Source organism: Melanerpes formicivorus, unplaced genomic scaffold, assembly GCF_026170545.1.
Source record: "Melanerpes formicivorus ecotype bairdi unplaced genomic scaffold, bMelFor1.0.p_v2 SCAF_16, whole genome shotgun sequence".
In the NCBI taxonomy this organism is placed as follows: Eukaryota; Metazoa; Chordata; class Aves; order Piciformes; family Picidae; genus Melanerpes; species Melanerpes formicivorus.
In genome coordinates, this window is record NW_027142368.1 from 6,774,858 (window position 1) to 7,008,967 (window position 234,110).

At 39.0% G+C, this 234,110-nt stretch overlaps 5 protein-coding genes across 40 annotated transcripts; 2 read left to right on the forward strand and 3 right to left on the reverse strand.

Moving 5' to 3' along the window:
- Window positions 1–27,298: 27,298 nt before the first annotated feature.
- OLFML1 (olfactomedin like 1) lies at window positions 27,299–36,664 on the forward strand. 2 transcript variants are annotated; one of them, XM_068147899.1, is made up of 3 exons: window positions 27,299–27,756; window positions 29,611–29,899; window positions 32,992–36,664. In XM_068147899.1, the coding sequence occupies exons 1-3, from the start codon at window positions 27,631–27,633 to the stop codon at window positions 33,768–33,770; spliced, it is 1,194 nt and encodes a 397-aa protein (XP_068004000.1). In that variant the 5' UTR covers window positions 27,299–27,630; the 3' UTR covers window positions 33,771–36,664. The 2 variants fall into 2 exon arrangements, with proteins under 2 accessions (XP_068004000.1, XP_068004001.1); XM_068147900.1 differs by having other exon boundaries at window positions 29,614–29,899.
- Window positions 36,665–44,909: 8,245 nt separating this feature from the next.
- Window positions 44,910–133,183, forward strand: PPFIBP2 (PPFIA binding protein 2). Of its 17 annotated transcripts, none has more exons than XM_068147901.1 (27): window positions 44,910–44,975; window positions 58,982–59,079; window positions 74,118–74,332; window positions 92,933–93,022; window positions 97,094–97,207; window positions 104,881–105,012; window positions 110,535–110,627; window positions 113,563–113,671; window positions 114,561–114,593; window positions 116,320–116,381; window positions 117,040–117,115; window positions 119,728–119,825; window positions 120,021–120,076; window positions 121,450–121,518; window positions 121,879–121,939; window positions 123,754–123,795; window positions 124,968–125,112; window positions 126,388–126,420; window positions 126,970–127,108; window positions 127,746–127,874; window positions 128,430–128,580; window positions 128,762–128,873; window positions 129,267–129,355; window positions 130,081–130,203; window positions 130,865–130,990; window positions 131,657–131,845; window positions 132,236–133,183. In XM_068147901.1, exons 1-27 carry the CDS (start codon window positions 44,926–44,928, stop codon window positions 132,422–132,424), a joined length of 2,823 nt encoding a protein of 940 aa, XP_068004002.1. In that variant the 5' UTR covers window positions 44,910–44,925; the 3' UTR covers window positions 132,425–133,183. The 17 variants fall into 17 exon arrangements, with proteins under 17 accessions (XP_068004002.1, XP_068004008.1, XP_068004009.1 ...); XM_068147902.1 differs by having other exon boundaries at window positions 44,911–44,975; window positions 124,971–125,112; XM_068147910.1 differs by lacking the exon at window positions 44,910–44,975 and adding an exon at window positions 45,091–45,377.
- Window positions 133,035–144,663, reverse strand: CYB5R2 (cytochrome b5 reductase 2). Its single transcript, XM_068147934.1, has 10 exons — window positions 144,551–144,663; window positions 144,319–144,465; window positions 143,525–143,597; window positions 141,749–141,855; window positions 140,720–140,849; window positions 139,869–139,952; window positions 139,299–139,384; window positions 138,419–138,518; window positions 137,898–138,088; window positions 133,035–133,183 (listed from the first exon to the last, which is right to left on the reverse strand). The coding sequence occupies exons 1-9, from the start codon at window positions 144,563–144,565 to the stop codon at window positions 137,916–137,918; spliced, it is 915 nt and encodes a 304-aa protein (XP_068004035.1). The 5' UTR covers window positions 144,566–144,663; the 3' UTR covers window positions 133,035–133,183; window positions 137,898–137,915.
- Window positions 144,664–146,471: 1,808 nt separating this feature from the next.
- OVCH2 (ovochymase 2) lies at window positions 146,472–176,710 on the reverse strand. Of its 14 annotated transcripts, none has more exons than XM_068147927.1 (24): window positions 173,479–174,064; window positions 170,923–171,039; window positions 163,307–163,673; window positions 161,174–161,281; window positions 160,591–160,700; window positions 159,865–159,956; window positions 158,571–158,743; window positions 158,217–158,312; window positions 157,691–157,842; window positions 156,837–157,032; window positions 156,051–156,074; window positions 154,922–155,012; window positions 154,686–154,819; window positions 154,153–154,293; window positions 153,037–153,167; window positions 152,473–152,566; window positions 151,545–151,676; window positions 151,073–151,153; window positions 150,256–150,442; window positions 148,787–148,856; window positions 148,040–148,235; window positions 147,604–147,755; window positions 147,127–147,295; window positions 146,472–146,707 (listed from the first exon to the last, which is right to left on the reverse strand). In XM_068147927.1, the coding sequence occupies exons 4-24, from the start codon at window positions 161,262–161,264 to the stop codon at window positions 146,685–146,687; spliced, it is 2,535 nt and encodes an 844-aa protein (XP_068004028.1). In that variant the 5' UTR covers window positions 161,265–161,281; window positions 163,307–163,673; window positions 170,923–171,039; window positions 173,479–174,064; the 3' UTR covers window positions 146,472–146,684. The 14 variants fall into 14 exon arrangements, with proteins under 14 accessions (XP_068004028.1, XP_068004024.1, XP_068004025.1 ...); XM_068147923.1 differs by lacking the exon at window positions 146,472–146,707 and adding an exon at window positions 174,071–176,710 and having other exon boundaries at window positions 146,716–147,295; window positions 173,479–173,536; XM_068147924.1 differs by lacking the exon at window positions 146,472–146,707 and adding an exon at window positions 174,071–176,710 and having other exon boundaries at window positions 146,716–147,295; window positions 173,479–173,539.
- Window positions 176,711–177,453: 743 nt separating this feature from the next.
- FAR1 (fatty acyl-CoA reductase 1) lies at window positions 177,454–214,675 on the reverse strand. 6 transcript variants are annotated; one of them, XM_068147936.1, is made up of 12 exons: window positions 214,590–214,675; window positions 195,466–195,660; window positions 194,667–194,842; window positions 193,782–193,961; window positions 193,241–193,418; window positions 192,139–192,183; window positions 191,911–192,038; window positions 191,421–191,488; window positions 189,284–189,455; window positions 183,207–183,336; window positions 181,979–182,106; window positions 177,454–180,231 (listed from the first exon to the last, which is right to left on the reverse strand). In XM_068147936.1, exons 2-12 carry the CDS (start codon window positions 195,652–195,654, stop codon window positions 180,069–180,071), a joined length of 1,557 nt encoding a protein of 518 aa, XP_068004037.1. In that variant the 5' UTR covers window positions 195,655–195,660; window positions 214,590–214,675; the 3' UTR covers window positions 177,454–180,068. The 6 variants fall into 6 exon arrangements, with proteins under 6 accessions (XP_068004037.1, XP_068004038.1, XP_068004040.1 ...); XM_068147937.1 differs by lacking the exons at window positions 189,284–189,455; window positions 214,590–214,675 and adding exons at window positions 189,770–189,941; window positions 205,962–206,139; XM_068147939.1 differs by lacking the exons at window positions 189,284–189,455; window positions 214,590–214,675 and adding exons at window positions 189,770–189,941; window positions 205,962–206,138 and having other exon boundaries at window positions 191,920–192,038.
- Window positions 214,676–234,110: the final 19,435 nt, after the last annotated feature.

Sequence of the window (234,110 nt, forward strand, 5' to 3'; positions counted from 1 at the left end):
TATTAATTACTGAATTCAGCTGAGTCCTGCTATGAGCTCTAGGACCATTACAAGACAAGGAGTCACTCTCAGTTAACCCTCTTCCACAAGACAACACACAGAAGACATAATCCTCCCCAGTCACTTTAAGGTCACAACTAGAATTACGTTGGCACAGGATTTAACTGCCGGAGAGCTGCTACTTTCCAACCATGTCTTTGTCAAATATGAAGAAACATGAATTAGGTAACCCTAGCAAACCTACCACGCTGATAAAAACCAGGAGGAAGCCAGAACCCAAATTGCTGAGCACCTCTCTATACTGACTGCAACTACAAAAGCTGCGCCAAGTGACTGAAACGGCCACAGAGTCTTGGTATCATTAGCTTGAATAAATATTTATCAGTAACAACTGACAATGGCAAAATACCTCCTCAAAACAAGTTGGTTGGTGTTCACTAAGAGTGAAAAGCTTTGAGCTATGATTCATCTCTTTTGAAAAGTGCAGGTGTTGCAGTGTTTTGCAAAACCACAAATCATTAATACCACCTGTAGATGCAGGAACTGAGTTATGGAGGCAAAATGAGTTGTCTGCAATTATTTAGCAATTTCATTTCATTTGGAAGGCAAAGATACTCTAGGTGTTCATCTTCTGAATATGCCACCCTGAATATCAGAGAGAGCTTTTGCAGGTTCCTCTTCACTCACAGAAACTTGGATTTGATTTCCAATTTTGGTAGATTAGTTCTAATTCTGTGCTGGACTATAGTCTGTGAAATAACCAGCTACCAGTCATATGTTATGGATTAAAAAAAAATCATAAAGAATCTGATTGATCATGCTCAGATTTGATATTAATGTCAATCACTATCACAGCTGTGACACCCCTACTAAATTACCATGAAAATTGCACACAAATGAAGTTAGAATCTGTTGAATTGCCACTACAATAATGTAAGAAATTATGACACCTTTTTTTTTTTTTTAGTCAAATAAATATTATGCAGTGGAAAATTAAAATGTAAGGATCACTGGATTATGAAAACCTTGTTAAGATCAGAAATCATGACTGTGATATCTGCACTAAGGGAAATATTGCAAAAGGCAAAGCTGCTGACTCTCAAATTTTTTCAGTAGTAGGTTTTCCCTATGCCAAATAATATGTGTAATGTGAAGAATAAACATTTTTCTAAATAAAAAAGTAAAGAACAGTTGCCATGGAAACATCATGAGTTGCCTCAGGGCTTGAAAAACACTATTAGCCTACAGGATGGCTTTCAAACACTTTAATTTGAACCTTTTGGAGTTTCAGCAGTGTAGTGATCTGCTGAAATAATTGTTTGCTCTTCTCTATTTTTTCAGTCTATATATTACTGTGTGTTCAAAGTCATGATTACAGAGGAATCATTCTGATATTTGAAATTGAATTTCTAGAAGGGAAATCTTCAGCTTTGACTTTTTAACACTAGATTGAAAAATACAACTAGCTAGCACAGAAATCTTTTTACTCTTCAAACCTTTCTCATTTTGTAACCCTGCAAATTAGTTTTTTTTCTTTTAGGCAGACTGCTAGTTATAAAAAACAACACCAAACTGAAAATTTGCTGCTTGCTAACCTTCAGTTTGTGAATCACACAGGATGCAACAACAAGCAATGGATGAACACAAGTTCCCTAAAAGTGTCTGTAAATTCCATGTGCTAAAAACTTTATTCTTTGGAATTGTTTGCAATTTTCACATTTATACTACTATATATACATTGGACTAGATGATCTCAAGAGGTCCTTTCTGGCCTCAATGGCTGTTATCCTAAGATATGCAATGAAAGAGTATAGTTGGGATTTTTGACACCATGTCACATGCACCCAAATTCAGTAAGTACACAAACACACAAACATTTAAGAGGAAGCAAACTATAAAAAGTAAGTTCAGAACAGTACTCACTAATAAGCCACATTGTGAGATGAACCTTGAAAGGTAGGGATGTGCTTTTCTCAGGTCTCACACCTGCAAATCTATCTGTGAACACATCTGCTCACCTATTGAAATCCTCTGCACCTTTTAACATTCAGACATAATTCTCCCACCCATTACCTTGTCAAATTCTTGTCCCTTCCTCTGGCCACTCTAAGGTGCATAAAAGGACTAAAATTCTCAAATTTCAGAATCTGTCTGGAGAGGACTATTTCAGCAAAAGAGATAATAATATTTCTGAGGGTGAATAAGGGGACGGTCACCTTGCAAGGCCTTCACACATGAAGGTGCAGTAGAATAACAGTAGGATGAAGATGCTATAGAGTTCACAGTACTAGTTCTAGGATTGTTGAAGAGAGTTACTTTGTATCACAAACTGAGCCTATATCCTGAGCTTATTAGGATATTGTACTTGGAAACCCATGGATCAAGCTGTCAGGCATCTCATTTGAAACTGAGTGAGTCAAGGAGAGACAACTTCTAGTTTCTGATTCTTTGGAAGAAATGACTGGTTTTGGCTGTGCACTGGCAGCAATAAGCCATATCTGGTCACACTCCCTCACAGCTCTGCCATGGCTCATATCATCCATAATTTAGTGATTTAGGAGAAAAGGATTTTGTAAGCACAGGAGCTTTGATCTGCAGAGTAAGGATTAGTAGGAGCAGCTTTGTAGAGCAAATGCTGCTGCTGAGGACCTGACACCTATACTTTTTAGCAGTCATCTGAGTTCTGCTCTTCACAACACGTTTTATACATACATGCATGGGTTAAATTGCCTCTGCACATATATAATATCAGCATGTAAAAAGCAACATATCACATTCTTGACATAATGTGCTATAAAGTACAGAAATGTGTTCAGATATATTCCTACCTATTTTCAGTTGTCACGAACAGTGGAGATCATTAGGTGATTCCAACAGCAACTTCAAATAAAAACAAAACAAAACAAAAAAACAGTGATTAATTTTAAAAGTCTCTTCAATTAAGCTGCCTACCAAAAATGCTAGGTACAAGAGAAATATACAATTGACAAACCACTAATAGGAATTATTAAGAGGAATTGTGAAAGCAGCACTGTGCTAAATATAACTGAACGATATGGATGGTATATATTAACAAAATATAAAACAGCAGTAAAATATAAACAGCAGGATTGCTTCTGTGTAGAAAGACCAGGAGACTTAAACATCCTGCACCATTATTTTATTAAGCATTATGTTCATGTAGAATACCTTATAAATAACCTGCTTTAAGATAGATTTTCTCATTTTTACAGAAAGTCTTCAGAAAAATACACATTTAAAGTGTTTGAATGATGGTATTCATTTAAATATGATAACTATCTTAGACAACCTCTGTATTTTCATTGTAAGTAAGAAAGCAGGCACAGAACAAACACCAAGACCTTAGGTGAATTGCCCATGACATTAAAATCACAGATGTTTGCATCCACATTGAGATCATAACAAGGACATACCTATAAATGTCCTCGCTAATGAAAGGCATCAAAAGGGACCACCACAAATAGGTTTGAATTACAGTAGCACAGTACCACTAAGGTTGGAAGAGACCTCAAAGATCATCGAGAATTAGACATTTAATGCTTTTTTCGAAACTTTCAGTGAAGAAAAGAGTATTCTATCTTGGCTATTGTCACAAGTCAGCTCTCATTAGAAAAGAGTAATCAACACTGTTTGGAGAAGAGTCTATTTCCAGCAGATACTCTGTTTCTGATTTAACAGTAATCTCTTCATGATTATACAGATTGGAGCTGAATTCTGTAGCCTTAGGGATAGCTATGCCTCTTTCCTTCATTAAGGGGTGCATGAAAATAATTCTAATAACTTTTTAACGTGCATCTCTGTGCTGAGGTGCAGCTCTAATGATGCATTATTATTAGCAAGGTCTTTTGGAAAGAATGTATCCCTTCCAACAGAAACCTCAAGAGATTAATCACTCAGGCTAAAAGCTCTTACGCGCTTTTAACACTTCCAATGAAATGAGCTAACTGTTAGATCTAAAATCTTTGTATTTCTAACAATTTACACCTTCCTATAATTGTCTGAACCTGTTTCTCAAAGGAAAATTATTAGTTTCAATACATCTTTGCATATCATCTAATATAAATAAAAGAAACACATATTTCTTGGTAGGTTTTCACTGTATGGCAACTCCATCTCACTTCCCCCTCTCTTTTCATTAAAAGAAGTTGGTAGGTCATATTGGAGACTATGCAAGGAACAGGTCTCCAGAAATAACTCTGATGAGGAGAAATACAGTACTGTTACTCCACAGTAATACAGATGCACAATTTATTCCCTGTCACAAAATTTCACTGCAGGATCTCAGCCTAAAATAAAAGAACTAAATATGGTGTGAACAAAGTACCAAACAATGCAGAAGGATTTTTATGAGTCTAGAAAAGATCTGAAAAAAAGTATAACGGATATGCCCTATTCAGTTCAGTAATGCTTACTGAAGAAAACTACAGTGTAAAACAACTACCACGAATTTCCTCTAAACTGACTGCTCAGGAACCACTACATGTAGTTCACTTCAGTTATTTCTGAAATTGAAATAGAAGTTCTGACCATAGAATCACAGAATGTTAGGTGTTGGAAGGGACCTGGAAAAATCATCTAGTCCAACTCCCCTGCCAGAGCAGGATCACCTAGTCTAGACCACACAGGAATGCATTCAGGGAGGTTTTAAGTATCTCCAGAGAAGGAGGCTCCACAACAACCCTGGGCAGCCTGTTTCAGTGTTCTGTCATCTACACATACTACATGGATCATTAAAAATGTGCAGAGATGAATGAAAGTCTCCATGAAAGCATGGACAAAGAACCCTGAATTATGTAAATGCTGTGCCTATCAAACAATAACATCTGTAAAAATGTGCCAGAGCTACTTGGACAGGAGCAAGCTCTTAGCCTACCATAAGTATCTTACAGCAATAAAGTCATCAGCCTCAGTTTCTTTTGAAAACTGTGGTTCAATAATCTTTCAAAAATGCTGTCCTGTTAGCAGGAAATGCTAATGGAACAAATGAAAGTTAAAGCCTCAAGACCACTTAAATCCAAGAAATTATCAATATATGAGCTACAAAACATTGCAAGCAAAAACTGGGGGGAAAAACAGCATAGATGAGGGAGGGGGAAATGGTGCATTTATTGAAACAAGCACATAAGATGAGTCATTGTGAATCAGGGAGTCCAATAGTATCTCCAGCTCTTTCACATTGACCAGGCTGTACATTTGCTTATCAGAAACCTTTAACCAGCCAGAGTGTTCCAGCAACTGTCCCTTTCTTAAAGGCACAGCCTAAAACGGTCACAATATTTCAAACAACAAGTCATTTAATGACACTGTTAAATCACGCTTTGCGTCTTTTTCTTTTGAAAGTAGGCAAGAGGCAAATGGATAGCAAACAACACTACCTGTGTCCTAAGTACTACAGGCAAACTGAGAGTAACTAGAGAAAAACAAAACAAACAACTCCCAATCAAACAAAAACAAACCAAAACCCAACCCCCCCCAAAACCAATGAGGTGATGTAAATCTAATAATTTTCCCAGGCATCACCTTCTGTTCTGATTTGTTCAGTTCAAACTCATGTTTATTAAATACATCAATCTCTCCTGAAAATGGATTATTTATTCAGTTAAAAATTGAGGTAATCAATTTTTTCTTAAAGACAATTTTCAAAATCTAAAACATGTGACAGCTTTTTATATCCCAAAGAACATGAGCAAAATATTTCAAGTAATGAAATGGCCTAAAGGAAATAGTCAAGGGATGCATGAGAAATGTGTAACTTCCCTCAAAAATGTTGCAATGTAACATCTCTTTCACACAGCAAAAATATTCCCCAGAGTGATGTTTTTTTTGTCCCCACCAGGAGGTATCAATTGCATTTTAAGTGCCTCATGTAATGCATCTTCCATAATTTTCCTTAAGAAGTGGCTTCACAGTCTAACAGCTGAAGATCCAGAAAACACATTCAAATTCAGAATGCTCTTTACTTGGTGCTTTTTCATACAACCCAGTAATTATCCTTTTTCTAAAGTTTAATCGTCAATGAACTTATTTGGCCTGAGTCCCGTAAGAGCTGAAAGAAACCTTAGAAAGATGACAGGATATGACAGGCAACATAACTGTTTTCACAGGGAAATAATATATGAATTATTAATCTGACCCAGAAAAGGTCATAATCAAAGACTAGCAGGGGCCCCTTGAGCACTGTTAGTGCATAATTCTGACCTCCAAATCCTGAAAGCTTAGGAGCAGAGAAATAAAAACAAAGTGTATGTCACTGATGGGAATTTTAAAGGACTAGCGTTACTCACATGTATGATGTATTTTCAATTAGGCCTCTATTATCATCTCGTTCAAAACACAGAGGGAGATACTTTATAATCACTTAAAAATACTATTGAACAATTCCAAGATTTGAAAAGCAGGGAATTGAAAGAAGGTGTGTCATAATAATTTAATATTTATTTCTTAATTACAGAATCATTTCTTGGGGGGGGGGGGGGGAAGTAGTTGCAACAAAGCCATCAAAGGATCTTAACTTTATTCAGTGCTGATTACCATTAGCATGCTGGGCAACCTCAAATGTGGGAACTGCCAAGTCATGGCTTCAAGTGCATGGCTTCCAGGCTTGCACTTGCAGCCCAGAAAGCCAGTCAGATCCTGGGCTGCATCAAGAGAAGTGTGGCCAGCAGGTCAAGGGAGGTGATTCTCCCCCTCTACTCAGCTCTGCTGAGACCCCACCTGGAGTACTGCATGCAGTTTTGGAGCTCCTATTACAAGAGGGATATGGACGTGCTGGAAGGTGTCCAGAGAAGGGCCATGAGGATGATCAGAGGGCTGGAGCTCCTCTCCTATGAGGACAGACTGAAGGAGTTGGGGCTGTTCAGTCTGCAGAAGAGAAGGCTCCGAGGTGACCTCATTGTGGCCTTCCAGTATCTGAAGGGGATCTACAAGACAGCTGGGGAGGGACTTCTCAGGATATCGGGTAGTGATAGGACTAGGGGGAATGGAATGAAGCTGGAGGTGGGGGAGATTCAGGCTGGACATGAGGAGGAAGTTCTTCACTATGAGAGTGGTGAGACCCTGGAATGTGTTGTCCAGGGAAGGTGTTTGAGGCCCTGTCCCTGGAGGTGTTTAAGACCAGGCTGGATGAGGCCCTGGCCAGCCTGATCTAGTGTGGGGTGTCCCTGCCCATGGCAGGGGGGTTGGAACTAGATGATCCTTGTGGTCCCTTCCAACCCTGACTGATACTATGATACTATGAAGTGAGCAAAAAACTGAAGAAAACAGGTAACTAAAGAATTTGGCTCAAGTATATTCAGCAGTAGTAGCATAGTTGCCTCTAAATGTGTCTGCTATAAAAGCAGACAATGTTGATACACTTTACTACTGTATTGTTATTGTTCCTGAAAAAAAAAAAAAAATGGTGAACTGAAACTGCTTTATCTACTTTGCTCACAATATCACCATTATTACACTTGACTTATATCAGTATACAGCACGGTTGATGATGCCTTGTAGTTCACTTGCTCAAAGCATACACAAGTTGCTAGATGCCTGCTCATCCAAACACGAATATCACACAAAACATTTTGAAAATTGTAGCCAAAGAAAAATGTTTACACTACATTTTATCTGAGAAAGTCACATAAGGCCAATCTCTTATCCCAGCAGGCCTGATCTGCAAAATTATCTAAAGGCTGATTTCTCCTGCCCCTATGGGATACAGACACAGCATAACACAGACTCTTTAGGCTAGTTCAGTCTGAAATATGTTATTATTTATGCAACAGATAGAGGATTAATTATTTACAGAACATATTTAGTCAGGTACACATTCCCTTATCTTTAAAATGTTTCCTATTTAATTAATTTCTCATTATTTTCCACCACACACTTCCTCATAACCAGATTTCCAGTCTCTCTTTTGGAGGCAAGGTTTATGTCTCCTAACTGTCAGCTTTCCCCATCAATCTAATTGATTCTAGGAGCAGCTCTTTTGATTGCAATCTGCTGCTATCCTATGGCATCTAAGAAAACCAGCTTTCCTGAACTGTACCATAATTTAATTACTTCATTTTCTGCAATGTACAGCCAAACAGGCAGAGCCAAAAACACTTTTTGCTTTACTTCAGTCACCAACAAACCAAATCTTATCAGTTTTTAAGTGTTTGCAATAGCACACCTGCTACTGCATTCATTTCCCCAGAAGATCCCATACGGCTGTAACAGTTTGCCAGCAATGCCAGCAACCTCACTGGTCATATTTTGCAAAGGCTCCTGCCTAACTACCATGAAGTTTACAGTGACTGACATTAAAATTTCTTGTGTGATAATGCAAATCCAAATACAAAGACACATGGAGGGTCACAAAGCCTGCAGTTAGAGATGCAGGTGAACGTTGGGTAGGTCTGCTGGAAAAGCAGCTTTAGGGCAAAGAGCCCATGCAAAGAAGGTTGTCTGTCAGTTTTTGCTCTTGATCTCTAAGTTCTTTAGTTTTCTTCTTATCTCACCAGAACAGAGTTAACAACACATTTACAAAGGAAAAGACAGAGAATTAACACTTCTGAAACTGCTGAGATCATCATCCAGAACTACAGAATATATTCTGTGATATCTCAGCTTTCAATAAAATTCTTTACTGAGAACATCTTTATACATTAATTACTCATCATCACTGAGATGTCATATAAAGAACAGGGAAAACAGTTGTGAAGACTAGAGTAAATTAATATTAACTACACGTTTCTAATAGATCTTCAGAGAACAAAATTCAGCCAGCATAAAGAAGTAAATAGTCACTACATTATCAACATTTTCTTTAAAAAAAATAACTGATTATATAATTTTCTATTACTTTCTGCTGCCACAAATGCAGCTCTTTTATTGTGCCCAGAGGGAGGTAGTCTCAAAGGATGTACATGAGCTAAGACTAACTCACAGAATTTTTTACCAAAATCTTTAATTTTGGCCCTTTTCCTTTGTTGCTGTCAGTCATGCAAAATACAGCCTCCAATAATTCCAGTTTTTCTGTTTATTGCAAATTCAAGCTTTCATGTGTTCTCCACACTTATTTTATGGTATCTTCTTTGGCATGAAGTTCGGTTGAAGCAAAAATCTTGAGTATAAACCTCTGTGGAGCTTTTTGTTGCTTTTGTCTGAGAAGAGAGGTAGGAAGGGAGGGAGGCAGAGAACTCTGGCATTTGACAGAAAACAGGGAGGTGCATAAAAGCTCTGACAGAGATTCTTAATGAATCAACAGTCTGACTGGGGAAGAAATAAAGATATTCTGTTCTTTGATAGAGAAGCTGCTAAACTATGCCCTCCTGGAGTCATTCCAGACTGTTAATGGCAGAGGTAACACATGATGCTTCCATACAACTTCACAACATGTTACTTTCCAGAATGAAAATGATCATACTATTTGTCAGAAAAAAATCATGAATGCAGCAGACTCAACTGGGCTGCATCAGGAGAAGTGTGGCTAGCAGGTCGAGGGAGGTGATCCTCCCCCTCTACTCAGCCCTGGTGAGACCCCACCTGGAGTACTGTGTCCAGTTCTGGAGCCCCTATTACAAGAGGGATGTGGAGGTGCTGGAACGTGTCCAGAGAAGGGCCACAAGGATGATCAGAGGGCTGGAGCACCTCTCCTATGAGGGCAGACTGAAGGAGTTGGGGCTGTTCAGTCTGCAGAAGAGAAGGCTCCGAGATGACCTAATTGTGGCCTTCCAGTATCTGAAAGGGGCCTACAGGAAGGCTGGGGAAGGACTTCTCAGGATCTCAGGTAGTGATAGGACTAGGGGGAATGGAATGAAGCTGGAGGTGGGGAGATTCAGGCTAGATGTGAGGAGGAGGTTCTTCACCATGAGAGTGGTGAAACCCTGGAATGTGTTGTCCAGGGAGGTGGTCGAGGCCCCGTCCCTGGGGGTGTTTAAGAGCAGGCTGGATGAGGCTCTGTCCAGCCTGATCTAGTGTGGGGTGTCCCTGCCCATGGCAGGGGGGTTGGAACTAGATGATCCTTGTGGTCCCTTCCAACCCTGAATGAAACTATGAAACTTTCTCAGCAACAACCCAGTTAGTCTGGAACTTGCTACCGGAAAAAAAACAATGCACTTATGGATCGCACAATGTTAGCAGTGAACCTTCCAAAAATTAAATGTACAGATAGAACAAGTGAGAAAGCAAAATTAAAAGAAAAACCTCCTTAAAAAAAAAAAAAAAGGAAATCAAGGATTTCAAGTCCTTAGTGAGCTTCAAAAATATGCCCTCTGGGCTCACATGTTCGTTTGGTTTTGTTTTTTTAAACACAAAATTAGTTGACTATAACATAGCAACACAATGAATCCTGTCTTTAGTAACATAAGTTTAGAATATAAATTTTCAATTGCCATAATATGAATTCTAAAAGCTGATGCAGAAAGGAATTATAGCTTAATTTCCTGGGATTTATTAAAACAAAGGAAGACTATGGGTTAATGTTGTGTAGCAGTTCTCTTTAAAGCTCACAGGAAAAAAAACTTATTCTCTATAGAGACCGTGGACTTTACATGAGAGAGCAATTAAAATTAGGGAAGGAAACTTGCAGAAGTACACCAAGTTACTGCATTTAAAAATAAATATATCAAATGCCATTTCAGCTACACTGTTCAGACTCATGATCCTAACTTGCACTGAGATGTTAGAAGTACATAAGAACACAGATTCCCAGAGGTGTTAAATACTCTATGTATTTTTAGATAATTTACTGAAAACTGTAAAAAGAGATTATGGCACTGTTATCTTTCAGTCTACCTGGATCTCTTCTAATAAAATGGCACTAAAGGAGTTACTGGTTCTGTCCTGAAAAAGCAATGAAATCCTTCTAGTTGGAATATCCTATTTAATGTCAGGAAAGATAACACAAATTTCATCACTGTGAAGTAGATGTTACCGCATTCACTCCATTTAAAATCCATGTCATGACCTGATCTAAGAAGGAGGAGTTTGTGGGAAGTACTCTTAACAATACCTGAGGGGTGCTGTGAGGCAAACTGACACAAAAATGGCTGGAATTACTGCAGGTTTATTGATTACTTGTTCCTGCAGATCACTCCAATTATATAATTACTCTCCATGCAGACAGGATGACTGCCTATTGCATGCTAGATAAAGAGAGAGAGAAAAGAAGAAAAAGAAAGGGAGGGAGAGAGAAAGGAGTGGAGAGACAAATGAAGTAGGACCAGAGGCCAGTGGAGAAAAGTATCACCACCCCAAGTTTTGATGGTGTCACTTGCAGTCGATGTCTTCTTGGTGGTGGGTGCACTCCTGACAGTTCATAGTGCTGCCTTTATCTGTAAGTTCCTCTTCATTCCCTGCAGAGGGGCAGTTGGTAGGAGTGTTTCCATAGGGGGGTGGATCACATGTTGGTTGTGTGATGACACAGGTGCAGTTTTCATAATCCAAAAGCAGAATCTCTGTATTTTTCATCTAAAAATATTTTGAGTTGCTCTGACATCATAGTACCATAGAAAAGAACAGCCATCATTATTTATACACATAATACTCTTTTATAACACTAGCAAATTACTTAGAATTTCTTTGCCTCCCTAGTTCTAGATATAAGTGGGTTTGATTATTTCATAAAGAGCATAGCAAAAAAACAGGTTTGAGAAAGGACTTTGAAAGCAGGTTTTGGTCAGCATGGTTGGTTATTTTATGAGGACTATCACAGACAAAAAACAGTTATGGATGTCTCTAGCAAGGTGAAAGTATTACTCACTAGCAGCGTACACTGCTATTTCAAGCAGAGACAAATGAGAAAGCAATGTTTTCCAGTGATTAAAAACAAAATGAAACAAAACATCATTTGGAATCCTCTGCATACAATTCCAGCTTTAGCCACAATAGTGTGAAGTGTAAGTGCCTAACAACATTTCCCCAAAGCATTTGTCAAAAAACAAAACAAAACCACCAATCACCAGAAAAAAAGATATTTCCTCCCCCTCAAGCAAACTTCTCCAAAGCTGTCAACATCTTCTAATGACATGAAATAGAACTGCAAGCATTTTGGGGACAGCATATAACTGAAGATATTACAGACAAATTGGATAAATCATATTAAATTAATCATGTGTCATTCCATGAAGACAAACACATTGATTGTGGAACGGTTAATCTATGATGTTCCAAAGCTGAGTTAAAATCTCACTCTCCTGCCTCAAAATAAAACTGAGTTTTACAAAAACCAAGATAAGGAAGGGCTTGGTCTTTTCTCTCTAGCAACCAGCACCAGAACAAGAGGACACAGACTCAAGCTATGCCAGGGGAAGTTTAGGCTCGAGGTGAGGAAAAAGTTCTTCACAGAGCGAGTCATTCGTCATTGGAATGGGCTGCCCAGGGAGGTGGTGGAGTCACCATCCCTGGAGGTGTTCAAGAGGGGATTGGACGTGGCACTAGGTGCCATGGTCTAGTCATGAGGTCTGTGGTGACAGGTTGGACTCGATCTTTGAGGTCTCTTCCAACCTTGGGGATACTGTGATACTGATACTGTAATAAAATTATTGTGCTACTCTATTAGAAAATTAAAATTGACAGTCAGCCAGAAGGGCTTCTAGCTAGAACTGATACTATGGAAAGACACTTTACAAGTCCATTTACTTTAATTTCAAGGAAACTTTACAACATGCATGCTGTACATGTATTCAATGTTTATTTCTGCAACATACACTCCTCTAGTTTGCTTCAGCAAGTCATAGTTTGAAATACCTCTTTCTCTTCTGTTTCCACAAAAAGCACAAGACATGTCCTCATTTGCTTTCTCATCTAAATACTTGGGATTTTTCAACTGGGTTCAATAGTGTCAACCTATGACTCCCTTGCCTTTCCTTAAAAACATGAACATGACAGTGGGTACTTAGAAACTATTTTTTATGATGACTGAGGTATACAATGCTATCAAATGCCAATCAAATCAAAGTTCATTATTTAGTCATGAGTATATGAGAGACTGAAGTACTGGTAAGACACAATGAATGAAACATACTAAAAACTTTGGAACTTACGAATTTTCCCTTTGTGACAAATGCCCTTTGTGAACTTGGTGATGATTCCAGTTTATATGAAGTTTCTTCATTTCCCCTGTTCAAGTCTCTTTTATTCAACACTACAGAAGAAACTATTTTCTGCTTGGTTTTCATTCAGCCTGAGGGATTTTTGAAGATCATAACTACTGAGATTATTAATCGGACAATACTATTTGCAGACTTGAAGACTGAACTGTTCCACTGCTGTGGCACAATTAGTGGAAATCTGAAGCAGTATGACAGATTTCTCTTGCACTTGCTAAGTAACTCTTCTGTGAAGCCTGCTTCTTAGACTAAGAGCATTCTGAAACTCTTGACTGATGGTCAAGATTCAGACCAGGGTGAATTCAGAGGTTATGACAATGATCATGAAAGAAAGAAAACCCACCTACAAATAAAAATCACAAATAAGGTGTGGGGAAAAATCAAGAGTACAAAGGTGAGGCCTCAGTGTGTATGCAGTGCTATCAGTCCTGACCTGGAGAAACCAGAACAGCACTGTTCATCTGTGGCTTACCCCAAAAAATGGAATCACTAATTGGAAGTGTATTTGAAGTAATAACCTGAAAGAGAATAGTCAATATGGAATTCAAAGGGAAAACTTTCATACACAAAGATAATTATAAGAGGTTGTGGAACTGATTATGGCAGCCTATCCAAACGGTTTGATATTCAAAAGGTATTTGATGACACATCTCCTGCTGAAAACCATAGAAAAATAAATATGGGTCACACTGAAAGAAACATCCTATGGTGAGCACTAATTGCATTCATCTTTTATTTACATCTGGAAACCTCGTAAAACATTCCCTACTCTAGTGCTATCCAAATATTTTCCAGACTGAGCTATATTTAGGACTGCTCCAATCCCTGAAGGTGGAAGTTCTGCCACACTCTAGGATCTGGCTCACTAAACATCCTAAAATTCTAAGAGCAAAGGGATTTGCTGTTCTTTCTTATAAAAACACAAATGAGTGGAGTTTCCCCTCATCATAATATTGAAAAAATTCACACATGCATCTAACTAACTAGCTATCTGCCACTTAAATCAACAGGAAAATATGGCATGTTTGGTACTACCAGAATTTGTACTTCCTGCCTGCATATCTGTGCTTCTCTAGGGCAATTCTTTCATACATGTATTATTGCCTCATGTCTCAAAATAGAGCCCTCCTGTTAGGACCTGAGCACATTAATCCCATCTGGCTACTGTGGGAGCTGAGGGTGCTCAACCCTTCGTAAGAAAATGACAATTAATTTTAACCAAATAAAGAAAGAAAAAAAAGAAAGCCCTTTTTTTCTAAAAGTAGGTCTTGGCAATGATAGTAAATGAATACACACAAGCCTGTTCATCAGCCCTCAGGCCAGCTGGCATAGAACAGCTTATGTCCACACTATTAAAATCTCTTCCCCGTCAAAACAGGCTGCATTCACACTGTGTACTGGGAAGGCTCCCTGACCATTGCTGGCTCCTGAATCATGCCTAGCTACACTTCGCAAAAGTGGCAGTGAGCTCAGGCCAAAATTGAGCAGGAGACATTTTCAAAAGTGTGACAATGCAGACAATGAAGCTTCAATTCATGCCAATGTTCCTTGGCACTATTTAATTTACTAGAACAAATGCTCTGAATGTTCTTGAATTGAAAATTTAGTTCTTTATAGAAAAATAACCTGTATCTTGCACACCAACACCAGGTATTCTGGACATACTTAAGCATGGTGGAATCTGAATATATTTTCTAACATGAAATACCTGTTGCACACGAACCAATAGCTCTATCAGTTTTGGGCCCAAGTGGTCCAATAATTTTATTTTTAACATCCTACTTCATTGTGAAGACTCACAGAATCACCCAGAATCACCAAGATTGGAAGAGAGCTTGAATAATGGTGAATGGCAACACATCAGTTCTCTTACTTCACTTTCTCACATGCTAAGTTCTAAAAGTTTTATTACAGTGCTTTGTAATAAAATGAGGAAACAGCAGTGGGCTAAGAGCATTGAAATTCTGTTAGTTTGAGCTGTCACATCTTTTCAACAGGATCAAACACAGCACATGAAGCCAAGTATGATGGCTGTGCTAGTGATCTTGAGGTCTGTTAGCCTAAGAAGGATGTTCTGATCAAACACAGCACATGAAGCCAAGTATGATGGCTGTGCTAGTGATCTTGAGGTCTGTTAGCCTAAGAAGGATGTTCTGAAGTTGAGCTGAACTTGGTTCTACACTGTAGGAACATTTTCTTGTTCACTGAAGAGCAGAAAACATTATAGGTAGCATTTATCCTTCCATGAAACCTGAGAATGATGCTGGTGCCTGCCATAAAAAACAATTAATGCTTTGTCTTCATATTGTATACCTACAAACCTGAGTATGCACTTTTAGGTATTTGAGCATTAACACTGATGCACAGAGCTTTATGAGATATCATCACAAGCAATGAAATGCTCATTCACTTCAACCTTTTCAAAAGTACCTGTGAGTATCTATGCCACACAATACTTACGTCTGCTTCTTTTATAGCCACTTGCAGGAGCAGATAAAACACCTCATTAAAGGGATGAAGCAAGACCATTCAACAAAATTCAGCTCACACACTTCGATTTTGCACTCCTGTGGATTGGTATGCTGTATAATGATGAATAAGTGATGAAGTTCTTCATGTGACACAGATACTTGAGAAGCCCTGTAGCTCTATTAAACATCTAAGACTTGGGAACCATACAATTTGAAAACCACATAATCTTAATTATTTTTTACTCCAGCACAGTGCTATGAACTGTAAAAGTCTTCTTATCTGCACTTCATAGAATCCAAAAATAACTAGAGTCAACACACAATGAAAGATGACTCCTTCTAGAAAATGACTGCGGCTAAGCTAGGCTTTTCCTGAGAAGCCTCTCTATTTCCAAAAAAGGCAGGTGACCAGAGACTGCACAGCTAAAGCTAAATTTCTCTAGTCAAAATGAATCTGAATACACCTCAAGTCTGGTTTTGCCTTTAAAATGGGTAAACAATACTTCTATATTTCACAGCAGTTCAACACGGATGAACACCTTAAAGATTATACCTAGGCAAGGTTTAAAGGTGGTGGGGTGTGGTGCGGAACATTTCCTTCATGACAAACTACAGAATGTCCACAAGAAAGGGTCATCAACCTACTGACCCTATATGCTGTTGCATTAAAAATAATGAGCATAAATCACTGAAATAGCTCTTCCTAACTGTATATTCTTTCTATACTCTCCCCAAATGATCAATTAAATTAGCACCCTGGCTTCACCCTCAAAATTCAAAGGATTTTTCTTCTATATCAGCAGAGAGCAAGAGCAGCTTCCTTGGGTCACTCAATTGCAGCTCATTACAAAGGTCTTTTTGACTATAAAATAAAAAACCCTGATTTCATCAATACTTTCTAATACCCAGTCCATCATATTGCCAGTGGACATGAGTGCAAAATGGGAATTGAATAGCTCAGACTTCCTCTGCAATATTCACAGCTCCTTTCTCTTAAGTATACAAGAAAGTATTTCAGAGCTCCTTGAACAAAATCTTCCATCTTGGTTTGATCAATTAGTGTAGACAGAACCCTATTACAAGACTGGTATTATAACTTAACTGCCTGGGTTTTTTTTTTCCCCCTTGGAAATTTGATTAATGTTCTTCGAATAAAACATCTGGTCATACACAGATGCAATCACTCCTCCAATGGAGTATACAGATCATAAAGGGGCTAGGATTAGTGCAGATAATGTGCATGCAGCACATTGTGTAACTGCTGTGTTTGTTGCTCTAGCACACAATATCCATTTTGGGTGTTTTTCAGCAAAATATCCTTCTGTGCTTGATGCACAGGAACTCAATCCTGTTTATTGTTTATATATCAATTAGTGAAACTCCCTGTCCAGTGCACTAGACAGAATATTCATGCACCAAATTTTCTACAGACTGACATTTCAGAGCCTGTACTAACTAGTCCCTCAACCAACCACAAGAAACAAAATATTGTATTCTTCAAGCTTGACTGCTCCTAGCCTTCTCTCAAGGATTTTCTGTCTTTCCTATCCTGATTTATTTTCCTTCAGCTAGCCATGTCAGATCTGTTATTTTGGTATACAGAAAAAATATTCAGTTGTCAGAATAAGTCAGTAAACAAGATCTTGGCATTTCTGCAACTGATGATTTGAATGACCCTGTACGCCCACACAGAGGTCTTCCACTCAGCCATCTGCCATGTGTATGCACATGCCTGCTCATGCAGGTACACCTGTGAGTTGGCTCATTTCATAGTTTGTTTCAAAGAAGAGCCATTTCTATTTGGTGTATGTCCAAGGTAAGTAGTAGTTTACCCATCTCAGCAGAAATATCACACAGAGAATTCCTCTGTAATATTCCATAGATCTGATAGAACAACACTGAGACTGCACATTCTAAGCATCCAAAAAGTTCAGTATAGCTTACAAAATGGGAGTCTTGCTCAAGACAGCTTCCAGAACACTTCCATTCTCCCAGCAGCAGTTTCTATCACCAAGCTACTGCTTTAATTCCTGTAATTTTGAAACACATCAAGAAGTCCATTTAACTGTTCAATGAAATTTACTATTAGAAATCTATTAATATAAAATTATAATCTTTTGTGTTACTATTTGAACTCAGGCATCTTTGACAAAGTGCCCTAAATTAGGAATTCAGCTTTTATATTCTAGCTTTTAAAATGGGATTTGAGAGTCATGTTTTGGGCACTAACTCTCAAGATAAAAACCAAGGTGATTTTGTCCTTAGATATATTAACATCACAGTCACCAAAATTTGTTCCTAATACCTCTGTATGCTTGGGGGTAAAAGAAAAGGATTTTCAAACTAAGAGAAAGATAAGTAACTAATCTAAAACTTTTTCCTCTAAGTGTTATTGCATATTGTTCATAAGATTCCTACAATATTTTGAGATGCCCAGCTATAAGCAGACAGATACATGGTGCATTTATGTACAGTCTATTGTGATTATTAAATATCATGAAATTCTGAGATAATAACATGTTCTGATATTACTGTTAACCACATCATTATGCATTCACATTCAAAAGGAATAGATTATATTTGCATATATCACAGTAAAAATAATAGAAACCAAAGATCAGTACTCCACTTAACAGCATCAATATACTTCTATCTTTCCCAGGCAAGACACTGAAAAGAAGCATCCTTCACTTAACGGATGGCTATGTATGCCCCCCTGCTACAAATCTTTAATGATCTATAGTACTGCATTTCTAAAATACTTTTTCAGACAGATTTGTGGGCACTATTCTGGGTTCAGTAAGGTACCTTCATCTTCTGAGACTGCAAATCTGAGAAAGCAGTCAACAATGGATAAAGTCGTATTTTGGAATCAAGACAAAATGAAGAGTAAAAGGTACTGCCTAAGGTAATGGCTTTTAAGCTATTTAGAGTGTTTTCAACTGGCAATATCCATTTTTTATCCTCCTGACTTGAAGAAGCCAAATGACAAAATACCCATTTGTGGTAGTCAGTGACCAATCATGTCTGAAGCACTCAGGACAGAAAATTCTGGTGTTTATTTTTGTCCTAATTAGTTTGAAGGGCATCTGAGAGCTAAAAAGTCAACAAGGCCTATCCCATGATGGATATTCTAGTCTGATTCATCCATGCCATTCTCTGAGTAATGAAAGAGATTTGTGTAGATTGGAGACTTGTGATAAAATTTTAAAAAGCAAGAGGGAAAAAAAGTGGCTACTCCTCCTGGCTCAACAGCAGAACATTCATTTAGTAACCTAAATTCATATGTGGAACCACTTTGATACAGCAGGCTGGTCCGTCTGGCAGCCAAAAGAGCCCACAGGGCAGCCCAGCTTGGCTCATCAACTCTGTCTCAAAGGAGGCAAGGTAGCAGATGCAGCTGACAGAAGAGTATGTAGTGGCACTCCATGAACAAGGGCCTGGACCCAGAAGGTCATGGTGCAGCCCATGCCTAGAGACCAGGTCCAATTCCAGGATTAGAAAAGCCAGGCCATGCTGGCACATGGTATAAAAATTGTGACAATAATCAGTTGCATAACAAAGCTAAAATAAAGCCATAAAAAAGAAAAGCAATTAGGCATTCAAGCCTGAGAAAGCAAATACAATCTTTTCTCTGTTGTTCAGTTGTTTCAGGGCTGTGTCTACTGTCTAATTCCTACATCATTTATCTTTCTTCCCTAATAACACATTAAAAAAAATATTGAAACACAGTGCAAAAAATTATTGCATTTCTATAAATTTGAAAAACATGCCTGCCAAAGCCCATCTCTGTTTAGCTGCTATATCACTAATTCCATACTGGGCTGTTAACTACATTTAAATGAATGTGATATAAAAATCTTGGACAAGATTTGATATCCCTCATTTCAGCCAGTAATGAATTAATATAAATATTGCTGTATATGAAAACAAACAAATTCCATTCTGTCTTGTTCTTCAGGGACACTATGCCTAATACCTAGGTGGACTTGTATGTTATTTGACTATAAAGGCTATTAGTAAACCAAGAAATTGTATGTAATATAAAAATGGAGTTACTGAATGCCTTTGAATTTCCTGCTGGTAATTCTTATTGTCAAAACGTCATACAATACACCCTTCACTGAACAGTAACAAAGGGTAGCTTTTAACTGAAACTGTTGAGACTGTGTTTAGCAAAGAGTGAGCAGTAAATTATTCTGCTTATTTATTATTCAGATTAGGCATTCCAGAAACATTGCCTATTCTATTAATTAATAATTTGAAAACTGCTCAATGCAGAAAGCTGTGAAGAGACAGCTTTTTAGAATTTGACTGTTTCATGTGCAGAATGAAAAATAAAATTGTCAAATACCACACTGACATGCTAAGAAGTACAGTAGCCTTCCTACTCATTTTTTGCTGTGCAGCTCCCCCAGATATCCTTGCTCTGTCCTGGATGCCAACTTTTTACTAGAGCCAGACTAAAAATAACTTAAATAGTAACACATAGCTCATCACCTAATGTATCAAATTCTGTCTACCTTATTTTATATTTCTCCACAATCTGCCTGGCAAATTATAGGTTTGCTGTAGGTACAATAGCCTAAGGATATAAACCAAGCAAAATTTATTGGGAAACATAATACCTTTTATTGGATCAAGTGATGCAGCTGAAAGAAACAAGCGAGCTTTCAAACACACAAAGCTTATTTCCAAGTTATTTACTGAGCATGTACATATAAATGTATACAGGCCAAGCAGATCTATGTCCAAATTTAGTCTTTTTTGTTACAATTTTTCTGTAAAATCCACGTTTTGATATCTCTAAGATGGCAGTGTTATATCAGGTGTATTATAATTAGTTCTGGGAGAACAGAGATTCTTTAGTCCCCATAGGCAGCACTAAGAATTGAAAGCCACAATCTGTCCAGCTCCCTCTGTTTGCCAGGTATAATTAAATAAACCTTCACAATTTATATTCCTCCACAATATTTTGTATATAATTAAGGTTCTTTTAAAATTAATTTACCAAAACATGTTTGCCTTCTATTTATAGTAAGACAGGGTTTCCATTTGTTTAATTTAGCACCCAAGAGCTCATGCTGAAGATGGGTGTTTGAGATCACAACAAACTATTTGTTTGAAAATTGTGAACTGGCAGACATTCCTGACATGAAAACAGATGCACCAGAAGTACACTCTGCTCACTATTTTCTGACAGTATAAAGAGTATGTTAACTTATAAATAAAAGATTTAACCATGCTTGCAATTGCAAAATTTATGACTGCTCTTGCAAGTGTGTGTGTGGTCCAGTGGAATTCAACTCCCCGAACAAATCTTTTACAAACACACAATAAACTTCCTTCAGGCGAGAGAGCTATTATTTTATTTATGAATATACAGTTAATATTATAAGCAGCTACAAAAGGGAAGAAAAAAGGAAATCAGAACATAGGAAGCATCAGGACATTCTAAGATAAGTAAGCATAAATTTTAAAACAAAAAAGGTTCCTAAAATTCAATTGAAAAATCATTCTAGTGTTGGATACAATTCAGCAAAACATAATTTTCTGATTTCAGATTCAAAAAGATACTTTTACAATGCCATTACTTTGTTATAATGATATAGTTTGCAGTCATCAACACTCTTCTTGACACCATTTCTAGCTGCATCACTCCCATGTACATGTTATGTGAATACAAAGTTAAATGAATGATGGAAACCTCGGAAAGTTTGCACACGTTTCTTAACTTGGTTCTCAAGCTACCACAAACTGGAGAATGGTACAGGAGGAGAGCACTACAGACCTTCCTAACTAAACTGCACTACCTAAAAATGGCAAACTCAAACCAAAATAAAAACAAAAACAAAAAAAGCAGCAGACCCAAGGATAATTGCCACTTGTTTAAATGATGTAAGAAGGAATAAAGCTGTCAGGAGTAAATTTCAACCCAATGGGACACTAATCCTGAAAAAGTAGTGGTAGGACAGAATTTGTATAAACAAAAACAAATTTAGCCACCATCTCTATAGACTTCTGGGCAATACTTTACCATCTTAGGAACACTTCCTAACTTCAGACAGTTCCTCACTGGAAAATGCAAAACAGAATTCCATGCAGGGATTCTTCACCCTAAGGTTTGCACACTGTTCTATACTAACACTTTGTGATTTTTTTTCCACATGCATGTGCAGAGTTCAAACCTGAGATCAATGACTATATAAACTGATGACTACAAACATACATTTATGATAAAAAATATTTCTCTGAATAACTAATCACTTAATTCTTGTAATCTGCTACACTACGCTTGAAAAAATGGAATTCCATTCTTATTTCCTGCTTGACTGTAACCTAAACTATGAGGTTGAAGAACTTTTCCCTCACCTCCAATCCTACTCTAAGTAAACCCCATCTGACACTGTCAGAAGAAGTATGAGGACAGCCAACCATCATGCATATATCACAACCTGAACAAAAGGGTAGTTTACTGCTATTCTCCAGTAACAAGGATACTGCTGTAGAGAAAAGAAGTATATCATACTAATCAGGCAGTTATGGAAACTATGTTTCTCATTGAGCATAAACTGGCAATTGCTACCTCAAGGAATCACCCTAGGTGTTCTGAAGTAAATTAAAATTCTTCTCTAACAACTAGTTTGTGCAAAAGTCCCGCTGGGCAAGCTGATCTTTCCATGTGCATTTTCCATTTTGCCTGCATTCAGTTAGATTGCAGGTGATTTTAAATTTCTCATGGGATAGCACAGCTTGTGAAGCTTTTGAGCAGTAAGAATAAAGGCAAATGTTCTATCACTAACAATGTAAAATCTTTGCACACCTTTTAAAGTTTATTAGCCCAGTTGTAGACAAACCCACCAGGTAATTAGGTGGGTAAAAAAACCCTCAAGTGTACAATTGCATTCCCAATAACTACTTTGGAAACAAGTCCCATAACAGCACTCAGTGATGTGTGGCATCTTTCATCCCAAAGCCTATTTCACCTATCATGTTTATGACTGAAATGCAGTAACTGTGAAAAACATAACAATGCCTTAATAATGCCAAGCAACCAGGTGAAGTTTACAGACAGAAAGGACAATGAGTTTCAACTCATTTCAATCAATGGCAAATCAAGAAGTAAAAACAATGACTGAATTAATTTTAACCAGAAAATTCAGCTGGAGCCGCTTTCCATGTTACAAAGCATATAGCTGGATCTGCAATTACCACTAACTGGTCAACTAGTTTTATCCAAGAACTCTCTCTTTCAATGTCATATCATGTTCTAATCAGTGTTTCACCAGCTCAAGGCAATTTACATGTGTGCATATCCCCATTAAAAAAAAAAAAAAAAGGGGGGGGAGGGTGGTGTAGGGGGAGGGGCGTGACTGGGAGATTATCCACATTCTTATTTAGTCTTGATGAGTCCAGGTTTGTACCCTAACTTATAGCCCACCTTGGCAGCTGTGCTCATTGCACTGATGCCTTTGCAACACTTTGCTCAGGAGAGCGCCAGCATGACAGAATCAATAGAAGTTCAGGTTCCTGTGCAGTGAAAAGGTTTTAAGAGGAAAGGAGTTTTAGTTCCTGTCCCTCCATTCTATCATAAACTGTTTCCATTTCCATTTCAAAGCTTAATTTGTGAATTATTTCAGTCTCTTTAAGTGAACACTGGAGCAGAACAAAAGAGAAATAATGTAATCCATTATCAGTAGTAACTGAGAGGCCACCGTATTAGTCTATTACCTTCCTTCGGAGACAAGTGCCAGCCCATCCTAAATTGAAACGGCTCCTGAAGGTCAGGACCATTTCTGGGCCAAAGCTTAGATCTCACAATTGGGTCACACATGCAGCATAAACAGTTACCAGCAACTTGATGTCCCTTGGCTGCATATGCAAGAATTTACTGTAATCCTGTTTAACTGCTGACAATCACTGGATCATATTTGTATTTTTCTACACTTGGCAGAATTATCTGCATGCATTTCAATATACAGAGGGCACAGGTTTGGCCATCTGTCCATAGATGTCAAACCGAGACATTTTCCAGTGGCAGCATCTGGTTTCTCTACAAAAAGCAGTGTGTTTGCAGCTTTGGGCCTGCTACATAGTAGGCTACAGATGCATTTTCTAGAGTCAGCTAAAGATGAGGATTCCTGTTCCCTGTGTGAAACATAGCAGGAAATACATGGGCCCACACAGAATCAGGAAAAGGCGGTCTGAGATCCTAATCTGTAACTAACAGATTATGGCACATTCTCATCTGTATACATGGATATCATTCAAGACTGTCTATACTTCCTACCTAACACATGTCAAACATGGACAAAAGTTCTAGTGTTTCCTTAAGAGCAAGACCCAACAAACAAAAACATGAAGCCCAGAATCAAAGATTGAAGTCTCATTCTGCAAAATCTCTGCAGCAATATGCCATAGGACTTTACATACATTCTATGCCATTTCATTTGGTGTGACACTAGTAAATGAAATATGTACTTAAGAATCTGGAGGACCAGGAACCAGCTTGCAATGAAGACCACAAAAAACAGTCATAGAAAAGAAGCTAGCTGCCAAGTCTAATTTGTCACATAATTATACCACGTGAGGCAGCAACATCCTTTTAAATTACCTTTCAGGCAGACATATATAGATCATTTTGGCAAGCGATCTAAGAGAATATATGTAACGCCCATTCGTGTACTAAACCTCACACAACCCATAGGAAAATACACAAAATCTTTGCTTAATGCTGCCATGGCAGCACAGCATGTGAGAATGCCTGCAGTGATTGCTTACCCCATACTATTCTTAAAATTAACCCAGCCATGTTCATGGGCCCTGTACAGCAACAATTCCATACAGATTGTACAATCTTGACAGAACTAGAAGCGCACAGAGCAGACAGTGAGTCTGTGGTAGAGCGTTTCCATGCGATACTCATATATGTGCAGGAAAGGGAATATCTTGCTATTATACCAGCAGGCCTAAAAGATGTAGTAGTGTGCTAGCTCCCAAGTGTCAGAAACAAATACGTCCCACTGGAGGACTACATTGATTCAAGTGCAGAAAAGATCTCTCTCATGTACAGATGCTGCTTGTGCTCTGTTGCAGAAAACCACAGCAGGAATTTTATGTTTGAACATATGGACAAGTTAGTCATGCCCTATCTATTCAGAGAAACAAACAGAGACAGGCTGGATAGCTTGCAGGGCAGAACAGCTTTTTTATTTTCCTGCAGCCCAGTAAAGACCATAATGGTGGCACTGAATTTCTATTTTAATCAGTTAACAGAAATCGTTTCTTATTGTCTGGCCAACTGAAGACCAGAGAGATAGAACATTTTACCACATATGACATGGTACAGAACAGATTAAGTCCTTTTCAGCTTTCCTCTGAAAGACAAAGTGGTCTGCTTCTCTTTCTAAGAAAAGTCTCTATACATTGCATATCTTTACAGCAAGACTTAATTGTCTTCAGCAGAAACTCACATTCATACCATACAAATTTAGTGTTCACTGAGCCCTGACAGGTCAAAAGGAACACTCAACACAACACTGCAGAGTTATACACTGTGCACAGATAAATGTGACCTTTTTCCTGGAAGAAAATTATGAATTTTGGAGATACAACAAAGCCTGAACAAGCAGCATATTCAGTGTAACAGGCTAACTTCTAGAGAAGAATTAAAAAAATGTTATCCATTATTCATGATGGCTTAACAAGTTTATGTCCTTGTCCATCAGCATAGTGCATGTGCTTTGCTATTCATCATGAACTGGCACCAGACCACCTCCTCCAATACACTGCCTTTCAAATATGATAGGTCTAACCTGAAGAAAGAATAAAGGCCACAAAATCCATTTCTTGCATATGGGTCAGGCTCAGGGTTTGCCGTCTGTTAGTTAGGGTTAGGGTTCAGGGTTACAGTTGGGGTTTACTGTAAGGGTTAACAGGGGTTAGGATTTGGGTTGGAGCTAGCGTTAGGCTTTATCTCTTACCATTTTGGAAGACACAGACCCCTAACAGCCCTGAGCTTGTCAGTGCAGCTAGCACCCAACCTACTAATAGCTCGTGCGATTTTCTGTCATTTTGGACCACCTGAACTTTCTTCTGTGTTTTATCTCGTTCAGAGAGTTTGGAAATCGTGTGTTTCGGGACCTTTGCCTTTCAATCTAAGGACTTGAGAGCCGCCTAGTGGAAGCCTTTGTCTGAATATAAAAATTCAGTGAAGTGTCTTCCAGTGGATTCCACGTTTGTCTCTTTTTACAGAAATGGGAATTGGAATTCAGTGCTATAGTCCATCTATGACAAAAACCTTTTTTAAACTCACAGAGCCCAGCATTAGGCAACCTCATCATGTAGTGGCCAGTACTACTAATAAGGAACTTAATTCTCCAGACCCATGTGTAAACAAAATTAGAATATACAAAAGACAATGATACACTGCTTATTATTAATATAAAACATCATTATGGCTCATCAGCATCAAACCCTACCAAATTGGGCAACCTTAAACTAAACTGCAATTCCAAAGAAAAACCCATTTCAGATAATTATCTCTTTTCCTCTTGTTTTGTCTATAATACATCTGATTAATGATCATGAAATGCAAAACCCACAAGGCACTCATGTATCACTGACACATCAGTCTAAGCAGCAGTTATCTAATCCATGTGTGTATAAAGTCAGTAATGCAGAAAGTTATGTTAGACTACGTTTCTGATGTTTTCTTTTCCTCTGTCTTTTATTGCTTTACATGTAGAGGTTAACTAAAGACAAAAACCATAATCAACCCTGCTTTAAGCCAGTCAACTTTAGGAGTAAAGTCTGATCTATATGTGTATTATTTAGATCTATGTGATGGGTCTATGGGCTTCCCACCTATTTCAGGATTTTAATAACAGGGCACAGCATTAGGATAGCATGTGCTGCTCACTAAAAGCCAAGACAGGTAAAGACCTGCCTGCTCTGACATGTTGTGTCATGAATTGTGTCAAGTCACAAGCAGTCAGAAGGAAAAGGAAAGCTGTGTGAGGAAAACAGATGTAGGGAAAAAAAAAAAGTAGAAAGAAAAAAGTGAAGAGGTGGAGAATTCTGACAATGAGAAACAGAGACATCCACTTTGGCTTCAGATACAAAGGGAAATGCTAACATCCTAACACGTGGTTTCCTAGCAAATACATTAGCATATACATGTATATTTCCACATAAGGCATTCGGTCATGGCTATTAGGAAAAAGAATAAATAAAAACTGCCTCAAATGCAACAGACTCATTCAAGTTAATTATAATTAATTTTTAAGCCATCCAAAGTAAAATTATTATTCTGAAAGAAGAGATCTATCAAGGACTCCATTAGAATGACACAATGTCCTCCATTAAGGACATTGATTTTAGCTGGAAAAGTACTAGCAAGAAAATAGAGGGAGGAATTTTATTTATGTTTTTTTAATTATTATACCTATAGTTTTCAGTTCTACTGTAAATAGGCTGAACTCTGGAACTGAAAACAAGTCCTTTAGATTGTTTTACACTAACAGCTGTGGCTGTTGAACTAGCTACAAACATTATACAACAGATCTTCCTGTGAAAGAATAACAAGTGCTCCACTGACTTTGAATCCATGCTGACTTACACCAAGTACACACTGCACACTGTTGGTCACATGGGAAAGCAGATGGGAGGAGAAAGGAAGGAATATAAATTATTTTCATTTGTGTTTAATAAAATTTGGCCTACAGGCTTTAAGTGACTCAGTACTGAACATCTGGGATAGATCATGGGATCACAAACTGGAAAGAAGTCATCTGGCTCCTAGAAATAAACACATTCAGTTCCTCTTTGTAACTTTGTTACCGATAAGCTGCAACAGCCATCTTAGGGCTGTTTAATACTTGCATAGACAGGATTTTTAACTTTTTAGTAATTTTTAGCCTGACTTTTTCACACTGAGGCATCAGACAACTGCTAGATTTAATTTAATCATGGACCAGCAATAATATTTGGGACTGCCCTCCACACACAGACACACACACTAAATTCACTATTATTTTGATGCAAAATTTTATGAAACAATGATAGCCTTGCAATTCCAATTTTTGTTAGTTCCATTCCTCACAAGCGCCATGGGAGCAGCACAATATCTGATGCAAGATGCAGCACTGATGAACTACTTAGATCGGCGTTTCCTGTCTTTGGAGGTATGTGCTAACTGTATCCTTCTGTAAACCCCTAACTGCAAAGAGGTTTGAATGTTCTGCCATGTGAGTGAACACAAAACAGTTTGTATGATAAACAATATCAGGAAGATACACTTCCAGCTTTTTCAAATAACTGGGTAAAATTGTAGCTAAATCTTTAATTATAACAACTCTTAATTACCACATCATTATTTATTGCAAGGTATCATTTCATAGTGTTATAGTTTTATACTGTTAGCGCTTGCATTATTTTTACAGCATTGGTAAATGGAGCTAAATATGTAAATGTTTATAGTACTGCCACAGTCCATCCTAGGGAACAGTAAAAACATGTTACTACCAAGAGAAGTACTGTCAAGTATTAACAGGGAGATAGAAGTTTATCAGGTATGTTTCCTAGGTACAGATAAACCTACCTGGAAAAGCATCTTAAGACACATTAATATAAACCATGATTGTATCTGCACTCTAATCTGAAGCTGAAGTTATCCCCTTACACATGGGAGAGTGAAACATATAATTGTTGCTATCTAAATGTACCAGTACCAGCTTCTTTTTCTGCAGTAAAAAACTACCAGGACTGCAAAACACCTTTCCAGTATTGGCATGCTGTCAGCAGACACAGTTTATATTAAATCACTAATGCATCCTTGGCTTCTGCCTTGCATTGACAGACTTCAGAGAAGTTTTAACTTGCCTGATCTTGCTCCCCTTCTCGTACAAAGCTCTCATTGATCTTAACTTCACAACACAGAAAGAATTAAGGATTAGCCTAGCATTCAGTTCCCATTGTGTAGACTGAGATTTACATTTTCTTAGCCACTACAGGAATAACTTCACATGGTTATTTCCATACATTTGGCACCCATTAATAATTGTACACTTCTACCTGTGGAATTTGTTGCAAGGGGTACCAAAGTAAAGGAAAAAGGGTGAGGCAGATATTGAATCATACACTTGAAAACATCTAAAGTTTTTGTAGGAAGTGATTTAACAGCTATGTGGGGACTTATGGTCACATATAAATGGGGGGGATGGTGCCACACACAGAAACCACAGGTCACTAAACAAACAAACCACCACACAGCGTTACCATGGCACACGTGCATACCACATTAAGTATTCAGTAAGCTCAGACATTGCCTAGTCAAACACCACCTTAAAACAAAATACCTGAAACCTGTTCAAAAAGCACCAAATCAGAACACCTAATCTAGCAGTTAGATCTACTATCATTGTGTATTTGTGCTTAAATATTGGGTTATTGTCCTCACTTTCCCAAAGGATCAGTTGGGCTTCTATGTTCAGGCCATCTATTATCTTTAAAAGCTGCTGCATTGCAACCAAGAAACCACTTTTCTTGCCTCTAAAAATGTTGATGATTTGAATCTAGGTATAAAGAAATATCTAATGTTTTTTAGGTATTCTTAAATACTGACATAATTTTGACACTCCCCCCCAAAACCCCAAATCTTCTCAAATATAGAGATGTCAGTATTTCCATTTTCCATCTTAAAGAGATGAAAAATAGCCACAGAAGATACTGTCTTGGTCAGAAGAAATACATTTATGTGAAATGTTCATATCTACATACTTTTCTACAGAAAACTTTTTAGGACTGCTTCACCAGTGGTCCTACAGGACTTTTTGCCCAAAACTGTGAATGCTAGTGCCAGTCTAACACATCCTCTTCACATAGATAAACAGCAACAGGCCATTGGTTTGAAACAGATGGGGGCAGGGGGATCAGAAAGGAGAGAAAAACACTGTTTTTAAAGTAATCATGAATGAGGTCATAATCTATATGGAATATAACATATATCCATGTCTTTTCATCCTTTGCTCTACCTCAAGAAGAGGCTGGAAAAATGCAACCAAGACATACTAGATTATGTGGAAGAATTCCGAGACTTTTCAAAGATGGCACTGTCACGCCTGGCGGGACTCAATACTCACAAGGCTGAGGTTAAAAATGAAGTAGAGAATTTGCTAGCAAGAATTGAACAAGCACAAAGGGACATAGACTATTTTGGATCTGTCAGAGATTCCAATACATGTATAGGAGTACATGAAGACCTGGTGAAACAGCAGCTATCTGAAGCAGCAGAAGAAAAAAAGAAACTTAAATCCATGCTTAATGCAAGTAAGAATGGTTTACTTCTCAGAACTTCGATGTGAACAAGATAGTTCTCTAGCTACTGTGTGCATGCCAGTACAGGGATAACAGATTTTCACAGGTTATGTGAATACCACAGATAATTGTAAATATTAGACTTTAAAAAAACAAATACAAAACCAAACTATAAAAAGGTAAGGGAGAGGAAGAGAAGAAAGTGCACTTCAAAGATTTGTTTTGCAAATACTCTTCTGCATATCAAACAGGTTCTTTGGAAGATGCTTTTTATTATAAAGCAACGTAAAAAGCCTCTGAAGGTTTTCTCTTGCAAAGTCCCAGAAAAAATGCCAGTACATTTCTGAGTATTGCAGCTGCTTTTTGGAGCAGACAGGGGTCAACTCCCCAACTTAAAAGTGAATCCATGAGTTAATAAAAATACTTGAGTTAATAAAAAGACTGCTACGATTTGCATCTGGTTTACTGCCCTCTGTTACTATTTGTCTCCCTCTCCTTTTCATGTACTTTATCAAGAGAGCACACTGGCTTAGCTGCAAGTAAAGCTCTGTTCTGATTTGAAAATTAAGTGTTAAGAATAGAGACACAATCTATACTCCTTTAAAACAAACTATGTTGTATCATTTTAAGCATCTTTACCTTAAGAAAGTTGAGTTATAGATATTGTAAATTAGATAATGTAGATACATTTTAAGTAGTCTGTTTTGTTTCCATTCAAAAGTATTAAGAAATTTAAAATAAACAATGAGGACTGCAAACTGCCTTTTCTTAAAAAGTGAAAGATGTTTAGCATCATCAATTACAAAATTCCACTAACTCCAACAGAATTAGACTGATTTAATTTTACAGATAAGCTTACAGTTTGTTCCTTAAACTTTTCCAGCAAGAGTATTAAGGCAGATGGTAATAGAAGAAACCACAATGCTTCTAAGCTCTAACTCTACACCACAAATGAGTGTTCTGAACATCAGGATTTCTTTTTTGCCATATATAGATTTCTTTTTTAACATAAGACATTTTTTGAGAGGCAGAAAAAATTAAACTCATTGTGGCAAGGACACTTTGAAAATGGTATCTTTTTGAGAGTTTCACAGAAGAAAAAATTGCTTTCCATTTTCCCTTGTTGGAAATTACTGCTTTTAATTTTATTGCAGCGGTTCATAGCAACTCTAATTTTATCAACACTAGTCAGATGCTTGTCTCATTGAACTCAATGGCAAAGTTATTCCCTGTGTAAATTTTACAGAAGTGAGGAAAAAGTAGCAAGATCTTCAACTTTAGCAAATAGCAGCTCTGCTTCTTTGCTATCACATATTTCTCAGAAGTGAGGATTATTTTTTAGAGTGACTCAGCAAGCTAGCAAAAAATGTTTTTAAAATCCTAGCTTTATTATTAGTTTTGGTTCAGGTTCACACAGACTTGAAAATAATAAGTACATTCACTGTTTTTGTATGCAGTAGTCAATTCCTCATCCTGCTTTGGGTGGGACATTTGGGGGCACAAGAAGAAACAGTGGGCTTTTAAGGTATAACAGTGGAAAATGTGGAACAATTTTTGCCCATTGTGGATGTTTCAGTTTCTCACTCTTCCTCCATGCTATTATGAAAGCCAATAAGTTGTAAATCTTTTCTTAAGAAGAGAAACTCTATTGACAGATTTCAGATAGCAATCTAGTTACTTCTGCAGAGCAAAATGTTGCTAAGGCTGGCTAGGAGGGTTTTTTTTATTATTCAACAGCTTTATGCTTTTAGAATCTATATAATCAATAAATTTCAGGTTTGGGAAAAATATTGTGGATTTCCCAGGGAAGGTGCAGCCAGAGTGAGGACTTCCAAGGAAAAGGAAAAAAATTAAAAATAAATAAATCAGTGTTGTAACAGCAATATCCCAATGCTTTGGTTAGAGGGTATCGGTGCACACAAATGACATAAAGGTTGCTTTCTACAGGCAACTGGAATCTTGCCACTGACTTCAATAGGTTCATATCAGGCCAAATAGAGAGGATGGTTTTGCTTTCTTCATTTAATCTACTGCCAGAATTTCCTGCCTTAGGGCTTTGTTTGTTCTGTTTACTAAAATGGCAACACTTCACTAAAGCAATTCTTTAAACTTCAAATAGTGTCTCTTGTAATTTATGACTGTCTTTAGTAAGCAAGCTTGCTAATATGTTTTGCAATAGAGGTTTTTCTGGAAAACATGGTACTTGATAAATATCTCACTATTTGAATCTTCACAAGCTTGGTGCTTTTTGGTCTTAAACATCTGTTCAAAGTGGATACAAAATGTAACAAAGCCAAAACTATGACTCCCTCTCTGGTGGTGCTGATTTTATCCCTATAGTGAGGTAAACATCAGCCATGCTTCTAGCATAAGAATTGTTACCACACACATATCATACCTGTTCATTTAAAGATCACCATAATATATATGGGCATTATTTTGTGATCTATGTATTTGTTCTAGCTTCATTGTGCTGCAGATTTTGGGAAAGGGAATGGGACAATAACCCAGTGATTTGGCTTTCTCTTATTACTTATTTTCATTTGTCCTTTTTTTTTATTATTCTCTTTTTGTTTGGTTGATTGGGTTTTGTGTTGTTATTATTTTGTTTGCTTGTTCTTTATTTTCCCCTCCATTCGTAATACAAAGGCTAGGTGAGGACAAGACAGTTCCTGAAACAAAAATACTATATACATAGCATAACAGGAAAATTTATTCTAATTTGCATGCCTTCAATAAGAAATATATTTGATTATTTTACTGTATTCATATAAAGCAGAAGTCACTTTTTGGAAGATAAACTGCAGCCTTGTAAAAGAAGTTACAAGAATAATCAGAATCACAAACTGTGTCCTTGGTGTCCTCTCAGGTACACAAACAGAATCCCATTTGGATAACACTGATCTAACAATGCAGAAAACAACACACTGTGTAGCTGAAAATATGCAGTCTCCTTATCACATAAAATTAAGTTTCAGCACTACCATAGCCATATTGCTGCCACCTTTACTGATCTATAGAGTCTGTGTTATAGTTGGATTAAAGGGAAATGAATTCAAAGAAAACAAACTAATATTTTTTGTTGTTTGGGTGTTTGCTTGCAGGTTGTGACCAAATGCTTGCAGGTATTAAGTCCCTAAAAATAGTTAAGAAGACCGAAGATAAGCATGGCTCTTGGATGAAAGATCCTGGCAAAAAGCATACAAAGATTTATTTATTAAATGGTTCTGTAAATAATGTTATTTTGGAGTTTGCAAATATCATGACATTTATGGAAAGTAATCATACACTAAAAGCTCACAGAATCCCCTTGCCATTTCCCTGGGAAGGAACTGGCCACATCATATATCAGGGTTTCTTGTTCTATCACAGATATGGCTCCTTAAATGAGATAATTAAATTCAATATCCAGAGAAGAAATATAACTGACCAAATGCTACTGCCAGGGGCTGGAAGGATTCCTGTCTATCAGCTTTCTCCGTCTACAAAAATAGATCTTGCCATTGATGAGCAAGGGCTTTGGGCAATTCATGCAGAACCAGAGACTGAAGGGAACATTGTAATTACTAAGATCAATCACAAAACCATGGCAGTAGAGCACACTTGGGACACATCATGCAATAGCAAGGGTGCTGAAGCAGCTTTCATGATATGCAACACACTCTATGTTGTCTACAACTTTCCTAGTGGAGGCACCTCTCGCATACGATGTGTTTACGACATTTTGGAGACTGTAAATACTCATGAAATTCCAGTATTACATTTTCCAAAACTTCAAGGTAGTCATTGCACTATACATTACAATCCTAAAGAAAAGCAACTCTTTGCTTGGCATGATGGATCCCAGATCATTTACAAGCTTCACACAAGACAAAAAGTTTAAAAATTTTGGCAACTTTTCAAATATACTTAAAAGCTAGCAGTCTCATGTCACCACGGGCATTAAAGGGTATTAAAATCACATTATTCCTACCTGTTACATAAATTCAGGCTTACACACCCTAGTGATCTTAAATATCCAGTTAAGAATATGCGAAGACTCTGTTAATATGAATGACATGACAACTACATAACCACAAATAAACAACAGCCACAACAGCCACAAATGCTAGTCTTAAAGACTGAGGTTAATTAAAATTAATAATAATACACCCCTGACACATTCTCTTCTTATCAAAATTATATATCCTACTTCAGTGCCACAGAAATCAAACCAGAAGTCCTTCCTGCCCAATATGCACTGACTGACAACCTTCACTACCCTGAAGCTCACTTTAGGAAGCCTTCTGGTAAGCACTATAAAAACACATTTCAAAATAAATGATCTGTAAAATTTTACTCAAGAGGTTTATTATATTACAAAGCATAAGAGTAAATATGCTTACAAACATGGTTTATTATTAACACATAGTTCTTGTACATTGCATCAAGGCTATTCCTAATCGCTGAATTTCTAGGCTATGTCTATGAAATGCCCACATTTTTGCTATCGTTATAGCTGTAGAGTCCACTTCTGATCCTGTTACTACATTAGTTGCATTTAACTATTCACTTTTATCAGCTTCAATTTGCCACCTTTCAGGGTTTTTTCAGCATATCAATGCTTGTGTCAGAAGCAATGTACCTAGATGATCTATTCTGTGTTTAGTTAGTAGTAGTTAGTCTGTTAGCCAGACTAACTCATTTAAAAGCAAATGAAGCTGTATTTACAAGCACAAACTTTACTCTACACAGGAATGCAATGAATATGTACAAAATACACAGTATTTACAATATTATACAGATATTTACAATTACCAAACAACATGAAAACCCCCCTGGTCAGAAGACCAGGAAAGCTGTTCCCCTGTCCTCCCAAACTCTCCTGTCCCAAAAGAGAGAGAGGAGCAGAGAGAGAAAAGCAGTGGGTTAGACTTATCTGAGGCCAGCCAGAAGCATGTTATCTCTCCCCCAAGCAAAGCAAAACAGCCAAGATCAGAAGAAAAAAGGAATGGGAAATGTAAGGAATTGTTATGGTACAACTCCTCTTATCCCAGACATTTATCCAATTAATTTGTTTAGAATAATCTTTTGTTTTCCTTTTCACACCCAACAGTGATTTATTTATGCTTTTCTACTTTTCTGCTTGAAATCTGTAAATACATTTTAAAGGCCATAGCCTAAAACCATCACAATATTGTACCCGATTCGAAAATGGTTTACATATCATTCTGTTTCCTTTCTTATCAGTCCTTTTCTAGCATCTAGCTGTAAGGAACTTTGTCAATACTTCAAATCACTTACATTGCTCATAGCAGAGTCTTTCTCATCCTATCCTCTGACTCCAGCAAAATACCTGTACAGAAAAGGTCACCCTGATGAGCACAACTGTACAAGAGAGGGCATGCCCCTGGTCAGGCCTCATTTTATAAGTAACAGATAAACTCTGGGTAAATATAAACACATTTTGTTTCAAAAATAGTATTTAAAAAAACAACAAATAAACCTTAGGCTTTTATTTGTGAAATACAGATACTGGGTATAGCTCGGGAATTCTAATGACAGCTGTGTTTCTGTTTAATAACAACAATATCACCAAAATAAAACAAACTACCAAAAACCAGTGCTTGGAAAGGAACCCAAAGCTGTTTTGAAGAAAGACAGTTTTGTTCTTTACACTAAAAGAGCTGCTGTTTTGTTTAAAAATAGTTTCAACAGACAGCCAAACATTGGGGAATGATTTTGAAGAGGAGTTCCAGAACACAACCAAGAGTGTATGGACTAGAGTGCTGCTCTGCTTCTGGCAAAAGAAACTCTATTGTTGGAAGCAGCCTTAACGACTAGAGCATTACTACAGCATGTGTTACAGAAGCCACAGTAAGCACAGTTAAAGACATCGTCAGGCTGAAAGCAAGGTGGGCTGGCACTGACTTCTTGTGTGACCACGGGTCAAAGACAGAGTCAATTATTTGGCCTCTTATTCATCATCCATAAAATTACAAACACAAAAATATAAAATGGTATTGGCCACCTTTGCAATGTGTTGAGATCCTTTACAGCGAAAGAATGTGTCATTTATTTAACAAATAAAGGCTTTTGATGCACATATGGATTGAGTCTGCTCTTAGAAAAGTCATTCTTGGAATATGCTGTGTGCCACACCATTACACAACAGAGAAAGCCTACATTATTATTTCAGATAGAGATTTCAATATGCAATCCTCAAAAGTTCAGCAAGGACCTCTCTGAATGTTGAGGCCCTGGAAATCCACACTTCATAACGAAATCAAGGTACTGTCTAATTTCAGTAAAAGGAGAAATTTTGTGTGAATGAGCTTCAGTTGATTTATTAAATATCACTAGCTATCATAGTGTACAATTATTTTTTAAAATATTGAAAACAAGCAGACACATTAAAAGTTTTCACAAATCTCACAACTGAGGTTCATTTACAAGGAAGAGGAAAATTTCAAGCTTTTTTGCTTCCAAAATGTGTATGAGCAATCCAACAAGTCAAAGAGCTGGAATTTCCATCTATTAATCCTGACACTGATTTGTTGGTAAACCACTTATGTGCAATCATAAGAGAACAATAGAGGGGGCATTGCTGGATTAGCCTGTCTCATCTACTCTTTAAAATCTCTGATGAGTAATCCTCTTCACAATATTTTTGAGACCAGCACTGACCTTACACTTCATACATTTTTCTCTTATCCCTTGCAAAGCCTGTAATTATCTGTAACCATTAACAAATATCCAGGGAGAATTAAGCACTTTTATGGGGTTTTAAATATCTTTTTAAATAATTTAGACAATGTCTATGTCCAACTGAATTTTCTTTTAAAGTTTCAGTCTTACACTGCTTGCACTATCACTGTCCATTTACTTCAACTAAGAATTTGAAGATAAAGTGTCACTGTCATTTCCTGTGTACTTACTCAATTTAAAATCAATATTGTGCCATGTGGATGGACGGCTGTTCCTGTAAGAGCTACAAAACTTTACTTTGGCTTTATGCTCTCACTGTATTTTTCCAAAAGCAATTTTAATATGTTTGGAAGATGCAGCATGATGTAATGCCAGCTTTCCAGTGCAGCACATTCACTGTCAACAACTTTGACAGAAAAAAGTTTTCTTTAGCATAGGTGCAAAACTCAGTTTAAAGCATTAGATTTTCTCTATATGGATCTACAAAACTGAGGGAACAGTCTGAGATAAGATATTGCAGTCCCAGAGGCAATCAGCTCTGAAGTGTGTGCAGAACTCATATCACTGTGGAGAATGTTATCTCCTATAAGAATCTCAAAAGAAACTATCTATTTCAGCAATCTTCTCAGCAGAAACAATTCTGCTGAATGCTATGAATTGCTCATTTTCTCCACCCTATTGGAAGCTAGGGACTCATTCCAAAAAAAAAAAAAAAAAAAAGAAAAAGAAAGAAGGCATTTCATGTTCAAAGTAAAGTTAAAATGCATTGCTCTAAGTTTACAGAACTTGCATATAGACATACTCATGGCATTAGTACCATAAGAACACATTCTCATCCACGATGCACATTTGATACAACTACCTTCTTAGTTGGTCTTGTCAACAATTAATTTCTTATTAAATTTCACATAAAAATCATTAACTCCTCAACTTACTAATACCACAACTTACATGGCATGTAATTTGAATAAATATTTTTCTTATCAAATGTGTACTGAGAACAATGTTTTGCTTTACTAACCAATATATTTATATTTTTATGCTTTGAGGTACAAGCACACATATATAAACGGGGGGGGGAGCAGGGACAGAAGGACACACAACTGTACAAATATAAAACACTTCTTATATGCTATTGTAGTTTTCCAGGTGAAATCAAAACCATTAAACCACCTATCTTAAACTTATTTAATAACCTGAACAAAGTATCCTCTTTTTATTGAAAAAGAAGAAAACATTTCAGTTCTGTCCATGCACAGCCATCCAGCTACTCCTGCAACACATCCTCCACTACTCCTCCTCCACAGGTTTATCACACATAGCACAGCACTGAAATCCAGGTGGTCCAATTACATTGCAATTGATTTTTTTTCTAGCTCTGACTTTAGTGACTCTCTGTAGCAGAGCTGTAAGTCAAGGTAGCTGCTGCTTGCCAAATCCTCCCAGCTAAAGCAAACTTTTTGGCGAAATATTTGTATTAACATTCACTGTTATTATGTTTGTCTGATATTATTCACAAGGTTAAATTAAATTCAACACTGTAAGTATTCATGAAAAAAAATTTTTAAATCACATTTCATTTCACCCTTGTTTGTGTCTATGCTAAAAGAATTTGACTGTTTAGTGAGTAACTAGAACACCAAATGGCTGACTATCCAAGAGAAACAATGAGGAATGTTCATAAACAAGACACAAATTCTTTTAAAAAGGAATGCACTACGTTCACAGAAACAGGATTCTGATATCTGGCAATGTACAAGTGTCCTGGTTTGAGGCCAGGCAGATCTTCTCTTGCCCCCTGAGAGGGGCAAAAGAATGACACATAAATGGATTGTAGAAGTGATGGAAAGTTTAAATGGAAAAGCAATTAGTGTTTTACAGAAGTTGCAAGCATAGTGACAAAAGAATCCCCAAAGTGTACAGAATCCCCTATAGCACACCCAGAGGCCTCCCAAACACTTCCCTTCTCTCCACCTGAGGGTATACCCAAAAGCCCCCAGGGCTCTATCTTCCCTCTCCACTGCTAGGCTAGTCTCAACTGGCCAGGTCTGAGATTGCCTCTCCCCCATCTCCTCCTGGCATTAGGCCTAGCCAGGCCTTGAGATAACTCCCCCACCAGTACCCAATAGGGACCATCTCCCACAGAAGCAGAGGGGGAAGAAAGAAGAAGCGAAAGATTCTGCAGCTGGATTTACAGGGTGCAGGATATTATGGGTATGAATGCACTATTTCCTGTGTCCACCCACTGGGCTGTAAGGTGTAACTTGTGTGGCAGCAACAGGTGGCACTCAGCCTAAACTGCCACAACAAGCAAATCGAAGTTACAGTCACATCCTTATTCATTCCATTATTTCAGGGAAACAAATGTTTCTTCTATGGCCAATTGCACTGGATAAAGTCAGCACTTTAGGTTCTCTGTGAATGGTGAAATGGGCATTAAGCCCAAACACTATGCTTTTTAAATGAGCCTAAAAGAAGTAACCTTTTTCTTAATATAGCAGCTAAAAAGCACACAACATATCTTAAGAGCAGAAAAACAATGTTTACAGTGAAAAAAGTGAATCATCTCTGAGTCACAATTCAGGTCTGAATTCAGAGTGCAACTGTCTTAGGCTACAATTATGACAGGAATACAGTTACTATCATACCAGCAAGTCTTTGATACTGAAGTACTTCTTTTGATTTGACATAAATTCCCATTTGGGAATCATAATGATTACAAATATTCAAAAAAGTTTTAGTTCCCTAAGAAGAGCACTTTCACTAAAACAGTTATCAGAGCCACAATTGTAAAGTGGCTGATACTGTTGCAAATATTCATCATCTTATATTGACTTTCTTTTTTGGCAATTAGCCTTCAATTTATAGACAATACATTAGAAAAGTAATTAACATGGCTGTAGGCAGGTTTTATAACATGAGATGTCAGATCCATATGCTGGTTGGAAAATAAAAGTGTATCAGGAGACATTTTTGAGGTTATTTCTAAAATCTAATGAAAGTACAGTGACCAGGATGTGAGCAGTCATCTACAAATTGGGCTTACAGCTCAAAACCAAGGGAAAGTGACGAGACACATTAGTCTTAAAAAAAACAACCAGCTACTAGGAATGAAGAATTGCTGCAAGCCTGTAGTCTGGACATTAAACAAAATGGTCTTAGGTGCTAAAATGAAGTTTCAGCAAACCACAGAGTTTATCTCTGAAGGCTAAAAGAGGAACAAAGGGAACAGGCAACCTGGAAATGGCCAAAAGTCAGACTGCAGAAGGAGCCTTAAGGAGTTCTTTGACAGAAAACCTGTATTTTGCAGAAACAGATGACATGTCCCTAGGGAATATGTGTATCTACCAGTGGCTATTACCTATGTCAATCATGATCAATTACTCCTATTTTCCAAGCTGTGCACACTATGGCACACAGATAGAGTTTGTCAGCTACTGGATCCAAGATAATAAGTAGAGATAGGGACTTGTTTCCTTCCGCTGTCAGCTTGGGTTTGGGGGTTGGGTTACTGGGTGGATTTTTGCAGTAGATCTTAGTGGATGCTTGCAGACTGACCCTTGAGATAATTTCAGGATATTTATCAGCAAAGACTCTGTTATACATTCTTTATATGTTCCAAATCTTCTTTAATTTCCACAGAAGGTACCATTGGTATTTTCTAGTCACATATTAGCTAAGGTCAGAAAACAGCGAAAGAAAGCTAATCAGTAAACAAATCAAGAACTCAGGCATGTGACTGAGCTCCTGCATATCAGCTGAGTCACAATAACCAACCTTGCCTGCTAGGTTAGGTGCAAGTGGCTTAAGCTAATCTCCATTGCTTGAGAGTTGCAGCAAGTCACACACTACAGCTCATTTCTGCAGCTAAGCAAAGATGGAGTATTTTGTTGTATCAGAAAAACTGAATCATAATACCACTGGCTTGAGCTGCTGGTGGTCTGCCTCTAAAATAAAGGTGAATGCATCACTTACTGTATCATATGTATGACTATGAAAAAAAGAACTGTGTGATAGAAACCATAACAATTGATGACAGAAGCAATGAAGAGCATTATTTGGGAAAAAGAGCAGACAGAAACCCTTGCCTCCTGGCTCAAAACTTCAGGTAAGTTGAATTTGGAGGTCTGCTATTATAATCTCTCCTGTGCTTGAAGGTGCAGGATTTTGTGGTGGGTTTTTTTGATTGTGTGTTTGGGTTTGTTCTTTTTGAAATAAAAAAAGGTCTTACAAAAAAATACAGCTTGCTTGGATCAAGCCTAAATGCTGGCTAGAAGCTTTCATGAAAACATAATAATAATATCTATCATATACTACCCATAATAATGGATGTCTTTTGAGTCAAGAAACAGCCTAATAATGTCTTAAGTAAATCATGATACCTTCTAGTGTTTTTTTTCTGCCAGTTCTTATTGCAACAAATTTAGACAAATGCCAAATCTCCCAATGTTACAAGTTCAGTCTGACTGAAACAAGTCCCACAATTCAAATGTGCTCAGTAAAAAGATGGGATAACAGCTTACATGATAATGTATTTGCAATACGTAAGTATGCAGTAACTTATAGTATAAGCTCTGTTTTCCAGGCTGCAATACAAAGACTTTTGCCGTATGGTTAGGGCAAATGCAGGTGTTTAAAACAGCCCTCTACTAGCTTTTCATTAACTATGATAAGCTTCCCAATCAAAACATTTATAAAATACCTCAATATATGGAGCTAGTATTTACCTGGGAGAAAACCTCTCCAAATCACTGGTGCCTGAGTCAAGAGCTGAACACTAGATGGAGCTACAGCCTTGTAGCACCACTGGCGACATTCAGATTGCTACAGCTGCCCGACGTATGATTTCAATTAGCCACACGCAAGCAGCCAGATCAATGCCTTGTTTAAAAGACTTTCCAAATCCTGATCAGAAGTAACGGTACGCTCCTGAAAACTTTTTGTAAGAACTGCATGTGTCCATTAAAACTTCTGGAATATAAACAGAAAACTGGGAGAAAAAAACCCAGCTCAACAAGTATAGTACTCTGAGAGGAAACCAAAGGAAGTTTTTTTAAAGTTTATTTCATCTAAGTAAGAGATATCTGAAAGAAAACTCTTATACACTGTGTACTGTTATAGAACAGTTCATGCTCTAAACTGTCAGAGAGAAAAAAGAAATAATAAATTCTGGTTTAGTATCAAGTAGCTATAGTTGTCCTGCAAGATTCCAGGAAATTTTCAAGTGTAATTTTATGCAGAGACAAAATGTCTTTATTGAAACTTTCATCTTGGATATTTCACATTAACTTCACTAAGTAATGACAGGAGGAAAAAAAAACCAAAACATAAAACCACCAACAACAAAAGCCCAACCAAACAAACCCCCCATATCTTACCCATTAAATAAAGAACATGCCACATATGTTAAAAAAAAGGTTTCAAAAGATAAGAGAAGTTTCTTCACCTTACCAGAGGAAATTGGTAACATGACTGGGCACAAATCTCAGTTAAGGAGAGGAGAGACCACTCTCTCACAATAGAGAAGGGGTCAGCTGTATGGAACTGATGGGAAAGAATTCTCCAATACATTGTTCCCTGTCTACAGCTGATTCAACCAAATCCACATGAAAGGAAATCTCTGAGAATTTAAAAAGACTTACATACACACCCCAGTTTTTTTCCTGCACAAAGATTGCACAGTACTTGCAGCTTTCACAGTCTTGCATCACAATGTTTATTCATTGTTTTAATGCTAGTCTTTCATAGCCTGTACAGCCTATGAATAGGAATACTGTGATTCGGGGAAAACAGTGGAATCACACTGTGACTAACCTTTGCTGTAGTCTTAGAGTAAAGCTTTTTGATCAGGAAGGATGTGAGGTCTCAAGTATCTCTTTTGAGAATTCTTGAGTAAATAAAAAATCAGAATGGTTGGGACTGAACTTAGTCACGGTGAATTTGCAGTGAACAGTAAAAATAAAGTTTGGTAAAAACTTTTCAGCAAATAAAACAGCAGTTCAGAATATACTGCAGATTGACGCATCAAAACACGGACATTTCTCCTGCCTCATAGCCATGAGCATCTCTAGGGAGCACAGCCATTTAGAGCCTGCATCATGGTTGGTCTTGGTCCTTACTTTTCAGCGACTATGAACCATATTGCTGTTTTTCTGTACAATCCAGTAACACCAAGCAGTTTACTATGACATAACTAACATGCATAAGCCTAAGCACCATTCAGGCATGCTTGCAGGATCAGGAACAGGGACTGAACTCTAATACAAGGCCTCTCAGCATGACCCATAATGAGACTGCGACATGAGGAAGAGAAACTCAGACAGTTAGGCTCCCTAATTTCTAACAAAATAAAAACAGGCCCTGGTTGTTATATCTAGTTGAGGAACATCTGAGATCTCACAGGTAAATTTCTACTGATTTTCAAGATGGAAAAAATTAAGATGGTCGATAGTGTCCAGCAGTATTCTATTTTGGGGTTCCTAACTTGGTTTTTTTTGGTAGGTCTTTTCTGAGAAGAATGGTTCTGCTCTCCCTGAATAAGCTTCATTGTTATATGAGAAGTAAAGGCTTAACACAATGCCAGCTTTGTGACAGTAATGTGTCTGCACTACTGCAGAACAGAAATAAACCACTCTTACTGAAGGAGGGATTTCTGGAATGGTAATTAGCCAAGAGGCCAGAACAGCTGAGAGAGCAGCTCTGAAACATACTATACTGAGAAAGAGAGATACAGAATTAATTCACTTCAGTCAGAATTATATTAAACAGGACAGACAAGATCAACAAGGTAAAGGTAGCCCAAAACCAGGACTCCCTCTGCACTGAAGTAGTACAGTAACATTGGCATAGTACCAGTGTTCCATATATCAAACAATAGAGAAGCAGAACAGTAAAATGATTACGTGTGAATACCACAGTGCAGCAGGAGGACAGTGGTTTATAGTTGATGCTTAGCCTGTGCTGCTCAACCTCCTTCTGGTTCTGCCTGTGCTTCCCAAGGGAGTGGCAGTAATTGCACAGCCTCTCTGTTCCAGGTCCCCTCCCTTGACAGCTGTAGGGCAAGGCCATGCTCGCCTTCCCATGCACTGGCTGACACTGCTTTTCCTAGCAAAACACTCAAATACAACATGTACCAGCTGTGTCTTGACTATGCCAGGTCAGGAATAAACAAGAAAGGAGGTAACAACCCTTCTCAACCATAAAGGAGTAAATTTGGTCTCAGATGCTGCTTCCACCATACGGAAAATCACCCAGACACCTGTCCCAGACCACCAGGGAGGCTAGCCCAGGAAAAGGAGGGGAAACCAAGCCGGGGTTGAAAAAAGCTTTCCACTTTGCTCAGACTGGTCTAAATTGAGCCTTTCCCAAAGGATTTAAGGACAGAGAAGTAAATGAGCAGTGCCATAGTAGTAACTTATGATATCACAAAAGATGAAAATGCTATCACCTATTGTAATCCTGACCACTCCTCCATGTGACCTATTTGACTACCTCAAAGCTGAGAGGAAGGGCAAGAAAAATTCAAAGGCAAGCCAAATTACTACGTGTCATGTGGATTCTTGCCAGTTTTAATTATCTTTAACGTGTTCAGAGATGTTCACTTCTCGTTTTCTCCCTCTCCCACCTTGGGCATGTTTGCTCTGTGAGGTCCAATTCTTTATCTGGAATACCTAGTATGTGATTCACAGACCTGGTCTCAAACCATTCCCTTCACGCTGAATTCATAGACAGGCTGTAATTCCCAGTTTCCATCACATCAGTGAGGTAACTAGAAAGGTTGTGGAGCTAGAATCTAGAAAGCTGTAGCAAGGGGCACGCTAAACCTCACCAGTTTCTGCGGGGCACGTTGTAGCTGCTGAAACTGAGGTGCTACGAGGCAGAGGAGGCTGTAAGGTACCAGACAGGAACCTACCCGAACTCTTGAATTTGCCTCCGTCCTGTCAGAGCCCAGGCCACGCTTCGTAGCCGGGCTGAGGCTGCCGCGCGACCCCCTCACACCTGCCCGCGCAGGGTGGTGCAGTGCCACCGCGCGAACCCTTTTGCACCTGCCCGCGCAGAGTGGTGCAGTACCACCGCGCGACCCCCTCACACCTGCCCGCGCAGGGTGGTGCAGTGCCACCGCGCGACCCCCTCACACCTGCCCGCACAGGGTGGTGCAGTGCCACCGCGCGACCCCCTCACACCTGCCCGCGCAGAGTGGTGCAGTGCCACCGCGCGAACCCTTTTGCACCTGCCCGCGCAGAGTGGTGCAGTACCACCGCGCGCCCTTGCCCCCGCCGCGCAGCTGGCTGTCACGTGGCGGCGGTGGCTGCCGGTCCTGTCTCCACAACCAATGGCGCGGGGTCCGGGCGATGCGTGAGGGAGTCGGGGGCGCGCGGCGCACCTGGAGGCTGTGGCGCAGGTGGGATGCCGTGGTGCCGGCGCGGGCGGTGTAAGAGGGCGGGCGAGCAGCAGACGGGCCTGGCCTAACCTGGCCTGAGTGCAGGGAGGCGCGGGGGCTTGCGCCGCTGCCCCGGCGTCTCGGGTGTGCCCGTGGCGCGGTGGGGGTGGTGGAGTGCTGGGCCGAGCGCTGCCGCGGTCCAGTGGAGGGCACCGTTGGGCAAGAGGCAGGTCAGAGGCACTCCGGCCGCTGACGGCTTCTGGGGCGCTTCGGCCGTTTGTCGTCAGGGAATCCTTCACGAATCCCGCTGCGGACGAGGCTGCGAAGCCTGTTGATTCTGCTTTCTCAATGCTGAGTTCTTGCTGCGGGAGTTACGGGCTCCATGCTGCTGAGAAGACCGGCTTTTAAATAGACGCGGCTCCTGTAAGTTAAATATTTATTCTCACAGGGAGCAAAGCTTTGAAACTTAAGTTCAACTAGCAGTTCAGTAAATAGACAGATCTGTTGACACAGAACAGTCGATTCAGAAACTGCTGTCAGTGATGACGTCCAGTTGCAGCCCAGCTTTCTGAGGGGGCAGTGAGGTGCTCTCCCTCCAGCCTGTAATAACATTAGTTCAGAAAAGAGCCGGGGGGAGGGGAGGAAGAGGATAGCTAGAAAGGTGCTCAGAAAAGGAGAGCTGGAAGATGAAACTGACTGTTGCGGTCTGTTTTACCAGCGCCAAGATAAGGGAGTAAGAGTATGAGGAGATGCCAAGTGATCTCCAGTTTCGTCATTAAGCATGCATGTTATCATGCTATTATATGATAAAAATACCTCTTCCTTAATATTGACAGGGGGGTAAGGAATCATATCTCATGGTATGTGACCATTTGTTCATGTTGCATGGGACAAAGTAAGACGTGAAGTATTCGTTTGGTCGGTCAGTAACTGTGGCTCCGTGTATAGGCAAAGCACAGTATCTGGTTTTGAAGATGTACAACACATTGTATTTCCATAGGCATAAAGGTCATCTGCACTTGCAGGTTTTTAATTGCAGGGTTTTGGTAGGAGGGCAAACAGTGAGGGGTACTTCTCTAAAATAAACTCCAAACTCAAAAAACCATAAACAGCACTATGTGAACAGGTGCATGATGGGCTCCAGTCTGTGAGGAAGTGTGGAAAGAGTGGATGGGAGAACAAAGAAGTCTGAATTTCAGCTTTCCAGGCTTATTGATTTACTTTGCTTGTGTTCCTGAATTTTGCTTGGATCTGCTGTAGGAACTTAAACCCAGTAATTCTTCATGCTTTTTGTGTCTTTCTAATGGAGAAATTAGCGAAGTAGAACTTGGCAGAGGAAGAGAGTGAAAGGACAAGTTGGGACAAACCTAAGTAAATATGAGTCTTTTCTAAGTGATGTGGACTTATCCTGCATTTGCTGATAGCTCCAGCTGGAAGCAATTGTAAGGGATTCTTGAACCTTCTTCATTCAGTGTAAGAGCAGAAGGACATCTAAAAAGACTCTTATACTTGTCCTGAAGACAAATCTATCTTGATACCAGAATGAGGAAAAAAAATTAAATTGTAGTATAATTCATAATACATAAAAAAATTTCAAGTCACCAGTAACAAGACTTAAACTGAGTGGCAGCTCAAGACTGATCTTGTCACTGACTCCTGGTGTTTAAATCTGTTGTAGATACACATAATATGTGTGTAACTGTTTTGAAATAATATTAGCATCAGTTCTGGAAATGTAAATGCTTTATTTACATAAGTAGGTAATAATCAAGTGTCCTGGCAAAACATATAGTAGTTTATCTATTGCACATCTGGGGTTCTGCCCTATGGAAAGTGCCAAATTAAAGGGAAGGGACAAGAACTGATTAATCTGTATGGCTTAAGCATGGTGGAAATTGGGTGGGAGCATTGTTCCCTGATTCCATGTTCCCTTGCTGCTTTCGTGTTATGAGAGGCTGAGGAATTGGAGGAATGGTGGCAGAGGGCACTGCTGCTACCATCTTGGTGTTGCTCTGGCAAACCCATCCATATGAGAACTATGCTAGAAGCAGGGAAGGCAGGTGGGAAGGAAGTAGAGTTGGGCTAAGCATTGTCCTCTGAGCGCTCCAACTATATCTGATCTCACTTCATCTTTCTTAATGTGGTACCAGCAGTGTGAAAAAGTGATCAGGGTGTGTTTGTGGAAATGGAGTATATCAGTGCATGCATAGGCTGGAAAAGTACTTCTGGATTCCAGAAGCAATTATTTCTGTTTTCTCTGTCATGTTTCTGTTATGTAAAGTCTTTGTTTTACTCTGTACTGACTGTGCATGCTCTAAGGTGGATAACATGACTTAATATGGTAGAGTGTGCTTGGATGTAGGATGGAAAGAGAATAGATTAAAAAAATGTAAAGGAGACCTTAAGAATCACCTTCTCTGAATGCTTTGATGGAGTCATCATAGAAGCAGAGGGAGAAATATGCTGTGAGTGCGAAACATGAAAAAATGTAATGAGACTGACCCACCTTTTTTTTTCCCCTATGTGCAGTCCTGCTTCTAGCCCTCTTGTTACCTGTTTGCTTCTTTACAGTCTCACTTCAAAACAAAATCTGACAAAAACCTATGAAGCACTTATGCCTAGATGCTACTTTCACTCTTACTAGACTATTCAGAGACAGATCAGAAACTTGGTTCACTTTCCCCACAGCTATGGATTTGTTTGAGCCTCTCAGCTCAAACAAATCAGGGCCTTGACCTGGTAAGATTAGCAAAGGAATCTGCTCATACATGAAACACAGAGCTTCAGTGGGGCCTTGCTAGTTAGCAAAAAATCCACCTTTCCTTCTGTCCCCCCGAAAAAGAGATTAAGAGGAATAGGATGAAAACATCTTCTTGCTTTAGGTGTCCGCAGTATGATTTGGAGGATTTGGAGTTTATCCAACCAGAGAAATGCTGCATAGTGAAATGCATTTTGTGCTAATGATCATTCAGTGTAGATGCAAATGTAGTGTTGTTCAAGTACTATATCAAACAAGGCTTTTCTGCATTTCCCAGAAATAACTAACAGTGTAGAACTAGTAACGCAACGGAAGATAACAATGTTTAGGGCAGTAGATAACAACCTTCAGAAGTCAGTTTGCTGTTTTTGAAGCTGAACCATTTAAAATCTCTGGATATATGCTTGTCACCTCATCCTCGGAGTTTGGTGAATTCAACTTTTTAAGGTATAATCTTGAAATTCTCATAAGCTACTGAATAAAGTTTAACTAGCAATGGCTAAATGCTCTTGAAGGGATGCTTGATTACCAGAGGTCAGTACATATATATGATTATTTTTTCCCCCCCCAATATCATGATCACTCAAAATCTGGAAGCTGTGAACTGGTTTAAGTTCTCTGAATTTTTCCATTTGCTTTTGTATTTTCTGTGCTATGAACTCACCTGTTACTTTGAAAAGCTACAGAAACAGACACTCCCACCTTTGAGCAATCTGTTCTTTAACTTTGTCTAAGCACCAGCTCTGAGGTGACAACATCTCTTTCATAAGCTGTAACAGCTTCAATTTCTCCTGCCACCCTTTTACGGTGTTTTATAGTTCTTCTCTTAATACATGCACATTAAGCAACAAAATAAAGGTCCAATTTTTGTAGCTAGCTATATGCATCTGCCTATAAGTTTCAGTACAAGGTTTTAATTTCAAGTCTCTTTTGTATTTTGTAACATTACAGTTGCCTCTTTTGTTTCCCTGGATCTTCATGTGTTTATTTGCTCCAAAACCATTTCCCAATAGCATTTTGCACTTATTTGGCAATTCATTGATGCAGAGAACAAAGAAGTCAAATTGCCAAGATAATTTATTTCTGAAAGAAATGTAGAAAGTAAATCCTTATGACACTGTTGTCAGTCTAGGTCAATTTGTTGACTTTGTTTGTACTGTGCATCTGTGAAGTTACAATGTAGTGGTGTAAAGGACTATAAATGTGACCTGGATTTTAAACCTCTAATTTGATAACCTGTAAAGCAAGATTGTTATGGACATTACCAGGATTTCTGGAAGACCTGTAATCCAAAGCTACTGAGAGGAATGAACTATATATTTTCATACTGATCAAAGAGGAAGATTTGATATATTCACATGCTTGAAGCAGGACTTTATTTCTCTGCCAGATGATCAACAAAGTAATGGGAGGCCATTAGTGTTTTTCTGAACTCTGTGTATGTGATATAGGTAAGGTGGATACTTTATATCCACATAAAAATATGTTCATGTGTTTAGTTGCATTTTCCAGGTAAAATCTGAAGTAACTGAAGATAAAAGTTGAGAATTAAATACGGGGGAAACAGATCACTTAGTGTTTAGAGAGGGGAAAAGATAAGAAACCCGATGATGACAAGATAGTATGTGGCAGATAACATGCCTGGAATGGTAAATTATGTGTCTGGCTTCCAAAACATTGCAATGACACAACATGAACAGCTGATTGTGTGAGAGGTCTTTTGCATATCGACCAAGGACATGATGATGGTTTCCTGAACCAGATGTGAATTTGGAGAATACAGAGCAAGAGGCCTGATTATTCTTCAGCAAAATCTTAAATTGGGCTGGAGGTGTGAAATAAGACTGAGTGCACAAAGACAAGCTGGTTGGAAGAAAAAAGCAGACCCAAAGCCTGATTCTGTTTTGAGCATTGCTTATCAAATGCTCACTGCAAGTCTCGTTTTCATTAAAGGAATGATGTGCCCTATATGAATATTCATACAGAATGATTCACTTCTGGGCTACGTCTTCATATTCTCCAAGATCAACAGATTGTACAGCAGATAAAGTAATTACTAAAGATAAATGTAAATTGCTGAATTGTAATCTGGATTTCAAGTACTGACAGTATAAGAACTGCTGTATTGCTTTATACTCTTCTGAAAACAAGTCTGGTTTGTCTGCACGTTCAGAGGTGACTTAGTTGGAGGATGCCTTCTTGTTTCTGTCTGTGCTGCTCATACAAAGAAGTAATTTTGTTTCCAATTTGCACTATTTTAAGATCAAAGTTTGTTTCTGAAGTCTTAGTTTGACAAGGGAAAATATTTGCCAAGTGCCTCTTGGATGTAGCAAGTCATATTTTGTACCACAATAATACAGCGCAGATGGTAGCATCTGCTTTAATAATGTGTAATCAGAACATCTTACTCTAATGACATTGCAGTAAGATTTATGAATGTGTTTCTGTGATGATGAGAAATTAATGCATGTAATTCAATCATCTCCTAAACAGAAGTATTTTGATGTTTCACTCAAGACAAAAAAAAAGTTCTCTAGCAAAGGCCTTGGGAAGGTAAATACAATATTTTAAATAGATAGGAAACCAGTGCAAAGAGGGGCCTTCCAACTTCAACTGTTCTGCGACTCTGTTATTCTGTGGTAACACTATTGTATGCTTCTTGAAACTCTTCTCACTAGGTTTATGTACAGATCTTAACAATGCAGTTAGCATAAACTCTTATTTGAATTTAGTATTAATTCCATTCCTTTTTATTCTTTTTCCCCAAGCTCCTATGCCCAGCTTAAGGTATGAATTTGTGCTTTGGTTTATTTATGAAATCACGTAAGTATGGGTTTTCTTCCAGTCGCCTTACCACATCACTCCTTAAACAGTTACATTGGCAGATTTATAGCTGCCCAGAAGAAATGGCCAAATTAGTCACTGGATTTTGAGATGTGCTCAGGACATACATCAACAACTTCAGAAGTCTTTTGTAAGCCTATTAAAAGTTTGCCTCTAATGTTCAAAACCGGATATAGAGTTTCTGCTCTATCACCACAACCAGAACAAGAAACAGTAACAGAGTACATGATCTGAAAGAGAAAAGCTGAGCATTTGAATGGGTTTTCAGTGTGATGATTTGGATCCTAGGTAAACATGTTCTTCTGTGAGCAAATACAGCTTCTTCGTATAATAGGCCTTTGAGGAAGATCTATATTGATTATGGGCTGCTTTGTGCTCCCTCTAAGGTCTTAATCTGTCTCTGGTGGTCACGGTATTTGTTTTCCTTATAGGATTCAGTAGAAAAACAACTTCTTGCCACCTTTTAATAATGTTTCGTCAGCTGGCAGGTATTGCAAGTTTCTCTCACCCATCTGAATCTTAAAAATATTAAATTTTGCTTTTGGATGTCAAATTACTGTTGTCTCATGCAGCATTGTCTCTCTGTATAATGCTTTTTCTTATAATTAGAAAATTGTGTTAATCCATTAAGTAAGAAAAGTAAATATGACAGGAGAATATATTACCATCTGATTTAGAAAATATCTGTAGTACAGTGTTTTGATACATCCTCTTCCTTATTTGTCCAGTTCTGCAAGAAGTATGATGTTCTATATTCTGAATAACAGGAGTAAAATCAATGAATTGTGTCATTTTAGATCAGGGTTTAACTTGCCATGGAGAATTTTTGCCTTTTGGTTACGCCTGTTCTTTAGGCAGAAAAAGAGAGAATTTTAGGACAGCTTTTTCCAAAGATATTTTTATTAATCTTCAGGAAGCAATCAATATAAGAATGTTTTGTTTATAAGCAGCAGTTAAAATTCCTGTTTTCATTAATGTGGTGAGTAGTGTGTGATGCGATGCTTTCCACAGTGATCCAATTGTTTTTCTTAGTTTTAATCCAAGCAGATTCAGTTTTGTTGAATTTGCTGTTTCTAGCAGAAGTATATTATTTTCTCTTCCTTCCTTCCCTGCAGACACTTATAAAAATTGCTACTGAAGCTTAAATCTGTACAGAAGTACTCAATAGTGTCAGTTCCTCTTAGTGTGGATTCAGCATGTTTGTGTTCACAGATGCAGTGTGGGTCATATTAAACCAGCCTAGTGATGTTCCAGTTATTTATAAATTGCTGCATAAAATATTTCAGAGGGAAAAATACTAATATGAAACTAAACTTTACAAAGTCAAGCTGTCTTTTTAATATTAGTTTTAAGCCTTATGTCTTAAACTGAGTTGATCTAGGCAAAAGTCTTCATATTATACTAACAAAGTTGAGGTAAATTCAGGATGCTTTATAACCTGAGTAATTCAAGAGTAGTTAACTCTGTAGTGAGAAATAATCATAAGAAATATATTTCTTATTTGTGTCTATGTAGTCTAACCCAGGCCTCAACCTTTTACCTTAAAAATGTTGTGGTTAAAAATTGTCTTTTGATCTCAAGTAATCCCTTTTCTAGTTTGTATCTCTGGGTCCTCTGGTGCCAGTTCATCTACAAAGCCTCACCTACTGTCTCTCAATTTTAAGGAATTCTTAGTATCCTCCACTCTTCTAATCCTCAAAAGTGAATTATTTCTGTCAAGATTCATTGCTTTTACTCTGCATGGGAGCACTCACCTATTCATAGTATTTCTTATATGGCATCACAGTATCACTTCGGTTGGAAAGGACCTCGAGGATCATCGAGTCCAACCTATCAACACAGACCCCATGACTAGACCATGGCACCAAGTGCCACATCCAGTCTCCTCTTGAACGCCTCCAGGGTCGATGACTCAACCACCTCCCTGGGCAACCCGTTCCAATGACGAATGACTCGCTCGGTGAAGAACTTCCTCCTCACCTCGAGTCTAAACCTCCCCTGGCACAGCTTGAGACTGTGTCCTCTTGTTCTGGTGCTGGTTGCCTGGGAGAAGAGGCCAACCCCTTCCTGGCTACAACCACCTTTCAGGTAGTTGTAGAGGGCAATGAGGTCACCCCTGAGCCTCCTCTTCTCCAGGCTAAACAATCCCAGCTCTCTCAGCCTCTCCTCATAGGGCTTGTGTTCAAGGCCTCTCCCCAGCCTTGTTGCCCTTCTCTGGACACGCTCAAGTGTTTCAATGTCCTTCTTAAACTGAGGGGCCCAGAACTGGACACAGTACTCAAGGTGCGGCCTAACCAAAGCAGAGTACAGGGGCACAATGACCTCCCTACTCCTGCTGGCCACACTATTTTTCTGAAGATCAGAAATATGGTGCAACTTGAAGGTTCCATGTAACTTTTGTCATCTCATCTCAACAACAGTACAATAAAAGAAGAAAAAGTATGTGGAGAAGCAGCAAGTGTGCAGAAAAGTACGGATTTGGGTTGCTCTGGGGAGAGTCTTGCAGGATAATGACTGTGTAAGCAGGGATGTTGTAGGGGAAAAAGAACAGATCTCAAAAGAGACTGTGAGATAGTGGCATAAAAAAGTGAGCAGTGATTGACCACTGTTGAAGTATTCACTGAAACATCATACAAAATGGAATTGAAATCAGATAAATGTATGGAAGGTAGATCCTTCAACATCTGTGAAAGATGATGGCTCCTATCCAGTCTGTTTCATAAAGTCTTGTGCTAGCTGATTATTCAGAAAGATAGAGCAGGAGGCTGATCACTATGGACCTATGTCACACTGAACATTATTAGAGACAGAGCACTCGACCAGACAGACTTTTAGTTGGGATGAGCAGGACTGTTCTTACAGTGTCATAAGTGTTCCAAAAATACATAGCTGCTTTCAGCCTCGGGGTCAGATGTGATGGATGCTTGTTTTGATTACACTACAGGCAATAAGAAATGGAAGCTGAGGCATGAGGGCCAAAGACTGTATGAGTTCTGAAAACTAAGCCAATTAACTCTGGAGTGTTTGCTCTTTGTTGGCAAAGCAGGTGATTTTTACAGAGATGCTCTGTAAAAGTCAAGGAACTGAAGAAATTTGACCTCCTTGCTTTTCTCTGAAATATCAGCTCTTTTGGCCCTGTGTTAGTACTTGCCTACTTCAATGACATAGCTCTATTTACAGACTAATATTCCAAATGATACCTGCATAAGTTAATGCAAAATCTCTGTTTCCACAGTGCCCATCTACACATCTGTAGCCCTCATGGGATGCATACACATATACTGAATAGATTAACAAAGTAAGTTGTTAGTAGTGCTTCCTCTGCTGAGTTGGTTCACTAGCAGCTTACTGGGCAAGAAGAATTATTTCCAACTACCTAACTTACTAAATGCAGAAAGGCAAACAAAAATCGAACACTTGGATTTTCTGTAAATAACTGGCCCTGGTCAAGTAGGTTGTCATGCCCAGGTTGAGAAGCCTTGCTTTCAGAGATTTCAAATAGTCTGAGAACTATTTATGAACTGTAAGAAATATACATTCTTTAGAACCTGAAAATAAGAATTAACATTTTCCGCCAGTATAGTTTGCCTACATTTTTAGGATTTTTATAGAAGACAGCTTTGAATACTCATGTTAAATATGTATACCTTATCTTCAATTTGTGTCAAGATTTTGCCCTCTGGTTTATTCTAACACAAAGAGTTCATTCATGCATGACTATTGTGTTTATTTTTGTAACTGTTTCTCACCTTTTACTTTACTAGAGCATGAATCTACTTTAACAGGATCACTCATTACATTATTATCTTAAGTTTTTCAACTCCTGAGTGTTTTGTTACTTAGTTTGTTTTTTTTAAGAGGGGGAGAATGCCTTTTTTTTTTTTTTTCCCCTTCCTTCCCCCCCCTTTTTTTCCCCCCTTAATTTTTACCAAATAGAAATGGAATGTTGGATGACAAAGGAGATAAGTGAAAAAATACACAAATTATTTTAATTCAATATTAAATAATGAATGCATTTTTATTTTTATGATTCACGAAGCTGGGATCCACATTTCTGTTTATACTATGGTAACAAAACAATGAGAACAATTTAAATTATTTAATTTTATTTATTATTAAATTTCTTAAGGTTTTATGGATAACATTTAAAAAAACATTGAAGGAATGAAGGGATTTCTGCTGTTGATAGAACTGCTATGAGAGCAGCTGAAGTGACCTCTCTTTACACATGCCATTCTGCCAGCATCAGGTTTTACATGTGAGGATGAGACTTTGTACAAACATGAGTCAGGAAATTCAGTTATGGTGCCAATAGCAACTGTAACCTAATATCCACGAGTACTGTGGAGGAGTTACTATGAGGTGATTTGTGTCTTAAAGCATCATAAAATATCAGTCAGATCATGTAGCGTATTTTTAAGGGTGCTTTCTTTTTTTCCTTCCCCCTCACTTCCCCTGAAATTGCAATTCAGACTCATGCTAGCAAACTTAATGAGTTTATTTTTGAAAACAGATGTTTGGCTGTGACTTTGCTACTTCATAATGCAGTATATTTAGCTACATTCTGCTCCATTCATATTTTAAATCATATCATTTAGTATGATATGTTTAAAAGCAGCCTAGTACTTAACTGCTTCTCGCTCTTTTATCAGTGGCATACAAACCCAGTGATTTATCAGTGCCAGGGTGACAGCCCTCTGCCTGCATAAGCTATTTGAAATTATTTTGTTAATGAGCTTAGTTAACTCATTTTCATCATGGAGATAGTGTACTAGTACTGTGCTTCACCTAAGGGTGTCCCTTCATATAAGGACTCCCAGCAGTATCTTGTCTACAGACTTTATCTGTTCTTCTGCTATCTACCTGAAATAGTTCAGTATCAGGTCTTCATTCTACTTTGGCTAATGTATATTTCTCTCTGGAGCTTCCTCCTCCCCCTCAGTGTAGACCCTTTATACTTTCTGTCAGAAAATATTATTGTTATTTTAATTCTCATTCTAGTTATTCTTGAAAAAATGCTGTAGTTTTACTTTTATTTAATATGTAAAAGTTAATCAGTGAAGGAAGGGTTCTGTTTGCCCCTCTGCTTATTCTTATGAAGCATATGAAGGGGAAATAGAGTAAGTTGTATATGTACTAACAAATACATTAAATTTAAGCTATAATCAGATTAATAGGATTTCAAGCTGGGTAGTCCTGGAGGATGCTGTAGAAGTAGTGTTCCTTAGGTGGTTATTTCAGAAATACTTTTGTTCCCAGCAGCCGTGGATTGTTATTTAGAACTGAGGATTCACCTAATTAAAGAGTCATGTTAGGTTCCTAAAGGCCAAATCTGCACTTGTAAGGTGGGAAATGACCGGTGGAAATGGTGCACATTAGTTTGTTCCAGTTCAGGAGTCATCTTGCAACTGAGAAAAGTGTGGAGGACTTCTGAAGCTTACCCAAGCCACTTGGTATTTCATTACACCATTAAGTATAAAGCAGTGTAATATAGGAATTTGACTCTTTAATCAGTTTACAAATATGTATTTATTCATCTCAGAAGAAAATATGACAGTAGTTATTTAGAAGGCACAGCTAATAATTCTAAGAAGGAATTTGTAGGACACTCAAACTATGTGTATTAAGGCAAGATCTGAATTCTTGTCAAAAATCAGATCTTTCTGTATAACTGTTGGCAACCTCATTATTAAAAGCAACCTTGAAAAAACATCTGACATATGAGTTGCCTAAATGTTCATGTTCATCTCTGGACAGCTGCTGCTTTAAGGTAGCCATGAAAGATCCAAATTTAATTAAGGCTTTTCATAATTCTGAAGACCATCTTGCTCATAATGAATATGTCTGTTGAATGTTAATGTTCTTCTTGGACACAGTAAGCTATACTTTTACAAACAGAGAGTAGATGAAGAAATTTGCAAGTGATATTGGCTCTAAGCACAATAATTCTACCAGAGATTTTTTCATCTTGTTTGAAATGCAAATCTCAGATTGGGTATCTCAGAGGGTAAAGCTAGCTGAGCAAAATATATTTAGGGCATTCAAACCAGTTTGCTCCCTCTGCACTTCCTGGAAGATCTTGTTACTTAGGTAATTATAACACACAGGATTGCAATATTATTTTTTTTCCCTTGTGGGCTGGGCTCTAAATTAGTATGTGTATGTGCCTTAGAAGGGCTGATAATAATTCAGACCTGTATCGGCTTAACAGTAAAACTTTGGCTATTAATAGTGAGTAATTTTTGCAGATCAGGAAGGAAATTCTTTTCTTCTTAGGGACCAGAAAAGGTGAGTAAAATTAATTCTTGCATTTTCTTGGTGTATAAATTAATCTAATAAATCCTGAAAGTTAGAATTAGCTAATATGAAAGCTTGCAATATCATGTTAAGAGTTTTTGCTCCATCCTTACCAGAGCTTTAAAAAAAAGATGTATTTTTTTCAAAATAATTGCATATTTTTATGTAGTGGGTAAGTCATGGTGTTGTGAATCTGTTGATGTTGACCAGGAATGAAAATGCTGATAGGAATTTCAATTAAAATGCCAGCAAAGAGGTGGATCCTATTTGAGGATGCCTTGGGATTGATCCAGCTGTCTTGTTATCTAATTTTTTAAAATTATTTCTTTAAATTCCCAATTGCAGCTGTTTCTGTAGATCTAGACCAGAAATGGTAACTGAAAGCATATGAGATCAAACAAGTTGTTTTCATAGCATTGCTCAGAACAGTCACATTATAAGAAGGGAGTGTCTGGGAAAGTGAGACTTGCCTGAAGCACAAGCAACAGGTCTGTCTAGAAAAAGATGTCAAGCAAGTAATATCACATTATCACTCCAGAGCAAAGAACAGTGCTTTTACAAAGAAAATATTGTTTGATCAGCAGGTTTGACTCTAGCTTAATGCAGTTAAACTGTAAATACAGTGTGGGTATAGTTGAAAAAAATAGGCAGTGTGGGAGCTGGGAGATACAGTGCTTAGGTCTGGTGGTATTTTCCAGTATAACTTTATGGTTTGTGCCAAGGAGTTGATTAAAGGTTTTCTGTAAGTATAAATTCAAGTATGTGATATAATGTATCAGCATTTTCTGGTTGGGTGTTTTGTTGTTTTTTTTTCACTGCAGATGGTGAAATACTGATGGTAGTCCTGCATCTTGTTAATAACAACTGTGTATAGCTCCAGTATATGAAGTAGCTAACAGCACAAAATAGAGCATGCAGTGCAATCTAGCAATAGAAACTCTGCGCTATTTTAAGTATTTTTCACATTTTTAATCCTTTCTAACTTTGTGCCAGTTACTGTCCTGATTTACCAACACAGCTGGTGGCCATGGATTTCTGGAGAAGGGCTGGTCACAGTGGCAAGTCTCTTAGCTGTCACAAAAATATTTTCATCTATGTGAATTGCCCTTAGAGATGACTGTAATATTTATTTAAATAAAAAATAATTGCATTCTTTGCATTAGTAATGGCATAAATACAGATAAGGGACACTTCAGTGGCATTGGAATAATCAACAACATACAATGGCCAATACACATGCCTAGAACCTGCAGCATTTGAGTTGTTAGAGTGCTACAAAAGTTATGCATATGTATGATCCCTGTTCATTGCTGTGTGGGCACTAGTTTCATGCTTCAGTGATGAAGTGATGTGCAAAAGGGTCTTAGTGCAGAGAGAATTTTCTTGCAGGCAGTGAAATGGGCAACATAAATTCTTTTCCCCTTTGAAATGTCATCTGTTGACAATAGTGACTGCTACTTGACTAAGAGTCTAGCAACACCAACTCAGAAGCAGTGACTAATTTTGGAACATGTTTGTAGCCCTTAATGTCAGAGGGTAACATGAATGTCTTTAATCCTGTTTTAAAGAGGCAGCAGTAACTTCACATTTAGGTTATTAGAATGGAAAGAACTATATTTTTAATGTCACAAAAGAAATGGCAGAAAGACTGGGGTATAGAAAGAAGGAGTTAAAATTATTTCATTGTCATTACTCTTAAGGCAACAATCAAAAAGAGCTCCTGCAGAGTTCTGCTTGTAGGTTAAGCATGATTTTTACCATGTGTTCATTCTTTCATTGAACTCTACTTAATCCTCTGCAAAAGTTTGAAATCCACTGGGAAAACCATTGTAAAGGATGAGGGATGAGGAGCCTCAAGCTTCCAGTATTTGAGACTGCTGATTTTGTTTCCAGCTGTATTTCCTTGTTTTGAAAACCGAGAATGATCATTGATGGATGGAAACCTCAGAAATCCCAGGTCCTCTATCTAGAATAGGAACAATCTAGTTAGTTTTCCTATTGTTAGGCTGTATTTTTGCTAGTGTGGATTTTTCTTTGTCTGGCTTAAATTATGATGCAACAGTGACACATTTTTCTGTCAGAGCTGGTTTAGTGTAAAACACATGGTTTCCTTTGTGTTTTTTTTCAGCAGAGAGATTAAAGGTCTGAAGAAATCACAGATGATGGCTTCTGACGCTAGTCATATGCTGGAAGCAGCTTTGGAGCAGATGGATGACATCATTGCAGGTATAATAATGCTTTATTTTAGAGCAAACTAAGTTGTGTTTTTACCTCCTGCAATTTTGATGTTTCTTTGTTTGGGGTTTTCTCTAAACTTTTTCATGATTATGCTCAATTTGCCCAGATCTTTGAAACAGATTTCTATGATTCAACAGTTATGTCAAGAAAATCTAAAGTAAAATAAAGGAAGAAAACCCTCAGTTCCACCTCAGACATGTGAATATTGAAGTAAAAGGGATTTACTTTGCTCTAATGCTGTGTGGTAACTTCACAGCATCCTAATTCATGTGGTAATTTTCATATTGTAAGTGCTTATTATTTCAGTGTGCCTTTGAAAAAAGTTTTCATCCAAAACATCCAGTTTACTGGTTAGTATGCATCTGTATTTTACACACACACATAGACATAAATGTGTGTGTGTGTATAAAATATGCATTATTTTCTTTCTTTATGACATCTATATTTATGATAGCAGGCCCTCCAGGTAATTAGTAGCTAAGCTGAGTTAGAATGCATATCTTTTTCCTGACATTTATATCCAGGAATGAAGCTATGAATTTCTTTTTTCACAGCTAGCCACTAGAAAAGCATATGATACAAGGCAGCATTTGCTGTCTTTTAGTGTTCTCGTGGTAAGGCAATTAAAAAGTTTCTCAACATTGCAACATCCAAGAAGAGAAGTTGATTTCTGTGGTTAGGACTCAGTAGCCTTGGGGTTTGTGCTCACATGCTGTTTGATATGAGCTCCTAAAAGAATTATTTGGGTAGGGCTAGAAACTCACTTGTGAGGTTTGCTGAACCTTTATAATTTTAAATAGTGACACCCATGCTGTGCTAATTCTTTTTTCCCCCTCTTCTTTCTTCTCTTGTAGTAAACATTCATATCCAGAGACTAATACAGTGTCAATAGAGCTTCAATTCCAGCATCAGGCTGTGATTAATCAGGAATTCATTATCCAGGATTTCTAGTTAAAATAATTTCTAGATTTTTTTTTTTCATCCACATATGTGTCTCCATTCTAAATGTGCAAGCTTTAACAGACTGTTATGATAGGCAGAAGTGTAAATGTGAGTATTTGATAGACATAACTCTACAAATCATAGAATCTAGACCTCAGAGATTATCAAGTTCAACCTATTACCTAATACCTAACACCTCATGACTAACTAAACCATGGATTCACATGCCACGTCCAATCCTTTTTTGAGCGCCTTTTGCTGGATGTGGCACCATTCACCACCACTCTCTGGGCTTGGCCCTCCCACAAGTTCCTAACCCAGAACACAGTTCTCCTGTCCAAGCCACAGGCTGACAGCTTGGCCAAGAGTTTGCTATGGGGGATGGTGTCAGAGGCCTTGCTGAAGTCCAGGTAGACTACATCCACAGCCTTCTCCACATCCACCATGTGAGTCACCTGATCATAGAAGGAGATCAGGTTGGTGAGGCAGGACCTGCCCTTCCTAAAGCCATGCTGGCTATGCCTGATTCCTTGGCCATGCTGTGGGTGGGCTGTGATTGCCCTCAAGATGATCTGCTGACAGGCCTGGAGTTTGCAGGTTCTTCCATCTGGCCCTTCTTGTGGATGGGCATCACATTGGCCAGTTTCCAGTCATCTAGGACTTCTCCGGTGAGCCAGGACTGCTGGTAAATAATGCAGAGTGGCTTGGTGAGCTTATCGGTTCTATTGAACCAAAGAAGTTAATTAGGATTTTGATGTTTCACCTCTTAAAAAACACAGTGAAGCATTTGGCTTCCCTCAGATATGTAAAGAGAGAACAAGAAAAGTAAGTCTTAAACCATAAATTTTAAGTTAGGGAGCTAAACTAATTTCTTTGCCATTGCAAACCTTAGTTTAGGATTCTGGACAGCTCTCTAAAACTGAGGTAATGTAGAAACCCATATCCCTTTAATTATGCAGTGGAACCTATGCTTGTAAATCACCTGCATACATCTGGAAACGAAACATCTCTCTTCTGTGATGATTTATACATAGCTCAGCAGAGCCTGGTTATATTGTGGGTGCACGTATGATTCCTACCTTCAGAAAAATGAAAGAAAAAAGGGCATATTCTATATACACGAATTTTCAGATTAGATATTTTCTTCCAGGAGTTGTCAGAGCTTTGTGGTCTGTTTTTATTTGAAGGAAAGGGCTACAAAACTTGTCATGATTTTGAGGGGTTTCGGGTTCATCATTCCGTAGAATTGAATCTTTTCAATCTTTTCTGTTACTAGATCATGCTCCAAATATATCTCAAATTGTCCTGTATCTCCTCTTCTGAGCAGTAAAAGACAACATATTCAACAAACAGATTTTATCACCTTCTTATCTGAGCAGTGCTATGGGTTGGGTTTGGTTTTTTTTAGAAAAAATGACAGTTTTAATTGAAGGCATAGTTCCATATTCCCTCTGAAACATTTTACAGCCTTATGCACTGTATGGTTTTTCACTGAGAGGAGAACAATGCTACTCAGTAGTGTTTCCATTAATAGAAGCTCTGAGAGATGGTGGTTGTGAGGCTAGTTCTGGGAAAGATGAGAAGTTTAGTGTCATATTTTTTCCCACAGTATGGAAAGATACCCTTGTATTATGTGGCATAACCAATTCAATGGCAATATCATAGTGTATCATTCAGGGTTGGAAGGGACCACAAGGATCATCTAGTTCCAACCCCCCTGCCATGGGCAGGGACACCCCACACTACCTCAGGCTGCCCAGAGCCTCATCCAGTCTGGGCTTAAACATCTCCAGGGATGGGGCCTCGACCACCTCCCTGGACAACCCATTCCAGGGTTTCACAACCCTCATGGTGAAGAATTTCCTCCTCACATCTAGCCTGAATCTCCCCACCTCCACCTTCATTCCATTCCCCCTAGTCCTGTCACTACCTGATATCCTGAGCAGTCCCTCCCCAGCCTTCCTGTAGGCCCCCTTCAGATACTGGAAGGCCACAATGAGGTCACCTGGGAGCCTTCTCTTCTGCAGACTGAACAGCCCCAACTCCTTCAGTCTGTCCTCATAGGAGAGGTGCTCCAGCCCTCTGATCATCCTCATGGCCCTTCTCTGGACACGTTCCAGCACCTCCAGATCCCTCTTGTAATAGGGGCTCCAGAACTGGACACAGTACTCCAGGTGGGGTCTCAGCAGGGCTGAGTAGAGGGGGAGGATCACCTCCCTCAACCTGCTGGCCACACTGCTTAAGAAAAAGCAATCACTTGTTCTGGTTTCATGCCGGAAAAATAATTGAGGTGAGAAGCCAGCTTTGATTTTTTTTATTTTTTTTTTTAATTTCTAAATATTATTTTAATTTTCCTTATCCCTTTTCCAGATTGTTTGTGCCCATAATATTTTAGAGTTTAATCTTGATAAATGAAGAATAGAATTAAAATGTTTCAGCCTTGCATATAGCATTGCTTCTGCCCCTCTCAGTTGCCATGGTGGTAGAAACAGTGTTACAGAGAAAGAAAGCAAATGATGGTAGAAATATTCTGTGTGAATCAGCAGCTTGCATGTCCCATTTACAGCTTTTTTTGTGGTGGTGTTGGTGCCCAAGCTCTAAAACAAAAATATTCAGACACGCTAGTCATACGTGGAGTTTTCCACAGACCATGAGCAAATGGTCTGTGGAAACCTCTTCAAGAGAGCTGACTTTGACTTCACAGTATTTACATTTTCAGTCTGATGTCCAGTGATAGTGGAAACCAGGCTTATAGAGACACATCTAATGGGAAAAGACTCAAGATATTCCCCAGACAATGAGTCTGTCAAGTCTCATCAATACTTATTGAATACTTCCCATATGATTTCATAATTATAGCTACCTATACCAAATTATTGCTTTTTTCCTTTACCTTTTCAGTTATAACCTAAAGTAAAAGCTGACTTGAGTGGGAAGGTTGTTTACCTTATTTATTTACTAATTATTTTCTGTATTTAAGATGTCTTATACTTGAGTGAAGTCTGTTCTGGTTGTTCTCCTCTAGCCAATGTTCTGTGTGTTCTAGAACAGATTCTCAAATATTTTGGTATGATTAAAGGACCAAATATACCTTCTGGAGCCTATACTTGCATACAGTTATTATCCCAATTTGTCTCAAGTTGAGGAACATAGTAGTTATTCAAATTTAAGTCTCTGTAATTGAATACAGTAAGCTTCTGTATGTAATTTGGGCATAGAGTGGAAAACAGGAATGCACTCCTCTCCTGTAGGGTGAGAAAACTAATAAGACAGGAAACACCTTCAGAAGAGCTGCAGGACTGTTGTGGAACAAACCAAGACTGAAAGTCTTATAACTGCAGGTTTTATATACCATATTATGTAAATAGTGGACAAATCACCTGTATAAATGTAGCTGCTCCTGGAGTAGACTGGAAACAGCAAAAACTGGTCAGCCTGTATGCTATTTCAGTTCACTGTATCCAGATTCTATGGAAATTTCTAAGTAGCACTAGATTCAAAGATTAAGACTAAACTTCCTAACTGATGGAGACTTACATAGCTGATGAAAAAGATGTTTCCTCTAGAATGAGGCCTGAGTGGGTTCTAGCAGAACTATGCTCTTCTCTTGAACTCTCTCAGTTTATTGAGGAGACTGTTAGCTGTATTTATTAATAAAATACTAGATTGTGGTCTTGTCCTTTAAGGTAAGAACTGGACATGCAAATACATGTTACAAATATTTACAGATTTGTGGTCCTACTTTTAGCCTTCTATCTCTAGAAGTCATACACGTCCCTTACTCCAAATGTTAACAAAGCTCATACATTAGAATAAACTTTATTAGAATAAACCAAACCAGGTTGGAAGAGACCTTCAAGATCATCGTGTCCAACCCACCCAAACAGCTAACCCATGGCACCAAGCACCCCATCAAGTCTCCTTCTGAACACCTTCAATGACAGCGACTCCACCACCTCCCCGGGCAGCCCATTCCAATGGGCAATCACTCTTTCTGTATAGAACTTCTTCCTAACATCCAACCTGAACCTCCCCTGGCGCAGCCTGAGACTGATTAATCCAGTTGAAAAGGTCTCACTGTAGACTCTGCATCTCAGTGCAATACAAAATATTGTGAGTGTTTAGAGTGCATGAAAGTAGAATTGGGAAGCAAGATTAAGAAATCGAATTTCACTGGGCTTGATCAAATTTGACAGATAAGTCAGTGTTCCCAAGTCCTCTATGCTTCAGTACATCCATACTGATAGCTCACCCTCATAGCTATATAAATTAGGCATGCTAAATGATTAGCCTTATTTGACTAAAATAGCAAAAAGGGCTAATGTGATTGTCAAGCAACATGACTTACCCATTAGCTTGAATGACTTGCACTCCTAACAGAGGCTTTCTCTGAAGAAAGCACCCTTATGTCAAATCCGTCCATGCATTCTTTGAGGAGCATGACTTCAGCATTGCTTTTCTGTGAAGTATGACCAAGTCATTACTTTCCCTTTTATTTAGCCTATGTTCATTTATTATAGAGTACAGATTGATTATTTTTTTATTTGCAATATATATCCTAATGAATTAAAACCATTTTTATTTTTCTTTTATATCAAACTGCATCTGTCAGTAAAAATCCTGTCACAATATTATAGTCTGCCTCAGCTCCAGAGTCTCATTAAATTCACAAAGTAATCAAAGTAATTAGTGACTTTCCTTTTAACAAGAGCTTCTGCACTTAGTGCGTCCTGAAACGTAACGGGACAGTTAAATGTGTTTATCACATGGGTGTGTACTGACATTTCAGTATTAACACTGGAAGATTTAAAAATATAAATGATTTCAAAGTTTGTCCAAGAAGTTGGCCATGTTTAAATTCTCTTATCTTGAGGTGGCAAAATGCTTGTGTTGTGTTGTTTTGTCTGTGTGCTACAAACCCAACCTCTACCCATACCTTTGCTGAAAAAGGGCCCTTTATGGGAACTTATACTTGAGATGAACAAGAATTTATTTCCTTATGGGATTTATTTGCCAGTATTTGAAGGACCTGTTTGTGTGTGGTTTTGGGTTTTTTTTGAGTTGTGTGCGTTTTGTTTTGTGGTGTTGGGTGGTTGTTTTATTTGGTTGTGTGGTTTTGGGGGACTTGGGGGGTGGGGTTTTTTTGGTGTGGGTGTTTGGTGTGGTGTTGTGGTGGTTTTTTTTGTTGTTTGTTTCAGTTGTTTGTTCTGCTCCATCTTAATGAATTTCAGGGTTTCTGGAATAAGGTTCTCTCTGAATTCCTATCTAAAGAATAGGAAATAAAAATATTTCCTAATCAGATCCAATCAGATCCTGGGCTGCATCAGGAGAAGTGTGGCTAGCAGGTTGAGGGAGGTGATCCTCCCCCTCTACTCAGCCCTGCTGAGACCCCACCTGGAGTACTGTGTCCAGTTCTGGAGCCCCTATTACAAGAGGGATGTGGAGGTGCTGGAACGTGTCCAGAGAAGGGCCACAAGGATGATCAGAGGGCTGGAGCACCTCTCCTATGAGGACAGACTGAAGGAGTTGGGGCTGTTCAGTCTGCAGAAGAGAAGGCTCCGAGGTGACCTAATTGTGGCCTTCCAGTATCTGAAGGGGGCCTACAGGAAGGCTGGGGAAGGACTTCTCAGGATCTCAGGTAGTGATAGGACTAGGGGGAATGGAATGAAGCTGGAGGTGGGGAGATTCAGGCTAGATGTGAGGAGGAAGTTCTTCACCATGAGAGTGGTGAAACCCTGGAATGGGTTGTCCAGGGAGGTGGTTGAGGCCCCGTCCCTGGAGGTGTTTAAGAGCAGACTGGATGAGGCTCTGGCCAGCCTGATCTAGTGTGGGGTGTCCCTGCCCATGGCAGGGGGGTTGGAACTAGATGATCCTGGTGGTCCCTTCCAACCCTGAATGATACTATGATACTAATGACCTCATCCTTTACCCATGGTCATATGAAGTTGTATACCTCATCACAGCATTTACTCTGAATGGTAAGGACTAGGCCCATGGCATTTTAAGTGAGGAAGGTAGGCAACTTTTTTCTGCTTCATAAGGGATTGAAATTGTGCAGACCATAGAGAAAGCACTTAATCCTATCTTTTGTAGTGTGTGATGTGGGGGTGGGTTTTATTTTATTTGAAATATACAGTGAGTGACATGCAGCTGAAGGGCAGTACAAGCTTCTTGTGATTGTGCATAATGATTGAAGAACAACTTTTTCTTCTTTGCAATTTATGAACAACTTTAGATTTTTATCAATTACTTCCTATTCAAGGTATACAATATTTTCAAATCCAAAATTTAGTTTCTGTTGCAAAATTGGATGGCTTTTTATAGAATGAATATGAAGGTCTTTGTATAATTTCACTTTCAGATCTCTGAGATGGACTGTCATTGAAGTAATGATGAGAGAAACAAGATTAACAAATGAAGTTGCTCATTATTTAAGTATGGATCAGAATAACTGAACAGGAACAGCTGGAATGGTTTTCTTGTATTTTCTAAAATGGTGATTGAGTTAATAGGCTGTGCTTCAGTTAGGATTAGTCTGTTTTTATTTTCTTTTTCAATCACTAATTTGGGCTTTTTTTTCCTGAACAAAGGAAATAATTAATGCATAGAAGTAACAAAATAAACAAGTGCTGTAGATATATTAAGGTGAGCACTTGCAAAGTTGTACTACACAAGATACTATAATGGCTTTTTTGAATCATTAACTACAGCATATTTGTGCATAGCCCTTATAGCAACAGAGATATGAATAAGGAAATTAAATAATGAAGTAGACAAAATCATGTCTTTGAAAGAGGAATGCATAAATACCTGTCATAACAGTTTCAGAAAATTATGTATCAAGAATATTGGGGGGGGGGTGTGTGATTTAAATTGTGACCTTTTCACAGACTGTTAGGGGTTGAAAGAGACCTTGAAAGATCTAGTCCAACCCCTTGCCAGAGCAGGACCACCTAGATGTGGTCTACCTTTAACCATCCTAGATGTTAAAGGAGAAAATACAAAAACTTAACACGAATATCTAAGGTTTATAATTTGTAGTTCAACACTTTATTGTACAGCATTTCTTATAGCTTGTAAGGTGCTGACATTCAGCTTCTGGTGCTTGATGTCAGACAAGCTAATTAGTTAATTACTTAGATGTCAGCAACAGCAAATCTGTAACAATTCTGAATCTTTTAGAAATTTAAAAAATACAGGAATTACTTGGCTGTTTATTTAATCCATGCTTTTCCACATCAGCTATCTATTGTCTTTCTTTTTGGTTTGTTATCAACAGCTAAGAAATGGCCATGCAAGCCATGCTCACAATTGACAGCCATTTGATACCATGTTTTGTAGGGACTTTACACAAGCTGTAGCCTTAATGCTAAGGCCTTGCATAACTGTTCGAGTGCAGTTTTGATCTATGTTTTAAAAGCATGTGAAAATCATGGCAACCTGCATGTTGATAGTGTATGTGTCTTGCTCATTCTTTACACAGGGTTGCCAGAGCAACCTGCAGTTTGGAATTTCCTCTGACTGCTTAACCTTACAAGAGGCCATTACAGCTATTTGGGCTGCTGTCCTGAAGCATGCTTCCCATACTTGCAGTATCCTAAGCATATTTCTCACAGATAGTGAGGTTCTGAGCACAAATAGAGAGTGAAGACTCTCAGAATCTTGTTTGTAGTACTGATGCACTCCCTCTGTGTACAGGATAGTACTGCAGAATCTGATAGAGTTGAAAGCATTGGGAACTTGTTTCCTGTAAGATGACTTTGTGATCTTATCCAAAATTAGATATTTTTAGTTTTTTTTGTTGGAGACAAGCTTGTTCCACAAAAGTCCAAGTCAGTGATTTCCTTGTCAAGCTGCTCTTTCATGTGTTCCTGCCTTTCCAGCAAGATAACAAAATTAGACTTTTTCTTGAAAATGAGCTAAAAGTAATTAAAAATTAAGCAATCTTTGAAAATGAAAGATGCTAATTTAAATTTTTTATCTGTGACTTAAACAGTTTCATCAATGTGAACCAAAAAATGCAGTAATGACCTAGACACCCTCATCAGCTTACCAAAAACACAATACTGCACTGTGCTTATGCAAAACAAAATCCCTTTATTACAGGTATTTGAACTAAGTTTTGAAAAAGGATGTAAAAGAAGCAGAACTGTAAATATCTGCAGATACAGTACGTAGCAAAGAAAGGCAGTTAAGTTGTGATGGCCATAACCTCATAGGATTGAAATCTGTGATACAAAGGTTCTTTTGTTGTTTACATGATGTGATCTGTTTGTCAGTACATGAGTTACTCAGCTACTTAACAGGCTAGTGAACTCATTTTTCAGACCTAAATTTGACCAAGTACTATCAAACATAGGATTTCCTTGAAATCAAAATTGGTATCTTCTACACACTTTAAGACAATGAAACTGATCTGAGTATTTTTTTTAATCAAAATAATGTAATTTTTACCAAACCAGATGCCTTTATTGCCTCACAAACTGAATGCTCTTATTTTCCTTATACTTTCAGATTCAAGTTTTTCATATAATAATATTCATATTACCAGTCGCTTACTAGTTCTTGCTACAAATAGTTATGGATTTGTACTAAAAAGACATATTCATTATCTCACAACACTATTTTAATGAGACTGCCCTAAACATGCCTTTTGTTTTTCTTTCCTTTTATTTTTTGGTGTGAATTGAGACATGTATTATTCTTCCTTGTCCCTAATAAAATGTGTTGGTGCTGTTTTTCCTGTGCAATAGAGACTCAGTCTCAGATCTCCATCATAGCTGTATATTCCATCTTCCTTTTTACAGCAGCTGTAAGGCTGCTTAACTTGTGTTTCTGGATAGGACAAAGCTTTTAGTTGTAGTTGTGTATATATACAGTACCTAATGTGCTGCACATCACAGCTTAGAGTCTGTAAGCATGTTAAAGGAAAAAGGTTGAGTAATTACATGAATAATTTGCATGAGAAATTATAGGCAGTTCTGGAAAAGTGTCTGGAGGATTCCATGTGTGGTTGTAAATAAAGCTCAGCTGAAAATCATCCAAGCTGCATGAAACTTGCATCTCAATGTGGTCATTAATGTTTCTAGGCTTGGAAATTTTTTTCCTAGGGCTTCCTGCTATTCCAGCTTACCAATTACTGTTCCCTCTAGTTTAAAGATTTAAAAGCAGAGATTTGAGGAGAAGCTAATATGAGCTGTAATTCAAAACACACCACTTGTGATGTCTTTTGCATTACAGTATTAGAGGAAAGGATTGTGTGAGCTACCTCTTCATTCATTTGACAGAAGGCTTAGGAATGAGGAGGGTGAATTATGTTCCATCCAGACTTTACTACTAGTTTACATAAATTCACGTTTTCAAGGCTATCTTCATGAGAATAAAAGGAACATGCTTGAAAGAAAATTGCACAGGATAGCCTTGAAGGAGAGAGGAAGAGCTTGGACAACCTATATGTGCATTGAGGAAAATCTCAGGTAAAAAAGTTCTCTTTACAGTGTAATGATTGACTGAAAGGCCAGAGAAAATGCATGTTTATAATTTTATTCTAAAACACTGTTGGTCAGATATGAAAAGTGTTACCCTTGACTATTTCAGCTTTTTAGAAAGGAATCATTACCCCAGTGCAGAAGTAGCTTTTGGCTTTTGTTGTGAGGCTTTGGTGAGTTTTTTGATGTTTTCTGTACTGAAGTAGTCAGCCGCTCTAGGAAAATCTTTTTAACTACTGATGATTAGATTTTTTTTTTAGCTTAGGCAGGATTTATTTTTTTTAATTATTAATTTCAAGCCAGTTTTAAAACAAAAATGAGTTAATAAGGATGAATGCTGAAGATCAGAATTTAAGATGTAAGGAAAAGTGAGAGATCAGACACAGTATCTACTGCTAAGGGTGACAAAAGTTGGGTGATGTATGAGTGGATTTTCAAACTGGCAAGGCTTTCTTTTTCTTTCCTTACTTAACTTATTTTTACAAGCCACTAGTAGTGCTATTTACCAAATAGGTTATGTATTTGCCCCAAAGGAACTTTTCTTTGAAGCTGTTCAGCTAATTACAAAGAACTTTGAACCCAAAAAAGTGCTTGCATGGTCAGAGTGTTGGAAAAAATGCAAATTAAAAGTTGTTTTCAGTTTTGTTTTTATTACCTTTGTTACTCTTTCTGCCATATATCCACTGTGCAGCAGTGTTTAACCTCCTTCATCCCCTGTCTCTGTGTGGAAGCCAGAACTGAGCCGCTTCAAATATCTGGGTTGCAATATGTTTTTTCTTCCTTTCTTTCTTTGTTTCTTTTCTATTCCTCTAAGGTGCACATATATGACAATTAATTGTGTTACAGCAGAATATTAGGAAACCGTGGGTTTGAGTATTGTGTAAGCATAGTAACAAAAGATGCCCGTGTCCTGTTTACCTGTGGAAAAAATGAGGCATAAGCAGGCAGGGACTTGCTTAAGGCTATACAAAATGTGTCTTTTTCCAAGAGTTCAAAACTGCATTGATTTTGTTTTCTGTGTATCAATAAAAATCTAATGCTTGAACCACATTCCTGCCCATTTCAGCTACTTGTAATAAAGCTACGGGCAAACAAATTGCTGTAGAGTGTGCTGGCAACACGTAATGATCTGCTTACACCATGGCATCTCTGTTGTTTGGAGATGGTTTTTTGCGTCAGGCTGCAAAGAAATCCAAGTTCTTGATGTGTGCTGGTGCTAAAACTTAATGTGCTTTGCAGCACTCATACAATTAGGTACTCCTATGCAATTCCATTTTTCAGGGTGTGTTCTTGTCCTGGTAAGCAATATGTATCCTACTTAATATTAAACTACATGGAAAACAAATAAGAGAAGCAAGGGTGTGAATCATTTGAATTTAAGCAGTAAAACAGGAAGCTTTCTGAATTAAAATGCTGAGTTGAACTCTGCATTTCTGCATTTCTTTATTCAGTATCTTACTTGTTCATTCAGAGAAGTTCCTAATTTTCCATTGCAGCCAGGAGCATCACTTTTAAAACAATTTCACAAAGGAGGAGTGCATGCATACATTTGATAGGGAGCTGTAAAAAGTTATGTCCTCTTAGTAATGCACTGTGATCTGTAGTTAGCTCCTGTTCCAGACAAGGAGAGTTACTTACGGGAGAGTTTTGTAACTTTTGTTGAGGACTTTGTCCCTTGTCTGGCAAAGCACTTTTATAGTCCTTGCTTAATCTTTGAGATCCCAGCAATTTGAAACTAGTGGAATTTTGATTGTTGAAAGCTAGAATCTTTAGCACATCTCAGAAGCATGCCCTGTGTTCTTGGCATGGATAAGGGTACAGATACACTTTGGATTTTTGTCTTTCTAATGGGTGAAGACAAGAGTACATTCTTCTGTCACCAGTACTGGTTTGCTTTTTCAAGTCTAAATGCAAATCTTTAATGCTCATCAAGATTAAAATATGTGTCTGTATTTATTATTTTTTTCCTGGTATTTTGATAGAGGTAAATCAAATAAAATTATGCAAATCGGTCATTGAATTTTCCTGCAGTATTTTGAATTATTTTCTGTAGGAGGTATATGTTACAAGTAATGTTGCAGCCATGATAACCTAAGGATGGAGGCAAGATACTGTATATAGTGAGGAAATGAGTGGTGAGGGAAGGTGTCACCCATATTGTCCTCTGAGTTACAGTGGTATGGCTGTGTATATGGCTATATAAACTCAGTACTATTGACTGAATTATTGCTTGTGGGCTAGAAGATTTGTGTGGTTTTGCTTGAACTGTGTGATTTTATTTTTTTCTTTGTTTCTCTTGTCTGCATGTAAGATATTCATATAAATAACATGAATGCTATAACAATGCTCCATTAAGTTTTTCCCATTTGTTATCACTTTTAAATTTTGAGTTCATTGAAGGGGTAGCTACTAGAGCTATGAAGTAACTTTGGATGCTGTCTACTTTTCTGGTACAAAAAGTATATTTTGCCATGCAAAAAGAAAATTGTAGCATAAAGTTTTCAAAAAGAAAGAGTGAGAAAATCAGTTTAAAAGTCCTAATGTCACAATAACCAAGGAAGCCACAGCTTTAAAACAGACATCAACGCTGCTTAAGCAAACAGTGGCAGAGTTTGTGCGTGCATCTCTTTTGCAAAGTAAGTAGTGAGGCACTCTGGCTTGGGTGACAAGATTTAAGAAGTCATATGATCCAGAAAGCTCTTACACAATTTGAAAATCTGCTATTTTTAGTTGCTAGAGTTTAATATTAATCTGTATTAGGAAGTAAATAAACGGAACCAGCTAAGCTGTTATAAGTAGCTGAGAGTATACAAATACACAAGAAAATATCGTTTGGTGGTTAGAATACTCAGATACAGGAAAATGGTTAGTTAATACTCGCCTCTAAAGGAAATAATTCAGGAAGACAAGATAGAAATATGAGGTGAAGTCGTCTTGTGTAGCAGTCTTTGTAACACCGGATATTGAGGAAACTTTATCTTGGTCATAGTCTTAGCCAGAAACGAAGATGAGATCTCACACTTGAGGTATTATAATTAACAGCGGAAGTCAGTAAGATCAAACAGGGACTATTCTGATTATGAAAAGAGGTTAAGGCTATATGAATTACACCAGTACTGCAAATAAGAGTGTTGCAAAACACTGCACTGCAAAGCTTCAGAATTCAAACTGCACAATATTGTGCAAAGATAATGGATGTGATAGAATTCTTTGTGTCATTAAAGCAGTGGTTGATGCAAACATGGTTAATGTGATTCAGGATTTTCCCGGAAGCTTTGAATAAAGTTAAGCATTCGCAAATTGAGAGACAGAATATTGTCTTGGATTTAAAGCTGGTGGAGATGGGAGACAATATTAGGATGAAATGATCAGCCAGTATTTTGATTAAAAGCTAATCTAGGTGCAGAAGACACTTCAGTTTACCAGTACCTGAAGTACCAGCATAGTTGTGCGCTGTATTTAGGTATTCGTTGTGTGTCAGGCTATACAGAAAGCAAACCATTGGGTGCAAACATAGGTTGCAGTGGCTGAATCATGACAGATTAGCCATAGCTGGCAAATTAACATTGGTTAATACAGAGTAGTGTGCATCAAGAAGAAAATGTGAATTATGCATATATCTAATTTCAAATAGATACATCTACTTAGGAAGAAAAAAGCCGCCTTAAATAATTTTCAAAAGCGCAATGAAGATTTATGCTCCCTTCAAAACGAAGATGCAGATTGTTAAACACAGAAGTATAATCAAGAACAGTATGGAGATTCTTATAATCTCCACAGGGAGATCAATAATGCAGGCCTCTAAGGAAATGTTCTCTGCTATGTGGATCCCACATGCATCTGTAAAGTATGTTTCAAGGGAGCATTGAGAGGAGTACAAGTGATCTAAAGCCTAAAAAAAAAAACCTCCTATGAAGTCAAATGAAGGTGGGGTAATATGATTGCTCGTGCCAGAGGGAGCAGGAATGAAGGCATAACATGTACAAGCTGTTATGTACATGAGGCAATGGATTATAAATAAAAAGATGAAAAAAATAGAGCCAGTGGAGGGGAGCCTTAAATGAGACCAAGGTTTGAAATTCAGGACTGAGAACAGTTAGCTCATTTGAGTGTGCATCTCATTAAACAGGGTATTAAGACAAAAATAGTTAGAGATATTAGAGCCTGCATTATTTCTAATTCTTCCCCTAAGTGTGCTATGTTTCTTGTCAAAGAAACATGCATCAACCTTTCTTTGCTTAACACTGCTGTGTGGGGATTTCTAACTAGGAAGCTGAGAAGTTAGTGACATCTCATGGTAACCCTTGAAAATTACAAGTGATTTGTGGTAAGGTTCTTGCATTTGTAATTTAACTGATACTACAAATGTTTTCTAGATCAAAATTCTTTTTTAACATACTTGTACCTACATTTCACATTTAATTCTCCAGTGTTCACTATTTCTCTAAAGACTAACTCAAGTATTTCAAAGCCCAAAGTCCTGATACCTGTCAGTTAACATCTGAAGCCTAACTGTAGTCTGTAGTACTTATGAATTTGTCACTCACAAAACAATCGTATACCATGATTTTTCTCTCCTGGTTTTACTTGGTTTAGGTACAAAGACAGCTGCAGAGTATGCTAATGGTGGTTATGATATTGTGTCACCTGCTCCTTCAGTATACTTGGGCACGTTTCAAATTTTACATCTCCTGGAAGATCTAAGGATGGCATTGGAAATGATAGAAGATCCTCAAGAGAAAGAAGCATTGCGAAGTCAAATTCCGGGGGCCACAGCAGTGTGTCTACGGCAATGGTTTGAAGAGAATCTGGTGAGTAGTTAGACATAGCTTTTACCTTTTGTTTGCAACAGCATTGGTTCAAGTATTTGGATATTTAAATTATTTTTATAATGGCCAAAATCTGCATATTCAGAGAATTTCAGGGGGCGATGAGCAATCACGGAAAGCTTTGGATACTGCCATTTTATGTGCTGATTTCTAAAGCAGTGCACAAATAGGAGCATAAGAATTTGATAAAAGATCTTATTTTGCCCTTGTTGAGAGAAACGTTACCTTTTCTGTATTTTTATTTGGTTGATTTGCTGTGTTTGGGGTTTTTTGTTTGTGGTGGTGTTTTTTCTGGAGATAAACAAGTTTATATCTAGTTACAAAACTGTTTCGTTTAAACCATCAATCTGGAATGTGATGGCATTGTCCATATGATGGCAAATTCAAGTTGGATTGTTCTCCTATCCTATCATATTGAGCTAGATGGGGAATAACAATTTGACTGTATTGGAAAAGATTGAGTCTTACCAGCTGAGGAGCAGGTCTTCAGACAAACCTAAAGAGACCCATTGGATGTAAAGGAAGAGAAACAGCAGGTCCTGCTAGAACATTTTTTCACTGCAAGTGAATGGTGGTTTCCTAATGAATTAAAGCTCACTTTCTGTACTTCATAAAAGTTTTCTAGATGAATGAATTTTCTTCTGGCTTTGTCAGTGCATGTTACTTCTATGTAACTTTGTATATGGCTTCTGGTTCACTGTTTATCACCTGCTGTAGCTGCTCCATGCTTACTAAATCCTAATGTTGTTGAAAAGCTGTCTGCTTTTGTTTGAACTTGTCAACTCTTGGTTTGTTGGTGTTCTCCACAGAGTACAGATCTATGGCTGGAAAGTGCAATTTGGGACCTTAAGAGGAAAAGAACGTGGATTTATTACCAGTTTTGGAAGCTAAAAGTGGAGGCAGAGAAAGATGGCTCAAGACTAATTCCTGCTTAGTGTATCAAAGAATAGCATTTAACAGCTAACACTTTGGTTTAAGCAAAAGAATAGAAAAGAAATCAGTTACTTTCTCGTGTGCTCCTCCTGTATTAGCAATCATCAAACCCGAATGCAGCCCTGCAAACTCTGTGAGACAGAGTATGGCTGTCCCTGCTAGTTCTGTTTGTGCTACACAGCAGTGTTTGGGATTGCAGGTTAGAGGACAGAAAGTGACTGAACCTTCTTTGTATTGTTTGCTTGTATTGGGATATCATCTAGAAACCACAGCTCAGCTGCACTAGAGTAGGAAAAATAGCTTCTGTAGAAGTTGCCCCTTGGCCTTCTAATTCAAGGACCTTTGCAGATTTGGTAATTGTCATTCAGTGTGCTGAACTACACACAATGCTTAAATAAATAAGACTGTGGACTTTAGCCTTTTGGTCAGCTTTGAGACATTGGCTTTTTACTGATGAGTCACAGAGCTTCTGTGATGATTACGGATATAACAGCTGGTCACATTAGAGTCTTACCTTCTTTCAATTCCATAATGCCAAACTGGAATTTCAGACATGGTTTGTTGGTTTTAAACAATTCTAACTTGTGTTCTTTGTCTGCTATGGGTGTGAATACCAAAGGTGTGGGAAAATTTAGATATACCTAGAGTGTGAAAACTTCAGATGACATAATTCATACTTGATTACTTTGCCTGCTTCCTCTTCTGATAGCATTTGCTTTGTTCCTTGTTTTATGGCAGCATTGATAATGATTTGGTGTTTTGGTGATTTGATTGAGCTGGATTTTGAGCTTTTCCTCTACAGTCTTCTAAGGAAGAGGCATACCATTCATGGAAATCAAGTGTGCTTTTAGAAAAGGTTCCTCTCACATTTTTGTGGTGTGAGATCTGTGAACATAACAGGATATCAGGTTCTTGAGTTCGTAGTAGAACTGGACGCAGTAACTGCTGCCACTACTTTGAGATAGGTTTGACAAACTTAGCACTGAATTCAGAAAGATTGTTACTATCTACTATAGAATGCAGATTGAATAATTGCTGTAACTGCTGAAGTATTTTGGCAAAGCTAAAATAGAATAAATCGTCATTAGACTTTTGACTACTTAGGAAATGTATTAAAATTTTTTGCCTCAAGATGAATGTTGGGAGTATTATACATGCTTTATGATTGTAAACTCTTTGGCCTTAAAACAGAGCAAAACCACATGGGGACTATCATGGAATTCATATAAAACAATTTTGTGTGCAGTTTCAATGCTTCATGTTAAATATTTTAGTATAGGTGGTGTCCACATGACATATCACAAAGCAGGTAGTAATTTCAGCATTAAAAATTAACTGCCACAGTAACAACTGACTGCTTGACTTGGTGAGCTACGAGTGAATGTATTTAGTTATGGTTTCATTTCATAACTCTAAATGAACTTTTGCATTGTTATTTTATTTTTATTTTCTAGTTTTCTTCTATACATCTTTATGGAACTCTTTTCTGAGTTAATGGGAATGCTAGTGATCTTACAGTGTTACTGAAATGATTTTAAGTATGAATGAAAACCTCATTTGACAGATAGCAAAACATAATCTTCCTTCCAGTGGAACATTTATATTTAATATAGAATAATAAACCAGGTTGGAAGAGACCTTCAAGATCGTGTCCAACCCACCTAAACAATTAAACCATGGCACCAAGCACCCCATCAAGTCTCACCCTGAGCACCTCCAATGATGGTGACTCCACCACCTCCCCCAGCAGCCCATTCCAATGGGCAATCACTCTCTCTGTATAGAACTTCTTCCTAACATCCAAACTAAACCTCCCCTGGTGCAGCCTGAGACTGTGTCCTACTGTTCTGGTACTGGCTGCCTGGGAGAAGAGACCATCATCCACCTGTCTACAACTTCCCTTCAGGTAGTTGTAGAGAGCAATAAGGTCACCCCTGAATCTCCTCCTCTCCAGACTAAGCAACCCCAGCTCCCTCAGTTTCTCCTCATAGGGCTCGTGTTCCAAACCACTCACCAACTTCATTGCCCTTCTCTGGACTTGTTCCAGCAAGTCAACATCCTTCCTAAACTGAGGGGCCCAGAACTGGACACAGTACTCGAGGTGTGGCCTAACCAGTGCAGTGTACAGGGGCAGAATGACCTCCCTGCTCCTGCTGGCCACACTGTTCCTGATGCAGGCCAGGATGCCATTGGCCCTCTTGGCTGCCTGGGGTTTTTGTAAAGGTAAACCAAAAGATTTTCACAGAAGTAGGGTGAGTATCTTGGAATCTTGATTGGCATTTGGTCATAATTAAACTTCAGAAGAGTGTTTCTGCTGTGTGTTAAAATCAAGGAATTTTTTTTTTTTTGTCTACTCTCTTTACAGGGACTCAAAACAAAGTCCCAGTTTAGAATTGTAAATTAGTGGAGTTTGTGAAGTTTTTGGAATTACTTCAACATTTTATTTTAAGCCTGTGTTACAGTGCTCTGCTGAAACATTATCACTGGTCCCTCTATTTCACTGTTGTCTGAGATTCATTTCATAGTTATCTGTCCAGAAGAGAGGCAGAAAATGACTGCTTTAGAGGACACTTCAATGTGCTTGGAAACATGATTTTATAAAAGTATCAATAGGATTTTGTGGCAACATCTGAAAGGGAAGAGCAATGTCAATTAAAGCCAGTATATGTATCTGCTGGTAGATTTGACTGTGGAATTGAACTGTTGAGAGTCATGATGGAGCTATATGTAGCTGGATCTTCCCATTGCCAAGGGGTATTAGCACATGTTAAATTGAAAACAGACCAGCAGAGCCTGCTTGGGACAGTGCAGAAAGCCATCATTCCATAAGCATTTGGGTTTATTTTTCACAAATTGAAACATTAGATGGATATGTTTTCTGAGCAGTAGTCAGAGTCAAAAGTTGTATGACCCAGTCCTGTGCTGTGCTCCAGCTCCTTTTGAATGAGTTGATGATGTAAGGAAGCCCTGAACGGGAAGATCTGGCCCTCTCAGGAGTTCCTCAAGCATGTTAGAGCAATTGACAGCACAAAAGAAACAGCAGAGGAGTGTCCTTCGTACAGGCAGCTTTTTATAAATACCAGAGTGTCTTGGAGCTAGAGGAAATGGGATTGTACACAGCTTGCATGGAATTTCTTCTAAATCAGGCCTAATTTATTTTACTGTTTTTTGGAGTCAACCATATCTGACTGTGGCCTACTTCTGTAGTAGCTGCCGGCAGAGGCATGGAAGTCTATTCTGCACAAAGGACGAATAGAAGCTTTAAAAAGTTTTGGAATAAGCAGGGCTGATTTAAATCTCTTTCCTAAAATGACATGGTGAGGTTAGCTCTTGGCATTTTATTTCATCATTGTAATGGTCCATAATGCTTAATAGAGCCAGCTTTAAACAACAGATTAGAAAGAATTGTGTTATGGCCTTAGGTTTAGCATTCTCATGGAAGAAAGGTGGTATTTCTGTTATAATAGCAGAGCCTATGTCTTTATATGTTAAGCATTCTGAGATTTCAAGCTAGTTTACTGACACCTTGTGAAGTTTAGGCCTTGAGGACAATCCTTACCGACACGGGCTATCCACACCTTGATGACATCAGAGGAAGCAGAGGATTACTCACTCAATAGGAAGCCATGACTGTGTACAGAGATTGCATGTTAGCGTTCAGAAGTATTAATTTGATTTATTTGGTTCCATTTATCTCTCTTTGAGCTGTTGGCTTCAGCATCTTCCTTTGCACTAAGTGTCTGAATATCCCATGAGTTCATCTTTCCTTTTATGTCTGATGTTATGCATAGTGTCCATTTTTCATTTCACATTATGTTCTGTCACTAGAATTTCCAGCTGCATTGCTTTTTACTAATTTAAATATGATACACTATACTAATGTAACAAACACTAATGTAGAAATTTAAGTGCTATGAAACATCTGCTTTTTAAAGTTTAGATAGAGGGAACACAGGAAAATATTTTCCATAAAGTAACTAGCAAAGAGGTTGGTAAGAGAGTATTGTTTTATTAAGCAAAGGTGCTAGCAGATATTGTGCCGGTGCAAGAATGCTATTGACAACATGCAGTTGTGCTGCTCTGAAAGATCACAAAAATGTGGCTTAGCACAAATTTAACTGAATAAAAAGTTAAATTGTTATGTAACAGTAATATAATTTCTTAGGGACTCAACTAGGTGGAAGAAGGAGAAACAATGGTGGAAAAGCAAACAACTTCATGCTTCCTCAGCTCCAGTGTTGTCAGGAGAAGAAATACACCAGACAGTTAGACTCCCTCCTTCCACAGTTTCAAGAGGATTTGTGGATATTTTCTGGTCTCATCATACATCTGGAATGGAAAGGCATGAGAAGTTTAACTGGTGGTTTAAAGTATTCTTTTACTTTCAGTTTCAAAGCAGTTTATATAGCTGTGTTTACTATTTAACATGTTGTTTGCTATATTTGACATCGACTAATAAAGCAATAGGTTGCTTAGCTGATTGGGTTTTATGGGTTATGTATCAGCAGACGTTCATGTGGCTAGCACCTCTGCTGTTCTGTAAATGGTGTTTTGGGTTCTTTCAGCAGGGGCAGTAGTCAACAGTTTCTATGAAAGTACAGAAGTGGCAAAGAAATCCTAATGGATTTTCATTCAGCTTGTTCAGTATGTAAACTTTGGTAATTTAAATATTTGTGGTGCCCTACTTTGCATTTATATCTGTTTTCATTTATTTTTGAGACAATACTGGAGAGAGGAAAACAAATTAAAAATTTGCTGGGAGAAGGGAGTAATATCTAAATCATTCTCCCTGGGATAACACTTGGAGGTGGTGGTGCTGCAGTGAGAATGGGGGATTTTTGCTTGGTTGGGTTTTAATTCTCTGTTGCACTCGAAGTCAATTCTTAGGTGAAAAGCTACACACAAGCATGGATTTCTTAAAAGAAGAAGGAAAAAAAAGAATACAGTGGTAACCCAAGGAAGCAGTCCTCAAATTGCAACATATTTCCATTATTTTCACACTGGCCAGAGAAGCTAACCTACTGTTTCAGTGAAATGGAAGAGTATTCTAAGCAAATCTGGGGCAACTGATTTGTATCTGGTTGCAGGCTGAAACTTTTTTCAGGCCAAAGCTCAAGCAGGATGTAAAGTTCAGTGTGCAGGTGACAGGTTAAAAGAGGGAGCATGTGACTGTCTGGAATGTATGTTGTCAACATTCATGACTGATAAGATGCAGAAAATTCAGACACGTTTACCTTTTAATCAGGAAGAATGACTAACAGAACCAGGAGGCCTTTACCTGAAATCCAGGACAAATGACAAGGCAGAAATAAGGTACATTTGTCGTTTTAAGTGCTTTTAAGAGGAGAACTGGATACTCATGTAACTGCAAAGGCTGCACTGACACACTAGCGAGGTAATCATTTTCCTGCAGGTTTGTTTTGTTTCTAATGGAAACCAAAATCAGTAAGAGACTGTGTGGTGGTATGTTTTGCGATGTATGTTTTCCCTTTCCCTATATAAGCTTGAATTGAGAGTTAGAGCTTGTGTGTAGAAACAGATGAGGCTCCATAGTGGTAGTGCTATGGGATATGCAATACTTTGAGATAAAGTTTGATAGATTTGCTGTTCTCCATAATTAGATAACTAGTTTTCTGGGGAAAAGAATGACTTGAGCTGTACAGACCTTGTGTTTAATGTCAAGACAACTCCTATTCAGTCTTCAGTATGTCAGCCATGACAGAGGCCGTCATGCACAGAGGAGTGCATCTTAATTTTCTTGAGTTTGTTGTGGTTTTGGGGGGGATGAGGGTGTTTTATTTGGTGGTGGTGTTTGGTTTTTTTAATGGACCATTGACAAAAATAAGGCTTTTGCCAGATGGTGTGGGATAGTCAGGAAATAACTGCTTTTATCAACTTCTAAGATAGCATACAAACTTCTACAACCAGTATAGTATAAGTGCATTCTGTGTACAGAGCAACCCCAGTCCTGTTCAGATCTAGCTTATAGCATGGTTTACTTTTGGAAGATGACAGTTCTCTTCTCTTGTCATATTTACTGGTCATTTTAGTTATTCTGGCACCTTTAGAAATCTTATAGCACTAACTTTCTAAAAAAATTTAATGTATTTCTTGTTGCACAACTTCATGCATTTATTACCTGTTGTGACAAAGAAAACTGGAAGTCTAGCTTTACATCCCTCCCCTTTAACACTGTGTTACGGAAGACTCTAAAAAGAGGACTGTCAGGTCAGATGGATCAAGAATGGATGAAATAATGAGAGCTAACATCCCTTGCAGAAACTCATTCACATACTGTTGAATTCCACAGTTTGGAATGTGATCCTTGTAAGAATTGCATTTCAGGACATACAGATTAAGACTTTTGAGTTCTTTGTATATATCATTAGTATGAGGGGTAACTTGGACCCTGGCTCACCCAAACTGCTGGTTTACTTCACCTGAAATGTAGAAGTGAGTTTGGCTGTAGAAACTGAAGTGGTAAGATAAGTAAATTTGAAATCATCACCAAAATTCCATGGAGACAGCTGCCATTTGGCCTTAATAGGCATTGTCCAAGCAGTTGTCCTTGTGTGTGTAACAGTCAGTTGCCCAGTTTAAATCCCACTTTTAACTAGTGGGTGATACAATATTGGACACTGGAATCTATTGGGAAAAATTAGAACTTAATCATAACTACTCCGTGGAGGCACTAGAGGACACCGCAGTAACAGGCAACACTTGTAAACGTCCCTTCTTGCCAGAGCATTGCTTTGCATATGCATTTGTGTTGGTGTTGCAAGTCTGAAAAGTTGCCATGCTGTGAGACTTCAGCTTCAGCAGGAACAGACAAAAATCTTAGAGGGGTATCATCATCTTCTGTTAAGACAGAAAATTGCCTCTTCGGCAATAGCGGTATTTATGGGATAATTAACTTATCCACAGGATCGTCCTTGGATCCGTCCTTTCTTATAATGTCTTTTGAGGGGACAGGCAAGTAATTGAAAGAGCAGAACTTATTTTTAGGTTTAGTCTGAGCCTGAAATAAACTGAGGAGGCTGAGTAGTGTTACGATAAACAGGGAGTGAAACGGAGACAGGAAATAGGGGGTCTTTGGTAATGAATTCCAGTCACTCTTGAAACAGAAACCCAGAGAAAGCATTACTTCAAAATAGTTTCTTAGTGTCAGCCTAAAAATTTTTAGCTTGTTATTCAACACTAAAAGGGAACAGTTTCTGCAGATTTATACTATTCTTGAAAGATCCTTTTTGAAAGCTCATTTAGCAAGTTTTATTTTTGGCGTTTTTAGAGTTGAATTGTTCTGGTGTTAACTGATCTGCTGTTTAAAAAAACCAGATGTTTGGGGGAGAGTCTGAAGTTTATACAGTTGTGTGTAGTATATACATCTGTGAGAAACATTTGGGATAAGATTGTGGGGCAGAAGATTTATCTTAAAATACGAACATGCATTCAAGATTTTAGAAGTTGAGGAGTGAAAGGGAAAGAAGTCACAACTATATCCTGTAGAACTAAGCTGTGCGCTTGCTTCCAAAAATCTCTTTTAACCCTGGGAATGTGACTGCTGAGATGGGCCCAAAGCATGGATGGTGAGATTGATATTTACAAGCACTTCACGTGGCTAAAGAGGGTAAGTGATTTGCTGGGGTTTGTTCTTTCTTTGTAAATGCACTTTAACAAAGCTTAGTCAGAATTCTCAGCTTTGTGAAAAGAAATACTGAGTGCCATGGGTTTAAAATACTTTAAGTTTCTTCCTGAGAAATGAATTAATAACTTTTCACATAGGAGGAGGTGTCTTGGGGAAGGGGGAGAGAATCAGCTGTCTTTGTCTTTAAACTCTATGATCAAACTTCAAACAAAGATTCTGGCAAGTGCTTGAAAGTAAATCCTGCTTCAAAATGAAAAATTATTTGCCCTTGTTCTTTGCTGCATTCTTCTTTGGGTAACTGTATGAGACCTTTCAGGATGCCTTTGTTTTGGATAGGAATAGCAGTATGTTTTTCCTGTGCATGTACTCTGATAAATATGTGTTTTAAAAAGACAGTGTTATTAAAATCCTGATTTTTGTGATGAACTGTCTGAACGTGAATTAACTGCATGAGATTGCTTTCTCTTCCTGTAAAAGAAAATGTAGGTTTGTGCGGCTGTTTCGTCACCCTGGGAAAAACTACTTCGTGTTTGTCAGCTTTCAGATTCTTAAAGGTCCAAGTATTTATTTTTCAGTGTTTGAAAAATCCATTTATGGGGTGTGAACAGATCCTTCACAGTAAAATGGGGAGGGTGGAGTGTGTGTGTGTTAATTAAAATACTAATTTGTGTGTCATGTAAGCAGGTCATCCTCTTGTTACACTCCTAAAATCTATTTGAACCTGTGTGTACTTTTCTTGCAAAGTCTGTGCATGCCATTTATGTTAGTGCTTCTGTATGGCATTGGATTAAAAATATACATGTATACATATGCACATGCACACTATCTTTTTTTACTAGCTGTATAAACATAAAATGCAGTTAAGTATGTGAAGTGCGATCAGGAACTTTAGAGTAATTTCTTGAATGAAAAATATTCATGATCTAATGCCAGTATTTAATAAAGGCTTGAGAATCTTGACGTTAGTTTACAAAATGTTTACATCAGATTCTGGAAACTTTTAACATTTCTGGAGTGTGGGAGTGAGTGGGATGGTGAAGGAGCAGAGATAACAGGAAGTAGCAGTTGGTAACATTATACTATTAGTTTAACCTGTGCTCTGTGCATTTAAAGCTGAATAACTCTTTAGTGGTTTTTGCAATTGCATATTAATTTATGTAAATTAAGTTAGGAATATGGTATGTCTGGCACCTCTGCCTCCTGGTTTAAATTTCATTTCGGAAAAGATAGGCTTGCTAGCAAAAGGCTGTAGTGTGAGGTTATCAAGTTGCATGGCATTCAGGATACACTGAGGACAGTAACATGGTGAGAAAGGGCTCACAAAATAGCTACAGTGGAGAAAGTCTCTGAAACACCCAAATGCTCACAGATTTGGAGGGGTTAACACAGGGTGTCCTTAGGGTGATTTTCAAGTACCGCGTTCAGAAGGGTTACTGTGTTTAAATGTAGTACAGGTTTTTACAGAAATTAATAATGCTTTTACTGTTGCTACATGTAATTCCTTTTTACTGTTGCTGCATGTAATTCCTTTTTACTGCTCTGACGTGTAATTCCTTACAAGCTCTTTAAGGGGCTGAGCATGTGTGGGGGAAGGGAATTGAAAATGATCTTGCATTGTTCCCAGGAGAACTTAAGCAGTCTGCTCCCAGATTCCTTTGACAAGTGATTTTTAAAAAGAAGTTGAAACAATCTAAGTTGCTTATTTGATCCTCATGTTCAAGAACCCTAATGTCACATGTCTAACACTGATTGCGTTAGCATATAAAGATTTTAGGCCCTGCAATCATAAACTGTTGCTCTTTGGCTGATAATGAAAGCCTGAGTACCCTTCAGAGTAACAAATGGCACTTCACAGAGTAACTGCAACAGACTTCCACAAACCCTTGGTGGAGTATGCCAGAGCTGGCTCAAATTTCACCATTAGCAGGAATCACTTCAGAGAACAGGATCAGTTTTGATGTTGCAGTGGTTGGCTAAGCTAGACTTGCATTAGTATCTGTGGTTTGGATGGTTTAGGACAGCAAACAAACACAAAAATCACAAGGAACAGGCAGGGACAATGACAAATGAAACTGCTATCCTCAGATGTTTAGAAGAGAAGATTTGGGTTTATGCAGTGGTCTTATAACATAACATGCATCATGCAACAGCAGCAAGCACAAAGCAATATTTAGATCAAATTGAAATGGTCATTCTTGGCGCAGCACTTTAACCGGTCATTTTAATGTGAAGAAAGTCCAGAAAAGTGTATTTGTTTGTGAGCTTGGGCAGGGTTAGAGCAACAAAGTGGGCAGCAAAATGTAAGAGTGGATGTACAGAGCCAAAAACCAACTCAGTTGCATATGAGGCACAGCTAATGTGTTTTCCTTTGTTTACTTAAGTCTTTCTTACTCCATTTTTTCCCCCTGGCTCTTCTCAGTAATAAAAGTTATTAGTCTGCAGTAGTATTTCTCACAAGAGAAAGAATTTTCTCTGATAATATCAGACAAAATTCTGCAACTGATACAGCTCTACTATGCTATATCTTACAACTGTGCTTGAATGATGCTTTCAGAACTGGGTTAGCTTATTCTGGCTGAGAAGCTGAATATCTGACATAGACACATAGTGCCACCCTGCTTTCATGCAGCATTATGGGGGTTTACAACAATGTAAATATTCTAGGATACCTCATCAGTAAGCCACAAAGCCTGGCTAAGAAGGATAAAAGGACAAAAATCACTGCAATGTGTTGGGACCTGGCCCATGCCTATCAGGCTCTTCTCATTACTGTTCAGAGTGCTCAGGGGCAAGAGAAGGTCTCTGGACCTACAGGCAGGGCAACTGCACGGGAGAATAAGCCTGTGTCACTATCAGCTGCCCCTGTCAGCAGTCTGTTTCTAGAAGGCTATGAAAGGTTCTCAAGAAGTGCACTCTGAACATTACAGCAAAGGCAGCAGCATAGTTCTCATCAAGTAGTTCATGGGCACTTTGTGGGAAAGTGTCTTGCTGATAAGTGATGTTTGGTTCTTTGACAGTGCCTAAGCATAAATCTGTCACTCTTAAAAGTTTCTGTTGCAAGCTGTGGAACTCAAGACACTCCCACTGTCTGAAGCTGGAAGTGTCTCATCTTTAGCAAACTTTCTTTGGTTCTTCCAAGGGATCTAGGTTAGAGGGATGACATACAATTTCAACTGTTGTCTTGTTGCTTTATTATCTTTCCATCTGGAGACTTTCCTTAAATGGCACACACCATTCCAAATAAAAATGCCATACTACCCATTATGGTACATAGGCATGAAGGTATAGCCACAAGTTATTAACAAGTGTCACAAACATAATTGCTAACATTTATGATAAACAGTATTATGGACTCTCTAAGGGACATTGTAAATTGACTGAGTTTTTTGAACTGCAGTGGATGGAATGTAGCAAAATGGAAGGTCTCTTGTCTTATTTTGAGAGAGAAATGCTTTCATTTCTCTCTCAGGTGTTTGACTCTTGTGGCTTGCCTTAGACTAACCTTTTGGTGTACATGCAGCACAGTATAATGGCTGATCTGAAAAAGGTATAGGTTATTCTTAGACTTTCCTTTCTTCCAGATGCTGTTCATAACCTTTACTAGCACGAGGTGGTACAGTCAAACCCATGGTATAGGCATCAAACTCATGATGCTGAGGGTGAATCTTCTGACTTATGTAAGGATATCTTCCTTTAAGTAATGGAGGGGGAAATAGGAATTACTGTTAGGGAAGATTTTCCAGATAAAAGAATTTTCACCAGATATTTATATTTTGTTTTAAGGACTACAAAAATACAGATAGTTTTGTCTTTACTTAGTTTCAGACTATATGCTGTTAGCTTTCACAAGTGACTGCCACTTTCACTGAAGCAGCAAGGAGCAACAGCCAATAGAAAATCCTGTGGTTGATTTATTAATTGCCTTCTGATGAAAGGCAAGCATTGCAGATCCAGAAATCACATTCCAGCCTTCGCCTCCTCAAGTACCCTGAGTGAATGCGTGTGTTTTCAGATAGGTGTATACCTGAGGTAGCACTAACATGCTGTTAGTTAACAGATTATATTATTATATCTGTTAACAGGTTATATTTGTATTGCATCCATAGTCAGATGCTGAAATAAAATTGTTTGCTCTGTAGGCTACTCATCATTGCACAATAGCAACTACTGCGATTTGTAACATCACTTCTGCTGGCCCAAAAAAGTAATGAAAGAGACGAAAATTCCATACTCTTCTAAATACTATCAACTTCAAAATAGGCTGGAAAAAGCCTGTAGTGTATGTTTTCTTGTATTGAAATATACTACAATTTGTGTTCCTGGTAGTTTGTGGGGAAAGTGACTGGTTGAGCTGTGCTGCCTATATTTGTTCTCAGCCTCTGAACTTCAACAAAAGGCAATAGATGAAGCATGTTCCTAGTCTTCCCCATTAATGTTGTATTATAGTTGCCACAGACATCTTACTTAATTATCAGTGGAACTGAAGGTGATTCATGTGACAATTAAAAAAAAGTTTATAATATAATTTGTCTTCTGAAAGAGGTGAGTGACTTGTTGAAAAGCCTTGCAAGTCACCACTCTCACTGACTGACAGATTTCTTTTCCCAGCTTCTCACTCCTCCACCAATATGAGGTCCATAGTATTAGAGACAAATTCCTGTTTAACAGCTTGCTGATCAACTTCAGAAGTTGACATTTTTTATTTTAAAATTAGTTGTGTTGCATGTTCTTTGAGCTGAAAGTGAAACAGCACATATGAGGAGAACATAAACTGGCCTATATTCAGTTTTATTATCTTGTATGTGTACTTCTTTTAAGGGGCTTTCTTTTACAGCCGATGAAGGTTGAGCTAGAAGTTCTGCTACTGAAACTTCTGATCAGAATGCTGTGCAGTGGTTTTTGTTCTGTTCTGACAATAATCTGCATTCTGAATTGTTTCCTTGTAAAATAGCATGCAAGAAAATGTGTTATTCCATGCTTACAGGTCTCTGAGAAGGCTGTTGATAGTTAAGGTAGCTACCTGGGTCGATCAAACATTTCTTCCCTTTCTTGACAGACCCTTTTATAGTTCTGCTAATTATCCCCATTTCCAGTTAAAGCATTTGAGTCATATTACTATGATTTTTGTACAATTTTTAAGATTTTTTTTTTTTCATATATGCTGGAGGAATATTTAATCCTTTTTCTTGGAAAAAAGATTCTAATGCCTGGATTGTATAAAGCGATATTTAAACTTTCCAGCAGCTACTAGAAGTATATCCAGATTAAAATGAAGAGCATATTCTAGAGAGAGATTTGGAAACTAAAGATGAAGAAGCTGCTGAAATATCTATTTTTTATATATATTTTTTCCCTCCCCTAGAACCAGGAAAAATAATAGATTTGGAATTGTTTCAGGAAATTATGTTAATATGTCATGCAATCTGGTGGGCATTAAACTATATTGAAAATGTCTGTGGAGGCTATAGTACAGGTACTTCAGAAAACTGCTTTGCTGCTCCTTTAGGCAAAGCATTTGTGGTATACAGTTGACTTTTCTTCTGCAGTGACACTACCATCAAAATAGTTTCAGCTGCTTTGTGTATCTTTCTTTCTGGTTTGCTATCGTGTTATTACACACTTTTTCACGTTTTATGCAATTTTTTCCCTTCTGTTGTTACAATTAACATATTTAGCTTATAATTTGTGGAGATCAGGTAATGAATTTTTGATCTTGAAGGCTACTCTTCTGAAATAACATCTTTGTGAAAAATCTTGGTGATTCAGCCTTTTGTCTGTGTGGTTGCACAAGTCCAGTGTTGTGAGCTCTTAAACCCAGTTGTCTTTAGTGACTCCAGTGCTACAGGTACTATAATCAGTTGCCACTGATACATGTGATATCTAGCTATACTTGCCCAGTTTCCTTTTAGTACTGACTTTCCAGCTACAGAATGCACTCCAACCATCCACAGATGCCCTTGGTTCATATTACATCGTTTTATCTTGTCTTGATGCGTGCCACAAAGATTTCTCAAGTCTGAAACAACTGCCTTGTGTCAATCAGCCACTTTTATTTAGCAGATCATTTTCTGTCTACTGTACTTATCTGAGCACTCTCGGTCTGACCTGTGGTTGATGGTGTTTTTTTCTGTTTGCCTGGGTAGGATTCACTAGGTTTTACATGAGTATTAAGTATTGGAATTCTAGCAAAGGATATTTCAGTCTCAGTGCAGCAGACATGATTGGAACCTACACATTTGGTAAATGTGAGTGTAATAAAATTACATGATTTGATGTTGAACTAATTGTTAATTAGTGATTGTATAAAATGTTGAGCTCTGTTTCGTGTTTGTGATCAGTTTGATTTGTAAAGATGTATTGGCAGTAATTTAACTCACTGTGCATGTTAGGCTTGGAGGGGGGAGTGATTACACAAAGGGTAACAGTTATATTTCTTAAATCTATCCTAGGAATATAGCAAATGACAGTGGGAGAAAGGGTGCAGAATCTGCTTAACTAGGTGATCTTCATCAATAGGTTTTGTTATTAAGAGAATCTTTTCCTGCCTGGCAGTGTGCTGCTGTTCCCTGAATACTTGATGTTCGAGGTGCAGTAAAGTCTCCCCTACCATTGTGTGTGAGCCAGAGACATACTGGGGAAGGCCTGTGGGCTCTCCATTGAGAAAACTCATTTAATGGTATGTAATTGAGTTTTAACTCTAATGGAATCATAGCCACCAAGGCTAAAGATTTTGAGTTCTGAAGTACAGTGAAAGATTTTGTTCTCTAAATGGAGTAACACCCTAAGCAGAAGGGCTGGCAGTATGACAGTGGGTGCATAGCTGAGGCCAAAGGATTATCCAGACAGACATACAGTTGTTTACTTGTATTCTTTGTTTTCAATGTAGTACTTTAGGACCATACAGACCAATGACCAACTTTTAATACAAAGAGCCTAAATTAAACTGAAAATCCATGGTTTATAAACACAGTGTGGGGCTTGGGGGAAGAGATTATTTCTTAATAAGCAGAAGGCATAATAAAATAAAAGATGGACAGAGATGCTAGGACACTGACATTCTGAAAAACTAGAACTAGTCAGGAGAAGGAGGAGGACTGGTCACCATTCCTTTAAAGGCATTACGTACTTACAGGTCCCTACAAGTGCCACTGTAAAACTTAAGTTGTCTGAAATTGTGTGTAAGCTATGCACTCACATGCATTTTTAGAGCTGTTTCTGTGAGGTCTTGAATCTTAATTGTACCCACTATAAACTGGTCAAAAGCTAGTAAGAAAAATATATTCCAATTAAAGCTAATCTATTCCTCTTTGGACAGTGAATGTTGGTTAGAGACTGTGGAGTGAGGTTTGGTACATTCTGTTCTTCAGTGTTCTTGTTAACCTCTAAAACAGGGGAAAAAGACTGAGCTTAGTGAATTTACATGTGATTCTAGATAGGGAACTTGCAGCCATGGTAAAGGACACGATTAAAACATAGGAGCCTGATGCATAGGAAAACAGAATAAATAATAGCATGCAATTGAGTATAGACTACTGCAAGGTTATACATTTAAGCAGAAACAATAACTAAACACAGGATGAAAACAGAGCGCCAGCTAAATAAGAGCATTAAAAAGGGATCTGGAAGTTATGGGTCCTGGGCTGAAAATATATCAGTGTTACTGTATGGCTTATATGAAAAGAAATATGGCCCAAGGGTCTGTTAAAAGGTTTTTTCCACTCTAGCCTTTTTCAGCTGGAGTCCTTTGTCTCCTCTGAGGCACTTCATTTCAAAAGACGTCAAGGAACAATTTGTGAAGAGGAGCCAAAAGAAAGCAACAAAAGGGATCTTGAAAAATTAACCTGTGAGGAAGAGAGAAAAACTTCTGTTTGTTTAATCCAAAGAGTCACTTTTTAATCAGAGATCTACAGATAGTCTTCAAATATGTAAATATTTTCTGAAGCAAAGGGAAGGACCTTTTTATTAGCCATGGTGGTGTGATAGGAACCAGTAGTTTGAAGCTGAAGAGATAATGATTCAGGTTAGACATTAAGAAAAATGTGCCAATGATGGGTAGCTAAGAAGTAGATTGGCTGGGGAGGCTTGTGTAATCCATTTCTCGAGGGCTTTAGGAGGCAAGACAAGAATATGGCAAATAATTAAAGGTATCTAAAGGTTCAGATACCTTTCATTCCTGCTTGTTCGTGTCTTTGTGATTGGATTCCATTCCAAATTATCAGACAAGTGCTCAGTTTGTCTCAGCTCATAAAGGTGCCATACTTGTATCTAGTTCAGTACTTTATGGCTTGAAAAGTGTCTTTTGGATAAATATTGTTACTTCTTGATTGTGTTAATTGGCACCATGTTTGTTTTCAACATCTCTTACATTTGGGCCTGTAGACCTCACTGGAAATGAAGAAGCCATGAATATATTTAATATTTTTAAAAATCCTATTCACAACGGTTCAGTTGAAAAAGACTGTTGGGGAAGAGAATTATAATTGGTGCCATTGTACAAGTAACTATAAATGTGCAATCAGCTGCAGATTAGTGTAGCTGAATGGAACTCAGTGGAGGTGGGAAGTTGTGTTAGCTCAAAAGCCAGCCAGAGGGTTTTATTCCCTGCCAGAAATGCATTGCCTGCAACTGAGCTGGGAAATGAACCACTAAGGCTCATGTTACTTTTGATGCTTTAAGCAAGCAGCTCCATTCCCACAGTTGCACAATGTTTTAGTATGCAGGATGAAGCCATGGGACTCTTCTAAACTTTTTAGAATAAATCTGTAGTTGTGATTTTGTTTGCTTTTGGTGGTTTGGTTTTTTGTTTGTTTGTTGTGGTGGGGTTTTTTTTAATTGTGGCATTTCTCTCTGGAGTATTAAAATTCATAGGAAATAAGACATAGTGGTTAGGAAGAGGGTGTGATTTAGAAGGTCTTGCTCCTTGGAGCCATTTAGAAATTTGTAAGTGATTACATAGCTGTAACTTGAAATTTGAAGTAATTTTTAAATTGCTAACAAAAAAAAAAGCATACTTTTCTTTCAGTAATTTTCAGGAATAATATAATATATATGGCAATTTTTGCCATTTAAACCTAAGCACCAAGATTCCTTGACTTTTGCAAAAGACTGTTGAGCCTAGGTATTTATAGTATCATAGTATCATTCAGGGTTGGAAGGGACCACAAGGATCATCTAGTTCCAACCCCCCTGCCATGGGCAGGGACACTCCACACTAGATCAGGCTGGCCAGAGCCTCATCCAGCCTGCTCTTAAACACCTCCAGAGACGGGGCCTCGACCACCTCCCTGGACAACCCATTCCAGGGTTTCACCACTCTCATGGTGAAGAACCTCCTCCTCACATCTAGCCTGAATCTCCCCACCTCCAGCTTCATTCCATTCCCCCTAGTCCTTTCACTACCTGAGATCCTGAGAAGTCCTTCCCCAGCCTTCCTGTAGGCCCCCTTCAGATACTGGAAGGCCACAATTAGGTCACCTCAGAGCCTTCTCTTCTGCCGACTGAACAGCCCCAACTCCTTCAGTCTGTCCTCATAGGAGAGGTGCTCCAACCCTCTGATCATCCTTGTGGCCCTTCTCTGGATACGTTCCAGCACCTCCAGATCCCTCTTGTAATAGGGGCTCCAGAACTGGACACAGTACTCCAGGTGGAGTCTCAGCAGGGCTGAGTAGAGGGGGAGGATCACCTCCCTCAACCTGACCTGAATTATTTGTATCTTGATAAGATGGTATTTCCCAACTGGGGGGGGGGGGGGGGGGGAATCAACTCTATTCCTATAACATTCCTGAATACTGGAAATGAGAAAATATTCAAAATCCATTTTTAAAAAAAAAGTACATTGAAAAAATCTACTGTATATGAAATAACCAATTTTGGTCCATAGAAACATTTTGCATGGTTTTTGGCATTATAATAACCACTCAATATGTGTTTTTTATATATATGCACACTCTTGCTTGAAATTTTAATATTAAATATAAAAATTCTCATCTACTTTCCCCCCCCAGTCACAGGTGAATCATCACACATCTAATAATGAAACTTATCAAGAAAGATTGGCACGCTTAGAAGGTGATAAAGAGTCACTCATTCTGCAGGTATGTCCTAAAGAGAACTTTCTCTATGTAGTTAATGGTAAATAAAAACGAAATTGACAGTTTTTGCTGTGAAATGTTACCAGGTCACTAAATGTGACCAAAAATCAATCTGATTGATGTCATGGTGGGGTAGCTTGGTGAAAGAATGGGGAGAGAAGAATGTCAAAGAAAGTTATGGAGTCCTAAGAGAGTGCTGTAGTTGTGGTTCTTGTACTAGCTTTGCTAGGTTGCAGCAGGTGAGTTTTTCTAGGTTCTGTGTGCCACCATTTTTAATGAACTGGAAGACTAGTAGGTAGATAGAACTGGTAATTTTCCTGCTTTTATACTGTAGTGAAGTTGCTTTGTATCAGCAAGAGGCTTAAGGGGGAAGGAAAGAGATAAGAAGAAAATTCAGTAGTAAAACGCACACCTGTGCTCTTCCAGATTTTCCATTTCTTGGTTTGCCAAGGCTTTTTCAAACAGATCCTTGGACCCATGCAAGTTTTTCTCCTGCAGCAAACACATGTTGTACAACTTAAAATACAAAGCCAATTATTTTTTCTGGATCTTTTCATTGCTAAACTTGCCTTTTCATATCCTTTCTCTTTATGCTTGCAAAAGCATATTACAAGCACGTATATTTATATCAAACAAACCCAAACCGTACCGGGTATGTGTTCTACCTACTTTCAGTTACGTGTTTTATCTTGCATGTTCTGTTCACACTTGTGTTTACTGAGCAGAATTCTCACTGCTGTTGTTAAACAAACAGTGAATGGTTTGAGAAACATAAGCTCAGGCTTGATTGGATTTTTTCATTTCATTACCGAATTCGGGGTGGGGGGGAGGGGGGGGGGAGAAAAACCTGAATGAAAAATGAACTTTTGGTTGGAGTTTCAAGTGTTTCAAGTCCTTTTTGTTTTGTTTTGTGATAGGGAATCAAGTCAAAGAGGACAACTTCACAACTGTTATTAATTGAGACACAATTTATTAGTCGAGTAACTATAACATCTTGATTCTTTTAATGATAGCAAGCAACATTTCACACAGTAAATTCACTACTCACACTGAGCAACTCATAAGTGGGGTAACCATCCAAAGGCAAACCAGCTGTTTCCTCAGAAGCATAGGGTTGTACTCATGCACCTGTGGCTTTGTTCCTGAAGGTCTCTTTTATTTCATCAGACATACAGTCCTAAAATCTTTGTCTGCTTATAGCAGCCATTGTCTTCTTGGATGTGGTTCATGCTGTGCAGCCTATTGTTGGTCATGTGTGCTGGAGGGCTTGTACAGATTTGGCAGAATCCTGGTGTTGAAAGCATACCCACTTTTGTGGACTTAACAGAACTGCTCATCTCTTATGCTTGTAAATTCATATCCAGGCTGCTGCTCAGTACTTACTTCTCCTGTCTTCATCCTGCTGATTTTTAGTAATTATTTCTTCATCCACACAAATAGGTACTTATAGAATGCAGCCAGCCAAACTTGGAATTACATGGTTTGGAGACCTACCTACAGTTTTTCTTTCTTTTCTTTTTTTCTTTCCTTTTTTTATAGTAAAAACAGAAGTTGTCTTTCTCTTGCTTTCTACTCCCACCAGGACTCCATCTATTAAAGAGGCTTAGGCAATATTTATGCATCTTCCTGTCCCACTGTCTGGTGTTGCAACAGAACTCCAAAAACCTCAGGCAAATAAGACAGATGAAAACTTCAGTCTGGTGGAATAACATCAACAACAACAAAATAAAGGTGGTGAGATGGAGCTGAGGTTAGAACCTGGTTTACACTGGTTCTGCATATTCCGTCTAGGCAGATAAATATGAAGAACACAGGCAAGTCCCATGCTGAGGTTACACTTGCCTGAGGGAGTCTGCTGGTACAAACCTGACTCCTGGGTGTGACCATTGGTAGGAAGGATGAGAAAGTGATGGGAAACAGAACACCTCTATAGCTCATGTTGAATTGTGACTGTGGCCTGTAGCTGTAATTTGCAGGAAATGTGAGGCTCGGAGTACTCCAATCTTGAGTCAGACTTTCTGCAGAAGCAGCAATACAAGGCACCTTGTAGTGGGCACAGGTATAGCTAGCTGCCTCTGTCTACTAAGGCTGAGTCAAACAGTGCACCCTGAAACCTGATCCTTCTGTTCAGTCTGTGGTGGAGGCCGAAACTGCTGCAGCATTTGGAATACCTTGTTACAGCTAGGTGCCCATGTGTAGGAGCTTAGGTAATTCTTTAGGTGGTTGGTTGGCCTCTTTTCACTATATTTTTTTAAAAGCATTATAAGCATTATGCCATTTGATTTTTAGGTAATTGTTCAATATACCTCAGTTTTATAGGTATTTATAGAAAATATAATGTCTGTGGGCTCATTCTTGCAGCTGTCGCACTACTCAGGCGAGATGGACTTGCCAGCATAGCATATGCTGGGGTTATGCAGCCTGCTGAATCCCTGAAGAGTCTGGCAGATGTGATCACGAGCAGTGGGGAAAATATTAGCTCAAAGTGGCTAATGTGCCTCTCAGCCTAGATACTGGAACATCTAACACATACTTCCAAAGCTGCTAAGGTTTTACTAAATTCCTTTGCAAGTCACATTTAACATCTAGCCCAACCCTTTATGTAGAATATATTTTTTTTTTTCCTTCTTGCACCAGACTGGAGGAGAGGATTTAGTTTTTCTTCTTGCTTTCTGACCTCACAGGGGCTCTTTTTGTGTGCCATCACTCATTTAGTGATGCAAAACAAAGTAGGCGAGCAACACACTTCCTTGCAGTGATTACTCCCCCTACCCTAGCTTGAGTGTGCATCCCTGCCATCTGCCTCCACCCGTTCCTTCGTATCATCTCTCATCCTGCATTCGTCTGGGCTCTACCCTACAGCCAGCTACTTTAAAAATGGGGGGGAGAAAAAAAGGTCCCTTCTTCTCTCTGTTCCTTTCCCAGGTATGCTTGTCTTTGTTTGCAGATAAAACAGATCGTTTGGTCACCTTCTCTGCAGCTTCCCTGAGGTGGATTCAGTTGTTCATTTGTGGGGTTGGTTGTTGGGTTTGGTTTTGTGTGGGGCTTTTTGTTTGTTGTGGCTTTATGTTTTTAAATAGGGGCTACAGGCTTGGACGTGAGAGCCTAAATAAGTTTTTGTTAACACATTTGATTCAAACAAGTTTAAACAGTTTAAAATTTTTGTTTGCTATAACACTTTTCTAGTATAATCAAGTGAAAATGAATATGCAGATCGGTGTGCTGCTTAAGATAGGGATTAACCCTGGGGTTTTTTCAACATCTTTCTAATGTTATCCTGAGCTTTGCAAGTTTTGAGTTCTTATTACACACTCAGTGGTCTGTACCACAATTCCAGCAATGCTTTTCCAGTATTGCTGCTTGTCTCTTTTTCTGGGATTCGTTGTGTGTATCTTACTTCTTTCTGCTTTCATGTTTTGGCTTGCAAAGCCTGGGAATTTTTCTTGGAATAGAACTCTGCTGCTGCTAAAACTTGCCTTTACTCATTGCATTCTTTATAACTTCAGAACACTTTATTGATAGGTAAGCTCTTTTTTTGTTCTTGTAAGAAGTGAAGTAATTGGTTGGGTTTCAAATGAACATTTTCATTGTTTATCCATTCTAGGAAATGGCAAGCCATGATTCAAACCCACATAAAATATTTTCAGAATCCTAGGTGCTTGGTTAGTGCTTTCTAATTTTTTTTTTTTTCAGGCTTTTGCATGAACTGACTCAGGTGACCGTAGGTAGTCTTCCATCTCTTCTATAAATGCTGTTTCTTTTTATATGTATGTATATATATATATATTTATATGTATATGTATATGTATATGTATATATATATAGTAAAACAACATAGTTGAGGGGAGGGAAGGGGTGCCAGAGGGCGGGGTTGAAGGAAAGTACAGGTAAGACTGAAAAAAACTGTCTATCTTGACAGAGCAGGTTGCTGCAGTGCACAAGCATATTACATCACTGAGGACTTAAAAAGAGACCTTGCTATTAAAATGTGCATTTGGATGTTAATTGTATAAGGTAATTGAAACTTATTTACAGTCCCTTCAGTAGCACGGTGCTTCTGCTCTCAAATTACAGGTGAGCGTTCTTACAGACCAAGTGGAAGCTCAAGGAGAGAAAATCCGGGACTTAGAAATCTGTCTTGAGGGGCATCAGTTGAAACTGAATGCTACGGAAGAAATGCTTCAACAGGTAAAAATCCGGATTGGAAAGCTTCTTGCATAACTTTCTCCAACAGAGAGGTAAACATACGTGGTCAGCTTGTTTGCATGCATGAGTGCCTTGGGCTACAAGATAAAACAGGAAAAAAAACCAGCTGCTTTTATTGTTCTCATGCTCTCATGCTGCTTTGCACTTTTTTTTTTTTTTTTTTCCAATAGATGTTTCTTTGTTTTCCTGGTGCAGAAATGTTTTACTGGCTGGTTGCATAATACTGAATGTGGCAGCATGTAAAATGAAACTGTTGTGTCTTATTTGTCCTGTACTGACAAACTAAATTTGGACATGGCTGAGTAACTGGTTGGACAGGTTAAATGGATCTAATATATGTAGAAATTATAGAATTAAGAAGTTTTATTTAAATGGCTCCTGGTTTTGTGTGGCTTTGAAGCTCAGTAGGTAGTAGGTTGAAAATTACTGAATCAAGCTTGATTCTATAATCCTTTTTGCCTAATTTAAGAGCTTTCCTGTTATTTTTGAAAGAAAATAAATATATAAGGACATATTTTTCTTTATTTCCATCAACAGTTTCAGGCTACGTGACTTAACTTTGGTTCTTTCATCTCGCATGTTAAGGGAGCAGAACAACTGATAAATGAAATACCTCACATTTCATGTGTTACTGCAGAGTTGGCAGATCTGTTGATGCAAAAGAACTCTCCTGGTGCAACTTTCTGTTATTATGGATAGAAGTAATGTATGAGTAATACAGTACATAGATATCAAAAATCAATTTGAAACTAAATAACCTTCAAAATCACACCAGAAATTTGCAGGGTAGATATTGTTCTTGATGATCTTAGTTCCTCTCACCATTCAAAATGCTGTGCTTTACATGTGTGTTTTAGTCTTTGTGTGTCTTTCTATGAACTATTCATAGCTTTAAGTTGTTGTTGTGCAAATCTATATAAATGTATTTCACCATGATCAGTATCCATGCACATATGTATGTAAACAGCAGCACTTTCTAGAAGATAAACTTTTACAAACTTCTCTGAAAACAAAACTTGGTCTTACAACATTTTTGCAGCCTGAAATATTCCCAGCTGAGAAAAGTTTTATTCTCTTACTTAAATGAGAGGATGTTTTTAAATACACAGATTGTGAGTGCATTTTAGTTTTCCTGTGAAATCTGAAATTAAATTCAGTGGTTCAAACTAAATTCAGAACTAATACTAGTTATGGTATGAAAATCTGTTTTCAAACTTCAAGAAGGCATTCACAATATACTGTAGAAGCTTCATGTTTCAAAACTATAGATAGTTGTTCTGTGACTTCTGCTAAAGCTACTTATTGTTTCTCTGACTTAAAATACTGGGAAACCCAAGTTAGATCTTCCAAAATCTCAGCAGTCAGACAAATGATACATTGATGGCTCAGCGGAAGGTTTTACTTGCCTATAATTTATTTTGAAGGTTCTTTCCTCAGTTCATCTTGTTGAAAATATTAACTTCTATAGGCAATGAATTGAGATTTGGAGAAAAGGCGACGAGCTGATAATGTGATGATTGGAATGTTCATGTAAGATACATGGCCAATAGGCCTTCTTGCAGTTAGTTTGTCAAAAGTAGAGTGAATACCTAGCGTCAGGTGGACTGATGGATCAGTCAAGTTTGGGGGAGAGTTGGCTTCAGGTGCTTTCAGCCAGCAGTTGCCAGTGCTCTGTATAAGGGTTCATGATGATGCAAAGAGATGAAAGGTGCTAGTGCTGGCATTGATTTTTATTTTTTTAATTGTTTGTTTTTTTCCTTATAGATAAAATGAATAGATCTTTTAAGACAGTTTTGGTTTTCTTTCTTTACAGTAAACTAGTTTATTTCTAATGAGAAATAAATAAAAAAATCCTCTTAACTCATTGTACTTACAGAAATATTTCTTGATTTTTTTCAGAAAGACTTTTATAATATTCCTGTGTTTCTGCTTGCTTATTTCCAATATATTGAACTGCACTGATTTATTCCTTTGTGAACTTAAGTCAAGTGCCTCTTCTAAATAGAAAATGGAATGGTAAAGGTTGTTGCTCTAGCTTGACAACACATTTCACATATATTAGCAGAACTAAGCTAACTGCAGTATGGATAAGCATATTTTTTACTTATCTGGGAAACTTGAGCCCAGCATAAATCTAGTCTTTTTAATTTTGGTAATTGTAAGAAAAGTAACTCTTAATTAATTCTGTGCCTAAAATGCTTCAATAAACCCAAAAATTATATCTTTGAAAATAATTTAATGACAATATCTGGTAGTTTCACAACAGAGAGGGTATGCGGTGCTAACCTGCAAAATAGCTTTTGCTGAAGCTGTGCTAGCAGAGACTTGTACATTTTGGGTGGGGTTATTGGCTAAAATCCTTCTCGCTTATGATTTATGTGCAGTTGTTTTGAACCCTGCAACAAAATGATGATTGGAACACTTCTGAAATACCAGCTAAAATAACCTTTTGGTCAATTATGTAAAATGGTTCCTCAGCATTTAGAGTGGATATCTTGTGTGGAATAGTAGCAACAGAAACTGCTGCTGCTTTGCAGAAAATTATGGTTCTTCAGGCCAAGGTGAAGGGTGCAATATCCCGTAGTCAGATATGAACTTTCAAGAAGTGAGTTCAGCCAGTTTAAAGGTTACTGCTTCAAAAAGAAGGGCCCCATTCTCCTTTCATTCTTCTCCCCATTTCTCACCATGTACTTCTGGAATCTGTTTTACTGTTTCTTATGCTCATCAGACTTCTTTTCCTCAATCACTGAGAGAAATCTGATTTGGGGTTTAAGAAGAAGGTGATTTTTTTCTGCTGGTTTAGTGAGTTGAAACAACTCACAGAAAGGTCAAGGCATGGTGTAAGGGCAATGTTGAGATGTGCATTTGACCCAGTTGTTTATGAAGCTATAGCCAAAGAAAATATGGCTCAAAAGCATTCGAGAAACAAGAGAATCCTGTGTCACAGATGCAGAGATGTCCTGGTGTACAGTTACAGCTAAATCATGTATGTTTTCATGAGATGTGATGCTTACGGTGTCAAGCTCAACATTTTGCCTTTGTCAGGATGCTTGTTGCACTACAGAAGCTAATCAAGATAAAGCATTTTTCACCTTGAAGGTGTTTGCAGTTTTTTTCTTTAAAATAGAGCAGGTCTCTCAAAAACTCAGGGCAAAGTTAAGTGATTCCTGCTTGGGCCAAGAAACACTCATCCATGGTCATCCTTCACAGGTTGATCTCATTGAATTGCTTTCAGTGGTACCTCTGTCTTGATATCGAAAGGGAAGGGGGGGGGGGGGGGAAGAAACCAACCCCCCCCACACCCCCATTCCCAAAAATAACCAAACAAAACTTCAAAAAGAAAAAAAAAATCCAGAATTTTCCTGTGAAACAATTTGTGCTGTAACAGTCCATTTCCAGCATATCATCTGTTTTGAAATGTGAAATTACAACTGATTTTAGAGAACAATGGGGGGGGGGGGGGGTGTCTTGTTCTAAGTTTAGTTTATGGCATTTCTAAATTATTTTCTTCAGTCAATTTTAAGAAGGAATATTATTTTTTTTAAGAGAAGAGCAGGTCTTGAACATCCATTATGTTAGCCCTGGGGGAACTGCTATCAAAGAAAATGTAGTTTTTGTTCTATAAAGTAGCTAAATTGTCCCATAACAAAAAGTATCAGCCATGCAGAATGCAAACACATTGGTTCTATGAAATCTACAATGTCTGGACAATTAGCTTAACTCAGTTTGATTTTTCATTGGGTTTTTTTTTAACATAAAGGCTTCATTTCCTCAGTTTTAAAGTGCATTTGTTGTAATTATCATGAGTAAGAATAGTTAGTTATCGTTTTGTTATTTCAGTGCTGCATTTGATTTATTTATCAGGTACTAGTTCCCAAAAACCAAGAGACTGAAGAATGCAGGGAGGAGCTGTAGGAGAGCAGGAACTAGAATCCAGTGCAGTTTAGTGTGTACCTGTTCTGGTTTTGCAGTTGTTTTGTAGCCAGAATCCTATCTTCCTTGCAGAGCAGAAATCTGGCATGTATCTGTTTGCTTCTCAGGAACTTCGCTGGCCAGCAAGGATCATTCCTTCAACTTTCAATTGCCCGAGCTATCTGATCTTAGATGAATTTCAGCAATTGTTTATAGTAGGTAGCAACTACTTGCTAGCAGCTGGCTTAGTGCTTCAGATTTTGAAGTGTGCCCTGTGCTGCTCTGATTGAGGCATAAGGTTTTCAGAGTGTGCTCTCAAATTCTGCAGCTAATCTATACAGGTGAGAATTACACTGCTTTGATATTTTACAGTTAAGATAGGCACAAATGTGCTCATCAGGCATTTGCAAAGGCTGTTCAAATTGGCATTTGGATGGTAAGATCTGTCCTTTCCATTGCATAACTATATAATAGGCAAATGATGAATTGGAGGGCTATAATTCACTCTCTGCTACTGACTTGCACCATTTCATGGTGATTACACATGTACATTGCTCTCAGCTGTGTTGTCGGTTAAGCAAATATCTTGTTTCTACCACAGCTGACACACAGCACTTGAAAAGTGCAGTCCTCATTAGTGGTGCTTCTTGCTGAATTTTGCTTCCCAGGTAGGTAGCATGGTCGGTCTGTCGCTCTCAACTCTTTTGATATTAATGTTTTAATAAGGGTGAAAAGTATGAGGGTTTTTGTATTATGTATTTTGTACAGTGCACAAGTGCAAAATGGGATCTTTGGGTTTGGTGTTTTTTTTCCTTCCATTGGACTTAAAATCATACTTTTGGTTTCTCAATCAGTGTATGGCATGATTGTTTTGTGGAGTGCTAAATATCCTGGAATTTTCTGTGCTTGCAGCTGGCAGCCTAGGAAGGTGTAGTGTCCTATTTCTAAGCTGTTTTCTGTCCTATTAAATATTATATGCTGCTTTGTAAGAATTATGTATTTCCAAGACATCAAAGTGCAGAAGTGAGACATACACTGTGGACTGTAGTTTCCTTTGGAATGTTGAAAAATGTGGTTAAATATTTTAAAAGTGTATGGTGTGAATTTTAACAATAACTCGTGTTTGGAAAGACTTTGCTGTCTGTTGATCTGTCTGGCACACATGTATTGTAGCTTCTACATGGCTCATCTTTGTAATTATTCTACTCTGAAATAGCTTTTTGTCCTTAATTTTTGAGTTAAAAACAAAGCAACAGCAAAAAAAAGCAAACTTTGAGAAATTAAGTTTTACTTATGCTATGTTTTAAAATGGGGGGGAAAGTATCTTAACTATAAAGACTTTCTGTTTCTGTCCTGTATTTCAGCTCTTTAAGATCCTCCTGAAGCTGCTAGACCCAAATTACCATTTTGCCTGTCTTTTATTATCTTTTTTTTTCCCCCTTTGAAACCAATAACATAAATTTGTATTTTCTTTTCTTACAATTGCATATTTATTCTGGCTGAATTCAAGTCGCATCATACCACTGAAATACACTATAATTTCTCTGTAACAAAATGGGTCACATTCTTAATGAGCTGTTCACTGTGAGCATCTGCTTGAGGATGAAAATAATTGCTTCCAGATGTTGCCATTTCAAGAGGGGACATTTACTTTAAATGGCACTTTCCTTCAAAGCAGAAGTTAGAGACTCTAGATGCAAGGGAAATTGTCAGATGTTTTAAATCAGTGTAGCTCCACTGAAAACAAACTAAGGATAGTTAGTTATTTTGTCTATTTTAAGGCAAGAATTTTCAGCCAGTTTACACTGGCTGAATATCTCATTCTCCAGCTTCAGAGCAAACTAAAATTTTGAGCTGATTAAAAAACCCATCTGCTGCCTTAATGCTTGCTTATACCAGGTAGTGCAGAGCTACTGAACACAGAATGAGAGGAGCCGAGTTATTACTCTCCACTGCATAACTAAGTGGAATCTGGGAGCCTCTACAGAAAGTAAGGAGTAATGCCAGATGGTGCACTCAAAGGATAGATCCTTTGTTGCATAGTGTCTCCTTGCCTTATTAAGAAACCTTTCTGTTGTATCATGGAATACTGCTTCAGTTGGGTGGGGTGGGTGTGGAATTAAATTTTGCTTCAGTTCAACAGTCAATAGCCTGTCCATGGGATCAAAGTCACCTCATCCTGATAGCCTTTTTGATGTTCAGTGGCCATATTTTATATCAAAGTTTTCCTGTATAGCTATGTCTTAATCAGCAGAAGTCTGCCATGTTGACAGCTGTACAGAGCCTGTTCCAGACTGGATTGGAATGTGCCTCTGGAACTTGTGCAAATTAATGTTTTCTTGGAAGATAGAGGACTTATTTGTAATTATAATTGTAATTTGTAACCACCTTTGTAGAAAGCAGCTGCTGCTGGGATTTCATTAGATGACTGCCTCTTAAGAGTTTCTCAGTAAGAATGCCACTGCATTATCCTTCCCTGATTAGTGCTTGATTGATTTTGTTCAGAGAAAAACAGCAAAATAAAACACATGAAATAACCCGTGAGGCTACATATCTGTGTATTTTCCCATCCATACACAAATACCATTGTCAATGTCAGCAGGAATGGGCATCACACTGGGAGTAGTGGGTGGTTTAGATAATGATGTTGCAATGCAGATGCAAGTTTAGTACTATTTTTAATTTGGGCAGCATTCCCCACTGGACTGAAACAAATCACATGTAGAGCAGATTTGGGTTCCAAGTAAACTTTAGCTGTATAATTTTTAAAATAACCTTTGTGGCTTCCTTGGCTCCAAACCATGGCATACAACATGCTCTATGGCTTGTGGAAGAGGAAGAGATGGGAAAAGCATGATAGACTGGGCAATTTCTGCTCGCTCCGCAGCGTAGATCCACAATAACTACAGCAACTTCAGTTAAGTCACTTCCATCTAAATTAAAGCAGAATCTGCTGTGATTCCTCAGTGTGTTTCTTATGTGAGTTATGAATTACAGTATTTTTTTTTAACCATTCAGAAGACAGAGTTCTTTCACAAAAAATAATTAGGCACTTGAAAGTTTGGGTTTGAATTTTCAGTAAGACTTAAACTCCTGACTGTTTTGGTGGTGGTTTTTGTTTGTTTTCTCTTTGACAAGGGGGCCAACTAAAGCATTTTATAGCTATAATATACTGTTAAATTTTGGAATGTTTTTTTGCTTTGGCTTTCTTGAAAAGTGAAAGACACAATGAAGGTGCAAATATGGAATGTTTTACATGCAGTGGTACCATTCTGTCCAAACTATGCCTTTCTCTGCCATCTGGAAAAACAAACTCTAAGTGTGCAAACCAAAGGCATGGACAATTGTTTCTCCTTTACACTGTTGCATAGTTTAGACATTGCCTTTTCAATTCCAGTTAGAGCATACTACTATTCATTTGCTGCTGTTACCTCCACAGTGTGTAGCCTTCAAAAGTTAGTGAGTACAATGTGGTGTAAGCTTTCAGGTATTGTTGCTTGGTTTTGGTATTGTGTTTTGGCTGGGGTGCTCACTGTGTAGTACATCCTTTATTGAATAACACACAATGAGGAATTCTGAAATGTTTCATTATAATACTAAAACATCTTTGATGAGTAGCCAACTCTTTTGTGATGTGTTATGTGGTATTATGTAGGTTTGTGTGTGTCTCTTCTATGAGTCCATGTAGCATTCGGTCAATGTTCAAATAAGCAACTGGAGGAAATATTCTGCTTTGCTTTCAGGAGTTGCTAAGTCGAACATCACTAGAGACTCAGAAATTAGATCTAATGGCTGAAGTTTCAGACCTGAAGATTAAACTGGTTGGTATGGAGAAGGAACACAGTGAATATGAAGAGAAACAGAACAAAGCTGAGGTGAGTTTCTTTCATTAGCTTGTACAGATTCCTTTTCTCTCATGTCTCTCTATGGTATGCTGTCATGTACCTGAGCTTTTAAGCCGAAATCAGCACAGTCCATATTGTCGATCCCGTTAGTTCAGTGAGAAATATGATTATGCGTTTTTGGGATGTGGTTTCTTTTCCCCTCTCTCATTAAACTTCAGAGGTTGCTGGTTGGCTTTAATCAAGGCACAAATCCATTCCAGAGACGTATATTACAATTGGTGTTTGCTTTAACCCTTTCCTTTCCACAGGACCTGGATTGGCATGGCCATGTGAAGCCTAACAGAGCTCTTTTATTTCCTTGTGCATGTGGCAGAGAAGACCATCAGCTCAGTAGTACCAGGGGTGCTACAAACACTTATAATCACCCTTGGTGATTTGAATTCACTCAGGGCACTTGTGAGGGAAAGACAAAGGGCAGGCCATTTTCTTCAAATGAGCCTTTCCCCTTGTTGTTACATTAAAAAAAGGTGCAAAATAATTTGACATGCATTGGAGGCAATTCCAATTTTTACTCTCCTCCTGCTGTGGATAGTTCTGAACAACAACTTTGTACCATTTTGCTTAAGAATGTGAAACAGGGAATCACATGAACAACATCCATTTTGTGGTAGTGAGCAGCAGGTGAAAACCTGGAAGGAAAGTGGTTATGTAGGTTGACATATGCTGCTTTATTCAGGGCTGCTGAAAGGGGACCAACTAGAAGAGCAGTATTACCTGTCAAGGGAGGATTACTAGGTTCAGGACTGACATACTGGTGACTGAAAAAAGACTTTATGTTGCTCCACATTCACTTAAGAGAATTTGAAATGCAGTCAATGTGAGAGAACAGTTTGCCCTTCATAATGTTGGTAGTGGAAATGTTGATAACTATGTTTAAGTGATTTACGTGCGGTGACATAATACATTTGGGGGGTGTTTGTGTTTGACTTACTTATCCTCTGAAGTTTTCCTTAGAGATTAAAAGATAGCTTAAAGAGTGCAATTTCTGGCAGAGGTTGCAAGCCAGAGAGGCACCAGCTGCTGTCTTTACCATCTGTGGCCTTCTCATGCTCTTTCACCCATAATTGTCAGTATTTTGTATACAGAAGGCTTAGGCAGTATGAGATACTACCTGGAAACCTAAACAGGTCCGTGCAGAGCCTGTTGCTACAGATGGCAGCCTGCTCCCAGCAACTGCCTTCCCAAGAGGCCTTCAGCACTTCCCATTGTATGTGAACAGCAGAACCAGGCTGCCTAAATTACTTCAGGACATGCAGAGCCAGCCTGACTCCTGGAAAATAACAAAGCTTTGGGGTGCGTTTGCAGTGAGAGGTTTTTTTAAGTACCCAGTAGGTCTGGGCCTGTACTGAGGGTGAGGCTATGACCTGTGAAACTCTGCCACTGCAATAAGGTGTGTGGCCTCCTGGGATGGAAAAGTTGAGCTTTATTGTCCTGGAAGCCTTTGTTGTGTTGCTAATTATAGGAAATGTTACTGCTGAGATGGAAAAGGATTCTAATCTGATGGAAAAGTTGAGAATCATCGTTAAGTATGCCCTGAATTATTAACTACCTCAAGGTGTGATTAGATTTCTGTCCTCTTGAAAGTTGCAAGCCTGTGTATACAAAGCCAGTGAAATGGGCATTGTAAGCAAAGCTGCAGGAAATAAACAGCATTTTTAGTTTGCTGAGAGCAATCTTTTAAATTATTTCAGAATGTCTTGAATTAATCCCTTAACAAGATGAACAGAGGTTGCTTTCAATCAGATTGGGTGCTTGCTTGAATTCTGACACTTGAATCATAGCTCCTTTTACTGTAAATGTCACCATTTTTAAAATGCAAGCACAATTTCAAACATCAGGATCAAATTTAGTAATATTTTCTTGATACTATCAGACTACAGCTGCTGCCTCAATCTGGTAATAGTCTGGAAGTCTTACTGAGCTTCTTGCCTCCATTGCCTGACAACATTTTTCCAGTGAATAAACCACTGCTGTGGATGCAAGCAGTCTGTCCTCAGTCTGCTCTCGTTGAGGCACACACAGTTGTGTTGAGAGAATCTAGCTGCATCAGTGAGACAGTTCTCTAAACTGACAGTGACCTAATTAAATTAATCTTACTGATAGATTTGCTACTATCAGAAATAGTCCTTAATTTTCACCCCAGTGCATGTGCTACAGAGGCATCCAGTAGTTAAAGCATTTTAAGCAGCTTTTACTTCATGGCTGACTCTGTCATTTCTAAATATAGTATTGGGGTTTTGAAAGTTTAAAATTAAATGTGACATTGCAGAATAATTCAGCTAAAACATGTTTGCTCTGCACTCTTAATTTTGTGTCAGCGTATTTCACAGCAGCTGTTTCCAGTCATATAGAATTTATCTATGGAATTATTTCTCTGGTTGGGTTGAGGGAAACAAAGCAAATTAAGATATGCTTCTAAATGTGATCAAGTTTTAATGCGTCGGATTCATTTCACTATCTCCTGCAGCTGTGGTTTAGTTCTGATTTTAGTTATCAGGAAAGAGTTTATCAGGCATCTCTAACTTCCTCTCAAAGGTATTAATTTCACACTGAATGCCACTTGTCTCTGCACATGCTAAATTTAAAGTGCCATTTATTTTTACATGTAACACAGGCCAGGAGAGTAGCTGCTTGTAAATGGATGGTCTCACACTTGGCTTTGTAATTTTAATTCCTATTTTGTGGAATAATAGTCTACTTTTGCCACAGTGATGCTGTGAATGTTTCTGAAATCCCACCTGAGAGAGTTTGTGTCAGTTTTCTTTCACCTGAGAAGCCTTAGAAATTTTTGGAAAGGTATTTTGTTTATGTACCAAAGTATGAGCAAGCAACATTATCAAGTGATTAATGGCAGCCTAGATACCTGTTCTACTTCTACACGGACAAAAGTAACCTATCACCATCAGAACACTGCAGAAGTGATTGTCCACTTCAACTTGCTTACTGCCCCTTCTTGTGACCCACTGTTTTAGCATGAGATAAGATCTATGGTTTTTACTCTTTCATACTGAGTATTGAAGACCGCTGTAAGCTGTGGGAAGTGTTTGTAGCTCTAGCTACAAATCTAGTGCATAATTTCTTGCCATTTCAAAGAAACTTGAATCGGTGAGACACTGACTCCCACTGAGGAGTTTGTGTGGTTTCACCTGAATCAAATTCAAGATACAGTGTGTTAGTGTTAATAAATGTTCATGTTGTGAAATAATCTCAAAATTGAGGAGCCTTTTCTGCTTTGACAGTAGAAACAGCTGTAAAGGCATATATTCCAATTCTCGTCTGTTTCTCCTCTAGAGACCTCTTACCTTTCACTGAGAGAAGGTTTTCTACTGTTCCTGTACTGTCAAGTTTGCCTTGAGGGAAGTCTGTGAGGTGAAAGAAAGAGAGCAAAATTACAAGGCAGCAGCATTGTTTCTGAACAGTTGCCACAACTGGGGCCAAATCTTTATAGAATCAGACTCATTAGTCTGGAATATAGATTCAGTTCTACTTAAACTGTCACTGTGTGCAGTATTCCAGATGTATACCCATACTTTGTCAAAAGATGAACACTTCAGCTGTGTTTTTCCAGTTTGCCTTTGTTTGTCTTTGTGATGCAACTGTAGAAATATATTTTGTGTCATTATCTCTTTCACCTCTTTTTTTTTTTTTTTGTGTGTGTGTGTCTTTTTTCACTTTCTTCCCACGTATTCAGTCAGTAGTGAACCTGATCAGTGAGCTACAGGAGCAGATGTGTAGACTCCAGTTGGAAATTAATAGTAGAATCCAAGAAAGAAAGTCTCAAGATAGGAAACCAGACTTGACACCTAGTGGTCTTCAATCTAGTCAAGGATCAGTGGTAGAGACTCCAAACCAGAAGAGTTGTTCTCAGTGTGATGTATGAAAAGTGCACCTTAGCAGAAGCCTGTGTATTGCCTGTTCTGTTCTCTTGCAGAAACTAAATTCCGCTAACCAGAGTTGTGTTGTGAATTATTGACATCAATCTTCATGGCTTTCATTAGCAAAGAGTGAGGTGGTCGTAAAAATCAGCAAAAATAACCCCACCCAAGCCACTGCACTTCAATTATTGGGACAAATTTAGTCACCTCTGGTGTCTGACTACTAAAGCACAGACACCTCCAAGACCAAATCACACCTTTCAGACTTTTCAAAATTAGTTTCCTTTTACTTGTGGTCTGTAGCACTGGTTTGGTGTGGGGATTTGGGTGGTTTTGGTTTTGTTTGTTTGTTTTTGTTTTTCCTTTAGTTGAGATTTTTACCTGTTTGATGTGCAGCTTGCTACCATGGTTTGGTTGTTTGCTGATTTTCCTCACCATGATGTCACTGTGCATGATGGTGCACGCTAACCAGTCCTCAGGTTATTAATCCCTGAATATCTTAAAAGCTTAACACAGGTATAAAATGCAGTTTCAGATAAGACAAGCTGAAACATAGCCTTTATTTTTGGAACAATAATGTTAAAGTGAATAAAAGAGCCATAATAAAAATAATCTGCTTATATCTCTAAAATAGCAAATCCATCAGTTCTGTTTTGTTTTCTCTTTTCTCTGGCCTCAGCAGTGATCAGTAAAGCATTTCTGAATTTACATTACAGGTCCTAGTTGTATTTGACCAAAACTGTGTCACATGTCACCAATACTTTGTGTAAACTACTTAGATTTACTGAAGCTGGAAAGATGCAGGTAGCCCTGAAAGGGCCATTTTAACATTTGTTATTAAATCAGTTTGCTTTAGTTGCCATGTTCCTTTGGTTACAATTTGTATCCCCAGAACTCATTTTACTACTAATCTGCTTACATTGCCAGGGAGTTTGGTCTCTTTAAAGCTTCATCAAAGATTTAATAGTACTGTCCTTCACAATGAACAAGAAAATATGGTTCTATCAAGGAAAGAGAGAAGGGACATTCGATGAATAGACCGCGAATGTTAAGAGCCCTAGTTGAATGCAGCTCCAGGCAGCATCAACTCAGCTTACATGGTGGCAAACATCAGTGCTGAAAGTGCATAGTTTTAGTCATATTTGAGTGGGTGTGTATGGTATTAAATGCCTTGCTAGATATTTAGTCCAAGTGTTCCTGGTAAGTAGCTTAATAATTTGTTTGGGAAGAGGATTGTCATTTTTAACAACATTTATAATCTTACAGCACTGCATGTTTGCTCTTACATTCTGAGGTGGCTGGAAAACAAAACAAAACCCCCAAAACAAACACCCCCACACCCCCAACTTCTGCCCCCCACCCCCTAAAAAACCCAGTACAACAACACAAATACTAAAGTTTTTTATACAAGACTGCAGTTGTGGATTTTTGGCCCATTTTTCTTTTCTCTCATTTCAGAATACTTTTTATCATCTTAGATGAAGTCACAGTTTTGAATGTGGTGGTTCAGTGTTTATTACCACGTGGTTTGTGCATGATCTTTTAATCCAAAACTTACCAAACAACACAAAAATAATCTAACACAGAAATCTTTTAGCTGATGTTCTTTCTTTGCAGGGTTTGCTACAGGAACTTAGACACCTCAAAATTAAAGTGGAAGAATTGGAAAATGAAAGAAATCAGTACGAGTGGAAATTAAAAGCAACTAAAGTAAGCATAGTACTTGGCATTTACTACTGACAGACTTATGTCAGCTGGAGGGGGATGCCTCTGTTTCCCATCAATATTTACTTTTCTTACAATTGGTATCTCTCAGGATCTGGTATAAAGTCAAGGTTTCTTCAACCATTTTGGGAATAAGTATTCTGGTTTAAAGTTTTTGTGGCTTCCTTTGCTCCCTTCTTGCAGTTTCCAGTCTTCTACCTTTTTGTAATCCTATCTTAATTACCGAACAAACAAAGGACCTAATTTTTACCTACAACAGACCTGGTCTGAGTGTTCTGAAGAAAGGTCTCTTTGACGGTTTTCAGTATTTTATTTGTATGATTCTGGGATCTACTTTCCAGACTGAAGAGAAGAGACTTGCAAATTTGATTAGGTGTTCACTTACTATGGAATTTATTTTCATAGAATTATAGTATCTCTGAGGTCCTTTCCAACCTTACTGATTCTAAGTCCAACTTATTACCTAACACCTCATGACTAACTAAACCATGGCTTCACATGCCACGTCCAATCCTTTTTTTGAACACCTCCCCAGTGTTCACTGGTGACACCACCACTCTCTGGGCTCAGCTCTCCAGGCAGTTCCTAATGCAGTGCAGAGTGCTGCTGTCCATGCCACAGGCTGATAGCTTGGCCAGGAGTTTGCTGTGGGGGATGGTGTCAAAGGCCTTGCTGAAGTCCAGGTAGGCTACATCCACAGCCTTCCCCACATCCACCACATGAGTCACCTGATCATAGAAGGAGATCAGGTTGGTGAGGCAGGACCTGCCCTTCCTAAATCCATGCTGGCTATGCCTGATCCCTTGGCTGTCCTGCAGGTGTGCTGTGATTGCCCCCAAGATGATCTGCTCCATAATCTTGCTGGGCACTGAGGTCAGGCTGACAGGCCTGGAGTTTGCAGGTTCCTCCATCTGGCCCTTCTTGTGGATTTTAGTAGATATGGAGCCCAAAATACATTATTAGATCATCTGATTTGATTTAATGTATATCAAAGTGTATGGCTGCCTTACCCTTCTTTTGACCTTAAATTCTGGTAAGCTGTTGGACTTGATGATCTTTGAAGTCTCTTCCAACCTTGGTGATTCTGTGATAATGTGGAGAAATAGACATTTGAAACAATCGTTTTCCCCAGTAATTAATTTTTCTCATTTTACATCCGCATTGTTGAAGGATGTTGAACTTTAGTTGTAGTTTGAATTTTTAGCTTTATCCCCCTAAATTAAAAAGCATCTTACTAATTTTCCCTGTGGTGGTACACTTCTGTGCTGTAATCCCTTTTCCTTTCATTTGTGTAGTGCTGCAATGCCTGTTCATACTAATGTCTGACTTTTGGAGTCATGGTTGGATCTTGGAAAAGCATTTCAATTATGAAACTGAGTTTTCTTTTTAATATTTGATAGCTTCATCTTGAAATGGCAGACAGCTATTATTTACATTATCTTTTCTTTCCTTTGAGAATTCTTGGATGAATATTAAAATGCTGCTATTGTGTCCCCTTTTTTTCCCCTATTAAAATAATAGCTCTTGTGTCCATGAAAATGTGTTCTCCGGTGATGGATTGAACAGTCTTTGGGAAAATATTTTCACAAGCAGTGTGTGGCCAGCTGCCAAGACAGATAAAGATGAGGGAAAATGCAGGAACAAAATGAAAATAGGAGAAAAAATTGTAAAACCCATTGAGTGAGAAAAGATTCAGGACTAAAAAGAAAGAAGAGTACGGGGAGAAGAAGCAGAAGAATAATTGTAGAAGTGACAGAAATGAGATGTTATAGGAAAAGAAGGCATTTAAAAGAACTCTGAGGTCAAACAGACCAGGGGAAGTAAATCCAAATCTGATATTAAGAAGTCTGCAGCTCTTGTCTTCCTGTTGCTCCAGCTTCTTAGATGAGAAATTGGAGTATTTCCATTGCTGGATATAAAAAGCATATTAGTCACTGGGAAGTGTAGAATACTTTCAGATATGTGACAAGTCAGATTCTCTTGGAGCATATGGAGTTGCAGACAGGGTGGTGATCTTTTACTGCCATCCAGCTGCTTGCTTCCTGGTGAAAATAAATTTGTGTATTAAATTAGTCCATGTTTTGCCCTGCTTGGATAATCTTGGTTTGTGTGGGGTGTCATTTTGTTTATCTGTTTGTTTCTATTATTTCTTTGGTATGCTTTTGCGGGGGGAAATGTGGAGTGTTGATACATAGAAGCTTTAAGGCTCCTGATGAAAATCTTAATGAAACTGGTGACTTAAAGTATGCTATTGACAGTTTTTGTCATAAATAGGACACAGAGATGAGAGCCACTGTATTACAAACAGGACAAGCACAGCATTTTCATCCCTCGGTATCGTTGAGGTCTTTAATGTGTAATATTCTATCCTAGTCTAGTGGCACCACACATTGCAGTATGTGTAAATTAATCACTGCTATATTGTTTCACATACATAGCTGTTTTCCAAGCCATTCTTTGCTTCTAGTCTATTTGCTGTAGTATCTGATATTAGGGAGAACAATTCTATTAATGCTGAGGCCTCTTCTCAGCAGGGTAGCAGATTCTGTTATATTAGTAAGTAGTAACTAGTGTTGAAAAAAGTGTCTTTTAAGAAAATGCTTTGGTCTTTGTGCAAAACTCAGGATTTGCTTTGTAATAGTAATTATTATATGACCAGAACTTTCCAGGGTTTTTTTGCCTATGTGGATTCTTGAAAACTTTACTTCTCTGAGATCTAACTGCATTGGGAAAAGTGAATTTCTGTAAAAGTAGTAGGCTAGTAGCCCTGTGAAATATGTATGGTTGTTATAATGTTTATGATACGTCCTAATTTGGGAACAGGACACCAATCAAAATAATGTGTTATGCTTAGTTTGTTGGAAAGAATCACAGAGAATCAGTAGTGATGTTATTTTGCATTTCTTGTACTCTCTTTCAGGCTGAGATAGCCCAGCTTCAAGAGCAGCTAGCTCTGAAAGATGCAGAAATAGAACGCTTACAAAGTCAGCTGTCTAGGACCTCATCACATAGTGAAGTGGCAGAAAGAGGTAAGAGGAGGGGAAATAAAATTTAAAATTCAAGACCCTATTTTAACTTCACTTGGCTCCTTATTTCAAAGCAATACAAAGAGATAGAAGAATAGACTTACAGGATTTGTTTTCAAAGGAAAAATGGTGCAAAATTCCTTTGTCTTTTGATAGCGAAAGTGTCCTTTAATGTGGGAAATTCTGTCCCAGTCCAGAAGCAGCACAAATTGCAAAAATGTCCTAAAAGCACTGACACTTTTTTTACTCAAGTTTTATTTATCATTTGAAAGAGTCATTGTACATGGGCCTTTTGTAGAAGAGTGTATTTTGACTGTTGTTTATTGCAAAACAGTGACTTAACATATACGTGGTACTGATTTTGCTAAGCTTCAGAGCTTGTGCATGTGGAGAACTGCATGTTCTAACTAGAAAATGAGTTTGTCTAACAGCAGTGTTTTGTAAAGGAACACTTCTACTAATAGAATTTTCTGTTCTTGTGAGGTTCCCAAATAATTTATGGTACTTCAAAGGAAAGGTAGTGGTATGACAACAAATCAATAGATCAGCAACTTTCAACTTCTAGTAGTGTGCCTTATCCTGTTCATACTGAAGATGGGTGAAACTGGTCTTGATTCCAGTGGGAGAAGAGTCAAACCCTGTACAGCTTCTTTAGGCTATATTTATGGAAGCCACGTAGACAATATTTGCATGGAAACAGCATGCAGCAGTAATAATTCTTCTGGGGAAAAAAAAATTATATCTATCAGATTTGTAGGTGGTCTTCTCAAATAAAGTTGAAAAATAATGTCAATGTACTTGTAGTATGCTAGAATGCATATTCTAATTAAATTGCAAAGTTTATCTAATATGTGCTTTTTCTGCATACTTTATTTGACTCTCACCATCGTAGAGGAAGTTTATAGGAGAAGGCTAAAAGAAAAACGTAAGCTTTGTAATTAACTTTTGGCTTTATCTCACTGTTCCTTTCACACAAATTATAACTCAGATGCATTCTGCAGCAATAATTCAATGTTTGTTTAGATTTGGCTGTCTTAATTGTAGTATACATGAGACACTGCTTTAATTGCTTGCAGCGAGCAGACAGCTACTTGCACTGTATAGGAAGATCTCACTTGAGGGAACAAAAAGTCAGAGGTTCACAAATCAAATAGCTGGACTTCAAAGTGATTTTGTCAAGGTTAAGAGAGGCAAAATTTTACCTCTCTTTATTTGTACATATGTAAACTCCATATAATACCTGAAAGATGGCTTTGATTGAAGGTTTCTTCCTTTGGAGGGGAAGAATCTGGCCTTTTACTTTAAATCAATGCAGTACATTTAAAAAACAAATATCTATTTTTAATAAGCTTATTTCCATACTTAATGTTGTTATGAATATTTTCAGTGAAGTTTGCTTTAATGTGATTAAAATACCTCGACACCAGATCTTTTTGAAGTCTATTATTTATGAAAGCAAATTAATAGGGCTGGGATTCTTGATGGCACTTAAAGAAAAAAAATCTTCCAATTGCTTGCCAACTGCTTGCTGGCTTTAGTTTTTGATTTGGCTGCATCTGTGCATGTCTTGTGTTACTAAGTGTCTTCTCTTGCAAGATAAATGTTTGCAAGGTTCATTTGCGTGTTTTAAAATTTGATCATTGCAAGGTGTGTATTTTTCAGAATCACTACGAGAGAAACTCATTGCAGTGTTTGTGTGTAGTTTAGATGAGACATTGTGTGTTCAATAGTTAGTGGTAGAACACATCATTATTATTTTTTTTAGGAATGCTCTTTAGCAATATTGATTTTCTTCTCTCTCTGTCATGCCTGCCACATCTGTTTTTCATAGTCTTTTTGTGAAACAAGTGGCTCTGTTTAAATGTTGAAGTATGAATTCCTTAAGTGGCAGCTACAACATATAAAGAACTGTTTCAGTTTGTCTCCGTCATCTACACTTGATTTAGTGTAGATTGGAATCGGTTGCTAGGAATAAGACACCACAAAGAAATTAAAGCTTGGGTTCAGTAAAACTAGGATGGTGTGATTAACAACCTCTTAAATTTTCAGTGTGTGTTTGAATAGATTTGACTGCAACAACTGAACAGTTTCTATCTTGCAATGCCAAGTTGCATGTGAGGCAATTCTGTATTAGCTCTTGATGTAGATTTTAACTTAGTTGTTCATACTGAAATGTTTTAAGAAAAAAAACCCAAAATGAACAACACACAAAATTTCCTTACATTATTTTTTGTTGGTACTCATTTTCAAGTTTCATGAATGTCCTTCTCATAAATGTACTTCTCATAAACTAGCAAATCTTTTTCTTAGATGCAATATAGCTAATTTTCACTCACACTTCAATCATACATAACAGCAAACACACTCTAATATTTTGCAAAATAAGCTTCAATGTTTCTTTGTTACTTCATTACTTGACTTTTAGAGTGTAAAATACTATTATACAGCCTTTCAGAAGGAAACCCAGCATGTTTGTGTTGCACAATGCTTTTAATAGCTCAGCTTTTGAAAAGCCCTGAGTGAAAAGTAGTTTCATAAACTGACATGTTCTTGGTTACTCATAAGACTATAATGATGCCATCACAAAACAGACATTGTCTACACTAAATAGCAAGAGTTCTTTCCTTATAACATTCAAAAAATGCTTTTAGATCAAGAAGTTCAGCGGCTGAAGATAGGAATGGAATCACTGTTGGCCGCAAATGAAGAAAAGGTAAGACATTTCTGTGTGAGACTTGAATGATGGCTTTGAGTCTCTGAAATGCTCTGCATACATTGCTTTCTAAGTGTAGCATTTACTATTACAGTATAATAGGAAAGTGTTGGGTAATGGATAAAAAGTGGAGTCTCTAATGCATCAGACACTGGTGAGACCCCATTTCTTTAGGTTTGTACAGATTTCTTTACCCAAGTTCAAAAAGGTGTGTTTAAAACTGAAGTTTAGATGTTGGAATGCAAAAAAATCCTGGGAGAGAGGATTAAGGGTCACGACTAGGTTGTTAAACTACACAAAACAAACATGATTTATTTTATGATTACAGCTATGATGTGAGCAAAAAAGCAAACTCTAGAATATTGTCTTGGCTCTTACAAGTGAAAGCTGACTTCCAAGTTTTGTTCCTGTAAATAATTAATTTACCAGTAAATTCAAGCTGCTTTGTTTTCCTTGTTTTCATAATTTCATACTGTCCAGTGAAGATTATGTACAATAGCCAAAAAAAGGCAAGAAACATTCCTTACATGGCATGTGAGAGACTTGATCCTGCTTTCTGGAAAAGTGGGCCACAGTCAGAGAAATGAATGTATAAAGCAATGTTTCTGCAGTTGTAAAGTAGTGGTTTAAATGCAGTTTTATTTAATGCTCTTCACAGGACCGTCGAATAGAGGAGTTAACACTCTTGCTAAGCCAGTACCGGAGAGTCAAAGAGATAATGACTGCAGCTCATGGTAAAGTGTCTTGTGAATAGTATTTTGATATCAGGTCTTTTAAAAAACTGCATGCACTACACCTGTTACTTGTTTTTGTTTTAAGCATGTGTATAATGATACCTGGTTTAGTATGCATATATTTGTATTGTGTTGGACTGTACACTTTCGGATGGAGAGAACCACATCATGTGTTGACCTGGCTTGTGTGCTACTACCTGCACTTTTGTGGAGATTTCCTTTTTGTTCTGTGTGCTGTAGGCAATACAAAGAAAATGCCACTAAGAAAAATCCTCATAGCTGACTGGGCAAGTTCTGGTTGGAGTGAACAACTGAAAACCCATGGTTGCTTTGGGGCATACATTGTTATATATATCACTTCAAAATCTGGGGGAAAATCTTTCTCATTTCTTAATTACACTGCAGGAAGTGCAGTGAGGTTTAGGACAATCTCATTTTAACTTGCCACCTTGGTTTTCAGTACTAAATTTAGTTGGGGAAACCCAGCTTTCTAAAAGGACAGCTTTGTTTAACATAAGTCATCACATTAACAAACACAGTATTTTCAGGTCTTGTATGGCAGAATGGAAACTTGTGTTTAACACACAAGAATGGGGAACAAGAGTCAGGTAAATCTCTGAGTAGTCATTAAAAAAAGAAAAAAATCTCTTCAAAGTCTTATTAAAGGAAATTCAAAGGTGTGATTGTAGGTTTTGGAGATGCATTTACACTAACTCCCAAGGCAGCTACACCACCATTACCCAGAGAGTAGGTGCTCTCAATACCACCCCACAGTACCACTCTCCTTGGCAAGTCTTGGTTGCAGAGATTTGAGTACACCATTCCCATGTGCATGAACAAGCAGCAAGCTTGCTTTGAGTTGGTACTGCAGGGAAGCATTTCTAATTTCTGCTTAAGGCAATCTAGAACTCTGGTTGACAGAACATCACAGTATCACCAAGGTGGGAAGAGACCTCAAAGATTGAGTCCAAACTGTCACCACAGACCTCATGACTAGACCATGGCACCAAGTGCCACGTCCAATCCCCTCTTGAACGCCTCCAGGGATGGTGACTCCACCACCTCCCTGGGCAGCACATTCCAATGACGAATGACTCTCAGTGAAGAACTTTCTCCTCACCTTGAGCCTAAACTTCCCCAGCACAGCTCCTCACCAGAAGTAGCACATAAATAGAATCTTGTGATTTAAAATATTGTTAAAGTAGGGCAGCTGCTTGAAACAGCCTCTGACAGTTGAGTAAAATGTAAAGGAACTATCCTGAACTCAACTACAGGTTGCTCTTTTGTGCTGTCTGAAGGACTATGTACCAGTAACTGTAGCATGAGATTCCTTTCGTGTCCTGAGAGCTAGTGGTCAGTACCAGGTTTGTTTGTAGTCTTTACAGCTGAAAAGCATGGTAACCAAGCTCACATCTAATGAGTTTTCAAGTGATGTCTCTGCTAATAAAGCCAAGGCTTAGCCATAAGATTTGTTATTTTTTCATGTGTCTAGAGCTGCTGCACCTCTGCCACATAAATTGGGAGTTACTAATGTGCTTAAAGGTCAGTCTGAATTTCTCCTTTATGGCATAGCAGCCCTCCCACATCCTTTTTGCAGCCTTGTGCTTAGGAGATCTCCAGAAAAATATTTTTAGCCAAAATACTCCAGAAGCTTGATCAGCACTGAATATTCAGACCCTTATTTAGCACTGATTGGCAATTTAGGAATAAAAATCCTACTAAACAATGAATTTTGGAATGTTTCAGTATTTGCTTAGGTCTGGGATATTCAGAAAAACCTGGAACATGTTTACCATGTTCAACCTCAAATTGAGCATGGGGCACTGCATTATGATAGAGATGATGTCAAATAAGTGTGCTACCTATAAAGCATTATGCCATGAGTAAGAGGATGGTACTTGAGCTCACCTCATAACATCAAACTATGATTTAGAGTGGTTCAGAAGCTGCATCATAATCAGCTCAGCTACTCACAGCAGAGCACAGCATATAACTAGAAGTGATATCCCTTGCTCTCACATAAATAAGCTTGCTTGTAATCAGAGCCCAAAGGAGTGGGGAGCAGAGAGGCTGGTAAACTACATGTGTCAAATGAAGACTGAAGGGGAATTTAGAAACTGAAGTATTTGGAGTGTCTGAGAAGGTCACAGTATCACAGTATCACTTAGGTTGGAAAGGACCTCGAGGATCATGGAGTCCAACCTATCAACACAGACCCCATGACTAGACCATGGCACCAAGTGCCATGTCCAATCTCCCCTTGAACGCCTCCAGGGTCGATGACTCAACCACCTCCCTGGGCAACCCGTTCCAATGACGAATGACTCGCTCGGTGAAGAACTTCCTCCTCACCTCGAGTCTGAACCTCCCCTGGCGCAGCTTGAGACCGTGTCCCCTTGTTCTGGTGCTGGTTGCCTGGGAGAAGAGGCCAACCCCCTCCTGGTTACAACCACCCTTCAGGTAGTTGTAGAGGGCAATGAGGTCACCCCTGAGCCTCCTCTTCTCCAGGCTAAACAATCCCAGCTCCCTAAATGTCCTAAATCCCAGGTCCTAAATGTTCTTTTATTGGCCTCTTTCTCTCCCATTCTATTTCTAATCTTCATTGCTCACAGGCTCTTCTATCTCTGGTGGCAGTGAAGAGGAACTTGAGACAACAGTGAGGAAGTGGATTCTTTTGAATAATCCTCAAGGAGAATTATTTAAAACAGAGGTACTTAGTAAAGATGTTTTGTATAAGCAAGCTCTGCCATATATATACGATTTATTGTCTTTGTATTTTTGTAGTAGCTAAGGTAATGCAAATGAGGGTTTGACCCAGGCTGAATTTTTGTACTACTCAGTATGAATATGATAGATTCAGAATTAAATACTGGAGTTACAGACTTGAAACTTACATTTTACACAGGTCTCTTCAGGAGAATTGTCACCAGCTCCAGTGCCACACAAAGCTATGGAAATCAGGCAAGACCTTTGTTTCTTGGGTTTGGGTTTGGTTTTTTTTGTGGATTGTCCTAAATCTGTATAATCTGTTTAACTGTTGTGATGGAATCATAGAATGGTCCAGGCTGAAAGGGACCTCCAAGGGTCATCCAGTTCCACCTCCCTGCAGTTGTCAGGGACATCCTCAACTAGACTAGGCTGCCCAGGGCCTTGTTGAGCCCTACCTTGAATATCTCCAGGGAAGGGGCCTTAACTACCTCCCTGGGCACCTTGTTCCAGTGTTCCACTACCCTCATAGTGAAGAACTTCTTCTGAAATCTAACCTTCTCTAGTTTGAAGCCGTTGCCCCTTGTCCTGTCACTGCAGGCCTTCGTAAACAGGCCTTCTCTCCATCCTTCCTGTAGGCCCCCTTCAGGTACTGGAAGGCTGCTATTAGCCTCCTCTCCAGGCTGAACAACCCCAGCACCCTCAGACTGTCCTCGTAGCAGAGGTGCTCCAACCCCTTGATCATTTTTTGTGGCCTTTCTCTGGACCCTCTCCATCAGGTCCATGTCCTTCCTACGTTGTGGGCTCCAGACCTGTACACAGTACTCTAGGTGAGGTTTCACCAGAGCAAAGTTGCAGAATCACCTCTCTGGATATGCTGGCAATGTATCTTTTGGTCCAGCCCAGGATGTGATTGGCCTTCTGTGCTGCAAGCTCACACTGCCTGCTCATGTCCAGCTTCTCACCCATCAGCACCCCCAAATCTTTTTTCCACAGGGCTGTTTTCCAACACCTCATGCCCCACTTGGTATTAATAGTGAGGATTGTTCTGGGCCAGCTGCAGAACCATGCACTTGCTCTTGCTCACCTGGGCCCACCTATCCAGCTTGTCTAGGTCCCTCTGGATGCCATCCTGTCCCTCTGGTATATCAACATCACCACTCAGCTTGGTGTCATCTGCAAACTTGCTGATGGTGCATTCAATCCCCCTGTCTATCTCACTGATAAAAATATTAAACACTACAGGTCCCAGTACAGGTCCCTGAGGGCCACTACTTGTTAGTGCTCTCCATCTGGACTTCAGGCCATTGAGTACCACCCTCTGGATGCGATCATCCAGCCAATTCCTTACCCACTGAACAGTCCACCCATCAAATCCCTATCTCTTCAACTTTGCAAGCAGGATGGTGTGGGGGACCGTGTCAAAGGCCTTGCAGAAGTCCAGGCAGATCACATCCATAGGTTGTCCCGTGTCTTGTTTTTTCTTGGCTTTGCAAGAACTTTTGGGTAGTTGTGAAAGCAGTTTTTCACCATGGGAGTTTGCAATACTTAGTAGTTAAGTGTTTAATTACAGGAATAAATTAGCACTTCTGAGTACTTAAACCAGTCTATTTTGTTCTTATTTAAAGTGGAAGCATTCCAGCATCCTCAACTAATGTAACTTCTCCACAAGCAGATTCTTCAGAAACTGTAAATAGGTGAGTGTGAGTAATTTCAACTGAAATGCTTAACATGCAGTGAGGAAGTTTATTTTAAATGCAATTCTGCCTTTTCTCATTTTTAACATCCCTTAATGTTGCTCCCTGTTCAGAGACTTACTTGCTTAAGAGCTTCTAAAAAGCCATCTGTAGACGTTAAGTTCAAACCTTCACATTCAGCCTCATTTACCTTTCATTGTTGATCAAAGGAAGTCTTTTTGCTGTTTCTTCATCTCTTGCAGTTCCCAATACTATGTAACAAACCATGACACGTGAGGAGCTGTCATCATGCAGTTGTGGAATATACAAGCATACTAATGTGCTATTAACTGCTGCTTTTTTGCCTGTCATTATTTTAAGGGTCCCACAGAAAAAGAAGTCAAACAGTTTAGAAGACTTGCAAAGTGAATCCCTGGAAAAGGTCAGTTTATTTGTAATCATAATTTCTGGTGTTTATCATGACTGAAAGAGAAAGGTCAAGTATAAATTGTCAAATAGTTTTTTCACCCCATTACCCAACTTAGAGGAAAAAAAAAAGCTAGTTGACACCCATGTGTACACATCCCCAAAATCAGCTTTTCACTTGAAAGAGAAATATTTGAGAAAAATACAGCAAATAATGTTGAGGAATCGTTTTGTCAAACTGCAGTTTTGTTTTGTTTATAGGTAAATAGTTTAAAAATATATTTAACTCCCAAATTGCTGAAGATACTAAGGCTGAAAAACTTGAAAGTAGTTAAATATTTGGACTTGAGTATTTCCACATAGGGTTCCTTATGAGTGCTTGCATGTAAATATGAGTGTTGTCCCCTAACTTTGACTTCTGCTGTAAATGGCATTCCTGAGGATGGTAGTGATGCTGACTGAGTTAAAGCAGCAGGAGCAGTGTTATTAACTCAAAGACTTAATTCCACTCTAGAATAAAGACTTTCCAATTTAGTCTCATTATATTATGGTCCAGAGGCTTGTTTTGTCATTATGTACACTGAAATTTTTCTGCACTTGTGAGTGCGAGGCTGTTAATGACACTTTCTATTCCTGAATTAGACTTGATACTAGATTACCCACACCCAGGGCTGCCATTTAAAACAGGTACTAGTAATATGATTATTCCTGCTCTTCAGACTAAGAAAATATTTGTGTAAATCTCTGAAGATGACAGTGACCAAACTGAATGTTTGAGATTTGTGTGGCACTCATTTGATTGTGACAAATCCGTTCAGAAATAATGTTTAATTCCACATAGGACTTATGAAGGTCTGTTTTCTTTTAATAACTTTAAGCTATTTGCCTGTCCTAAATTCACAAACTTAATTTGTCTCTGTGATGTAATCTGCTAAGGCTGTACCTACACATCTGCTCCATTAAATCAGAGCCCACATAAGAACAAAGAACTACCAAGGATATGAGAGAGTTTTAGCAAGCCAGCCCCATGCCCAGCAAGGCATTTAAATTGTATGCCCTATTTAGGCATGAGGCTTCTTAGTGAAGTAACTGAGACCTCCCTATGCATATCAGTGAGTGGCTAAATGTGAACTAGTTATAACCAAAACTAAGGCAAACAAAACTTGGTTTTCTGACTCAGCATGGCAAGACTTCATTTCTTGTGTTAAGTCCAAGAGAACCTGTGCTAGGGGCATGGCTTATTGAAGCTATTCCGCTTTGCACAAAACTGAAATTCCAGTTATGCCCAGCAATAATAACAATGAAACACGTTGGTTGTCTTTGACTCAGCTGTGCTGGTATTTTGAATTGACTTGTTTCTGTCCAAGTTCCTCATGGTTGCAGCTGGATACACACAGTATTGTGCATGTTCTTTTTTTATGGCAGTCGTTTTCGTATTGACTGTTAAACAACTGCCTAAGATGATCCTGCTCTGGCAGGGGGGTTGGACTTGATGATCTTCCCTTCCAACCCCTACCATTCTGTGTTCCCAGCTTAAAGGCTACAAGGACCACCCAGAAGCCTGAAAATAGAAACATTCCTTTGATCATAACATAATATAAACAGGGCCTGAATTTTGTAGAGTGATTTGGACAAACGTGTTTAGTATTAAATATGTGATTTAAATGGAATGAAGGTATGACAGACCTTGTAATACACTGTCAATGCATTAGGTAGCATCACTGTAGCAATAAGACTAGACTTGATGTTCTGTGTATGTGTGTTAATACTAACATTTGTCTGTTGCTTTTTTCCATAAACTCTGAAATTACCCTCCCTCCACCTCCGTAGTGTGTAGACGGGAAACCAGTACAGCCTGTTGTAGAACAAGAGGTATATTAACTGTAAACTCTCTTAACATTCATCTGGTGTGACCTGCTGTGATGGTATTTTCGTTTTACATTAATTTCCTCTTAAAATGTTGGCACAGTTTCAGTGCTGACAGCCTCTGTGAACTGGGGTAAGGGTTTGAAAGGGAAATATTTTCTCTTTTAAATGTTATTTATTTATTTAAAAGCTTTTATGTGTCACCAGAAGCTGCCATCAGTCAGTTTCACAAAACACAGTGCTAATGTAATAGGCAGTTTCTCTACTCATGCAATTTTTGGTACAAGTCAGGATATACTCCTGCAGTTGCTAAAACAGGAGCAGAGTTTGAGCTGAGTTAGTGTCACAAAGATCCCTCTAAACCGTGAAATAAGATAAACCAGTTGCTGTCTAATTAAGGATTTGCTGTATCATCCTGTCACAATGTTTTGAAATAATTTCATTAGAATGGGGTCACTGCACAGGGCCCTACTACGTGGTTTTGTATACTAAATGTGCTTTGTATCTTTTCAGTACTATTTTTTCCTACATGACTTCCTGTCTCAGTGAAACACCAATGTGAGCTTATTCCAAAAACACACTGCATGTGCACTACTCCGACTGCTGTCAATTGCACTTGCAGGTCCATTGTCTCCCTGGAAAGCCTCTATATTCCTACAGTTTTGGGATATACATTTTGTCCAGAGTGATGGCTGCTGCTTCTTTTCATTTGTATTCAGTACTGAAGAAGTTGTAAGGTGCTATCTCCAAAAGCCCGTGAAATACGTACTCTAGCTGGAGAAGTACCGTGATAGGCTCAAAAATATCAGATCTGTGTGGAAATTCTTATCTACCCTTGTGAAGGAGCTGGTCACTGAAAAAATGAAGGCAAGGAAAATTGAGATGTATTGATTCTCATTTTAGCAAAGCCTATGTGCCAGCTGCCTTTCAGTATGGTATACTGAAACTTTGAGTAGCACCTCTTGTGAGCTCTGCTGCTGGACAGTCCTGCTAGGTCAAGTAATCTCTTTTGGACAAAAATTGTAGTCAGCAACCATTTAGCCCTAAAATACAGAGGATGGGTGTCATGCTGACCACGAGCTTCAGTTACATTCAACTTTTCAAATACTGAATACTGGATTGCAAATGCTATGCATTACTTGATTTTGTATTCATTCATTTCTCCCTCTTTAAAAAAGCAGAGCAAGCCACTTGTGAAAGGTAGCAGGTATCAAACCTTGCCAGGAAAGCTACCTCGACCCTTACAGAATGGAGAACAGGGAACTTATAATTCATCAGACAGGTGCTGCACAAAGGACAGCGAGGACAACATCCTGAGCCTAAGTATGTATCCACAACTCACTGAGAGGGTTGTGTAGTGAGGGGGGAAAAGCAAACTCTTTGAGGGGCTGGGACATAATACAGTATATAATCTGCAATGGCAGGACAATGGGTTATGACTTGATTCAATGAGGGAAAATTCTATGGTTTTATAATGATGTAGCACAAATACCCCCATGAGCTCACTGAAGAGTAAAAACTGGGTTTAAGCTTTTCTGTTGCGCTTGATACAATTTGCTGACATAAGTAATGAAGAGACATTGCATTGGAAATTGTGGGGAGAGCATCATGAAAGTCAAGAAATCTGTAATTAAAAAGTGCAACTTTTAGAGGTGCAAACATGTTGACAATAATCAGAGCAGTTTCTGTAGCTTGTGGCGCCCACAGGTGAAAAGTTAACTTGCATGTAGGTGGATTTTGAAAATCCAGGTGCATTGCAATTCCACAACCATAGCCGTGTGTGGAAGCCTGTATTGATTTCTTCTCAATGAGATCTTAAGGATGGACAGCTATTTGCCAAGGATCAAGGAGCTTGGGAGCTTAGCCATCAGTGTATCCCATGTGATTTTGCATGTTTCTACACTTTGAAAGTTATGGGGAAGGTTTTTGTTTGATGGTGTTTGTCTTGTTTGGGGGGTTTATTAGTTTTAAGGCCCCCTGATCCTAAAAACTGCTAGAGTATTGTGGCTTCAAGATTTCAATAGGTTGGGGGTTGTTCAGGACTCCTTAAGGGTTTTTCTGTGATTGCAACAATGCAGGCAGTGCATGAGCCCTGCTGTTATGTCTTTAACTGCAGGATTATCCTCCAAGGATACAGTAAGAAAATCTTCTTCTGATAGAAGCAGCAATGACTCCCTAAATACAGAATTAACAGAATTTTTAATGCAAGTTCACTTCTTGCATGTGCACTAAATTCATTACACCTCTAATTCTGTATTTCAAAGGGATCTGATGTAATCTCAGATATGCTTCATTTCAGATATTCTGCAGGCTTTGTGGAGTTCTGTAGTGTGTGCTTAATATGTTAACACACCCCCACCCCCCCAATCAACAGATCAATGATCACCTCACCACTGTCTGTTGAACTCTGCAGAATTCATGGGGCCTGTGCCCACCAATTCATACTCACTTTCATGTCAAACATAACTGCTTCTTTACTTTTTGTTTCTGCTTTTAATGCTTGCCTTACTTCTTTGCTCTTCTGTAACTTTATTTTGCTGGTGTTTTATATCTTCTTTGCTTCTTCATCTGGCTTTCTGCTTCTTGGGATGACTGAAGATCGCATCAGGAGTGTCAGTGCACCAGTGCTAGGTACTGTATCCAAACAAGATGCAACTTCTTAACACAGATTTTGCTGCACACTTTTCTTTCTTTTTTTCCTCCCTTTCCCTATGAAATACTAATCGCGAGTGGGCCATCCAGATTGAACACCTTAAGTGCAGCACTGAAATGAGGTAACAACTTTTGCTGTACCACATTTGGATGGGATTTTGTTTGATACTTATTTCTGATTTCATTCCATTTCCACTGAACTCAACAGAATGAAGTCCCACTGACTCTGATGGAGGAGTTAACAGTATTAAGAATAGGAAAAGAGTTTGAGGAATCTGCTTTTGTCTGAAGACCTTTAATTCAAGTATTTAAGCACAAATTTAAGAAGGAACAATGCTCTTTTACCCAGTGTGTTACCCAGTGTGTTATTACATATGACATGGACAGCTGCTGGTTTTTCCCCCCACTTTCTAAGCATGTGGGGCTTTTTAATACAAGAACATTTTTTTATGTTCTGCATCTAAACATTCTTCTCCCAGGTAACAACTTGGTTTCTAATTAATGTAAAATGTGACTATCTTAACCCAGGAGAAACAGAGAACATGGATGGTACAGTAGTCTCTGATGACCTTTCACCTCTTTCTTCGGGAACGGATTCAGGTCCACAGTCTCCATTGTCTCCAGAAAACAGAAAGAGTCCAAAAGGGATCAAGAAAATCTGGGGAAAGTAAGGCCTTTGGTTTTTTGGGTTGTTTATGTTGATTGCCAAAGCATTTTGGCTGAGAATGAACCTGGTTCTTGGCAAAAGCCACAATTACCTCCAGCAGGAATTGAAAGTCAGGAAAGAGAGAAAGCAGCTCTGGAACTGCTTGGGTGTATCTTTATCTACACTTGGGTATAGGAGAACGGATGGTAGCACTGTCATGCTCTTGGAAGAAATAAGACACTCTGCTCTCATCTTAATACTGGTAATTGAGAATGCCAACAATTTCATTAGCTATGAAAAATTAAATGGTAATAATTTGTTCTTTACAACAGGCTATCAGGTAAAATAAAAAGATAGAAAGTAGAAGAAAAGAACATGAAAGACTGAGGAGTTTTACTGTGTTCACATTTTATCTGTTTTGAGACAGCAATTCTGGCCTCCAGTGTGGACTATTAAATGGATTGAGGGTTTTATGGCTGCTCTGCAGAGCTTTTCTTTTCCTCGGGTCTGGAGGGCATTTGCTGGGAACTTGAGCTACCCCTTGAATTAGATGTTTGTGGTTTACAGGAAATTCAATACACTTTCTAGTTGTCGTATATGAAATAAATCCTCTCTGTCACAAGCTAATACTACTGTCATGGCATTCTTTTCTTGAAAGAATAAGAAGAACTCAGTCAGGTAACTTCCCTGCAGACGATCTGGGCTTGGCAGAGTTTCGAAGAGGTGGTCTCCGAGCAACAGCTGGACCTCGGTTATCCAGATCAAAAGAAACCAAAGGCCAGAAAAGGTAATGGTTTCTTCTTTACCTTGCACAGCACATTGTGTTCAGTGTGCTCAGCAGCCAAACCTGCCTTAGGTGAAGCACATTTTTCCCAATCCACTTCCTGTGGAATTCCAAAACAACTGGAAAGAATTTGTCTTGTAGAAAACATGTCTGAGTAGTTCCCCTGGCTGCATTCCTTCAGCTGCAGGTTGCAGCACTAGCTGTTTGTTGGCAGTGGCAAAAATTTCACCTTGTGTAAAGCACATGGAAACTTGGTATCATCTCCTATGAGAATATCTGCCAAGTGATGAGGATTCAGCAATTCCCTTTTTCCTGTCTTCAAACAGAAAATGGGAAATTCTTGTTCAACCCCCATGCCCCTCAACTGTGGGCAGCCAGGTCAACAGACACCAGCACCACAGCATATACTGCAGGACTGGCTCTCAGCTTTTGCTGTTGCACAGAGCAAAGCACACCAATCCCTAGGCTGTAGTTCTGCCTCTGGCACACGATGAGCTTGCTGACAATAACCACAGTTCTGTAAGATTATTTTTTTTAAACCCTTCCTGTACTTTTCAGTGACTACAATGCTCCATTTGCTCAGTGGAGTACTGAAAGAGTTTGTAACTGGCTGGAGGACTTTGGCCTCGGCCAGTACGTCATATTTGCACGGCAGTGGGTGACTTCAGGCCACACGCTGTTAACTGCGACCCCTCAGGACATGGAGAAGGTAATCACCTAGAATTGTTTCTCTCAAGCCCCTGTATGCATGGATTCTGTATAACAAGACCCCTTCAAACAGCTGACAGTTCTGCTTTTCTGAAATGTGTGCTATGAATTTTTAAAGACACCTAAAGAGAAGCAGAGAGCCAGAGACAAGGCAGACTACTTGTTAATTGTTATTGTTGCAGGAGATGGGAATAAAGCATCCACTGCACAGGAAGAAATTAGTTTTGGCCATTAAATCAATAAATGCAAAACAGGATGAGAAGTCTGCACAACTTGATCATATCTGGGTGACACGTAAGTGTTTGAACTGTCATGGAATTGTTTGGAATTTCCCCCAGTGCAGTTCATAGACTGCCTGATACATTTCTTTAAGTAGGTACCAAACGTCTTGTTAAGAGTACCAAGTTTCAAGCCAACAGAATGAGAATTTCTGTGGTGTTTTTGACCTCCAAATATACAGTTGTACAGTAGGATCTTCCACAAGGAACTCTGGGATTGCAGGGAAGTCAGTGCTGGGGGGGCCTCAGTCTAGCAAGAGCTGTTATGCTGCAAAAGGTATGCGCTCATTCACTGTGTGAAGTTATCACAGGGGTATGGTGGAATTGGTTTTAGGCTGCCCTTTCAAAAGATGAATGCTTCATTTTGGCTCATCTGGAGTTGGGTACACCGTTGCTCTTTTATCTGCAGGATGGCTTGATGACATTGGTTTGCCTCAGTACAAAGACCAGTTTCATGAAGCCAGAGTTGATGGGAGAATGTTGCAGTACTTAACTGTGGTAAGTTAAAAACCTTTTTCCTCAGTTTAACCCAATTTAACTTCAGACTGAGCAAAGAATTTTACAATTTTCCTTTGAAGGTGAATGTTTAAAAGAATTTTTTGCAAGACAGAAATAGCACCAGTAGCAACTCTCCACACCAAGGTAGCAGTAGTATTGGTAAACTAAAGATGAGCAGCAATTCCAGTGCTTTGTACAGCTCTAGTCACCTTAGCAGCAAACCTTGCACTACACAGAGCCACTGTGTTTTCTTAGCTTCCCTGCCCAGGGATAATGAAGTATTTGGGTTTAACTGTGCTAATAAAAAAGTCTAATTTACTTATCAAGGGTACAGCCTGGTCTATGCTGCTTGAGGAGCCCTTGCTACGAGAGCATGGTGTCTGTGATCCCATGGTTAGATGGGTGTTGCTAGCTGCAGTGATCCTACTCACAACAGGATCTTAGCCACAGTCTTAAGTGTTTTAAACTACCAATGAGCCTGGATTTAATAAACAGGCTACACATTCTCCTTCACTTTTTGCTGGGTCTTGCTATGATGCAGTGTTTCAACCAACCAACTACAGCAACGCACCCCAAGACCCCTGCCTTAAAACCCTCTCAATAAGTGTGAACTTCTACCTAAACTATGGTTACTATGGTTTATATAAAACTACATAGCAAGTGTAACCATCTGTCTTCTTGGGGAAAGCACCTGTTTTGGAAGTATTCTGTACTCTTCTCTACAGAATGACCTGCTCTTTCTGAAAGTCACCAGCCAGCTGCATCATCTGAGTATTAAATGTGCCATTCACGTGCTGCATGTCAACGGTTTTAACCCCCACTGCCTACGCAGGAGACCAGCTGAGGAGGTAAAAGAATGTTTAAATTGACTAAATGAGCACTAATTACCTGATTGCAGCCAAAGGGGATAATGAGTTAGCAGTGCACAATGATCCAATAGAATCACTGCTACGAGGGAATGGCTCTAAAGCAGGCTTCCAGCTTTCTAGCTCTGGAGTGTAATGTGAACTCAGCAGTAATAATAAACATCTACTCAGTTTTAAGGACTTTGAGCCACTTCTTAGTTAAATATCATGCACTTCCCTTCAGAAATTATTTGCTTAAAGAAATTAATTCAACTTCTGAGAAAATAATTTTGAATGCTTTTTCTTTGCCTAATTTTTAGCTCTCAAAGACTGTTCAGATTTTTCCCTTCTCTGGCCAGCATAGCTTAATTTCTTAGTATTAAAGGTTGACAATAACACCGTTGCCAAAATGTTCTGGTTTTCACACCCTGCACTCTCTACTGCTCTACTACTTAATGCAACGTGTGGAGTTTCATCTGTCCTAGACTATCTGTACCTGCCATCTTGTCAGAGGATGGCTGAAAAAGGCCTTCAACAGAAACAATGTCTTAGAATCAGGGAACAACTATTGCTCTGAGGTGGAATGCTGGTTTTATGGCAACTGAGAGCACATTGTGAACAATCCAGGCTACAGCATCATCATCTTTTCTGGTTATTTCAACAGAATAATGTGTCACCTTCTGAAGTAGTTCAGTGGTCCAACCACAGAGTGATGGAATGGCTCAGATCAGTTGATCTGGCAGAATACGCACCAAACCTTCGAGGAAGTGGAGTGCATGGTGGCCTGATTGTAAGAACTGCACACTTTTCTGTCTTTCTACTAAACACTGTCAGACTGTAGTACAACACATGTATGTTAATTTCACAAAGGAAAACTAAACAAATAACTGCTAAGTCAATAATAAATCTGAGCTATGCATGAGTGGTTAGCAGCACTACATAAAACCCCCAACCCAAACTGTTCTGTGAGAGTTATTTTTTGATAAGGCATCACCGAGTGCTGCTTTTGAGTGGTTTTAACAGAACTCTTAGCCACAGTAACTCATGGCATTTCTTGCCAGTGACCAGGAATGTTGGTTTTTGAGTGCAAAACATCAGAACTATTTGCAGCCTAGTAAAGCTGATGTTCTGAAATACCATGCTTCTAGTCCATAGAATTTCTGCAAAAAAAAATATTTTTTTCCAAGATAAAGTTCATACTGAGTAGAGCAGAAAATGCTGAAAACAAATGTGTTCAATCCAAAAACACAGAAGGATTGATGATAGATACAAATATGTATTACCCTGACCATGCTCTGCATCTCTTACTGCCTACTTCCATGTGTATCCTGCTCCAAGTCTGGCAAGTATCACATCATAACTGAGTTATAGAATGAGCACTCTCTGCAATAGTAAACCATTACTGTGCTAGTCAAATGTTTACCTCTACAGAAAACATTCTGCCCTTTTCCAACAGGTTCTTGAACCTCGCTTCAACGGTGACACGCTAGCAATGCTGCTGAATATTCCACCTCAGAAGACCCTGCTGCGACGCCACCTAACAACCAATTTTAACGTATTGATAGGACCAGAGGCACAGCAAGAAAGAAGAGAAATAACAGAGTCAGCAGCGTACACACCTCTGACCACCACTGCCAAAGTCCGGGTATGTAGTGCTGTCAAAAAGCAGGTGTTCCAGAATTTCACACTTCCTTGCCCCTGCCTTATAAAGAAAATGGAAAACTTGCAGGGAGAGGTTGCTTCTAGAACTGTGTTATTCTCCTTCCAGATACCAAAGCATTTAGTTTTGTATCTGGTTACATCACTTCTAAAATAAACATGCAATCCCCTCTGTCTTTTCTTAGAAGCAGCATTACCTAAAGGTATTTAACATCAGCTGTAACTCCCAATTTGAAAACAATGACATTAATTTAGTTCAGAATCTAGATATTTGAAGGACTAGAGTACAGCAGTAAATGCAACAGGAGAGGATTTGAAATGTATAGAGGACAATCTTAATGCTTATCATTCAAAACTTCTTGTTATCTTCTTTCAGCCAAAGAAACTTGGATTTTCACATTTTGGAAACTTAAGGAAAAAGAAATTTGATGAATCCACAGACTACATTTGTCCTATGGATACAAACCCAACTGCTGCAAATGGTACTCAGAAAAACTATGGTGGCTACAAAGGACTTAGTCCATTCACTGACCGGGAACTGGATCAGGTGGGACAGACTGACTGATGCCATTCTCATCTCATCCTCTCCATGCATTCCAAAGCTTGCAAATAACCAAACATGAGCATGTACAAAGTATTTGCTACATCTGCATGAAGTCATTGAGAAATTATTGGGTGTGGACACTGGAAAGAGTTTTCTACTAAGAATGCCAGCTTCATTTGTTTTAATCAACATCATCACAACTCCACCTCCAAGCCCTTTCTCAGGACTGTAACACCTTTACACTATGAAGACTGAGGTATTTGGGCAGTTAAGGTGGTGGTTGCAGTAAACACAAGACTTTTGTACTTCTAGCTTTCATAGCCTCAATGCGGCTGCACTACCTTTTCATTATCTCCATGGGTGGTTTTTAATGTAATTATTTGGACTAATTTGTACAAAGCTATTGACCTATACAATCTGGTTGTACTTTAATATATATTTTAAGAGACATTACTCAAACAGTCCAACTGAATTTTTCTTCCATTATGTACAGGGGGGATTAGTTATGTTTAGACAGTATATGTGAAACCAATGCATCAGTAATGAACAAGATTAATAAACCAGTACTTAAATAATTCACTTTTGTTATGCAGTAATGAACTTGTAAATTAAACTGTCCAGACAAAGAGACAAAGATTAAAACCCATCATATTTTAGTCAAGTTTGTTGTTGTGTAAAGGGATATGAACCTTGAAAAATGGAGCTCCTGGAGGCTTGTGTGAATTTTGGCAGCACACAAGAGACAAAGCAGTTGGGGTGAACTGTTCTTTCTCCAGTGACCTTAAGAGAGAGAGAAAACACATTAAGCCTGATAGTTTTGGGGTTGTTTTTTTCAGTTTTGTGACCATTCTCTAACTGGAAGCAATTTTTTCATTTGCATGGTTTACTGCATTTAACATCTTGTTTGTGCTCATTATCTAACACGCGTCTTTTCCAATGTACACCTCAGTAAAACACAGCACTTCTCATAAGCAGGGACACTACCCAATCCTGACTGTGTTACAAAATGGGTGTCCACTTGCACAGTTAGGAGTTGAAAGTGAATGGATTAACTTTGGGCCCTGAGCTTGCAGGTGTTCAGGCATCACAAAACCACTGGATTTGGGTCTAGGAGCACAGTCTTTTAAGTTATGTGTAACTTCTGAGCATGTAGGTGTGCAGTGAAATCTCAGTGCCCTAGAACTGATCACCTTTTCTGTAAGGACAGGCAGGACTGTATCACAGAGGACTCTTCTTGCCTGTGAAAGAAGGCTACCAGAAGTTTAAGTACTACAGCATCTGGAAAATGTTACCCTACACTGACAATATCAGTTAAGCTGCTCTTGTGTGAATTACAGTGGAATCAATCTCTCCTGATCAGGATTCTTTCTTCCTCTGGCTGAGTGCATTTTCATGTACCTCATGGCATGGAGGCATTTTTGTTAATGTACAGAAATAAGGGCTTTTAAACTTACTAAACTTCATTTATCCAGGCACTGCTACCTCCCAAAGATGCATATAGAGTGAATAATATTGTGTGTGCTGTCCTGATTTGAACTAGTTCCTGACTGCTTTTACAGATGGAACATTCAGAAGGAACAGTGATGCAAATAGGGGCTCTTTCTGAAGGCATAAGCCATCTTACGGTATGTACTCATTTCTCCCTCCTCTTAAAGTCACAAGTGTACTCTGCTAGAATTCACTCAAAGCTGGTCAGTGGTGATAGTAGTTAAGGGTAAGCAGGTCCCTATTCTTGTTAAGGCTATATATACACTTTATAGCCTGGCTATACATTCACAGTTTAAATCCCCCTGCTTTTAAATTGCACTAGAAGTGGTGAGGAGAAAGTTCTTCACCGAGAGAGTCATTAGAATGTGCTGCCCAGGGAGGTGGTGGAGTCACCATCCCTGGAGGTATTCAAGAGGAGACTGGACATGGCACTTGGTGCCATGGTCTAGTCATGAGGTCTGTGTTGATAGGTTGGACTCTATGCTCCTCGAGGTCTCTTCCAACCTTAGTTATACTGTGATAATTGTACTGCTACCTTTGATGCACTGACAGATATTCATCCCCTTAAATGAAAACTGTTCTTCAAAGATTTTTGCAAGTAACTACCATCAACCACTTCAGCCACAGCAAAAACTCCATGGAAAACAAAAATCACTACTAATTCCTGACTCCACAGCAGCTAATTAAGAAGTGAGCTGAAAGGTATAATGAAGACTTGCATAACATGGTTGAGTCACATGCCACACAATCTCAGTGGGAATTTCCTCCAGCAAATAATAGTTTACTTTAAGCTGCAGTCAAGAACTCCTTTTAGTTTTATGTGCCTCTCACTCCCTCTGTTGTGAATCTGATCTCATTGCAGCTGAATGTTTTAACTGCAGGCCTCTACATGAATGTACTTACTCCTTCACACCTTGTTTTTTTTCCAGACAATGTTGAGCCAAGATGAAATGCTGAATGACAGCAGGTTTTTAACACCTACCTTTGAAGACTGTAGATGATGCTTCACTGTGACCAAGAATACTAATAATACCTCATGCCTGGCCCGAGAGGTGGCCAGGAAAAGCCTGAAAGTACTGAAAAGCTTTACCTCTTTTCTGCTAGTGAGATGTAGCACACAACACTTAACCTTGTCCATGTAGCAACGTGTTACAGGCAATTCTCCTCCACACTAGTCTCCATATTACTAAGTGTGAAGTAGGTGTTGAGGGAGGTCTGGTACCTGTATCCAGAGTCAAGAAAGCCAAGACTGGCCTCATGCTTTACCCTTTTACTCAGTTGTCCTGTACATGATATGTTTATGTTCTGTTGTCTCAAAGATCTTTTGCAAATGTTTATTTTTATAATTAACTTGTAATGGAGGAATCACCAATACTGTTGTGTCACAGGGACTAATCTGAGCCACAAAGAAATTCAGATGGGTGCTCTGAGTGCAGCAGCACTGGCTCACTAAATCCTATTGCTGTCTTGCCAGAGACTGTTATCCACAGAAGGATTTTAATCTCTCATCTCTTTTGTTAGCACTTGTCCTTCCCTCTTTCTCTAAGCAAGTGCGGTGTGAATGGGAAAAATGGAACATAACACTATCCACCAAGCCCTTGCTGTTATCAGGAGGATGACAAGATGGCACATTCACTAATCTTCACCTAACAGATGATGAACTTGCAGACTACCAGAGAAACTGATGTGCTCAAAAGCTGGTGCTTCATTTGAAGTGGGGTTTTACTGTGCAATTTTTACATAAGCACTAAGATGTTCACTGTCAAGGAGAAATTACTTTAAGAATGGTGTTTGCTGTGCTCCATGCAGGGGTAAGTAACAATTTCCAGTGTGATCCATTCCTTAGGTTTTAAATGGCAGTTCTTTAACTAGAAGTCTTGAATAGGCTCTTCCTGCAATTGACAATTTGTCTGAGACTACTGCTGCCACATTTGCAAGCATCAACCTGTTCAGAAGCCTTCTCAACAGTCAAAATGGTTCAGACCCTTTTCTAGGCCCCATACCTGGTTTGTCTGCAACATGGTACTTATGCTCAGGAAGACAGGGATAATATTTCTTTTGCTAGTTGATTAATTAAACATGGCTGCAAAAACCCCTGAGGACTGGAGATTAGAGTAGAAACACTTCAACACTTGCATGAGAACTGGTGATGTTGTAAACAATACTCCTGTTCACTTTGTTCTCTTTTTGTTCCAGTTACAGATAGATTTTCATACAATATTTAGCAATAGGAGACAAACATTACTGCTTTGTGATGTGTAAAATGTGACTAAAGAGTGTTAGGCAAGTACCATAATGAAATAAGTATTTGTTTAAAATACCTAGATTTCTTTACATACTGATATAGCCTAAAGCCAGCTCATTCCCAGTTCCAAATGAAGGGGGAATCTCCAGTAACTGTCCCCAGTATGCTGCAAAGGTTCTTTGCAAGCTGTCAGTGGCACTTTTCGAAGATGAGCTGTTCTAGTCCTCACTCCCTGAGCCTCTCATGGCAGACCCTGTACTGTATGGTCAGATTTTAAAGGCTAAATACAAGGTTTTATTTTCCAAAGTGGTAAAACCAAGGCAATTTTTTCCAGTCATTTAACAATTAAATGATATTGGAAAAATCTGAAGGAATGAGAAAGCACAGACATCAACAAGCCAAAAAAGCTTAATAAAAAAGTATTAAATCTCTACTCTGGCACTGCAGTCAACACTGGTGACCAGATCATGGGCATTTGAAATTCTCTGCAGGGTTAATTAGCCAGCAGAGTTATTGCAGCTCTACAGATTACATGAGCTGCCCCAGCAGAGGCAGCCTTACCATCACTGGGATAATCTAAGCACATTTTCAGATTCTGCTTAATGATCCTTAAGGTCCCTTCCAACCCCAACCATTCTATGAATCTATGCATTTATTACTCTGTTTGGTGTAGTACCAGCTGGGCTGTGAATAATCAATCTACAAAACTACTGGGGTTTTTAAACAGGTGTATATATATTAAGACTATGTGACTACTATAAATAAATTCCAAATGTTTCTCCATTTCTTGTTGACTGAAATGATTCAAACAGAAATATACATCTCTGATCAGGGACAGAATCAGTCTGAACCTCTGTCTTTCAATTATTACTACAAATGTAACTGATTAAGTATAAAACTCCTGGTCAGTTTTTAATTAACAGATTCCTTTGCTTTAGATGACTAAAAAATATATGAAATAAATATTTTAATTAGCATCTAAAGGAAACAAGTTTTCTGGATCAGGGATTTGTCAAACCTTAGAAGAAATGTGTAAGCCAACTCCTGGCAATATGCAGTACTTCAGGCACTGAAACTAAGAAATGCTATGTGGTAAAAACACTGAGATGAGGCATTAGCTGAGTGTAAGATCTATTCAGCATAGCTTCAAAGAGGAAGAAGCCATGTTTCCTTGTAAGGAAAGCAAATCTCAAACTGCCCAATAAACTACCACTGTGCTTAGAGAAGGATGTGCAAGCAATGTGCCATTGCTGGATTAGGTCTCTATATCTACCCAGAGCTTCCAGATATAGTTGGCAGTTCACATGAAGTCATGTTAGCCTCCTCAATACACCTCACATCAAGGAGAATTTGTTACAGTAGTAAGCAATTTGCATGTCACCCAAATTCTAGTCACTTGTAACTTACTAGTTCCTGGTAATGCTATAACAGAGCCTTTTTTGTTCATTCTAAACACACACCAAAACTGACTGCTCTCTGTACTCCGCTTCCCCAGCACTCACTAAAGGAAATAACTCTCTCATGAATTCCATCCCCATGTTGACAAAGAAGTGGCTTTATCTCTGTTTTATCTTTCCAACTACACTTAAATTTCTTTTCTCAACATGGCCATTTCATACTAACTTCAGAGTGTAGATGAAGTCTGTCACACACCTGAAGATCTCTCTACTTCTTGGCGCAGAAACTACACGTAAGTAGTTAAAACACACAAAACCACTGCACAGTTACACACCAGTTGTAGGGAAGGATGCAAGTACTTACAAAAAGGTGACAACAGTGTTAGTAAGAGAAGGTACAGCTCTTGGGATAGCCAAGTTTGTCCAGGTTGGGTTGACAAGCAAACTGAATCATAGGTGGTGGCCCACACATGAGAATGAGCATCTCGCTGCTGGGGGCAGGGAGGTGGGCTTTAATCATGTCTGCAGTGATGAAGCCAGAACTGTACTTCCAATCTGAAACAAAGAAATTACACTGTTCATCTTAATGTCTGTGCAGTCTGAAGCCTTTTTAAGCAGCATGTTGTAACCACACAGTAGCCCGAATCGGCCAAGTTATGCCACTCTCACTGCAAGCCAAGAGAGGGTGAATCTCTCATTGAACTCAAACCCAGTGGTGCCTTCCAACAGAGAGAACATTAATAACAAGGACCTGTTTGGTAAGACACAAGTCTGTGAATTACAGGTTTAAAAGAAATTAGACAATAGGTGAGGGAACAGGAGTGAAACTCTGACGCTTGGACAACAGACAAGCAAAGGCATTCCCAGTGTGCACCAGGAGCCTACCTTGGGGAGGTCTGTCCAGTGTATACCACAGTGTGAACTGCTCAGGATGGCTCTTGGCGAGATCTTCCAGCTCAGCTCTCAGCAATATATCCTTTTCTGTCTGAAAAATAAGGCTGCTGTTCAGCTCCAAACCATCTCAAGATGCCCTCTAGAGCATGAGTGCATCTGGCACTCAACAAGACAAATGTAATGACTCTTTCAAACCAAGAATGGTTCTTTTTTTCCACTCACATGATAGCTGTGATCATTAAAGGCTTCTATAAATTCAGATGAACAACAGACTTTGAGACTTACATCCACGTGAACCCTGCCTTAAAGATGGCAATTTGAAGACATTTTTTTAATCCAGGCTAAAATGGCAGTTAGCTGAATTTGTTGCTGATCCTGGCAAATAGAGCCCTGTACCGACATGGTGAAGGTTAACTGGAGAAACAAATTAACAGAGCAAAAGCCTGTTTCTTTGGAATCAGGGGAGGAGCAAAATGAGCAGGATCAGCACTATTTATTCCCCAAAACAGGAAATTAGGGAGTACAAGTGAAACTTTGAGGAGCCATCTTCAAAACAAGTAACAGATGATCACAGGAACTATGACAGTATCTTGTGAATAATTTTTGTGTTGTTCCTCCTTCCCAAATTGTTCTGACCAAAGACAATCTATTAAGAACTTCCATTATAACCATTTCCCGCTCCTCCCTGCAATGACCATTTTAAAGGTCAGACAGTATTTTTCTCTCAGTATTTTTTCATAAATGGCTGAAACCAAAGTTCTGGGAAGAGGATGAAACAGAGAAGTGATTTTTCCAGGGACAATTGTCCCACCAGTTTATAAAGCTCAAAGGCCAGCAGAAGCTGTTAAAGGACAGGAGTTGATATACTCACTTGATTAGCAAAAAGAAGGTAACATTTTGTGGAGTCCTTAGGATCACTTGTGATACGACGAATCAGCTGCAACATAGGAGTTATTCCTGTTAAAAACACAAAGTGGTTAAAAAAAAGAGGATATTTCTTTCTACAGCTGCAGTTTCAGTATTAAATCTGCCTTCCTTCAGTGGAGTTTAGTTTGCACAGGGCTACATACCTCCCTATTTCTGACCCACACCAAACGCAGAGCTTGGAGGTTTCTTGGTATTACAAACCATTTCAAACCAAAACCCAAACCATACTACTTGTATCTGGGGCTCTCCTCTTTATCATGCTCTGCCACATACAGTGACACCTCACCCTCAAGACATTCTCCCAAAATATGATGTGACTTTGCTGAGCTCCCACAGTAAATCAAGATTATAACTGAAGTTGCCAGCTCCTAGGACCCAGCTCAAGCCACTGGAAAGCCTTATTGTTGCCAAACATTCATAGAAAAGTGCTCTGCTACTGAAGTGTTTGATACTCCACACATGCATAAAGTACCTTTGTTCTCCTAGACATTCCATATGATGAAAACAGCTTTACCTGTTCCTCCAGCTATCATCCCAAGATGCTTTGCAAACTTCTTCTCTGCTTCAGACTTCTTATGAGGCTTGATAAGAAAGGTACCTAGGAGAAATATTCAAAACCTATAGGTACATTAAGTCCCAAAACAGACAGAGATACACCTTCCATGGGAATAAATTACTATAGCCTATAACTAATCAGGACAGCTCTTCTGGACAAACTACATGGACTTGTGACAGCACTGAGCACAAAGAGCAGAAACCTCTTTGTAAGCTCCAGTCCTAGCTCTGAACAACTGATTTACTCCTTCCCTCCTATCCAACATTTATCATCAACTCAGGGACTGGTACACCTCTGCCTAGAATGGAACCTGGCCACTGTGAATGTGAGTGGCAGATAAAGGTAACTACTATCCCTACTACATAGAAACAGGCTTCTTAGGCCATCATCACCCTCACTTGCACCATGGATCTAGCCATTTGTGTGTGTCTGTGTTGAAGCTGTAATTAAAGCAGCATCAAGTAAGAGCCCCTGCAAAGATGAGAATCAGGAAAGCTTAGGTCTGCATAATTTATCAAGTACTTTATTACTGTAATTGATTTCTGGTTAATGAGAACCCTGATACACTCAGGCAGCTAGATGACTACCTTCCAGTGTCCTGTGTTGGGAAGACCTTGCTGATTTCTGCCACTGCTCCACAACTGTCGCAAAAGTTAGTCTGTCTCTGAGGGTGGTTTAGGCCACAAACCGTAATTATGGATTTTCTCTCTTCAACTTACTGAAAAATATTCTCTACATAGTTTTCAACTTTTATAAAACACCTCTGAAAACCACCAATACAAGGTACTCCATTTTGCTCTCCTGCTTACCTGCCCCCTTATACACAAGGAGTCCATTTGGCCCTCTGAAGTCGATCAGGTCTCCAATCTTCATGTCATCTAGGTATTGGGACATTTTTCCACCTTCTGGAAACTTGGGATGCACATTTTTGTGGTAGACCTGTAAAAACAATCATTTATATGCTATCAACCAATCAGTTTCCTACAGACAGCATTAAAAGCTGTACAACACAGTATTGCAGGTCTGAAATACAGCCTCTAGGAAAGAAATCCAGGCAATTCTTTGCTCTCAGATATCTATTGTGCCTTGCAACAGGAAGGTGGACAGCCAGGTGAACAGGACTAGGTGGCAGGCAGGTTACATACTGGTGGCTTCATTTCACTCCTTCTGAAAAGAGCATTGTATCTTTGCTTTTTTAAGACTTCCCCATAGACTTCAACCACATGGTAGTTTTTTCACCTTTCAAAACATACAATAAATATTAGGGAGTTAATAACAATTCACCACACTTGTAACATGAAGGACAGAGCACACCAAAAAAAGCTCAGGTTTTTGCCCAAGAACAACATTTATTACAGAAAAGAATTTTAAAACTCCAGGAGTTCTGGGTTGAAAATCATTCTGCTTAAAGGATTTCCCTTGTTTCAGTATCCCATTTTCTTAATCAATAAACCCATTAGAGTAACTGCTGATGCTTACAGATTTAAAACTGCAATGGCTGTAGGGTTACCAAAGATAGCAGCTCTTACTGACTTGTTTTCTACTTAGAGTAAGCAGCTTGAGGGAGTGATTGCTATTTGTGTGTTACCAATTACTAGGGAAGTTGCTGCAGTAGTGCCAAGGTTTAACCCTAATGGCCTTCCCCATCTACCCTGCCTGTGCTGTCACTCAGGGACACAACAGATACACAGCTTACAGTTTACTATTCAGTGAGTTGTTTGTCATGCAGTCATCCCATTCAAAAGAAGATCAATCAAAATGAACTCTCTTTCACTGAAATGAAGGACCTTCCTTCCTTCCAGTCAGCAATTTGTCTGCTAAGGGAAACTAAAATTTACCTTTATAATTAAATCAACATAACCTTTTGCCTCGTCGCTGGACACTGGGGTATAGGCCCGAATCACCAAACCACCACCGATTTTTGCAGAAAGATAAACATGTTGGCCTAGGGAGAAAGAATTACAACCTGATTGATTATTTTTTTCATCTCCAGCTTCAAACTTTCCTCGGGTCTGGAGGAAAAGACAAGAGCAAGTCAGCTGTTTTAACCTGTTAAACACAAACACTGTGGAGAAAATCTTAACCATATAAATGCTGTATAAAACATTTAGTCTCTTTTTCTGCAAGGGTGTTTGGGGTACAGTGCAACTCAGAAGAGCTGGAACATTACAGAATCAAAGAGCAAGATGCTAGGAAAGTAAGAAATTTATAGTAAAATAGTGATATAGAAAGTTTGTTCCTCATTCTCAAGTGCTTTCTACCTGGGTTCTACTGTTCTCATATTTGTTAATGAGTGGAAAAAGTAAGGACACAGCAGTTCACACAGGGACAGAAAAAAGCATTAGGGTTTAGGAACAGCAGCCTCTTAAGAGCAAACTTCCCAGAGGTTCACACCAAGACATGCAGAACAAAGCTTTAGGCCATATTCCTTCTCCCGTGTCTCCTGCTGCCGTAACACTGCAAGCTTTCAGGCTGGACACTGCTGTCCACAGAGGGCTCTTTGCCCAGCCTAATGCTCCAAGAAGGAGACTCTAAAAGGCACCCTTTTCTTTATGCCAACTGAAAGAAGTGAAATTCCTTGGCAAGAGTAGTCTCTTCAGCCAAGGCTGTATGGAAAAACGAAAAACAGGAAGAGTGCTAGCAGAAAACACTTAGTTTTAGTAAAATGATCCTGGTAAGAAGCAGACAGCAGGAACCTCTTAAATTGTTAAGAATAAAGCCTGGACACACAGAAGTATAGCAGGGCACATTTCTATTCTTTTATCATTTGTCTAGCTAATGTGGACCATTCAATTGCACTCTCTGATACAAGCAGAAGAGAATCTGCAGAAAGACTGCTGCCCTTGGCAGACAGCGTGCAAGAACAACGTGCTCACAGCATGGAATGGCAAAGACCTCGACACTTGCCATACAGCACAGAACAAACAGGGCTACATCTGCCCATCATAAAGGGATAGTTTGCCCTGCACAGATTACCACTGATTCAAGGTCCAATGTTCAATGCCATCAGGTTTTGCAGGGTACAGGAAAGAAGAATTTGTCAATGCTGCACTGAACAAGCTCCATGCTATGGAAAGTGAGATAAAGTTATACACATGTGCAAAGCAAAGGGAAGTGCTCTGAATATTTCTGCATCTTTCCTATGCAGTAGTTGTATCTACCCCTTTGTTTTGCACAGAACAGTTACAAGCTTCCCAGGCAGAAGAGTTCTCTTTCTTGTATGCAAGTATGACTGCATTTGCCAAAAGCACAACAGCTGACAAGAAACTGAGGGCTTCCAACATGGAAGTAGAATGCGCACAACAAGTAAGTTTTGACAGATAGTTCTTGCTTATATCCTGACTGGTGATGAATTCCAGCAGACTCAGTTCAGTTTCACTGTTCTTAATTACATCACAAAATTTAACACAAGCAGAACAAAGTGTACAGAAAAGATACGAAATACAATCTTTTGTGAAAGCTGACATTTCTGACACAGCAGCATTCACACACAGCTTGTAATGCCTTGTTTTGTTTGGGAATTTGAGGTTCAGCAATCACTGGCCAAGAACCATTAGTACAGTTATAAATCCTGAAACCCAAAATATAGGTAATGAAGTGTTTTCAGTGCTTACCTACAGGTAATCCTAATATATGATCTGGTGAAGGCAGCCCAAATCGGAATCTCTTAGTATCATGACTGATTTCCTAAAAGAGCAAACAACAGTAAAAATCAACAGGAGGCCAACAGCACCACTGCTTTGAATTTCAAAGTCTCCTCAACACAACACACTTCAGCAAGCCTGTTCTGTGTTAGCGTGCAGGCCAAATGCTAGGAAGGGAAGCAGAAATTACTTTTAAAAGTAAAATGTAATTGATTAGAAGTTTCAGAAGCACTCTGTTGTTCTTTAGTTCTGAAAGGAGTTCTTTTTGCCCATCTAGGCAAAGCTTTACACACGGATCATCTGGAAACCCTCCCTTGCCCAAGGCAAATGAGCACATTTCATAATTTGTGACCAAAGTTCAGGCAAGACATGGCATGCAGAAACGCGTTCCACCTGATGCACACCGGACAGGAATCAGAGAAGAAACAGAGTCCTAAATTAGGACTTAAACATACAAAGTAACAACTATCCTCTGGAAACAACTGCAACACCACAGCCTTGGCATAAACGTTTCTAAGAATCCTGCTCTACCTTAGGGAAACTTTGCAGCATGATTGCGGGAATCACAGCCGAGCCCTGAGATCTCTGCACGCTTCTCCAGCCCCAAAGCTTGAGGCAGCCCAAGACTAACCACCTCTCAGACCCCCACCGCCCAACGAACCAACCACTTCAGACTCCCCTGGCCAACGGCCCAACCGCCCCGGCTGACTCGGCACGACCACCGCAGAGCTGGAATGAGGGAAGGGGTTCAGGAGCTTGGTCACCTCTTTGTCCACCAGCCGCAGAGCGTATTTGGTTTCGGGGTCCTGCAAGGTGACACGGCCGTTCTCCCTCCGGCCTGTCCCTCTGAACAGCAGCAGTAAAAGGGCGGATGCAGCTACCACGACGATGGCGACGGTCACAGGCGCACCCTGCGAGGAGAAGGCAGGCAGGAGAACATCCCACACACTTGCACCCGGCTCTAGGGGCCACCTCCACCACCTCCCAACCCCTCACCACAAGCGCCTCCATGGCAGCGACCGCCCGCAGGTCCCTCTCTGCAGCCCCTTCACCGCCCCAGCAAGGCAGAGGCGCGACACGGCGGGAGGCGGACGCTGGCGGGGGGCAAGTCGGACGGCTGGAGCCGGCCTATGGCTGCACGCCTGCTCGAAGTCCTGCTCCTCCCACAGCCCAGCCTGAAACAGCGCATCCCCGCCTGGCGAGCCGGCGCGGCAAAGCTGACGGGACTGAGGAATTCCCAGGGCTGTAGCAACGTTTACCCGTCCCGCGCAGATGTCGGTGCCAGAAGGGCTGCGGGAGCGGTGTGGGCAGCGGATCCTGCTCCCCAGGATGGCAGAACGCCACTCGCAACACGGGCAGGGCAAGCAGCCAGACCCACTGTGCACCAAACAGTGCGACAGCGTCCAACACTAAAGCCCTGCGTTAAATGGGTTTACCTTTTGACTGCGAGGTTCAGGAAAGCCTTATGTAACTGTAAAGAATGAATATGGGCTTCTGATCGATATGGGGAAATCTAAAAATAAAATTCTATTACACGAATTCCACTGATTTATTTTTTTTAAATCAGATTTCATTTGCATCCCAAAACAGTTCACATCCTGGCTAAAACATACCAGTGTCTTAAAACAGATTATAAAGATACAAGAAACAAAAATCAAAACTAAACTACTTGTCTAGTAGGTCTTCATGCTTACAGAAATACACAAGGTAAACATCACACAGTCAACCAAAAGTAAATAACTATTAAATACAACTAATTTAGGATGAATTTTTTAAGTCATCTCATTTCTGTTAAGCAGAACAGAAAAGCAACAAAGTGATTGGACAGATCTGCTCCCAGCATAGTCAAACTGATACTGTGAGCAACTTTACCCATACCTGAATATTACCAAATATCCTTAATGGGGAAAATAAAATAATCAGAGGATATTTTCCCTTTGTTGCTCTCTGAAGAGAGCTTAAACATAGAACAGACTATTAATAATGTAATACAAATGTGCCTTACACTTAATCTGAATTTGTCCATAGTCCTCCCACTAGGAAGTATTTTCATAGTTCCACACAAAGTTTGTTCCAGATTATTTTGTGGGGTTATTTGCCTAGCACTTTACAATTAAGAGAAGAAAAGAAACTGCCGAAAAACATTTACCATACTCATTTGGGAATAAAGTAGAGAGATTATTCTGTAGCAGAGAGATTATTCTGTAGCTGGGGAACAAAATGGAAAAAACCTGTATTTAGTTTCTGGCATTAAGTGCTTGAACTGGAGACACCTCTGAAGATGTTTACCATTCTTTCTTTTATTCTATTTTCTGGATTACTGAGTCAAAGAAGCCTGCTTGTGTTTCCCACTGTATCATCGTACTGATCTAGTTTTTAAATACCAAGACTGTGCACAGAACAGCCTGCAAAGCTAATTGGAGCCTGTCATCACAATTTCTTGTGTGTGAAGCCATTTGGGCATTAAACAAACTATTATTTAAAAATTAAATGTGCTCAGTTTGCAGTGTGGGTTACACAGTTCCTCTTCAACTACATGTACAGATTCATTAGGATAGCTGTCAGTTCTTGTATGATGCCAAAGGCCCCTGGCCTGTAGAACCTTTTCAAGCAACTCTGTTTAAGTAAGACAGGAACTATATTAAAAATACCCTTTTCCCAGCAATTGGATTGATTCTCATCACTACTGACTAGACAATGTCATTCTGCTCCTCAGTGACACCCTGTTACTGCCACTGTCTGGGTGCTCTCAGGGACAGAGGTAACACTCATAGACCTTAATGGAAGAATGACTGACTGCTCCTTCAATTGTATTACACAGACACTTATCTAATCTCATTTCTGCAGTATTTTTATGTTCTCCAGTACTACTTTCAAGGAAGTGCTTGGCATATGGTGGCTTATTTTCCCCTCTCTTTCCTTGTAAAACAGATTAAGAGAGTGTCAGAAGCCTGCAAGTGCAAAGCTAAAGTCTCAATTCAGGAAAACCAGCAGTAAGTTCACCAGGGTAAGCATCAGCCACATTGGAATCTTGTTTACCAATCATGAACTAACACACTCTCACCAAATTTTGTTTCAATAACAACACTTGTGCTTTACAACATGGTCCATCAAACTGTTCTTGTGACAGTCACACCATGGAAATGGGGAGATCTGTAAAGAGGAGAAAAATAAAACAGGGTAAACCTTGCAAAGATTGTCAAAGGCACGCTGCAAACTTGTTGAAGTGGACTCGGCTGTTAACATGTGTTAAGCTTATGCCTCCCTGCTCCCTCCCTGAGAAACAAAGCAGTAAAGAAGCAGTAAGGAAAACACACTCATCACCACAAGAAATGCAACAGAAAGGGGAATAATAATAGGTCTGGAAGAAGTTAAGATTTTCAGAAATGACTGCTGATTTAGATGTGTCTGTTTCTGGGCATTCAGCTGGGGTACTTTAAACAGTGAAGATTTCAGGAAGTGCTGGACACTCAAACATAAAAATGGCACCCTAGAAAAGACCCCCAAATAAAGTATTTATCAACAGGATTAATTTAAATGTTGTTTGGGGTTTTTCCCCCCCTCATACATACCACTACTGTTAACACTCTGCTTGAGCCAGTCAACAAAAGCACCAACATTTGTGTATACTCCTGGGTAGCTCTTCTTTCCACATCCTAAGCCCCAGCTAGTGATTCCATGAAGGGTGTAAAATCCTAAGTTATCTTCTGAAGGACAAACTAAAGGGCCACCAGAATCACCCTGTACAAGGACAAAGGAATCTTGTTATGTGCCAACATCACTCCCTAGGTTTTCAAATTACCAGATCAGCTCCAAGAGCTCTGGGATGCTCATGTGTTTGGGGAGTTCCTTTTGTAACACCAGACAGAAAAGGAAGTATTTCCTTTTGCACTAGAAGTAATTACTATCTTACTACTAAGGAGAGTTTTACTGTACGTCACCTACATCCTGTTTGCACGAAAACAGCTCTTGGTGAGGTTTTAACACTCCCATTTCCAGAACCCACCTGGTGATACCCCAAAAGTCAGAAGGCGATGTGTGAAACTTACTGCGCATGAGTCCTTGCCATCTTCTAGAGGGAATCCAGCACAGATCATCTTCTGGGTGACTTTACTGGGAAGATTTATGTAGTAGCTCTGACATGTGTCAAGCACCAGGATAGGGACTTCCAGTTGATGCAGTTTTTTACCCTTTTCTCTGTCTGGAAATAAACAACATCTCAAAAACCAGTAGAGGCATCAATTTGTGATTCCAGAAAGCAGCTTCCTTCTTCCCCTTTTCAAATGGTATCAACCTGAATGATCTGTTTTCTTTCCTCCCACCCACTTCCCTAAATGTCTATCTGATCTTACACAAGAAAACTTTTTAATGTGTCGTCTCTCCACAAACAAATGTACAGACAGAATGAATGTTACAACACGAGAACACAGTAATTGAAACACAGCTACAGCATGCACAACCTTCCAAGTAGCAAAGCCTGCATACCTTCTCCACGTGCACCCCATCCTGTGACAACACACACTCTTGAGGGCTGAACTGCCTCCTCCTTGGCAGGGAGGCACACCGGGTGCACATAGTGGTTGAATTCTAAGGGCTTGTCCAGTTGCAGTAAGGCGATGTCGGAGTCCATAGTGGTCTTATTAAAACTTGGATGTATAATGTACTGCTTTACTGACCTTCTCTAGGAAAGCAAGGACATTGACACTTTCTGAATGACTTGGAAATCTGAGTCTTTCAGTAACTTTGGTTTTATACATTGTCATGCCATATACAAGATGCCTTAAGAGTAGGACACATTTAAAAGCAGCTGCTGAAGCCACAAGCTTTCTTATACTAACATGTCAAGATTATGCTTCTTGGATGTGCATCAGGGAACTTGCAGGAAACTCCCATCCAGCAAGTGCAGGAAAGGAAGGTCCTGGAAACACATCATGCTGTCTGAGCAAAGCAGAAAGTTGTGCCCCAATTATTTCTGTTTTGGTGATAGTCACCAGGGAGTTCAGAGACAATATACTCCACACTCCCACACGCTCCAGGGTGCTGAGCTTTAGAGTTCATGACTGTTGATAGAGTTTCTCTGACAGTCTCACAAAAGCTGTTGTGTAACTGCATTTGGGTCAGCATGCAGGCTGTGAGATTGCTCCAGCATAAATAATCTCAAAGACACATTTATATTAAAAGATATTTTGCAAGACTGATTTATATTTTACTATTAAGCAGAATTTATAGTACCTGTCTGTATTCTTGTTCTGTAAGATCATGAAGTCCTGCTACCACCATCCATAAGTCTCTGTATGGTTCTCTTACAAAAAAAGATAAGGACATACTCAGGCTAGTATAAGAGCATGTGAATCTTAACACCTTCCCACTTGGAACAGATATTTGGGCCCTGCATATCCCTAGGCCTGCAAGTCCTGAGACCCATACACCCACAAAAATATATGAAAGTCTTCCCACTGACTTCTAGGAACATGAAGTATTCTCATGATGAGTCAGTGGGATCTCCCAAACACCCAGTGAACTGAGTGAACTTTTTTAATGACTGGGGTGTCTGCTGTAGAACACAAGACCATCATGGTCCACATCATCGAGGGACAGTGCTGGTCTCTACCTTTTAATTTCTTTAGGAAAAAATGGGTGACCTCTAAAACATTACCACCTATCAAACCCCCAACCAGAAATATTTAATGTCACCTTTTGTTTTCATGGCCAAACCCTCTCACTGCCTGTAAACCTGTCATAACTCCCTGATAAAATTAGTTGTGTAGAAACATTAACCCACATACACAAATTCTGATGTGATGGCAACATGCAACCCAGAATTCCTCTCTAATTCCTTGTAGAGGAGTACCTTGAATACAGCACAATGCTCTTGACAAAATTTTGGCATAGTATTTAGAAACTTTGAAGCCAAAGTCCAAAATTCAAAGAGAGCACTTGCACTGCAGATCCACAGTTTTATGGGAATGGGCAAGAGAATTGAAAGAACTGGGGACTGTAGATATCTAAGCAGCTTTAGCATGTGGGGATTCTGAAAGCTCATCCTCCTTTTCAAGTAATTGCAACTTTGTTTGAACACAGGCCCAAATACCTAATTCTCAGCAATCTTGGGAGGACTTTAAAAAAAAAAAAAAATAATAAAAAAAGTCCCAATATATGTGAATTTTAAATTAAAGTACTTGTGATTAGTTTGAATTGCAAAACAGGTAGTATTTGGCTTAAGAGATAAATACAGATTGCAGTTTAGAAAGTATTTTTTGAGGTCCTAAAGTCACACAGACCATCCTTTTGGCTTCTCTCAATAAAGATAAAATTTTCCATGCAATCTGATTTAACAGATTGATGATAGGGTCTTAATAGTTGTTACTAAGGGAACAGCATCAACCCTTTGCATAAAAGCCTTCTGTATGTCCTCCAAAATCTGCCTGGATGCTCTGTGAATGATCCAAATACACAGAAGTTACCTAAGAGTAAGTGATGGATGACAAGGGACTTAGGATGATCCCTTCTGAAAACTGATCTGAATGAAAACCAAGCCTGCAGATGCAGGCTACTTCCTTAGAAGCCATTCTGCCAGTGTAAACTGGTGATAGGTGGTAACTGAAACTGTGCCAGTCACCCTAGGCAGAGTCCCCATGCTGCAGAAAGGCACTGCGCAATTACAGATATACCCAAGGCAGGGTTCAACCCCGTGTACTTACTTAGAATTAAAGCAGTGAGCAGCTGTGACAACCCATTCTTTGGCAAGAACTGCTCCTCCACAGATATGCTCATCTGCAAGTTGTACACTGACCTGCCAGGGCCATGAGTATGGTACAGCTTCTTCACCTCCAATTATTCTACTGAAGATAAACCGGGGCTGATTTGAAGGCATTCCACAACTATCATCTGAAACAGAAAGCACTCATGGTTCAAGATGACTTTAGAGGTTAAGATTTGGAGAGACTAAGAGCAGTCCATTTAACAGCTACCCCACAGCTTCCCAAGCTTCCTCCCCTCCCCACCCCCTCTTTTTTTGCTAATTCTTTCAAGTTCCCTCATTACAAAGAATCCAAAAGTTTAGTGAGAGCATGAGGAAATGATCTCTGCAAAATCAAAGCTTCACCAACATGAAAGCACCTGCTTACTTTCAAAATTTCAGCCTCAAATCTTCAATCAGTATGGACTCATCTCACTCTCCATAAAGGTCTGGAGTGAAAATGGAGCGGCCTAGTGTGATGGTGATTTTCAGGTACCCTGTACTCTTTATTTTCACCAAATCAAGAAGGAATAAACTGACACAGAAATAAAATAATGTCACTGTGTTGCTGTGACTGACTTAAGATGGAGACAACAAAAATCAGGTTCTGCTATTCTGAAGCCAAAGCTCGAAAGTGTTACTAATCATCTTTTTGTATTTCCTTGAAATGTCTTAATGAAAAATTCTGGAACAACTGCATCCATTAAGTATTTGGAGAAAACAATTTACAGTCCAAAGTCCCTATTCCCATGAAGAAAACATAACTCGGGTTGGCTTACTTGTTGTAACCTGTATTTTGTCTTCAGTCATATCCACAGCTGTAAATTCCTCTTCACTAGTTGAATCTAAAGTATCTAAATCTAGCAAATGAAAATAAAAAATATGTTAGCAGCCCATCTTGAGTGAGATTTCTATTACTAAAAATCACTTTTATGGTAAATCTTGTAGAAAGAATACATTTCCACAGTAAAGATCTGTGCTATTACATCCTCACAGGGTAGTAAAGTGCCATTTCAAATGCAAAAGGCTCTAATACAAAAATCAACCCCTGAGGTTTTGGGTTGATGAATTTTTTTCCTCTTCCCCCAGTCAATAGGCCCTTTCTTTAATGTCACAACAGGTTGGTTTTTTTGCTGAAACAATGTGTTAGATGAGAATCTCCTAGAGCAAAAGAATTCTGAATAGCCAGATTCACTGAAGAGCCCTTTATGCTGTCACAAAGGGGCCATTTCTCAAGTTAACTTTTATTACCTGCTACATGAACAAAAGAGACTGTAGCTCTGAATCCTCCAAAGGTCTCTGTTTCATCAGAATGAAAGGCAACCAGCATCACAGCAGAGGAGCTTAGAACAGGTGCTGGTAGGGTAAATCCACAAGACTTAGCTACAAATGAGAAAGTAAAGGTTTCACTGTAGATTAACATGTATTTTGTTATCCTTATCTCTTTCAACAGTGGGTACCCAATATTCTGTGTGTTCCAGCTCTCACAGAAGAGCATAAAAAAAACTATGCACGAGAGAGGAGCAGAGATAAGCAGACTGAGGCCTGTTCTATTATTCTGACAGTCTTTGTTGATTAAGATAACAAGAAGACTCTTGTATTATTTCACAAGAGTCTAATGCAACACTCACAGCTCTCATAGGTCACCATTACATACAGAATACATTGGGAACTTGATTTCCCCTTCTTATTGCATCTGCTAAATGTTAATTTGAGTGCTAATCTAAGTACCAGCATCAAGCCAGTGCTGAAATCAGTTGATTGGGACAGATCTTCCTCTCTTTCAGTATAAACCAGGGGAATTTCTAGCAAGGTGGCATGGATTACATGAAGGCTCATTTGGAGTGAACAACTGGCCTATGAAAAGGAGACCTCCTGTGTGCTTTCTGTGTCTGATCAGTACTATAAAAACAAATGACTGTTATGTCCTTTTCTTCATTTACATGAATTCAGAACTACATTTCACGTAGAATTTAAGTTGTTCTGCACAGTGTGGGTTTGCCTCTAAATGGAATGGAAGTAGGAATACCTGCAAGTATTTTCCAAGGTACTGAAACTAGTACCTATAACCACCTGAGACCCTAGAAGTAAACTTGACCTGTAAAACTCTAAGACTGTAAACCAATGCTGGTGAATGTCATAAAATAAGCCATCCCCAAAATATCTCAAAAAGGCAAACCAATTTCCTCCTCTTTTCCCACATCTCCATACACAGTCACGGCATCGTAAGAGCAATCTTCACTGTCTTCTACTTCAAATGACTGGTATGTAAGCTTGAAATAAAAAAAAATGAAAAAGGGAACCTTGTTAAATTCTCATAGAAAAAATTCAAAGATCTATAGCAGGGTCTTTAGTATTCTCAGTAATTCATCTGGGGTCTGGGTTTTGTGACATTCAGATCCCTCACAGGTGATGTGTATTGCATTTGCTAGAAGAATCTGCCACTTGGTGCCACAGTTTAGTAGTCATGAGGTCTTGGGTGACAGGTTGGACTTGATGATCTTTGAGGTCTTTTCCAACCTTATTGATTCTATGATAAAATTTAAACCAGGAAAGACTATTTCACTATGTGCTAAAAGAGAAATCAAAACCTGTCTGGATTTTGATGTGGAAAGTGCTTTAACTACATCTAGCAACATTATTCAAGCTTAGGTTGCTTGATCTTGATTGTCCTTAACTGCCTGATTTCTTGTTAATGGTGACCATTCCCATTCTGTAGAAACAAGAGGGGCTCATATAATACCTTGATTACGTGGTCTTCTCGTGCATAAATAATCCACTGACAGTTTGCCATGTTGCTGTAGTGCTCTGGATAGTGCATACTTTGTAAAACTCCCTCTTCAAAAATGACAGCTAAGGATGCACAGCCAGAATCTGGAAATCAAGGAAAACAAAGATGGAGGCACTGTGATTTCCTGTTAAACCATTCAAACCCTCTCCCCAGAATAAATAATTAAATCTAGAAAAACTCTTGTGGTACTGTCACACAGCTTAGGGAGAACAGGACAAAAGCAGCATGTCAAATCTTTGTCTGAAAAAGATGTAAAGAAAATGTTTAATTCGTTGCCAGGCAGAAGAGCAATTCTATCCGTGACTGTAGCATTCCCCTTTGGCTACAGGCACAGGTACCTGTGTGGGGTGACAGAACTGCAGGACATAGGCATGTCAGAAGAGCATTTGCCATCTTTCTTGGGAAAGGAAAGCAGAAACATAATACACAGAGGACATGTCTTCCTGATGGGCTATGCAGAGGCAAGACCCCTCAGAGGGGATTCCTTCCCATGCCCTGCCCTTACACCCTGCCAAGGAAAAAAAGCTATCTAGAAAAGCCACAAAAACACAGGTAGCAGGTGTCTGTCTGTAACACAATTATCCAGACTCAGCAGATAGCCCTTGGGCCTGCTCCCTAGTGATAGTGAACTGTCTACACAACAAAACTGAAGGAGTACTCTATGACATACACCTTAGCATTTAGCTGCTTCCCTCAGGGCTCTTCCATTAAAGCATCCTTTAAAGGAGCAAAGCAGCTTTCATCTGGAAATCCTGCTCATTTGACTCAACTTATTAATAGAGTTTTAAAACATTCTGGAAGCAGGGAAGGAAATGAGATCATCTTTACAGCAGATGGAGAAGTAGTAAAGATAAGAGAGGGCTTCTCTCAACACCACCTATCCTACCTCTTTTGGGCATCTTAGTTTCTTCACAATGTCACATGGCAGCCTAACCTCATTTACCTTATTTATAAGATCACCCATGTAGAAATATCATAGGACCTTCCTCTGATTTACTTCTGCCTGAAAATGTTTTTCAGGTCACCACCCAAAAGCACAGATGGGTGTATTACTAAACTTATACTTACCAGGAAGAATCCCTGGTGAAAGAGCTTTGTAGATCATGGAAAAACCAGTTCCATAATCCTTGCTGTCAGAAACAAATTTCAGCCTCATATTATTGGAGCCAATCAAAATAGGCAATGGAAGATCTCCTCCACAGAATTTCCCTGAAACACAATTGTTAGAGAACAATCAGTTTAAAGTCTTTAGTCACTTGAGAAAACTTGCATATACCATATTTAGTTGTCAGCTGTAAATTGCCAATTCATTCTTCCACATTTCCTCTTAATTCATTAGCCCAAATTGATGCATGCTATTAAAAACTGAAAAACCTTGACCACCAGAGTCATCTGCTGGCCCTGTTCCTTGCCAGACATTTTCCATTCTTTTCTTCCTCCAGTACTGTTTGTTGTTTATTTTAGATCATATGGCACAAAGTATTCATCGTGAAAATGTAACTAAGTCTTTCATTTTACTGATTCTGTTGCAATGAACCCCCAGTGTCCTCACTGGACACACTTGCTGTGGTAATTTCAAGAATAAGGAGACAGCAACTCACCAATAAGTCTGTTGTCTTTTGAATAGACTGATAAGGAATCGTAGTCACAAAATGTTTCTGGCTCTATATCGAAGTGGGAAAAATTAAGCCATATGTAATTCCCTTCTGGTACAAACAATGTCCACACACACAACCTGGAACAAGAAATTAGTTCCCATTGACAAAACTGCAACAAAGCCCCAAACTACACTGGTACAGGGAATAGTTTCTGGGTGAAGACTGCTTTGTCTACTTACTGGTGGTTTTGATAGAACTCTTGGGGACCTCCAGGAAAATCTAATTCTCCTTCACTGCCAGGGAGTCTGCCATCCTGAATGCTACACAATGCTGCATTGTGGAAATAAACCAAAATAAAGGGAGTCAGGTTTGACATATATGCAATCATCTGTTCTACAAAAAAGCCCAACCAAACCAACCAACCAAAACCAACCACCCCAAAAACAAACACACCAAACAAAAGAAACCACTCATACAGCTAGAGAATATTGAGACACTCAAGATTGGTCAGCTGTACCTGGTTGCTGTTGACAGACTGGTGCCTGGCTTCCTCTTTTATTTGGAATGGTAAGTCAGTTTTAAAGCACACAATTTGTGAGCAAAAATTAAGCAGGCAATACACTGCCACATTTTACTGTAAAAACAGCAATACTTTTTAATTTAACCTTGAAGAAATTGACAAATTAGGATTTCAGTACAAATAATTTTCAAGGAGGAAGAATGCACACCTCAGGACAAAAGAAGAGTGTTCATTGCAGCCCACTTGTAAGAATGTCCTTAGCTATGTTGTTACAGCAGACTTCTGCAACAGTACAATATGATATTGAAGACATTAGAAGAAGCAGAAGCTGAACTGTCTTGTCCAACAAGAACATTAAAATGGAAGTCTGATTCTGCCACGTTGAAGTATGCTACACTCAGGGTTGGGTTTTGTGGGGCTTTTTTGCATTTTATTCATAGAAATAGACACCAGACAAGTAGACAGATTCATCAGACTGTGCAAAGGTACTGCTGATCTACCCCATACTTTCTATTTAGCATCTATATTTTTACATAGAATCAACTTCACTAATTAGATTTCATGCATTGCCTGAGGAATGTTCTGCATTTTTCTCATTAGTTTTGTTTGCACTTCAATAAACATATGTAGCTGTCAGAAGGAAAAATCCTTTTTGAAGCCACCAGTACATAAGTACAAGCCTACATAAGTAAAAATAGTAAGTACATATTTAATGTGTACATTTACAAATGCTTTGATGAGTCAAGTTTCTTCACATTCCTTCCTTCCTAGGTTACACATCAGATTATTTGGTGGGTCTTTTTATGCTCTAACAAAGACAGGAGATATTGAAAAAATACTGTACTCACCTGTGGAGCTTTTCATTTTCAGATCTAATAAAGGAAGGATAAGAAAGGAGGCAGAAAAAGAAGAATAAATTACTGGAGTTTCACATTCACAGCTTAGGCTTTATTCTCATCTATGTGAAATGGTAATTTTATACAACTGGCACTGAAGCATATTCAAGTGCTTTTGGGGGACACAGTGCCTACAAAAAATTAGGCTTAGAATTAAAACAATATTGCAAGTTCAGGTAATGCCAACATTAGAATAATCAGCTGTGGAGCAGCCACTTCTAGAATGAATCATATGTTGACAGGCCACTGCTCATTCTGAGCGGCACAGTACCCTCTTGCTACTTTCAACTGAGTAAATACAACACATTTCAGGTACGAGTAGTAGAACGCAACCACTGTCATCACATCAGGGACACAGAGACATTAAGCCTGACAGCAGACATACCAGCGGGACACTATAAAAGAGTGAGCAAGTAAACCCTAGCACAATGCAGTTGAGAATTGTGATTTCACTTGACCTACCAAACTGCTTTCTCTGCTCACTGGAGCCAACACACTCATGAATAGTAGAGAAAATTATTTTTCTCTGATAATAAAATGGGCCAAGTAGTAAATTCTTTAATTTGCTTTTGGCAACTGCCTGTCAGTGCCTTGTACTTAAAGGTGAAATGCTATAGGGCTTTTCCAGGAAAAAAGAGAAAAATAGATGCTGTATCTTGAAAAAGATAAAACTAAGTGAAATAGTATGAGGCAGAAAAGTTGACACAAGTGAGGGACATATTACTGTGGAGACAATACCAGCACTCATGTTCTCCTGAATCCAGGGAAGCACCACACTGAGGTCTGTGAATATTCCTGGAGATCCTCTGCTGTAATGTTTCTTCTTCTCATTACTTATCCAGCCACGAGCACAACCCATCCCCCAGGAGATTACACCAGCAAGAGTCCAAGCACCGTGCTTACGTCTGCACAAAAGAGGGCCCCCTGAGTCTCCCTGGAACAAACAAGTGAAAGCTCACAACCCACATCTTACAAAAGCATGTGCATAACACCAAGCAAGCCCCCAGGAGTTCATTATTGAGTTCTCTTTTGTGCCGTACTAACAAAGTTGCAATGCAGGGCATAGCAGTTTTCAGAAAACTGTGAAGAAACACAGTAAGAAAGTAAGTGCCTTTAGTCAGGATTGTCAAGAAGGGGAGAGAAAGACTAATTGCCTCATGGGTACATATCTGTCATGTTTTAACATGCAATAAGGAGTTAGGAGCTTTTGTATTAGTCTCGTGACAAGGAACAATCATTTAACCTTACTCTCACTTCCTTTCCTTCCTCTAATCCAAGGCTATACCTTCTGTTTCCTTCCCTACCTAGCATCTCAGCAACACTAATAAATTTATCAAGTGTTCTGGAGTTAGAAAGCCCACAGCATCATTGCAAAATTGCTCTCGGGAACCTGTCATACATCTCACACAATAATTAGTAGAATCACGTAATGAAGTGCATTGCCCCATAAAGAACCTTTGAAAGGATTCACAGATCAAAATACACACACTCCAAACACTGCTATTTACAGTGTATTTATTCACTTAAGCACACAGAGCCTTTTAGCCTCTGGGGAACGCTTGTAAATACCCAAGGCTCTCTGTTCAGCTCACCTGGCAGGCATCTTTTCCTCCATCTGGAAATCCAGCACACATGATAGTGTCACCTTGGATGGGGTTCTTTAAAGTTGATAGTGCTCTTGAACACTCCTTACTGTTTAGGATTGGTAGATTGACTTCATATAAGACCTGAGGGAGTACTCCATCTGAAATACAAAATAAGCTGTTCATCAGAAATGCTGAGAAGTAATTTAAGGTCACTGCTAATACACAAGAGTTGTAAACTTTCTCTATGCCATTTTATGGTTACAGAACATTCAGTTTTGTGTATGTAAGCAGATTTACTTGAATAATTTCAAAGAGCTCCAAAACTGAAATAGAGAGCTGTGCATTGTAGTGATCCACTGGGAGGCAATTCACAGGTAGGCAGAGGTGCTAGCAAAGATCCCATTTTGAACTACAATTCTTAAGACCAGTTGCTAATTTCTTCCATCTTGTTATGATTGTGCAATCAAGCTCTCAGCTTCATCAATGAGACACTGAGAAAATTGAATCTCAAAGAACAATTTGAGTTGCTTACTCTCATTTAAACGACCCCAACCACAAGCAGTGCAGATATATCCTGCTTCAAACTTTTCACCTGGATCAGGAAGACATGCTGGCAAAACTGATGGACCTGCCACACATGAACATAAATTTTATTCACAAGTATTTGAAAAAACAGGAGGAAAAAAAAACAGAGAATAAAAGACTTCTCAGTTAAAAATAAAAAGTGTTGTTATTTTTGTGGCATCAGAGAAATTAATCTGGCATTAATCTGGTCTTGACATTCAGCTTAATCTTAGCTGTATCATGATCCAAACCTCCACTAGAAGTGGGAATCAAAAGCATTACCTTCCCCACTGGAAAAAATGACAGATAACTCTGGCCTTACTGAAAATGAAGGCTCCATCCAGCTTCAGAAGGGCAATGTCATAATTCATTGGCCTTCTGGGGTCGAAGTTTGGGTGCTTAATAACATATTTAACAGGGAGTGTCTGCTCGCCATTCTCCCTGATCCTCAAATCATGCTCTCCTGCTGTGACATTCAAGTACTCCAATAGGTTCCTGTAGAACAGAAAAACAAAAGCTCAGCTACAGAATCTTCAAAGGGAAAAATTATAGTAGTTTTTAGAAAGACAAGTAAGTGTAATTGATATCTAATACCTTTCACCTCCAGATTTTAGAGCACTTAATATGTACAGTCAGCAAGAACTGAGTACACCCTGCAGTAGAAATTGGGAGATGAAAAGGAAGGGAGAAGAAATATAATTTTAGCTGCACTCCTAACTGGTTTCCTGGTCCATTAAGGAACCAGGTCCTCTTACTGTGGTTAAGAATGTTCAGTCACATTGCTTTTTGAAGGAAGGAAGATCTGAACTTAGGAAACCACATGAAAAATAAGACTACTTGGCAAGCATTCTTGGTTTATACCTGAAAACTACAGTGAATCCTTGCTTTAGGGCTCCAAATACCAGGGCAGATGTGCAGCAAAGGAACATGATAGCAATCATTATAAAGTTTTTATTCTATTTCAAATTTATTCACCAGATTTGAAAAATTACTTTTCTGTCAGAAGGCTTTATGCTGATTTAGGCATTGCCTGTCCTTCTGAAGTTTATATAAACTTTGGCTAACTTGACCAAGATGTGATCACCTATAATGACCAATATAGGTCAAATTTACAGTTACAGGAGATCCTTTAGTACAAAGATTCAGAATTAACTATAAGGGAATTAAAACCTCAGTGAAACCACCACAGAATCAGAACTAAAGCCTTCCACACAAAATTTACAGACCACTTTTTTTTCCCCATTTAGTACAGAGACTGAAAATCTTCAGCATGCAAGAGGTCAGTACTGTATTCAGTCACCATATGCTCTGCCAGTTGTTACCACTAAAAAATAATTTCAATCACCTGGCAATTACAGTTAGGCATAGATTTTTACCTACACTTCCAAAATTAGCCTCAAACAATCCCTGTATATTTATTTCATTTTGAATTATTTGTGAGGTGTTCAAAGGGTTTGGTTTTTTTTTCCCCTTTCTGTTATAATATGCCCAATATTTGTTACAAGAAAAAGGGTAACACCTATAAGCAATCACCATAAACAGATGCTAAGGCACACACTTTCACAATCAATGTTATTCTGCACCTGCAGTCTGCTGCTGCAAGATCACATCCATACCTGTCTAAGATGCAGTGAGCTGCTGTGACCACCCACTGAGCAGAAACAATGGTGCCTCCACAGAAATGCTTTTGCCTTCGTTTCAAGGAGACCTGCACCATATAAAGAAGGCGTGCTGAGTGAAGAAAATCTTTACATCTGCTCTGATTACATTTGAAGAAGAAAAGAGTACATGCAGGTATCCCCTGAAGACTCACATAGTAAAGTACATGCTGCATTTCAAGCAGACTTCCATGGCATTTGTACAGTCTTTGAGTCTAAGAGATTCTAAACCTCACTATTCTCCCCTCAGCTGTGACTTGCTACATGGATAAATGCAACACACTTGTAATAAATGCCAACTCACTGAGGTACTCAGCACACTGTAAAAAAGGTTATTACTCAGCTGAGAGATTTTGCTTTGCAGGTCACTAGGAACACATTGCAATAGTTGAGGGCTGGGGCTAGTGTCCTTCAGTGCCCTGTTTTTGCATAGTTTCACCCATGCCTCTTTACTGTAGACTGATGTAAAAATGCTCTTTCGATAAACAAAACAAGGTTTTCCAGGGAGCAGGACAAGCCCCACGCCCTGCCCACCTGCTTCACTGCTTTTCATAAAAGCAGAGTGGAGCTCGCCAATACACCATGAGTGGGAGTGAGCACAAAGAATACCTGTTTTCTTCTGTCATTTATACAAAATGGCAAGACTTTGTTCTAAAGATAAAAACCACTTTTGCTTGTGCACACCTGCCATGGATGTGAGCCTTGTTTCACCTGGTTTCCCCCAACAATCCGAGTGAAAAGGTTAAGGTAATTCCATGGTTTTGGCTCTTGAAATTTCTGCCCACACTTAGGATCTAAGGAGTAAAATGAGGAAAAGAAGGAAGGATTTAGTCTGGATTTTCTACTTTTTTTAGTAACACAGAATTGGAAGTGGAAGACAGGATTCTATTTTGTTTGGAGCCCATGAGTATTGTGCTAAATCACAATCTTCAATAACTTGATGCAAATCTGAGACCATTTATTTATTTCATTACAAATCATATTTAAGTTACTAATTCTGAATCATCAAGGAATCAGACAAAAGTTTAAAGAACTACTCATTAAAAGATGACACTCAGTTACAGACCTGGACTGGAACAGAAGCAGAAAATCGAAAACTAAACCAATTATTTTAATGCTACTGTGTCTCTAGGTGTATGACTTAAGAGGGTGAAACTAGTGCAGCTTCCTTATTTCAGCACTATCTCCCATGCTTGTCACTGCCTAAGAACCAACACCATTAGCACCTAGAAAACTGTTAAAACCAGATGTGAAATGTTCATCCTACCTTTCTGAAGAACAGATGGCACAGCATGAAATTCTGTGACACAAACTATCCCCATCAGGAGTAACTGCAGCTTACTGGGGGCAACGTGCATCTTGGGATGTTAAGTGACTGAGTGAAAACAAGGAGAGTTTTTAGAGGGACAAAGAAACCAAATACTACACTATAGAAGAACAGCAACTAAATGAAGTAGAAGTTACACATTAATCCAGCCATGAAACACTTAGCTGCACAAATAATGTAAAAGAATCATGCTCTGTTAAGTGTCACTACTAAAGCGTTTGTTGCAAAGTGCTAGCTAAAATTCTCCCTAAACCTAGATTTTTTTCAGGCAAAGGACAAAACTAAATTACTGTTGCATGCTTTGCTAGCAACACTTATCCAGGCTGATCTGTATACGAAAGCACAAGACACATGCACACAATATCAATTGCTGTTTGTCCCTACAATTTCTACCGCTTTTTAAGAGGGCAAGACTTCAATTTCAGCCAATTCTGCAGACCCGAGAGACACCTCTGAAGTTTAATCGCTTTGTTGGCAGTGTGCTCGCTGTTATAAATGACAAGGACAACTCTCTGCATCAGTCATTTTTTTTTTTCCCTCAAAAGAGCAGTGTTTACAACCCATTTTTAAAAGGCAACCAAGAAGGACAGAGCTCAGCTTTAAAAAGGTATTTCAGTATTGCTGCAGTCGGCAGCACCCATTCCGTGTCACTTTGACGGCTAAGCTCCTGATAGCAATTTAAGGGCAAATCTTTTAGAAGGGTTTTCAAATCCGAAATAAGCAACACAGCTAAATTAAAAGCTTTCACAAAACAGAAAGCATAATTTAAATTACCCTGCAAAATCACCACTTAAAACTGTATCTGTTTTAGCAGGTATTGCCTGACTTGGAAAGGGCTGAACAAAGTAATAAATACAATTAAAATACTGTCAAAAGTATCTTAAGTCATATGAAATGTATAAGCATCAAGTAACACATTAGAGTCACCAAGAGATGCAATATATATACACAACAGATGATAAAAAGCATAAGTCTCTTTTGTGCCAGAAAAGGGCAAAGGATATTTATCCCAGGGAACTAGGAAATATTTACACAAGACAGGGAAAAACATTGTTTGTTTCTGGGTATTTTTCTTGGCTTGAGTGGTTGAGATCCTCAATTTCCTCTTTGTAAAAAAGAAGAATTCAATATTTCCACCTTTAATATCTCTGCAACAGTCAATTTTCACATGGGCAATGTATCAAACTTTGAAGAGAACCATGGGGTAAACAATACATTCAAATTAACACAAATTTCAGTCTTGAACTTATCAAAACAGCATTTTGTCAAGATGCCAACAGATAAATGGAAAGGGTACATTCTTTTAAAATAAGGTACAACAGTAATTAAACAGTGAGAGGTTTTTTTTGTGGTTACCATCACAACAGACAAGACTTTTATTTTTCAGTCTTGCTCAGGCTCCCAAAGGAAACTATCTTATACTTGACTCGTTAGCCCCAGACTATTGAATATGTTCTGGTTTTTTTGGACAAGATTTCACAATACAGCCCAACAATTATTTATCAATTTATTCAATTATAGGTCTTTGTTCTTCTTTACCTCTGCCATTCAGAGGATAATGAAAACCATGTTTTATTCTGAACATGCAGTTTCATAACAAAAAAAACCTGAATACAAACTCTGTGCTGTAAGCTTTGATTCATAGTCGTAATTCCTGTTAAAAATATACAGAACTTCTTGAGACTGCAGTTTCCATTCTTGTTCTCTGGAGATCTACAATTCTGCAAATTCAAAAACCTGCATCACCAGTATCACTCCAGCCCAAACCAAAATCTTAAAAGGCTGTTTTGCCTTCAGTAATTGATTTGCAGTTTGCAGGGACAAAACAAACCCTACACCCCCAAATCAGTTCCATGTACAATAGGGCTCTCTGATCACCCACCACAATGACATCCTTTGGAACGATGGCACCCACCAGGATGACAGAACAAGAAGAATAAATAATCTCTGCAGTTTTAAGTGATGCTGTGCAAACTACACGGCACCTTATTGGTGAGAAATAGAAACATCAGCCCAATGGTACATGGAGAGACATTCAGCCCATTTCAGGTTTATGACAGAGGCAACACTTACTGTGCAGCAGCCAAAGTAGTCAGAAAGAAAAATCATAGCAGGGCATGTTCCATACAACCTGGTCCTTGTCTGGATAGCAGAACAGAAGTGCAGGCTTTCTTGTCCTATTATTCTTTGTTCTCCTCTTTTGCTACCTATTTACCTTTCCAATCGAGCTGTTATTATCCTGTGTGCAGGCAGAGGCACTGATGACTTCACCTAAGTCCCCCTCTGGAGAGCTGTTAGTTCTCAAACTCACAGCTTTGGCAGGCAGCTCTGCCAGCACCATTCCTCAAAGGCAGGCAAAGGTCAAACCTTATGACTTGATCTCCATCCATGCATTTGCTCTGAATCAGGGCTGACTTTGTATCCTTTTCATGTCCTGTACCTTTGTAGTGAGAAAAACAAAACCATTAATTGAAACTATCCAAAATGGCCTGGTCCATGTTCTAGCAAGCAGAGCCAGTTCCTGACTCCCCAAAATAATGGTGCTAGTCCACACTAGGCAATCTGGCCTGTCCCTTCTTTTCCTGTGCTCTTCCAGAACAAAATGCTTGCAAATAAATGTATACTTGATGCAGTAGAAATGCATATAGTTTCTCCTTACTATGAGGCTATTAAAAAAATAAGCATACACAGAAACAAGTAAATTTAAGACCAAGAGAAAGCAAAGAATATAGAAAATATTCTTAGAATATTTCTATAGAAAGATTCATATCTATGATTTTTCAGTCACTCAGACATTCTTTGGGAAGCAAAATGTTTGGCTGAAAATTAAGCAAATAAATACTCATAAAAAGGTCAGAGACCTTTAACCCAGTACCATTTCAAGCCTGTTTAACTTCCATCTGTTAATAAAAACAGCATTGGCAATCGATTGCTACTATTCCAAAGACAAACTAACTGTTGAAAACACAAACACTTCACAAGCAATCAAAACATCTGCTGTATGTTCCCACAGTGCTTATGCGCTCTTGACAGCTTTAAACCAACCCAAGTTTAAGCCAGTTGTGCACCATTTCCCACGAAAGAGCCTGTTGCTACCATCGCCTTTGTGCTAGCTTCCATTCCAGCCAGGCTGTGTGGAGAGCTGAACACTCTTTATGTAGCTGGATTGGTTTCTTGATGACTCAAGAAGTAAATTCTAGTTTCAGTGTAAAGGAGAAGGAATGAATGCATGTACTGGACAGATCAATTGATTCATTCTGATTGCAGCCTCCAGTTACACTTTAAAATACCCAAAGCAATCATGGAATTTCAGCCACACTGACTTTTAGACACAGTATCGTCCTAAAAACAGACCCAGAGTTTTCAGCTCTGGTCCAAGCCTTGTTATAACCTCCTTTCTGGTTCTGAGCCTCAGCTAAGTGTTTTGCAATATCTACCACACCCTGGGGATTATGAAATCCCTTTTCTTGGGCTGTGAAGATACCTGAAAGGGCACAGTATTTTTATAGACTCTGAGAAGCACAGTAGAAGTCAAGAGATACGGTCACCTAGTAACTCCATAGCTCAAATGGGGAAGCTGCTGCTACCCCGGTATTAGTCAGCCTAATATATCATGGTCCCTTGAATGCAGACTACTTTGAGACTTCGTGCTTTTAACATTTCCTCCCCCTCTACAACCCTCTGCATAACTGAAAGGGCCAGTGTTCTTGCCTCAGAGACATTTAGTTATGCTTTACTGCCTCTAATTAACAATGTAAGGACTTGGAGAGAACAATAAAAGAAGAAAGGTTAGCTTTTGGTAATGTTTTTACTTCAACTTGCTGCATCCTCCTAAATTCCTTCAGCTGGCCTGTCAGGACACAGAACAAAGCATACAACAGCAAGAACATTCAAAGGAACCCACAGAACATCCCCATGACACTGTTTCCCAGAACATTTGCTCATTAATTGAATCACCTGGATACATATCAAGATCTATACGAGTCTCCTGTGCCAAAAAATGAGTGCAACTTTAGAGGAAAACACTCTCAGCTTTTTCATGATGCAAAGCAAAGTGTAACAGTTACTATACTAACCAAAATTAACCAGCAACTAGGAACTAGAAGAAACATCACTTGTTGGCCTTTTCCCATTCTTCACAAGGGCTCTGCTTTTCCTGCTTTCAGAGCTCATCAACACATGAGAATTGTAGATATGGGTTCAGTTACTTGCATCCGCAATGGGTGCTGCTACAACTTACATTTTAGTCTTCTCACAGACAAAGACTTTACCTCTCAAAGGAAAAGACGACCAAAAAGCAAACAAGATCAACAAATGTAAACATACTGCAGGCTATGAAAATCACAATGTGTTAAGATATAGGCTAAAACTTCCCCTGGATAGAGTCCAGCCTTACATCTACAGCCTAATTCATTCATTGGGGAAGAACAACGGAAGGAAGAGAAAGGGAACAAGATTGTGCTCAGCTCAAGTATTTGGCCAGAATACCTCAAAAACCCTTTGTAAGGAAAGTTCAGCACTAACACTTTTCAGCTAAAGAAAATCAGGCATATGAATTAAACAAATCAGCAAAAGTCAGAAGTATGCTGGCTGCTCAGCTCCCAAACATCCAAGATGATCTTAAGATTTTTCTGTTACTAACAAAATCCATACCCTTTAGCACAATGGCAGCTCCTCAATGTAAACAAATCAGAAAATAGAGGAAGACCAAAGCATTCATTTCAGGCAACTGGGCTATTGCCTCCTAACACACTAGCGGTTACTGGTTTTGTTCTGCAGGTATCTGGGCTCTACATTTAGCATCCCCTCGCAGCTAGAAGAATAAAGCCTGAAATGCTATGAACCTGAGCTCACAAGGCATTGTACCATAGAGAGGGGATTATAAACACACTAATTAACAAGGACACTTCTGTATCACATAAGGTAAAAGTGTATTATGTTAGCATAGTTATGATGCCAGTACAGTGTCAGCACCTCATATCAAGGACAGGACATAAGGACAGCACTCCGGGTGCCTGCTGATTTCAGCACTGGAAGTCCACAACCCTTGGTATCATTGCACAGCCCACTCCATGGAGGGTACCACTGCCTTACAAGCAAGCAAAACTGAGCCCAAATGGTGGACAATCAGGGATGACTGACTTACCAAACTAGCTTAAAAGTCCAGGAGAAGGCAGTCCAGAAGTAATCCGTATGTTTGCTCTTGATCAGCCAACAGAGCTTCCACTGTTACAGAAAACTGGCACAAAACCCATAAGGAAAGTTTGCTTGCTCTTCGCCAGACTTGCTCTCCACAGAGAAATAACTTACTTTCAGGACCCAGGAGAAAATGTAACCAGCACAGGAAGAATCAAAGAACAGGTTCACAACCCTCAGCTACTTGTTTAGACTGAGAGGTATGAGAGACCAAGCCAAGAAAGAGAAAAGTAACAAAGTAGCATGCTCATAAAACTACTTATATTGTGCCAGAGCTGTAGTGGGGTGGATTACAAATCTTCAGGGGTAATTTCCAAGCTGAAATCTGGGTAGTGGGTTTGTGAAAGGTTGAAAGATACACAGTCCCCACCTTTAGATATTGAAGCAGAGGGACACACAAGAAAATAAGAAAGGAGGAAGACTGCAACAAAGGTTCAGATTCAGCTGCATTCATATTTATTCTTCTAGATGTCCCGTGTCAATATACACACAGCAATCTTCACTGAAACTTCCCAAGTAGGAAGTGGTGTGTCCAGTTTTCAGCTCTGCCATAAGATGGCAGAGCAACACCATTTCTGTCATGTAGTTGATCTGTATATGGCAGTTTGATATGGCCTGATAGAGCAAATATGCAGCCAAGCAAGTAGCTGTAGAAACAAAAAAGTCAATTGTTTCTTCTCTGCACTGCAAAACAAACCTTGTCCAAATCACTGAGATACATCAGAATGTTTAGTTCGTAATTCTCCTGACAGACTTTGCAGAAATACATTTTAAGCTGGTTTCATTACTGCAGAGAAAGTTTGAGAAAACCCAAGAATCCTGCAATGTTATGAGCAAGTGACACAGTCAGCACAGATCTTCCTGCACGATTTTTGTATGGCTATTCCATTTCTGTATCTCCTTCTCAGCACTGAGTGCAGAAAGGACAGTACTTCACAAACCCTTTCTGCCCCCTAGCAAACCTCAGTAGGACTCATGCTAGTAAAGCTATATGCACTGATAAACACTCATACGAATTTAAGCTTTAGCTAGCTTAGAATTCTCAAGTTGAATTAGCATGCCTATTTTCTCAATTTCATAACTAGCCTTCTGCCTCCCAGCAGCAGGGATTTAGCAAGCAGCTTGTATCAGTGCAACCACCCACAGTATCTTCTGCACAAGGGATTTGCTGCTTAAGTGCTACCAGCCAGCACAGAAATTACTAATTCTTCCCTTCAGGGAATGATGCAACAAACCTTGTGCTACAGTAAATACCTCAGGGTAGGATGAAAGTCAGGAAATAGAAAACTTTTCTATTGAAATGGAGGGGATTCCTCGTTTCTGCAACTTCTGCAATGGTAGATACAGATCTAAACACAGAGGAAGAAATAAGAAGTTTGCCTTAGAAAATACTGTGTGTTTTCCATGTGCAAATACAGCTCAAATCTTAGCAAAAAAATACTTGTGGTGGTGAGGAGAGGCAAAAAGAGCCAAAGCAAAAAATCCAAACAGAGCTATTAAACCCCTTCATTGTTGTATGCAATTAATGCAACCATGCACACTGTGAAGAAGAGATACAGATGCACAGACATTCCATCACACATTTGCTTTGGAAAGCAGGAATTTCAACAGTCTCCACAAGATTTGGCAGTTGACAGTTTGAAAGTTTAGGTTACTATTGTCACATCTGCAACGACAGGCCAGAGCCAGCTCCAAATGAATTTAAAGGGAGTTTCAGGATTGATACAAAACTTCGGTAGGTAGAAAAATGAACTGTACCATTGGTCAAATTTCTTGAAGCAATTCAGTCAAAAAAATGGAAGCTTTAACAAACATTACAGAACACAACAGAAACCACACCATGCTCAAAGTGGCTTTTGCCTTTCATCAGCAGATGCATGATATTCCACACAATCAGCATTAGTGGAAGCTGCTGAATTCTTTCCACTCAGAACAACTGCAATACAGTCCACCTAAGCTTAGCAGGCACATTATAAGGTCAGCCCTCTTTCTTCCAAAGGCAATAGTACATAGCACTAGGAAACTAGTCAGTATGGTTATTTGTGGCTCAAAGACATGTGAATTCAACCACCAGTGTTAAATTAAAATTAACTTTATTTTAAGTTGTTACAGCCAGGACATAGAACTAAACTACCTAGCAGTTCTGTGCATACTTAAGACTTCATTGCCATGGGGGCTGGCCACACAGTTGTGAGCAGCACTGTGCTGAACATGCAAGAACTCTAGCCAGTCCTGAAAAAAAAACATAACAAAAAACAAACCCAAGCTAGACAGCAAATATTAACTCCCTACAGAAAAAAACAGCTGATACACACTGAATAGCAGTATTTCTTTCACAACTTAGCACACAATGCAGCCATTTTTATGTAGGAAAGTGCCATGCCAAGCCCTCAGAACACTGCAGCTCACACATACTGCAGAACGCTGTCATTTTGTGCCTCTCTGTACAAGTTTATATTGAATGACTACACATTGCTTGCTGCACTGTTCCTTGCCCTAATGTAATATGCATGTGTTTGCATTATTAATTGTTTAGGAACTCTTCACCTTCTCTAGCACAGAGATAATCAGTGGTAAATTATAGTTTTGGGTATCTTTCAATGCCAAATTGTCCAACAAACAAAGCTTTCATACAGATAGATGAAAGGAAATGGGATAGAATAGATAAATCTGCAACCCAAGTACAGCAAACTTCAGTTGAGCATATCAGCCTCCAGAGGCTGAAGTCACATGTGCTGAAAACAGGAGACCTAACAGGGCTGTGGACTAACATCACAAGCCAGCTAATGGAAGCACTGCCGTTGATATTTAAAAAGACCTTACAAACAACCAACTTCTTCAGTTTAGCAGCTTCTGCATACTTTTCTCCACCAAGACCAGCAGAGTAATTTTCTCTGTGAACTGTATTTCTACCTAGAAGGTTAGAGGTCCTCCATAGGCCTAGTAAAGTCTTTGGAATCCTGAACTATTCCCAAATAGCAAAAAAGAAAACCAAAAGGTTTCTGCAGCTTTCACCTTGCAGGATGGATGTCAGATTTGGGACTATGAAAAGTTAATACTTTGAGTAGTCTCAAATATTGTTATAGGCAAGGAAGAATCGTGCAAAAAACTAGTGGTTACTTAATAGGTGTGTCCAGTGTGAGTCATTTTTCACATACCAAAACAATTAGATGGTTTTGCATAGGCTGTGTGACATTGCAGTGTTAAGGATCAGGATTCAATACTGAGCACAGGAAGCTTCTGGTTACAGCCTAATTTTAGAGCCTTTATCAGTTGTAAAATGTGTTTAGCCAAGGTCTTGATGTGCCCAAATCAACTGCCCAGATTCCATTCATGGGGAAAAAAGTCTCAATAACAGAATTCAGGTACACATCAGATTAAAAACTCCTAAAACCCCCTAAGTTACACTTCATTCATTCCTCACTGTGAAATACCTGGTTTGTGCACAAAATTCTTCTATTAAGTGATACAATTAAATAAAGCCAGAATTGCACCTGTCAGTTAACACTTCATGAGTGCCCACTGCAAAGGTCAGAATAGCAGAATGACAAAATTACTTCAAACCAAAGAGAGATTAAAAAAAAGTCAAAATAAATTCAGATCCTCTGAACACAGCCAGTAACAAAACAAAGCCTAACTGTTGAGCAAATTATGGTGCTAAACATAATTATCACATTGAACAAATAAAAAAGTTATGTTTTCACAAGGAAGAACATAGTCTTGACTGGTTTAGGTTGATCAAAAAGACTTTGTCCCTTTTTGGACTGGTCTTAAAAAAGAGGGGACAGTCCAACAAACATTGATTCCATGTTCCTCGTCATAGGTGTCAGTGGCTACCCTGGCAATTTTCAATGCCAAAAAAATCCATCCCACTTTAGGGAGTTCTCATTTGGAGTTTTCAGTGAGCCTTCTAAAATTAATCCACAGCCCACACCCCCAGCTCACTTAGTGGGGGTGGAGCTTGTACTAGTTTATCCCCAGTGTGAGATGTTAGCAACGATTTTCTTTTCTCCATATCCTTATCTCATCTGTTCCACATCTTCATTAACAACTAATTAGGAGTTGGAACAGAGAGACCATCCATCAACTCTCTGGGTAACTTCTCATGGCGGTTTGTAAACCTCCCTCCGATTCTGCTCTAACTGCAGCCTGTCTTTTTAAGTCTCCATTTTTCTTGCACAGCCACAATCGATTAACTCTTGAGTAACCTCCACCCCAGCCAGAGAGGAATCACTGCCAATATAACTGTGGAGAAACTTTCACTCGAGGCTAAGCTTCTTTCGCGTGTCCCAGGTGTGCCCTGGATTTGCATGGCAGACAAGAGTCAGGGACTCCACTTGTCCTCTAACGGTTCCGGGGAGAGCTGCTGTGGAATCAACTGCCGTTCATTCACCAGCTGAAGGCAAACTGCCCTCTTCACACCCCTGACCAATTAGTCCAAACACGAAATGTGGAGGGGCACTGGACTCCCCTTTCTGTTTATCACTGCTTACCTGACAGTCTGTGTGTAACAACAGTCCATTGTATGATCCCCGTTGCAAACCCTCCTCTCCTGGTCTGCGCTCTGTTCAAATGAATTGTCAGTCCACAGCTCCTGGAAGGAGCAGCACCTGTAACATCATTAGCAATGTCTGTCAGCACTTAATAATACACTGCCTGTGTATACAATTTTGTAGGAGCCATGTTCTAGAGCTTTTAGCACAAAGTAGCAGAAAAAGTAAAACTATAGGGGGCGGGGGGAAGAAGGGATTTGTTTGTTTTCAAATAAAATGCATGCAGCTGCAAGTTTCTAGGCTGTTTTCACTACTGCAGGAGGAAAGTGCCTTTCATGGAATGCAACTGAACTTGCCCCACTTCTTGAGCTTTTCAATTCATTCCTACCTGCTCAAGCATGTAGAGAGCATTAAGAGTGATACCATCTCTCTGCATGTTTGCTTCCTAGTTGCAAAGAGTATGCAGGCAAACACTATGCAGTTAGAAGTTTGTCAGTGTCTTTAGGAAATCCTTTCTATTAAAACCCCTATTGTTCTAGAACAGAGCTTAACACCACATACAGAAGCCTCTTTATGTGAGGTAGCTAACAAGTTGAAAATAGAAGGCTCCATACATGTAATGACAGAATGGAAATGATAAACCTTGCAGTCCTCTTGTGCACATTGCACTGTAAGCATTTAAGCTTCTGCTACAAAAAGCCATGCACATGTGTACACATACACACGTGCTTGTAGGGTATACACAAAATCAGCAAGTCATGTCATTTAGGGAGCCTGATTTTTATTTGGCAATGCTGATGTTTGGGGTAGAATTTCAATCTTTCATTTTTAACCACCAAAGAAAAGCACAACAGTAGAAATATTGTTAAGAGCAGTGATTCATCATCCACTTTCCCTTTTAACTCTCATTTCCTACTTCTCTTTCAGACAAGTACAAAGGCTAGTGTAAGATACACAAGTTTTATTTAATCTACCTGTACAAAATTTGATTTTTTTCCTACCATTTTGACATTTCTCCTATGCACATGTACTTTTTGTTTTCCAGAGGTAGCAGGCCAGAAGGCTTGAAACAAGTCTCAAGAAGTAATTTCTGCACTAAGAATTAAATGCTGCTTCTCATCTTCCACATCTGCATCAAGACAGTGGTGACAATTCATGCTCTACCACTTCAGTTCTGGGGCACCCTGGTGAATCATAAGCTTGTCAAACCTGTTAGCCCTTCAGCATCTATCAGTGGTGAATACTTCAAAAGCCTCCTGTAGAAGCTCCATCTGTGGATATAAGCTTAAGAATATTTAATTCTACAGCACAGCATCAGTCATCAGCCCCAAAGAATTTCAAATAGTGCTTTGGGTCTTCTCCTCAAACAGTGTTCTTTCATACAGCCAAGCATGAAGACCATGGCATCAACACAGCAAAAGGACTTAAGGAGATAAGCCAAACTCTCAACAGATAGCACAAGTTAGCACCAGCATTCTGTATCTAGCCTTCTCATAAAGCAGTTATGCTTTGATAATAGTAATGGTTAAGTGTTTCCTGCTTTAGCTCCAAAAGTGCCACAGATAAAAGAGCGAATCAGAAGCCATGAATGAAAACAGAAGAGGAAACACTAGCAATATATATTGCTCTTTATGCATAGGTATATTTATGGAGATTGGAGACATGCATATATTAAACATTTGATTTTTTTTCAAATTACACAATTCTTGCAAATTACTGTGTATGCCATTAATACAGTTGAGTAATACTTTAAGGAAACATGAGGATTCAAATCTGCTAGGGACATACATGTTCTAAATACAATTCTGTCAAACAATGTTTCCAGAGAACACAAAAGCAGCAGTCACCTGAAGGCTGGACAATAGAAGCCATTTGTACTGTATAAGTAGTTTGACAAGTCCCATTAAATCCAGCAATTAGTAGACTGCATAGTATTGCAGAAGGCTGGATGGAAAAGGTAAAACCCTCAAAGTTTTTCCACTTTGCACATTTTTACATAGTTTTCCTTTTATTAAATAATAAACCTTACAGGTCTGGAGTCCTGGCTACATGCACATGAAACTACTTTGATGTCTTCCTGGTGAACCATGTCTAGGAATATGCAATGGCCCCTCAATTTACACAGGCTAAGGATACTGAGTATTGAGAAGCCAAGGCATTACACAAAGGAAGTTATTTGCCATGTATTTAGTAGGGCAGTCAAGAAGTTCTACAAAACCCAGAAGCTCTGAAACATATTTGAACACCTGCTAACACACCATATATGCTTTGATAGAAAAACCCTGCTGCCTGTGATCAAACGAACATGTGCAAAAGGCCTGCAGTTGAGGACAACTGCTTTAATTAAAAAGGCAGTGAAGTGGGGAAAGCAAGCAATGCCTCTGGAAACAAGTGTTCACAACTCAGCACGAAGGGGCATGTGGATGATGCAGAAAGGATGAATAGGTAGAGCAGCAAGTTCACAGTGGGTCAGTTCAAACAAGCCAATATTCAAAGGAACCTCTCAGCCTTTTCTGTTATCTTTACAGAAACTGGTCATCTCTGCTTTTCTCTTACCTGAAATCAGTGTCCCTCTCCATCTTTGACCCATTTCCCAAGGAATCTTGTGAAACTGCTGCTGAGGAAGAGAACAAGCAAAAGCTTCCAGAAGAGTAATTGAGAAAATGCAGCAGCAATCAACCATGAAAATCCCACAAGAAGAACTGGAGACCAACCGGGCAGGAAGCTTAACACAGGTGCTCTCAGTTCCAAGTAGTGGCTGCCCATTTTTTTAGCATCACCTGAGGCCTCAGTAAGCTTGTCCTCCTACCCTGAAGTCCCAAGCAGTTACTGTGTAACACCTGGTTTCTTTCTGCAGCACCACATGCTAATAATTGCCTGTTCCAAACTCTCCCAACTGAGCTTCTAAGAACACGATCTTAAAATAGGAGCCAACCAATGTTTCATTGGTGGGGAGAAGAATTAAGAGAAGCATGACCTGTAAGCTGATTTCATGCTTTAAAGATTATAGTAATTCATCAAGATGGTAGCCATCACCTTCACTTCTCATGTTTTAATAGCTGTCTATGCAAAAAAAGCATTCTGATGTGTTGCCAACAGTACCTCAGGATTTAGAAAGGCTATTGCTTTAAGTATGCTTTCCACTTACCAGGAGCTCTCTCAAGCCTTTTTTTTTAAGTGCCTGAAGAGATGGCCCTTCCAGGAAAGCTGTCTTAACCATGTCACCACACAGCCAACTTAGCCTAGAAGATGTGTGACATAAAAAGGTTAATTACTAAGCCTGCATGCCAAGCATCTGTAAAGCTATCATGAGTGAAGGGAGCATCTGTTTTGAGATTCCTCATCCAGTTTCTATGTCAGCTGTAGCGATCACTGCTGCCACTCAGGGTAAGAACTCCTGACATCAACAGAAAATAAACAAGGAGCTCAAAACCCCAGTCTCCAGCAGAGTGTCTTAAGTGACAAGTCTGTACTGAATCCCAAAACAAAGAAACATGTGCCTGGCTGATTTTTTTTCCCTTGCTCTCTGGTCTTGGCATTTTTTGCTCAGGAAAGTTCAAGTTCTAATTAGAAGCACCTATAGGCTCTGAAATGCAGAAATAAGCACAGAAGCAGATCACTCCAGGAGGTGCCTTACTAGGATAAGTGCAGCACATTCCTATTAAAAATGGATAGACCTGGTTTTAAATTAGTCACAAAGAGTGGAAGTTACCTTGTATGTTTTTCTTTCCGAATCAAATATTTAAGAGGAAAACCATAGGTGTCACTGACAAGGAAAGATTAGTTGTGGCTTAAAACTACATACGTGGATTGAAAATTAGTGAGACTTGTTCTGCTCACTAAGTAACCTACTGCACATTACAGCAGTCGATCTCCTATTGTAGAAGAATGAAAAGCCCTTCAATTGTTTCAGCCTTTTCCCATAGTTTAGCTTTTTTTCACAGGTCTTTCTCCACTCCACAATGTAACTGCTTTCGTGAAGTCCTTGCTTTTTGAATCATTTGCCTAACAATTCTGAATCCTGCTGAGAAAGCAGTACAAAAAAGGAAATCAAGTCTCCTAACTTCAGATCCTTGAATTTTATCCAAGTGCCTAAAACAGTAAGTGTTACCATTTGTGTCCCTAGACATATAGTTCTGGATAATTTCATCATGAATGGAGAAAGGAAGAGCTGTTGAGTTTCATAAGGGTAAAAAAGTATTCAACTACATGATGCTGTCTTGAATCTGGATTGAGGCTGACATGACACAAAAATTAATCTATTTCATCTTAAGTGGGTTTTGGATTAAAACAGGAATATGACAGCTACTTTCTGACACTCCTGGTAGAAGGCTGGATTGCTTCCTATAACAGGGACAGCACATGCACAGAGGTTGTAGCAGAAAAATCTATTAAAATACCTGTATGAGACAAGGGCAATTTAGATTTAATGTTCATTCTACATCTCTGAAAATTTTAACCAAGCACTGGGTTTAAATTTTTAATTCCAAAGAATTGTGTGGCAAGTTCAGACTTAAGGTTTTTCATATACTCACAGAAGAAAGAGAGGCCTTGCTTGTGCTACATGGCAGACTATCAATTTTTCAGAAACACTTGGTAATTCTGGAGCCACCTTCTGAAAGGCACACTGTTAAAATGGCTAAAATTGTTAGAATAAGGGGTTCTGGTAAAAATCACTATACTTGCAGTTAATGGATATATGTGAGGCAAAGAGTAAAAATGTCCCATTCACCCTACCTGAAGCCCCTGGCTCTAAGCATTCCACTTTTATTCAGTGCATTACCGTGTTGGTAATTTTGCTTTCACCCATTAGTCACAATTTCTCCTGCATCTCACAGTAAGAATAAAAGCTGCTCACAGCTGTCACTGTTCCATATTCTAGAAAAGACAGTTGAATAACTACTAATTACCAGAGAGTTGTATTTATTGCAGAGCCGGGAAAAGCCAAAGTGAATGTCCGCTCTGCACTAAGGAAAAGTACTGAAGTAACATTAAGGAGGAAAGTGGTTATAAATATCTTGAAAGTGGACACAGGGTTAAATTTAGTTCCAAGATAGCAGAGAAGCAGCTCAGTTTGGTTAAGTAACCTTTAACTTGCAGTCACAAATGAGGACAGAGATATCTGATCTGAAGAAGCTCTGAAGAATACACAGGAAAGAGCACAAAATCCTACAATTTATGGTGATTAATGACACTTGTCAAACTTGCCTTCCAAATTTATGATCATACAGCACTTATTAAAAAAAAAAAGACAGTTCCACTATAAATATTTTTACAGCTTCTAGAGATTTACTCACACAGAGTGAATGTCATCAGGCTAGGCAAAACAAAATGCACATACTTCAGCACAAAATGATCGACAGTCAGCAAGAACACATTTTAAAGCAGTTCACTTACATTTGTCCAGAGTAGCCATTCTCTGGTGACTTTTTCATCATTTCTGTTTTAAGGTCTGCTCAGCAGTTGTAAAAATAATATTAAATGTTATACTTCCTAGCTTTGTGCAGGGTACTTCTCTGATTCAAGTTTACTCCATAAAGCCTGTTGTTTTTAAACAGAATACAACGTAATACTGTACTATGACCCTTTTTGTTCTTTGCTTCCAATTTTGAATCATCTGGGAAGACCCACAAAAAAAACATTTGGCAGTTTTAGTCAAAGGTTATGCTTTAAAGCTGGCAGACCCCGAATCACACCTTGCAAGATCTCAAGAACTGTGCTCTAATAAGAGAGGGAATCCATGGAATTTGAGGATTCCAAGAAATTAAAGTTTAAAAAAAGAAAGAACCTGCCCCTCCCCAAAACTCCCAAGCCCCACCCTTAAAAAAACCCAACCCCCAACACCTTCCCCCCCAAAAAAGCCAACCAAACAAAAAAACAACCCAAGCCATTATAGTGATACACTATCTTAATGCTACCTTTCCCTCCATCATCCCCAAAGGCAGATGCTACACATAACATTTGAAGGAATTGCAAGTGACTGCAGCTAATCCAAATACTGCAAAACCACAGCACTCTTGTAGATAGATGCTTTTTCATACAGTTTAAGTACATTTGAAACTAATACTACTAAAGAAGAGGCAATAACAGCAGAAGAAAACAAGTGGATGTACAAGAAAGTCAGCGTGATCAAGTATACCTCACCACATGTTTTTGCTATCACCCCATGAAGGTTCAGACTGCAGAGGTCTCCTTTGTTGCTTTGTTTTGTGATTGTGAAGGCTCATTTTGATTTTCAAAATGCAGTTAATCATTAGCTTAAGTTTTCAAAGTTTCTCACAAAGAACACGTTCACATATCTCAAGGTAACACTTACAATAGCCAGTTACTTTCCACAAACTAGACCAAAAACCCCATGCAAAAATACAATCAACACTGTGACAACACTTTCAAGGGATTTGTTTATTTTTGGTTTACAAACAAAGGCACCCAATATTTCTTAATAAGTTTGTCTTATAAAAGCTCACAGATTTAGCATTTGTTTCCAAACATCAGTTCCTATAGCAGAGAAAAACATTACAGGAAAAAGGATTATTTTTTTTTTATCCTGGTCCCAAATTTAAATACCAGTAACTCTTAAGTGGTGATGTTTCAGACTGCTTTTCCTAATTAACCAACTGGAATGCCTCCTGTAATTAGTCAGCGCAGTAAGTCTAGCTTACTTTATCAAAATATAGTTGCAGTATGGTTTTGACCAACATGTGCAAACACTTGTCTGAAGAACCGTAAGAAAACAAGGTTGATACCAAAAAACCCAGCTGTTTGATAGAATTTCACTGACCACAGGAAGTGACAAAACAAGTGTAACACTGCATTCATTGTCAATTAAATAGGATGACTGATGAATTTGTGTAAGATAGCAATAGTGCACAGAACCATTCTCCAAAGAGGGGGGGAAAAAATGGGGTTTCTAAATTGGCAAATGTTTAAAGAGTAGAGGTTGAATATCCTTAGTTTATTTAATGGAATCCTTTTCTTCTAAGCAGTGTTTTAGATCAGAAATAATCCATTTGTTGGCATCATTACCAGCATTAACAAATCAACATTAAAAGTAACGTGTATAATAGTTACAAATGACCAAAATTCCTAACTGAATTGCTTCACAGAATCATTTGCAGAATATGATGTTACTTATCTTTCCCAAACTTCAACCACATACCAACATGGAACAAGGGGCATCATTGGATAGTAGGCACCTCTGAGAAAGTCTACAACGCAGGAATGCTTAAGCATACTTTCAGGTCTGGTAAGACACTTACGGAGGCAACTAAAAATGTAATACACCTAAAGTATTTGTTAAAAGTGTAACATCTTCAATCCCAGAAGCCATAATTTATTTTCAGCCACAGTCTGAGGTCTCTCACACAAGGTGTGGTCCTAGACCATTTAGGCTTTTCATCACTAGCTTTATATATACACAGGTCACTTTAAAAAGAAATTACAGTTTATCTACTTACTACAGAATATTTAGCTTCAACAAGGAAGCCATTCTCTTTTCAAAATGAGATACACCAGCATGAAAGGTGTTCTCTTTAAAGTAAGAGTTTTCATAAGAATAGCAAAATAAGTTCTTTACATATTTAATTCAAATGGAAATTTAAAAAAAACCCACCAAACTAACCAACAAAATAAAATAAAAAAACCACACCAAACTATTGAGGGCAAGTATAATGTCTCTCTCATGTAACTAAGTAATTCTTTGCCTTTCCAAGCACATACTCTTCAGTATAAACTGATTCTAATAAACAAACACTGGGCAAGGGTGCCAGTCAGTGCATCAACTAGAGGAACAGTGTTCTCAGAGTTCTGTGCAACCAAAGTTTAAAGGGATCTTCATGTATTGCCTTCAACAAGGATTCAATCTCTTCTTACAACTCGCTACTTCTACAAATGTTTTCTCTATTGAAACAGGAGCAACATGCAGAAAAAATACCTTCAGCTTTAAACCTAGTAACTTAAAGTTATGAAACAGAGAATTGTGAACATACTTCCATTCTGAAGCAAGGTGTGTCTTGTTCTGCTTGCCCAGTGAAATGAGAGATCTCCCTGGGGCAGAGATAGCATGTGCTTGCACACCGGAATTGTCCATGCACCAAACTTCATAGCTCAGAGATTAAAAAAAAGTTACCATGAAGTATTTGCTAACATTGCTTAGAATTTAAAACCCTGTATATCTCCTAATGAAAGCCTACAGTTTGTCCAACTAGGACTAACAGTAACCCAAATAGCAACTAAGCATAATAAGTTTCTTCCAAATGCCTTTACCTTTTGAAGTCAGAAGTGTAACAACCAAATGCTAGCTCTGCATTCCCAATAATTAAAAAACAGAGGGTGGTCAATGATTTTATTTTTGCCATCCCTCAGAGTTAGTGAAATTTCCTTTTATTTACTCAATAACAAGACCAACTCTGCTTTCAGAGAAGCAAATTGTTTGTGCTGATAAGAACATAGCCAGTTTCAAGCACAGAACTGAATCATTAAATGCATTCTGAAGACCGCATTGGACAAAAGGCTTTTCAGTAATTAAGGAAGGTTGGGTTTGTTGGTTGTTTGGGGTTTTTTCCACTTATAAGTCAAAGTAGGCACCACTGTTGCATCTCTACTTCGAGAAAGGAAGAAGTGGCAAAAAGTAAAGACAAATTACACAAGTCCTCAAAAAATTTTCAGGAGATCCACCATCGTTCATACACTTTTGCTACTTGTAAAACCCTTTGTAATTTAGAATTTCAAATCGATATGTCTACAGCAACTACCAAGTCAATATTTCTCTTGCTCAATGTGGAGTAAAACTTAGAAGGGGAAAGAAAAAAACAAAACACCACACCTCATGTTAAGGCAGATTTCAATCAAACATGTTCCAAATTGCACAGTTATGCTGGTCAGTGGTCTAAAATGTTTTCCCCAGGTCAAAGAGTTAAAGTGATTTAAATGCTTGTCTAATGCCAATTCAACCTGGCACTCGGCCATTTTATTTTCTCTGTTTCCAGGAAGATACACAACTAACATTACACATACCATACCATAGAATTTGCACTCCAATTGAAGATGAAATTATGCTTTTACAAAATGTGAGATGACTACATGTTACAGGCTTTGTGCAGTTAGACCACCATATGCATAGATGTCCTAATGCTAAATTCTCTTCTTCAGTATCTCATAGTACTGGAGGCTCTGAAGTAGGAGAGGAACTTGTAACACAGACTAACCACAAAGTACCAGATATTTCTTGCCATTTGGGATCTTGCAATGAAGACACGCCAGATCAGGATCACAAGAATTGTATTGAAGCCATAGCGTATATTCCTTAACCTGGTGGGGGGAAAAGGAATTGTTAGAAGCCAACACATCAGGATTTGTAGGAAAAAAGAACAATCTGAAAATTAACTTCTATTGTAGTGTTCCACTGGTTTATCTATTCATCTCCAGGTAGTCCATGAGTGGTATGAAGTGGAATTTCAGTGAACGACCAAACAGGGAGGGTTTTTCCGTAGTTCACTGCAACACTTCAAAACTAAGGAACAGAGCCAACCCTGAAGCTGTACTTCTGTTTTGTAGTTGCTTAATAAAAACCTCTTCAAGGCAAGGTCACACACACTGAGCAACTTACCTGTTGAAGGCTGCCATCTACTTCAAAAATAAGGAAATATTTAACACTATAAACTCCCCTCCCCATATTTAAAACCATACATATGTAGAAATAACTCAAATTGCAGCTAACAAAAAAAAGAGAGTCAAACCAGCCAACAAAAAAAGCAACAGCAACCACCACCCAGCAATCCATCATAGCTATGGAATCCAGTATTTATTGCATTTTTTAAAATACTCCCTGAGCAGGAATGAGTGTAAGATTAAGAGAAACTAAGGGTCCTTTTAGGCCAACTGTGACTTTTGGAGATCTTATCACATGTGAAGATGGAAACTTTTACTCAGTAGTTTTCTCAAGAAGCCAGGTCCCCTAGGCTGCTACATCCTGTTAACACTGAAGCAGTGGACTCCCCAAGTTCAGATTTAGTTAAGAGCTAGATGGTAATAGAAGAGACAAATTTAATACATCAGAGTAAACATATGCTAGAATCAAAGCCCCTTTGCAGTATATTCTTCTAAAGGAATGCACTTAACTAGTTGAGAGCTAGGGGCAACTAGATGCTGTCCAAATACAAGACTGTTTCTCACAATCCTTTGTACAAAGAACAGCAAATGTATGATAACTCCAGTGCATTTTGTTTAGCAGCAAACTTTAAAAGAACAATCAGAAGTGGACTCCTCTAGAGCTATCTCTAATGACAGCTCTCTCTGCCATTAATCAAAAAACATCTTTCAAAAGTGTATCTGAAATTTCAACATACCGTGCCAATCCACTACACAACTGCATATCCTTGCCTTTAGAAGACTAGCACAAGTGATGAGCTAGACCACTTCTCTTTATGCTATCAGGATAGCAGATATGAAATAGTACTGCAGACAAGATTAATCTGTTATTTCACTTTTTAAAGAGACAGAAAGTCTACAACTGTATGAATCAAGCAAAAGGCAGACAATTATGTCAGTGAAATTCTGGCATAATGAACAATGCATTCAAATTGGAGGACTTAAACCACAGGGCTAAGAGAAATCTTAGAGCACCAATATCAAAGATTCCTGCTCTGAGTTGGAGAGTCCATGCTTCTTTACTCACCCACATCAGAAGTAACATTCCCAGAAGAATCAACTATTGTTTTATTAAAGCTTCTCAACTGAACAAGCCATTCTGACCTTGTGTCACTCTGTGCCTTTTTAACTTTCCAAAAGATAGTTGGGCAAAATCAGAAACCTGCATTAGAGTATACACTAGTGATCAGAGTTACAACCACAATCCCAGACAAACACTGTAGCTATTAATACTGAAAGCAACTCAAGAACAACAAACAGAACAAGGAAAAGGACATAAATTGCAAAAACACATCAGACTACTGGACCGGAAGAGAATTCTGGAGGATCTATAAAGAACAATTAGGTCCTAACATGGAATAGCAGAACCTGAGAAGGATAAGAAAATACAGAAGTAAAATGTACATACTTATTCAAGTGTTTGCGAGCCGCAGGAAGACCAGACATTTCTTCATTTAGCACATATATCTTCGTTCCCATACAGTAATTTTCCATGTATTCTGCCCAGTGCAGTTGTCGAACATCAAAGTTAAAGTGCTGTATAAAGTAAGCTTTCAGTCAGTTACCTAAAAATTCACCTGCTATATACAGTAATTTAAAAGGAAAAGAATAAGTGCCTTGATAAGGGATAATTTAGATCTCATTTCTGACTCAACCACCGGCTTCTTAAACCATCGAATTTTAACTATTTCATGCCTTATTTTTCCACCTCAGTGGCAATGCTCTTCCCTCCACTACCAAGTACACTGCTTTCCCATTTCACATCTGCAAGGAGTTCCACTCAAATGTAATAACAAACTAATATTTTTTTCCTTTTAAGCAACAAAAGAATTCCAATATGCTGTAAACACTGCTGTGTGCCAAGCTCACTGTTTGATATATGCAGAGGGTTTCTTTAGATTTGCTTATAGTTGTACATTTTAAAAAGAGCCTTGTCAGTTTCTTCCTCAGGAGAGCAAATTACTACACTAAATTCACAACTCAATTTTTTCACTGATGTATTGATTTTCTTTAAAAGTTGTTGTATATACACTGTCTCCAAGTCCATACTTCCAAATAAAACTTCTCAGTAGCATGGCAGGTGTGCATGACGAAAAGAAATCCAGCACAGCTCTGAAAACAATTCCTCACAGTGAGCCTTTTAATTTGGCACTGCTTCCAAGTAGAAGTCAACATGTAGTTTTAGTCATGATACAAAATACATGCATGCTAAATGGGCTTCTAGTACTGGCAAGTTATCAGCTAGCCATATCCAGGGTTTGAGTTTGCATGGCAAGATTTAAATAGCTTCTTCATAACGTAGGTAAAATCATAACAACAGGTTGGCCACTTCATTGGTGTATGGGTAATACCAGAATACATAATCAGGACACTGAAAAGACAGTCATTATTTATACCAGGTCTCCTTTAAGGGGGTTCTGCCTTTCCTCATTTCTGATCACATGCCTGATCTAGCTTGTAACACAGCCCTGACACAAATGAAAGGATGTGACATCAATCTCCAGCACAAAGCTAGTAGTAGGGTGAACTCCTCATTACAGTACACAGCATTACCAGCTCATCCGTCAATAAAGTCTAAAATAAATGAGCTCATATTTCACTTTCCATCTCCCTGCCCAGATCACACAGCTACTTGCCTTTTTATCTTCAGGGTTTAGTTGGTTCATTAGCATAGTCATATTTTCAGTATTCCAGATCCAAGAATTGCTTGTAAAGTATTCTAATAACATCATGGCCTTATGAAGACGTGTTATTGTTTTCATCATCCTACAGTCCAAGAAATGGAATGCACAGGTTACAGTGGTAAAGGTTAGTTCAAAAAAGAACAAGACATTTCTTACCCTTCAATCCCACACCTCTAAGTTAACATATCCCACATTGCTCTTTACCCAAAGCGTGTTATATGAAGTGAATAGCATATTTCTGCTTATTATTGAGTTGCACTTTGGCTATCCAATCTTCATACAGATTCAGAAATTATAGCACAATCCTTTTTTCCAAATCCTACTTTCCAATGCAACAGTAAATTTCTTCCCTTAAATAAAGTAGAGATGGTAAAGTGCTGTCTTTTGTTGGTAACTCTTAGTTTAGGACACAGACAGAACACTTCTCAACATACTAGAACATCTAGCTGTACTGAACAATGTGACTCACTAAGTCAAATTGCACAGTGCAGAACACATGCACATGACAGCTTTAAGCAAGGCAGCAAATTTCCCTGATAGTTGTGCATGACCAGATCTCTGTAACAAAACAAAACTGGCTTATTATGGTCATTAACAGATCAAAACTCAAAATGACCAGAAATATGCCTTTAGCTTACTGTTTCTCCAGCAAAGGGCAGGAAAACCTTTAAGAGCATAGACAGACCATAGCAGATCCTGCTAGTTAAGTGAACATTTCTGTGCTACTTCAAAATATGCTTTCCATCATCCCTCGTTATACAAAGGAAGCAACTCTACAAAACCATCACTTGGGAGTACAGAGAAATTATGTTATAAGGATCAATTTGGGCAAGTTTCTCTTTGATCAGTTATCTGAAGTGGACTCAATGCGAGTCATCCAGTCACTCAGACAAAGCTGCCACATTTATGTCAAGAAAATTATTTCAAGTGTTACAGTGCTATAGTCACTCAATAAATACTAACTAGTACTACATAACCTATTGCTATCAAACTTGTGCTTTGGGTGTTAAAAGTATTTCCACCTCACAGAACTGCTTCCAATTTGATCCTTATAGCAGGATACATTGATCATTACAATCACAGGGGGATAAAGGGGTAGGGATAGTCAATGAAAGCAGAACAACCCAGCACTAGCAGGAAATGGCTTTCTGAAGATAAGTTTTGTTCAGTAATGTTCATAAAAGCAATAAAACCCACTGATTTTTTTTCTCTGAAATCTGCCTTGATGTATTCATACTTGTAGAAGTGCATATTGCCCCAGAAACTCATCTAAAGAAAGTATTCTACATCACACTAGTGTCCCATACTGTCACTAACAGCTAAGATCTCTGTATCTAAGGAAATAACAGAATTGCCTTTTTCTTCTCATGAAATGGAACAACACAAATTGCAGAGACCAGTGAAAAAGCAGACCATCTCCAAAGCATGAAAAAGCAGAAATATTTTTCCTTAAACATCTTAGGAAACAATCTACAGAGTAATTTAGAATTGTATCCAAGTTTTAGGCTACCAGCTGATTTTTTTAGCAGATCTTTCAAACACCTGTTTAAAGTTTCACCAGCTGGGCAAGACAACAACAGCAGGAGCTGAGTTGAACCTCTGATTCAAAACTAATTAAAAATACAGAGTATGCATCTTGTGCTAACAATACTAAAGTGAGCATTAAAAAAAAAGGCATATTAATTAAAAGAGAAAATCATAAAAGAACTCAACACTTGGAAAGCAAAGGTCTCACTGATCAGATAAACCAGAAAGATATCTCAGCAAAATAGCCTGGCTAAAAACAGTGCCAAGCAGGATATGGTGGCTAAGTGCTTTTTGAAGAGGTGGGTCTGCTGTAAACAAAAGAAACTAACTTTAAACTAATGTAAAGACTAATCTCTGCTGGGAGTCTTGCTGTCTCTGCTTAAAGATATGGCTTTAAAACAAAGCTAAGCTGATTTAAAAAATAAAAGTCAAGTGGTTAAAAGAGTCCTCTCTCAGCTACAGACTATTCCCTCTTCCCAACTCAAACTGGATTTAGTGAGTGGCCAGCCACAGAACCAGCTGATACAATTTGTCAACGGAAAATTACTGATTCTTTGTAGGGTTTATCATGTATCAGCTAAAAGAATCAAGTATCTCCACTTTCAACTGCTAGGTCAATTACAAAGCTGGCAAAAAAGGACCAACTTCTTGGCTACAGCTTGTCAGTCTGCATGAAATCAACATGAAACTACACTTTTGAGAAGAAAGTAGTATGATGATAGTTTCTTATTCAGAAATGTCAGCAATAAGCATCATTTAGTGGACATTTGTGTATCTCTGGCAGACTAGGCTTTTTTTGAATGGCACCATATTTCTCCTACAAATAAGAATACCCACATGACTGAAAAGAGAACATGAATACATGTAATAGAACTACTTCTGAACCTGAAGTTTTGAAATACACACTTCAAGGGTTGTTCCAGAGATAGCCATTAGACACAAGTCAAATATCAAAGCCATATATAACCAGTCAGCGGAACATGAAGTATTGTTTCACACCTTCTTAAACTGAAGACAGAGAAGTCAGACCTGCTGATCATCACAAAGATCTGAACTTTAGCAGCAGTAAATCAGTGTGACAGTATGCAGGAGTTCCAATCTAGATGCTAGGTAGAATTTTGCCTCTACTGGACACCTCTGACTGCCATTAACATTAATTACAACAGTTGAAGAATATCACAGGAGTTAGAAGTTTGAAGCAACAGTTAATTCATTATCCATAAGTTAGGCAGGCATGTTTCCATACAACTGAAAATGACCTGGCTTAAGTCTATGACTGCATTTTGAAGGAGTCTTATACACAACCTTGTCTCCAAGCTAAAAATCATTTCTGATGTTAAATACAGCCTGATCTTCAGTGGAGCTACAGGCTGTCCGTCTGACAGTCTCTGCATAAGCATTAGAGATAGCTCCCATTTTTCTTAAACAAGCAAAAAGAGATTCCTCTAAAATATATAAAACAAGCTTTCAGAATTGTATTTTTTCAGGTTTCCATTTGGCTGTAAATTTTGAAGTGCAAGACATACTACTGGAATTCTCTTATTTCCAGCAGCTCTATGGTCCCTTGATGTGCACAACTTAAACGTGCTTTCAAGAGGAAAACACGTATTTTAATCTTTATTCTGTTACTGCCTTACAAATCAGAAACATGTAAGGTGCTTCATGTTAAGTTTTAAGAAGCCTTGAATTTAAGTGAGAGATATGAAATTATGTCCTTTACACGTCCCTACATATATCAACCATACCTTCCCCCTTTAACTTTCCAAGAAGCAGTTACAAAAAGTTACTTACTGGCAAAATCCCTGAATTAGAACCTCAAATATTTCATGCCACATTCTGTCCTTCCAGAGCAATTGGAAAGACCTCTCAGATGTATAGTTTTAAAGGCTCTAAGATTTCAAATATACTGCCTTGTTTTTACATGGAAAACAGTTGTGCTAAGCACTATGCATATTTGCAAGAGAGGACTGTGCCTTAAAATTAGGCAATTAGTAAGTTTTGTTAAACAACTATGCATACAAGGCAAGCTACTGACATCTTTAAATTTGGATGCTAAGGATTATACCACCATTTATCTAATTGTGTGATGCTAAGAGTCTTTAAGTTTTTACTATGAAATACTAAATCTTTATTATGCCAATCCTTCTTGTATGCGTTTTCTATAAAATCTGGAAGAAGTGTTATTTCTTCCTTCCTTTAACTGTCAATACTATCACTAAATTGTTAAATTCAAGAATTTTCATCTAAATGCAAAACCAGCAAAATAGATTCCATCATGCTAAAAAACATTGCTTCCACAAGTGAAGTGCAAAGGAACGATTTTGTACTGCAGAAAGATTTCAACAGGCAAGTTCAAAAAAACACACCCAAAAAAACCCAAAATGACCAACCTGAACAGGAACATTTTTCATTGCAAACATAACCATTTAATTCTGGAAGATCAGAGGCCTGATCTATTTCTTCCACTTGTTAAAACAAAAAAAAAAATCTCCTTCAGTAGCAGTACAATAACCTGAGAGTATGACAAAAATGCAGCCCAACTAACATAGTAATTTCATTGCCTGTGAGTTTTTCCTACATTGCACACAAAAACCTCAGAAGTGTATCCAGTGTCAGCACAAAAAGGGCAGACTATTGACCACATGAAACCAAATTAGCACTGCATTTGAATGCTTGTGTGTCAATATTACTACATTTTTACTATGCTGCTCAAGTTTTTCTATTAAATCATGGTGAAAAAGGTCCCAGTTTAGGTTAAGACAGCTTTTCTTCCCTCACAACAGCATTATATTACAAACCTTCAATGTTTCCAAGGCTTGCATGCTACCTGGCAATTAAAACTTTTCTTTCCAGTTGACAGAATGACCACAACCACCACACCTAGTGTCCTGCATATCAGTTAAAGCAGCTTTCAAAGTACTTCAAGCCATAAAGTGGTGGAAGAGTAAAGATCTGTCTCAAATGTCTTCTAGCATTAAACAGAAAGTCCATTAGGATTTAACACTTCATGTCTTGCTCACATCAGTACATTTGTTTCTAGTGCTCCTATTGCATGTTTCCTTTTTTTTTTTTAAATACTTAAAAAGGCAACACATACTAAAAGCTGGGCATCAGACTTGAAAGCTTTTCTTTTGAAAGTAACCTTAGTGACTGAACAGCAGCTTGTTTCAGTTGAATCCCCCATCATTCCTCCAATTCGGAAATCCTGTGTACGACAGAAAACTTACCCACCCACTGTTATATTAAACTAATTAGGAATACTCATAAGACTTCACAGGCTAGAAATAGATAATGTTACCAATTGTAGTGGCTAAAGTTCTAAATTCTATCTTTGGCCAGCAAATAACTCCAAGAAAAGCAAAAACACAATTCAACATCCCCAGTGTTATAATTCAAAACCACTAAGAGTATTATAATTAAAATTATAGTTCACAGCTTTGTTTTACTGCCACTGGTCAAACACTGAAAAGACCAGATGCCTTTCAAAGACTGAAAAGACTCTGGCAGCACTACTTCCTAACCATTTGGAAGACAGCAGGTTGGCAATCATATAGTTTTAGTGAGTGATGAAGTATACACATCTGTCAGGGAATTTCTATAAATTTGTATTAACTTAAAATTGCAAAACAGCCTGAAAGACAGGAACTTGTACATCCAATACCTTCTTTTGATCTGAAGGGCTTACATCCCTCTACAATGTGGAAAAACTGCTATCAAGCACAGCCTCCTGCCACTACAGTTGCTGTATTACAGTACTGAGTAGGCTTCAAACAGAAGAATGCAAGGCAGTTAACATACCTCCTACAAATCACCTCCTACAAATCACCTACATAGCTTCCTCCTACTGATTCAGTGCCAAGATTGCTACAGAACTCTCCCCTCCTTGTACAACAGGTCTAGACTACAGGACAATGTATGAATACTCACTTGCTTTAATACACTGTCACCACAGTAGAGATTTTATAGAGTCTGAAGACAAATAGTTTTGAAAACATAAAATATGCAGTGAGTTAAGATCATATGGCTTGACAAATCTGAAACAAATTGAAGCGACAACTTACATTCCTTCCACATTTACCTTAGCCTATTTAGCAGAGCTATGCCACTTTAACCACTTAAGATGTTAACCAGATGCAAGCGTGAATATTATACACCAAATGGAACGTTGAGATGATACAAACCAACTGATTAAATCAAGTTGTATCATCTACAGGAATAACCCACAATTATCAATTCCATCTGCCATTCCATTTTCAGTTTGTAACAGCAACAACAATCTTAATGTAAGCCACTTCCTACAAGTTTAATGACTGACTGACTAGGAATCCAATGTGAGAGACATCTTGGACAGCATTGTTGAGCCAGTCATTAATCTCTTCAAAGAGCAGCCATTGGATTGTTACTGCTTACAGTTAGTAAATCTTGATAGTGCCCATGCCATGTCTTCTTCACAAGTCTCCACCACCTTACCAGCAAGATATTTTTAGCCCTGTCCTTCTTACCATGGTTCATGACCTGTCAATCTGAGCAAAAGATCACAGAAAAATGCAGGTATTGTATGGCAGACTGCATCCCAATATAGATTCAAGAGAGGGTTGGTTTGAAGACTAAGGTTAGGGCGCCTTACTGCACCTTCTAAGGGATTTATCTTGAAGTTCAAATTAACATGGTATTCTGTAGGAAAAAATAAGCATCAACACATTTTAAACACTTATTATTCAAGAACAAACATTACTTGCTAGACCTTGCAATTCTGTTTACCTTGACTACTCAAACCCCCAAACTATCCAACAAAAACATCCTCATTTTCGCTGTAAAATTCAAAGTCACTTTGAATTCAAGGTCCTGTTTGCAGGGGAAAAAAGTCTGAGTTTTAGTCAAAGCATTCAGATAAACCAAAACAAATCACCAACCAATAGACATCATGTGTAAGAACAGCTATGTTTAAAAGTAAGAGGAACAGACAAGACAGAGCTAGTCACCATTACCTTGGGCTTCTTCCAGTAATCCTGAGGTAGATATCATACAGGAATGCTGGGGCCTTATGGCTTACAGCAATCCAGTAATGATATAAAAGGTGATTGGAAGTTAGATTTACATTGGGCCGTCTGAAGGCCTGTTCGAGAGGATTCCTCTTGAAAGTAGAAATTACATGGTATTCTGAGAAAGAAAAGTTACGTAACAGCTTTGGTAATTACCATGTAAAATTAAATGGGTTTCCAAGTACATTACAGTGTGCAATATTCATGTCAGTATGTTATATAAATAATCCCCCTAACTCTTCTACGATCCACAGAAACTACAATGAAGTTGTAAGCTTTAAACCTAACATACTGTTGAACTGGTTCTTATTATAATCAAAGGGTCTTCTATGCCCGTGTCTTCAATATCATGTTTTATTGTAGCTTCTCTCTTTCTGTCCCTCTTTTCTACCTTAGGCTGGCTTCAAAAATTCACTGCAAATTCTGTTTACATACAGCATGTATTTAAACAGTCATCTATATTTCATGAAGAAGGCTATTCTGATCTAGTGTGAAGAGCAATTTAAAAACAGGCTAGGGACTCTGCATGCATCTGAAGTGCATTTCAAAGGACATTTTTAAACACCTTTTTCTTCATGCTTAAATATGGATAGTAGAATGGGACTCCATGTGAAACTCATGCTGACACCTGAAAACTCTGCACATGACAGATGTGCAGTTCTTAAGACATGCTGAAATTCACCTCTCCTTTTAATAATTTCTTATAACTTTATGCTTTTGTGGATAGGCAGTATTTAAACATCTTGATTCAAATTGGAAAGTCAAATAAATGAAGTCAGCAATTTTTCAAGTTTGGCTGAAGCAATAAGGTTTAGATACAGATACATATAAAATGGGCAAGAGCAAGTAAGAAGCATAAAGAAAGTAGTACAGAGTGATAAAATGAATTCAAGTATTGAAGTTCACTGAAAGAAAACAATAATTATCCTATCTTAAGAACTCTTTTTTCTGAAAAACTGAAAGCTAATAAACAGCTTTAACCATGCCAACCAGCTAGAATGAAAATATTACAGAGCATTTGGCATGTGGGTTATGTACTAGTCAGAATATCTAAGAGCTGAAAAATAAATGGCTATACTTTCTTAAAGATTACTTTTCCCTGTACATAAACAGTTGAAGATTATCTGAAGATTAAAAAAGCCACCTCAACCAACAATTAACTTCAGCTAAATACAAAGAGCTGTTCAAGTGCAAAACTTACCATACCTCTCAACTATGCAGTTGTACAAAATTTTTAATTGTGGGAGACTTATCTGTATGCATTTCATAAGGTTGGCATTAAACTCAGCATCTCTACTGCTCCTCTGAGCAATGTTTCTCTGCACACTACTTATTATGGCAGCATCAACACAAAAACCCATAACCTCCAAGTATGTAACAGGATGAGAACAAAATGAAACTGATATTGCTGCAAGGGGAAAGAATGAACACCAAAAGATAAAGCACAATACACTGCAAAATTGAGAGGTATGGCCACCATACTTGTTTCAACAATAAAAATGCAGCATGCCCCACTGGTGATAGCCTGTTCTTTTATTATTTGCCCTTGTATGGCGTTTTTTTTCTATTAAAGCTTGTGGAAAAAAATACAGCATACCAACTTCACTCCAGTGGAAAGGATTGGTGCCACCTGTTGTACAGTTGTATACCATAACATTTCTTGGTCTGAGGGGAAGAGACAAAAAAGCAAGTTTGGAGACAAACAAAATTTTAAAAAGAGGCCTTTCCCTCAACAGCATCATTTACATGTAACAAGAATTGTTGGCCTCCTATTAGAATTTTTTGTGTTCTATATCATCTTACAGTATTTTTCTCCTTCCTTAACTATCACATTTCTTTCAGAAAAGGCATCACCTACATTATTGTAGAGTGCACTGATTATAGTACACAGGGAGGAATTTTTAGGCATAGCTTGTACAGCAGTATCAGTAGATCATGTTTTCCGCTTTAGCATAAGGCATAAAGAGCATAAGCTTATATTCCTTTGTTCTGGGGGAATACCAGGGCAGTGATTAGAAGTTAAGAGAAGACTGCTTTACTAAAATACACAATATTATTTCAAAATACTTAGTATTCCTTAGTGTCACCTGTTATACCTATTAACTCCAGAATACCAGGCTGCAGCCAGTGTCGCATTGACAACAACATCTACTGGAATAAGATCTGCTACTGCACTGTTGGAAGCTCTCATTGTTCGAAGAATTCCTTTTCCTGCCTTAAAGAATAAACCAAAACAGACAGAAAATCCACCATTAAAACACTTGACACCTTGCCTTCCAAAAAGAGAGAAAAATCTATGTTCATTCATTACTTACAGCAATAAAAAGACCACTAGGTCCATTGAAGTTATCAATCCATCCCTATAATGAACAGAGAGGGAAAGGATTTGGTTAGTGTACCAAAGTCAGCAGTTTCAAGTGAAAAGCTGAAGGATTTCTACAAGTGTAAAGGGTGGAGGGAAAAGAGAATAAAGACAACAAAGAGATTCTCATGTCTAACTGAAGGTCTCACATGGCAAAATCTGATGATGTAACAAGTTGCTACAACACAGACAAGATCCACCTGTAGATTTGCTGATCCTTCAAAGCAACATGCTAGCTTGTTTATTTCTTAGCAAACAAACTGCAGGACACCATCTGCATGAATGCTCACATTATACTAAATGTACTCAAGTTTACAGGTATTTTTAGGCAAGTGTCTAGCAACTCACCCAAGACAGAGAATCAGTTTTGCTATTGCTGGCTTTTTCATTTTTCAAACAGAAGGCACTGCTGTATTTAGATACTAAATCCTTACTGGTTTGACATACTCTGTACATACATACACTGCACATACTTGTAATATATAAAGTCAGTTATATAGATTTTAATGGCTTGAGAATAATTGTCTTGAACTGAAGAGGCTCTTCCAATACCAGCCTCCCCTACAGGGGAGAGCATATTGCATATGTGATATCAATATAGCTTAGAACACACAACTTATGCAACCCTCTGCAAAGCTTGCAGGGTTTGACTAGAAGTTGAGCCAAAACACCTTCATGTCCTGCAGTCTTCAGTTCTCTTAGTTACCCTCTGCAGCTACTGACATACCAAAGCCTCTTGAAGAGGGAAAACCAGATGAAGTTATGCAGAATCATGAAGAAAGCTGTCAAGCTGTTTAATGAGTGAAATACCATTAACATTGTGATAGAAGTGTATTGTTCCATGATTAGAAGTAATTTACCCTTTACCCCTAAATTTCACACGAGAAAAATATATTTGAGAGCTTTTTGTATCAAAGTTATCATCCAGAAGTAACCAAGCCACAATTTCAGAGTCTAAAAGACTTTCTTCTATGACAGTAAAGAGATAGAAAGGCTTATCAATACATACTACAGTCCTACAGGCAAGACAGTCAGGGGAAGACTCAGTGACTTACAGGAAAAGGCTCCTTCCAGCTAGCACCAACAATAGATGGCCTTATAATGGCTATGTTTAATTTTGCACTTTCTTGTTGTACTATATATTCAGCTAAGGCTTTTGTATATATGTAAGTATTAGGTCTGTCACCCAGCAGCTTAGGAGTAATGTCATTCACAAGGCTATCATCCATCCACCTAAAGAAACAAAGTAAGAGGCAAATGTACATTACTGCATTCTGCTTCACTGGGGAAGGGGCAGGGGGAGAGCAGCAGAAAAAAGCAAAAACGATAACCACATTAAAAAATGTTTTGGAAAGTGAAATTAAAACCCCCTTTCTTTGAAACACCAAAGTAGTTAAAAAACCCTCAACAAAAAAGACCACTCAAACCACCAATGCATTAGCATTCCCCTACAAGCTGCATAAGTACAAAGGAACAGCAAATTCTGTGAAGAAATTTAGGCAATAATTAAAACCTCAGTTCTGTATTAGTGTTTCATTACTAGGAAACAAGTGGTTACAGATTACTGAAGTAGCTTCATAAAGCTTAAACACATACTCAAGAGAATCCATCAGTTTCCTGGGATCAACAGGAGGTGGATAAACTACTTCCCCAATCTGCTTTCGATTGCAGTATGCAAAGGCAGTCGATACATGCATGAACACTTCTAGGTTCTTCATTCGCAGTGCCAGGGAGAGGAGCTGTTGTGTGGCAGTCACATTTAACTGAACAGCATCTCTGTTGGTTAAACAGAAATTTGGTTAGCAGAAGGCAAGATAAAAAACAGGCTAAAAGTAGTAACTAGTCGATTCACTCCTAAATGCCTCAATGATGAGCACAAAGTATTCCTAAATATGCCACCCCCACAAAAAAAAAAGCATTGTGGACTTTTTGCCTTGAATATGCTACAGTCTACATCTAGACCACCTCTCAATACTCAGAAATTTTTCCTAAATTTTATCCTGTTCTTGCTGGCACCCTTATGCTACATTACTAGAATGGGAAAGCCAGCATATCATTGATCTCAAGATCCCAATCCTACATTTTTCCATAATATGTGAATGAAATCATGCAATGCAACAGTTGGCTGCCACAGGAGATGCATCTCTGAATTTCCTAGCTCAAGTTGAATTAGGTCAACTCCTTGGTAGCCCTCTAAGCCTTCCTTCCAAGTTGGAGACTGGCATCTTCTTGTAGGATAACACAAGGCTCAGTAACACAGCAGGACTGCAGAACAGGAGTCCCTAAAGACACTGTAGGAAAGGAGGTATCCCTCTACAATGAGAAATGAATGACTGAAATTGACCAAGGACACTAATACCACAGTACATGAAGTAGCCACACAGGCTGAGTATTTGCAGGATTGAGTGGACACCAGATTTATCCCCTCCCTGTCAGTACCATTCGATTATCAAACCAGAGTACACAGAATTTGCAACTCACCTTAGTGTTTCATTGAATCTGACTGTGGCAGCACAATGAAATATAATATTAACGCAGTCTATAAGTTCTTCCTTGATTGGTTCAGCAAGGTCGAGTTCAGGCCGTGTAAGGTCACTCAAAACTACTATTATTTTGGCTTTGAAGTCTGGCTGCTCTTCCCTCAACCTGTCAAAGAGCTATCAAGAAAACAGAACTAAAAATCTGAGCTAAGAGCCAGTGAAGGTAAGTGATACACACAAATTTAAGCAAGGAAGATTCATATATTTTCTGCCTATAAAGAGATGTCTTCATTTTTCAAGATCATCAGCAAGTTAAAAACCTTCATGTTTGTCCCCTTTAAGTAACAGTAGTAATGTTAAAGTAAGAACATGGGACATCTCCAGTGAAAGAGGTCCATAACAACTTCTAACACAGGTGTTTTACTTCCCAGTTCTGCATTACAGCTAAACATCCCCTTCCTGAATTAAACACAGGTTAATTTTCCACTACTGGCTTTGCTAGAGATTAACAGCTTAAAAACCAGCTATCGAAGCACTGCCAGGTCATAGATTTTGTGTTTCTGTTAGGGGACGAGAAAACCCAACAAAATGAAAAAACAACCAAAAAACGCCACCCAACCAACCGACCGAAGAAAAACAACCAAAAAAATCAAACGCCAAAACAAAACAAAACACCAAACCCACAGAAACTCCACATTTATCAACAATATTTTGCTTTATATGAACCAAATTTGTTCTCAAAATTAAATGGGAGCATTATATGGAAGGATAAAAATGTACTTCACGAGCATATGACATACCTTACAGCTGGTAATTTCCTCTATTCTTTTTTCAGGCATCTGCCCTGCTTTGTTTCTTACCAATACATACACTGCTTTCACTTTAGGACAAGACCTGAGCAGTTTTTCCAGAAGCACTTTTCCCAAGAAGCCTGTAACTCCTGTCAGGAGGACATTCTTTCCTTCGTAGTATTCAGGGATGGAAACCATTATGACCTTAAAAATTAGAAACAGAAACTATATTAAAGAACTTGTAAGAATACAGATTTGGAGAAGATAAATAAATGGTACAGATGCAAACATTCTGTCAAGTATGAGACTGAAATACTTAACAGACTTTTTTTACCTATAACCAGTACTTAAAGAGGTCTTTTTTTATCTGCTTGCAAATGAGTCACACAGGGTCAGTTTAGTCATCCTGGATCTTCTTATAAACTGCTCCTGTTAACAGGGTCTTCAGGAATTAGACAGCCTAGGATAACAGCTCAGCTTCAGCCTACTTTTACCTCCATGTGCAAGATCCTTTACCAAGTGACTGTTCCATGTAAATTAAAGGTCATATCATTAAAATATGATCACAAGTAGATACTTCAAACACGTTGACAGAATACAGGGAGCCAGTCATCTGCCAAATGCTGGCCCTGGTATTTGCCTGTGTCAGCAAAGTCCTTATCACCATTAGGTTGAGCCTTCATAAAAATTATGCTAGGCCCCAGAGAAGGTTTGAGACCTCCTTATCTTGATAACGAAACCCCACACACAGTTCCACGAATTATAGAAATTTCTAACCTTGTAATCAATTTTGTTGGCCTTTCCCTTCCAAATAAATGAATTTACAAACTGAAGATTTGAGCTAGCCACAAATAAAACTCAGTAAAATGAAGAGCAGAAGACTATTGCTGCAATCCAGCACAAAGCCTCGAAGTGTTGTAGGTTTTGCTTTAAGTTAGGAAAACTGTAAGAATAATTTCTTTTCCCTCTCTTAATTAACCACTTTGAAAATATGTCTGATCGTAAATAGTGGAAACTGAAAGACATGGTAAGGACAAATATACTGCTAATTCTTTAGACCTTGCTCTCTGGAGCACAATCTGTGCCTCAAGCTAAACCAAAGTCTTTCTGTTAAGTTCAGCATACCAACATCTTTACTGCAACCTTTAAGCAGCTTTTTACTGTACAAAAGTGTCACATATGACTACACTTCCACCATGTTTTACCAGCTCTACTAATTAGACTCTAGAAAGACTAATAACCTGAAGTAGCAAGTTTAGTTATAGTCTCTATGGCAGTTGCACACATAACCCATTATGATCAAGACAATCACTAAAGAAACAGATTCCATAAACCCATGATACTAAAAAAAAGTCTCCTTAAACACAGATGGAATGTTCCTTAAGCCAGTTAAGATTCACAGCACTGAATACCTAAACAGGATGAAGAGTCTTTCTTCACCCACCACTCAAGAATAAAGGAATGCAACTTCTAAACAGGCCTAGTTCTTCTGAAAGAGCAGGCCACCACAAGCAGGAAGTATCAGGAAATACACTTGACACTGTATGTTAATAGTGAACAACTACAAGCTTAATTTGCACTTTTTACCTGTAAAGTTTGGAACACTTGTCTACTTCCAAGGCTCCTCCCAAAGCATTAGTGCATATGTTTGTATCACAATGAAGCCTCTATACAATCTCTAAATATTACTTGCTAGAAATTGGTTCTGACCTGCCCAAACCCATTTCAGGAGTCTGGGTACAAAGTCTTATGTTTTTGGTCCAACAGTCCAAATCTTGACTACCTTTTTCCAACAAGGTTAGCTCCTGCATTTACTAGTGAACTGGTCATGTGACACAGTGGCAAGTCTAAAGTAGAACAAGCAATACTACTTCCATTGGCCACAGTACATCACCAAAATTCTTCAAAGGCTGATGACAGAGTTGGATGAAGGGGGAAAAATTATTTACATCAAACACTTTTGCCACATATTCAGAAGACCTCAATGAAAACAGCCAAGCATGCCTCGTGCAATAAAGCATGGAAAGCAAGATACAACACGCTCAGGAAGCACTTTTTTCACCATTCAATGTAACATATAGGCCTGTTGTCCTCAAAGAGGCTAGTAAAGCCACAATTAATGCCCTCTCCTATTCAATTATGGATTCCCCGTAACTTCTGTTCTCCTGGTCTTTGAATACACCATTCAACTCCATTTCCTCTTAAAAATCTGCATTCTTGCTCCCACATATAGGATAAGACTTCTGTTACCTCAAAGAAGGAAGAGAAAAATTCATGTAATTGTTACTGTACCCATTTTGTCATCAAGATTGAGTTTTGTTACAGTTTCTACATAATCTTTGTTACTGATTTACCTGTCTAGCCATAAGTCATATTTTGCCCCCCCTTAAGACTCTACAAGAGTACTATAGTACCATTTGCTTACTTGTTCTTCCTTAAAGGAAGGCTTAATACTGCCTGTCACATATCATCAATCTGCAAGCCTGTTCACACTGACAGAGACAGTCTTTGGCTACATAAACACAGGAACCTTGTTAAAACAGCCAATGCATGGGCTACAGCCCAGAATCTGTTTCTAAAACAATGAAAAAAGTTAGGTTGCCAATGGAAATATCTGTGTTGCTATGGTCCAGCTTTTCAGCTAACTGAAAAAATTTGACAATATTTAGGGTCATACAATGTAAAGACAACTAGAAGCTACAGCAGATAAGAAAGCTTCCTGTTATTTCTGGCCATACTCCTTTGGGTATAAGATTGACATTAGATCAAAAATAATTATACTCCTGAAACCTACAGAATACCAGAACTACAAAACATCGACATTCAAAGCTATGATTAAATATGATGAAATGGGTTCAGTTAAAAAAAAAAAACACCAAACCAACACACAAATCAACCACCATAAACATACATACTCACATTCACACCCAAGAGGCAACAATACCTGTATGTTTGCAAGCTAATTTATTTTCTTGTGGTGGTGATGGTCTCTTCTCAAGGACCAGCTGAAACTTCCCTAGAAAAAACTCTCAATACTATTTCCCTTCAGCTCTCCAACAACTAGACATTGGTAGACATCATTCATAGCAATTTCCCACACTAGTTTGTCTTCTACTTCCATCCTCCCAGAAGAGTCCAGCTAGAAAACAGAACTGGTAACCTTTTCAAAAGTATGTTGCTGCCAAAGTTACAGTGCTAAACACTGGGATTGTGAGGAAACTGCCCAGAAGCATCAAATTTTCATTAAGGCTAAAAACCACATCAAGCATCTAGGCGTGAACAAAGTCTGAAATCAGCAGCCTAAATTTTATCCTAATAGAAAGAAAAGTTAATCTCAACCACAAAGGGAAAGAATGTTCCCATTCCCCACCTACATTTCCCTGCCTTCTCTGAGAATGCATCTCCAGATGCCAGGTAACACAGCATTGCTGGCAACTCATTTCCAGTCCAGACAATGTAGTTCTCAGAGGAAATTGAGTTTAACTTCTAACACGTAACAGACTGGAATAGGTCCAGGAAAATATACCTACCTTACAAGACAACATATCAGAAACTAATTTAGCATTTTAACATTCATTTTTAAGTGTCAGCCATCACCTTATCCAGTTTTAAGAGTACTAGTTCCGTGAGTTATCCAATGACTTGCTAATAGCTACCTTTTCCTGTCAAATACAAAACTGCCTAATTCACACTTCAGAATATCTATTCCTGTATTGTAGCTACTTGGAGTTAGTAACTATTAAGTCCACAAATCTGATGTTGAAAGGATTAATATGAGTTCTGCAAAAGATTCTTGCTCTAGAAGAGAGATGATCAAAAGTAAAAGCTGACTTGTAGGGATAGCCTTTGGTAGAAGAATTTTCTGTAAAATGGCTACAGAGAAATAGATGTTAGGACACTTCTGAATTCACAGGTTCAGTGCTAAACCAAAGGTGAGGGTGATGCTTTAAAGATACTGCCTATTTGAAGGGTGCTGGCCTTTGATAGATCAAGACCTCCTAAGCACTTCAGTAAAAGCATCCCAGGATCCCAGCCAACATTCCCCATCTTGTGAAAAATTCTAAGTGTCCGAAGCTGAGCAAGTGCTATTATGGAGCAAACAACAGCATCTCTGTTTGCCTTCAGAGTTACTGCAGCAATATTTAACTCATTGGTTCAAACAGAGGTCTTGAACTCTCAAAACAAGGACAATTCTGTTTTTCAACAGGAAGAGAGTGCAGTTCTCTGATTTGTCCAAACACAGATCAAGATGCCTAAAGATCTGCTTTCCAAGTGCCAAAAAAGCCTGCTGCAGCTCCACTGAACGTTTAGATGTTAAACCCAGCAACCAGAAAGAGCATTCATTTATGTCCTTGTTAGAGATTAAATGGTCTCTTTCTTGATTTATCACTGACAAACACTAGCTCTCTTAAGTTATATTACTGATCACAGTAAACAGAAAACATTTATTTCTCAACCTCTCAAGCATCAGTAACAAGCCACAGAGTTCTGCAAAGGCTCACCCTCCCCTTCCCTCTGACAGCCCCAAACCAGTAGTACAAGCAATACAACAGAAAAAGATCTGAGGGTGAAGAAATGTTTTGTTTATGTACATTCAGGAGACAAAGTCCATCTAGACATTAAATCTGGATGCACCAGATATTTTTAAACATCAAACACTCACATCCATGCCAGGCAAAAACCATTACACAAACTGCTCACATAGTGGTTCAATTGTCATGTTGCAAGGATACTGCAGCAAGCCAAAAAAAACCCAAACACCTCAAAAAAATCTAAATACTGTAGAAATTCAGGCAACAAAAGTAGTAATATTTAACCCATCTAAACAAAGCCGCTGCCAGAAAAGACAAGCCTGGGTTATATCATGTCTTCTGACATTTGGTGCCTTGTTTCCCCAGAAGTGTATCAATGAATGCTATCAGCAGAATGTCCACATTTTCAACCACCACAAGGGTCAATGATCTTGCCCTATTTGGACAATAATTATCCAGCATATCACCAAAGGATGAGAGTTATGTCTTCACAGTCCAAGGTTATACCCATTAAGAAACCTTATCTGTGAAAGATCACAGAATCATAGAAACATTCAGGTTGGAAAAGACCCTCAGGATCACCAAGCCCAACTGATAACCCTACCCTACAAGGTTAACCCCTAAACCATATCCCCAAGCACCACATCCAAATGACCTTTAAACACATACAGGGTTGATGACTCAATCACCTCCCTGGGCAGCCCATTCCAATGCCTGACCATTCTTTCAGTGAAATTTTTTTTCCTTATGTCCAGTCTGAACCTACCCAATTGCAGCTTGAGGCCATTCCTCTTGTTCTGTCTCTTATTACCTGTGAGAAGAGACCAGCACCAGCCCCTTCACAAAGTCCTTTCAGGTAGTCACAGAGATGAGGTCTCCCCTCAGCCGCCTCATTTTCAAATCAAACAGCTTCAGCTCCTTCAGTCACTCTTCATAAGATTTATTGTCCAGGTCCTTCACCAGCTTCGTTGCCCTCCTCTGCATTTGCTCCAGTACCTCAACATCTCTCTCAAACTGAGGTGCCCAAAACCGAACACAACACTGGAGGTGCAACCTAACCAGACCAGAGTACAAGGGTAAAATCACCTCCCTACTCCTGACAGATACAGCATTTCTAATACAAGCCAGGATGCCATTGGCTTTCTTGCCCACCTGGGCACACTGCTTGGTCATATTCAGCTGCTTGTTGATTAGAACCCCCAGATCCCTTTCTGCTAGACAGCTTTCCAGTCACACTTCCACAAGCCTGCAGCATTCCTTCAGCGATACTTTTAAGTCAGGTCTGTGCCTGACAACATGGAATCTTTGACCTCCTCGAAGTCTGCAATCTTAGTGAGGGGAACCAAGTGGGGGCCACTGTTCAGTTGATCTCAGCAGAACTTTGTCATTTGAGCTATCTGATGCGTGTGGTTACATAAGTACTTCTGTATGTGTTCACATACCACCTCTCAGACAAAATTTTGATTTTACTATAAATTTCCATTCACTCAGACTTCTATTCAATGGGATTCTGTACCAGATGACTTTGAAAATACTTTTGAGTTCACAAAGTACTAGAATGACCCTTTGCTTTGCTGTAAATAGATTTTCAGAAGTACATCCCTTCTTTGAAATTTGATTCAAACAAAAAGTCACTATCTCTATGTTTTCCCTGAATTGCTTACTGCTAGTCTTCACATGCATGCTGAAAGGGGGGAAACAAATCATCTCTTCTGGTATAGCCATATTTTGGCAAGCTGTATAGAAGGTACAGATCAGTTGAGAAGTTATTACAGTAAAGCACTATACTCCATGTTCATGTGAAAACACATTTTACACATATCAAGAGTGCTTTCAAACAAGTTTTCTTAGAACAAGAGGCAGGCAGATTCTACATCTATTGAACAGGATCATTGTTACAAATGATTTATCAAAGTTAATTAGATATGTCTCTTCTGGTTACAAAAGGATTATAAGATAAAGCTTCATTGTTTATGAAGGTAGTTGACTAAATCATAACTCTAACTCTGAAAGGAAAACAAAACCTGTCTGAAGACCCTACTTGCAACATATGTGTAACACACAGAGCAGACTACTACATAAACTGTTAACAATTTATTCTTATTGCTCTCATATTGCTCTGTCATATTGATCACACAGGACAAAGATAATTCACAAACTGTAACTGCAATTACATTCTGCTTACTACATCAGAAGGACAAAATAAACCATCTGAGCAGGTCTTTTACTAGAATCATCTAGGCATGTATGATTAAATTTAACACAGCATTTACAACCAGAATACTTCATCAAGAATAAATGAAGCTACTCTTATTCCAGCCCCATCCCTGAAAGTTTTTATGGCCAGGCTGGATGGGGCTCTGAGCAACCTGATCTAGTGTGAAGTGTCCCTGCCCATGGCAGGGGGCTTGGATCCTTGAGGTCCCTTCCAAACCCTGACAATTCTATGATTCTATTCCTCCCTTATTTAAAATTTTATATATATAATTAGAGTTAGAGTGCAAAAATTATCTTTTCCTTTTTTTTAGTACAGGTATAGCAAAAACCCTGCCATGAATTTAAAAGCCTATTTTCACAACTTTATCTTGAAAACTAGCTTAAACACATACATAGTTAAAGCAATTTCTACTAACAGATTGCAAACCTATCCTACAAAAAGGACAAAAATAATTAACACCAATTAATCAATACATGAATCCTTTCTCTTCCTTCTATCAGCAATAGTGTAGTGAGCAGGACTGGGGAAACTGATTGTACCCCTGCACTTTGAATACTGTTTCAGTTTTGGGCCCCTCGATACAAGACAGACATTAAAGTGCTGAAGTATGTCCAGAGAGGGCAATTAAGCTGGTGAAGGATCTAGAGCACAAGTCTTAGAAGGTGTAAATGCCTTGAGTTGTGCCAGGGGCAGTTTAGGTTGGATACTGGGAAAAGTTTATTCACCAAAAAGGTTAAGCACTGGAACTGAACGCCCAGGGAAGTGGTTAGGTTACCATCCCTGGAGGTATTTTAGGAGACAGGTAGATGTGGTGCTTAGTGTTGATGGTTTAGTGGTAGACTTGGCAGTGCTGGGTTAAAGGTTGCTCTTTTCCATGCTAAACTATTCTATAATTCACTACACTCCAGTAGCTGATACTAATCACGTTGATGTCAAGGGCTCCAATCTTAAGTCCTGCTATTGAACAAGAAGCCCTATAAATTTGCAAACGTCAAGCTGAACAATGACACAAAGGTTGGTGTGATGCGGTTCAGATACAGGTACCAATCAGGCATAAGTTCAACAGGATCTACTAAGCACATTGTTTCTAATCACATCCAAAGGAAGACAGTAAGAGAGTACATCAATGGAGTCACACATTCTATGAGAAGAGCTGGCAAAAGCTTAACAAAGGCAAAGATGATCAGTTTTATAAAAAGGGTGTCACTATAAGCCCCGGGTTAGAAACAAAAGAGAAAAAGCAAATAGGAGTATCTATAACCGGAGAAACACTATTTGTTAGGATTGTTTGCACATTTCAAACATTGAGAGCGTTGAGGCTAAGCAAGAATAGCCAGAGCATTCTATTACTGTAAGACTCAGAATTAACAGCTGGGAGAAACACCACAGATGTACATGAAGGTACTAACCATGCCTAGCCATTAAATGATGCTATGTCCTCCACCTACAGACACAGTACCAAACTAACGAAGAACAAGTTCTGGTGATATAGGTTCCCTTTCAGATATGCTTTAAGCTACTCAGCAGCTCTGCTTCCTGAAGACAAATAACAGGCATACCGTACTGAACAGAGACCCTCCCAAAACACAATTCTGTGACAGAAGCACTAACCATAAACAACAAACGTACACACAATAGCTGGAGACGCTAACCAAATCTGAACTCACTGCAAATGATACAGCAGTGTCTTCGAGGATATCTGGCATGTTTTCTGGCACTCACTTAAGCTTTCCAAATTGCTGTATTACCACTTCAGTTTGTTACACACCCCTTGCAAGCACTGACAGCACAGTGCTGGCGAGAAACTGAGTTCTTACAAAAGCCTGCACTCAGGAAGTGAAAGATGACAAAAGGCACTTTGGTTTATAAGCAGTCAGGAGGAGATTCAGTTCGGCCTGTCAGGAGCTAAGAGGTTCTGTGGATGGACTCATTCTCCATTTGAAGAAGAAAATACTAGCACAGGTATTTCAAGACATCTATTACTCCAGCATTCAAAGATGGCACTCTTAAGCAGAACCATGGCATTCTGTCAGTTGTACTATAAAACTGCTCACATCTAGTTAGTAAATTTCCTATTCTCCAAGTCTGAGGAACACTGGACACCTGGTGAAGAGAAACCCTTTGCTAGTCTAAAAGTTACAGTCTTGCTTCCACGCTTTTATAAGCATGATCTGGCTTGGAATGAGTCAGATGTCACAAAAATGGGAAGGGGGGGGGAGGTGGAGTAGGAGGGGTGGCAATACTTGTAACTATAGGGAAGAAAAATATTTATCATGTCCAGAACATGCCTCTGCATGACAGCCACGTCATGGAAATCAACTGCCCTCACGGTGCTTTTATTGTTAAAACCGTCTCAGGCAAAGTTTTGTTAGAACTACAATCCTGTATAAGGTAAATAAATAAAGAACAATTACTTGCTGTCAAAAGTTACTGATCCAGATATGTGTATTATTTTGCAGTTCTGCAATAGCTAGGAAAAGAAAAAACACACACACACACACAAACTTCACAAACAAAAACCCACAAACCTATAGAACCCTGCAAACTCCACCTTTCACATCTAGGCTTCGGAGAGGGAAATAGCTATTTTTAACCCATCTATATCAAAGGGGAAAGCACGAAAACAGAGCAGAAAACCCGAGGAATAATGATCCTGGAAATATATATACACAATCTCCACATTTGTCAAACAGCAGTATTTCAGTTGGGCAGACATGAAAATGAGGAAGTTGGGGGTCAATAAATTCTAGTCAGATGGATGTCACAGATAGTAAGACTCCTACACGCTCCACTTCTGGCTTAATTATTATTGAAACAGTTATTAAAATATCAAAAACGTTCAATTTCTAAAGCTGTGAAGTAGGTTAAACAAAATTAAAGTTTTCTATTTCCATGGGATTCAAGCTGGTTTCCATTACAAGTTTGCTACCAATCAGTATATCTGTCCAATTAACCACATTTTAAACTTCACTCAAGAAAAGTCCTTTGGCAGATCTACACAGCTGCTGTTCCACAAAGACTCCAAGCCTCTACCCACAGGCTAAGGCTGCTGCACACATCAAGAGCTTTACAGCTCTCAATCTACTATTTCTTGATGCACGGACCCATCGGCTTGGGTGTCCTGTTTGACGAAATGGACCATTTGGGTCCATCTTCTTCTAAGCAGGAGAGGAACTCTTGACCTTTTCCTGTAAGCTATTCTTTGCACTAGATGCAACTACATAGGCTCTGAGAAAGGGGAACTACAGTGGCTGTAGGGTTGGAGGAAGCCGACGCGCCGCTGCGCCGCTGCTCACAAAAGGCCCATCCAGCGACTGGAGAGCTAAGCAGAGAGTGAAGCGGGCGGGAGAGCGAGAGAGAACACCGGGAGATGGGTGGTACCCTCCGGCTGCGGGCCCGGCGGCAGGTGGAGCGAGCAGCCACGGACTCCGGAGCTTTCGGCCTCGCCCACGCGAGACCGCAGGCTGCAGTGGCGAGACCGCCGTTCTGAGAAGCGTCTAGGGATCTCCCATTTCTTAAACATCAATTCCGGCAACCGAGTTCCCCGCCTGCAGCGTGGGCCTGCCCGCCACCACGACGCACCTCAGAGCTCCCCAGCGCCTGCCTGCCTGCCGGCCTCCCTTCCCCCGCGGCTCCCCGGCAGCCTCCCGGAAACGCGCGACGGCAGCGGGCTCCCTCCGCGCCCCCCTCACGGGCCGCAGAAGAGGATGAACAGCTCTCCCCGACTTCCCGTCGCAGTCTCCGGCGGCCGCTACCTGCTCCGGACGCCGCCTCTCGTTGAGTTTCGCAGCCCCACTCCCCACACAATCCGCCACTGCTCAGAGGGGCTCGGACAGCGGCCCTAAAAGAGCCGCTCTCGTTGGCTGTTGCGCACACGGCATCCGCGCGCCTATTGGCTCCTCGCTCCGCCGCTCGGAGGGACGAAGACGCCGAGGGTTGGCGGCTTCCAGGAGCCCCACCTAGTGCCGCGGCCCGGCGCGTGGGGCGGCGGGGCGTGTGTGGGGCAGCGAGGGGCGGAGATGCCGCCTCGGTACCACGCTATCGCCGCCTTCCCCATCCGCCACCGGCCGTCGGCGCCTGCCTATGGCTTTGGCCCCGCAAGCGCGGCTTGGCCGCTTAGGCGACAAACTGTGCCCTGCGGCCCTTGGAAACTCACCCCGCGCTGTTCTCTAGATTCGGTCACGCCATCCCCGCCCCACCCACCACCGGGCAGCTGGCACCATCGCAGCGCGGTGGCTCATCGCTGTCCCCCACAGGCTCCCACCGGGGCAGCCCGTATGGCGTGCTCGCGGCTCTGAGACGCATCACGCCACACGCGAGCGAAACATGGGCCTGTGACACTGTGAAAGACACGTGTATGTCTGCTTTGTACATCTGATACCTGGAAGAGGTGTCCAATTGCTCATTGGTGGCCACGGTGACTTCACTTGGTTTGTATTAAATCTCTAAAACCATGACTAGTGAGGTCACTAAGTCAATATGTCTGAAATCGGCCAAAAGATCCAAAACCAGCCAAGGCTGTGTAAAGCAGCCACAGCCTCCATAAAAGCAGCCCCAGCAGCCTGGGGGTCAGAGGCACCATGCCAGAGTGGGCCCTTCACTGAGTTGGCACGGCCACAGCGGCAGCACTGGAGACATTCTTGGCAGCTTGTACCTCCATGCTGAACACCTGAGGGCCCGGTGCAGTGTTACAGGCTCAGTGTCAATATTATCAGTGAATTACTGATACACATTGTTTCTGTGGTACAAAAATCATTGCACTCCACTTACCCTACATTTGTTACCAACACTGATAGGCTACAAAGCAACATGCCATTATGCCATGCCCTGTTACCGTACACGGTTTGTTTCACAACTGAATATTGCACAGATGGACATGCATCATCTTAAAAAACCCACCATAAATGCAAGCGTTCAGAAGTTAGGAAACATCCTATATCAGCTTGTGCAACCTGTATTAGTTCAGATTACAATGTATATAAGGTATTCTATGGGAATTGTTGTAAACAGTCCTTGCTTGTGCAACCACATGATACCTTTCCAGACTGGCTTCTGCCTTATCCAGGCCATGAGAAGCACAGGAGCTGTGCTCACACAACCCTGAGCAATTTGATAATGATTTTATTCTTTCACAGTTTAACCCCAGCTGACAACTAAGCCCCACACAGCCTCTCGCTCACTCTGCCCTGGTAGGATGGGGAAGTGAACTGGAAGAGTAAGAAAATTCATGGGTAGAGATGAAGACAATTTAATAGGTAAAGAAAAAGCTGTGCATACAGGCAAAGCAAAACAAGAAATTCATTCACTGCTTCTATCAGCACGGAGATGCTCAAACATCCCCACAAAAGCCAGGCTCTGTCACTCATTGATGGTGACTTGGGAAGACAAAGACTATCACTCCAAATGTCCTCCTTTCTCCCAGTTTTATATACTGAGCATGACATATGGTATGGAATATCCCTTTGGTCAGTTGAGGTAAGCTGTCCCAGCTGTGTCCCCTCCCATCTTGTGCACTCCCCAGTCTGCTCACTGGTGGGATGGTGTGAGGAGCAGAAAAGACCTTGACTCTGTAAGCACCGCTCAGCCATGACCAAAACATCCCTGAATTACCAACACAGTTTTCCGCACAAATCCAAAATACAGCCCTGTACTAGCTGCTGTGAAGAAAATTAGTTCTATCTCAGCCAAAACCAGCACATATTCTTAGATGTGTGCTCTCATAATTTATCTAATCCATACTAGTTAAACCTAGTAGATAAATACTTCTTCACTATAAAACTGCTTCAGGACCTCAGGAGCTTCAGAAATTATGGGGATATTGTGAGATATAATGAACTGATTTTTTCCAGATTGTTCTTTCAAAGTCACAATTAAGTTATCCATCCTAAATTATTTAGCAGCAAGAAAACATCACAGTGACATCGTATTGTGATGCATTTCCATTTCAATGAAGTAACATATGGTTGCTTCTCAAAGAACCTACCAAGCTGATTATTTAAGGCAGCATTGTCAATTTTTAATATCAGAAAAAAATGAGAACATATCAGTGCAAACATGCCCTATTCTGGGAATGCTAAACTAATTAGAAAAAAATCTCAACACTATATATAATATATTATTATATTATATCATTAGCTAATGTTACAAAAAGAGTATTTGGAACTATATTACCTAATGCAAACAAGCAGTGGGACACAAGGTTAGAGAAATCGACAGGTAAATAGCTACAGGTGAGTGCAAGACCAAATCTTGGATTATTGTCCGTGAGAGCATGAAACAGAAGCTACATACTCACAATCAGTAAGGACATCCAGTTCATGTCTTTAAACTGGTCTATGTTTCTAAGCCATACTAGCAAGTTATTTAATTTACAGGAATCTTCAGAGATCACTTCATTGCATCTCTCCAATTTTAATCAAGGCAAAAGGTTGTAAGAACTTTGTGCCTTTTACTGACCCACTCATAGAAATCTTAAATTTTGCATCTGCTGCCTGGACTGGTTTCCCCAGTCTCCCTGCTTTGAAAAGTGAAAAAGGTGTGGCAGGCAGAAGTGAGAGAGGACAAGTGCCTGACCAAACCCATGAAGTACCACTACAGCCATGTCCCAGGAACACAGTGTTCATGCAGAAACTTTGTTTCTCTGTTCATAGCTTCATCACTATAATCTTAGAAACAGAATTGAGTTTATGCAAACAATCGTCATGTATCTTTCTGTCAGTCAGCTGTGGACATACTGCAAAGAGTGGGTTTTCTTGCATAAACTAAAGCACATACTTAACACAAGCTAGCTACTTGGGCCATATGGAGGTTCACTTCTATTTCTGGCTAAATGCAATCAATTTAATGAAAAGATTAGTCAACAAAAGTTTTACTTCTGTGCTGCCAGAAGCATGCACAGAGGCAGTCTCTGTTCAGCAAACTTGCATTCCTACCATTTCATTTGTGCTCATGATGATCAGAATTAACAGACATACCTACAGCAGGTGTATTTCTAATGTTTTGAGCATGAATAGCTCTTGTCCTTGAGCTACAGTGCATTCCAGTCACAGTAATAGAGTCTTCAACTGGCAAACTTCCTTCTGTACATGGTACAGTATAAAGGATACAGTTCTACAGAGGCTCAAAACCAGGGCTTTTTATGAGCAGTAACTAACACAGTTAAAAATATTTGTTTTCAAATTTGAGGTAGTATGGTTCAAAGATAAGGGTCTGATCAAAACTGGTTAAACAAGTTTAGGAAAAGTCCAGGAACTTTTTTGCAGCATTGTATTAAAGCTAGTTAGAGTATTTAAAGATATGTTTGGATTCAAAACAAAGCAAACACCTCATGAGAGGAAACTTGCAATTTTACTCTCCAAGGAACTAATACATTTTTTGGTGAAGTTATGCTTTCATCTTTTACTAATGAATTGACTGATTTAGCATATTTATTTAGAGTTCTGAATGCTTTTTAAATTTAATCTTTAGTATATTTAACACATCTTAGGTATCTGTACAAACTGGATAGGCAACAAATGTCTTGCTTGTAATTCAATGTGTTCTGCTTCCTTCTTTATGTTTTCCATGCTAATGTGCTAATTCTTTTGGGGTTTGGTAACAACTGTCATCACTACAATGTTTATTCAATAAAGGTTACTACGTCCTAAACCATAGAATGTGAGGGACCTCTGAAGATTGTCTAGTCTACCCTCCCTGCTCAAAGCAGTGCCATCCAGAGCAGGTTCACCAGTGATGTGCCCAATTGGGTTTTGAGTATTCAGGGACAGTAAACAGTCAAAAATTGTTGTTCAGTTAGAAACAAATTAGCTGAAAGAAATGGTGACAGGTAGGCTTGTTCCAAACATTAAAGGAGGTGCAATGGGCTTGTGGTTCTGGTGCCCAGCTATCAGATACTCAGTCACAGAAGTCCCTTTGTAAAATGGTTGTGTTCCATTCTTAATACAGCTGTACTTTGGTCCTTCAAACTTTTTCATTGTCCTTTAATTTGCAGTCTAAATGCATTTCCCAATATACCTTTCTCTGCCACTACTTGTTTTTTATTCAGTAATCCATTCCTACAGTGATACATGTGTAATGAGTAATTTTACCCCATTTCAGCTTTCATTATATTGGGCTCGAATAGCCACGTTCTGTAAACTTTCTCTTGTGTAGAGAATTTCCTTCCTAATCATTCCAGGAGCCCACCTTCACATCTTTTTCAGATTCAGTTCATAATTCAGTTTCACTAAAATCTCACACAGCACAAATATTTTCATACCTCTGCTGAAAATAGCTCTCTTGATGGCAGCTTAGGCTCAAATCTGTTTTTCTCATAACTACCTCATGTCATCAGTTCATAAAAAGTGTGAGTTTTGATGAGTATATTTTGGTTTCCTCTTCTGTCATGTCAAACTGTTGAGGTTCTAGGACATAGTGTTGTTATTTGTTCCCAAGCACAAAAATACCTGTTTCAATATAAATGGCATTTCTTCTCATGTCTCTTTGTCTAGGCTATCAGCTCCTTTGGTATAAATTCTAATTGGAAATCACTAATTACTTGTACTGATTATATTTCTTCACTTTATCAGTGAATTTCAAGAGCCTGTATCCATGTGTCAACATTACTTGTAGCCATGCTTTTGGTGTCAGCTCATCATTTCCGTTTTCCTCTTTATTACTTTTCCATATCAAGCATACCCTTAGATTTGATACTTTTGAATTTATGGTCACATTTCTCCTTTCTATTTCTGTTTCAGTTGCTCTTTTCTCACATAAGCTTCGTAATTTGTCCTCAAGGACTGATAACATACAATCAATATATAGCTCACAAAAACAAGAACAGTCATTTCTCTATCTGTGTACTTATATAAACTACACAAGTTCTTAGTTTATTGCTCATGAAGATTACTTCCTTAATTTCTGCTCTTGTTCTATTGTTCAGCTTAATAGTATCCTCTCATATAAGCAGAATATCCTGCCTCAATGGCATTCTCCCCAAAGCAATCTCTTTTTAGCTTAGTGTTTCTTATTTTGTAGGTTCAAAATAAATAATGTATTTCCCATGTCTACTCTGTTCAAAATAAGCCACTTCATGCTTCCAGATGTGAAATAAATGTTGCACTGTATTCATCGACACTTGGTATGACAAAAGCAGATCACAAGACTGAAGCAATTAGTGCTGAGGCACTCTTTTATCAAAGGGATATGCAGAGGTGAGAAAAGCAAGCTTGTCAAGTACAGGGTACTGTTCTGTTCCCACAGCACCCAGGTTCTCAAGAACAGGTTTCAGTATTGGAAGAACTGGAACAGAGCCATTTCTGCCTTGATTACCTGACAAGAGTGACAGGTGAAGCAAAATTCTGAAGATGATGTTCCACCTAGTAGTTACCTTAATGTCATTGCCAGCACAGTGACCTAAAAGATTGTGTTTCCTGTCAATGACTGTGGTGCAAGGCAAAGCAGAATGGTGATAAGCATCTGTAAAGGAGGAGAGAGAATTGGGATGCAATGAATGATGAGTGGGCCAAAACACTCCTGCTTGTTTAGCTGACCCTAGGGATGGTTACTGGGTGAGGCTATTGAATGCAGACAAAGTGTATTATGACTGCAGGCCACTAGTTTGCTCATACAGTGCTAGTGTCTGTGCACTCTGTGCTGATGGGGTAGCACAGAGAACTATGGTCTTGTGATCAGGTCAGCAGTGTATCTTACTTCTCCACAGCTCTGACCGAATTGCTGTTATTCCACCAGAAGCTCCATGCTTTCCAGCCCAGAGACATGTTCAAAAAGTATTAGTTAATTTTATTTTTATTCATGTGTGCCACTACAAGGAGCTGCTGATGCTGATTGTAGTGGGGAGAGAATTAAAAACATCTCTTGCAGAGTTTCAATGGGATTAGGAACTGGATACTCAGAGCAATGATGGAAGGTGCACACTCTCACATTTTCCTGTGTAGTTATCTTGGGTCTGAGGTGCAGAAGCCCAACTGAGTTGCCTGCTTGGTAGGGTGATCCCACCTGAGGATGACTTCAAGCTCTGTGTCATTGCTGCATCTGTTGTGTGGCCCCAAAGAGTAATTATCACTCTTGATCTTCAAGAACACTGCCTTTGTTCATTCAAATTTACTGAGCCAGCAATCCTCTCAGACTCAGAAGTTGTGAGGCTAGCAACCTTCTGATACTGTCATGGGGTAATCCTACTTACCCAGAGAACATGTGGCTTCCTCATGACACAGATTCACAGAGAGTGTGATTTTCTTAGGTCTCCTGGTTGCACCTTTCTGAAATTTCTCTGAGCTTGGAAATATAGCTGTTGACATGGGAGAAGCAAGTAGATAGAGAGCAAAACCAACAACGAGAAAAAGAAAAGTGATAAAAGAAAAAGTGGCATCAGCAAGGAGGGTCTGGTAACAGAAAGTAGGATAGAGAAAAGGATTTCAAATATGATGTGTGGATGGAAGAGGAAGAACTCAAGAATCCCTTGATTAGGATGAAGAAAAATACATGTCTAATCTCACAGCTGCATTGTCAGCACTCACATGATGTAGTTATGCTACCAAGCAAAGCTTTGCTGTTCTTCGTTAAAGTGTTCAAGCTGGTATAACAGAAATAGTCCATAAGAACAGTTTCAGACTCATGGCAAATTACAGCTTTAACAGAGGAATAAGATCCCTGTTGTTGTGTTGTAACACAATTAAAGTATGGAGAAATGCAAATCCTACCTTAGGAAAAGACATCGTGATGAAGCAAATGTTATGTTGAAGTGATCTCTGTTGCTATTGTGAAATGGTTACTCTGCCAGCATTTCTGTCCAGAGCGTGGGGACTATCCCTAAATGATACATCAGCAGATATAGCAGCACAGAGAAGAAAGATTCATTCTGATATGTACTCATCTTCTGACTCTTAGGCAAGGTCCCAGTATCCATTTTTTACTTTATTTCTATCTGCCTAAAAATCTCATGTGAGTCATTGAGTATCATGACCTGGAACATCAGAAAAATAGCAGTAGCAGTAGGAGAGAGGTCACATTCAGAAAGCATGGAACTTTCTGTAATGAATTTGTTTGTATAGAGACACAAGTCAGCAACAGCAAAAAAGGCATAGTGAGAGCCTATGAACACTGAGTAGAGTATCCGTGGCCTATTCTTTTGTCTGGATTTTACTTCATGTGATCAGTTGTACAGACCAGGGACCATATAAGTTTTAAGATGCTCCTGTGATTCTAACATAGTATTTGACACTGATTTAAAGCCATCATCACAATGTCAAGTGTAATTTCCAGATAATATATTTATGAAATGCAAGAAGTATTAGAAGACAAAAGTTAAATATTGAAATGACCAACACTCTGCCTTTGTTTCTTACACTGTTTCCTTAAGTGTCTGCTACTGGCTGTTCTTTGGGTAACATGGAGAAAAGACAGTATTGTCTCAGTTTGGCAGTCACTATCTTCACTAAGATTTACAGCCACTGAGCAATGTAACCTAAGTTTATGATCACTGCAAGATGCCACAGATGCTGAGATATCTCTGTTAAGATTAATTCCTCATCAAGAAATAAACTATATTAATTCTAACACTGAAAAATGCTTTGTTTCGATAAATTACAGTCAGTTGAACTACATACAACAGAGCTGCTTAAACTTCACCTTAATATTACCCATACTAGACCATAAGATTATATTCTTAGCAACAGTGAACTTAAACTCCACCAAATACCCAGTTGTAATACTTGCTGCCATTAAGTTACTTCTTTTTAAGACATCTGAATTTGTAATCTATGCTTTAAGCTTTTATTGCAGCTGTAATATTGCTACCACATTGCTACACTCTCCAACAGGCCTTAACTCTTAATGCAGAGTTAATCAGGTCTTCAGATTCCCAGGGATACAGTCTTTTTTTCTTCCCCAGAAGATTCTACAGATATTTTGACTGGGCAGAATTTAAAGATGTTGGACATTTGCTAGGAGTTTCTGGTTGTCCCACCATTCAGTCCTAACCAAACAGCAGGGTGTTCTGAGATCACAAACACTCCAACAAGCATATCAGTTATGGCACTTCCCAGAAGATTAAGATCTAATGTGCATGCACTGTAGCAGTGGTTGGCAAATGCAAAACAAATCCAGCAAACTCCATCTGTGTTGAGTTAGAGGAAATGCCTTGTTTGCCCATGAAGAATATGTAGAGGTGGTCTACTGCATCCTGAATGACAGGCTGACTGCTTAAGCGCTAAATAGATGGATATATACTTCTGTATAGGCAGAGACAAAAGAGACTCAGCCTAAGAAGGTTAGTCTAAATGCAGTAGTCCTTACTCTGACATAGAACTCAAAAGTAATTCTGAGCTGTGATCTCATTTTGGAGAAGGCTAAAGATCCGGTAATCTAGTGATTAAGGGACTCACGTTGTTGGCAGACTTGATTTCAGTCCTCACTCTGCTTGATCAGTAGCTTCACTTTAGTGTTCTTTCTCCCCTGGTCCATAAGAGTGACCTTGAGAGCAGACTGCCATACACCCTGGGTGTCAATCTTCTGGAATTTCTTGCTTGCACAGAGCATTCTTCAGAGCAGAGTGTGGATTAGAAAATGCATCCCTCCTCCTAACTAGGTTACTCCTAAGGGTAAAAACTGATCGCACTCTCCTAAAGAAAGAAGCAGCTTGCTTTCATTTGGAGCATAAATTTATCCCTGTTCTTGGCAGGACCAGCAAGCGAGTTTAGACTTGAATGCATTGCTTAGGGATCCAAGGTTCCAATGAGGAGCTGAAGCAGTCAGATGCCTAAAAGTCAAACACCTTTGCAAACATCATTCAGATTGATCTAGCGAACTCCAAAGCTCAAGAGTAGGAATCAAAGTGAGTATTTTCATTCTGTGAAACATTTTAATAGCTGCTTTAATTTGACAGTGGGTCAGGATCTCTGGTCTTTGGCTGTACTCTGGATCTGACATTCAGGATACAGCTGGAATTTAAGTTTTTTTTCCTTCTGCTTAATGCAGGCCATCTTTTTGCCAAAACTGTTATGGCATAAAGTATTATTATGTACTGTGAATTTGCTCTGCCAAATCCTGGTTTCCCTGATATTAAGTGAATTGTATTTAGCGTAATTATTTCCGTTAGCTAAATGCATTCACATTCTTTGGTATTTCATAGGAATTAAAACTGTAGCAGTTGGTTCCACTAATTTTTCCTGAAGTATAGCAATCCAATAGTAGGTAGAGGCTAACCTTTTCTTTCATTTCCTCTATTTCCCATTCTTATTTATTCAGTCCCTTATCTCCTCCTCACTTTGTTGGACTGGATGCTGCAATCTCCTGGAATTTTGTAGAATCACAGGAAAAATTTAGTTGGAAGGGACCTCACCTGATCCAATCCCCCACCCAAAGCAGAGGAAACTCCAACATTTGACCAACTTCAGAGACAAATCTGTCTGCTCTATCTGTAACCACCTGCTATTTCTGTTACTCTAATTTACACTGATCTCATCTCTACTCTTTCTGTAAATGCATATGCATGATAAAGGAGCTGTAGTTGTTTTGCAGTTAACACAGACACACTATAAGCATAGTGCCTGGGTGTTTCATTTTGCTCTTTGCCGTAATGCGTAGGTGGTGACTTCTGCTGTGCATCTGTGAACAAAGGATCACATACAACCACACCACTGTAGGCCTCTAGAATTTCCAAACCCTAAATTACAATGCAGGTAAGGGCACCCAGCAGTAATTTAGGTCAAAATACACCACAGAGATCTTGAAATGAATACTCAATCCAAGTATTACAAAACAAGAAAAGTTCAGAACAAAGGTTCCCTTGAAAAGGAAATTGAACTATATCAAGACAGAGCAATGCAGCTGTGGCACTCAGTGGTGACAGCAGGCAAGAATTAATGGAGTGGCAGGTAAAGACATTTTAGGGTTTGTGATCTCTGGTTAAATTTCATGCAATAGCATGAAATGCTTCTGTTTGTCAGTTCCATCACTGGCAGGGGGAGGATAAGGATGCAGGCTGTTCTTAAAGCATATCAACGGCAATGACCTGGCGACTTCTTTACCAGAATCAGTGAGTAAGAAGACTAATAGCCAGACAGGTCAATATGTAAATTTTCCCTTTATAAATGTCATTAAATGGAGCTGTGCCTTCAGCTGAACAAGCAAACAACCTTGTACTCTTCTTGCCACTCCCTCTTAGAAGCCCTTTCCCATTCCAAGGCCCTACCAATGATCTAGGATTGTCTGCTCAGGGCCTGATTTACCCACAGGAGGCAGCATGCAAAAACCTCTACACAAACTCCCAGTAGGCTAACAGTGATATATGTCCCAGGAGCAAGAACTATGCTATGCTATGCTATGCTACATTATAAAGCACACAGCCAGCCCTATCTCTCATCACCCAGCTAATTAGTTTGAGTGTAGAGCCTTGAGGATGCAGTGATACTGATTCCAGTTCTGGGGTTAGCACAGCCAGCTGGCTATTTGATATCGCAGTAGTCTGGAACAGACACACACATAGTTACCTTGTAAGAGACACTGGCCTAGATACTCCCCTTCACTTTTTGCTTTTACTCAAAAGAGTACCTTTTATCTGAAAGCCTGAAGACACTTTTGGCCATTTTTAATTGTAAGTGCTGCAGCAGAAATAATCAAGGGTTGTACTCCCAAAAACCTATGATGTGAACAAAGCCACATATTCTTTTCCATATGACAGAATCTACAAAAAAGTAGGTGACAGAATTAGCTGTTTAGTCATACTGGAACTATGAAATGGTATTGGGCTTTCTCTACTGATCAAACTTGTGGCCTTCTGGACATAAGAAGGTTTGACTGACTCTCAGTCTTTCTGTCCATGTGTAGGTTGAGGGTCTGGGACTGCCTTCAGGCTCACAAATACAAATATGAGCTCTAGCTCTATCCTGATTCCACTTTAGAGTGTGTCTTGACTGCATTATCACTTCTGTCCTTTTCTCTCATGCCTTTGTTTACATGGGAATAAAATTAGGGGCTGTGCATTAGAAAGAAGCTGTACCAGTAATTAATTTCTCTATCTCTGCAGTCAGACGACAGAGACTCTGGGGTCCACCACACTGTACATCTTCAATATAGTCTTCTGAAACAAGACTCCAAGTTTTTTTCTCTCACAGTTCTTTCCAATTTTTTATTTAACAGAGAAGCTCCTTTCTAGAATGTTTTTACTAATTCCCAGTCCCAGGATAGTTATGAGAGCCCATTTCCAGTCTTTATGCATCCAAAAGGTGTCCAAAGATGTAGACAGTAAAGCTGCTTTTATTATTCTTCCCTTGTTTATACATATGGGACCATCTTCTTACTTCTAGTCCTACTCCAGAGCAAAAGACTTTGAGTTTCTGACACAAGGCTTCAGCTTTTGTTTGTTTGCATTTGGTTTTGTTCATTGTTTTGTTTTGTTTTTTTCCATTTTGGCTTTCACATATCATGTGCAACATATGGGTTCACCAATCTTGGCTTTCATGTACCTCTTTAATCTTCTTTTGGTGCAACTCTCGTTTACTCTTTGTCACAGCCATCACAGTATTTCTTCACAAGCGTTCGTTTCCCTCCAGTCAAAGGTGTTACTGCTTGTCGGTTTTATGTTACTTGTTGGCAGGCTAATCTTGCTTATAATTTATGTCTGGGGTCATATCCTAATTCTTCATCAAATGCATTTGGTTTTGAGGTTTTGCAAGGATTTATCCTATAGCAGGGCATTCATTTTACAAGGACTGCCTTGCTTATCCTAGCTGTAATAAAGCTTTTTTGTTAATTCCTGGTGCATCAGTGGCTAGCTTTTTATACTGCACTTGTTAGTGCAGCCAAAGCTAAAGGAGAGGATCACCCTCACTTTGCAAGGTTTACCAGACTACCCAAATTACCAACCCCTACTCCTTCATTTACTGTAGCTTTTGAAGGAATCTTGCCATACACATTGCCATCCCCTGTCCTTTCCTGAGCTGCTATTTTCAGTTTCTCTGGGATGTTCTATTATTTAGAAGTTGTGTCTTTCTGCCTGAAATTCATAGTTTCTTACAAACTTTTTTAATTAAGTGCTGCAGGGTGATTATCCCAGACATACTTCTCTAGTGCTTCAGACATTTACTGTACCCTGGAGCTTTCTCCAAAATACTTTATTGTTTATATATTTGCAGCTCCTCAGCCCTTTTTGATTGTGGTCTTCTTGTGACAGGCAATACAGTGCTTCTGGGATTCATGGTCTGCTTTTTGTGGAAGATTTGTGCTCAGATGCAATTTAAAGTTATATAATCCCAGCTAATGCGGAAGAGTTCATCTTTCAAGTAATAAAATATTCATTTGTTCCCACTGACATTTTAAAACACATTAAAGAAGCATTTGTACTGATTTGTCCATTTGTTAAAGCTTGTGTTTAGAAAACTCTTGCCTGCATCATACTTAATTTGATGGCGTCTTTTAAAATGACACATTTTGAAAACATGACACAGTGATGGCTCACCTATGTGAAATGAGCATGACAACAGAAAATACTGTGTTTGGAAAATGATAAAATTTGACTCGAAAATATATGAGTTCTGTTGAAATATTTCAAATGGCTGAGAAGAGAAAGCTCCAGGGAGACCTAATAGTGGCCTTTCAGTAACTGAAGGGAGCTACAAGAAGGCTGGAGACTGTTTACAAAGACCTGTAGAGATAGGACAAGGGGCAATAGTTTGAAATTAGAGAAGAGTAGATTTAGATTGGATGGGACACTGGAACAAGTTGCCCAGGGACGTAGTTGAGGCCCCATCCTTGGAAATATTCAAGGTTAGGCTCCATGGGGCCTCCTCCAGGCTGAACAATCCCAGCTTCTTCAGCCATCCCTCATAGGACTTGTGTTCAAAACCCCTCACTAGTATTGTTGCCCTTCCCTGGACCGTCTCTAGAATGAAAGGAACAAGATGGACCCTGCTCAGTTATCACTACAGGCAAGAGAGGACAGAAAAAAGTTTAGGATGGATATTAAGTTACTACAAAAAGTAGGAAAATATACTTATTCCCTAAGAGTAAATCTAAATTTCAGGCTTATCAGCATGACAGTGTTGGCTTCCAAAATCTGCTTTTGTTCCATTTTTAACCAGTATATTCCTGTATGTCACAGCTGCATGTGGCAGAAGAAATAGAAGGTGAATAGTGGGACTGAGAGAGCATCTTACTGATGAATGCCACCTCAGCTGGAGCTCTCTCTGGGAAAGAACATGCAAGAATAAGATGAGTTGCTGTTAAAAAAATAAAAAAAGAACCCAAAAGAAAGCACAGCATTTATAAATGATGTAAAAATTTGCCTTCTGTTCCAAGACAATGGACACAGTCAGAAGTCTCTGAGACAAATTAATCACCTTCTGCCAAAATACTTGCCCCAATGTGAAGGAGAATGCTGAGTGGAAATATGCAAGTACAGATCCAGACAAACCACACAGTCAACACTGAAATTCACTTTCTTAGAAAAATTTATTGAGCTTCATTGCTAAAATGCCAGAGTTCTGACCCAAGCCCTGTTCTAGTCAGAGATCGCACTTGTGCAGCCAGTAGCGGTGGTAATTGTGAGGGAGCAGTTCCAGCACCAGAGCAGTTGTGGACACAAAGGGAGTGAAATATGGACATGTTGCACAGCTATACAAGTTGATATTGCTGTGACATTATGTAGCGCTCCTCCTTCCCTAGGAAAAATATGGCTTCTCAACTGGAAGACCTTCCTTTGCCATGTGCTTGCAGTATGCCTATTCTCTGCTGTGAAGCTGAACCTAGTCCTACTTCCCCCCTAGAAAAACATCAAGGAAGGGCACTTCAGCAACATGGAAATCAATAGCTGTGGTCTCTATTTAGACAAGCAAGTGTTAAATCACCTACTCAGACACTCTGAGCGCAATTTGCAAGAGTATGAGCAAAACAATCCCTTTGCCTGTGTTTTCAGTTTGCAATGCTGTGCTATTACTTGTTTGGATCTGAAAGTATGATTTAAATAATGTTCATTACGTGATTTAAAGTTTTCTAGAATCTACACCTTTATATTACAGAAGAGCATTACATGGTTTCAGTGCTGATTTTCCTAGAATTAAGGTTACTTCCTTATACAATCTGGGAGATATCGATTATCTTAAATTCATGTATGGTACACTCATATACATTCTAGCAAGTTTTTTGCCTTCCTCTTTTGAATGAGTTTATGTTGATTTTGAGAGAATTATGGAAGTTGCAATGAAAAAGTGAATGGAACTCCTTCATCTCAACGTGAGAGCACCACCTAGAGGTGAAATGGAATATACTGGTGTGAAATCTCCAGTGATTTTTGCAGAGAGAAGGATGTGAGAAATCACTCAAAAAAAAAAGTACAATCATTTTGTTACACCTGTAGTTCATAAATGATGCAATCTTTCTTCCAGTTCTCTGGAAGCATGATTACAGTTGCTTTACATGCTGGAGCATATTATATCTGTGTGCCCCAGACTGAGACAGGTTAACACAAGGATTTCTTCAAGCAACAATCCATACTAGAGGACTCCACCTGAGTGCTTTTAGACATCCTTTCACATTTTGATGATTTGTGAGGTTGTGAGTTGCTACGCATTACATGGCTTGGCAGCTCTTTTCCATAGGCAAACCATGCTTAGTTCTACAGAAATTGTTGAGTCCTTTGGTTTAAACTGCAATGATTTACAAATAAAGCAAGCCCCCTGCATCCAGAACTTCATATTTAGGAAGACTGGACATGTCTGTGGCTCATGAGAGGATTTTGATTTTTCACTGCAAGACATCTCAGGTGATCTGCACCTTGTGAAAAGAAACAGAAGATGCCACAGTGTGTATAAGTGAGTGGAAAATTGCGTCTATGTACTTTTGGTTTATGTGATAGACAATTTGACTGCCCATCTTAACTTTCAGATGCATCCATAAAATTCTGGAGTAATTCTGAAGTATGCACAGCTGTCATGGAAAGACCAATTAGACAGAAACAACTAACTCTATGAATGCATCAGAATATGAATAATAACTATTTTCAATGCATCCAAAGGATGACCAGATCCCTAAGCTACTATGGGCCACGTAGAACCACAAAGTATGACTACAGATCTTGGATACAAAAATCACATTAGAATTCAGTGCTACATACCAGACCCACTAGGTCTAGGATATTTTCACAAACTTCTTGTACTTCTCTTTCTGTATTGCCTTTCCCCTTTACCCTACCAAAGCCAGTGCCCATATTCTTGTTGATAGATGGCCACTCAGTGAAGATGAAAAGACTCTTTCCTTCTCTCACGAGAGGGCAGTGTTGCTCACGGCAAGCTCAGACGCAGCGCCGTGCCTGCACTCACAACGCTTTTTTAGATGTCACTCAGCAGGTAACTATTGGTTGTGTAACTTTTGTGTGTGTAATAGAGAAACATTTACAATAAAATACAGAGGAAAAGGTTTTCTCTTTATAGGTGTTTTCCAACCTATAATATCTCCTCCTTCAATAGCATTACTAATTAAGCCCTGATATACCATCAAAGCGACCTTGTTCAACTTTCTAATATATGCAAGAATTAAACAATACCCATGCAGAGATGACAAGCAATTTCCCCCCAAGCTTCTTACCATTTTATTCTCATTTCCCCAGCAAGTAAAACCCTCCCCTCGCTGGCTGTACATGGGGCACCTGAATCTTTTACTGTGGATGTCATCTGTTCTGAAGTGGGACAACATCAGTTAAACTCTGTTGCAGAACGTATGAGTTGCTGATCCATCCTTGATTACCCGTGCCAGGAGTTGGAGGCTCTCTCATAAACCCACAGCCTCCCTAAAACTTCACCAGCTCTGCAGGGCACACTTTACAGATCTTTTTGGAAATTAAATGTTTTAAAATACATAATGTTTTTTGATACATAATGTTTTTTAATACATAATTCAACTGATGATGTTAATAAACTGATATTGTATCAGAATTTAATGCAAAAATTACTCCACTGAGAACAGCCTTCCTGATGTGCATCCCTACCGTTACAAAAGCAGAAGAACTATGTTTACTGGGTGCCTCTCAGAGCAAAAAAAAAAAAAAAGGAAATAGGGAATTTGATCTTTGGGCCAAAATGTCCTTTTAGGATCACTGGCACAAGTGAAGGGAGTTTACCCAATCAGAATGTTAGGGTTGTAAGAACAGTGCTCTCTGAAGAAACTTACGTGAGATTCTGTGTATGCACAAGTGTACCACTAAAAGAAAGGAAACATCCTGGGAGTCTGGATTCAAGGGCCACTTAAGAAAATTTGGCCCATCTAATTTATACTGATGGAAGCCAATGCCACTGATGTTGTCAGAACTCTTTGGGTCACAAAAATATCATAATATTACACCCTCTGTGCACACACTGAGTGAACAGAAAAACATTCTGAAGTGCTGCTTCTCCTTGCTGCATGTATGATTTACACAGTATAAGAATTTCGAATGATACCTCCTCCCACATAATATTTTGTACCTTTGATTTGTTTTTTCTTGTTCTAAGAAAGATAGCTGAAGCAATCAATCAGTTGTATAGATGTAATGATAACATGAGCCAAGGAAAATGCATTTGGAGCACAAGCCCTATGAGGAGAGGCTGAGGGAGCTGGGGTTGCTTAGCCTGGAGAAGAAGAGGCTGAGGGGAGATCTTATTGCTCTCTACAACTACCTGAAGGGAGGCTGTAGCCAGGTGGGGGTTGGTCTCTTCTCCCAGGCACCCAGCACCAGAACAAGAGGACACAGTCTCAAGCTGTGCCAGAGGAGTTTTAGGCTGGATGTTAGGAAGAAGTTCTTCATAGAAAGAGTGATTGTCCATTGGAATGGGCTGCCTAGGGAGGTGGTGGAATCACCATCACTGGAGGTGTTTACGAAGAGACTTGATGGGGTGCTTGGTGCCATGGTTCAGTTGATTAGATAGTGTTGGATGATAGGTTGGATTCTGTGATCTCAAAGGTCTCTTTCAACATGGTCCTATTCTATTCTATTCTATTCTATTCTATTCTATTCTATTCTATTCTATTCTATTCTATTCTATTCTATTCTATTCTATTCTATTCTATTCCATTCCATTCCATTCCATTCCATTCCATTCCAGGCAAAGTATGACCTTTGTGATACATCCACCTCAGCAGATCCATCCTTGATTACAAATATTCATGACTAATGCTACAGTTTTAATTATAATGGAACACCTATTTTGAGATGCTGCAAATGCATCAAATTTTCAAAAGCTTTTGTATTTGAATGTTTTGCCAGTGCTTGTTAAAATCCCTAGAGAGGCAATAATTTTCCCTGAAACTTGCCAAAGCCAACTTGGAGCCAAGATACTGCATTGTAAAAAATCTTAAATGAGGTAAAACACATTGATGAAGAAAAAAATCTTTCGTGTCACATAAATACTTTTGGAGTATGTGGGTTCTCTTATTTTTTCCTGATGAAAACATAAAATGAGGGGACAAAATTCTTGTGGCAAACTCATGCTTCAATGCTGATATCTTTTGACATGTGATATTCTTAGGAATACCCAAATGACTAAATCAGGTCATACTCAAGATCCATTTTGTTTTTTCTTATCTACTACTTTTTTAGCATACTCAAACAATTCTGAGAGATAAGTGAGAAAAGATCTTTGTCTAGTTTGGCTAATCTTGCAATTTTTTTGTTATTCCATTTTAATTATTAAGGCAAGCAATGTAGCTAAATAAAACTTATTGTGGTATAACAGCCCAATCACCCCGAGATGCTTTTTGAAAGGCTGATACAACTGCTTCCCTGTCCTCCAGAAGAGAGGCTATTTCTTTTGAATGTTTTGCTTACTGTAAACAAAAGTAAATACTGAAGATCCTTTAACTACCTTACATAGCTTGTTTCTTTCTCTAGTTTACTGTATCACTTTCCTTGTAAATTAATGATATTTGAAATGCCCAGTTCATAGAATCATAGAATTGTTAGGGTTGGAAGGGACTTCAAGGATCATCTACTTCCAACCCCCCTGCCATGGGCAGGGACACATCCCACTAGATCAGGTTGCCCAGAACCACATCCAGCCTGGCCTTGAAAACCTCCAGGGATGGGGCCTCCACCTGGGCGACATGTTCCAGTGTCTCACCATCCTCATGGTGAAGAACTTCTTCCTAATATCCAATCTGAATCTACCCATTTCTATTTTTTTTTCCATTCCCCCTAGTCCTATCACTACCTGACAACCTAAAAAGTCCCTCACCAGATTTTTTGTAGGGCCCCTTCAAATACTGAAAGGCCACAATTAGGTCTCTTCAGAGCTTTCTCTTCTCCAGACTGAATAGCCCCATCTCCCTCAGTCTGTCCTCATAGGAGATGTGCTCCAACCCTCTAATCATCCTCATGGCCCTTCTCTGGACATGTGCCAGCACCTCCAGATCCTTCCTGTAATAGGGGCTCCAGAACTGGACGCAGTACTCCAGGTGGGGTCTCACCAGAGTGGAGTAGAGGGGGAGAATCTCCTCCCTTGACCTGCTGGCTATACTTCTCTAGATGCAGCCCAGGATATGATTTGCTTTCTGGGCTGCAAGTACACACTGGTGGCTCATGTTGAGCTTCTCATCCACCAGCACCCCCAGGTTCTTTGCTTCAGGGCTGCTCTCAAGCCAGTCACAGCCCAGCCTATATCAGTGCCTGGGATTGCCCCGACCCAGATGCAGGACCTTGCACTTGGTCTTGTTGAACCTCATGAGGTTGTCATGGGCCCACCTCTCCAGCCTGACAAGGTCCCTGAAAATGAACCTCAGGGTACAGGCAGACAGTGAGCTAAATGTGATTTCAGCAGTACGACCTAGCAGCAATGAAGGCTAACAGCATACTGGGCTCTATTAACAGCAGCACCACCAGCAGACTGACAAAAGTAATTATACCATTACTCAGCTCACAGTAGACTGCACCTGGAATACTGTGTTGAGATTTGGGGCCCCCAGTATGGAAAACATGATCAAGCTGAGCAAATCCAGCAGAGGCTTGCCATGATGGTCAATCACTTGAAGCAGTTACCCTTTGAAGAGGATCACAGGATGTCAGGAGTTGGAAGGGACCTCCAGAGATCATCGACCCCCCCTGCCAGAGCAGGACCACAAAGAGAAGTTGAGAAAAACTTATTCGCCTGGAAAAGGTTTAGGAAAGCCTAGTGACAGCCCATCTGTACCTAAGAGTTTCATAGTTTCATAGTTTCATTCAGGGTTGGAAGGGACCACAAGGATCATCTAGTTCCAATCCCCCTGCCATGGGCAGGGACACCCTACACATAGAAGGTCACCAAGAAGACAGATCCAGACTTTTCACCAAAGTGCATTGTGAAAGAATGAGAGATAATTGGCTCACATTGAAATATGTGAGATTCTGACTAGGGAAAAAAAGTTCCCCTTAAAGATAATTAAACACCGAAACAGGTTGCCCAGACAACTTCTGGGATCTTTGTCTTTGCAGATTTTCAAGACCCAACTGGACAGAGCATGAGCAACCTGGTCTGCAGTCATTGTTGACCCTTCCTTGAGCAGGCAGCTGGACTACAGGACCTCTGGGCTTGATTCTGTGAAACGGGAGATAGTTGAAATCTTCCTCTTAATAAATGTTACTTGGACAATAATCTCTTCTGAACACCAAGAAATTTGAATAACCTTTGTATTGTATCATGGTCTGTGATCAAAAAATAAAAATTCTTTTTTGCCTTTTTTTTTTTAAATGCAAAACACTGATGTGGTATCACCACCTGGTTAGTCTAATGCTATTCACAATGCAGCCACAGAAGCCGAGTGACTTGTTAACACCTGTGGTTTACCATCACAGATGGACTAGGATGTAAGTACATGCTTGTAACAAAGTATTTATCATGCTTGTGCAGTGAGATAATGCAGAGAAGTGTTTTATTACTTGGAGGTGAGATTGGCATCAGCAATAACAGCTGTCAGTGTGAGGCTCCCCAGAAATCCCAAAAATGACAATCATTCCATTCAGTGTTCATACTTTTACATAGGGCTTTTACTTCATGCTTCAAAAGAACAGAGCTATAAATTAAGCAGAACAATATGTATTCATATTTCTTCTGAAATATGGTACGTAGCATGTCATATGACTGATTATAAATTAAGAATAAAAACCCAGGAGAGAAACACAACAGAGAAGTGAAGGCTGATGGAAAGAAATGAAGTATGTCTGGAGAGCACAAAGCATACGACATAGACTGAAAATCTAGCAGCACCCAAGAAGATTAAAAACAATAGTCTGCAGATTTTGTATAATTCCTTTGTGAAGATCAATACAGGAAAGAAAATATGAGATTGCAATCTTAGTAGAGTGGGAAATATGTGCCTCTTGCAGGTGTTCAATCACTTGTGGCAAAGAGCTTGTAAACATTACATAATAGAGCAGTAATAGACTCGCCGCCCTGCGGCCTGCACTGCCTCTTGGAATGCAGGGCTTCACATACCAAACAAATTCAGCTTTTGCCCTCTCAAACCATGTTACACAGTGCGGACCACTTCTACAGGAAAGTAATCTCCACTTAAACACAGTGATGCTTGGGCCTTTTAGTGATATTTCCTCTCATTCTAGGTAGATTTCAGATTTGAGATTTGTGGAAATAGTCCTCATTTCTGTTTGCTCATTTGCAAAATGAATAAAGTAACTCTTCCCTTTAAGATTGTACGAGAACTACCATGAACAAGAGAACTGTTCAGGCATTAGTGGCAACACAGCTGTAGAGCACTCTTTCCTGGAAGGATACTATTCCTCTAAGTATATCCTTAATGAGATGAGGTCATATTTGAGCATGTGTATCTTCAGATCTGACCATTCCAATGCAATGTCCTCTCTTTACATTATTAGGCTGCTAGGCCAATGTAGCAGTGACATATGTGATTATTCAGCTTGAGAAGGCAGTAACTGAACATCAAATTGCATGCACGAAGATGACTCCTACAGTCATCTGTTTGCAAATGCTTCCAATGCACAGCTTCTCTGTGCTTAGAGTTTTGGAGAGTTAGCAAGAATGGCATTTCCACGCAGAATACAATGGGTTCAGATTTGTATACAGCTGCTCCTTTACAGACAGATTTCAGAACTTCAGAATGAGATCTCCCCTGTAGTATACAGTGCTTCTTAAATGCTATTGTTTTCCAGAGGAAGAAACACTTCTCCATCTTCTGTTGTAACTCTTAAGTTCAAGGACAGTCTTGCAAATGTGTGTGATTCAATTTGGATATTTGCTTCCCCTCATATGACTCAGCTATGAGCATCCATCCTTGTGTGTCAAAAATAGCCCATTTTAACCCTACCTGATTTAACTTTAGAATTAGTGTTTTAGTCTGATGTTTCAGATTTGATCTTCTTTATAAATGTGCTTTAATAAATATCTGCAGCCAAAGTCCAGGTCCTCATATGCTGAAAATTAGCATTGCTCCTTTGACCCAGTATGATTATGTCAGCTGAAAAACTGCTCCAGTAAGTATTGAATGTAAGCTAAAGGGATGCACTAATTTTACAATGGTGTGCAAAGAACCCAATTTGCAGAGAGAATGAGTGTGTTTAGAGAACAGTGTTATGTAATTCATCTATTTTGGGGCTTAGCCATCCCTTAAGTTCTGAAAAAGGTAACTGGGTTGGGTTATTTATAGAGTCCGTTCCTATAGTTACAGCACAGATGCTAGCACGGAACAAAAACAAACTGTTAGCTCAAGCCATCTCCTCTGTGCACCTTGGCAAATATAATCTAATGACAGTTTATAGATCTCTCAGATATAAAGAGATTCAGGGGTCTATTGCCTCAGCATCTGTTTGCACATTAATATGCCCTATTTCGTATGAGCTTCAGACCATGCCTTTGTTTTTCAGGTCATGTGTACTACAGAGACATGCAGAGACTCCTTTCTCAGTGTGTAAGAGAGGAGAAGGGGCACTAATTTGGGGAAAGATAATGCAGTAATTGCCTAAGTTATTTTGATTTTTAATTTCACAAGGCTACTAGGCATGCTGGCTCAGAATACTTCTTTTACATGATTCCCTGTTTTCCAAGATGCATTTATGGGATAACTGTAAAACTATGAAGCCCATTGTTACTGTTACAGAATGATAACTGTGCATAAGAATTAATGAAAAAATACAATGTATATTCAAAGAGTTCACAGTCTTGAGGTCTCGCAGAACTGACCAACTTACAGGAAGGGAAGGAACAGTTTATAGTACAACAGTGTGAGTCTGGGCTGCTTCTTACAGATTCTGCTTTTTTATATAAAAATATGTGCCTATATATAGTTATTGTTGTCTTAATTACTGAAAACCAGACAATTATTTTATAGTGGGCAGTAAGAAAACAGCAAATAGATAAAAGGAAGAAAGTTTCCTGGCAAATAGAGAAGAGCCTGCTTCTAACACAGGAGTTACCACTGAAGAAAACAATTTAGAAACAAGGTGTATATATATATAGGGGTGACCATTTTAATAAGGACTAGGAAGCACAGAAGATTAAATCACTTGCTTAGGCAGAATTGGTTCATTCTTATCTTCACTAGTCTGTCCTATGAGTGTAACACAAAGGGTACACAAAGGGTAGCAGAAAATGAGAGATCTGTATTATCATTCTCACAAAGTGCAAGCTAAGCAAATTTTTATTTGTTCATATTGTAGCCTAAATTGCATAGATAAAAATGTGCAGTGCACCAAAGTGTGAGTCGAGGTCTTTTACAAAAAGCCTAGAAAATTAAGATGCAGACTCTGAATTTCATATGGAAGACAAAGCACATCTTAGGAATAGATTTTACCAGAAGCCAAGCAGAGATAAACAGTTTAGTTGGAAAAAAATTAAACTGAATTAATCTGAATTGTGAGAGAGGATAAATATGTATCACAGCAAGGAAGATCTAGAAGAGACATACTGACTAGAACAATCCAGCTAATTAACTGAAACTACCACTACAGTCAGTAATGGTCTCCTCTAGTGAAGAAAGGGCCAAGGTGAAGATCTGCAGAGCCAAACTCATCCTTGAGTTTGTTTTCCTTTTTATTGTTTTCAATCTCGCTGGCTCAACATAGAGACTGAAACACAGAGCAACAAAGAAACAAAAGCACATAACTCTTGAGCAGTGAGACCTAACCATCATACCATAAAGTGCATTTCCTCATTAACTACACTGTCAAATCTAATCAGGGGGAAAAAAAAAAGTAAAAAGTAGGGCAGAAAGTGACAGATGCTCAAAATTCATGCAAGGAGCTAGACTTCTTGATGAACTACATCATAAGAATTACTCTAAGAATTTCATGTTAGTATTGATATTTCAGTAAGGTCTAAGAAAAATTAATTTTGAGGAAAAATCACTGGTCAGCTTAGAATACTTTAAAATATGCATGCAATGCAAACAAAATGTATGTGTTTAAAATGTCTTTTGAGTTAGGAAAAAGAAAATTATTAATTCAAGAATTTTATTCTGGCAGTTTTTAATAATCTGGTTAATAATTCAGTGAAAAGGATGGATTAAATAAAGCAAATATGGGAAAAGTATTCTCCCTTTAGAAAACAGTGTAAATATATGTATAATTGGATTAAGAGAGTATCATGTAGAAACTTCAAGTCAAAATATTTAACTACTGTGTTAATCTTTGATAAGTCTTGCACCTAGAAGTTTTTAATTTAAAGGACTTTATTTCTGGCACGAGGTATTTGATATATAACTTAAAACTTTTTGTTTGCTATAATTAGTATCTCAAATAATTTAAAGATTCATATAAAATACAACCCTTTTTTCTTTTTTTAAACTTATTAACAGCATTATTAGGGGATCTGTATCTTCCTGCATGTTTGCATTGCACCTAGCATAATATTTTCTTTCAAAACCCAAATAAAAGAAGTTTTTGGTGGGTTTTTTCTTGTCATTTTTCTGTTTTCAAGTTTTTCAGCTGACTAAGGACTAAGATTTTTTCAGGACATTCACTGGATTGAAGGAAAGGTCTGAGATGTCATCATTAATTTATAAACTGTACTCATAACTCCCATGAGATTTCATCAAGCTCCAGATTGCTTACTTGGATGCTATCTGCTCATCTGCAGTGACTGCAAAAAATATGGGAAGATGAACTTGAAATGTCTTTCCAGTTGAAAGGACAGAAAAATATGTGGTTACCTGCATAAAACATGCAGACCTTCATTGTTCCATCCTCTATCATCCTGAGTCTTTATGGTTAATTTATGCACAGCTAGCACATCCATTCTTAGGGTTTTGGTAGGTCAAACCTGACACTTGTAGATACCTGATGCTCCCTACGTCCTACTTTCAGGATCAAGTGGGTGCTAATTACTTAAACCTTCTCTAGTAGATGCCATAATTGCTTTTAAAAGGATGATTTTATAGACTGTGCACACATATGTGCCTGTCTGTATGCTGAAGAGAGGGTTCCTGAATCCTGGAGGCTTGAGTGAGGTGCTTCAGACTGGAAAAGGAGGCAGGGTGGATTTTAGACCTACTGCTGTTTCAGTGATAGATGCATTTGCCTCTGGGATTATTTGTGGTCTCAGAACTAGTCTCCTTGGGTGGCTTGTCAGAGATGCCATATGGGTTTCAAGGATGACCAAACAGAACATGACCTCTTATTAAAGCTCTAACTACACTGCACAAGGAAACTCAAGCCTGCACAAAGTATTTAGAGCCAGTAATAGGCCAATGAGCACTCTGGCTTATATATGACTATATATACGTGTGCACGTGCATCTGCATAACTCAATTTCATAGAAGTGTTGTTTTGGAAAAGACCTCTAAGATCATCGAGTCAAACCATCGACCTAAAGCCACCATGGCCATTAAACCACATCCTGAAGTGGTATTGATCCCCAAAATGTAATACTTCAGCAGCAGTTTTGAGCACTGTACCATATTCCTACCTACTGAAAAAGGTCATAAAGTACTGGTACTGTTCATTATAGCAGTGAATTCAGCAAAGCATTGACAGTGTGGCATTTTGGTGTCATGAGGGCTAATATCTTGCAAATTACTGTAAAAATTTACTAGAACTTTTAAATCTGAAGTATAACCTATGAATTCACACACAACTCCATAAATTCTCATAGATTTAGTTCAGAATTCCCTAACTGTATTTCAAAAGTGTGCCAATATGTACATGTTGAAACTAACCACGGCTTTCATTACTGTTCATGATGCACAGCAGCATTTTTGTTACTGACCACTGAAATATGTCTCTGTAAAGGCTAAGAGGTACCTCATCTTCATGACTTTCCTTAACAGCCATTTTAGCATTCCTCCAGGCTGCTCTGGGCTGTTTCACCAAGCTTCAGATTCTTCTCATGAGAGAGAGATGAGGTAAGCAGGGCTCTCCATTTAGGACTCAAAACAGTCATGTAATGCTATGTGAAATTCTATGCAGCCTTACTATAGGGTGGCATGCAGAGAGCAAACACTCATACATTCATGATCATATCATCAAAGACTGGCATGCCCATGATAGGGCAATAGAGAAACTCCATGATAAATTGGATAGCTCTGTTAGATAACATGGCTAAGTTACAGTGAGAGCAAAAGGGGGTGTGCACTCAGGCATTGTGTATGTTTCACCTAACCAGTGAAAACTCTAGAAATAATCTGGATCACAATTATCATTACAATGTCCAGTTTATCTCCTAAGTTAAGCAAGTATACTGAAAGTTAGGTGGCTGGGACTAGCATCTACCAGCTTCTGTTTTCTCCCTAATATTTTTTCAGTGATGTTTGCATTTAATCTGTCTTTGCCTAAATGTCTATAATCCAGAAAGAAACATCATCAGCATATACTTTCCTCAGAAAGAAATCAGTGAAATTCAGGAACAAGGAATCAATGAGATTCTCAGATGAAAGATTTTATGTAACTAAAAATATACCGGCAAGCAATTAGTTCCAAATTCCTATTTGCCAGCAACTGCTAAAAACACATTGCATGGTGTTACTGGACACAAACTAAAACTGTAACATCTTCTGATTTTCACATAAATCTCTGCTGGTTTGCATCTAATTGGAAACTAGCATGTGGCCAAAACTTCATCTAGCTTCAAGAACTCAAAAAATACCTGAAGATACCCAATATTGCTGACATATATTACCAAACATGCTGCTGTGGTATTTGAAAAGCCACAAATCTTGTCAATCAAAGGAAGTTCTAAAGAGTTTACTGACTGTTACTTTGAGTCTTCATTGTGTCAAGGCAGAAACATTCCTTGGACACATTTAGAAAGGTTGCCTCACCAATCATCCAGTGTGTCACTAATTACTTTGTTTCTTTGCTCAATGATCTACTAATATTCTCTTAGCCATAGCTGTAGTTAGAAAACATTTTATCTGGAACTATCAACTGGCCAAGTAAAGTGGAAATGCCTACTTTTGTAAATAGCACAGAAACAATCTGACTGCGGTATTTAAGTTTTAAGAGGATGAAGAATTCTGTAGGAATATTAATAGACCTGCAATCTGCATAATTGTTCCATGAAAATATAAGAGTGTAACTCTACAAAGCTTTGCATCCTCTAACCATATTCCAGTAATGTATCTCAGGATGTGCTTACATTGAAGATGCAGTATAATATTTTTCTCTGACAAAATGAATAGAATATATGAAGTAGATTACAAAGAATTAACTATGGCCATTCCTCACCTTCCTGGCTGTAGAAACTATTTACTTGCCTTCAGCTTGTTTTCAACACCGGAGTCTGATTACATTCAACGGCACAAATACAACGTAAGTGGCACACCACCTGCAAACAAAGCAACACAGATTTTTTTCATGCACAGTTAATTCAAGTATCTGTACAATCTATAAGGGAAGGTCACAGAAGGTTAGTTCCCTGAGTAATCAAGAAAAGTTCTTGTCAGAGGAAAAGGCTGTGGTAAGCTCTTCCCTCCTACACTGTGATTCCAGCATCTTCAGGTCTTCAGCCTACTTCCTCATCTTCAGAAGTGCCACGTCCTTGTTTCATGCCTATAATGTCTCATGGCATAGAGAAGCCATTACTGTAACTAACTCTGGAGTACAGTGCTATACTGTCTCCTTTCCATTGTAACGTTCTAAGGTTTTTAGCCTGAGACAGTTTGTTGATGCGCATGAAGAAATAATCACGAATTTGAACTACAACCTTCTAAGCATTATGGCATTTTAGCCTATATCTCATAAAAAGTTACCCAGTCTCACTTCTTCTCTTCCAAACCAAAACCAAACCAAATCCAAACCAAATCCAAACCAAAAGAACTTTCAGTATTATTAATACAACTTATACACAAACAGCTTGCAATCAATTTCTGAATTGGTTGCCTTTGTCTGGTAGAATTCAGAATATGGGAACCTAGAATCCATTGTGATTTCCCTTCTTTCATTCTGAGAGAAGCAAAAATGTGTCTCCTGCAGGTCAGTCCTCATTTCTAGGTACTAGAAATGTAGTAGAAGGAGATTTCCTAAGAAACCCTTTCAACCATATTTTGACATTTTGTTTCCATACACAGTCTTACACCTACAAAGGATCATTAAATATTTTTTTGTTAAAGAGATAATATTTTAATTTTCCTTTCTGTAAAGAGTTTCTGCTTTTTTTTTCACTGTAGTGCCTATAAATTTAAGTAGTCTTAGGTCTCCTACTGAACAGCATTTCAGCAGGTGTTAGCCCTGCTTTCCTGGGTTTGGATTTTCCATTAAGGAATGTCCAAAAGAGATCAGAACTTTTTAAATGGATGTTTAAGAAAGAGAACAATTTAAATCTGAACAGGAATCTTCATCTTTCTGAAACATTAAAAGAGCTTAATACCACTTTCATCTCCTCATTACATTATTTAAGAAACATAGTGGATAAGCCATGTCCAAACAAAAAAATGTACAAAATTACAGAGAAGAACTGCATTAATTTGGTCCATTATCTGTCATTCCCACATATGATAAGCCA

Bases quoted from the DNA above. Each gene is read 5' to 3' on its own strand.
- OLFML1 (XM_068147899.1), top strand. From the start codon at position 27,631: ATGATAGCCTTGCAATTCCAATTTTTGTTAGTTCCATTCCTCACAAGC. The intron at 27,757-29,610 runs GTATGTGCTAAC...CTCTACCTCAAG, and splicing joins GGCGTTTCCTGTCTTTGGAG to AAGAGGCTGGAAAAATGCAA. The intron at 29,900-32,991 runs GTAAGAATGGTT...GTTTGCTTGCAG, and splicing joins TAAATCCATGCTTAATGCAA to GTTGTGACCAAATGCTTGCA.
- PPFIBP2 (XM_068147901.1), top strand. From the start codon at position 44,926: ATGCGTGAGGGAGTCGGGGGCGCGCGGCGCACCTGGAGGCTGTGGCGC. The intron at 113,672-114,560 runs GTAAGAGGAGGG...TCACCATCGTAG, and splicing joins TAGTGAAGTGGCAGAAAGAG to AGGAAGTTTATAGGAGAAGG. The intron at 125,113-126,387 runs GTATGTATCCAC...GGATGACTGAAG, and splicing joins GGACAACATCCTGAGCCTAA to ATCGCATCAGGAGTGTCAGT.
- CYB5R2 (XM_068147934.1), bottom strand. The intron at 140,850-141,748 runs GTAAATTTTAGT...TTGTTTTTACAG, and splicing joins ATGTTGATTTAATTATAAAG to GTCTACCACAAAAATGTGCA. The intron at 138,089-138,418 runs GTAGGCTCCTGG...TCTTTGTTTCAG, and splicing joins ACTGGACAGACCTCCCCAAG to ATTGGAAGTACAGTTCTGGC.
- OVCH2 (XM_068147923.1), bottom strand. From the start codon at position 161,264: ATGCACGTTGCCCCCAGTAAGCTGCAGTTACTCCTGATGGGGATAGTT. The intron at 158,744-159,864 runs GTATGGATGTGA...TCTGTTCTACAG, and splicing joins GCTCACTGCATCTTAGACAG to GAACCTATTGGAGTACTTGA. The intron at 157,033-157,690 runs GTGAGCTGAACA...TGTTTGTTCCAG, and splicing joins GAGGAAAAGATGCCTGCCAG to GGAGACTCAGGGGGCCCTCT.
- FAR1 (XM_068147936.1), bottom strand. From the start codon at position 195,654: ATGGTTTCCATCCCTGAATACTACGAAGGAAAGAATGTCCTCCTGACA. The intron at 192,184-193,240 runs GTAAGTCACTGA...TGTTCATTATAG, and splicing joins GCTGGAAGGAGCCTTTTCCT to GGATGGATTGATAACTTCAA. The intron at 192,039-192,138 runs GTAAGTAATGAA...TTATTCTTTAAG, and splicing joins CTAGTGGTCTTTTTATTGCT to GCAGGAAAAGGAATTCTTCG.